The sequence below is a fragment of the Ambystoma mexicanum genome, chromosome 11 (assembly GCF_040938575.1).
Source record: "Ambystoma mexicanum isolate Mex_15411 chromosome 11, UKY_AmexF1_1, whole genome shotgun sequence".
Lineage (NCBI taxonomy): Eukaryota > Metazoa > Chordata > Amphibia > Caudata > Ambystomatidae > Ambystoma > Ambystoma mexicanum.
The window spans coordinates 1,010,166,845-1,010,455,202 of record NC_090934.1 but is presented as its reverse complement, the minus strand read 5'-3'; the positions used below and the strand labels follow the sequence as shown (position 1 = coordinate 1,010,455,202).

The 288,358-nt window shown below is 48.0% G+C and overlaps 1 long non-coding RNA gene across 1 annotated transcript; it reads right to left on the bottom strand.

Annotated features, from left to right (window-relative positions):
- Nucleotides 1-118,168: 118,168 nt before the first annotated feature.
- Nucleotides 118,169-270,529, bottom strand: LOC138504037 (uncharacterized). Its single transcript, XR_011279757.1, has 5 exons — nucleotides 270,438-270,529; nucleotides 270,252-270,335; nucleotides 270,062-270,128; nucleotides 251,476-251,813; nucleotides 118,169-119,953 (listed from the first exon to the last, which is right to left on the bottom strand). It is a non-coding gene; the product is annotated as an uncharacterized lncRNA (long non-coding RNA).
- Nucleotides 270,530-288,358: the final 17,829 nt, after the last annotated feature.

Sequence of the window (288,358 nt, the reverse complement as noted above, 5' to 3'; positions counted from 1 at the left end):
GGATAATATGATTGTGGCGGGTGACTTTGGTTGCCGCCTTGGTGGTGACTTTGCCCGCCGCCTTGGCGATGGTGCGGACATTTTAGGAGATTCACTAGCTAGGTGCACAGCAGGATAATATGATTGTGGCGGTTGACTTTACTCGCCGCCTTGGAGATGCTGCTGACATTTTAGGAGATTTGCTAGCTATGTGCACAGCACGATAGTATGATTGTGGTGGGTGACTTTACTCGTCGCCTTGGTGATGCTGCTGACATTTTAGGAGATTTGCTAGCTAGGTGCACAGCAGGATAATGTGATTGTGGCGGGTGACTTTACTCGCCGCCTTGGTGATGCTGCTGCCATTTTAAGAGATTCACTAGCTAGGTGCACAGCACGATAGTATGATTGTGGCGGGTGACTTTACTCCCAGCCTTGGTGATGCTGCTGACATTTTAGGAGATTCACTAGGTAGGTGCACAGCAGGATAATATGATTGTGGCGGTTGACTTTACTCGCCGCCTTGGTGATGCTGCTGACATTTTAGGAGATTTGCTAGCTTTGTGCACAGCACGATAGTATGATTGTGGCAGGTGACTTTACTGGCCGCCATGGTGATGCTGCTGACATTTAAGGAGATTCGCTAGCTAGGTGCACAGCAGGATAATGTGATTGTGGCGGGTGACTTTACTCGCCGCCTTGGTGATGCTGCTGACATTTTAGGAGATTCGCTAGCTAGGTGCACAGCTGGATAATGTGATTGTGGCAGGTGACTTTACTCGCTGCCTTGGTGATGCTGCTGACATTTTAGGAGATTCACTAGCTAGGTGCACAGCACGATAGTATGATTGTGGCGGGTGACTTTACTCCCCGCCTTGGTGATGCTGCTGACATTTTAGGAGATTCGCTAGCTAGGTGCACAGCAAGATAATGTGATTGTGGTGGGTGACTTTACTCGCCGCCTTGGTGGTGACTTTGCACGCCACCTTGGTGATGGTGCTGACATTTTAGGAGATACGCTAGCTAGGTGCACAGTAGGATAATATGATTGTGGCGGGTTACTTTGCTTGCCGCCTTGGTGGTGACTTTGCCCGCCGCCTTGGTGATGGTGCTGACATTTTAGGAGATTCACTAGCTAGGTGCACAGCAGGATAATATGATTGTGGCGGTTGACTTTACTCGCCGCCTTGGTGATGCTGCTGATATTTTAGGAGATTTGCTAGCTATGTGCACAGCACGATAGTATGATTGTGGCGGGTGGCTTTACTCGCTGCCTTGGTGATGCTGCTGACATTTTAGGAGATTCGCTAGCTAGGTGCACAGCAGGATAATGTGATTGTGGCAGGTGACTTTACTCGCTGCCTTGGTGATGCTGCTGACATTTTAGGAGATTCACTAGCTAGGTGCACAGCACGATAGTATGATTGTGGCGGGTGACTTTACTCCCGCCTTGGTGATGCTGCTGACATTTTAGGAGATTCGCTAGCTAGGTGCACAACAGGATAATGTGATTGTGGCGGGTGACTTTACTCGCCGCCTTGGTGATGCTGCTGACATTTTAGGAGATTCGCTAGTTGGGTGCACAGCAGGATAATATGATTGTGGCGGGTGACTTTACTCGCCCCCTTGGTGATGCTGCTTACATTTTAGGAGATTCGCTAGCTAGGTGCACAGCGGGATAATTTGATTGTGGCGGGTGACTTTACTCGCCGCTGCGGTGATGCTGCTGACATTTTAGGAGATTCGCTAGCTAGGTGCACAGCAGGATAATGTGATTTTGGCAGGTGACTTTACTCTCCGCCTTGGTGATGCTGCTGACATTTTAATAAATTCGCTAGCTAGGTGCATAGCAGGAAAATATGATTGTGGCGGGTGACTTTACTCGTCGCCTTGGTGATGCTGCTGACATTTTAGGAGATTCGCTAGTTAGGTGCACAGCAGGATAATGTGATTGTGGCGGGTGACTTTACTTGCCGCCTTGGTGATGCTGCTGACATTTTAGGAGATACTCTAGCTAGGTGCACAGCAGGATAATGTGATTGTGGCAGGTGACTTTACTCGCCGCCTTGGTGATGCTGCTGACATTTTAGGAGATTTGCTAGCTATGTGCACAGCACAATAGTATGATTGTGGCGGGTGACTTTACTCGCCACCTTGGTAATGCTGCTGACATTTTAGGAGATTCGCTAGCTAGGTGCACAGCAGGATAATGTGATTGTGGCGGGTGACTTTACTCGCCGCCTTGGTGATGCTGCTGATATTTTAGGAGATTTGCTAGCTAGGTGCACAGCAGGATAATGTGATTGTGGCGGGTGACTTTACTCGCCGCCTTGGTGATGCTGCTGACATTTTAGGAGATTCACTAGCTAGGTGCACAGCAGGATAATATAATTGTGGCGGTTGACTTTACTCGCCGCCTTGGTGATGCTGCTGACATTTTAGTAGATTCGCTAGCTAGGTGCACAGCAGGATAATGTGATTGTGGCGGGTGACTTTACTCGCTTCCATGGTGATGCTGCTGACATTTTAGGAGATTCGCTAGCTAGGTGCACAGCAGGATAATATGATTGTGGCGGGTGACTTTACTCGCCGCCTTGGTGTTGCTGCTGCCATTTTAGGAGATTCGCTAGCTAGGTGCACAGCAAGATAATGTGATTGTGGCGGGTGACTTTGCTTGCCGCCTTGGTGGTGACTTTGCCCGCCGCCTTGGTGACTTTGCTGACATTTTAGGAGATACGCTAGCTAGGTGCACAGCAGGATAATATGATTGTGGTGGGTCACTTTGCTCGCCACCTTGGTGGTGACTTTGCCCACCACCTTGGTGATGGTGCTGACATTTTAGGAGATACGCTAGCTAGGTGCACAGAAGGATAATATCATTGTGGTGGGTGACTTTGCTCGCTGCCTTGGTGGAGCCTTTGCCCGCCGCCTTGGTGATGGTGCTGACATTTTAGGAGATACGCTGGCTAGGTGCACAGCAGGATAATATGATTGTGGCGGTTGACTTTACTCGCCGCCTTGGAGTTGCTGCTGACATTTTAGGAGATTTGCTAGCTATGTGCACAGCACGATAGTATGATTGTGGCGGGTGACTTTACTCGTCGCCTTGGCGATGCTGCTGACATTTTAGGAGATTTGCTAGCTAGGTGCACAGCAGGATAATGTGATTGTGGCGGGTGACTTTACTCGCCGCCTTGGTGATGCTGCTGACATTTTAGGAGATTCACTAGCTAGGTGCACAGCACGATAGTATGATTGTGGCGGGTGACTTTACTCCCCGCCTTGGTGATGCTGCTGACATTTTAGGAGATTCACTAGCTAGGTGCACAGCAGGATAATATGATTGTGGCTGTTGACTTTACTCGCCGCCTTGGTGATGCTGCTGACATTTTAGGAGATTTGCTAGCTATGTGCACAGCACGATAGTATGATTGTGGCAGGTGACTTTACTGGCCGCCATGGTGATGCTGCTGACATTTAAGGAGATTCGCTAGCTAGGTGCACAGCAGGATAATGTGATTGTGGCGGGTGACTTTACTCGCCGCCTTGGTGATGCTGCTGACATTTTAGGAGATTCGCTAGCTAGGTGCACAGCTGGATAATGTGATTGTGGCAGGTGACTTTACTCGCTGCCTTGGTGATGCTGCTGACATTTTAGGAGATTCACTAGCTAGGTGCACAGCAGGATAATATGATTGTGGCGGTTGACTTTACTCGCCGCCTTGGTGATGGTGCTGACATTTTAGGAGATTCACTAGCTAGGTGCACAGCAGGATAATATGATTGTGGCGGTTGACTTTACTCACCGCCTTGGTGATGCTGCTGATATTTTAGGAGATTTGCTAGCTATGTGCACAGCACGATAGTATGATTGTGGCGGGTGACTTTACTCGCTGCCTTGGTGATGCTGCTGACATTTTAGGAGATTCGCTAGCTAGGTGCACAGCAGGATAATGTGATTGTGGCAGGTGACTTTACTCGCTGCCTTGGTGATGCTGCTGACATTTTAGGAGATTCACTAGCTAGGTGCACAGCACGATATTATGATTGTGGCGGGTGACTTTACTCCCGCCTTGGTGATGCTGCTGACATTTTAGGAGATTCGCTAGCTAGGTGTACAGCAGGGTAATGTGATTGTGGCGGGTGACTTTACTCGCCGCCTTGGTGATGCTGCTGACATTTTAGGAGATTCGCTAGCTAGGTGCACAACAGGATAATGTGATTGTGGCGGGTGACTTTACTCGCCGCCTTGGTGATGCTGCTGACATTTTAGGAGATTCGCTAGCTGGGTGCTCAGCAGGATAATATGATTGTGGCGGGTGACTTTACTCGCCCCCTTGGTGATGCTGCTTACATTTTAGGAGATTCGCTAGCTAGGTGCACAGCGGGATAATTTGATTGTGGCGGGTGACTTTACTCGCCGCTGCGGTGATGCTGCTGACATTTTAGGAGATTCGCTAGCTAGGTGCACAGCAGGATAATGTGATTTTGGCAGGTGACTTTACTCTCCGCCTTGGTGATGCTGCTGACATTTTAATAAATTCGCTAGCTAGGTGCATAGCAGGAAAATATGATTGTGGCGGGTGACTTTACTCGTCGCCTTGGTGATGCTGCTGACATTTTAGGAGATTCGCTAGTTAGGTGCACAGCAGGATAATGTGATTGTGGCGGGTGACTTTACTTGCCGCCTTGGTGATGCTGCTGACATTTTAGGAGATACGCTAGCTAGGTGCACAACAGGATAATGTGATTGTGGCAGGTGACTTTGCTCGCCGCCTTGGTGATGCTGTTGACATTTTAGGAGATTTGCTAGCTATGTGCACAGCACAATAGTATGATTGTGGCGGGTGACTTTACTCGCCACCTTGGTAATGCTGCTGACATTTTAGGAGATTTGCTAGCTAGGTGCACAGCAGGATAATGTGATTGTGGCGGGTGACTTTACTCGCCGCCTTGGTGATGCTGCTGACATTTTAGGAGATTTGCTAGCTTGGTGCACAGCAGGATAATGTGATTGTGGCGGGTGACTTTACTCGCCGCCTTGGTGATGCTGCTGACATTTTAGGAGATTCGCTAGCTAGGTGCACAGCAGGATAATGTGATTTGGGCGGGTGACTTTACTCACAGCCTTGGTGATGCTGCTGACATTTTAGGAGATTCACTAGCTAGGTGCACAGCAGGATAATATGATTGTGGCGGTTGACTTTACTCGCCGCCTTGGTGATGCTGCTGACATTTTAGTAGATTCGCTAGCTAGGTGCACAGCAGGATAATGTGATTGTGGCGGGTGACTTTACTCGCTGCCATGGTGATGCTGCTGACATTTTAGGAGATTCGCTAGCTAGGTGCACAGCAGGATAATATGATTGTGGCGGGTGACTTTACTCGCCGCCTTGGTGTTGCTGCTGACATTTTAGGAGATTAGCTAGCTAGGTGTACAGCAAGATAATGTGATTGTGGCGGGTGACTTTGCTTGCCGCCTTGGTGGTAACTTTGCCCGCCGTCTTGGTGATTTTGCTGACATTTTAGGAGATACGCTAGCTAGGTGCACAGCAGGATAATATGATTGTGGTGGGTCACTTTGCTCGCCACCTTGGTGGTGACTTTGCCCACCACCTTGGTGATGGTGCTGACATTTTAGGAGATACGCTAGCTAGGTGCACAGAAGGATAATATGATTGTGGTTGGTGACTTTGCTCGCTGCCTTGGTGGAGCCTTTGCCCGCCGCCTTGGTGATGGTGCTGACATTTTAGGAGATACGCTGGCTAGGTGCACAGCAGGATAATATGATTGTGGCGGTTGACTTTACTCGCCGCCTTGGAGATGCTGCTGACATTTTAGGAGATTTGCTAGCTATGTGCACAGCACGATAGTATGATTGTGGCGGGTGACTTTACTCGTCGCCTTGGTGATGCTGCTGACATTTTAGGAGATTCACTAGCTAGGTGCACAGCACGATAGTATGATTGTGGCGGGTGACTTTACTCCCCGCCTTGGTGATGCTGCTGACATTTTAGGAGATTCACTAGCTAGGTGCACAGCAGGATAATATGATTGTGGCGGTTGACTTTACTCGCCGCCTTGGTGATGCTGCTGACATTTTAGGAGATTTGCTAGCTAGGTGCACAGCTGGATAATGTGATTGTGGCAGGTGACTTTACTCGCTGCCTTGGTGATGCTGCTGACATTTTAGGAGATTCACTAGCTAGGTGCACAGCAGGATAATATGATTGTGGCGGTTGACTTTACTCGCCGCCTTGGTGATGGTGCTGACATTTTAGGAGATTCACTAGCTAGCTGCACAGCAGGATAATGTGATTGTGGCGGTTGACTTTACTCGCCGCCTTGGTGATGCTGCTGATATTTTAGGAGATTTGCTAGCTATGTGCACAGCACGATAGTATGATTGTGGCGGGTGACTTTACTCGCTGCCTTGGTGATGCTGCTGACATTTTAGGAGATTCGCTAGCTAGGTGCACAGCAGGATAATGTGATTGTGGCAGGTGACTTTACTCGCTGCCTTGGTGATGCTGCTGACATTTTAGGAGATTCACTAGCTAGGTGCACAGCACGATAGTATGATTGTGGCGGGTGACTTTACTCCCGCCTTGGTGATGCTGCTGACATTTTAGGAGATTCGCTAGCTAGGTGCACAGCAGGGTAATGTGATTGTGGCGGGTGACTTTACTCGCCGCCTTGGTGATGCTGCTGACATTTTAGGAGATTCGCTAGCTAGGTGCACAACAGGATAATGTGATTGTGGCGGGTGACTTTACTCGCCGCCTTGGTGATGCTGCTGACATTTTAGGAGATTCGCTAGCTGGGTGCACAGCAGGATAATATGATTGTGGCGGGTGACTTTACTCGCCCCCTTGGTGATGCTGCTTACATTTTAGGAGATTCGCTAGCTAGGTGCACAGCGGGATAATTTGATTGTGGCGGGTGACTTTACTTGCCGCTGCGGTGATGCTGCTGACATTTTAGGAGATTCGCTAGCTAGGTGCACAGCAGGATAATGTGATTTTGGCAGGTGACTTTACTCTCCGCCTTGGTGATGCTGCTGACATTTTAATAGAATCGCTAGCTAGGTGCATAGCAGGAAAATATGATTGTGGCGGGTGACTTTACTCGTCGCCTTGGTGATGCTGCTGACATTTTAGGAGATTCACTAGTTAGGTGCACAGCAGGATAATGTGATTGTGGCGGGTGACTTTACTTGCCGCCTTGGTGATGCTGCTGACATTTTAGGAGATACGCTAGCTAGGTGCACAGCAGGATAATGTGATTGTGGCAGGTGACTTTACTCGCCGCCTTGGTGATGCTGCTGACATTTTAGGAGATTTGCTAGCTATGTGCACAGCACAATAGTATGATTGTGGCGGGTGACTTTACTTGCCACCTTGGTAATGCTGCTGACATTTTAGGAGATTCGCTAGCTAGGTGCACAGCAGGATAATGTGATTGTGGCGGGTGACTTTACTCGCCGCCTTGGTGATGCTGCTGACATTTTAGGAGATTTGCTAGCTAGGTGCACAGCAGGATAATGTGATTGTGGCGGGTGACTTTACTCGCCGCCTTGGTGATGCTGCTGACATTTTAGGCGATTCGCTAGCTAGGTGCACAGCAGGATAATGTGATTTGGGCGGGTGACTTTACTCACAGCCTTGGTGATGCTGCTGACATTTTAGGAGATTCACTAGCTAGGTGCACAGCAGGATAATATGATTGTGGCGGTTGACTTTACTCGCCGCCTAGGTGATGCTGCTGACATTTTAGGAGATTCGCTAGCTAGGTGCACAGCAGGATAATGTGATTGTGGCGGGTGACTTTACTCGCCGCCATGGTGATGCTGTTGATATTTTAGGAGATATGCTAGCTAGGTGCACAGCAGGATAATATGATTGTGGTGGGTCACTTTGCTCGCCACCTTGGTGGTGACTTTGCCCGCCACCTTGGTGATGGTGCTGAAATTTTAGGAGATACGCTAGCTAGGTGCACAGCAGGATAATATGATTGTGGCGGGTGACTTTGCTTGCCGCTTTGGTGGTGACTTTGCCCGCCGCCTTGGCGATGGTGCTGACATTTTAGGAGATTCACTAGCTAGGTGCACAGCAGGATAATATGATTGTGGCGGTTGACTTTACTCGCCGCCTTGGTGATGCTGCTGACATTTTAGGAGATTCGCTAGCTAGGTGCACAGCAGGAAAATATGATTGTGGCGGGTGACTTTACTCGTCGCCTTGGTGATGCTGCTGACATTTTAGGAGATTTGCTAGCTAGGTGCACAGCAGGATAATGTGATTGTGGCGGGTGACTTTACTCGCCGCCTTGGTGATGCTGCTGACATTTTAGGAGATACGCTAGCTAGGTGCACAGCAGGATAATGTGATTGTGGCAGGTGACTTTACTCGCCGCCTTGGTGATGCTGCTGACATTTTAGGAGATTTGCTAGCTATGTGCACAGCACGATAGTATGATTTTGGCGGGTGACTTTACTCGCCGCCTTGGTAATGCTGCTGACATTTTAGGAGATTCGCTAGCTAGGTGCACAGCAGGATAATGTGATTGTGGCGGGTGACTTTACTCACCGCCTTGGTGATGCTGTTGACATTTTAGGAGATTTGCTAGCTAGGTGCACAGCAGGATAATGTGATTGTGGCGGGTGACTTTACTCTCCGCCTTGGTGATGCTGTTGACATTTTAGGAGATTCGCTAGCTAGGTGCACAGCAGGATAATGTGATTGGGGCGGGTGACTTTACTCACAGCCTTGGTGATGCTGCTGACATTTTAGGAGATTCACTAGCTAGGTGCACAGCAGGATAATATGATAGTGGCGGTTGACTTTACTCGCCGCCTTGGTGATGCTGCTGACATTTTAGGAGATTCGCTAGCTAGGTGCACAGCAGGATAATATGATTGTGGCGGGTGACTTTACTCGCCGCCATGGTGATGCTGCTGACATTTTAGGAGATTCGCTAGCTAGGTGCACAGCAGGATAATATGATTGTGGCGGGTGACTTTACTCGCCGCCTTGGTGTTGCTGCTGACATTTTAGGAGATTCGCTAGCTAGGTGCACAGCAGGATAATATGATTGTGGTGGGTGACTTTGCTTGCCGCCTTGGTGGTGACTTTGCCCGCCGCCTTGGCGATGGTGCTGACATTTTAGGAGATTCACTAGCTAGGTGCACAGCTGGATAATGTGATTGTGGCAGGTGATTTTACTCGCTGCCTTGGTGATGCTGCTGACATTTTAGGAGATTCACTAGCTAGGTGCACAGCACGATAGTATGATTGTGGCGGGTGACTTTGCTCCCCACCTTGGTGATGCTGCTGACATTTTAGGAGATTCGCTAGCTAGGTGCACAGCAAGATAATGTGATTGTGGCGGGTGACTTTGCTCGCCGCCTTGGTGGTGACTTTGCCCGCCGCCTTGGTGATGGTGCTGACATTTTAGGAGATACGCTAGCTAGGTTCACATCAGGATAATATGATTGTGGCGGGTGACTTTGCTTGCCGCCTTGGTGGTGACTTTGCCCGCCGCCTTGGTGATGGTGCTGACATTTTAGGAGATACGCTAGCTAGGTGCACAGCAGGATAATATGATTGTGGTGGGTCACTTTGCTCGCCACCTTGGTGGTGACTTTGCCCACCACCTTGGTGATGGTGCTGACATTTTAGGAGATACGCTAGCTAGGTGCACAGAAGGATAATATGATTGTGGTGGGTGACTTTGCTCGCCGCCTTGGTGGTGGCTTTGCCCGCCGCCTTGGTGATGGTGCTGACATTTTAGGAGATACGCTGGCTAGGTGCACAGCAGGATAATATGATTGTGGCGGGTGACTTTGCTTGCCGCCTTGGTGGTGACTTTGCCCGCCGCCTTGGCGATGGTGCTGACATTTTAGGAGATTCACTAGCTAGGTGCACAGCAGGATAATATGATTGTGGCGGTTGACTTTACTCGCTGCCTTGGTGATGCTGCTGACATTTTAGGAGATTCACTAGCTAGGTGCACAGCACAATAGTATGATTGTGGTGGGTGACTTTGCTCGCTGCCTTGGTGGAGCCTTTGCCCGCCGCCTTGGTGATGGTGTTGACATTTTAGGAGATACGCTGGCTAGGTGCACAGCAGGATAATATGATTGTGGCGGGTGACTTTGGTTGCCGCCTTGGTGGTGACTTTGCCTGCCGCCTTGGCGATGGTGATGACATTTTAGGAGATTCACTAGCTAGGTGCACAGCAGGATAATATGATTGTGGCGGTTGACTTTACTCGCCGCCTTGGTGATGCTGCTGACATTTTAGGAGATTCACTAGCTAGGTGCACAGCACAATAGTATGATTGTGGCGGGTGACTTTACTCCCCGCCTTGGTGATGCTGCTGACATTTTAGGAGATTCGCTAGCTAGGTGCACAGCAAGATAATGTGATTGTGGCGGGTGACTTTACTCGCCGCCTTGGTGATGCTGCTGATATTTTAGGAGATTCGCTAGCTAGGTGCACAGCAGGATAATGTGATTGTGGCGGGTGACTTTACTCGCCGCCTTGGTGATGCTGCTGACATTTTAGGAGATTTGCTAGCTGGGTGCACAGCAGGATAATATGATCGTGGCGGGTGACTTTACTCGCCGCCTTGGTGATGCTGCTGACATTTTAGGAGATTTGCTAGCTATGTGCACAGCACGATAGTATGATTGTGGCGGGTGACTTTACTCGCCGCCATGGTAATGCTGCTGACATTTTAGGAGATTCGCTAGCTAGGTGCACAGCAGGATAATGTGATTGTGGCGGGTGACTTTACTCGCCGCCTTGGTGATGCTGCTGACATTTTAGGAGATTCGCTAGCTAGGTGCACAGCAGGATAATGTGATTGTGGCGGGTGACTTTACTCGCCGCCTTGGTGATGCTGCTGACATTTTAGGAGATTCGCTAGCTAGGTGCACAGCAGGAAAATATGATTGTGGCGGGTGACTTTACTCGCCGCCTTGGTGATGCTGCTGACATTTTAGGAGATACGCTAGCTAGGTGCACAGCAGGATAATGTGATTGTGGCAGGTGACTTTACTCGCCACCTTGGTGATGCTGCTGACATTTTAGGAGATTTGCTAGCTATGTGCACAGCACGATAGTATGATTGTGGCGGGTGACTTTACTCGCCGCCTTGGTAATGCTGCTGACATTTTAGGAGATTCGCTAGCTAGGTGCACAGCAGGATAATGTGATTGTGGCGGGTGACTTTACTCGCCGCCTTGCTGATGCTGCTGACATTTTAGGAGATTCGCTAGCTAGGTGCACAGCAGGATAATGTGATTGTGGCGGGTGACTTTACTCGCCGCCTTGGTGATGCTGTTGACATATTAGGAGATTCGCTAGCTAGGTGCACAGCAGGATAATGTGATTGGGGCGGGTGACTTTACTCACAGCCTTGGTGATGCTGCTGACATTTTAGGAGATTCACTAGCTAGGTACACAGCAGGATAATATGATTGTGGCGGTTGACTTTACTCGCCGCCTTGGTGATGCTGCTGACATTTTAGGAGATTCGCTAGCTAGGTGCACAGCAGGATAATGTGATTGTGGCGGGTGACTTTACTCGCCGCCATGGTGATGCTGCTGACATTTTAGGAGATTCGCTAGCTAGGTGCACAGCAGGATAATATGATTGTGGCAGGTGACTTTACTCGCCGCCTTGGTGATGGTGCTGACATTTTAGGAGATACGCGAGCTAGGTGCACAGCAGGATAATATGATTGTGGTGGGTCACTTTGCTCGCCACCTTGGTGGTGACTTTGCCCGCCACCTTGGTGATGGGGCTGACATTTTAGGAGATACGCTAGCTAGGTGCACAGAACGATAATATGATTGTGGTGGGTGACTTTGCTTGCCGTCTTGGTGGTGACTTTGCCCGCCGCCTTGGTGATGGTGCTGACATTTTAGGAGATACGCTGGCTAGGTGCACAGCAGGATAATATGATTGTGGCGGGTGACTTTACTCGCCGCCTTGGTGATGCTGCTGACATTTTAGGAGATTTGCTAGCTATGTGCACAGCACGATAGTATGATTGTGGCAGGTGACTTTACTGGCCGCCTCGGTGATGTTGCTGACATTTTAGGAGATTCGCTAGCTAGGTGCACAGCAGGTTAATATGATTGTGGCCGTTGACTTTACTCGCCGCCTTGGTGATGCTGCTGACATTTTAGGAGATTTGCTAGCTATGTGCACAGCACGCTAGTATGATTGTGGCGGGTGCTTTTACTCGCCGCCATGGTAATGCTGCTGACATTTTAGGAGATTCGCTAGCTAGGTGCACAGCAGGATAATGTGATTGTGGCGGGTGACTTTACTCGCCGCCTTGGTGATGCTGCTGACATTTTAGGAGATTCGCTAGCTAGGTGCACAGCAGGATAATGTGATTGTGGCGGGTGCCTTTACTCGCCGCCTTGGTGATGCTGCTGACATTTTAGGAGATTCGCTAGCTAGGTGCACAGCAGGAAAATATGATTGTGGCGGGTGACTTTACTCGCCGCCTTGGTGATGCTGCTGACATTTTAGGAGATACGCTAGCTAGGTGCACAGCAGGATAATGTGATTGTGGCAGGTGACTTTACTCGCCACCTTGGTGATGCTGCTGACATTTTAGGAGATTTGCTAGCTATGTGCACAGCACGATAGTATGATTGTGGCGGGTGACTTTAATCGCCGCCTTGGTAATGCTGCTGACATTTTAGGAGATTCGCTAGCTAGGTGCACAGCAGGATAATGTGATTGTGGCGGGTGACTTTACTCGCCGCCTTGCTGATGCTCCTGACATTTTAGGAGATTCGCTAGCTAGGTGCACAGCAGGATAATGTGATTGTGGCGGGTGACTTTACTCGCCGCCTTGGTGATGCTGTTGACATTTTAGGAGATTCGCTAGCTAGGTGCACAGCAGGATAATGTGATTGGGGCGGGTGACTTTACTCACAGCCTTGGTGATGCTGCTGACATTTTAGGAGATTCACTAGCCAGGTACACAGCAGGATAATATGATTGTGGCGGTTGACTTTACTCGCCGCCTTGGTGATGCTGCTGACATTTTAGGAGATTCGCTAGCTAGGTGCACAGCAGGATAATATGATTGTGGCGGGTGACTTTACTCGCCGCCTTGGTGATGCTGCTGACATTTTAGGAGATACGCGAGCTAGGTGCACAGCAGGATAATAGGATTGTGATGGGTCACTTTGCTCGCCACCTTGGTGGTGACTTTGCCCGCCACCTTGGTGATGGTGCTGACATTTTAGGAGATACGCTAGCTAGGTGCACAGAACGATAATATGATTGTGGTGGGTGACTTTGCTTGCCGCCTTGGTGGTGACTTTGCCCGCCACCTTTGTGATGGTGCTGACATTTTAGGAGATACGCTGGCTAGGTGCACAGCAGGATAATATGATTGTGGCGGGTGACTTTGCTTGCCGCCTTGGTGGTGACTTTACCCGCCGCCTTGGCGATGGTGCTGACATTTTAGCAGATTCACTAGCTAGGTGCACAGCAGGATAATATGATTGTGACGGTTGACTTTAATCGCCGCCTTGGTGATGCTGCTGACATTTTAGGAGATTTGCTAGCTTTGTGCACAGCACGATAGTATGATTGTGGCAGGTGACTTTACTGGCCGCCTTGGTGATGCTGCTGACATTTTAGGAGATTCGCTAGCTAGTTGCACAGCAGGATAATGTGATTGTGGCGGGTGACTTTACTCGCCGCCTTGGTGATGCTGCTGACATTTTAGGAGATTCGCTAGCTAGGTGCACAGCTGGATAATGTGATTGTGGCAGGTGACTTTACTCGCTGCCTTGGTGATGCTGCTGACATTTTAGGAGATTCACTAGCTAGGTGCACAGCACGATAGTATGATTGTGGCGGGTGACTTTACTCCCCGCCTTGGTGATGCTGCTGACATTTTCGGAGATTCGCTAGCTAGGTGCACAGCAAGATAATGTGATTGTGGTGGGTGACTTTACTCGCCGCCTTGGTGGTGACTTTGCCCGCCACCTTGGTGATGGTGCTGACATTTTAGGAGATACGCTAGCTAGGTGGACAGAAGGATAATATGATTGTGGTGGGTGACTTTGCTCGCCGCCTTGGTGGTGACTTTGCCCGCCGCCTTGGTGATGGTGCTGACATTTTAGGAGATACGGTAGCTAGGTGCACAGCAGGATAATATGATTGTGGCGGGTGACTTTGCTTGCCGCCTTGGTGGTGACTTTGCCCGCCACCTTGGTGATGGTGCTGACATTTTAGGAGATTCACTAGCTAGGTGCACAGCACGATAGTATGATTGTGGCGGGTGACTTTACTCCCCGCCTTGGTGATGCTGCTGACATTTTCGGAGATTCGCTAGCTAGGTGCACAGCAAGATAATGTGATTGTGGTGGGTGACTTTACTCGCCGCCTTGGTGGTGACTTTGCCCGCCACCTTGGTGATGGTGCTGACATTTTAGGAGATACGCTAGCTAGGTGGACAGAAGGATAATATGATTGTGGTGGGTGACTTTGCTCGCCGCCTTGGTGGTGACTTTGCCCGCCGCCTTGGTGATGGTGCTGACATTTTAGGAGATACGGTAGCTAGGTGCACAGCAGGATAATATGATTGTGGCGGGTGACTTTGCTTGCCGCCTTGGTGGTGACTTTGCCCGCCACCTTGGTGATGGTGCTGACATTTTAGGAGATTCACTAGCTAGGTGCACAGCACGATAGTATGATTGTGGCGGGTGACTTTACTCCCGCCTTGGTGATGCTGCTGACATTTTAGGAGATTCGCTAGCTGGGTGCACAGCAGGATAATATGATTGTGGCGGGTGACTTTACTCGCCCCCTTGGTGATGCTGCTTACATTTTAGGAGATTCGCTAGCTAGGTGCACAGCGGGATAATTTGATTGTGGCGGGTGACTTTACTTGCCGCTGCGGTGATGCTGCTGACATTTTAGGAGATTCGCTAGCTAGGTGCACAGCAGGATAATGTGATTTTGGCAGGTGACTTTACTCTCCGCCTTGGTGATGCTGCTGACATTTTAATAGAATCGCTAGCTAGGTGCATAGCAGGAAAATATGATTGTGGCGGGTGACTTTACTCGTCGCCTTGGTGATGCTGCTGACATTTTAGGAGATTCACTAGTTAGGTGCACAGCAGGATAATGTGATTGTGGCGGGTGACTTTACTTGCCGCCTTGGTGATGCTGCTGACATTTTAGGAGATAGGCTAGCTAGGTGCACAGCAGGATAATGTGATTGTGGCAGGTGACTTTACTCGCCGCCTTGGTGATGCTGCTGACATTTTAGGAGATTTGCTAGCTATGTGCACAGCACAATAGTATGATTGTGGCGGGTGACTTTACTTGCCACCTTGGTAATGCTGCTGACATTTTAGGAGATTCGCTAGCTAGGTGCACAGCAGGATAATGTGATTGTGGCGGGTGACTTTACTCGCCGCCTTGGTGATGCTGCTGACATTTTAGGAGATTTGCTAGCTAGGTGCACAGCAGGATAATGTGATTGTGGCGGGTGACTTTACTCGCCGCCTTGGTGATGCTGCTGACATTTTAGGCGATTCGCTAGCTAGGTGCACAGCAGGATAATGTGATTTGGGCGGGTGACTTTACTCACAGCCTTGGTGATGCTGCTGACATTTTAGGAGATTCACTAGCTAGGTGCACAGCAGGATAATATGATTGTGGCGGTTGACTTTACTCGCCGCCTTGGTGATGCTGCTGACATTTTAGGAGATTCGCTAGCTAGGTGCACAGCAGGATAATGTGATTGTGGCGGGTGACTTTACTCGCCGCCATGGTGATGCTGTTGATATTTTAGGAGATATGCTAGCTAGGTGCACAGCAGGATAATATGATTGTAGTGGGTCACTTTGCTCGCCACCTTGGTGGTGACTTTGCCCGCCACCTTGGTGATGGTGCTGAAATTTTAGGAGATACGCTAGCTAGGTGCACAGAAGGATAATATGATTGTGGTGGGTGACTTTGCTCGCCGCCTTGGTGGTGACTTTGCCCGCCGCCTTGGTGATGGTGCTGACATTTTAGGAGATACGCTAGCTAGGTGCACAGCAGGATAATATGATTGTGGCGGGTGACTTTGCTTGCCGCTTTGGTGGTGACTTTGCCCGCCGCCTTGGCGATGGTGCTGACATTTTAGGAGATTCACTAGCTAGGTGCACAGCAGGATAATATGATTGTGGCGGTTGACTTTACTCGCCGCCTTGGTGATGCTGCTGACATTTTAGGAGATTCGCTAGCTAGGTGCACAGCAGGAAAATATGATTGTGGCGGGTGACTTTACTCGTCGCCTTGGTGATGCTGCTGATATTTTAGGAGATTTGCTAGCTAGGTGCACAGCAGGATAATGTGATTGTGGCGGGTGACTTTACTCGCCGCCTTGGTGATGCTGCTGACATTTTAGGAGATACGCTAGCTAGGTGCACAGCACAATAGTATGATTTTGGCGGGTGACTTTACTAGCCGCCTTGGTAATGCTGCTGACATTTTAGGAGATTCGCTAGCTAGGTGCACAGCAGGATAATGTGATTGTGGCGGGTGACTTTACTCGCCGCCTTGGTGATGCTGTTGACATTTTAGGAGATTCGCTAGCTAGGTGCACAGCAGGATAATGTGATTGTGGCGGGTGACTTTACTCTCCGCCTTGGTGATGCTGTTGACATTTTAGGAGATTCGCTAGCTAGGTGCACAGCAGGATAATGTGATTGGGGCGGGTGACTTTACTCACAGCCTTGGTGATGCTGCTGACATTTTAGGAGATTCACTAGCTAGGTGCACAGCAGGATAATATGATAGTGGCGGTTGACTTTACTCGCCGCCTTGGTGATGCTGCTGACATTTTAGGAGATTCGCTAGCTAGGTGCACAGCAGGATAATATGATTGTGGCGGGTGACTTTACTCGCCGCCATGGTGATGCTGCTGACATTTTAGGAGATTCGCTAGCTAGGTGCACAGCAGGATAATATGATTGTGGCGGGTGACTTTACTCGCCGCCTTGGTGTTGCTGCTGACATTTTAGGAGATTCGCTAGCTAGGTGCACAGCAGGATAATATGATTGTGGTGGGTGACTTTGCTTGCCGCCTTGGTGGTGACTTTGCCCGCCGCCTTGGCGATGGTGCTGACATTTTAGGAGATTCACTAGCTAGGTGCACAGCAGGATAATTTGATTGTGGCGGTTGACTTTACTCGCCGCCTTGGTGATGCTGCTGACATTTTAGGAGATTTGCTAGCTATGTGCACAGCACGATAGTATGATTGTGGCAGGTGACCTTACTGGCCGCCTTGGTGATGCTGCTGACATTTTAGGAGATTCGCTAGCTAGGTGCACAGCTGGATAATGTGATTGTGGCAGGTGATTTTACTCGCTGCCTTGGTGATGCTGCTGACATTTTAGGAGATTCACTAGCTAGGTGCACAGCACGATAGTATGATTGTGGCGGGTGACTTTGCTCCCCACCTTGGTGATGCTGCTGACATTTTAGGAGATTCGCTAGCTAGGTGCACAGCAAGATAATGTGATTGTGGCGGGTGACTTTGCTCGCCGCCTTGGTGGTGACTTTGCCCGCCGCCTTGGTGATGGTGCTGACATTTTAGGAGATACGCTAGCTAGGTTCACATCAGGATAATATGATTGTGGCGGGTGACTTTGCTTGCCGCCTTGGTGGTGACTTTGCCCACCGCCTTGGTGATGGTGCTGACATTTTAGGAGATACGCTAGCTAGGTGCACAGCAGGATAATATGATTGTGGTGGGTCACTTTGCTCGCCACCTTGGTGGTGACTTTGCCCACCACCTTGGTGATGGTGCTGACATTTTAGGAGATACGCTAGCTAGGTGCACAGAAGGATAATATGATTGTGGTGGGTGACTTTGCTCGCCGCCTTGGTGGTGGCTTTGCCCGCCGCCTTGGTGATGGTGCTGACATTTTAGGAGATACGCTGGCTAGGTGCACAGCAGGATAATATGATTGTGGCGGGTGACTTTGCTTGCCGCCTTGGTGGTGACTTTGCCCGCCGCCTTGGCGATGGTGCTGACATTTTAGGAGATTCACTAGCTAGGTGCACAGCAGGATAATATGATTGTGGCGGTTGACTTTACTCGCCGCCTTGGTGATGCTGCTGACATTTTAGGAGATTTGCTAGCTATGTGCACAGCACGATAGTATGATTGTGGCAGGTAACTTTACTGGCCGCCTTGGTGATGCTGCTGACATTTTAGGAGATTCGCTAGCTGGGTGCACAGCTGGATAATGTGATTGTGGCAGGTGACTTTACTCGCTGCCTTGGTGATGCTGCTGACATTTTAGGAGATTCACTAGCTAGGTGCACAGCACAATAGTATGATTGTGGTGGGTGACTTTGCTCGCTGCCTTGGTGGAGCCTTTGCCCGCCGCCTTGGTGATGGTGTTGACATTTTAGGAGATACGCTGGCTAGGTGCACAGCAGGATAATATGATTGTGGCGGGTGACTTTGGTTGCCGCCTTGGTGGTGACTTTGCCTGCCGCCTTGGCGATGGTGATGACATTTTAGGAGATTCACTAGCTAGGTGCACAGCAGGATAATATGATTGTGGCGGTTGACTTTACTCGCCGCCTTGGTGATGCTGCTGACATTTTAGGAGATTCGCTAGCTAGGTGCACAGCAAGATAATGTGATTGTGGCGGGTGACTTTACTCGCCGCCTTGGTGATGCTGCTGATATTTTAGGAGATTCGCTAGCTAGGTGCACAGCAGGATAATGTGATTGTGGCGGGTGACTTTACTCGCCGCCTTGGTGATGCTGCTGACATTTTAGGAGATTTGCTAGCTGGGTGCACAGCAGGATAATATGATCGTGGCGGGTGACTTTACTCACCCCCTTGGTGATGCTGCTGACATTTTAGGAGATTTGCTAGCTATGTGCACAGCACGATAGTATGATTGCGGCGGGTGACTTCACTCGCCGCCATGGTAATGCTGCTGACATTTTAGGAGATTCGCTAGCTAGGTGCACAGCAGGATAATGTGATTGTGGCGGGTGACTTTACTCGCCGCCTTGGTGATGCTGCTGACATTTTAGGAGATTCGCTAGCTAGGTGCACAGCAGGATAATGTGATTGTGGCGGGTGACTTTACTCGCCGCCTTGGTGATGCTGCTGACATTTTAGGAGATTCGCTAGCTAGGTGCACAGCAGGAAAATATGATTGTGGCGGGTGACTTTACTCGCCGCCTTGGTGATGCTGCTGACATTTTAGGAGATACGCTAGCTAGGTGCACAGCAGGATAATGTGATTGTGGCAGGTGACTTTACTCGCCACCTTGGTGATGCTGCTGACATTTTAGGAGATTTGCTAGCTATGTGGACAGCACGATAGTATGATTGTGGCGGGTGACTTTACTCGCCGCCTTGGTAATGCTGCTGACATTTTAGGAGATTCGCTAGCTAGGTGCACAGCAGGATAATGTGATTGTGGCGGGTGACTTTACTCGCCGCCTTGCTGATGCTGCTGACATTTTAGGAGATTCGCTAGCTAGGTGCACAGCAGGATAATGTGATTGTGGCGGGTGACTTTACTCGCCGCCTTGGTGATGCTGTTGACATATTAGGAGATTCGCTAGCTAGGTGCACAGCAGGATAATGTGATTGGGGCGGGTGACTTTACTCACAGCCTTGGTGATGCTGCTGACATTTTAGGAGATTCACTAGCTAGGTACACAGCAGGATAATATGATTGTGGCGGTTGACTTTACTCGCCGCCTTGGTGATGCTGCTGACATTTTAGGAGATTCGCTAGCTAGGTGCACAGCAGGATAATGTGATTGTGGCGGGTGACTTTACTCACCGCCATGGTGATGCTGCTGACATTTTAGGAGATTCGCTAGCTAGGTGCACAGCAGGATAATATGATTGTGGCAGGTGACTTTACTCGCCGCCTTGGTGATGGTGCTGACATTTTAGGAGATACGCGAGCTAGGTGCACAGCAGGATAATATGATTGTGGTGGGTCACTTTGCTCGCCACCTTGGTGGTGACTTTGCCCGCCACCTTGGTGATGGGGCTGACATTTTAGGAGATACGCTAGCTAGGTGCACAGAACGATAATATGATTGTGGTGGGTGACTTTGCTTGCCGCCTTGGTGGTGACTTTGCCCGCCGCCTTGGTGATGGTGCTGACATTTTAGGAGATACGCTGGCTAGGTGACAGCAGGATAATATGATTGTGGCGGGTGACTTTACTCGCCGCCTTGGTGATGCTGCTGACATTTTAGGAGATTTGCTAGCTATGTGCACAGCACGATAGTATGATTGTGGCAGGTGACTTTACTGGCTGCCTCGGTGATGTTGCTGACATTTTAGGAGATTCGCTAGCTAGGTGCACAGCAGGTTAATATGATTGTGGCCGTTGACTTTACTCGCCGCCTTGGTGATGCTGCTGACATTTTAGGAGATTTGCTAGCTATGTGCACAGCACGCTAGTATGATTGTGGCGGGTGCTTTTACTCGCCGCCATTGTAATGCTGCTGACATTTTAGGAGATTCGCTAGCTAGGTGCACAGCAGGATAATGTGATTGTGGCGGGTGACTTTACTCGCCGCCTTGGTGATGCTGCGGACATTTTAGGAGATTCGCTAGCTAGGTGCACAGCAGGATAATGTGATTGTGGCGGGTGCCTTTACTCGCCGCCTTGGTGATGCTGCTGACATTTTAGGAGATTCGCTAGCTAGGTGCACAGCAGGAAAATATGATTGTGGCGGGTGACTTTACTCGCCGCCTTGGTGATGCTGCTGACATTTTAGGAGATACGCTAGCTAGGTGCACAGCAGGATAATGTGATTGTGGCAGGTGACTTTACTCGCCACCTTGGTGATGCTGCTGACATTTTAGGAGATTTGCTAGCTATGTGCACAGCACGATAGTATGATTGTGGCGGGTGACTTTAATCGCCGCCTTGGTAATGCTGCTGACATTTTAGGAGATTCGCTAGCTAGGTGCACAGCAGGATAATGTGATTGTGGCGGGTGACTTTACTCGCCGCCTTGCTGATGCTCCTGACATTTTAGGAGATTCGCTAGCTAGGTGCACAGCAGGATAATGTGATTGTGGCGGGTGACTTTACTCGCCGCCTTGGTGATGCTGTTGACATTTTAGGAGATTCGCTAGCTAGGTGCACAGCAGGATAATGTGATTGGGGCGGGTGACTTTACTCACAGCCTTGGTGATGCTGCTGACATTTTAGGAGATTCACTAGCCAGGTACACAGCAGGATAATATGATTGTGGCGGTTGACTTTACTCGCCGCCTTGGTGATGCTGCTGACATTTTAGGAGATTCGCTAGCTAGGTGCACAGCAGGATAATATGATTGTGGCGGGTGACTTTACTCGCCGCCTTGGTGATGCTGCTGACATTTTAGGAGATACGCGAGCTAGGTGCACAGCAGGATAATAGGATTGTGATGGGTCACTTTGCTCGCCACCTTGGTGGTGACTTTGCCCGCCACCTTGGTGATGGTGCTGACATTTTAGGAGATACGCTAGCTAGGTGCACAGAACGATAATATGATTGTGGTGGGTGACTTTGCTTGCCGCCTTGGTGGTGACTTTGCCCGCCGCCTTTGTCATGGTGCTGACATTTTAGGAGATACGCTGGCTAGGTGCACAGCAGGATAATATGATTGTGGCGGGTGACTTTGCTTGCCGCCTTGGTGGTGACTTTACCCGCCGCCTTGGCGATGGTGCTGACATTTTAGCAGATTCACTAGCTAGGTGCACAGCAGGATAATATGATTGTGACGGTTGACTTTACTCGCCGCCTTGGTGATGCTGCTGACATTTTAGGAGATTTGCTAGCTTTGTGCACAGTACGATATTATGATTGTGGCAGGTGACTTTACTGGCCGCCTTGGTGATGCTGCTGACATTTTAGGAGATTCGCTAGCTAGGTGCACAGCAGGATAATGTGATTGTGGCGGGTGACTTTACTCGCCGCCTTGGTGATGCTGCTGACATTTTAGGAGATTCGCTAGCTAGGTGCACAGCTGGATAATGTGATTGTGGCAGGTGACTTTACTCGCTGCCTTGGTGATGCTGCTGACATTTTAGGAGATTCACTAGCTAGGTGCACAGCACGATAGTATAATTGTGGCGGGTGACTTTACTCCCCGCCTTGGTGATGCTGCTGACATTTTCGGAGATTCGCTAGCTAGGTGCACAGCAAGATAATGTGATTGTGGTGGGTGACTTTACTCGCCGCCTTGGTGGTGACTTTGCCCGCCACCTTGGTGATGGTGCTGACATTTTAGGAGATACGCTAGCTAGGTGGACAGAAGGATAATATGATTGTGGTGGGTGACTTTGCTCGCCGCCTTGGTGGTGACTTGGCCCGCCGCCTTGGTGATGGTGCTGACATTTTAGGAGATACGGTAGCTAGGTGCACAGCAGGATAATATGATTGTGGCGGGTGACTTTGCTTGCCGCCTTGGTGGTGACTTTGCCCGCCATCTTGGTGATGGTGCTGACATTTTAGGAGATTCACTAGCTAGGTGCACAGCAGGATAATATGATTGTGGCGGTTGACTTTACTCTCCGCCTTGGTGATGCTGCTGATATTTTAGGAGATTTGCTAGCTATGTGCACAGCACGATAGTATGATTGTGGCGGGTGACTTTACTCGCTGCCTTGGTGATACTGCTGACATTTTAGGAGATTCGCTAGCTAGGTGCACAGCAGGATAATGTGATTGTGGCAGGTGACTTTACTCGCTGCCTTGGTGATGCTGCTGACATTTTAGGAGATTAACTAGCTAGGTGCACAGCACGATAGTATGATTGTGGCGGGTGACTTTACTCCCCGCCTTGGTGATGGTGCTGACATTTTAGGAGATTCGCTAGCTAGGTGCACAGCAGGGTAATGTGATTGTGGCGGGTGACTTTACTCGCCGCCTTGGTGATGCTGCTGACATTTTAGGAGATTCGCTAGCTAGGTGCACAACAGGATAATGTGATTGTGGCGAGTGACTTTACTCGCCACCTTGGTGATGCTGCTGACATTTTAGGAGATTCGCTAGCTGGGTGCACAGCATGATAATATGATTGTGGCGGGTGACTTTACTCGCCCCCTTGGTGATGCTGCTTACATTTTAGGAGATTCGCTAGCTAGGTGCACAGCGGGATAATTTGATTGTGGCGGGTGACTTTACTCGCCGCTGCGGTGATGCTGCTAACATTTTAGGAGATTCGCTAGCTAGGTGCACAGCAGGATAATGTGATTTTGGCAGGTGACTTTACTCTCCGCCTTGGTGATGCTGCTGACATTTTAGGAGATTCGCTAGCTAGGTGCATAGCAGGAAAATATGATTGTGGTGGGTGACTTTACTCGTCGCCTTGGTGATGCTGCTGACATTTTAGGAGATTCGCTAGCTAGGGGCGGGTGACTTTACTCGCCGCCTTGGTGATGCTGCTGACATTTTAGGAGATACGCTAGCTATGTGCACAGCACGATAATGTGATTGTGGTGGGTGACTTTACTCGCCGCCTTGGTAATGCTGCTGACATTTTAGGAGATTTGCTAGCTAGGTTCACAGCAGGATAATGTGATTGTGGCGGGTGACTTTACTCGCCGCCTTGGTGATGCTGCTGACATTTTAGGAGATTTGCTAGCTAGGTGCACAGCAGGATAATGTGATTGGGGCGGGTGACTTTACTCACAGCCTTGGTGATGCTGCTGACATTTTAGGAGATTCACTAGCTAGATGCACAGCAGGTTAATATGATTGTGGCGGTTGACTTTACTCGCCGCCTTGGTGATGCTGCTGACATTTTAGGAGATTCGCTAGCTAGGTGCACAGCAGGATAATGTGATTGTGGCGGGTGACTTTACTCGCCGCCATGGTGATGCTGCTGACATTTTAGGAGATTCGCTAGCTAGGTGCACAGCAGGATAATATGATTGTGGCGGGTAACTTTACTCGCTGCCTTGGTGATGCTGCTGACATTTTAGGAGATTCGCTAGCTAGGTGCACAGCAGGATAATGTGATTGTGGTGGGTGACTTTGCTTGCCGCCTTGGTGGTGACTTTGCCCGCCGCCTTGGTGATGGTGCTGACATTTTAGGAGATATGCTAGCTAGGTGCACAGGAGGATAATATGATTGTGGTGGGTCACTTTGCTCGCCACCTTGGTGGTGACTTTGCCCGCCACCTTGGCGATGGTGCTGACATTTTAGGAGATACGCTAGCTAGGTGCACAGAAGGATAATATGATTGTGGTGGGTGACTTTGCTCGCCGCCTTGGTGGTGACTTTGCCCGCCGCTTGGTGATGGTGCTGATATTTTAGGAGATACTCTAGCCAGGTGCACAGCAGGATAATATGATTGTGGCGGGTGACTTTGCTTGCCGCTTTGGTGGTGACTTTGCCCGCCACCTTGGCGATGGTGCTGACATTTTAGGAGATTCACTAGCTAGGTGCACAGCAGGATAATATGATTGTGGCGGTTGACTTTACTCGCCGCCTTGGTGATGCTGCTGACATTTTAGGAGATTCGCTAGCTAGGTGCACAGCAGGAAAATATGATTGTGGCGAGTGACTTTACTCGTCGCCTAGGTGATGCTGCTGACATTTTAGGAGATTTGCTAGCTAGGTGCACAGCGGGATAATGTGATTGTGGCAGGTGACTTTACTCACCGCCTTGGTGATGCTGCTGACATTTTAGGAGATACGCTAGCTAGGTGCAGAGCAGGATAATGTGATTGTGGCAGGTGACTTTACTCGCCGCCTTGGCGATGCTGCTGACATTTTAGGAGATTTGCTAGCTATGTGCACAGCACGATAGTATGATTGCGGTGGGTGACTTTACTCACCGCCTTGGTAATGCTGCTGACATTTTAGGAAATTCGCTAGCTAGGTGCACAGCAGGATAATGTGATTGTGGCGGGCGACTTTACTCGCCGCCTTGGTCATGCTGCTGACATTTTAGGAGATTCGCTAGCTAGATGCACAGCAGGATAATGTGATTGTGGCGGGTGACTTTACTCGCTGCCTTGGTGATGCTGTTGACATTTTAGGAGATTCGCTAGCTAGGTGCACAGCAGGATAATGTGATTGTGGCGGGTGTCTTTACTCGCCGCCTTGGTGATGCTGTTGACATTTTAGGAGATTCGCTAGCTAGGTGCACAGCAGGATAATGTGATTGGGGCGGGTGACTTTACTCACAGCCTTGGTGATGCTGCTGACATTTTAGGAGATTCACTAGCTAGGTGCACAGCAGGATAATATGATTGTGGCGGTTGACTTTACTCGCCGCCTTGGTGATGCTGCTGACATTTTAGGAGATTCGCTAGCTAGGTGCACAGCAGGATAATATGATTGTGGCGGGTGACTTTACTCGCCGCCTTGGTGTTGCTGCTGACATTTTAGGAGATTCGCTAGCTAGGTGCACAGCAGGATAATATGATTGTGGTGGGTCACATTGCTCGCCACCTTGGTGGTGACTTTGCCCGCCACCTTGGTGATGGTGCTGACATTTTAGGAGATATGCTAGCTAGGTTCACAGAAGGATAATATGATTGTGGTGGGTGACTTTGCTCGCCGCCTTGGTGGTGACTTTGCCCGCCGCCTTGGTGATGGTGCTGACATTTTAGGAGATACGCTGGCTAGGTGCACAGCAGGATAATATGATTGTGGCGGGTGACTTTGCTTGCCGCCTTGGTGGTGACTTTGCCCGCCGCCTTGGCGATGGTGCTGACATTTTAGGAGATTCACTAGCTAGGTGCACAGCAGGATAATATGATTGTGGCGGTTGACTTTACTCGCCGCCTTGGTGATGCTGCTGACATTTTAGGAGATTTGCTAGCTATGTGCACAGCACGATAGTATGATTGTGGCAGGTGACTTTACTGGCCGCCTTGGGGATGCTGCTGAGATTTTAGGAGATTCACTAGCTAGGTGCACAGCAGGATAATGTGATTGTGGCGGGTGACTTTACTCGCCGCCTTGATGATGCTGCTGACATTTTAGGAGATTCGCTAGCTAGGTGCACAGCTGGATAATGTGATTGTGGCGGGTGACTTTACTCGCTGCCTTGGTGATGCTGCTGACATTTTAGGAGATTCACTAGCTAGGTGCACAGCACGATAGTATGATTGTGGCGGGTGACTTTACTCCCCGCCTTGGTGATGCTGCTGACATTTTAGGAGATTCGCTAGCTAGGTGCACAGAAAGATAATGTGATTGTGGCGGGTGACTTTACTCGCCGCCTTGGTGGTGACTTTGCCCGCCACCTTGGTGATGGTGCTGACATTTTAGGAGATACGCTAGCTAGGTGCACAGAAGGATAATATGATTGTGGTGGGTGACTTTGCTCTCCGCCTTGGTGGTGACTTTGCCCGCCGCCTTGGTGATGGTGCTGACATTTTAGGAGATACGCTAGCTAGGTGCACAGCAGGATAATATGATTGTGGCGGGTGACTTTACTCGCCGCCTTGGTGATGCTGCTGACATTTTAGGAGATACGCGAGCTAGGTGCACAGCAGGATAATATGATTGTGATGGGTCACTTTGCTCGCCACCTTGGTGGTGACTTTGCCCGCCACCTTGGTGATGGTGCTGACATTTTAGGAGATACGCTAGCTAGGTGCACAGAACGATAATATGAATGTGGTGAGTGACTTTGCTTGCCGCCTTGGTGGTGACTTTGCCCGCCGCCTTTGTGACGGTGCTGACATTTTAGGAGATACGCTGGCCAGGTGCACAGCAGGATAATATGATTGTGGCGGGTGACTTTGCTTGCCGCCTTGGTGGTGACTTTACCAGCCGCCTTGGCGATGGTGCTGACATTTTAGCAGATTCACTATCTAGGTGCACAGCAGGATAATATGATTGTGGCGGTTGACTTTACTCTCCGCCTTGGTGATGCTGCTGATAATTTAGGAGATTTGCTAGCTATGTGCACAGCACGATAGTATGATTGTGGCGGGTGACTTTACTCGCTGCCTTGGTGATACTGCTGACATTTTAGGAGATTCGCTAGCTAGGTGCACAGCAGGATAATGTGATTGTGGCAGGTGACTTTACTCGCTGCCTTGGTGATGCTGCTGACATTTTAGGAGATTAACTAGCTAGGTGCACAGCACGATAGTATGATTGTGGCGGGTGACTTTGCTTGCCGCCTTGGTGGTGACTTTGCCCGCCATCTTGGTGATGGTGCTGACATTTTAGGAGATTCACTAGCTAGGTGTACAGCAGGATAATATGATTGTGGCGGTTGACTTTACTCTCCGCCTTGGTGATGCTGCTGATATTTTAGGAGATTTGCTAGCTATGTGCACAGCACGATAGTATGATTGTGGCGGGTGACTTTACTCGCTGCCTTGGTGATACTGCTGACATTTTAGGAGATTCGCTAGCTAGGTGCACAGCAGGATAATGTGATTGTGGCAGGTGACTTTACTCGCTGCCTTGGTGATGCTGCTGACATTTTAGGAGATTAACTAGCTAGGTGCACAGCACGATAGTATGATTGTGGCGGGTGACTTTACTCCCCGCCTTGGTGATGGTGCTGACATTTTAGGAGATTCGCTAGCTAGGTGCACAGCAGGGTAATGTGATTGTGGCGGGTGACTTTACTCGCCGCCTTGGTGATGCTGCTGACATTTTAGGAGATTCGCTAGCTAGGTGCACAACAGGATAATGTGATTGTGGCGAGTGACTTTACTCGCCACCTTGGTGATGCTGCTGACATTTTAGGAGATTCGCTAGCTGGGTGCACAGCATGATAATATGATTGTGGCGGGTGACTTTACTCGCCCCCTTGGTGATGCTGCTTACATTTTAGGAGATTCGCTAGCTAGGTGCACAGCGGGATAATTTGATTGTGGCGGGTGACTTTACTCGCCGCTGCGGTGATGCTGCTAACATTTTAGGAGATTCGCTAGCTAGGTGCACAGCAGGATAATGTGATTTTGGCAGGTGACTTTACTCTCCGCCTTGGTGATGCTGCTGACATTTTAGGAGATTCGCTAGCTAGGTGCATAGCAGGAAAATATGATTGTGGTGGGTGACTTTACTCGTCGCCTTGGTGATGCTGCTGACATTTTAGGAGATTCGCTAGCTAGGGGCGGGTGACTTTACTCGCCGCCTTGGTGATGCTGCTGACATTTTAGGAGATACGCTAGCTATGTGCACAGCACGATAATGTGATTGTGGTGGGTGACTTTACTCGCCGCCTTGGTAATGCTGCTGACATTTTAGGAGATTTGCTAGCTAGGTTCACAGCAGGATAATGTGATTGTGGCGGGTGACTTTACTCGCCGCCTTGGTGATGCTGCTGACATTTTAGGAGATTTGCTAGCTAGGTGCACAGCAGGATAATGTGATTGGGGCGGGTGACTTTACTCACAGCCTTGGTGATGCTGCTGACATTTTAGGAGATTCACTAGCTAGATGCACAGCAGGTTAATATGATTGTGGCGGTTGACTTTACTCGCCGCCTTGGTGATGCTGCTGACATTTTAGGAGATTCGCTAGCTAGGTGCACAGCAGGATAATGTGATTGTGGCGGGTGACTTTACTCGCCGCCATGGTGATGCTGCTGACATTTTAGGAGATTCACTAGCTAGGTGCACAGCAGGATAATATGATTGTGGCGGGTAACTTTACTCGCTGCCTTGGTGATGCTGCTGACATTTTAGGAGATTCGCTAGCTAGGTGCACAGCAGGATAATGTGATTGTGGTGGGTGACTTTGCTTGCCGCCTTGGTGGTGACTTTGCCCGCCGCCTTGGTGATGGTGCTGACATTTTAGGAGATATGCTAGCTAGGTGCACAGGAGGATAATATGATTGTGGTGGGTCACTTTGCTCGCCACCTTGGTGGTGACTTTGCCCGCCACCTTGGCGATGGTGCTGACATTTTAGGAGATACGCTAGCTAGGTGCACAGAAGGATAATATGATTGTGGTGGGTGACTTTGCTCGCCGCCTTGGTGGTGACTTTGCCCGCCGCTTGGTGATGGTGCTGATATTTTAGGAGATACTCTAGCCAGGTGCACAGCAGGATAATATGATTGTGGCGGGTGACTTTGCTTGCCGCTTTGGTGGTGACTTTGCCCGCCACCTTGGCGATGGTGCTGACATTTTAGGAGATTCACTAGCTAGGTGCACAGCAGGATAATATGATTGTGGCGGTTGACTTTACTCGCCGCCTTGGTGATGCTGCTGACATTTTAGGAGATTCGCTAGCTAGGTGCACAGCAGGAAAATATGATTGTGGCGAGTGACTTTACTCGTCGCCTAGGTGATGCTGCTGACATTTTAGGAGATTTGCTAGCTAGGTGCACAGCGGGATAATGTGATTGTGGCAGGTGACTTTACTCGCCGCCTTGGTGATGCTGCTGACATTTTAGGAGATACGCTAGCTAGGTGCAGAGCAGGATAATGTGATTGTGGCAGGTGACTTTACTCGCCGCCTTGGCGATGCTGCTGACATTTTAGGAGATTTGCTAGCTATGTGCACAGCACGATAGTATGATTGCGGTGGGTGACTTTACTCACCGCCTTGGTAATGCTGCTGACATTTTAGGAAATTCGCTAGCTAGGTGCACAGCAGGATAATGTGATTGTGGCGGGCGACTTTACTCGCCGCCTTGGTCATGCTGCTGACATTTTAGGAGATTCGCTAGCTAGATGCACAGCAGGATAATGTGATTGTGGCGGGTGACTTTACTCGCTGCCTTGGTGATGCTGTTGACATTTTAGGAGATTCGCTAGCTAGGTGCACAGCAGGATAATGTGATTGTGGCGGGTGTCTTTACTCGCCGCCTTGGTGATGCTGTTGACATTTTAGGAGATTCGCTAGCTAGGTGCACAGCAGGATAATGTGATTGGGGCGGGTGACTTTACTCACAGCCTTGCTGATGCTGCTGACATTTTAGGAGATTCACTAGCTAGGTGCACAGCAGGATAATATGATTGTGGCGGTTGACTTTACTCGCCGCCTTGGTGATGCTGCTGACATTTTAGGAGATTCGCTAGCTAGGTGCACAGCAGGATAATATGATTGTGGCGGGTGACTTTACTCGCCGCCTTGGTGTTGCTGCTGACATTTTAGGAGATTCGCTAGCTAGGTGCACAGCAGGATAATATGATTGTGGTGGGTCACATTGCTCGCCACCTTGGTGGTGACTTTGCCCGCCACCTTGGTGATGGTGCTGACATTTTAGGAGATATGCTAGCTAGGTTCACAGAAGGATAATATGATTGTGGTGGGTGACTTTGCTCGCCGCCTTGGTGGTGACTTTGCCCGCCGCCTTGGTGATGGTGCTGACATTTTAGGAGATACGCTGGCTAGGTGCACAGCAGGATAATATGATTGTGGCGGGTGACTTTGCTTGCCGCCTTGGTGGTGACTTTGCCCGCCGCCTTGGCGATGGTGCTGACATTTTAGGAGATTCACTAGCTAGGTGCACAGCACGATAGTATGATTGTGGCGGTTGACTTTACTCGCCGCCTTGGTGATGCTGCTGACATTTTAGGAGATTCACTAGCTAGGTGCACAGCACGATAGTATGATTGTGGCGGGTGACTTTACTCCCCGCCTTGGTGATGCTGCTGACATTTTAGGAGATTCGCTAGCTAGGTGCACAGCAAGATAATGTGATTGTGGCGGGTGACTTTACTCGCCGCCTTGGTGGTGACTTTGCCCGCCACCTTGGTGATGGTGCTGACATTTTAGGAGATACGCTAGCTAGGTGCACAGAAGGATAATATGATTGTGGTGGGTGACTTTGCTCTCCGCCTTGGTGGTGACTTTGCCCGCCGCCTTGGTGATGGTGCTGACATTTTAGGAGATACGCTAGCTAGGTGCACAGCAGGATAATATGATTGTGGCGGGTGACTTTACTCGCCGCCTTGGTGATGCTGCTGACATTTTAGGAGATACGCGAGCTAGGTGCACAGCAGGATAATATGATTGTGATGGGTCACTTTGCTCGCCACCTTGGTGGTGACTTTGCCCGCCACCTTGGTGATGGTGCTGACATTTTAGGAGATACGCTAGCTAGGTGCACAGAACGATAATATGAATGTGGTGAGTGACTTTGCTTGCCGCCTTGGTGGTGACTTTGCCCGCCGCCTTTGTGATGGTGCTGACATTTTAGGAGATACGCTGGCTAGGTGCACAGCAGGATAATATGATTGTGGCGGGTGACTTTGCTTGCCGCCTTGGTGATGCTGCTGACATTTTAGGAGATACGCTAGCTAGGTGCACAGCAGGATAATGTGATTGTGGCGGGTGACTTTACTTGCCGCCTTGGTGATGCTGCTGACATTTTAGGAGATACGCTAGCTAGGTGCACAGCAGGATAATGTGATTGTGGCAGGTGACTTTACTCGCCGCCTTGGTGATGCTGCTGACATTTTAGGAGATTTGCTAGCTATGTGCACAGCACAATAGTATGATTGTGGCGGGTGACTTTACTTGCCACCTTGGTAATGCTGCTTACATTTTAGGAGATTCGCTAGCTAGGTGCACAGCAGGATAATGTGATTGTGGCGGGTGACTTTACTCGCCGCCTTGGTGATGCTGCTGACATTTTAGGAGATTTGCTAGCTAGGTGCACAGCAGGATAATGTGATTGTGGCGGGTGACTTTACTCGCCGCCTTGGTGATGCTGCTGACATTTTAGGCGATTCGCTAGCTAGGTGCACAGCAGGATAATGTGATTTGGGCGGGTGACTTTACTCACAGCCTTGGTGATGCTGCTGACATTTTAGGAGATTCACTAGCTAGGTGCACAGCAGGATAATATGATTGTGGCGGTTGACTTTACTCGCCGCCTTGGTGATGCTGCTGACATTTTAGGAGATTCGCTAGCTAGGTGCACAGCAGGATAATGTGATTGTGGCGGGTGACTTTACTCGCCGCCATGGTGATGCTGTTGATATTTTAGGAGATATGCTAGCTAGGTGCACAGCAGGATAATATGATTGTAGTGGGTCACTTTGCTCGCCACCTTGGTGGTGACTTTGCCCGCCACCTTGGTGATGGTGCTGAAATTTTAGGAGATACGCTAGCTAGGTGCACAGAAGGATAATATGATTGTGGTGGGTGACTTTGCTCGCCGCCTTGGTGGTGACTTTGCCCGCCGCCTTGGTGATGGTGCTGACATTTTAGGAGATACGCTAGCTAGGTGCACAGCAGGATAATATGATTGTGGCGGGTGACTTTGCTTGCCGCTTTGGTGGTGACTTTGCCCGCCGCCTTGGCGATGGTGCTGACATTTTAGGAGATTCACTAGCTAGGTGCACAGCAGGATAATATGATTGTGGCGGTTGACTTTACTCGCCGCCTTGGTGATGCTGCTGACATTTTAGGAGATTCGCTAGCTAGGTGCACAGCAGGAAAATATGATTGTGGCGGGTGACTTTACTCGTCGCCTTGGTGATGCTGCTGACATTTTAGGAGATTTGCTAGCTAGGTGCACAGCAGGATAATGTGATTGTGGCGGGTGACTTTACTCGCCGCCTTGGTGATGCTGCTGACATTTTAGGAGATACGCTAGCTAGGTGCACAGCAGGATAATGTGATTGTGGCAGGTGACTTTACTCGCCGCCTTGGTGATGCTGCTGACATTTTAGGAGATTTGCTAGCTATGTGCACAGCACAATAGTATGATTTTGGCGGGTGACTTTACTCGCCGCCTTGGTAATGCTGCTGACATTTTAGGAGATTCGCTAGCTAGGTGCACAGCAGGATAATGTGATTGTGGCGGGTGACTTTACTCGCCGCCTTGGTGATGCTGTTGACATTTTAGGAGATTCGCTAGCTAGGTGCACAGCAGGATAATGTGATTGTGGCGGGTGACTTTACTCTCCGCCTTGGTGATGCTGTTGACATTTTAGGAGATTCGCTAGCTAGGTGCACAGCAGGATAATGTGATTGGGGCGGGTGACTTTACTCACAGCCTTGGTGATGCTGCTGACATTTTAGGAGATTCACTAGCTAGGTGCACAGCAGGATAATATGATAGTGGCGGTTGACTTTACTCGCCGCCTTGGTGATGCTGCTGACATTTTAGGAGATTCGCTAGCTAGGTGCACAGCAGGATAATATGATTGTGGCGGGTGACTTTACTCGCCGCCATGGTGATGCTGCTGACATTTTAGGAGATTCGCTAGCTAGGTGCACAGCAGGATAATATGATTGTGGCGGGTGACTTTACTCGCCGCCTTGGTGTTGCTGCTGACATTTTAGGAGATTCGCTAGCTAGGTGCACAGCAGGATAATATGATTGTGGTGGGTGACTTTGCTTGCCGCCTTGGTGGTGACTTTGCCCGCCGCCTTGGCGATGGTGCTGACATTTTAGGAGATTCACTAGCTAGGTGCACAGCAGGATAATTTGATTGTGGCGGTTGACTTTACTCGCCGCCTTGGTGATGCTGCTGACATTTTAGGAGATTTGCTAGCTATGTGCACAGCACGATAGTATGATTGTGGCAGGTGACCTTACTGGCCGCCTTGGTGATGCTGCTGACATTTTAGGAGATTCGCTAGCTAGGTGCACAGCTGGATAATGTGATTGTGGCAGGTGATTTTACTCGCTGCCTTGGTGATGCTGCTGACATTTTAGGAGATTCACTAGCTAGGTGCACAGCACGATAGTATGATTGTGGCGGGTGACTTTGCTCCCCACCTTGGTGATGCTGCTGACATTTTAGGAGATTCGCTAGCTAGGTGCACAGCAAGATAATGTGATTGTGGCGGGTGACTTTGCTCGCCGCCTTGGTGGTGACTTTGCCCGCCGCCTTGGTGATGGTGCTGACATTTTAGGAGATACGCTAGCTAGGTTCACATCAGGATAATATGATTGTGGCGGGTGACTTTGCTTGCCGCCTTGGTGGTGACTTTGCCCACCGCCTTGGTGATGGTGCTGACATTTTAGGAGATACGCTAGCTAGGTGCACAGCAGGATAATATGATTGTGGTGGGTCACTTTGCTCGCCACCTTGGTGGTGACTTTGCCCACCACCTTGGTGATGGTGCTGACATTTTAGGAGATACGCTAGCTAGGTGCACAGAAGGATAATATGATTGTGGTGGGTGACTTTGCTCGCCGCCTTGGTGGTGGCTTTGCCCGCCGCCTTGGTGATGGTGCTGACATTTTAGGAGATACGCTGGCTAGGTGCACAGCAGGATAATATGATTGTGGCGGGTGACTTTGCTTGCCGCCTTGGTGGTGACTTTGCCCGCCGCCTTGGCGATGGTGCTGACATTTTAGGAGATTCACTAGCTAGGTGCACAGCAGGATAATATGATTGTGGCGGTTGACTTTACTCGCCGCCTTGGTGATGCTGCTGACATTTTAGGAGATTTGCTAGCTATGTGCACAGCACGATAGTATGATTGTGGCAGGTAACTTTACTGGCCGCCTTGGTGATGCTGCTGACATTTTAGGAGATTCGCTAGCTGGGTGCACAGCTGGATAATGTGATTGTGGCAGGTGACTTTACTCGCTGCCTTGGTGATGCTGCTGACATTTTAGGAGATTCACTAGCTAGGTGCACAGCACAATAGTATGATTGTGGTGGGTGACTTTGCTCGCTGCCTTGGTGGAGCCTTTGCCCGCCGCCTTGGTGATGGTGTTGACATTTTAGGAGATACGCTGGCTAGGTGCACAGCAGGATAATATGATTGTGGCGGGTGACTTTGGTTGCCGCCTTGGTGGTGACTTTGCCTGCCGCCTTGGCGATGGTGATGACATTTTAGGAGATTCACTAGCTAGGTGCACAGCAGGATAATATGATTGTGGCGGTTGACTTTACTCGCCGCCTTGGTGATGCTGCTGACATTTTAGGAGATTCACTAGCTAGGTGCACAGCACAATAGTATGATTGTGGCGGGTGACTTTACTCCCCGCCTTGGTGATGTTGCTGACATTTTAGGAGATTCGCTAGCTAGGTGCACAGCAAGATAATGTGATTGTGGCGGGTGACTTTACTCGCCGCCTTGGTGATGCTGCTGATATTTTAGGAGATTCGCTAGCTAGGTGCACAGCAGGATAATGTGATTGTGGCGGGTGACTTTACTCGCCGCCTTGGTGATGCTGCTGACATTTTAGGAGATTTGCTAGCTGGGTGCACAGCAGGATAATATGATCGTGGCGGGTGACTTTACTCACCCCCTTGGTGATGCTGCTGACATTTTAGGAGATTTGCTAGCTATGTGCACAGCACGATAGTATGATTGTGGCGGGTGACTTCACTCGCCGCCATGGTAATGCTGCTGACATTTTAGGAGATTCGCTAGCTAGGTGCACAGCAGGATAATGTGATTGTGGCGGGTGACTTTACTCGCCGCCTTGGTGATGCTGCTGACATTTTAGGAGATTCGCTAGCTAGGTGCACAGCAGGATAATGTGATTGTGGCGGGTGACTTTACTCGCCGCCTTGGTGATGCTGCTGACATTTTAGGAGATTCGCTAGCTAGGTGCACAGCAGGAAAATATGATTGTGGCGGGTGACTTTACTCGCCGCCTTGGTGATGCTGCTGACATTTTAGGAGATACGCTAGCTAGGTGCACAGCAGGATAATGTGATTGTGGCAGGTGACTTTACTCGCCACCTTGGTGATGCTGCTGACATTTTAGGAGATTTGCTAGCTATGTGCACAGCACGATAGTATGATTGTGGCGGGTGACTTTACTCGCCGCCTTGGTAATGCTGCTGACATTTTAGGAGATTCGCTAGCTAGGTGCACAGCAGGATAATGTGATTGTGGCGGGTGACTTTACTCGCCGCCTTGCTGATGCTGCTGACATTTTAGGAGATTCGCTAGCTAGGTGCACAGCAGGATAATGTGATTGTGGCGGGTGACTTTACTCGCCGCCTTGGTGATGCTGTTGACATATTAGGAGATTCGCTAGCTAGGTGCACAGCAGGATAATGTGATTGGGGCGGGTGACTTTACTCACAGCCTTGGTGATGCTGCTGACATTTTAGGAGATTCACTAGCTAGGTACACAGCAGGATAATATGATTGTGGCGGTTGACTTTACTCGCCGCCTTGGTGATGCTGCTGACATTTTAGGAGATTCGCTAGCTAGGTGCACAGCAGGATAATGTGATTGTGGCGGGTGACTTTACTCACCGCCATGGTGATGCTGCTGACATTTTAGGAGATTCGCTAGCTAGGTGCACAGCAGGATAATATGATTGTGGCAGGTGACTTTACTCGCCGCCTTGGTGATGGTGCTGACATTTTAGGAGATACGCGAGCTAGGTGCACAGCAGGATAATATGATTGTGGTGGGTCACTTTGCTCGCCACCTTGGTGGTGACTTTGCCCGCCACCTTGGTGATGGGGCTGACATTTTAGGAGATACGCTAGCTAGGTGCACAGAACGATAATATGATTGTGGTGGGTGACTTTGCTTGCCGCCTTGGTGGTGACTTTGCCCGCCGCCTTGGTGATGGTGCTGACATTTTAGGAGATACGCTGGCTAGGTGCACAGCAGGATAATATGATTGTGGCGGGTGACTTCACTCGCCGCCTTGGTGATGCTGCTGACATTTTAGGAGATTTGCTAGCTATGTGCACAGCACGATAGTATGATTGTGGCAGGTGACTTTACTGGCTGCCTCGGTGATGTTGCTGACATTTTAGGAGATTCGCTAGCTAGGTGCACAGCAGGTTAATATGATTGTGGCCGTTGACTTTACTCGCCGCCTTGGTGATGCTGCTGACATTTTAGGAGATTTGCTAGCTATGTGCACAGCACGCTAGTATGATTGTGGCGGGTGCTTTTACTCGCCGCCATTGTAATGCTGCTGACATTTTAGGAGATTCGCTAGCTAGGTGCACAGCAGGATAACGTGATTGTGGCGGGTGACTTTACTCGCCGCCTTGGTGATGCTGCGGACATTTTAGGAGATTCGCTAGCTAGGTGCACAGCAGGATAATGTGATTGTGGCGGGTGCCTTTACTCGCCGCCTTGGTGATGCTGCTGACATTTTAGGAGATTCGCTAGCTAGGTGCACAGCAGGAAAATATGATTGTGGCGGGTGACTTTACTCGCCGCCTTGGTGATGCTGCTGACATTTTAGGAGATACGCTAGCTAGGTGCACAGCAGGATAATGTGATTGTGGCAGGTGACTTTACTCGCCACCTTGGTGATGCTGCTGACATTTTAGGAGATTTGCTAGCTATGTGCACAGCACGATAGTATGATTGTGGCGGGTGACTTTAATCGCCGCCTTGGTAATGCTGCTGACATTTTAGGAGATTCGCTAGCTAGGTGCACAGCAGGATAATGTGATTGTGGCGGGTGACTTTACTCGCCGCCTTGCTGATGCTCCTGACATTTTAGGAGATTCGCTAGCTAGGTGCACAGCAGGATAATGTGATTGTGGCGGGTGACTTTACTCGCCGCCTTGGTGATGCTGTTGACATTTTAGGAGATTCGCTAGCTAGGTGCACAGCAGGATAATGTGATTGGGGCGGGTGACTTTACTCACAGCCTTGGTGATGCTGCTGACATTTTAGGAGATTCACTAGCCAGGTACACAGCAGGATAATATGATTGTGGCGGTTGACTTTACTCGCCGCCTTGGTGATGCTGCTGACATTTTAGGAGATTCGCTAGCTAGGTGCACAGCAGGATAATATGATTGTGGCGGGTGACTTTACTCGCCGCCTTGGTGATGCTGCTGACATTTTAGGAGATACGCGAGCTAGGTGCACAGCAGGATAATAGGATTGTGATGGGTCACTTTGCTCGCCACCTTGGTGGTGACTTTGCCCGCCACCTTGGTGATGGTGCTGACATTTTAGGAGATACGCTAGCTAGGTGCACAGAACGATAATATGATTGTGGTGGGTGACTTTGCTTGCCGCCTTGGTGGTGACTTTGCCCGCCGCCTTTGTCATGGTGCTGACATTTTAGGAGATACGCTGGCTAGGTGCACAGCAGGATAATATGATTGTGGCGGGTGACTTTGCTTGCCGCCTTGGTGGTGACTTTACCCGCCGCCTTGGCGATGGTGCTGACATTTTAGCAGATTCACTAGCTAGGTGCACAGCAGGATAATATGATTGTGACGGTTGACTTTACTCGCCGCCTTGGTGATGCTGCTGACATTTTAGGAGATTTGCTAGCTTTGTGCACAGTACGATATTATGATTGTGGCAGGTGACTTTACTGGCCGCCTTGGTGATGCTGCTGACATTTTAGGAGATTCGCTAGCTAGGTGCACAGCAGGATAATGTGATTGTGGCGGGTGACTTTACTCGCCGCCTTGGTGATGCTGCTGACATTTTAGGAGATTCGCTAGCTAGGTGCACAGCTGGATAATGTGATTGTGGCAGGTGACTTTACTCGCTGCCTTGGTGATGCTGCTGACATTTTAGGAGATTCACTAGCTAGGTGCACAGCACGATAGTATAATTGTGGCGGGTGACTTTACTCCCCGCCTTGGTGATGCTGCTGACATTTTCGGAGATTCGCTAGCTAGGTGCACAGCAAGATAATGTGATTGTGGTGGGTGACTTTACTCGCCGCCTTGGTGGTGACTTTGCCCGCCACCTTGGTGATGGTGCTGACATTTTAGGAGATACGCTAGCTAGGTGGACAGAAGGATAATATGATTGTGGTGGGTGACTTTGCTCGCCGCCTTGGTGGTGACTTGGCCCGCCGCCTTGGTGATGGTGCTGACATTTTAGGAGATACGGTAGCTAGGTGCACAGCAGGATAATATGATTGTGGCGGGTGACTTTGCTTGCCGCCTTGGTGGTGACTTTGCCCGCCATCTTGGTGATGGTGCTGACATTTTAGGAGATTCACTAGCTAGGTGCACAGCAGGATAATATGATTGTGGCGGTTGACTTTACTCTCCGCCTTGGTGATGCTGCTGATATTTTAGGAGATTTGCTAGCTATGTGCACAGCACGATAGCATGATTGTGGCGGGTGACTTTACTCGCTGCCTTGGTGATACTGCTGACATTTTAGGAGATTCGCTAGCTAGGTGCACAGCAGGATAATGTGATTGTGGCAGGTGACTTTACTCGCTGCCTTGGTGATGCTGCTGACATTTTAGGAGATTAACTAGCTAGGTGCACAGCACGATAGTATGATTGTGGCGGGTGACTTTACTCCCCGCCTTGGTGATGGTGCTGACATTTTAGGAGATTCGCTAGCTAGGTGCACAGCAGGGTAATGTGATTGTGGCGGGTGACTTTACTCGCCGCCTTGGTGATGCTGCTGACATTTTAGGAGATTCGCTAGCTAGGTGCACAACAGGATAATGTGATTGTGGCGAGTGACTTTACTCGCCACCTTGGTGATGCTGCTGACATTTTAGGAGATTCGCTAGCTGGGTGCACAGCATGATAATATGATTGTTACGGGTGACTTTACTCGCCCCCTTGGTGATGCTGCTTACATTTTAGGAGATTCGCTAGCTAGGTGCACAGCGGGATAATTTGATTGTGGCGGGTGACTTTACTCGCCGCTGCGGTGATGCTGCTAACATTTTAGGAGATTCGCTAGCTAGGTGCACAGCAGGATAATGTGATTTTGGCAGGTGACTTTACTCTCCGCCTTGGTGATGCTGCTGACATTTTAGGAGATTCGCTAGCTAGGTGCATAGCAGGAAAATATGATTGTGGTGGGTGACTTTACTCGTCGCCTTGGTGATGCTGCTGACATTTTAGGAGATTCGCTAGCTAGGGGCGGGTGACTTTACTCGCCGCCTTGGTGATGCTGCTGACATTTTAGGAGATACGCTAGCTATGTGCACAGCACGATAATGTGATTGTGGTGGGTGACTTTACTCGCCGCCTTGGTAATGCTGCTGACATTTTAGGAGATTTGCTAGCTAGGTTCACAGCAGGATAATGTGATTGTGGCGGGTGACTTTACTCGCCGCCTTGGTGATGCTGCTGACATTTTAGGAGATTTGCTAGCTAGGTGCACAGCAGGATAATGTGATTGGGGCGGGTGACTTTACTCACAGCCTTGGTGATGCTGCTGACATTTTAGGAGATTCACTAGCTAGATGCACAGCAGGTTAATATGATTGTGGCGGTTGACTTTACTCGCCGCCTTGGTGATGCTGCTGACATTTTAGGAGATTCGCTAGCTAGGTGCACAGCAGGATAATGTGATTGTGGCGGGTGACTTTACTCGCCGCCATGGTGATGCTGCTGACATTTTAGGAGATTCGCTAGCTAGGTGCACAGCAGGATAATATGATTGTGGCGGGTAACTTTACTCGCTGCCTTGGTGATGCTGCTGACATTTTAGGAGATTCGCTAGCTAGGTGCACAACAGGATAATGTGATTGTGGTGGGTGACTTTGCTTGCCGCCTTGGTGGTGACTTTGCCCGCCGCCTTGGTGATGGTGCTGACATTTTAGGAGATATGCTAGCTAGGTGCACAGGAGGATAATATGATTGTGGTGGGTCACTTTGCTCGCCACCTTGGTGGTGACTTTGCCCGCCACCTTGGCGATGGTGCTGACATTTTAGGAGATACGCTAGCTAGGTGCACAGAAGGATAATATGATTGTGGTGGGTGACTTTGCTCGCCGCCTTGGTGGTGACTTTGCCCGCCGCTTGGTGATGGTGCTGATATTTTAGGAGATACTCTAGCCAGGTGCACAGCAGGATAATATGATTGTGGCGGGTGACTTTGCTTGCCGCTTTGGTGGTGACTTTGCCCGCCACCTTGGCGATGGTGCTGACATTTTAGGAGATTCACTAGCTAGGTGCACAGCAGGATAATATGATTGTGGCGGTTGACTTTACTCGCCGCCTTGGTGATGCTGCTGACATTTTAGGAGATTCGCTAGCTAGGTGCACAGCAGGAAAATATGATTGTGGCGAGTGACTTTACTCGTCGCCTAGGTGATGCTGCTGACATTTTAGGAGATTTGCTAGCTAGGTGCACAGCGGGATAATGTGATTGTGGCAGGTGACTTTACTCACCGCCTTGGTGATGCTGCTGACATTTTAGGAGATACGCTAGCTAGGTGCAGAGCAGGATAATGTGATTGTGGCAGGTGACTTTACTCGCCGCCTTGGCGATGCTGCTGACATTTTAGGAGATTTGCTAGCTATGTGCACAGCACGATAGTATGATTGCGGTGGGTGACTTTACTCACCGCCTTGGTAATGCTGCTGACATTTTAGGAAATTCGCTAGCTAGGTGCACAGCAGGATAATGTGATTGTGGCGGGCGACTTTACTCGCCGCCTTGGTCATGCTGCTGACATTTTAGGAGATTCGCTAGCTAGATGCACAGCAGGATAATGTGATTGTGGCGGGTGACTTTACTCGCTGCCTTGGTGATGCTGTTGACATTTTAGGAGATTCGCTAGCTAGGTGCACAGCAGGATAATGTGATTGTGGCGGGTGTCTTTACTCGCCGCCTTGGTGATGCTGTTGACATTTTAGGAGATTCGCTAGCTAGGTGCACAGCAGGATAATGTGATTGGGGCGGGTGACTTTACTCACAGCCTTGGTGATGCTGCTGACATTTTAGGAGATTCACTAGCTAGGTGCACAGCAGGATAATATGATTGTGGCGGTTGACTTTACTCGCCGCCTTGGTGATGCTGCTGACATTTTAGGAGATTCGCTAGCTAGGTGCACAGCAGGATAATATGATTGTGGCGGGTGACTTTACTCGCCGCCTTGGTGTTGCTGCTGACATTTTAGGAGATTCGCTAGCTAGGTGCACAGCAGGATAATATGATTGTGGTGGGTCACATTGCTCGCCACCTTGGTGGTGACTTTGCCCGCCACCTTGGTGATGGTGCTGACATTTTAGGAGATATGCTAGCTAGGTTCACAGAAGGATAATATGATTGTGGTGGGTGACTTTGCTCGCCGCCTTGGTGGTGACTTTGCCCGCCGCCTTGGTGATGGTGCTGACATTTTAGGAGATACGCTGGCTAGGTGCACAGCAGGATAATATGATTGTGGCGGGTGACTTTGCTTGCCGCCTTGGTGGTGACTTTGCCCGCCGCCTTGGCGATGGTGCTGACATTTTAGGAGATTCACTAGCTAGGTGCACAGCAGGATAATATGATTGTGGCGGTTGACTTTACTCGCCGCCTTGGTGATGCTGCTGACATTTTAGGAGATTTGCTAGCTATGTGCACAGCACGATAGTATGATTGTGGCAGGTGACTTTACTGGCCGCCTTGGGGATGCTGCTGAGATTTTAGGAGATTCACTAGCTAGGTGCACAGCAGGATAATGTGATTGTGGCGGGTGACTTTACTCGCCGCCTTGATGATGCTGCTGACATTTTAGGAGATTCGCTAGCTAGGTGCACAGCTGGATAATGTGATTGTGGCGGGTGACTTTACTCGCTGCCTTGGTGATGCTGCTGACATTTTAGGAGATTCACTAGCTAGGTGCACAGCACGATAGTATGATTGTGGCGGGTGACTTTACTCCCCGCCTTGGTGATGCTGCTGACATTTTAGGAGATTCGCTAGCTAGGTGCACAGCAAGATAATGTGATTGTGGCGGGTGACTTTACTCGCCGCCTTGGTGGTGACTTTGCCCGCCACCTTGGTGATGGTGCTGACATTTTAGGAGATACGCTAGCTAGGTGCACAGAAGGATAATATGATTGTGGTGGGTGACTTTGCTCTCCGCCTTGGTGGTGACTTTGCCCGCCGCCTTGGTGATGGTGCTGACATTTTAGGAGATACGCTAGCTAGGTGCACAGCAGGATAATATGATTGTGGCGGGTGACTTTACTCGCCGCCTTGGTGATGCTGCTGACATTTTAGGAGATACGCGAGCTAGGTGCACAGCAGGATAATATGATTGTGATGGGTCACTTTGCTCGCCACCTTGGTGGTGACTTTGCCCGCCACCTTGGTGATGGTGCTGACATTTTAGGAGATACGCTAGCTAGGTGCACAGAACGATAATATGAATGTGGTGAGTGACTTTGCTTGCCGCCTTGGTGGTGACTTTGCCCGCCGCCTTTGTGATGGTGCTGACATTTTAGGAGATACGCTGGCTAGGTGCACAGCAGGATAATATGATTGTGGCGGGTGACTTTGCTTGCCGCCTTGGTGGTGACTTTACCAGCCGCCTTGGCGATGGTGCTGACATTTTAGCAGATTCACTATCTAGGTGCACAGCAGGATAATATGATTGTGGCGGTTGACTTTACTCTCCGCCTTGGTGATGCTGCTGATATTTTAGGAGATTTGCTAGCTATGTGCACAGCACGATAGTATGATTGTGGCGGGTGACTTTACTCGCTGCCTTGGTGATACTGCTGACATTTTAGGAGATTCGCTAGCTAGGTGCACAGCAGGATAATGTGATTGTGGCAGGTGACTTTACTCGCTGCCTTGGTGATGCTGCTGACATTTTAGGAGATTAACTAGCTAGGTGCACAGCACGATAGTATGATTGTGGCGGGTGACTTTGCTTGCCGCCTTGGTGGTGACTTTGCCCGCCATCTTGGTGATGGTGCTGACATTTTAGGAGATTCACTAGCTAGGTGTACAGCAGGATAATATGATTGTGGCGGTTGACTTTACTCTCCGCCTTGGTGATGCTGCTGATATTTTAGGAGATTTGCTAGCTATGTGCACAGCACGATAGTATGATTGTGGCGGGTGACTTTACTCGCTGCCTTGGTGATACTGCTGACATTTTAGGAGATTCGCTAGCTAGGTGCACAGCAGGATAATGTGATTGTGGCAGGTGACTTTACTCGCTGCCTTGGTGATGCTGCTGACATTTTAGGAGATTAACTAGCTAGGTGCACAGCACGATAGTATGATTGTGGCGGGTGACTTTACTCCCCGCCTTGGTGATGGTGCTGACATTTTAGGAGATTCGCTAGCTAGGTGCACAGCAGGGTAATGTGATTGTGGCGGGTGACTTTACTCGCCGCCTTGGTGATGCTGCTGACATTTTAGGAGATTCGCTAGCTAGGTGCACAACAGGATAATGTGATTGTGGCGAGTGACTTTACTCGCCACCTTGGTGATGCTGCTGACATTTTAGGAGATTCGCTAGCTGGGTGCACAGCATGATAATATGATTGTGGCGGGTGACTTTACTCGCCCCCTTGGTGATGCTGCTTACATTTTAGGAGATTCGCTAGCTAGGTGCACAGCGGGATAATTTGATTGTGGCGGGTGACTTTACTCGCCGCTGCGGTGATGCTGCTAACATTTTAGGAGATTCGCTAGCTAGGTGCACAGCAGGATAATGTGATTTTGGCAGGTGACTTTACTCTCCGCCTTGGTGATGCTGCTGACATTTTAGGAGATTCGCTAGCTAGGTGCATAGCAGGAAAATATGATTGTGGTGGGTGACTTTACTCGTCGCCTTGGTGATGCTGCTGACATTTTAGGAGATTCGCTAGCTAGGGGCAGGTGACTTTACTCGCCGCCTTGGTGATGCTGCTGACATTTTAGGAGATACGCTAGCTATGTGCACAGCACGATAATGTGATTGTGGTGGGTGACTTTACTCGCCGCCTTGGTAATGCTGCTGACATTTTAGGAGATTTGCTAGCTAGGTTCACAGCAGGATAATGTGATTGTGGCGGGTGACTTTACTCGCCGCCTTGGTGATGCTGCTGACATTTTAGGAGATTTGCTAGCTAGGTGCACAGCAGGATAATGTGATTGGGGCGGGTGACTTTACTCACAGCCTTGGTGATGCTGCTGACATTTTAGGAGATTCACTAGCTAGATGCACAGCAGGTTAATATGATTGTGGCGGTTGACTTTACTCGCCGCCTTGGTGATGCTGCTGACATTTTAGGAGATTCGCTAGCTAGGTGCACAGCAGGATAATGTGATTGTGGCGGGTGACTTTACTCGCCGCCATGGTGATGCTGCTGACATTTTAGGAGATTCGCTAGCTAGGTGCACAGCAGGATAATATGATTGTGGCGGGTAACTTTACTCGCTGCCTTGGTGATGCTGCTGACATTTTAGGAGATTCGCTAGCTAGGTGCACAGCAGGATAATGTGATTGTGGCGGTTGACTTTACTCGCCGCCTTGGTGATGCTGCTGACATTTTAGGAGATTCGCTAGCTAGGTGCACAGCAGGAAAATATGATTGTGGCGAGTGACTTTACTCGTCGCCTAGGTGATGCTGCTGACATTTTAGGAGATTTGCTAGCTAGGTGCACAGCGGGATAATGTGATTGTGGCAGGTGACTTTACTCGCCGCCTTGGTGATGCTGCTGACATTTTAGGAGATACGCTAGCTAGGTGCAGAGCAGGATAATGTGATTGTGGCAGGTGACTTTACTCGCCGCCTTGGCGATGCTGCTGACATTTCAGGAGATTTGCTAGCTATGTGCACAGCACGATAGTATGATTGCGGTGGGTGACTTTACTCACCGCCTTGGTAATGCTGCTGACATTTTAGGAAATTCGCTAGCTAGGTGCACAGCAGGATAATGTGATTGTGGCGGGCGACTTTACTCGCCGCCTTGGTCATGCTGCTGACATTTTAGGAGATTCGCTAGCTAGATGCACAGCAGGATAATGTGATTGTGGCGGGTGACTTTACTCGCTGCCTTGGTGATGCTGTTGACATTTTAGGAGATTCGCTAGCTAGGTGCACAGCAGGATAATGTGATTGTGGCGGGTGTCTTTACTCGCCGCCTTGGTGATGCTGTTGACATTTTAGGAGATACGCTAGCTAGGTGCACAGCAGGATAATGTGATTGGGGTGGGTGACTTTACTCACAGCCTTGCTGATGCTGCTGACATTTTAGGAGATTCACTAGCTAGGTGCACAGCAGGATAATATGATTGTGGCGGTTGACTTTACTCGCCGCCTTGGTGATGCTGCTGACATTTTAGGAGATTCGCTAGCTAGGTGCACAGCAGGATAATATGATTGTGGCGGGTGACTTTACTCGCCGCCTTGGTGTTGCTGCTGACATTTTAGGAGATTCGCTAGCTAGGTGCACAGCAGGATAATATGATTGTGGTGGGTCACATTGCTCGCCACCTTGGTGGTGACTTTGCCCGCCACCTTGGTGATGGTGCTGACATTTTAGGAGATATGCTAGCTAGGTTCACAGAAGGATAATATGATTGTGGTGGGTGACTTTGCTCGCCGCCTTGGTGGTGACTTTGCCCGCCGCCTTGGTGATGGTGCTGACATTTTAGGAGATACGCTGGCTAGGTGCACAGCAGGATAATATGATTGTGGCGGGTGACTTTGCTTGCCGCCTTGGTGGTGACTTTGCCCGCCGCCTTGGCGATGGTGCTGACATTTTAGGAGATTCACTAGCTAGGTGCACAGCACGATAGTATGATTGTGGCGGTTGACTTTACTCGCCGCCTTGGTGATGCTGCTGACATTTTAGGAGATTCACTAGCTAGGTGCACAGCACGATAGTATGATTGTGGCGGGTGACTTTACTCCCCGCCTTGGTGATGCTGCTGACATTTTAGGAGATTCGCTAGCTAGGTGCACAGCAAGATAATGTGATTGTGGCGGGTGACTTTACTCGCCGCCTTGGTGGTGACTTTGCCCGCCACCTTGGTGATGGTGCTGACATTTTAGGAGATACGCTAGCTAGGTGCACAGAAGGATAATATGATTGTGGTGGGTGACTTTGCTCTCCGCCTTGGTGGTGACTTTGCCCGCCGCCTTGGTGATGGTGCTGACATTTTAGGAGATACGCTAGCTAGGTGCACAGCAGGATAATATGATTGTGGCGGGTGACTTTACTCGCCGCCTTGGTGATGCTGCTGACATTTTAGGAGATACGCGAGCTAGGTGCACAGCAGGATAATATGATTGTGATGGGTCACTTTGCTCGCCACCTTGGTGGTGACTTTGCCCGCCACCTTGGTGATGGTGCTGACATTTTAGGAGATACGCTAGCTAGGTGCACAGAACGATAATATGAATGTGGTGAGTGACTTTGCTTGCCGCCTTGGTGGTGACTTTGCCCGCCGCCTTTGTGATGGTGCTGACATTTTAGGAGATACGCTGGCTAGGTGCACAGCAGGATAATATGATTGTGGCGGGTGACTTTGCTTGCCGCCTTGGTGGTGACTTTGCCCGCCGCCTTGGCGATGGTGCTGACATTTTAGGAGATTCACTAGCTAGGTGCACAGCACGATAGTATGATTGTGGCGGTTGACTTTACTCGCCGCCTTGGTGATGCTGCTGACATTTTAGGAGATATGCTAGCTAGGTTCACAGAAGGATAATATGATTGTGGTGGGTGACTTTGCTCGCCGCCTTGGTGGTGACTTTGCCCGCCGCCTTGGTGATGGTGCTGACATTTTAGGAGATACGCTGGCTAGGTGCACAGCAGGATAATATGATTGTGGCGGGTGACTTTGCTTGCCGCCTTGGTGGTGACTTTGCCCGCCGCCTTGGCGATGGTGCTGACATTTTAGGAGATTCACTAGCTAGGTGCACAGCACGATAGTATGATTGTGGCGGTTGACTTTACTCGCCGCCTTGGTGATGCTGCTGACATTTTAGGAGATTCACTAGCTAGGTGCACAGCACGATAGTATGATTGTGGCGGGTGACTTTACTCCCCGCCTTGGTGATGCTGCTGACATTTTAGGAGATTCGCTAGCTAGGTGCACAGCAAGATAATGTGATTGTGGCGGGTGACTTTACTCGCCGCCTTGGTGGTGACTTTGCCCGCCACCTTGGTGATGGTGCTGACATTTTAGGAGATACGCTAGCTAGGTGCACAGAAGGATAATATGATTGTGGTGGGTGACTTTGCTCTCCGCCTTGGTGGTGACTTTGCCCGCCGCCTTGGTGATGGTGCTGACATTTTAGGAGATACGCTAGCTAGGTGCACAGCAGGATAATATGATTGTGGCGGGTGACTTTACTCGCCGCCTTGGTGATGCTGCTGACATTTTAGGAGATACGCGAGCTAGGTGCACAGCAGGATAATATGATTGTGATGGGTCACTTTGCTCGCCACCTTGGTGGTGACTTTGCCCGCCACCTTGGTGATGGTGCTGACATTTTAGGAGATACGCTAGCTAGGTGCACAGAACGATAATATGAATGTGGTGAGTGACTTTGCTTGCCGCCTTGGTGGTGACTTTGCCCGCCGCCTTTGTGATGGTGCTGACATTTTAGGAGATACGCTGGCTAGGTGCACAGCAGGATAATATGATTGTGGCGGGTGACTTTGCTTGCCGCCTTGGTGGTGACTTTACCAGCCGCCTTGGCGATGGTGCTGACATTTTAGCAGATTCACTATCTAGGTGCACAGCAGGATAATATGATTGTGACGGTTGACTTTACTCGCCGCCTTGGTGATGCTGCTGACATTTTAGGAGATTTGCTAGCTTTGTGCACAGCACGATAGTATGATTGTGGCAGGTGACTTTACTGGCCGCCTTGGTGATGCTGCTGACATTTTAGGAGATTCGCTAGCTAGGTGCACAGCAGGATAATGTGATTTTGGCAGGTGACTTTACTCTCCGCCTTGGTGATGCTGCTGACATTTTAGGAGATTCGCTAGCTAGGTGCATAGCAGGAAAATATGATTGTGGTGGGTGACTTTACTCGTCGCCTTGGTGATGCTGCTGACATTTTAGGAGATTCGCTAGCTAGGGGCAGGTGACTTTACTCGCCGCCTTGGTGATGCTGCTGACATTTTAGGAGATACGCTAGCTATGTGCACAGCACGATAATGTGATTGTGGTGGGTGACTTTACTCGCCGCCTTGGTAATGCTGCTGACATTTTAGGAGATTTGCTAGCTAGGTTCACAGCAGGATAATGTGATTGTGGCGGGTGACTTTACTCGCCGCCTTGGTGATGCTGCTGACATTTTAGGAGATTTGCTAGCTAGGTGCACAGCAGGATAATGTGATTGGGGCGGGTGACTTTACTCACAGCCTTGGTGATGCTGCTGACATTTTAGGAGATTCACTAGCTAGATGCACAGCAGGTTAATATGATTGTGGCGGTTGACTTTACTCGCCGCCTTGGTGATGCTGCTGACATTTTAGGAGATTCGCTAGCTAGGTGCACAGCAGGATAATGTGATTGTGGCGGGTGACTTTACTCGCCGCCATGGTGATGCTGCTGACATTTTAGGAGATTCGCTAGCTAGGTGCACAGCAGGATAATATGATTGTGGCGGGTAACTTTACTCGCTGCCTTGGTGATGCTGCTGACATTTTAGGAGATTCGCTAGCTAGGTGCACAGCAGGATAATGTGATTGTGGCGGTTGACTTTACTCGCCGCCTTGGTGATGCTGCTGACATTTTAGGAGATTCGCTAGCTAGGTGCACAGCAGGAAAATATGATTGTGGCGAGTGACTTTACTCGTCGCCTAGGTGATGCTGCTGACATTTTAGGAGATTTGCTAGCTAGGTGCACAGCGGGATAATGTGATTGTGGCAGGTGACTTTACTCGCCGCCTTGGTGATGCTGCTGACATTTTAGGAGATACGCTAGCTAGGTGCAGAGCAGGATAATGTGATTGTGGCAGGTGACTTTACTCGCCGCCTTGGCGATGCTGCTGACATTTCAGGAGATTTGCTAGCTATGTGCACAGCACGATAGTATGATTGCGGTGGGTGACTTTACTCACCGCCTTGGTAATGCTGCTGACATTTTAGGAAATTCGCTAGCTAGGTGCACAGCAGGATAATGTGATTGTGGCGGGCGACTTTACTCGCCGCCTTGGTCATGCTGCTGACATTTTAGGAGATTCGCTAGCTAGATGCACAGCAGGATAATGTGATTGTGGCGGGTGACTTTACTCGCTGCCTTGGTGATGCTGTTGACATTTTAGGAGATTCGCTAGCTAGGTGCACAGCAGGATAATGTGATTGTGGCGGGTGTCTTTACTCGCCGCCTTGGTGATGCTGTTGACATTTTAGGAGATACGCTAGCTAGGTGCACAGCAGGATAATGTGATTGGGGTGGGTGACTTTACTCACAGCCTTGCTGATGCTGCTGACATTTTAGGAGATTCACTAGCTAGGTGCACAGCAGGATAATATGATTGTGGCGGTTGACTTTACTCGCCGCCTTGGTGATGCTGCTGACATTTTAGGAGATTCGCTAGCTAGGTGCACAGCAGGATAATATGATTGTGGCGGGTGACTTTACTCGCCGCCTTGGTGTTGCTGCTGACATTTTAGGAGATTCGCTAGCTAGGTGCACAGCAGGATAATATGATTGTGGTGGGTCACATTGCTCGCCACCTTGGTGGTGACTTTGCCCGCCACCTTGGTGATGGTGCTGACATTTTAGGAGATATGCTAGCTAGGTTCACAGAAGGATAATATGATTGTGGTGGGTGACTTTGCTCGCCGCCTTGGTGGTGACTTTGCCCGCCGCCTTGGTGATGGTGCTGACATTTTAGGAGATACGCTGGCTAGGTGCACAGCAGGATAATATGATTGTGGCGGGTGACTTTGCTTGCCGCCTTGGTGGTGACTTTGCCCGCCGCCTTGGCGATGGTGCTGACATTTTAGGAGATTCACTAGCTAGGTGCACAGCACGATAGTATGATTGTGGCGGTTGACTTTACTCGCCGCCTTGGTGATGCTGCTGACATTTTAGGAGATTCACTAGCTAGGTGCACAGCACGATAGTATGATTGTGGCGGGTGACTTTACTCCCCGCCTTGGTGATGCTGCTGACATTTTAGGAGATTCGCTAGCTAGGTGCACAGCAAGATAATGTGATTGTGGCGGGTGACTTTACTCGCCGCCTTGGTGGTGACTTTGCCCGCCACCTTGGTGATGGTGCTGACATTTTAGGAGATACGCTAGCTAGGTGCACAGAAGGATAATATGATTGTGGTGGGTGACTTTGCTCTCCGCCTTGGTGGTGACTTTGCCCGCCGCCTTGGTGATGGTGCTGACATTTTAGGAGATACGCTAGCTAGGTGCACAGCAGGATAATATGATTGTGGCGGGTGACTTTACTCGCCGCCTTGGTGATGCTGCTGACATTTTAGGAGATACGCGAGCTAGGTGCACAGCAGGATAATATGATTGTGATGGGTCACTTTGCTCGCCACCTTGGTGGTGACTTTGCCCGCCACCTTGGTGATGGTGCTGACATTTTAGGAGATACGCTAGCTAGGTGCACAGAACGATAATATGAATGTGGTGAGTGACTTTGCTTGCCGCCTTGGTGGTGACTTTGCCCGCCGCCTTTGTGATGGTGCTGACATTTTAGGAGATACGCTGGCTAGGTGCACAGCAGGATAATATGATTGTGGCGGGTGACTTTGCTTGCCGCCTTGGTGGTGACTTTACCAGCCGCCTTGGCGATGGTGCTGACATTTTAGCAGATTCACTATCTAGGTGCACAGCAGGATAATATGATTGTGACGGTTGACTTTACTCGCCGCCTTGGTGATGCTGCTGACATTTTAGGAGATTTGCTAGCTTTGTGCACAGCACGATAGTATGATTGTGGCAGGTGACTTTACTGGCCGCCTTGGTGATGCTGCTGACATTTTAGGAGATTCGCTAGCTGGGTGCACAGCAGGATAATGTGATTGTGGCGGGTGACTTTACTCGCCGCCTTGGTGATGCTGCTGACATTTTAGGAGATTCGCTAGCTAGGTGCACAGCTGGATAATGTGATTGTGGCAGGTGACTTTACTCGCTGCCTTGGTGATGCTGCTGACATTTTAGGAGATTCACTAGCTAGGTGCACAGCACGATAGTATGATTGTGGCGGGTGACTTTACTCCCCGCCTTGGTGATGCTGCTGACATTTTAGGAGATTCGCTAGCTAGGTGCACAGCAAGATAATGTGATTGTGGTGGGTGACTTTACTCGCCGCCTTGGTGGTGACTTTGCCCGCCACCTTGGTGATGGTGCTGACATTTTAGGAGATACGCTAGCTAGGTGGACAGAAGGATAATATGATTGTGGTGGGTGACTTTGCTCGCCGCCTTGGTGGTGACTTTGCCCGCCGCCTTGGTGATGGTGCTGACATTTTAGGAGATACGGTAGCTAGGTGCACAGCAGGATAATATGATTGTGGCGGGTGACTTTGCTTGCCGCCTTGGTGGTGACTTTGCCCGCGCCCTTGGTGATGGTGCTGACATTTTAGGAGATTCACTAGCTAGGTGCACAGCAGGATAATATGATTGTGGCGGTTGACTTTACTCTCCGCCTTCGTGATGCTGCTGATATTTTAGGAGATTTGCTAGCTATGTGCACAGCACGATAGTATGATTGTGGCAGGTGACTTTACTCGCTGCCTTGGTGATGCTGCTGACATTTTAGGAGATTCGCTAGCTAGGTGCACAGCAGGATAATGTGATTGTGGCAGGTGACTTTACTCGCTGCCTTGGTGATGCTGCTGACATTTTAGGAGATTCACTAGCTAGGTGCACAGCACGATAGTATGATTGTGGCAGGTGACTTTACTCCCCGCCTTGGTGATGGTGCTGACATTTTAGGAGATTCGCTAGCTAGGTGCACAGCAGGGTAATGTGATTGTGGCGGGTGACTTTACTCGCCGCCTTGGTGATGCTGCTGACATTTTAGGAGATTCGCTAGCTAGGTGCACAACAGGATAATGTGATTGTGGCGAGTGACTTTACTCGCCACCTTGGTGATGCTGCTGACATTTTAGGAGATTCGCTAGCTGGGTGCACAGCATGATAATATGATTGTGGCGGGTGACTTTACTCGCCCCCTTGGTGATGCTGCTTACATTTTAGGAGATTCGCTAGCTAGGTGCACAGCGGGATAATTTGATTGTGGCGGGTGACTTTACTCGCCGCTGCGGTGATGCTGCTGACATTTTAGGAGATTCGCTAGCTAGGTGCACAGCAGGATAATGTGATTTTGGCAGGTGACTTTAGTCTCCGCCTTGGTGATGCTGCTGACATTTTAGGAGATTCGCTAGCTAAGTGCAGAGCAGGAAAATATGATTGTGGTGGGTGACTTTACTCGTCGCCTTGGTGATGCTGCTGACATTTTAGGAGATTCGCTAGCTAGTGGCGGGTGACTTTACTCGCCGCCTTGGTGATGCTGCTGACATTTTAGGAGATACGCTAGCTATGTGCACAGCACGATAATGTGATTGTCGTGGGTGACTTTACTCGCCGCCTTGGTAATGCTGCTGACATTTTAGGAGATTTGCTAGCTAGGTTCACAGCAGGATAATGTGATTGTGGCGGGTGACTTTACTCGCCGCCTTGGTGATGCTGCTGACATTTTAGGAGATTCGCTAGCTAGGTGCACAGCAGGATAATGTGATTGTGGCGGGTGACTTTACTCGCCGCCTTGGTGATGCTGCTGACATTTTAGGAGATTCGCTAGCTAGGTGCACAGCAGGATAATGTGATTGGGGCGGGTGACTTTACTCACAGCCTTGGTGATGCTGCTGACATTTTAGGAGATTCACTAGCTAGATGCACAGCAGGTTAATATGGTTGTGGCGGTTGACTTTACTCGCCGCCTTGGTGATGCTGCTGACATTTTAGGAGATTCGCTAGCTAGGTGCACAGCAGGATAATGTGATTGTGGCGGGTGACTTTACTCGCCGCCATGGTGATGCTGCTGACATTTTAGGAGATTCGCTAGCTAGGTGCACAGCAGGATAATATGATTGTGGCGGGAAACTTTACTCGCTGCCTTGGTGATGCTGCTGACATTTTAGGAGATTCGCTAGCTAGGTGCACCGCAGGATAATGTGATTGTGGTGGGTGACTTTGCTTGCCGCCTTGGTGGTGACTTTGCCCGCCGCCTTGGTGATGGTGCTGACATTTTAGGAGATATGCTAGCTAGGTGCACAGCAGGATAATATGATTGTGGTGGGTCACTTTGCTCGCCACCTTGGTGGTGACTTTGCCCGCCACCTTGGCGATGGTGCTGACATTTTAGGAGATACGCTAGCTAGGTGCACAGAAGGATAATATGATTGTGGTGGGTGACTTTGCTCGCCGCCTTGGTGGTGACTTTGCCCGCTGCTTGGTGATGGTGCTGATATTTTAGGAGATACTCTAGCCAGGTGCACAGCAGGATAATATGATTGTGGCGGGTGACTTTGCTTGCCGCTTTGGTGGTGACTTTGCCCGCCACCTTGGCGATGGTGCTGACATTTTAGGAGATTCACTAGCTAGGTGCACAGCAGGATAATATGATTGTGGCGGTTGACTTTACTCGCCGCCTTGGTGATGCTGCTGACATTTTAGGAGATTCGCTAGCTAGGTGCACAGCAGGAAAATCTGATTGTGGCGGGTGACTTTACTCGTCGCCTAGGTGATGCTGCTGACATTTTAGGAGATTTGCTAGCTAGGTGCACAGCGGGATAATGTGATTGTGGCGGGTGACTTTACTCGCCGCCTTGGTGATGCTGCTGACATTTTAGGAAATACGCTAGCTAGGTGCAGAGCAGGATAATGTGATTGTGGCAGGTGACTTTACTCGCCGCCTTGGCGATGCTGCTGACATTTTAGGAGATTTGCTAGCTATGTGCACAGCACGATAGTATGATTGCGGCGGGTGACTTTACTCACCGCCTTGGTAATGCTGCTGACATTTTAGGAGATTCGCTAGCTAGGTGCACAGCAGGATAATGTGATTGTGGCGGGCGACTTTACTCGCCGCCTTGGTCATGCTGCTGACATTTTAGGAGATTCGCTAGCTAGATGCACAGCAGGATAATGTGATTGTGGCGGGTGACTTTACTCGCTGCCTTGGTGATGCTGTTGACATTTTAGGAGATTCGCTAGCTAGGTGCACAGCAGGATAATGTGATTGTGGCGGGTGACTTTACTCGCCGCCTTGGTGATGCAGTTGACATTTTAGGAGATTCGATAGCTAGGTGCACAGCAGGATAATGTGATTGGGGCGGGTGACTTTACTCACAGCCTTGGTGATGCTGCTGACATTTTAGGAGATTCACTAGCTAGGTGCACAGCAGGATAATATGATTGTGGCGGTTGACTTTACTCGCCGCCTTGGTGATGCTGCTGACATTTTAGGATATTCGCTAGCTAGGTGCACAGCAGGTTAATATGATTGTGGCGGGTGACTTTACTCGCCGCCTTGGTGTTGCTGCTGACATTTTAGGAGATTCGCTAGCTAGGTGCACAGCAGGATAATATGATTGTGGTGGGTCACATTGCTCGCCACCTTGGTGGTGACTTTGCCCGCCACCTTGATGATGGTGCTGACATTTTAGGAGATATGCTAGCTAGGTTCACAGAAGGATAATATGATTGTGGTGGGTGACTTTGCTCGCCGCCTTGGTGGTGACTTTGCCCGCCGCCTTGGTGATGGTGCTGACATTTTAGGAGATACTCTGGCTAGGTGCACAGCAGGATAATATGATTGTGGCGGGTGACTTTGCTTGCCGCCTTGGTGGTGACTTTGCCCGCCGCCTTGGCGATGGTGCTGACATTTTAGGAGATTCACTAGCTAGGTGCACAGCAGGATAATATGATTGTGGCGGTTGACTTTACTCGCCGCCTTGGTGATGCTGCTGACATTTTAGGAGATTTGCTAGCTATGTGCACAGCACGATAGTATGATTGTGGCAGGTGACTTTACTGGCCGCCTTGGTGATGCTGCTGAGATTTTAGGAGATTCGCTAGCTAGGTGCACAGCAGGATAATGTGATTGTGGCGGGTGACTTTACTCGCCGCCTTGATGATGCTGCTGACATTTTAGGAGATTCGCTAGCTAGGTGCACAGCTGGATAATGTGATTGTGGCAGGTGACTTTACTCGCTGCCTTGGTGATGCTGCTGACATTTTAGGAGATTCACTAGCTAGGTGCACAGCACGATAGTATGATTGTGGCGGGTGACTTTACTCCCCGCCTTGGTGATGCTGCTGACATTTTAGGAGATTCGCTAGCTAGGTGCACAGCAAGATAATGTGATTGTGGCGGGTGACTTTACTCGCCGCCTTGGTGGTGACTTTGCCCGCCACCTTGGTGATGGTGCTGACATTTTAGGAGATACGCTAGCTAGGTGCACAGAAGGATAATATGATTGTGGTGGGTGACTTTGCTCTCCGCCTTGGTGGTGACTTTGCCCGCCGCCTTGGTGATGGTGCTGACATTTTAGGAGATACGCTAGCTAGGTGCACAGCAGGATAATATGATTGTGGCGGGTGACTTTACTCGCCGCCTTGGTGATGCTGCTGACATTTTAGGAGATACGCGAGCTAGGTGCACAGCAGGATAATATGATTGTGATGGGTCACTTTGCTCGCCACCTTGGTGGTGACTTTGCCCGCCACCTTGGTGATGGTGCTGACATTTTAGGAGATACGCTAGCTAGGTGCACAGAACGATAATATGATTGTGGTGGGTGACTTTGCTTGCCGCCTTGGTGGTGACTTTGCCCGCCGCCTTTGTGATGGTGCTGACATTTTAGGAGATACGCTGGCTAGGTGCACAGCAGGATAATATGATTGTGGCGGGTGACTTTGCTTGCCGCCTTGGTGGTGACTTTACCCGCCGCCTTGGCGATGGTGCTGACATTTTAGCAGATTCACTAGCTAGGTGCACAGCAGGATAATATGATTGTGACGGTTGACTTTACTCGCCGCCTTGGTGATGCTGCTGACATTTTAGGAGATTTGCTAGCTTTGTGCACAGCACGATAGTATGATTGTGGCAGGTGACTTTACTGGCCGCCTTGGTGATGCTGCTGACATTTTAGGAGATTCGCTAGCTAGGTGCACAGCAGGATAATGTGATTGTGGCGGGTGACTTTACTCGCCGCCTTGGTGATGCTGCTGACATTTTAGGAGATTCGCTAGCTAGGTGCACAGCTGGATAATGTGATTGTGGCAGGTGACTTTACTCGCTGCCTTGGTGATGCTGCTGACATTTTAGGAGATTCACTAGCTAGGTGCACAGCACGATAGTATGATTGTGGCGGGTGACTTTACTTCCCGCCTTGGTGATGCTGCTGACATTTTAGGAGATTCGCTAGCTAGGTGCACAGCAAGATAATGTGATTGTGGTGGGTGACTTTACTCGCCGCCTTGGTGGTGACTTTGCCCGCCACCTTGGTGATGGTGCTGACATTTTAGGAGATACGCTAGCTAGGTGGACAGAAGGATAATATGATTGTGGTGGGTGACTTTGCTCGCCGCCTTGGTGGTGACTTTGCCCGCCGCCTTGGTGATGGTGCTGACATTTTAGGAGATACGGTAGCTAGGTGCACAGCAGGATAATATGATTGTGGCGGGTGACTTTGCTTGCCGCCTTGGTGGTGACTTTGCCCGCCACCTTGGTGATGGTGCTGACATTTTAGGAGATTCACTAGCTAGGTGCACAGCAGGATAATATGATTGTGGCGGTTGACTTTACTCTCCGCCTTGGTGATGCTGCTGATATTTTAGGAGATTTGCTAGCTATGTGCACAGCACGATAGTATGATTGTGGCGGGTGACTTTACTCGCTGCCTTGGTGATGCTGCTGACATTTTAGGAGATTCGCTAGCTAGGTGCACAGCAGGATAATGTTATTGTGGCAGGTGACTTTACTCGCTGCCTTGGTGATGCTGCTGACATTTTAGGAGATTCACTAGCTAGGTGCACAGCACGATAGTATGATTGTGGCGGGTGACTTTACTCCCCGCCTTGGTGATGGTGCTGACATTTTAGGAGATTCGCTAGCTAGGTGCACAGCAGGGTAATGTGATTGTGGCGGGTGACTTTACTCGCCGCCTTGGTGATGCTGCTGACATTTTAGGAGATTCGCTAGCTAGGTGCACAGCAGGATAATGTGATTGGGGCGGGTGACTTTACTCTCCGCCTTGGTGATGCTGCTGATATTTTAGGAGATTTGCTAGCTATGTGCACAGCACGATAGTATGATTGTGGCGGGTGACTTTACTCGCTGCCTTGGTGATGCTGCTGACATTTTAGGAGATTCGCTAGCTAGGTGCACAGCAGGATAATGTGATTGTGGCAGGTGACTTTACTCGCTGCCTTGGTGATGCTGCTGACATTTTAGGAGATTCGCTAGCTGGGTGCACAGCATGATAATATGATTGTGGCGGGTGACTTTACTCGCCCCCTTGGTGATGCTGCTTACATTTTAGGAGATTCGCTAGCTAGGTGCAAAGCGGGATAATTTGATTGTGGCGGGTGACTTTACTCGCCGCTGCGGTGATGCTGCTGACATTTTAGGAGATTCGCTAGCTAGGTGCACAGCAGGATAATGTGATTTTGGCAGGTGACTTTACTCTCCGCCTTGGTGATGCTGCTGACATTTTAGGAGATTCGCTAGCTAGGTGCATAGCAGGAAAATATGATTGTGGTGGGTGACTTTACTCGTCGCCTTGGTGATGCTGCTGACATTTTAGGAGATTCGCTAGCTAGTGGCGGGTGACTTTACTCGCCGCCTTGGTGATGCTGCTGACATTTTAGGGGATACGCTAGCTATGTGCACAGCAGGTTAATATGATTGTGGCGGTTGACTTTACTCGCCGCCTTGGTGATGCTGCTGACATTTTAGGAGATTCGCTAGCTAGGTGCACAGCAGGATAATGTGATTGTGGCGGGTGACTTTACTCGCCGCCATGGTGATGCTGCTGACATTTTAGGAGATTCGCTAGCTAGGTGCACAGCAGGATAATATGATTGTGGCGGGTAACTTTACTCGCTGCCTTGGTGATGCTGCTGACATTTTAGGAGATTCGCTAGCTAGGTGCACAGCAGGATAATGTGATTGTGGTGGGTGACTTTGCTTGCCGCCTTGGTGGTGACTTTGCCCGCCGCCTTGGTGATGGTGCTGACATTTTAGGAGATATGCTAGCTAGGTGCACAGCAGGATAATATGATTGTGGTGGGTCACTTTGCTCGCCACCTTGGTGGTGACTTTGCCCGCCACCTTGGCGATGGTGCTGACATTTTAGGAGATACGCTAGCTAGGTGCACAGAAGGATAATATGATTGTGGTGGGTGACTTTGCTCGCCGCCTTGGTGGTGACTTTGCCCGCCGCTTGGTGATGGTGCTGATATTTTAGGAGATACTCTAGCCAGGTGCACAGCAGGATAATATGATTGTGGCGGGTGACTTTGCTTGCCGCTTTGGTGGTGACTTTGCCCGCCACCTTGGCGATGGTGCTGACATTTTAGGAGATTCACTAGCTAGGTGCACAGCAGGATAATATGATTGTGGCGGTTGACTTTACTCGCCGCCTTGGTGATGCTGCTGACATTTTAGGAGATTCGCTAGCTAGGTGCACAGCAGGAAAATATGATTGTGGCGGGTGACTTTACTCGTCGCCTAGGTGATGCTGCTGACATTTTAGGAGATTTGCTAGCTAGGTGCACAGCGGGATAATGTGATTGTGGCGGGTGACTTTACTCGCCGCCTTGGTGATGCTGCTGACATTTTAGGAGATACGCTAGCTAGGTGCAGAGCAGGATAATGTGATTGTGGCAGGTGACTTTACTCGCCGCCTTGGCGATGCTGCTGACATTTTAGGAGATTTGCTAGCTATGTGCACAGCACGATAGTATGATTGCGGCGGGTGACTTTACTCACCGCCTTGGTAATGCTGCTGACATTTTAGGAGATTCGCTAGCTAGGTGCACAGCAGGATAATGTGATTGTGGCGGGCGACTTTACTCGCCGCCTTGGTCATGCTGCTGACATTTTAGGAGATTCGCTAGCTAGATGCACAGCAGGATAATGTGATTGTGGCGGGTGACTTTACTCGCTGCCTTGGTGACGCTGTTGACATTTTAGGAGATTCGCTAGCTAGGTGCACAGCAGGATAATGTGATTGTGGCGGGTGACTTTACTCGCCGCCTTGGTGATGCTGTTGACATTTTAGGAGATTCGCTAGCTAGGTGCACAGCAGGATAATATGATTGTGGCGGGTAACTTTACTCGCTGCCTTGGTGATGCTGCTGACATTTTAGGAGATTCGCTAGCTAGGTGCACAGCAGGATAATGTGATTGTGGTGGGTGACTTTGCTTGCCGCCTTGGTGGTGACTTTGCCCGCCGCCTTGGTGATGGTGCTGACATTTTAGGAGATATGCTAGCTAGGTGCACAGCAGGATAATATGATTGTGGTGGGTCACTTTGCTCGCCACCTTGGTGGTGACTTTGCCCGCCACCTTGGCGATGGTGCTGACATTTTAGGAGATACGCTAGCTAGGTGCACAGAAGGATAATATGATTGTGGTGGGTGACTTTGCTCGCCGCCTTGGTGGTGACTTTGCCCGCCGCTTGGTGATGGTGCTGATATTTTAGGAGATACTCTAGCCAGGTGCACAGCAGGATAATATGATTGTGGCGGGTGACTTTGCTTGCCGCTTTGGTGGTGACTTTGCCCGCCACCTTGGCGATGGTGCTGACATTTTAGGAGATTCACTAGCTAGGTGCACAGCAGGATAATATGATTGTGGCGGTTGACTTTACTCGCCGCCTTGGTGATGCTGCTGACATTTTAGGAGATTCGCTAGCTAGGTGCACAGCAGGAAAATATGATTGTGGCGGGTGACTTTACTCGTCGCCTAGGTGATGCTGCTGACATTTTAGGAGATTTGCTAGCTAGGTGCACAGCGGGATAATGTGATTGTGGCGGGTGACTTTACTCGCCGCCTTGGTGATGCTGCTGACATTTTAGGAGATACGCTAGCTAGGTGCAGAGCAGGATAATGTGATTGTGGCAGGTGACTTTACTCGCCGCCTTGGCGATGCTGCTGACATTTTAGGAGATTTGCTAGCTATGTGCACAGCACGATAGTATGATTGCGGCGGGTGACTTTACTCACCGCCTTGGTAATGCTGCTGACATTTTAGGAGATTCGCTAGCTAGGTGCACAGCAGGATAATGTGATTGTGGCGGGCGACTTTACTCGCCGCCTTGGTCATGCTGCTGACATTTTAGGAGATTCGCTAGCTAGATGCACAGCAGGATAATGTGATTGTGGCGGGTGACTTTACTCGCTGCCTTGGTGACGCTGTTGACATTTTAGGAGATTCGCTAGCTAGGTGCACAGCAGGATAATGTGATTGTGGCGGGTGACTTTACTCGCCGCCTTGGTGATGCTGTTGACATTTTAGGAGATTCGCTAGCTAGGTGCACAGCAGGATAATGTGATTGGGGCGGGTGACTTTACTCACAGCCTTGGCGATGCTGCTGACATTTTAGGAGATTCACTAGCTCGGTGCACAGCAGGATAATATGATTGTGGCGGTTGACTTTACTCGCCGCCTTGGTGATGCTGCTGACATTTTAGGAGATTCGCTAGCTAGGTGCACAGCAGGATAATATGATTGTGGCGGGTGACTTTACTCGCCACCTTGGTGTTGCTGCTGACATTTTAGGAGATTCGCTAGCTAGGTGCACAGCAGGATAATATGATTGTGGTGGGTCACATTGCTCGCCACCTTGGTGGTGACTTTGCCCGCCACCTTGGTGATGGTGCTGACATTTTAGGAGATATGCTAGCTAGGTTCACAGAAGGATAATATGATTGTGGTGGGTGACTTTGCTCGCCGCCTTGGTGGTGACTTTGCCCGCCGCCTTGGTGATGGTGCTGACATTTTAGGAGATACGCTGGCTAGGTGCACAGCAGGATAATATGATTGTGGCGGGTGACTTTGCTTGCCGCCTTGGTGGTGACTTTGCCCGCCGCCTTGGCGATGGTGCTGACATTTTAGGAGATTCACTAGCTAGGTGCACAGCAGGATAATATGATTGTGGCGGTTGACTTTACTCGCCGCCTTGGTGATGCTGCTGACAATTTAGGAGATTTGCTAGCTATGTGCACAGCACGATAGTATGATTGGGGCAGGTGACTTTACTGGCCGCCTTGGTGATGCTGCTGAGATTTTAGGAGATTCGCTAGCTAGGTGCACAGCAGGATAATGTGATTGTGGCGGGTGACTTTACTCGCCGCCTTGATGATGCTGCTGACATTTTAGGAGATTCGCTAGCTAGGTGCACAGCTGGATAATGTGATTGTGGCAGGTGACTTTACTCGCTGCCTTGGTGATGCTGCTGACATTTTAGGAGATTCACTAGCTAGGTGCACAGCACGATAGTATGATTGTGGCGGGTGACTTTACTCCCCGCCTTGGTGATGCTGCTGACATTTTAGGAGATTTGCTAGCTAGGTGCACAGCAAGATAATGTGATTGTGGCGGGTGACTTTACTCGCCGCCTTGGTGGTGACTTTGCCCGCCACCTTGGTGATGGTGCTGACATTTTAGGAGATACGCTAGCTAGGTGCACAGAATGATAATATGATTGTGGTGGGTGACTTTGCTCTCCGCCTTGGTGGTGACTTTGCCCGCCGCCTTGGTGATGGTGCTGACATTTTAGGAGATACGCTAGCTAGGTACACATCAGGATAATATGATTGTGGCGGGTGACTTTGCTTGCCGCCTTGGTGGTGACTTTGCCCGCCGCCTTGGTGATGGTGCTGACATTTTAGGAGATTCACTAGCTAGGTGCACAGCAGGATAATATGATTGTGGCGGTTGACTTTACTCGCCGCCTTGGTGATGCTGCTGACATTTTAGGAGATTTGCTAGCTATGTGCACAGCACGATAGTATGATTGTGGCGGGTGACTTTACTCGCTGCCTTGGTGATGCTGCTGACATTTTAGGAGATTCGCTAGCTAGGTGCACAGCAGGATAATGTGATTGTGGCAGGTGACTTTACTTGCTGCCTTGGTGATGCTGCTGACATTTTAGGAGATTCACTAGCTAGGTGCACAGCACGATAGTATGATTGTGGTGGGTGACTTTACTCGCCGCCTTGGTGATGCTGCTGACATTTTATGAAATTCGCTAGCTAGGTGCACAGCAGGGTAATGTGATTGTGGCGGGTGACTTTACTCGCCGCCTTGGTGATGCTGCTGACATTTTAGGAGATACGCTAGCTAGGTGCACAGCAGGATAATGTGATTGTGGCAGGTGACTTTACTCGCCGCCTTGGTGATGCTGCTGACATTTTAGGAGATTTGCTAGCTATGTGCACAGCACGATAGTATGATTGTGGCGGGTGACTTTACTCGCCGCCTTGGTAATGCTGCTGACATTTTAGGAGATTCGCTAGCTAGGTGCACAGCAGGATAATGTGATTGTGGCGGGTGACTTTACTCGCCGCCTTGGTGATGCTGCTGACATTTTAGGAGATTCGCTAGCTAGGTGCACAGCAGGATAATGTGATTGTGGCGGGTGACTTTACTCGCCGCCTTGGTGATGCTGTTGACATTTTAGGAGATTCGCTAGCTAGGTGCACAGCAGGATAATGTGATTGGGGCAGGTTACTTTACTCACAGCCTTGGTGATGGTGCTGACATTTTAGGAGTTTCACTAGCTAGGTGCACAGCAGGATAATATGATTGTGGCGGGTGACTTTACTCGCCGCCTTGGTGATGCTGTTGACATTTTAGGAGATTCGCTAGCTAGGTGCACAGCAGGATAATGTGATTAGGGCAGGTTACTTTACTCACAGCCTTGGTGATGCTGCTGACATTTTAGGAGTTTCACTAGCTAGGTGCACAGCGGGATAATTTGATTGTGGCGGGTGACTTTACTCGCCGCTGCGGTGATGCTGCTGACATTTTAGGAGATTCGCTAGCTAGGTGCACAGCAGGATAATGTGATTTTGGCAGGTGACTTTAGTCTCCGCCTTGGTGATGCTGCTGACATTTTAGGAGATTCGCTAGCTAGGTGCAGAGCAGGAAAATATGATTGTGGTGGGTGACTTTACTCGTCGCCTTGGTGATGCTGCTGACATTTTAGGAGATTCGCTAGCTAGTGGCGGGTGACTTTACTCGCCGCCTTGGTGATGCTGCTGACATTTTAGGAGATACGCTAGCTATGTGCACAGCACGATAATGTGATTGTCGTGGGTGACTTTACTCGCCGCCTTGGTAATGCTGCTGACATTTTAGGAGATTTGCTAGCTAGGTTCACAGCAGGATAATGTGATTGTGGCGGGTGACTTTACTCGCCGCCTTGGTGATGCTGCTGACATTTTAGGAGATTCGCTAGCTAGGTGCACAGCAGGATAATGTGATTGTGGCGGGTGACTTTACTCGCCGCCTTGGTGATGCTGCTGACATTTTAGGAGATTCGCTAGCTAGGTGCACAGCAGGATAATGTGATTGGGGCGGGTGACTTTACTCACAGCCTTGGTGATGCTGCTGACATTTTAGGAGATTCACTAGCTAGATGCACAGCAGGTTAATATGATTGTGGCGGTTGACTTTACTCGCCGCCTTGGTGATGCTGCTGACATTTTAGGAGATTCGCTAGCTAGGTGCACAGCAGGATAATGTGATTGTGGCGGGTGACTTTACTCGCCGCCATGGTGATGCTGCTGACATTTTAGGAGATTCGCTAGCTAGGTGCACAGCAGGATAATATGATTGTGGCGGGAAACTTTACTCGCTGCCTTGGTGATGCTGCTGACATTTTAGGAGATTCGCTAGCTAGGTGCACCGCAGGATAATGTGATTGTGGTGGGGGACTTTGCTTGCCGCCTTGGTGGTGACTTTGCCCGCCGCCTTGGTGATGGTGCTGACATTTTAGGAGATATGCTAGCTAGGTGCACAGCAGGATAATATGATTGTGGTGGGTCACTTTGCTCGCCACCTTGGTGGTGACTTTGCCCGCCACCTTGGCGATGGTGCTGACATTTTAGGAGATACGCTAGCTAGGTGCACAGAAGGATAATATGATTGTGGTGGGTGACTTTGCTCGCCGCCTTGGTGGTGACTTTGCCCGCCGCTTGGTGATGGTGCTGATATTTTAGGAGATACTCTAGCCAGGTGCACAGCAGGATAATATGATTGTGGCGGGAGACTTTGCTTGCCGCTTTGGTGGTGACTTTGCCCGCCACCTTGGCGATGGTGCTGACATTTTAGGAGATTCACTAGCTAGGTGCACAGCAGGATAATATGATTGTGGCGGTTGACTTTACTCGCCGCCTTGGTGATGCTGCTGACATTTTAGGAGATTCGCTAGCTAGGTGCACAGCAGGAAAATATGATTGTGGCGGGTGACTTTACTCGTCGCCTAGGTGATGCTGCTGACATTTTAGGAGATTTGCTAGCTAGGTGCACAGCGGGATAATGTGATTGTGGCGGGTGACTTTACTCGCCGCCTTGGTGATGCTGCTGACATTTTAGGAGATACGCTAGCTAGGTGCAGAGCAGGATAATGTGATTGTGGCAGGTGACTTTACTCGCCGCCTTGGCGATGCTGCTGACATTTTAGGAGATTTGCTAGCTATGTGCACAGCACGATAGTATGATTGCGGCGGGTGACTTTACTCACCGCCTTGGTAATGCTGCTGACATTTTAGGAGATTCGCTAGCTAGGTGCACAGCAGGATAATGTGATTGTGGCGGGCGACTTTACTCGCCGCCTTGGTCATGCTGCTGACATTTTAGGAGATTCGCTAGCTAGATGCACAGCAGGATAATGTGATTGTGGCGGGTGACTTTACTCGCTGCCTTGGTGATGCTGTTGACATTTTAGGAGATTCGCTAGCTAGGTGCACAGCAGGATAATGTGATTGTGGCGGGTGACTTTACTCGCCGCCTTGGTGATGCAGTTGACATTTTAGGAGATTCGATAGCTAGGTGCACAGCAGGATAATGTGATTGGGGCGGGTGACTTTACTCACAGCCTTGGTGATGCTGCTGACATTTTAGGAGATTCACTAGCTAGGTGCACAGCAGGATAATATGATTGTGGCGGTTGACTTTACTCGCCGCCTTGGTGATGCTGCTGACATTTTAGGATATTCGCTAGCTAGGTGCACAGCAGGTTAATATGATTGTGGCGGGTGACTTTACTCGCCGCCTTGGTGTTGCTGCTGACATTTTAGGAGATTCGCTAGCTAGGTGCACAGCAGGATAATATGATTGTGGTGGGTCACATTGCTCGCCACCTTGGTGGTGACTTTGCCCGCCACCTTGGTGATGGTGCTGACATTTTAGGAGATATGCTAGCTAGGTTCACAGAAGGATAATATGATTGTGGTGGGTGACTTTGCTCGCCGCCTTGGTGGTGACTTTGCCCGCCGCCTTGGTGATGGTGCTGACATTTTAGGAGATACTCTGGCTAGGTGCACAGCAGGATAATATGATTGTGGCGGGTGACTTGGCTTGCCGCCTTGGTGGTGACTTTGCCCGCCGCCTTGGCGATGGTGCTGACATTTTAGGAGATTCACTAGCTAGGTGCACAGCAGGATAATATGATTGTGGCGGTTGACTTTACTCGCCGCCTTGGTGATGCTGCTGACATTTTAGGAGATTTGCTAGCTATGTGCACAGCACGATAGTATGATTGTGGCAGGTGACTTTACTGGCCGCCTTGGTGATGCTGCTGAGATTTTAGGAGATTCGCTAGCTAGGTGCACAGCAGGATAATGTGATTGTGGCGGGTGACTTTACTCGCCGCCTTGATGATGCTGCTGACATTTTAGGAGATTCGCTAGCTAGGTGCACAGCTGGATAATGTGATTGTGGCAGGTGACTTTACTCGCTGCCTTGGTGATGCTGCTGACATTTTAGGAGATTCACTAGCTAGGTGCACAGCACGATAGTATGATTGTGGCGGGTGACTTTACTCCCCGCCTTGGTGATGCTGCTGACATTTTAGGAGATTCGCTAGCTAGGTGCACAGCAAGATAATGTGATTGTGGCGGGTGACTTTACTCGCCGCCTTGGTGGTGACTTTGCCCGCCACCTTGGTGATGGTGCTGACATTTTAGGAGATACGCTAGCTAGGTGCACAGAAGGATAATATGATTGTGGTGGGTGACTTTGCTCTCCGCCTTGGTGGTGACTTTGCCCGGCGCCTTGGTGATGGTGCTGACATTTTAGGAGATACGCTAGCTAGGTGCACAGCAGGATAATATGATTGTGGCGGGTGACTTTACTCTCCGCCTTGGTGATGCTGCTGACATTTTAGGAGATACGCGAGCTAGGTGCACAGCAGGATAATATGATTGTGATGGGTCACTTTGCTCGCCACCTTGGTGGTGACTTTGCCCGCCACCTTGGTGATGGTGCTGACATTTTAGGAGATACGCTAGCTAGCTGCACAGAACGATAATATGATTGTGGTGGGTGACTTTGCTTGCCGCCTTGGTGGTGACTTTGCCCGCCGCCTTTGTGATGGTGCTGACATTTTAGGAGATACGCTGGCTAGGTGCACAGCAGGATAATATGATTGTGGCGGGTGACTTTGCTTGCCGCCTTGGTGGTGACTTTACCCGCCGCCTTGGCGATGGTGCTGACATTTTAGCAGATTCACTAGCTAGGTGCACAGCAGGATAATATGATTGTGACGGTTGACTTTACTCGCCGCCTTGGTGATGCTGCTGACATTTTAGGAGATTTGCTAGCTTTGTGCACAGCACGATAGTATGATTGTGGCAGGTGACTTTACTGGCCGCCTTGGTGATGCTGCTGACATTTTAGGAGATTCGCTAGCTAGGTGCACAGCAGGATAATGTGATTGTGGCGGGTGACTTTACTCGCCGCCTTGGTGATGCTGCTGACATTTTAGGAGATTCGCTAGCTAGGTGCACAGCTGGATAATGTGATTGTGGCAGGTGACTTTACTCGCTGCCTTGGTGATGCTGCTGACATTTTAGGAGATTCACTAGCTAGGTGCACAGCACGATAGTATGATTGTGGCGGGTGACTTTACTTCCCGCCTTGGTGATGCTGCTGACATTTTAGGAGATTCGCTAGCTAGGTGCACAGCAAGATAATGTGATTGTGGTGGGTGACTTTACTCGCCGCCTTGGTGGTGACTTTGCCCGCCACCTTGGTGATGGTGCTGACATTTTAGGAGATACGCTAGCTAGGTGGACAGAAGGATAATATGATTGTGGTGGGTGACTTTGCTCGCCGCCTTGGTGGTGACTTTGCCCGCCGCCTTGGTGATGGTGCTGACATTTTAGGAGATACGGTAGCTAGGTGCACAGCAGGATAATATGATTGTGGCGGGTGACTTTGCTTGCCGCCTTGGTGGTGACTTTGCCCGCCACCTTGGTGATGGTGCTGACATTTTAGGAGATTCACTAGCTAGGTGCACAGCAGGATAATATGATTGTGGCGGTTGACTTTACTCTCCGCCTTGGTGATGCTGCTGATATTTTAGGAGATTTGCTAGCTATGTGCACAGCACGATAGTATGATTGTGGCGGGTGACTTTACTCGCTGCCTTGGTGATGCTGCTGACATTTTAGGAGATTCGCTAGCTAGGTGCACAGCAGGATAATGTGATTGTGGCAGGTGACTTTACTCGCTGCCTTGGTGATGCTGCTGACATTTTAGGAGATTCACTAGCTAGGTGCACAGCACGATAGTATGATTGTGGCGGGTGACTTTACTCCCCGCCTTGGTGATGGTGCTGACATTTTAGGAGATTCGCTAGCTAGGTGCACAGCAGGGTAATGTGATTGTGGCGGGTGACTTTACTCGCCGCCTTGGTGATGCTGCTGACATTTTAGGAGATTCGCTAGCTAGGTGCACAGCAGGATAATGTGATTGGGGCGGGTGACTTTACTCTCCGCCTTGGTGATGCTGCTGATATTTAAGGAGATTTGCTAGCTATGTGCACAGCACGATAGTATGATTGTGGCGGGTGACTTTACTCGCTGCCTTGGTGATGCTGCTGACATTTTAGGAGATTCGCTAGCTAGGTGCACAGCAGGATAATGTGATTGTGGCAGGTGACTTTACTCGCTGCCTTGGTGATGCTGCTGACATTTTAGGAGATTCGCTAGCTGGGTGCACAGCATGATAATATGATTGTGGCGGGTGACTTTACTCGCCCCCTTGGTGATGCTGCTTACATTTTAGGAGATTCGCTAGCTAGGTGCAAAGCGGGATAATTTGATTGTGGCGGGTGACTTTACTCGCCGCTGCGGTGATGCTGCTGACATTTTAGGAGATTCGCTAGCTAGGTGCACAGCAGGATAATGTGATTTTGGAAGGTGACTTTACTCTCCGCCTTGGTGATGCTGCTGACATTTTAGGAGATTCGCTAGCTAGGTCCATAGCAGGAAAATATGATTGTGGTGGGTGACTTTACTCGTCGCCTTGGTGATGCTGCTGACATTTTAGGAGATTCGCTAGCTAGTGGCGGGTGACTTTACTCGCCGCCTTGGTGATGCTGCTGACATTTTAGGAGATACGCTAGCTATGTGCACAGCAGGTTAATATGATTGTGGCGGTTGACTTTACTCGCCGCCTTGGTGATGCTGCTGACATTTTAGGAGATTCGCTAGCTAGGTGCACAGCAGGATAATGTGATTGTGGCGGGTGACTTTACTCGCCGCCATGGTGATGCTGCTGACATTTTAGGAGATTCGCTAGCTAGGTGCACAGCAGGATAATATGATTGTGGCGGGTAACTTTACTCGCTGCCTTGGTGATGCTGCTGACATTTTAGGAGATTCGCTAGCTAGGTGCACAGCAGGATAATGTGATTGTGGTGGGTGACTTTGCTTGCCGCCTTGGTGGTGACTTTGCCCGCCGCCTTGGTGATGGTGCTGACATTTTAGGAGATATGCTAGCTAGGTGCACAGCAGGATAATATGATTGTGGTGGGTCACTTTGCTCGCCACCTTGGTGGTGACTTTGCCCGCCACCTTGGCGATGGTGCTGACATTTTAGGAGATACGCTAGCTAGGTGCACAGAAGGATAATATGATTGTGGTGGGTGACTTTGCTCGCCGCCTTGGTGGTGACTTTGCCCGCCGCTTGGTGATGGTGCTGATATTTTAGGAGATACTCTAGCCAGGTGCACAGCAGGATAATATGATTGTGGCGGGTGACTTTGCTTGCCGCTTTGGTGGTGACTTTGCCCGCCACCTTGGCGATGGTGCTGACATTTTAGGAGATTCACTAGCTAGGTGCACAGCAGGATAATATGATTGTGGCGGTTGACTTTACTCGCCGCCTTGGTGATGCTGCTGACATTTTAGGAGATTCGCTAGCTAGGTGCACAGCAGGAAAATATGATTGTGGCGGGTGACTTTACTCGTCGCCTAGGTGATGCTGCTGACATTTTAGGAGATTTGCTAGCTAGGTGCACAGCGGGATAATGTGATTGTGGCGGGTGACTTTACTCGCCGCCATGGTGATGCTGCTGACATTTTAGGAGATTCGCTAGCTAGGTGCACAGCAGGATAATATGATTGTGGCGGGTAACTTTACTCGCTGCCTTGGTGATGCTGCTGACATTTTAGGAGATTCGCTAGCTAGGTGCACAGCAGGATAATGTGATTGTGGTGGGTGATTTTGCTTGCCGCCTTGGTGGTGACTTTGCCCGCCGCCTTGGTGATGGTGCTGACATTTTAGGAGATATGCTAGCTAGGTGCACAGCAGGATAATATGATTGTGGTGGGTCACTTTGCTCGCCACCTTGGTGGTGACTTTGCCCGCCACCTTGGCGATGGTGCTGACATTTTAGGAGATACGCTAGCTAGGTGCACAGAAGGATAATATGATTGTGGTGGGTGACTTTGCTCGCCGCCTTGGTGGTGACTTTGCCCGCCGCTTGGTGATGGTGCTGATATTTTAGGAGATACTCTAGCCAGGTGCACAGCAGGATAATATGATTGTGGCGGGTGACTTTGCTTGCCGCTTTGGTGGTGACTTTGCCCGCCACCTTGGCGATGGTGCTGACATTTTAGGAGATTCACTAGCTAGGTGCACAGCAGGATAATATGATTGTGGCGGTTGACTTTACTCGCCGCCTTGGTGATGCTGCTGACATTTTAGGAGATTCGCTAGCTAGGTGCACAGCAGGAAAATATGATTGTGGCGGGTGACTTTACTCGTCGCCTAGGTGATGCTGCTGACATTTTAGGAGATTTGCTAGCTAGGTGCACAGCGGGATAATGTGATTGTGGCGGGTGACTTTACTCGCCGCCTTGGTGATGCTGCTGACATTTTAGGAGATACGCTAGCTAGGTGCAGAGCAGGATAATGTGATTGTGGCAGGTGACTTTACTCGCCGCCTTGGCGATGCTGCTGACATTTTAGGAGATTTGCTAGCTATGTGCACAGCACGATAGTATGATTGCGGCGGGTGACTTTACTCACCGCCTTGGTAATGCTGCTGACATTTTAGGAGATTCGCTAGCTAGGTGCACAGCAGGATAATGTGATTGTGGCGGGCGACTTTACTCGCCGCCTTGGTCATGCTGCTGACATTTTAGGAGATTCGCTAGCTAGATGCACAGCAGGATAATGTGATTGTGGCGGGTGACTTTACTCGCTGCCTTGGTGACGCTGTTGACATTTTAGGAGATTCGCTAGCTAGGTGCACAGCAGGATAATGTGATTGTGGCGGGTGACTTTACTCGCCGCCTTGGTGATGCTGTTGACATTTTAGGAGATTCGCTAGCTAGGTGCACAGCAGGATAATATGATTGTGGCGGGTAACTTTACTCGCTGCCTTGGTGATGCTGCTGACATTTTAGGAGATTCGCTAGCTAGGTGCACAGCAGGATAATGTGATTGTGGTGGGTGACTTTGCTTGCCGCCTTGGTGGTGACTTTGCCCGCCGCCTTGGTGATGGTGCTGACATTTTAGGAGATATGCTAGCTAGGTGCACAGCAGGATAATATGATTGTGGTGGGTCACTTTGCTCGCCACCTTGGTGGTGACTTTGCCCGCCACCTTGGCGATGGTGCTGACATTTTAGGAGATACGCTAGCTAGGTGCACAGAAGGATAATATGATTGTGGTGGGTGACTTTGCTCGCCGCCTTGGTGGTGACTTTGCACGCCGCTTGGTGATGGTGCTGATATTTTAGGAGATACTCTAGCCAGGTGCACAGCAGGATAATATGATTGTGGCGGGTGACTTTGCTTGCCGCTTTGGTGGTGACTTTGCCCGCCACCTTGGCGATGGTGCTGACATTTTAGGAGATTCACTAGCTAGGTGCACAGCAGGATAATATGATTGTGGCGGTTGACTTTACTCGCCGCCTTGGTGATGCTGCTGACATTTTAGGAGATTCGCTAGCTAGGTGCACAGCAGGAAAATATGATTGTGGCGGGTGACTTTACTCGTCGCCTAGGTGATGCTGCTGACATTTTAGGAGATTTGCTAGCTAGGTGCACAGCGGGATAATGTGATTGTGGCGGGTGACTTTACTCGCCGCCTTGGTGATGCTGCTGACATTTTAGGAGATACGCTAGCTAGGTGCAGAGCAGGATAATGTGATTGTGGCAGGTGACTTTACTCGCCGCCTTGGCGATGCTGCTGACATTTTAGGAGATTTGCTAGCTATGTGCACAGCACGATAGTATGATTGCGGCGGGTGACTTTACTCACCGCCTTGGTAATGCTGCTGACATTTTAGGAGATTCGCTAGCTAGGTGCACAGCAGGATAATGTGATTGTGGCGGGCGACTTTACTCGCCGCCTTGGTCATGCTGCTGACATTTTAGGAGATTCGCTAGCTAGATGCACAGCAGGATAATGTGATTGTGGCGGGTGACTTTACTCGCTGCCTTGGTGACGCTGTTGACATTTTAGGAGATTCGCTAGCTAGGTGCACAGCAGGATAATGTGATTGTGGCGGGTGACTTTACTCGCCGCCTTGGTGATGCTGTTGACATTTTAGGAGATTCGCTAGCTAGGTGCACAGCAGGATAATGTGATTGGGGCGGGTGACTTTACTCACAGCCTTGGCGATGCTGCTGACATTTTAGGAGATTCACTAGCTCGGTGCACAGCAGGATAATATGATTGTGGCGGTTGACTTTACTCGCCGCCTTGGTGATGCTGCTGACATTTTAGGAGATTCGCTAGCTAGGTGCACAGCAGGATAATATGATTGTGGCGGGTGACTTTACTCGCCACCTTGGTGTTGCTGCTGACATTTTAGGAGATTCGCTAGCTAGGTGCACAGCAGGATAATATGATTGTGGTGGGTCACATTGCTCGCCACCTTGGTGGTGACTTTGCCCGCCACCTTGGTGATGGTGCTGACATTTTAGGAGATATGCTAGCTAGGTTCACAGAAGGATAATATGATTGTGGTGGGTGACTTTGCTCGCCGCCTTGGTGGTGACTTTGCCCGCCGCCTTGGTGATGGTGCTGACATTTTAGGAGATACGCTGGCTAGGTGCACAGCAGGATAATATGATTGTGGCGGGTGACTTTGCTTGCCGCCTTGGTGGTGACTTTGCCCGCCGCCTTGGCGATGGTGCTGACATTTTAGGAGATTCACTAGCTAGGTGCACAGCAGGATAATATGATTGTGGCGGTTGACTTTACTCGCCGCCTTGGTGATGCTGCTGACATTTTAGGAGATTTGCTAGCTATGTGCACAGCACGATAGTATGATTGGGGCAGGTGACTTTACTGGCCGCCTTGGTGATGCTGCTGAGATTTTAGGAGATTCGCTAGCTAGGTGCACAGCAGGATAATGTGATTGTGGCGGGTGACTTTACTCGCCGCCTTGATGATGCTGCTGACATTTTAGGAGATTCGCTAGCTAGGTGCACAGCTGGATAATGTGATTGTGGCAGGTGACTTTACTCGCTGCCTTGGTGATGCTGCTGACATTTTAGGAGATTCACTAGCTAGGTGCACAGCACGATAGTGTGATTGTGGCGGGTGACTTTACTCCCCGCCTTGGTGATGCTGCTGACATTTTAGGAGATTTGCTAGCTAGGTGCACAGCAAGATAATGTGATTGTGGCGGGTGACTTTACTCGCCGCCTTGGTGGTGACTTTGCCCGCCACCTTGGTGATGGTGCTGACATTTTAGGAGATACGCTAGCTAGGTGCACAAAAGGATAATATGATTGTGGTGGGTGACTTTGCTCTCCGCCTTGGTGGTGACTTTGCCCGCCGCCTTGGTGATGGTGCTGACATTTTAGGAGATACGCTAGCTAGGTACACATCAGGATAATATGATTGTGGCGGGTGACTTTGCTTGCCGCCTTGGTGGTGACTTTGCCCGCCGCCTTGGTGATGGTGCTGACATTTTAGGAGATTCACTAGCTAGGTGCACAGCAGGATAATATGATTGTGGCGGTTGACTTTACTCGCCGCCTTGGTGATGCTGCTGACATTTTAGGAGATTTGCTAGCTATGTGCACAGCACGATAGTATGATTGTGGCGGGTGACTTTACTCGCTGCCTTGGTGATGCTGCTGACATTTTAGGAGATTCGCTAGCTAGGTGCACAGCAGGATAATGTGATTGTGGCAGGTGACTTTACTTGCTGCCTTGGTGATGCTGCTGACATTTTAGGAGATTCACTAGCTAGGTGCACAGCACGATAGTATGATTGTGGTGGGTGACTTTACTCGCCGCCTTGGTGATGCTGCTGACATTTTATGAAATTCGCTAGCTAGGTGCACAGCAGGGTAATGTGATTGTGGCGGGTGACTTTACTCGCCGCCTTGGTGATGCTGCTGACATTTTAGGAGATACGCTAGCTAGGTGCACAGCAGGATAATGTGATTGTGGCAGGTGACTTTACTCGCCGCCTTGGTGATGCTGCTGACATTTTAGGAGATTTGCTAGCTATGTGCACAGCACGATAGTATGATTGTGGCGGGTGACTTTACTCGCCGCCTTGGTAATGCTGCTGACATTTTAGGAGATTCGCTAGCTAGGTGCACAGCAGGATAATGTGATTGTGGCGGGTGACTTTACTCGCCGCCTTGGTGATGCTGCTGACATTTTAGGAGATTCGCTAGCTAGGTGCACAGCAGGATAATGTGATTGTGGCGGGTGACTTTACTCGCCGCCTTGGTGATGCTGTTGACATTTTAGGAGATTCGCTAGCTAGGTGCACAGCAGGATAATGTGATTGGGGCAGGTTACTTTACTCACAGCCTTGGTGATGCTGCTGACATTTTAGGAGTTTCACTAGCTAGGTGCACAGCAGGATAATATGATTGTGGCGGTTGACTTTACTCGTCGCCTTGGTGATGCTGCTGACATTTTAGGAGATTCGCTAGCTAGGTGCACAGCAGGATAATGCGATTGCGGCGGGTGGCTTTACTCGCCGCCATGGTGATGCTGCTGACATTTTAGGAGATTCGCTAGCTAGGTGCACAGCAGGATAATATGATTGTGGTGGGTCACTTTGCTCGCCACCTTGGTGGTGACTTTGCCTGCCACCTTGGTGATGGTGCTGACATTTTAGGAGATACGCTAGCTAGGTGCACAGAAGGATAATATGATTGTGGTGGGTGACTTTGCTCGCCGCCTTGGTGGAGCCTTTGCCCGCCGCCTTGGTGATGGTGCTGACATTTTAGGAGATTTGCTAGCTATTTGCACAGCACGATAGTATGATTGTGGCAGGTGACTTTACTGGCAGCCTTGGTGATGCTGCTGACATTTTAGGAGATTCGCTAGCTAGGTGCACAGCAGGATAATGTGATTGTGGCAGGTGACTTTACTCGCCGCCTTGGTGATGCTGCTGACATTTTAGGAGATTCGTTAGCTAGGTGCACAGCTGGATAATGTGATTGTGGCAGGTGACTTTACTCGCTGCCTTGGTGATGCTGCTGACATTTTAGGAGATTCACTAGCTAGGTGCACAGCACGATAGTATGATTGTGGCGGGTGACTTTACTCCCCACCTTGGTAATGCTGCTGACATTTTAGGAGATTCGCTAGCTAGGTGAACAGCAGGATAATGTGATTGTGGCGGGTGACTTTACTCGTCGCCTTGGTGATGCTGCTGACATTTTAGGAGATTCGCTAGCTAGGTGCACAGCAGGATAATGTGATTGTGGCGGGTGACTTTACTCGCTGCCTTGGTGATGCTGCTGACATTTTAGGAGATACGCTAGCTAGGTGCACAGCAGGATAACGTGATTGTGACGGATGACTTTACTCGCCGCCTTGGTGATGCTGCTGACATTTTAGGAGATACGCTAGCTATGTGCACAGCACGATAGTATGATTGTGGCGGGTGACTTTACTCGCCGCCTTGGTAATGCTGCTGACATTTTAGGAGATTCGCTAGCTAGGTGCACAGCAGGATAATGTGATTGTGGTGGGTGACTTTACTCGCCGCCTTGGTGATGCTGCTGACATTTTAGGAGATTCGCTAGCTAGATGCACAGCAGGATAATGTGATTGTGGCGGGTGACTTTACTCGCCGCCTTGGTGATGCTGCTGACATTTTAGGAGATTTGCTAGCTATGTGCACAGCACGATAGTATGATTGTGGCGGGTGACTTTACTCGCTGCCTTGGTGATGCTGCTGACATTTTAGGAGATTCGCTAGCTAGGTGCACAGCAGGATAATGTGATTGTGGCAGGTGACTTTACTTGCTGCCTTGGTGATGCTGCTGACATTTTAGGAGATTCACTAGCTAGGTGCACAGCACGATAGTATGATTGTGGTGGGTGACTTTACTCGCCGCCTTGGTGATGCTGCTGACATTTTATGAAATTCGCTAGCTAGGTGCACAGCAGGGTAATGTGATTGTGGCGGGTGACTTTACTCGCCGCCTTGGTGATGCTGCTGACATTTTAGGAGATACGCTAGCTAGGTGCACAGCAGGATAATGTGATTGTGGCAGGTGACTTTACTCGCCGCCTTGGTGATGCTGCTGACATTTTAGGAGATTTGCTAGCTATGTGCACAGCACGATAGTATGATTGTGGCGGGTGACTTTACTCGCCGCCTTGGTAATGCTGCTGACATTTTAGGAGATTCGCTAGCTAGGTGCACAGCAGGATAATGTGATTGTGGCGGGTGACTTTACTCGCCGCCTTGGTGATGCTGCTGACATTTTAGGAGATTCGCTAGCTAGGTGCACAGCAGGATAATGTGATTGTGGCGGGTGACTTTACTCGCCGCCTTGGTGATGCTGTTGACATTTTAGGAGATTCGCTAGCTAGGTGCACAGCAGGATAATGTGATTGGGGCAGGTTACTTTACTCACAGCCTTGGTGATGCTGCTGACATTTTAGGAGTTTCACTAGCTAGGTGCACAGCAGGATAATATGATTGTGGCGGTTGACTTTACTCGTCGCCTTGGTGATGCTGCTGACATTTTAGGAGATTCGCTAGCTAGGTGCACAGCAGGATAATGCGATTGCGGCGGGTGGCTTTACTCGCCGCCATGGTGATGCTGCTGACATTTTAGGAGATTCGCTAGCTAGGTGCACAGCAGGATAATATGATTGTGGTGGGTCACTTTGCTCGCCACCTTGGTGGTGACTTTGCCTGCCACCTTGGTGATGGTGCTGACATTTTAGGAGATACGCTAGCTAGGTGCACAGAAGGATAATATGATTGTGGTGGGTGACTTTGCTCGCCGCCTTGGTGGAGCCTTTGCCCGCCGCCTTGGTGATGGTGCTGACATTTTAGGAGATTTGCTAGCTATTTGCACAGCACGATAGTATGATTGTGGCAGGTGACTTTACTGGCAGCCTTGGTGATGCTGCTGACATTTTAGGAGATTCGCTAGCTAGGTGCACAGCAGGATAATGTGATTGTGGCAGGTGACTTTACTCGCCGCCTTGGTGATGCTGCTGACATTTTAGGAGATTCGTTAGCTAGGTGCACAGCTGGATAATGTGATTGTGGCAGGTGACTTTACTCGCTGCCTTGGTGATGCTGCTGACATTTTAGGAGATTCACTAGCTAGGTGCACAGCACGATAGTATGATTGTGGCGGGTGACTTTACTCCCCACCTTGGTAATGCTGCTGACATTTTAGGAGATTCGCTAGCTAGGTGAACAGCAGGATAATGTGATTGTGGCGGGTGACTTTACTCGTCGCCTTGGTGATGCTGCTGACATTTTAGGAGATTCGCTAGCTAGGTGCACAGCAGGATAATGTGATTGTGGCGGGTGACTTTACTCGCTGCCTTGGTGATGCTGCTGACATTTTAGGAGATACGCTAGCTAGGTGCACAGCAGGATAACGTGATTGTGACGGATGACTTTACTCGCCGCCTTGGTGATGCTGCTGACATTTTAGGAGATACGCTAGCTATGTGCACAGCACGATAGTATGATTGTGGCGGGTGACTTTACTCGCCGCCTTGGTAATGCTGCTGACATTTTAGGAGATTCGCTAGCTAGGTGCACAGCAGGATAATGTGATTGTGGTGGGTGACTTTACTCGCCGCCTTGGTGATGCTGCTGACATTTTAGGAGATTTGCTAGCTAGGTGCACAGCAGGATAATGTGATTGTGGCGGGTGACTTTACTCGCCGCCTTGGTGATGATGCTGACATTTTAGGAGTTTCGCTAGCTAGGTGCACAGCAGGATAATGTGATTGGGGCGGGTGACTTTACTCACAGCCTTGGTGATGCTGATGACATTTTAGGAGATTCACTAGCTAGGTGCACAGCAGGATAATATGATTGTGGCGGTTGACTTTACTCGCCGCCTTGGTGATGCTGCTGACATTTTAGGAGATTTGCTAGCTAGGTGCACAGCAGGATAATGTGATTGTGGCGGGTGACTTTACTCGCCGCCATGGTGATGCTGCTGACATTTTAGGAGATTCGCTAGCTAGGTGCACAGCAGGATAATATGATTGTGGCGGGTGACTTTACTCGCCGCCTTGGTGATGCTGCTGACATTTTAGGAGTTTCGCTAGCTAGGTGCACAGCAGGATAAAGTGATTGTGGCGGGTGACTTTGCTTGCCGCCATGGTGGTGACTTTCCCCGCCGCCTTGGTGATGGTGCTGACATTTTAGGAGATATGCTAGCTAGGTGCACAGCAGGATAATATGATTGTGGTGGGTCACTTTGCTCGCCGCCTTGGTGGTGACTTTGCCCGCCACCTTGGTGATGGTGCTGACATTTTAGGAGATACGCTAGCTAGGTGCACAGAAGGATAATATGATTGTGGTGGGTGACTTTGCTCGCCGCCTTGGTGGTGACTTTGCCCGCCGCCTTGGTGATGGTGCTGACATTTTAGGAGATACGCTAGCTAGGTGCACAGCAGGATAATATGATTGTGGCGGGTGACTTTGCTTGCCGCTTTGGTGGTGACTTTGCCCGCCGCCTTGGCGATGGTGCTGACATTTTAGGAGATTCACTAGCTAGATGCACAGCAGGATAATATGATTGTGGCGGTTGACTTTACTCGCCGCCTTGGTGATGATGCTGACATTTTAGGAGATTCGCTAGCTAGGTGCACAGCAGGAAAATATGATTGTGCCGGGTGACTTTACTTGTCGCCTTGGTGATGCTGCTGACATTTTAGGAGATTCGCTAGCTAGGTGCACAGCGGGATAATGTGATTGATGCGGGTGACTTTACTCGCCGCCTTGGTGATGCTGTTGACATTTTAGGAGATTCGCTAGCTAGGTGCACAGCGGGATAATGTGATTGGGGCGGGTGACTTTACTCACAGCCTTGGTGATGCTGCTGACATTTTAGGAGATTCACTAGCTAGGTGCACAGCACGATAGTATGATTGTGGCGGGTGACTTTACTCCCCACCTTGGTGATGCTGCTGACATTTTAGGAGATTCGCTAGCTAGGTGCACAGCAAGATAATGTGATTGTGGCGGGTGACTTTACTCGCCGCCTTGGTGATGCTGCTGACATTTTAGGAGATTCGCTAGCTAGGTGCGCAGCAGGATAATGTGATTGTGGCGGGTGACTTTACTCGCCGCCTTGGTGATGCTGCTGACATTTTAGGAGATTCGCTAGCTGGGTGCGCAGCAGGATAATATGATTGTGGCGGGTGACTTTACTCACCCCCTTGGTGATGCTGCTTACATTTTAGGAGATTCGCTAGCTAGGTGCGCAGCAGGATAATTTGATTGTGGTGGGTGACTTTACTCGCCGCTGTGGTGATGCTGCTGACATTTTAGGAGATTCGCTAGCTAGGTGCACAGCAGGATAATGTGATTGTGGCGGGTGACTTTACTCGCCGCCTTGGTGATGCTGCTGACATTTTAGGAGATTCGATAGCTAGGTGCACAGCAGGAAAATATGATTGTGGCGGGTGACTTTACTCGTCGCCTTGGTGATGCTGCTGACATTTTAGGAGATTCGCTAGCTAGGTGCACAGCAGGATAATATGATTGTGGCAGTTGACTTTACTCGCCGCCTTGGTGATGCTGCTGACATTTTGGAGATTCGCTAGCTAGGTGCACAGCAGGATAATGTGATTGTGGCGGGTGACTTTACTCGCCGCCTTGGTGATGCTGCTGACATTTTAGGAGATACGCTAGCTGGGTGCACAGCAGGATAATGTGATTGTGGCGGGTGACTTTACTCGGTGCCTTGGTGATTCTGCTGACATTTTAGGAGATTCGCTAGCTAGGTGCACAGCAGTGTAATGTGATTGTGGCGGGTGACTATACTCGCCGCCTTGGTGATGCTGCTGACATTTTAGGAGATACGCTAGCTTGGTGCACAGCAGGATAATGTGATTGTGGCGGGTGACTTTACTCGGCACCTTGGTGATGCTGCTGACATTTTAGGAGATTCGTTAGCTAGGTGCACAGCAGGATAATGTGATTGTGGCGGGTGACTTTACTCGCCGCCTTGGTGATGCTGCTGACATTTTAGGAGATTCGCTAGCTAGGTGCACAGCAGGATAATGTGATTGGGGCGGGTGAATTTACTCACAGCCTTGGTGATGCTGCTGACATTTTAGGAGATTCACTAGCTAGGTGCACAGCAGGATAATATGATTGTGGCGGTTGACTTTACTCGCCGCCTTGGTGATGCTGCTGACATTTTAGGAGATTTGCTAGCTAGGTGCACAGCAGGATAATGTGATTGTGGCGGGTGACTTTACTCGCCGCCATGGTGATGCTGCTGACATTTTAGGAGATTCGCTAGCTAGGTGCACAGCAGGATAATATGATTGTGGCGGGTGACTTTACTCACCGCCTTGGTGATGCTGCTGACATTTTAGGAGTTTCGCTAGCTAGGTGCACAGCAGGATAATGTGATTGTGGCGGGTGACTTTGCTTGCTGCCATGGTGGTGACTTTGCCCGCCACCTTGGTGATGGTGCTGACATTTTAGGAGATACGCTAGCTAGGTGCACAGAAGGATAATATGATTGTGGTGGGTGACTTTGATCGCCGCCTTGGTGGTGACTTTGCCCGCCGCCTTGGTGATGGTGCTGACATTTTAGGAGATACGCTAGCTAGGTGCAGAGCAGGATAATATGATTGTGGCGGGTGACTTTCCTTGCCGCTTTGGTGGTGACTTTGCCCGCCGCCTTGGCGATGGTGCTGACATTTTAGGAGATTCGCTAGCTAGGTGCACAGCAGGATAATGTGATTGTGGCGGGTGACTTTACTCGCCGCCTTGGTGATGCTGCTGACATTTTAGGAGATTCGCTAGCTAGGTGCACAGCTGTATAATGTGATTGTGGCAGGTGACTTTACTCGCTGCCTTGGTGATGCTGCTGACATTTTAGGAGATTCACTAGCTAGGTGCACAGCACGATAGTATGATTGTGGCGGGTGATTTTACTTCCCGCCTTGGTGATGCTGCTGACATTTTAGGAGATTCGCTAGCTAGGTGCACAGCAAGATAATGTGATTGTGGTGGGTGACTTTACTCGCTGCCTTGGTGGTGACTTTGCCCGCCACCTTGGTGATGGTGCTGACATTTTAGGAGATACGCTAGCTAGGTGGACAGAAGGATAATATGATTGTGGTGGGTGACTTTGCTCGCCGCCTTAGTGGTGACTTTGCCCGCCGCCTTGGTGATGGTGCTGACATTTTAGGAGATACGGTAGCTAGGTGCACAGCAGGATAATATGATTGTGGCGGGTGACTTTGCTTGCCGCCTTGGTGGTGACTTTGCCCGCCACCTTGGTGATGGTGCTGACATTTTAGGAGATTCACTAGCTAGGTGCACAGCAGGATAATATGATTGTGGCGGTTGACTTTACTCGCCGCCTTGGTGATGCTGCTGACATTTTAGGAGATTTGCTAGCTATGTGCACAGCACGATAGTATGATTGTGGCGGGTGACTTTACTCGCTGCCTTGGTGATGCTGCTGACATTTTAGGAGATTCGCTAGCTAGGTGCACAGCAGGATAATGTGATTGTGGCAGGTGACTTTACTTGCTGCCTTGGTGATGCTGCTGACATTTTAGGAGATTCACTAGCTAGGTGCACAGCACGATAGTATGATTGTGGTGGGTGACTTTACTCGCCGCCTTGGTGATGCTGCTGACATTTTATGAAATTCGCTAGCTAGGTGCACAGCAGGGTAATGTGATTGTGGCGGGTGACTTTACTCGCCGCCTTGGTGATGCTGCTGACATTTTAGGAGATACGCTAGCTAGGTGCACAGCAGGATAATGTGATTGTGGCAGGTGACTTTACTCGCCGCCTTGGTGATGCTGCTGACATTTTAGGAGATTTGCTAGCTATGTGCACAGCACGATAGTATGATTGTGGCGGGTGACTTTACTCGCCGCCTTGGTAATGCTGCTGACATTTTAGGAGATTCGCTAGCTAGGTGCACAGCAGGATAATGTGATTGTGGCGGGTGACTTTACTCGCCGCCTTGGTGATGCTGCTGACATTTTAGGAGATTCGCTAGCTAGGTGCACAGCAGGATAATGTGATTGTGGCGGGTGACTTTACTCGCCGCCTTGGTGATGCTGTTGACATTTTAGGAGATTCGCTAGCTAGGTGCACAGCAGGATAATGTGATTGGGGCAGGTTACTTTACTCACAGCCTTGGTGATGCTGCTGACATTTTAGGAGTTTCACTAGCTAGGTGCACAGCAGGATAATATGATTGTGGCGGTTGACTTTACTCGTCGCCTTGGTGATGCTGCTGACATTTTAGGAGATTCGCTAGCTAGGTGCACAGCAGGATAATGCGATTGCGGCGGGTGGCTTTACTCGCCGCCATGGTGATGCTGCTGACATTTTAGGAGATTCGCTAGCTAGGTGCACAGCAGGATAATATGATTGTGGTGGGTCACTTTGCTCGCCACCTTGGTGGTGACTTTGCCTGCCACCTTGGTGATGGTGCTGACATTTTAGGAGATACGCTAGCTAGGTGCACAGAAGGATAATATGATTGTGGTGGGTGACTTTGCTCGCCGCCTTGGTGGAGCCTTTGCCCGCCGCCTTGGTGATGGTGCTGACATTTTAGGAGATTTGCTAGCTATTTGCACAGCACGATAGTATGATTGTGGCAGGTGACTTTACTGGGTGCCTTGGTGATGCTGCAGACATTTTAGGAGATTCGCTAGCTAGGTGCACAGCAGGATAATGTGATTGTGGCAGGTGACTTTACTCGCCGCCTTGGTGATGCTGCTGACATTTTAGGAGATTCGTTAGCTAGGTGCACAGCTGGATAATGTGATTGTGGCAGGTGACTTTACTCGCTGCCTTGGTGATGCTGCTGACATTTTAGGAGATTCACTAGCTAGGTGCACAGCACGATAGTATGATTGTGGCGGGTGACTTTACTCCCCACCTTGGTAATGCTGCTGACATTTTAGGAGATTCGCTAGCTAGGTGAACAGCAGGATAATGTGATTGTGGCGGGTGACTTTACTCGTCGCCTTGGTGATGCTGCTGACATTTTAGGAGATTCGCTAGCTAGGTGCACAGCAGGATAATGTGATTGTGGCGGGTGACTTTACTCGCTGCCTTGGTGATGCTGCTGACATTTTAGGAGATACGCTAGCTAGGTGCACAGCAGGATAACGTGATTGTGACGGATGACTTTACTCGCCGCCTTGGTGATGCTGCTGACATTTTAGGAGATACGCTAGCTATGTGCACAGCACGATAGTATGATTGTGGCGGGTGACTTTACTCGCCGCCTTGGTAATGCTGCTGACATTTTAGGAGATTCGCTAGCTAGGTGCACAGCAGGATAATGTGATTGTGGTGGGTGACTTTACTCGCCGCCTTGGTGATGCTGCTGACATTTTAGGAGATTTGCTAGCTAGGTGCACAGCAGGATAATGTGATTGTGGCGGGTGACTTTACTCGCCGCCTTGGTGATGATGCTGACATTTTAGGAGTTTCGCTAGCTAGGTGCACAGCAGGATAATGTGATTGGGGCGGGTGACTTTACTCACAGCCTTGGTGATGCTGCTGACATTTTAGGAGATTCACTAGCTAGGTGCACAGCAGGATAATATGATTGTGGCGGTTGACTTTACTCGCCGCCTTGGTGATGCTGCTGACATTTTAGGAGATTTGCTAGCTAGGTGCACAGCAGGATAATGTGATTGTGGCGGGTGACTTTACTCGCCGCCATGGTGATGCTGCTGACATTTTAGGAGATTCGCTAGCTAGGTGCACAGCAGGATAATATGATTGTGGCGGGTGACTTTACTCGCCGCCTTGGTGATGCTGCTGACATTTTAGGAGTTTCGCTAGCTAGGTGCACAGCAGGATAAAGTGATTGTGGCGGGTGACTTTGCTTGCCGCCATGGTGGTGACTTTGCCCGCCGCCTTGGTGATGGTGCTGACATTTTAGGAGATATGCTAGCTAGGTGCACAGCAGGATAATATGATTGTGGTGGGTCACTTTGCTCGCCACCTTGGTGGTGACTTTGCCCGCCACCTTGGTGATGGTGCTGACATTTTAGGAGATACGCTAGCTAGGTGCACAGAAGGATAATATGATTGTGGTGGGTGACTTTGCTCGCCGCCTTGGTGGTGACTTTGCCCGCCGCCTTGGTGATGGTGCTGACATTTTAGGAGATACGCTAGCTAGGTGCACAGCAGGATAATATGATTGTGGCGGGTGACTTTGCTTGCCGCTTTGGTGGTGACTCTGCCCGCCGCCTTGGCGATGGTGCTGACATTTTAGGAGATTCACTAGCTAGATGCACAGCAGGATAATATGATTGTGGCGGTTGACTTTACTCGCCGCCTTGGTGATGATGCTGACATTTTAGGAGATTCGCTAGCTAGGTGCACAGCAGGAAAATATGATTGTGCCGGGTGACTTTACTTGTCGCCTTGGTGATGCTGCTGACATTTTAGGAGATTCGCTAGCTAGGTGCACAGCGGGATAATGTGATTGATGCGGGTGACTTTACTCGCCGCCTTTGTGATGCTGTTGACATTTTAGGAGATTCGCTAGCTAGGTGCACAGCGGGATAATGTGATTGGGGCGGGTGACTTTACTCACAGCCTTGGTGATGCTGCTGACATTTTAGGAGATTCACTAGCTAGGTGCACAGCACGATAGTATGATTGTGGCGGGTGACTTTACTCCCCACCTTGGTGATGCTGCTGACATTTTAGGAGATTCGCTAGCTAGGTGCACAGCAAGATAATGTGATTGTGGCGGGTGACTTTACTCGCCGCCTTGGTGATGCTGCTGACATTTTAGGAGATTCGCTAGCTAGGTGCGCAGCAGGATAATGTGATTGTGGCGGGTGACTTTACTCGCCGCCTTGGTGATGCTGCTGACATTTTAGGAGATTCGCTAGCTGGGTGCGCAGCAGGATAATATGATTGTGGCGGGTGACTTTACTCACCCCCTTGGTGATGCTGCTTACATTTTAGGAGATTCGCTAGCTAGGTGCGCAGCAGGATAATTTGATTGTGGTGGGTGACTTTACTCGCCGCTGTGGTGATGCTGCTGACATTTTAGGAGATTCGCTAGCTAGGTGCACAGCAGGATAATGTGATTGTGGCGGGTGACTTTACTCGCCGCCTTGGTGATGCTGCTGACATTTTAGGAGATTCGATAGCTAGGTGCACAGCAGGAAAATATGATTGTGGCGGGTGACTTTACTCGTCGCCTTGGTGATGCTGCTGACATTTTAGGAGATTCGCTAGCTAGGTGCACAGCAGGATAATATGATTGTGGCAGTTGACTTTACTCGCCGCCTTGGTGATGCTGCTGACATTTTGGAGATTCGCTAGCTAGGTGCACAGCAGGATAATGTGATTGTGGCGGGTGACTTTACTCGCCGCCTTGGTGATGCTGCTGACATTTTAGGAGATACGCTAGCTGGGTGCACAGCAGGATAATGTGATTGTGGCGGGTGACTTTACTCGGTGCCTTGGTGATTCTGCTGACATTTTAGGAGATTCGCTAGCTAGGTGCACAGCAGTGTAATGTGATTGTGGCGGGTGACTATACTCGCCGCCTTGGTGATGCTGCTGACATTTTAGGAGATACGCTAGCTTGGTGCACAGCAGGATAATGTGATTGTGGCGGGTGACTTTACTCGGCACCTTGGTGATGCTGCTGACATTTTAGGAGATTCGTTAGCTAGGTGCACAGCAGGATAATGTGATTGTGGCGGGTGACTTTACTCGCCGCCTTGGTGATGCTGCTGACATTTTAGGAGATTCGCTAGCTAGGTGCACAGCAGGATAATGTGATTGGGGCGGGTGACTTTACTCACAGCCTTGGTGATGCTGCTGACATTTTAGGAGATTCACTAGCTAGGTGCACAGCAGGATAATATGATTGTGGCGGTTGACTTTACTCGCCGCCTTGGTGATGCTGCTGACATTTTAGGAGATTTGCTAGCTAGGTGCACAGCAGGATAATGTGATTGTGGCGGGTGACTTTACTCGCCGCCATGGTGATGCTGCTGACATTTTAGGAGATTCGCTAGCTAGGTGCACAGCAGGATAATATGATTGTGGCGGGTGACTTTACTCACCGCCTTGGTGATGCTGCTGACATTTTAGGAGATTCACTAGCTAGATGCACAGCAGGATAATATGATTGTGGCGGTTGACTTTACTCGCCGCCTTGGTGATGATGCTGACATTTTAGGAGATTCGCTAGCTAGGTGCACAGCAGGAAAATATGATTGTGCCGGGTGACTTTACTTGTCGCCTTGGTGATGCTGCTGACATTTTAGGAGATTCGCTAGCTAGGTGCACAGCGGGATAATGTGATTGATGCGGGTGACTTTACTCGCCGCCTTTGTGATGCTGTTGACATTTTAGGAGATTCGCTAGCTAGGTGCACAGCGGGATAATGTGATTGGGGCGGGTGACTTTACTCACAGCCTTGGTGATGCTGCTGACATTTTAGGAGATTCACTAGCTAGGTGCACAGCACGATAGTATGATTGTGGCGGGTGACTTTACTCCCCACCTTGGTGATGCTGCTGACATTTTAGGAGATTCGCTAGCTAGGTGCACAGCAAGATAATGTGATTGTGGCGGGTGACTTTACTCGCCGCCTTGGTGATGCTGCTGACATTTTAGGAGATTCGCTAGCTAGGTGCGCAGCAGGATAATGTGATTGTGGCGGGTGACTTTACTCGCCGCCTTGGTGATGCTGCTGACATTTTAGGAGATTCGCTAGCTGGGTGCGCAGCAGGATAATATGATTGTGGCGGGTGACTTTACTCACCCCCTTGGTGATGCTGCTTACATTTTAGGAGATTCGCTAGCTAGGTGCGCAGCAGGATAATTTGATTGTGGTGGGTGACTTTACTCGCCGCTGTGGTGATGCTGCTGACATTTTAGGAGATTCGCTAGCTAGGTGCACAGCAGGATAATGTGATTGTGGCGGGTGACTTTACTCGCCGCCTTGGTGATGCTGCTGACATTTTAGGAGATTCGATAGCTAGGTGCACAGCAGGAAAATATGATTGTGGCGGGTGACTTTACTCGTCGCCTTGGTGATGCTGCTGACATTTTAGGAGATTCGCTAGCTAGGTGCACAGCAGGATAATATGATTGTGGCAGTTGACTTTACTCGCCGCCTTGGTGATGCTGCTGACATTTTGGAGATTCGCTAGCTAGGTGCACAGCAGGATAATGTGATTGTGGCGGGTGACTTTACTCGCCGCCTTGGTGATGCTGCTGACATTTTAGGAGATACGCTAGCTGGGTGCACAGCAGGATAATGTGATTGTGGCGGGTGACTTTACTCGGTGCCTTGGTGATTCTGCTGACATTTTAGGAGATTCGCTAGCTAGGTGCACAGCAGTGTAATGTGATTGTGGCGGGTGACTATACTCGCCGCCTTGGTGATGCTGCTGACATTTTAGGAGATACGCTAGCTTGGTGCACAGCAGGATAATGTGATTGTGGCGGGTGACTTTACTCGGCACCTTGGTGATGCTGCTGACATTTTAGGAGATTCGTTAGCTAGGTGCACAGCAGGATAATGTGATTGTGGCGGGTGACTTTACTCGCCGCCTTGGTGATGCTGCTGACATTTTAGGAGATTCGCTAGCTAGGTGCACAGCAGGATAATGTGATTGGGGCGGGTGACTTTACTCACAGCCTTGGTGATGCTGCTGACATTTTAGGAGATTCACTAGCTAGGTGCACAGCAGGATAATATGATTGTGGCGGTTGACTTTACTCGCCGCCTTGGTGATGCTGCTGACATTTTAGGAGATTTGCTAGCTAGGTGCACAGCAGGATAATGTGATTGTGGCGGGTGACTTTACTCGCCGCCATGGTGATGCTGCTGACATTTTAGGAGATTCGCTAGCTAGGTGCACAGCAGGATAATATGATTGTGGCGGGTGACTTTACTCACCGCCTTGGTGATGCTGCTGACATTTTAGGAGTTTCGCTAGCTAGGTGCACAGCAGGATAATGTGATTGTGGCGGGTGACTTTGCTTGCCGCCATGGTGGTGACTTTGCCCGCCGCCTTGGTGATGGTGCTGACATTTTAGGAGATATGCTAGCTAGGTACACAGCAGGATAATATGATTGTGGTGGGTCACTTTGCTCGCCGCCTTGGTGGTGACTTTGCCCGCCACCTTGGTGATGGTGCTGACATTTTAGGAGATACGCTAGCTAGGTGCACAGAAGGATAATATGATTGTGGTGGGTGACTTTGATCGCCGCCTTGGTGGTGACTTTGCCCGCCGCCTTGGTGATGGTGCTGACATTTTAGGAGATACGCTAGCTAGGTGCACAGCAGGATAATATGATTGTGGCGGGTGACTTTCCTTGCCGCTTTGGTGGTGACTTTGCCCGCCGCCTTGGCGATGGTGCTGACATTTTAGGAGATTCACTAGCTAGATGCACAGCAGGATAATATGATTGTGGCGGTTGACTTTACTCGCCGCCTTGGTGATGATGCTGACATTTTAGGAGATTCGCTAGCTAGGTGCACAGCAGGATAATGTGATTGTGGCGGGTGACTTTACTCGCCGCCTTGGTGATGCTGCTGACATTTTAGGAGATTCGCTAGCTAGGTGCACAGCTGTATAATGTGATTGTGGCAGGTGACTTTACTCGCTGCCTTGGTGATGCTGCTGACATTTTAGGAGATTCACTAGCTAGGTGCACAGCACGATAGTATGATTGTGGCGGGTGATTTTACTTCCCGCCTTGGTGATCCTGCTCACATTTTAGGAGATTCGCTAGCTAGGTGCACAGCAAGATAATGTGATTGTGGTGGGTGACTTTACTCGCTGCCTTGGTGGTGACTTTGCCCGCCACGTTGGTGATGGTGCTGACATTTTAGGAGATACGCTAGCTAGGTGGACAGAAGGATAATATGATTGTGGTGGGTGACTTTGCTCGCCGCCTTAGTGGTGACTTTACCCGCCGCCTTGGTGATGGTGCAGACATTTTAGGAGATACGGTAGCTAGGTGCACAGCAGGATAAAATGATTGTGGCGGGTGACTTTGCTTGCCGCCTTGGTGGTGACTTTGCCCGCCACCTTGGTGATGGTGCTGACATTTTAGGAGATTCACTAGCTAGGTGCACAGCAGGATAATATGATTGTGGCGGTTGACTTTACTCTCCGCCTTGGTGATGCTGCTGATATTTTAGGAGATTTGCTAGCTATGTGCACAGCACGATAGTATGATTGTGGCGGGTGACTTTACTCGCTGCCTTGGTGATGCTGCTGACATTTTAGGAGATTCGCTAGCTGGGTGCACAGCAGGATAATGTGATTGTGGCAGGTGACTTTACTCGCTGCCTTGGTGATGCTGCTGACATTTTAGGAGATTCACTAGCTAGGTGCACAGCACGATAGTATGATTGTGGCGGGTGACTTTACTCCCCGCCTTGGTGATGGTGCTGACATTTTAGGAGATTCGCTAGCTAGGTGCACAGCAGGGTAATGTGATTGTGGCGGGTGACTTTACTCGCCGCCTTGGTGATGCTGCTGACATTTTAGGAGATTCGCTAGCTAGGTGCACAACAGGATAATGTGATTGTGGCGAGTGACTTTACTCGCCACCTTGGTGATGCTGCTGACATTTTAGGAGATTCGCTAGCTGGGTGCACAGCATGATAATATGATTGTGGCGGGTGACTTTACTTGCCCCCTTGGTGATGCTGCTTACATTTTAGGAGATTCGCTAGCTAGGTGCAAAGCGGGATAATTTGATTGTGGCGGGTGACTTTACTCGCCGCTGGGGTGATGCTGCTGACATTTTAGGAGATTCGGTAGCTAGGTGCACAGCAGGATAATGTGATTTTGGCAGGTGACTTTACTCTCCGCCTTGGTGATGCTGCTGACATTTTAGGAGATTCGCTAGCTAGGTGCACAGCAGGATAATGTGATTGTGGCGGGTGACTTTACTCGCCGCCATGGTGATGCTGCTGACATTTTAGGAGATTCGCTAGCTAGGTGCACAGCAGGATAATATGATTGTGGCGGGTAACTTTACTCGCTGCCTTGGTGATGCTGCTGACATTTTAGGAGATTCGCTAGCTAGGTGCACAGCAGGATAATGTGATTGTGGTGGGTGACTTTGCTTGCCGCCTTGGTGGTGACTTTGCCCGCCGCGTTGGTGATGGTGCTGACATTTTAGGAGATATGCTAGCTAGGTGCACAGCAGGATAATATGATTGTGGTGGGTCACTTTGCTCGCCACCTTGGTGGTGACTTTGCCCGCCACCTTGGCGATGGTGCTGACATTTTAGGAGATACGCTAGCTAGGTGCACAGAAGGATAATATGATTGTGGTGGGTGACTTTGCTCGCCGCCTTGGTGGTGACTTTGCCCGCCGCTTGGTGATGGTGCTGATATTTTAGGAGATACTCTAGCCAGGTGCACAGCAGGATAATGTGATTGTGGCGGGTGACTTTACTCGGTGCCTTGGTGATTCTGCTGACATTTTAGGAGATTCGCTAGCTAGGTGCACAGCAGTGTAATGTGATTGTGGCGGGTGACTATACTCGCCGCCTTGGTGATGCTGCTGACATTTTAGGAGATACGCTAGCTAGGTGCACAGAAGGATAATGTGATTGTGGCGGGTGACTTTACTCGGCACCTTGGTGATGCTGCTGACATTTTAGGAGATTCGTTAGCTAGGTGCACAGCAGGATAATGTGATTGTGGCGGGTGACTTTACTCGCCGCCTTGGTGATGCTGCTGACATTTTAGGAGATTTGCTAGCTAGGTGCACAGCAGGATAATGTGATTGTGGCGGGTGACTTTACTCGCCGCCTTGGTGATGATGCTGACATTTTAGGAGATTCGCTAGCTAGGTGCACAGCAGGATAATGTGATTGGGGCGGGTGACTTTACTCACAGCCTTGGTGATGCTGCTGACATTTTAGGAGATTCACTAGCTAGGTGCACAGCAGGATAATATGATTGTGGCGGTTGACTTTACTCGCCGCCTTGGTGATGCTGCTGACATTTTAGGAGATTTGCTAGCTAGGTGCACAGCAGGATAATGTGATTGTGGCGGGTGACTTTACTCGCCGCCATGGTGATGCTGCTGACATTTTAGGAGATTCGCTAGCTAGGTGCACAGCAGGATAATATGATTGTGGCGGGTGACTTTACTCACCGCCTTGGTGATGCTGCTGACATTTTAGGAGTTTTGCTAGCTAGGTGCACAGCAGGATAATGTGATTGTGGCGGGTGACTTTGCTTGCCGCCATGGTGGTGACTTTGCCCGCCGCCTTGGTGATGGTGCTGACATTTTAGGAGATATGCTAGCTAGGTACACAGCAGGATAATATGATTGTGGTGGGTCACTTTGCTCGCCGCCTTGGTGGTGACTTTGCCCGCCACCTTGGTGATGGTGCTGACATTTTAGGAGATACGCTAGCTAGGTGCACAGAAGGATAATATGATTGTGGTGGGTGACTTTGATCGCCGCCTTGGTGGTGACTTTGCCCGCCGCCTTGGTGATGGTGCTGACATTTTAGGAGATACGCTAGCTAGGTGCACAGCAGGATAATATGATTGTGGCGGGTGACTTTCCTTGCCGCTTTGGTGGTGACTTTGCCCGCCGCCTTGGCGATGGTGCTGACATTTTAGGAGATTCACTAGCTAGATGCACAGCAGGATAATATGATTGTGGCGGTTGACTTTACTCGCCGCCTTGGTGATGATGCTGACATTTTAGGAGATTCGCTAGCTAGGTGCACAGCAGGAAAATATGATTGTGCCGGGTGACTTTACTCGTCGCCTTGGTGATGCTGCTGACATTTTAGGAGATTCGCTAGCTAGGTGCACAGCACGATAGTATGATTGTGGCGGGTGACTTTACTCGCCGCCTTGGTGATGCTGATGACATTTTAGGAGATTCGCTAGCTAGGTGCACAGCGGGATAATGTGATTGATGCGGGTGACTTTACTCGCCGCCTTGGTGATGCTGTTGACATTTTAGGAGATTCGCTAGCTAGGTGCACAGCGGGATAATGTGATTGGGGCGGGTGACTTTACTCACAGCCTTGGTGATGCTGCTGACATTTTAGGAGATTCACTAGCTAGGTGCACAGCACGATAGTATGATTGTGGCGGGTGACTTTACTCCCTGCCTTGGTGATGCTGTTGACATTTTAGGAGATTCGCTAGCTAGGTGCACAGCAAGATAATGTGATTGTGGCGGGTGACTTTACTCGCCACCTTGGTGATGCTGCTGACATTTTAGGAGATTCGCTAGCTAGGTGCACAGCAGGATAATGTGATTGTGGCGGGTGACTTTACTCGCCGCCTTGGTGATGCTGCTGACATTTTAGGAGATTCGCTAGCTGGGTGCGTAGCAGGATAATATAATTGTGGCGGGTGACTTTACTCACCCCCTTGGTGATGCTGCTTACATTTTAGGAGATTCGCTATCTAGGTGAGGTTCGCAGCAGGATAATTTGATTGTGGCGGGTAACTTTACTCGCCGCTGTGGTGATGCTGCTGACATTTTAGGAGATTCGCTAGGTAGGTGCACAGCAGGATAATGTGATTGTGGCGGGTAACTTTACTCGCCGCCTTGGTGATGCTGCTGACATTTTAGGAGATTCGATAGCTAGGTGCACAGCAGGAAAATATGATTGTGGCGGGTGACTTTACTCGTCGCCTTGGTGATGCTGCTGACATTTTAGGAGATTCGCTAGCTAGGTGCACAGCAGGATAATATGATTGTGGCAGTTGACTTTACTCGCCGCCTTGGTGATGCTGCTGACATTTTAGGAGATTCGCTAGCTAGGTGCACAGCAGGATAATGTGATTGTGGCGGGTGACTTTACTCGCCGCCTTGGTGATGCTGCTGACATTTTAGGAGATACGCTAGCTGGGTGCACAGCAGGATAATGTGATTGTGGTGGGTGACTTTACTCGGTGCCTTGGTGATGCTGCTGACATTTTAGGAGATTCGCTAGCTAGGTGCACAGCAGTGTAATGTGATTGTGGCGGGTGACTATACTCGCCGCCTTGGTGATGCTGCTGACATTTTAGGAGATACGCTAGCTAGGTGCACAGCAGGATAATGTGATTGTGGCGGGTGACTTTACTCGGCACCTTGGTGATGCTGCTGACATTTTAGGAGATTTGTTAGCTAGGTGCACAGCAGGATAATGTGATTGTGGCGGGTGACTTTACTCGCCGCCTTGGTGATGCTGCTGACATTTTAGGAGATTCGCTAGCTTGGTGCACAGCAGGATAATATGATTGTGGCGGGTGACTTTACTCGCCGCCTTGGTGATGCTGCTGACATTTTAGGAGATTTGCTAGCTAGGTGCACAGCAGGATAATGTGATTGGGGCAGGTTACTTTACTCACAGCCTTGGTGATGCTGCTGACATTTTAGGAGTTTCACTAGCTAGGTGCACAGCAGGATAATATGATTGTGGCGGTTGACTTTACTCGCCGCCTTGGTGATGCTGCTGACATTTTAGGAGATTCGCTAGCTAGGTGCACAGCAGGACAATGCGATTGCGGCGGGTGGCTTTACTCGCCGCCATGGTGATGCTGCTGACATTTTAGGAGATTCGCTAGCTAGGTGCACAGCAGGATAATATGATTGTGGCGGGTGACTTTACTCGCCGCCTTGGTGTTGCTGCTGACATTTTAGGAGATTCGCTAGCTAGGTGCACAGCAGGATAATGTGATTGTGGCGGGTGACTTTACTCGCCGCCTTGGTGATGCTGCTGACATTTTAGGAGATTCGCTAGCTAGGTGCACAGCAGGATAATGTGATTGTGGCGGGTGACTTTACTCGCCGCCTTGGTGATGCTGTTGACATTTTAGGAGATTCGCTAGCTAGGTGCACAGCAGGATAAAGTGATTGGGGCGGGTTACTTTACTCACAGCCTTGGTGATGCTGCAGACATTTTAGGAGTTTCACTAGCTAGGTGCACAGCAGGATAATATGATTGTGGCGGTTGACTTTACTCGCCGCCTTGGTGATGCTGCTGACATTTTAGGAGATTCGCTAGCTAGGTGCACAGCAGGATAATGCGATTGCGGTGGGTGGCTTTACTCGCCGCCATATTGATGCTGCTGACATTTGAGGAGATTCGCTAGCTAGGTGCACAGCAGGATAATATGATTGTGGCGGGTGACTTTACTCGCCGCCTTGGTGTTGCTGCTGACATTTTAGGAGATTCGCTAGCTAGGTGCACAGCAGGATAATATGATTGTGGCGGGTGACTTTACTCGCCGCCTTGGTGTTGCTACTGACATTTTAGGAGATTCGCTAGATAGGTGGACAGCAGGATAATGTGATTGTGGCGGTTGACTTTGCTTGCCGCCTTGGTGGTGACTTTGCCTGCCGCCTTGGTGATGGTGCTGACATTTTAGGAGATACGCTGGCTAGGTGCACAGCAGGATAATATGATTGTGGTGGGTCACTTTGCTCGCCACCTTGGTGGTGACTTTGCCTGCCACCTTGGTGATGGTGCTGACATTTTAGGAGATACGCTAGCTAGGTGCACAGAAGGATAATATGATTGTGGTGGGTGACTTTGCTCGCCGCCTTGGTGGAGCCTTTGCCCGCCACCTTGGTGATGGTGCTGACATTTTAGGAGATACGCTGGCTAGGTGCACAGCAGGATAATGATTGTGGCGGGTGACTTTGGTTGCCGCCTTGGTGGTGACTTTGCCCGCCGCCTTGGCGATGGTGCTGACATTTTAGGAGATTCACTAGCTAGGTGCACAGCAGGATAATATGATTGTGGCGGTTGACTTTACTCGCCGCCTTGGTGATGCTGCTGACATTTTAGGAGATTTGCTAGCTATTTGCAGCGCACAATAGTATGATTGTGGCAGGTGACTTTACTGGCAGCCTTGGTGATGCTGCTGACATTTTAGGAGATTCGCTAGCTAGGTGCACAGCAGGATAATGTGATTGTGGCAGGTGACTTTACTCGCCGCCTTGGTGATGCTGCTGACATTTTAGGAGATTCGCTAGCTAGGTGCACAGCTGGATAATGTGATTGTGGCAGGTGACTTTACTCGCTGCCTTGGTGATGCTGCTGACATTTTAGGAGATTCACTAACTAGGTGCACAGCACGATAGTATGATTGTGGCGGGTGACTTTACTCCCCACCTTGGTAATGCTGCTGACATTTTAGGAGATTCGCTAGCTAGGTGCACAGCAAGATAATGTGATTGTGGCGGGTGACTTTACTCGCCGCCTTAGTGATGCTGCTGACATTTTAGGAGATACGCTAGCTATGTGCACAGCACGATAGTATGATTGTGGCGGGTGACTTTACTCGCCGCCTTGGCGATGGTGCTGACATTTTAGGAGATTCGCTAGCTAGGTGCACAGCAGGATAATATGATTGTGGCGGTTGACTTTACTCGCCGCCTTGGTGATGCTGCTGACATTTTAGGAGATTTGCTAGCTATTTGCAGCGCACAATAGTATGATTGTGGCAGGTGACTTTACTGGCAGCCTTGGTGATGCTGCTGACATTTTAGGAGATTCGCTAGCTAGGTGCACAGCAGGATAATGTGATTGTGGCGGGTGACTTTGCTTGCCGCCATGGTGGTGACTTTGCCTGCCGCCTTGGTGATGGTGCTGACATTTTAGGAGATATGCTAGCTAGGTGCACAGCAGGATAATATGATTGTGGTGGGTCACTTTGCTCGCTGCCTTGGTGGTGACTTTGCCCGCCACCTTGGTGATGGTGCTGACATTTTAGGAGATACGCTAGCTAGGTGCACAGAAGGATAATATGATTGTGGTGGGTGACTTTGCTCGCCGCCTTGGTGGTGACTTTGCCCGCCGCCTTGGTGATGGTGCTGACATTTTAGGAGATACGCTAGCTAGGTGCACAGCAGGATAATAAGATTGTGGCGGGTGACTTTGCTTGCCGCTTTGGTGGTGACTTTGCCCGCCGCCTTGCCGATGGTGCTGACATTTTAGGAGATTCACTAGCTAGATGCACAGCAGGATAATATGATTGTGGCGGTTGACTTTACTCGCCGCCTTGGTTATGATGCTGACATTTTAGGAGATTCGCTAGCTAGGTGCACAGCAGGAAAATATGATTTTGCCGGGTGACTTTACTCATCGCCTTGGTGATGCTGCTGACATTTTAGGAGATTCGCTAGCTAGGTGCACAGCACGATAGTATGATTGTGGCGGGTGACTTTACTCGCCGCCTTGGTAATGCTGCTGACATTTTAGGAGATTCGCTAGCTAGGTGCACAGCAGGATAATGTGATTGTGGCGGGTGACTTTACTCGCCGCCTTGGTGATGGTGCTGACATTTTAGGAGATTCGCTAGCTAGGTGCACAGCGGGATAATGTGATTGATGCGGGTGACTTTACTCGCCGCCTTGGTGATGCTGTTGACATTTTAGGAGATTCGCTAGCTAGGTGCACAGCGGGATAATGTGATTGGGGCGGGTGACTTTACTCACAGCCTTGGTGATGCTGCTGACATTTTAGGAGATTCACTAGCTAGGTGCACAGCACGATAGTATGATTGTGGCGGGTGACTTTACTCCCCGCCTTGGTGATGCTGCTGACATTTTAGGAGATTCGCTAGCTAGGTGCACAGCAAGATAATGTGATTGTGGCGGGTGACTTTACTCGCCGCCTTGGTGATGCTGCTGACATTTTAGGAGATTCGCTAGGTAGGTGCACAGCAGGATAATGTGATTGTGGCGGGTGACTTTACTCGCCGCCTTGGTGATGCTGCTGACATTTTAGGAGATTCGCTAGCTGGGTGCGCAGCAGGATAATATGATTGTGGCGGGTGACTTTACTCACCCCCTTGGTGATGCTGCTGACATTTTAGGAGATTCGCTAGCTAGGTGCACAGCAGTATAATGTGATTGTGGCGGGTGACTTTACTCGCCGCCTTGGTGATGCTGCTGACATTTTAGGAGATTCGATAGCTAGGTGCACAGCAGGAAAATATGATTGTGGCGGGTGACTTTACTCGTCGCCTTGGTGATGCTGCTGACATTTTAGGAGATTCGCTAGCTAGGTGCACAGCAGGATAATATGATTGTGGCAGTTGACTTTACTCGCCGCCTTGGTGATGCTGCCGACATTTCAGGAGATTCGCTAGCTAGGTGCACAGCAGGATAATGTGATTGTGGCGGGTGACTTTACTCGGCGCCTTGGTGATGCTGCTGACATTTTAGGAGATACGCTAGCTGGTTGCACAGCAGGATAATGTGATTGTGGCGGGTGACTTTACTCGGTGCCTTGGTGATGCTGCTGACATTTTAGGAGATTCGCTAGCTAAGTGCACAGCAGTGTAATGTGATTGTGGCGGGTGACTATACTCGCCGCCTTGGTGATGCTGCTGACATTTTAGGAGATACGCTAGCTAGGTGCACAGCAGGATAATGTGATTGTGGCGGGTGACTTTACTCGCCGCCTTGGTGATGCTGCTGACATTTTAGGAGATTCGCTAGCTTGGTGCACAGCAGGATAATATGATTGTGGCGGGTGACTTTACTCGCCGCCTTGGTGATGCTGCTGACATTTTAGGAGATTTGCTAGCTAGGTGCACAGCAGGATAATGTGATTGTGGCGGGTGACTTTACTCGCCGCCTTGGTGATGCTGCTGACATTTTAGGAGATTCGCTAGCTTGGTGCATAGCTTGGTGCACAGCAGGATAATATGATTGTGGCGGGTGACTTTACTCGCCGCCTTGGTGATGCTGCTGACATTTTAGGAGATTTGCTAGCTAGGTGCACAGCAGGATAATGTGATTGTGGCGTGTGACTTTGCTCGCCGCCTTGGTGATGCTGCTGACATTTTAGGAGATTCGCTAGCTTGGTGCACAGCAGGATAATGTGATTGTGGCGGGTGGCTTTACTCGCCGCCTTGGAGATGCTGCTGACATTTTAGGAGATTCGCTAGCTAGGTGCACAGCAGGATAATGTGATTGTGGCGGGTGACTTTACTCGCCGCCTTGGTGATGCTGCTGATATTTTAGGAGATACGCTAGCTGGTTGCACAGCAGGATAATGTGATTGTGGCGGGTGACTTTACTCGGTGCCTTGGTGATGCTGCTGACATTTTAGGAGATTCGTTAGCTAGGTGCACAGCAGGATAATGTGATTGTGGCGGGTGACTTTACTCGCCGCCTTGGTGATGCTGCTGACATTTTAGGAGATTCGCTAGCTTGGTGCACAGCAGGATAATATGATTGTGGCGGGTGACTTTACTCGCCGCCTTGGTGATGCTGCTGACATTTTAGGAGATTTGCTAGCTAGGTGCACAGCAGGATAATGTGATTGTGGCGGGTGACTTTACTCGCCGCCTTGGTGATGCTGCTGACATTTTAGGAGATTCGCTAGCTTGGTGCATAGCTTGGTGCACAGCAGGATAATATGATTGTGGCGGGTGACTTTACTCGCCGCCTTGGTGATGCTGCTGACATTTTAGGAGATTTGCTAGCTAGGTGCACAGCAGGATAATGTGATTGTGGCGTGTGACTTTACTCGCCGCCTTGGTGATGCTGCTGACATTTTAGGAGATTCGCTAGCTTGGTGCACAGCAGGATAATGTGATTGTGGCGGGTGGCTTTACTCGCCGCCTTGGAGATGCTGCTGACATTTTAGGAGATTTGCTAGCTAGGTGCACATCAGGATAATGTGATTGTGGCGGGTGACTTTACTCGCCGCCTTGGTGATGCTGCTGACATTTTAGGAGATTCGTTAGCTAGGTGCACAGCAGGATAATGTGATTGTGGCGGGTGACTTTACTCGCCGTCTTGGTGATGCTGCTGACATTTTAGGAGATTCGTTAGCTGGGTGCACAGCAGGATAATATGATTGTTGCGGGTGACTTTAGTCGCCGCCTTGGTGATGCTGCTGACATTTTAGGAGATTCGTTAGCTGGGTGCACAGCAGGATAATATGATTGTGGCAGCTGACTTTACTCGCCGCCTTGGTGATGCTGCTGACATTTTAGGAGATTCGCTAGCTTGGTGCACAGCAGGATAATATGATTGTGGCGGGTGACTTTACTCGCCGCCTTGATGATGCTGCTGACATTTTAGGAGATTCGCTAGCTTGGTGCACAGCAGGATAATGTGATTGTGGCGGATGACTTTACTCGCCGCCTTGGTGATGCTGCTGACATTTTAGGAGATTCGCTAGCTAGGTGCACAGCAGGATAATGTGATTGTGGCGGGTGACTTTACTCGCCGCCTTGGTGATGCTGCTGACATTTTAGGAGATTCGCTAGCTTGGTGCACAGCAGGATAATGTGATTGTGGCGGGTGGCTTTACTCGCCGCCTTGGTGATGCTGCTGGCATTTTAGGAGTTTTGCTAGCTAGATGATGAACATGTCATCTCTTCAACTCAATTGACAGATGCGACTGTAAACGAGAAAGGAACATATCCAGAAACAGACGTTAAGTAAACGGTAGGATTTTGAGATTAGTTAACAGATTTTCACACTCTTCGATTGAGCAATAGTTTAGCGTCTTTAAAGTCTGTCGCCTTAGCCAGGTGGAGTGCAGCACCTGGGGTTACTCTGCGGTGAATAAGCTACAGGTAACTGAAAAACATTTCCTGTGTCGAAGTTTAGGTGACCAAGCGCAACATCTGCTTTTAACATACACTCACACACACACACCCCACACATACGAACGCGCACACACACACACACACATTCCCACCCTCTAAGATATTATTGTTTGTCAAGCATCAATGTTTTGGTCTGCCTGCCATATGGAAAAACGGGACAGCAGCCTTAAGCTGGGCCGTTATAAATGATCTTTCGAATTGTGAATTAGCTACATTTTTTAAATGGTGGTGTTTACGGACTGGGTAACACATCCAGAGAAAATACAACATCCCCCTGTACGAAGGCTTTTTGTGAAAACAGAGATGGTGAAGCATTCTCCAAAATGACAGTTATGGCGCAGGAGCATCTGCGTGGGGTGGGGGTGAAAACTTCTCGGCTGTTAAATATAAGCTACGCCCGGGCTTGTTCAGCACTGACAGGTCACGTGTCTTAGCAGTACACACAACCACCTCAGACATCCCGGAAATGGCGCTGTAGACGTGGTGAGATTGAACCTTTAATGCCCTTGAAATTGTTGGGTCCTTTCTGTGCTTCAGCCAGGTGATGTTACTTACACCCCCTGTGAAAAGGGAGGGAGAGTTTCTAGACAGTGTAGACTTGCTCTGCTACATGTATTGATCCTGTGTGCAGGTGTTCTATCTAAGGCCCTTCGTATATGGGATCAAGCCTTGTCATTTTGGGATTTCCTGCTCAATAGGCCAATCTGCTCTAAATAAGATGAAATACCTTAATCATGTTTGCTAATGACCTTAATTAGATTTGTACTTATTACATTTATGGCTTTCATATAGTGTGTATATGAGAAGTCCTTTTGTCATATAGATGAATGGTTGTGTGTGTTCAAATGAATATGTTAATGCCTTATCAAAAACGGCAAGCGTTGTCTTCTAAAGAAAGTGTATGTATTGATTGCGTCTGCAAACAAGCACACGTCTTTGTGGTTGGCATTTCTGCTCGGCCCATGCCTCATGCTGGACTGGTAGGGTGGGCTCACTACCATACTAGCGGCGTGCCTTGCTTTCTGAGCTACCTTTGCTACAGGTGCCAGCAAGTGTTGGTTGTGCTACTATATGGACCATTTTCTGTAATTAATGATTAATGGGTGTTGTTTCATCATTTGCTTTTCTTTTTATTGAGGTATGTTGTTTAGTACTGATTTTCTATATAGTGTCTTGAAACGGGTTTTATTGGTGTTCTATTTCAGCTTTACACATGATTTTACTACTCCTACTTCTGTTTCTGTGTGTTCTGCCACTGATGAGCGTCCCTTGCATTCTTAGTTCCAAGTTATCCTAGCTGTGGCACCCAGCCTTCTCACACCCCGGAGACCAATAATTTTGGATGCACATTGAAACGGAATTGCCCAAGACCGCCATAACGATATGCATACTATGTAATATGAGCAGTTTATCATGCATGCCACTTGCAAAAATGGCTATGCATGCAACGTTCCTTTCCCTTGGAATATTTCCATCACACACCCAACTTTGACTCCTCTCTCTCCTTCTCCCCTCACATCACCAACCTTGCCAAGAAGGCCCACTTTCAGCGTCACCTCCTCAGAGGCATTCTCCCTTCCCCCTCCCTCCCCCAGAAGCTCAATGTCTCCATAGCTCTGGTTCTCTCTAGGTTGGACTACTGCAACAACCTCTTCTTCAATCTACCTCTTTCCACTCTTTGTCCCCTTCAATTTATCCAGAACAGGACAACAAGACTTATCATTGGCCTCAAGCCCAGGGGCCGTATCTCTCAGCCCTTTAATCTCTCCATTGGTACCTGGTGGCTGCAAGGATCAAATTCAAGACCCTCTGCATCATCCAGAAGGCCGTATGGGACCTAGAACCCCACTACATCCAACTCCATCTCCCTAAATACCTCCCTGATAGAGCCCTTCAGTCCTCTAGCTCCAACTCTGCAGAAAAGACGCTTCTCCAAGCAGAGAGTGGGGGGTCGTTCCCTCTCTTTGGCAGGTGCCTCCCTCTGGAATGGCCTCTCTGCCCCTATCTGACTTGAGCCGGACCTCCTTAAGTTCCAGAAGCTTCTCAATCCCCCTGCTCTTCTCTACATGCTTCCTCCTCCCTTCCTAATTGCCCCCTCCTGCCGCTGTGACTGGCAGCCCGGTTCACCTATGAGTCACACAGAGCACCAGGCCCTCCCCGACCAGTCTTCACCAGCACCCTCCTAACCTGCATTGCCCTCCCTTGGTCCTGACCAGCCTAGAGGGACAGGCACCCTCCAAGAGTCTGGCCCACACCCACTCCCTCGCACTTAGGTTGTGGTCCTCCCCTGTCATCCCCCTGGAACAGCCCCCCCCTGCAAACCCCCTGAGTACTTGCTTGGCCCCTGAGCTGGGCCCTTCCACCCCCCATGCATCGTATGCCCTTGCACTATACCCCCCTCTTCCACCACTCCGTCTACCCCCTTGCACTTATTGCTTCTGCACTTGAAAAATCTGAATGTCACAAGGCCCGGTGGGAACGTTACTGTTGTTTATATCCCCTGTACCCTGCCCCCTTGTTGCCTTGTGGCACCTAGAAACACTTTTTGTTGCACAGTGCACCTTATAAATACTCAATAAATAAAATAAATAAATAAAACCTATTTTTAGCAAATCTCGACCGACCACAACCTAATTCTTTTCGGATATCAATCTCAGTAACGCTTCTATACAATCTTCTGGGCATTATCTTACCGAACCCTCGACAAAAACATCAATAGCAATCATTTTAGAGAAACTTTCTACCCCAACGAGGTCCCCTCAATTTCCACAGAATGAGCAAATAAGTTACAGCAGGTGCCTTTGCACTAGATCACGTGAGGACATTCTAGCCCCTGTCTTATAGAAAACTAAAAGTCCCTCTGTATCATGCATACATATGGCCCAGTCTTGATCTAGCTCGTCCGTAGAAAGCCGAAAGGAGTGTAGACAGGCGATGGTGCAATCTGACACCCAAGGAGAAGCCTTAGTCTGCATAATTAATGGCAGTAGTTTCCCTTAAGTCGGAAATGGCAACAGTAAAAGACTGCTATGCCAACTGGAAACTAGAAGCCCTCCTGCCCCCAAAAACACACTCTCCTGAGGCACAACAAACTCTCCAACTAGCGACTCATAAAATCTGGCCCACCACACTCTGCAAAGTTGGGCAATGATCTGGCTACATTCTACTCCTTTTAATGTAGAGAATTACCCTTAGCCCCTGAAGAGCTGCAACCTTTCCCCACAAACCAGTCGCACCTTCTTCCACTCATCTTCAGAAGAAGAAACCATGAAATTGAACCAGAAACATGAAAGCCCTGGCAGCATTGGGCCATCCCTGCCAGTCATCATGGTCCAGATCCACACTTTAAGACCCTCATCATTATGATTTGTAATTCCACTTTTCTTTTTTTTTAAGCTTGTATTTATGGAAATGTCACAGTGTGTACAAGTGAATACATATCACAATCAATTTCTTCATGGCCCAATGCATTTCAGCAGAAACCAAAAGAAAGAGAAAACAAAACAGGAACCAAAGGACAATGATAAGAGCTTATGTAACACACATGCATTTCTAAAGGCAGTCTCAGTGCACCCGCATCTCCCCTTCAAGTCAATTTATGAAAATTCTGGATCAGCTGGTAGGATCAGGAGAAACTGACAAAAGGACTCCCAGAAATCAAGTGGGCGGGTGGACACCACCGTTAAGTCTCCATAGGGTGCTTCTCTATCACTTGCCCATGTTAAGTCCCTCAGTCAATTGGTAAAAGAGGACGAGTCCACGTTTTAACAATACAACTCTTAGCAATCATGAAACATATGCAACAAACTGTGCGATCTGCTCTGGACATGGACACATTGGTCACCCTCCAAAGGTCAAGGAATCAGTCAGAATATCCATATATAGGATTCTCGAAGTTGTGGATATAGCTTCTTCCCAGAATATCCATACCTATAGACACGACTGGATTAAGTAGGTAAAATCTGCACTCTCTGCATGACATGTGGGTCATCGTCCACTCTGTGTAGGGTCAAATTGTTTTTGGAGAGCCGGAGCGATTAATGCCTTGTGTAGGATCTTGTATTGAATCCGTTTATAATTCGTATTGAGAGATACTATCCAGGTGTATTTGCACAAGCGGTCAACTATTGGTAACCCCAAATCCTGTTCCCAATTAAGTTTATTTCTGGTATTTTATGGATGGGTAGGGTCGCCCATCGATGTATTTTATACCGAAGGGTTTCGAGGTAAGCAAGGAGATTATCTTTTAAAAGGGTCTCATGCGTCCTGCTAATGTTGACACCCAGGTAGTTCACAGCGGTCGGCTCCCACTTATAATCATCTATATTAGAGAGTTTGGTTGTTCCACCTGTCAGGGGAAACGGCAACCATTTAGTTTAGTTTATCCAGAGGCCTGAGAGCTACCCAAATCTCTCCACTTCTTAAGTAAGCGGATTAAGGTTGGTCTCAGGGTCTTTTATGTATAGTAATAAATCGCCTGCATATAGTGAGATAATTTCCCTCTGACCCCCGCGGTCTAGTCTCTACTAATGTGAATCTTCCTAGTACAGGATGCAATGGCAATGAGGAGGGGGGTAAGGGGACATCCCTGTCTGGTCCCCCTTCCTAAAGAGATCTCTTGAGGCTTCCTGCTCATGAGTTCCACTTTAGCTGTGGGACTGAAGTAGGGGTTAGCAAATGGTATATCCTACCAGAGCGAATCAAAGGCCTTTTCAGCGTTCAATAGTCCTTGGACCTCAGGATCAAGTTGCGCCATGACCGTGAAGAGTCTGTGCAGGTTCAAGGCTGTTGATCCACCCGAGAGGAACCCACATTGAACTGGATGGATTAATGGGCGATCTTGGTCATCAGCCGGTCAGATCATATTTTAGCAAATATTTTAGTATCAATATTTAATAATGAGATGGGGCTATAGGAGGCACAAAAGGTGGGGTCCTTCTTAGGTTTCGCAGTTACTTTAATAATCGTTTCTCTCACAGTGGCCGTTTGATAGCCTGGTGTGAGGGCTTCATTCCATATGTTTAAAAGGTGTGTGGCTAATATTGTAACAAATCCTTTATAAAACTCTACCGTAAGGCCATCAGAGCCTGGGGCGTTCTACGGAGAGAGCGCTGAAACAGCATTAAGTATATCAGTAGTGGTTATTGGGGAGTTTAAGTATAGCTGCTCGGGTAGATGAAGCCTAGGTAATGGTAGGTCCGTCAGATATTCCTCATCAGCATATGGCGGCCGGCCTTGCGTGGGTCATATAGTGCTTCATTAAAATAATGGAATTGGCTCAATACCCCATTTGGGGATGAACCTAGGACCTCCTCTGCATTCCTAATGACAGGAATCTCCGTGTGGTCTTGTTCACATTTCAGAATATGAGACAAGAGGCGTCCCGGCCTACCCTCCTCGCTGTACTTTATAGCCTCTATGGAGTTGGGATAAACTTCACTTTGCGATCTGCTACCTCACGAAACTCGTCTAGCTTACATTTCAGGGGCGGTAGGAGATCTTTGTTATTAGTTTGCTGGGATTCTTTTTCTAGAGTCCTTATTTCAGTTTCTATATTGGATAGAGTACCCCTGATGGATATGAGCACCCCATATTCCAGCCCTATGGAAAGGCCCCTAATATATACCGTACGCGATTCCCAGAGTGTAGACATTGAGGAAACTGACCTGGTATTAATATAAAAAATGTAATAAGTGCTGTTTCAACATTTGTTTTAAAGACTAAATTCTGTAAGGACTTGTGACTTAAATTGCCAAGAGGGAAGTTGGAACTCTGTATCGCTAGTGTGCAAGGACCATGTCAGTGGCGAATGGAGAGACAAGGTTCTGGGGAGTATGCTGCAGGTTCTGGTGTTGTGGACCATTGGTACTGGAGCGAACAGATAGTCCAACTATCATGGGCTGACAAGTAATACGAGTATTCGCTGAGGTCTGGGGGGACAGTCATCCAAACAATAACTAGGCCCAACAAGGTGTGAGGGCATCTTTGCGATCAGAAACATTTATTATATTCATTCATTCATTTTGTCATTTGCTATTGCCTAATGCGCTTTTGGTTGAACGCCCTCAGAGGGTCCGGAGCCCAAAGGTTTTGGCGAATTTGGGAGTTGCTATTATGCGTGTGTACATTTCAGCTATTTAAGTTATGCGAGGGTGGCTAAGACCCTTCTAGCCACCAATGTCTACATGGAGTGTGTAGGAATTTTTGTCATTAAATATAGCTTCATTCCTATGGCAGAGGTGATGTGCAATAATGTTTGTGTTATATGTGAGTGCAGCGTGTGTGGAGTGAGACTGTGACTTCCACTAAGTTGCGAAGGTGTGATGTGCGAGAGGAGAAATGGGTTAGCTGTACAAACAGCAATGAGTTCTTCCTGAGTTCATCTATGTAAAGGGAGCAGTGCTACGTTTCACAGGCGATCTAAGTGCTAGATGAATGCATAATACTCACTCTCTGATAGGGTCTTAGAGTGAGAGATTGCCATCCCTAGTTCCTTCTAGTGCAAAAACAAGGTCCCCATTTCATGACTAGATGTGGCAGCATGGCCCACCCTCCTGTGCTTTAGAGTTACATGCAGTGCCAACCACGAGCGAGGAGTCCGAGGTGCCTGATTGTCCTCCTACGGGATGATCAGCGTGATTTTTCCAAGGTGCATTTCAAGTGTGATGTATTGCCCACCCTGCAAGCCCATGAGTGCAATGCCTGGCCCACTGTCAGGATTTGTTCCAGGTGCAAGTTGCTGAAGAGTGACTACATGAGTCCTCCATGTGTGCTTGGCGTCCCACGCGGAAAGTTGAGTGGGAGAGCAAAGCAGTTGAAAGTAAAGAAGAGACTAGTAGCTGACAGAAGGATAGGTGGCGGGAGTGTGCCGGGGGACTGCAGGATAAAACATGTGTGCGAGAGGCAGGAAGTGGGCACGGGGGATTAGTAAGTTGGGGGAACAGCCAGGTTTTGAGGGCTTTCCTGAAGGCCAGATGATCCTCTATGAGGCAGAGCGCAAGGGGGAGGGAGTTCCAGAAAGTTGGTGCAAGGACAGAGAAACAGGCACCTCCTAATCTAGAGAACGTGAAAGGAGGGACTACTAGGAGGTGTGCAGAGCCTGATATGAGGATTCTGGTGGGGCAGTGGCGAGTGAGCTTGTTTTGCAGGAATTTCAAGCCTTTCTTGAGAATTGCATGGTGGCTAATGCACATGGCTTTGAAAGAGGCCTGTCTGGCTGATGGGCAGCCAGTGCAGTCCTGAGTGCAGGGGAGATGTGTTCTTTGGGTGAGAGTGCGAGGAGGAGCCTTGCTGTGGAGTTTTGAATCTGTTGGAGCTTTCTCAGTTGGTATATAGGCGCTCCTAGGTAGTAGAAATTGGAGTAGTCTAGGCACGGGAGGATGATGGCCATGATTGTGGAAACTCTATGGGGGTAGGAGAGATAACGAAAAATCTACTTAAAGATGAAGCGGTGGAAAGTGCATGATCTGGAGACTTCATTGATGTGACGGGAGAGGGTCAGGTCTGAGCTAAAAGTGCATCCTAGGGTTTTAACTGAGGATGATGCAGTGGGGGCGGGTCCTAATGGATGCGGCCAAGGGGTAGGTTGGGGAAGGAGAGCTTTTTTGCCGGAGAAAAGGATTTGGGTTTTTCCAGAGTTGAGGAGCAGGAAATGCAGGATTGCATACAGCGGGCATCCAGACGGTTGTTTAGATCAATAGAGCGCCTGTGCAGGAGCACGGTGCAAAGTAATGCCAGCCAATGTCCCGTGAGCCAGAGGGTGAAGGAGCTGGCAGAACAGTTACTGTCCTCCCATGAAGCCATGGCCAGGGCCACTCACCTCACCATGGAACATCTCCAGGGAAGCTTGCAGGTGAGTTCATTGTCTGCTGCCCCTACTGAGGGGTCCTTGACAAGCACCCCACCCAAGCGTTCACAGCGCCATACATCACATGCATCCAGGCCTGCGGACAAAGAGGAAAAGAGGAAGCACTAATGAGTGATGGTGTTGGGGCTAGGGAGTGGGATGGGTGATGGAGTTGGGGCTGGGGAGTGCGGTAGGTGGTGGTGTTGGGGATGGGACTTAATTTTCTGATCATTAAACACTGTTGAATCATGATTATTTGAACAGTTATTATTTCATGGTGTCAATGCATGTGCATTCAGTGCACGTATGTGGTGTATGTGTGCCAAATCAGAAGAAATTGTCCATGAGGTCCTGGTGGACCATTCGTCCTTCTCTCACTTCCCCACGGATGTCCTGTGGTGCCCTGTATTCACCTGCAATGTCTTCCTCATTTGAGGCAGGAGGGGAAATGGTTCTCATCAGGTCTACGTTCCTTCGGGTACACAAGTTGTGCAACATTGCGCATGTGACTACTATTTTCCCCACTTTCTCAGGGATGTAAATGAGGGCACCACCTGTGTGGTGAAGGAACCTGAATCTGGCTATCAGCAATCCAAATGTGCTCTCAATGCATGAACCTGGTCCTCCTCTAGGCCTCCTTATAGGCTGTCTCCTGTGGTGTACAAGAGTTCCTCACAGGTGTCATCAGCCATGGTAACTGCGAATAGCCAGCATCACCTGCAAAACATGAATGGACAGTGTAAGACATGGCGGTGTATGGGTCAGGGAACATGTTTTGGGTCCTGATGTGATTTTCCCCAATGTGCAAAACTCAGTACATGTGTTGGTTGCACTTTGTATGCATTGTGGTGGAGGGGAATTGGCAAATACGGTACACTTGCAGTCATTCACATAGTGGGAGTTGTCAGTCATGTATTTGTCATTGCGGTACATCACCCATGCACTCGTCACCAATGATGTGGCAGTAGGCCATGTTCGGACCAGAGCCATGCTTTCATGGGTTTTTGTCGGGTGCCCTGATTGCATTCTGCTACCTTGCATGCCAGGATGCCCTGTGTCGTCACATGAGCTCAGTCTGTTTACTGTGGTACGTCAGTCATGGTTCATCATCTGGTCTGTGCATTTCTGTTGTGGTTTCATAGAAATGTAGTTGTGTCACATTGCTACTCATTATGTACCCCATGTGGTTGACAGTGATTTCTGTGATTGGGGTTGACAACTACTTACCCACCAGCCAGGTATGCCGTCCTCTGTGCGTGTTCATGTACCTTGGTAGGGTGCTGTTCCTCAGTATCATGGCATCATGTGTGGCACAATGGTATTGGGCGCAGCAGTGGCTGATTGTGAGGTCCTCATCACATGCCATTTGTACGTTCATAGAATGGTACTGTTTCCTTTTCTGGCATGCCTGTTCCATTGCCTGGGGGGGCACCAATGCCACCTGTGTGTAGTCCACTGCTGCTATGGTGTTGGGGAAATGGGCAGTGGTGTATAAATGTACTTTTTCTGCATGCACCTGGGTGATGGGCATGGAGATGTGCGGATGGGCATGCCTCATGAGCGCATCCGGGACTTGGTCAGCAACTTTGAGAAAGTGGACTGGGACATCCCATGCAGTGCCCCAACAGTGTGTTGGAATCCACCCGTGGCACAGAGGTGTAGGACAGACACTAGCTTCAGCAGGGGGGCCGTTCTGATTGCGATGACACTGTGGAGGTCGTCCAGGATCAGGGTGAGCAGGTCTATGATGGTGGGATGGTCCAGATGATAGAGGGTCACTAATTGGCTGTCAGTCAGTGTCCATGAGGATCGGCGGTCATGTGGTATGGGTGCCCTCCACAGCACATGTCTCCTGCGTCTTTGTGGTGCCTGTCCCCTTCCCTGCTGTGGTCTTGCATGCTGCTTTAGCTGGATGTATGGTAGGAGGTTGTGGATTCCATAATCAATGTCTGCTTGTGGCTGCATGTTGCTTGGATGTGTGTTTTGGGAAGGTGTGGCCCTTTTATTTCCCTCCTGAGTGGATCTGGTGCACCTGTGCCTTGCTTTCAGTCACCTATCTGCATTAACCTCCACCTTTTTGCTGGAGGTAACTGTGCTGTGTTTTTGGAGGAATGTCCTCCAATTTCTGGTGGTAATTCCACTGATTTTGGATTTATAATTAGCTGTAAATTGGTTTTCTTTTTTTGGGGGGTAATTCCATCGGCGGAATTAGCTAATGAGCTAATTCCGCCAATTATTGGAGGAATTCCCACTGGAGGTGACTCTGCTGGAGGGAATTGTGCCGATGGTATTAACACCCATTTTTATGGAAGTCAGAATTTGGCATAGCGGTAAAGTTGGCAGTAACGGAATTACCGCCAACTTTACCACTTACTGCCATACTTGTAGTAAGGGCCTCAGTTTTGATGAAAGAACATGTCCTATTTTATTCCCTTATCACTGAGTTTAGCCTTGACTGTGGAGAATGACATTTGCGCTCGCAGAGTGACTGCCGTGAAATCCGGATAGAAGGATATCTTTACCTCTTGAAAGTGCAGTTCCCCCAATTCCCATGCTCTTCTAAGGAGAGCCTCACTGTCTTTATAATTAAAGAGGCGCACAATTACAGGATGCAGATTTTGCCCAGGATGCGGGTTGGGAACCACCACACAATGTGATCTTTCCAGTAGGAACTGGTAGGAAAGTGGGGAATCCTGGAGCACCTTCTTCATAAAGCCTTCCATAAATATTTCCATATTGGCCGAAGAAGTGAACTTAGGAATTCCTGCAATCCTAACGTTATTTCTCCTTGATCGCACCTTTTAATCTTAGTTCTTCGCCTGCACACCCTTCACTGTATTTTGAAGGCTTTCGATGAGATGACTCATGTCCACCCCATTATCTTCCAGGATACTCAGTCAGTCAGTGCTCTGCCTATGAAATGCATCCACTCTCCTTCTCTATCCTTTGTTGTACCCTGTCCACCTTGTAAAATAGGTTGTCCATCTTGCTATTAATGGATTCAAAGCCTGCTTTCATCTGGGAGTGAATGATGGAGAGTTTCGAGGAGAATTCCGGGTCACTGTGTGGTGTCGTTGCTGGCCTCCCAGAAGGGGCATCAGACGTGGGGCCGGACTCAGTGCCGCCACAGCAGTATGGCAATGGATTAGCATTCAGTTTAGGCGGCTGATGTTTAGGTTTGAAGACCAGCTGAGGCTGTCTTCTGCCCCCTTTCATTATATAGATGGGGTAACATTGTGGGGAGCGATGCCAAAGGCAGAGAAACACTACTCTATTGGCAGAGAAACCCAAAGAACAAGTGCCCAGAGACAGACTTCTTCAGCTCTGGTAGTCAGACAAAAGAATAGTTCTAGGCTCTGCAGTAAACAGGTTATGGTTGTGCTACCTCCAATCCTCTGCAAGTACTTTAAAACAAGTACAGGTCAAACACCTCTGTGGCGATTGTGTGGCGTTGTCTGTGAGATTAGTTGCACCACTCGATGTGCCCTGGAAAATAGCACTGGGCCAATCCACCAGCCCTGAGGTGGTCTTCCCCCCATGCCCTAGAGAGCCACAGGTGGGCAATCTTCAGCACCCTCTTTCTCTGGCCTTACCTTCTAGGTGCCTCCGGAGATGTACTGGGCTGGGGATCAGCATTGTGGAGACCCTCAACTAGGCCTCCTTCTTCCCCAGGGAAAAGCAACAGAATATTGGGCTTGCCCCTATTGGACTGGTAGGGCATCAGCCGGCAGCCCAATGATCTGCGAAGGAGGCCTGGCCCCATCCTGAAGCACCGCAGAGTAGATGAGCAGGGTGCGGTCCCAGAAACCGTACGGGGGCACAAGCCAGTGCAGACTCTCCTCCTGAGCATCCAGCTTCCTCTGGACCAAGAGTTCCCCCACGTATTCCAATGCCTCCCCCAAGAACCTGCCAAGGACGGAGCGCCAACAGGGGGGGCATAGCTGAAGGGTCCAAATTCGGTGCATAGGCGTCTATGGGGCAGGGGCAGATGTCGATTCCCGGCAGCAGGGGTGTCCCACATCTGTCTCCACAAGGCACTGGAAAGGATTTATGTGTTCTGAATGCTAATCTTTACCACAGCCTTCACCATATCTACAGAGCCTCATATGAGAGTTGACATCTTTCGCTGGCTCTCGAGCACCCCAATTCCTCTTTTCAAAGTTGAATTGTACAGGTCCTCTAAAACAGGCACGGAATGCACCAATATTAAGGAAACCTACTTCAGAAAAACAAACTCTGATTAAACAGCACAAAGACCGAGATTATCAACATAGGGCCCTCACCGAAACCCACAATATTGCCCCACGAAACCTACCCACTACATTCTGAAAAGGGACAAACTGTGTCCTATATTTGACTCTCACTAATCCCTCATACAGCAAATCAATACACTTACATGAAATTCCTATTTCAAATGCCATCTACCAAAGAAAATCCCCTTTCCTTGATCCCCGACACAATGTGCAACTGTTCCAAGGTGTGGTATTGTGAAGGCATCTTGAAGCAAGACACAGACAACAGACTTAAAGTTCAAAATAAACTTATTAAACTTATTTTATTAAATCAAATGTCAGGATGGTAGAAGGCCTAACTTGCCCTATGCTAAGGTGGGATTTCCCTACCTGAACTAAACTAAGGAAAGTCTGAGTCAAAGAGTTCAACTTAAACGTCTGTTTCCAAAACCCATACTTGCTCTCACAACTAAAGCCAAAAAATGTGTAAGGATGTCAGAACTAACAGAAATAGTGTTCAACTCAAAGTTCCGAGCCTCTTCCAGCTCACAGCTTTCTCTCAGCTCTCCTTCCACAAGTATAATAAAGCTCCACGCAAAAGTCTCAAGATTACCTTTAACCAGTTCACAGTAATATAGTCCAATATAGTTCAAAAACCAATCCTCTGGGTTGCCTTCTCCAAGTTTCAAACACCACCGTTCACAGAAAACAAAAGAGCATGAGCCTTTATTTCCAAGACCACAACATGCAGCTCTTCAAGTCTCAGGGTTCCTTTCCCCAGGACTTTATATTTGTTATTACAATGTCTCTGAGCTTTCAATATGTAGGGCTCACTGGTCTAGGCACAGTTGTCAGACCAAACGGTCCACCCATCACAGGCCACGCAACCAGGATCCCTGACTCTCGGCCTCTTGTCTTTGATGTGAGAATTTCCAATCTTCTGGCTTGTTCTTATCAGCCTATTGGCTCTGCCATCACTTGCCATCACTTGCGACACATCCTTTCAGACCTTTAGGCCTCACTGCTCTGCTTTATTCATGAAAATTCAGTTGTGGGTGTTTTCCTCACACCCACTTTCTTATGTCTCTTTATCACTCTTGTGCCTTCTGCTGTAACTGCTTTTCACTTGTGCATTTGGCTTATTCACTGTTATTGCTTGGTTTTATTCCATTCCACCCTCAAAATACTTAATTTCAGTATTCCATTCCATTTAGTGTTCAATAAGCATTCATGCTGCTGAATGTATACATTTCTGTGCGGTATGCAATATGCATTGGTTTCACTGTATTTTAAAGTTCCATTCGCTATTGTATTCCATAAGCATTTGTTTAGTTTAGTTTTAAAGTTAAACTTAGTTCGGTATTTAATAAGCTATGTTTTGCTTAATTTTCAAAGTTCCATTTAGTTCAGCATTCAATAACATTGTAGGAGCCCCCCGGCATTCATGCGTCTTCCTCTGACACTCACCGGTTTGTAGCATCTCCTTCTCGCCGCTCTGCCTTCCTGCTGCGTGTCTTCCTCTGCAAAGCTCCCAAAGTGGTGCTTTCTGGAAATGGACAGCATCCCTCCTTCGTGGTGCTCGCCCGCAGTTCCTGCTGCTGACCGTGACACACAGAGGCACCCATGCTGCAAACACTTTTATCCCTGGCTACGGGCTCTGTAAGCCTCCTGGGAAGGTTGCTGGTGTCCTGGCTTCTCCTCCTTGTCCCACCACGGCTGCCTCCTCTGAAGCAGGGTACCCTGCTGACTTCTCCCACACATGCTTCCCAGCTGCCCCTCTCTCAGCTGCACTCGTCTCTTTTTATACAGCTGCAGCCCCCTGACAGGCTGCAGGTGTCATTACCAAATGAGACTTGAATGACCACAATTAAAGGGGCATGCCTGACCCTGGTAACTTTCCGGAGGCATATTCCTCGTCCCAGTACTAAAGTGGTGAAAGTGTGTTGTGTTCATTACTCTTAGTTGCCTTGTCTCAGTACTGTCAAGTAACACATGTGGGGATATGAGGGGAGCTAGTTTACAATGGTGTTCAGTCAAAATGTCGAAAATAAAATGTAGAATGACAATAATGTCGAAAAATAAATGTAGAAAAAATAAATGTCGAATTCCCTTTTTTTAAATTATACATTTATTTTGGGGTCCGGGAATAAAAAAAAATAGGTAAAACCAAAAAAAAGGGGATTTGCGGGGAACCCCCCCATTTCGAATAAAAAACATCATAAAATAAAATTCGACATTTTTTTTCTACATTTATTTTTCGACATTTTGACTTTCTACATTTTGTCTTTCGACATTATCACTATAAACTGCTTACAATAGCCCATACATTTCAGGGGAGGGTTAGGTTGGTCGTCAACAGGGAAAGGGGGATACCATGTCTCACCAAGAGCACCCCACTCCCAATCCTCAAGGACCCTCCAACCAAGTAATCCTCCCTCGCTTCTCCACCCCCAGGGTCAGGATCCGGGAGTGATGGCCTTTCCCTGGCCACCTGTGCAAAGGATTCAAGGGGAGTAAGAGTGAGGATACCCTCAGGTGTCTCACAGTACTAAGCAGACTTGACTACGGCCAAGGAGCAGAATTCATACAGGGAAAAATCTCCATCTACAAACCAAATCGAACACTAAGGTCCAGCAACGAGATTGGCCGCAAACCAAAACAATACTCAAAGCAAAAATTTGGTAGATCAGCATTGTCCTGCATCTCGGCAACACTTTGGAACTCACTCCCAAAGGAAATACGGACAATATAAGATCACCTACAATTCAGAAAATTGCTAAAAACATGTCTCTTTAACTCAGCAAGCTAAACAGGAAACACAGTCAAAGGGAAACAGTTAAAACAACACTAGAGAAACACCCAAAACAACCGAACCTGGGTGCCGCAACGATTTAAAGCATTTCATCACAAACCACCATAGAAGAATATGAACCCTGCCAGACCAACATAACCACTGCACAGAAGGGTACAGACTACTAACATCACTAACTAACCCTTCAAAAAGTTTGAAATATCCTGCATACTCAACGTCAAACACCAAACAAAACACACACATACCTCTACCGTAGCAGAAACCTACAACCCCCACACATTTCACACACTCAGCAACACCCAACTAAACACAGCATACTACAGAAAACTAAACCAATTGCACACAACATATCCCACACACACTTGTACAAAAACACCAGCTAACCCTTACTAACTAAAAGCAAACCCAACACACTGTGACCGGTTTTTCCGAACTAAAGCTACCAACAGCACATCAGCCTCTCTACCCCACTAACTAAGCCCACCCAGCCCTCCTTCCTTTCAGATCTGCCAGGGCACCGTAGACCATGCACGGTATAAATCACAATAACATAACGTAATTTGCTCGGCCAGAGCCAGTCTAATCATCAGGCAAATGACAACTTCTAATGAAAATCTGTTTTGCATGATCACATCTCCCCAGTTTTGGGACTGCTGTTCAAATACATTTAAGGTAAAATGGTAGCTTCATTAAATGAGTGATGTTACACACAACATGTTAATGGTTAACAGTCATCAGACCTTATTAACTTAAGTTCTAATTTAATTGCTTGTGGGTGAAGTCTCACTTCCATTACCTAACTGCGTCAAGGTAAAGGTTCCTCTTCTGGGGGAAGCATTCCCTTCCGGTATTTAATTGCTTCGGATTTAAGTGCTTGTGTCCTCTCAGATTACTGAAAAATACTTCCATTCAGCAACCTCCACGAGCATGGTTTAAAGGCAGGGCCCATAACTGTGTTGTGGGAGTTAAATGCTTATCTAAGGCTGAGGCACTGTCGTCTTCTTCAACAGTTCCGATAATTGTGACTGCTGTGGCCCCGGGGAGAATGATCCCAAGGCAAAAAGGAAGATCTTCTTGGAATCATTCTGGAGTCATCCATAGCTAGTTCTGGGAGATCAACCAAAGCTATCCTGAAGTATGTAAATAGGCCAAAATATTGAAGTGAGATGATTCCAGAGTAATCACAATAACCACTCGACTAGCATTCATCCAGGAACATCTCCCCAACCCTAGCACTCATTCAGGGATCTCTCCCCTGACCTTATCACTCGTCCAGGGACCTCTCCCACCTTATCACTCTACAGGAACATCTGTCCGAAACGTAGCACACATCAAGGGACATCCCCTCCACCATAGCACTCATTTAGGGAATTCTTCTATCACAATAGCCCGCATCCAGGAACATCTCCTGCCACCCCAGCACTCGTCCAGAAACATCTCCTGCCACCCCAGCACTCGACCAGGAGCATGTCCAGCCACCCCAGCAGTCGTTCACAGGGACTTCTCCCCCCACCCTAGCACTCGTCCAGGGACCTCTCTCCCCCCTGCCCTGGCACTCATCCATGGGGACATCTCCTCCCACCCTAGCACTTATCCAGTGACACATCCACCTCACTCTAGCACTCATCTAGTGTCATCTCCCCTCAAACTAACACACATTCGCCCCCCCCCAACCTAGCACTCATCCAAGGACATCCCCCCACAAACAAACACTCATCAAGGGACATCTCCCCCCAAACCAGCACTCATCCAGGGACGTCTCCCTCCATGCTAGCAATCATCCTGGGAAATATTCCCCCATGCTAGCACTCATCCAGGGACTTCTCAAACCGCACACTAGCACTCATTCAGGGGCATCTTCCTCCACACCAGCACTCATCTAGGGACATCTCCCCACACACCAGCACTAATCCAAGAACATCTCACCCACACACCAGAACTCCCAAGAGACATCTCCTGCGCACACCAGCACTTATCCAGAGGCATCTCCCACACACACTAGCGCTCAGCCATGGACATCTCCTCGCACACAGGCACTCATCCAGGGACATCTCCCCATACCAGCACTCATCCAAGGACTCTCCCTCCCTAGTACTCACCCAAACAGACCTTCACCGAAAGACCCCCCCCCCTCGCTACTACTCAGACAGCCCCCAAGCCAAACAAGTCTGCTAAGCCCAGACTTCTCAACGGTCCCATGTACATGCATGGGAAGGCCATCCAGTCATGTTTTTGTTTGGAATTCTGGGACTTTCAGTTTTCCTACATTTCAAAATGGAAGAAAAAACGACAAGTCCCACAATCAAAAGGAGAAAAACAGGCCTGGCTGCCCCCTTCAGACACAGCCATGGGAACCTTGAGAGCTCTTCTAAACCACAACCCATCCCCCCGTGCCCATAACCTTTCACAACTTCTGATCCCTCTCAGCTCTCCCTTCCCTTATCCATGTTCGTTTGCCACAATCTGTGATCTTTTCAAACGCTGGTTCCCGCCTAATACCATCACCAAACAAAAGGGCATGCTTTATGCAGCCCGAACAAAACGTTCACGATTCCGATTCAGCGCCATTACAAATGATGCTGCCAGGAAAGAAAATTCCAGCGCAAGGCATGCTGGGAATTGCTGGAAACCAGGGACATTCTGGGAGCTGTAGTTAGTGGGTGAGTCATGCTGGTAAATGATTCAGCCATCTTTAAAGTTGCAATGCATTGAGCAGTATCCCTGAAATTTCACTTTGCAAGTTGTTTATTCTGCAGCAATACTGCTCTGATAAGCTAGATGTGCTGTGAAATTATTTCGTAGGAATATGTAGCTATACGCCAACAAGCTCGCCTCTCAGACCTGACTGTGTAAAATCAAAGTTTAATTTTACTTGCAAAGTAAATGTAAATTTTAACAAAGAAGTTTATTTATGGAAATATCAATTTCCTTCTTCATATATTTTTTAGCATAAAGGAAGATTTCCTATGCAATGATGGCATTAAAAGCAAGTGTGGGAGAAAGGGTTTGGTGCCTTGTTAGTCCAGTTTTAAAATCAAGCAGAATCTAAGTTGTTATATCTTGTATTGGACTAACAAAATACTCTGCTCAGATAGTGGTTCCAGAAGCCCTTGAAGTACCAGAGACCTCTTAGTAATATGGTAGTCACAAGACACATGGGAAATAAAAGAAAACACACACACAGTTGGACATCGCCTTTACATGGGGAAACAGCACTGGATTCTCCCACTTTAAACTGCAGTGGCTGCAGAGAAAAAGTATGCTAGGAATTCAGTCTTGCAAGGCCCCTTTATCTCAAGGCCCACACACTGGGAAAAAAAGCAGACACATGTTCAAAGACTGAGAGGCAGTTTCCCTCACCGAGAAGTTACATTTCAAGCAAATATTTTGCAGTTCATAATGTGTCTAAACGTTTAATCGCGTAGTGATTTATATGTGGAAGCCAGCATAAAAAAACAGTAATGCTATTGTAGACAGATTCCAAAACATTAGATTGAAAGGCACACAGGTTGTGAAAGAAAAGGATATGCTTTTTCACACTTTCCCTGCGCAGTAAGATTTTTCAAGTGTACAGAGGAATGCATTTTCCAATGTTATAAGCAGACTCAAGTTTTACCCATTACCATGTGGATAAGCATCTTCCTGGCAGACAGTCATAGACACATTATTGCATGTAGTGATTGTAATGCCCCAACAGGCTAAGAAAAACACTGTGCACCGGTGTGTGGGGACTAAAATATGGTCAGAAGCCTCCAGGCTGTGCTAGGTAGTTAATAGGTTACTCTGACTTGCTTGGGCCAACTTGCATGCATATGGCAGAACTAACACAGAAATATAACCTAAGCTTCCAAGGAGGTGCGTCCAAATGTAACCTAGTGGGGCCTCATATTTGACAGTGTCTTAATGACTCACATGCAAAGTGGCAAACTCAAAAATACTTTAGCACTGTTCCAATGGCACCGTTGACTGGGCATTAATAATGGGTACCAGTCCTTCCTGCTCAGACATGCATAAATTGCCATACACAATGCCTATATCTTTACCCATTCAGGGATCTAAACATTGTGCCTAAAAGTTGTATGTGGGAGGTAGAATTCAGGTACTGTCGATGTGGTTGCCTTGAAGATCTGAAGCTCAAAGTAGGCCATAGTGTGACATAAATCCTGTGTCTACGTTCACACCAGCATTTTTCAGGTTGAGAAACTTTAAGTACTTGAGCTCCCATGTTCAGCTTTGTGTGGTATTCGAGAAGTCATCTTTCACTACCATCACTGATGGGTCATGCAGCGTCTGCCCATCTTGTGTGATGTGTTGGCCAACAGGTGTTTCCATTTTATGGTTCAAGATGGTGTATCTGTGCAGGTTCATTCTTTGACGTAGTTCCTTGCAAGTCTCACCAACATACTTTCCTTGTGGACATTTCTTGCATTGGATGAGGTATGCCACATTGGATGATTTGCCATTGTATGTTCCTTTTATCTGTAATGTTTGGTTCTGTCGAGTTGTGTACAACTGATTCGGTGCAGATGTGTTGGCAAGTTTTACATCTCCTAACATTGCATGGGGATGTTCCCTGTAATCTCTGTTCTTGATCTGGTGGGAGTGTGCTTCTGGTGAGGGACTGTGAAAGATTTTGTGGTTGTTTGTGTGCAATTTAAAGGGTTTCTTTGAAGATGTCACTCAGCTCCTCGTCTCTGCTAAATATTGATTGTAGCTTCTAGATCCTTAACAATTCTATTCAGTTCTGTTAGTGCTGGATGATATGTGACGACCAAGGATATTCTTTCCATGGTTTCACTGAATTGAAGCAGGTCATTTCTGGGCATTCTCAATGCCCAATCAAATTCACCGTAAATGTGTCTGGCTGAGTGTCCCTTTTGCAAAAAGGATGTGCGATGTGTGGCAATTTGGTTGTCCCTTGTCTTCCTGTTGGAGATGTAGTTGTTTCAGGGAATCTTCGACTTCTGTCCAAATCAAGAAAATATTAGAGCCAACATTAGAACACATTTCTAAAGTTTTCTTTTTGCTTTCTAGTCACTACATTTTGATATATATATGTCTCTTGATCATGGCACACCAATGGAAAATAAGCTCAGTAGGTTCAGTGGTTGCTGCTTCGATCACATGTATAACTCAATGCATGTAAAATCAGTGGTTTTTCTGTGATTTCTTCTGAATAGTCATAGATGCCAACATGCCTCATTTCAGTTGGAAGATGCTTATCCAGACCGGATTTTAACTTTTTCATTCTGTAATTTTTAGTCTTGGGATTGTAATGGGGAAATATGGGACTGCAAGTCCCATATTTCAAATTAAAACCAGGAACATCACCCAAATGGAACGGGTCATGTTGGCATGTGTGTGTAATTTTTGTGAAAGAATCTTTCGGGGATGACTACCGGCCCCATACTTGTTGGGGAGAGTTTTCATACCAGAACCCCTAACATCCACCCTCGCCAAAGCACCCCCACCACTCAACCTCACCCTAGAAACCCACTACCCAAACTCACACAAGCACACAATGCCACCACCCAACCTAATCCCAGAACATAGTCACAATTTACCATCTTTTGGAAGGTGACACCCACCTCGGACACATTTTTACCCTCCCAGCACTCCACACTCCTTCCATAAGCTTCAGTTTACTAACATGCCCAGGGAAATCTTCACCAATGGTGAAAAATGCATTAGCTTCCATTCACTTCAATGAGATCACCATCCCCACACCTGCCCAACACACCTGATTTCACAGTCTTGGAGAGTCAATATATTGAGTGGTATTACAGCATGCCCACCACCCAAGCTGCCCACTAAACCTCTCCCCAGAAACCCAGCCTCACCCTAGCATTAACACTACCCAATCTAGCTCCAGCATGCCCAACATCAAACATCTCCCAGCACCACCCCATCACCCACCACCCAACTTCACAGCGGTACTAGCCGACCATTCAACCTCACCTAGCACCCAACCCCACCCTACAGCCTCCTCCCAACACCTCACTCTACCACCTCAACAAATATTCTCACCACAGTGAGTCACCGCTCAGTCTCACCTCAGCACTTGTTCCACCAAAGCTCCCTCAGTACATCACCCTAGTGCCTCCACAACCTTAAACCCAGCACGTCAGTACCACCTCACCCAACACCACACCCAACGCCCCCACCATCCAACCCTCCCAGTAGCTCACCCCAGTGCCCCCATCCAAACACCCAGGCTTTTCACCACAGCACCTGCACAACCCAACCTCACTCTGGCCCCTCAGCCCTGTGAACCCGCAACCTACATCACTGTAGTGCCCCATCAATCAACCTCGCCAAGCACCTCACCACAGCCCCCCGCCACCCAACCTCACCAGCATCTATTCAAGCACCTCACCACAGTCCCCCCGCCACTCAACCTCGCCAGCATCTATTCAAGCACCTCACCACAGTCCCCCTGCCACTCAACCTCCCCAGCATCTATTTAAGCACCTCACCACAGTCCCCCTGCCACTCAACCTCCCCAGCATCTATTCATGCACCTCACCACAGTCCCCCTGCCACTCAACCTCCCCAGCATCTATTCAAGCACCTCACCACAGTCCCCCTGCCACTCAACCTCGCCAGCATCTATACAAGCACCTCACCACAGTCCCCCTGCCACTCAACCTCTCCAGCATCTACCCTGCCACTCAACCTCCCCAGCATCTATTCAAGCACCTCACCACAGTCCCCCTGCCACTCAACCTCGCCAGCATCTATACAAGCACCTCACCACAGTCCCCCTGCCACCCAACCTCACCAGCATCTATTCATGCACCTCACCACAGTCCCCTGCCATTCAACCTCCCCAGCATCTGTCCATGCACCTCACCACAGTCCCCCCACCACTCAACCTCCCCAGCATCTATTCAAGCACCTCACCACAGTCCCCCTGCCACTCAACCTCGCCAGAATCTATTCAAGCACCTCACCACAGTCCTCCTGCCACTCAAACTCGCTGGCATCTATTCATGCACCTCACCACAGCCCCCCTGCCACTCAACCTCACCAGCATCTATTCAAGCACCTCACCACAGCCCCCCTGCCACTCAACCTCCCCAGCATCTATTCAAGCACCTCACCACAGCCCCCCTGCCACTCAACCTCACCAGCATCTATTCAAGCACCTCACCACAGTCCCCTGCCACTCAACCTCGCCAACATCTATTCAAGCACCTCACCACAGTCCCTCTGCCACTCAACCTCGCCAGCATCTATTCAAGCACCGCACCACAGTCCCCCTGCCACTCAACCTCGCCAACATCTATTCAAGCACCTCACTACAGTCCCCCTGCCACTCAACCTCGCCAACATCTATTCAAGCACCGCACCAGAGTCCCCCTGCCACTCAACCTTGCCAGTATCTATTTTGTGTATTTGTATTTACTTGAAGAACAGGGATGTCAATTTCGATCAGAAATGAATCACAATAACACATTTAGAGAGTGTAGAGGCATTCCCCATAGGGGTGTATGTACAATAGCACAAAGACGAGAACAAGTAGTGAGCCAGTTTATGAGAGTGTGACGAAAGTGGGTCATAGGCCATGGGCAAAACAAATGACATTATTACGTGATATTGTGGTGGATTAAGGGGGTCAGGTAGAGAGTATGACGCAGTGTCCAGTGGGAGCCCCCTCTTTTGCAAGTAAGTGAAGTTTATGTTAATCTGTGAAGAGATCCGCAGTCGGGACGGCTTTGATTGCGATGGGCAGTGGGATCCAGCAGAGCGGGGCAAGCAGGGAAAAAGAGCAGAAGCAGAAAGGAGGCACAGGGTTCATGGGACAGTGAGGTTGAGTGCAGAGGTGGAGTCCAGTGAAGAGTAACGTACATATGACACCTAACCTCACCCCAGCACCCAACATCACCCCAGCACCTAGTTCCCCCAGCAACCTACACCCCGTAACCCATCATTCTCCAGCCAACTTCTTTGATTGCCTGGCCCCTGGACCCCAGCACCCAACATCATCCCAGCACCTACCATGAGTGCAGCAACACCCAACATTACACTATCATTTACCTCCCCAGTGCCTTCAATACCCAACTCAGACCATTTCACCCCAGCACCCCTCATCCTAAAACTTAACCCAGAAACAAATCACAAAGCCCCAACAGCAAACCTGCCCCAGCACCTCATTCCACAATCTAACCCCACCTCACTGCTACAACATCACCCAAGCAGGGTTGGATTGGGCCTCGGCCTATCGGCCGTGGGCGGGCCAAAATCGTCCCTGGGGTGTGGGGGCTGGTTTCTAGCCATGCCTGGCCGGTTTGGAAAAAAAAATAGAAAAAAAAATAAATTAAAATTTTCTAAATGTGTTTTCTTTCAAAAAACCTTTCATCCTTCTTAGGTCGATAAATGAGTACCAACACAGGTTGGGTGATATTGTATGCATATTTGTTCTATAAAAAAGAGCTCAAGCGTAAGTGCTATACAATAACATGTGATCATTTGTCCTTGGACGTCTGCTTGGATTCACAGTAATTTAGTGTACTTAGGAACAATGCTATTTGATGCCACTTCCTGTTTTGTCAAGGGGTGAAATGTCGTGTTTCATCGCTTCCCGGGGTGTCACTTTTGGGTGGGGCAAATGACATCACTTCCGGTGATGTGATGAGAGGTCAAGGGTCGTGAGGCGAGGGGTGGGCCACTTTTTTTTGAGGGGAGGGGTGGGCCACCTTTTTGAGGCGAGGGGGTAAGCCACTTTCTTGGGTGTTCAGACCTATTTCTTGTCCCATTCCGACCCTGCACCCAAGCACCACCTCACACCAGCCACCATCTCCCAAACTCACCTCAATACTTCATCGCCATCCAGAACCTTTTTGCCTAAACACACCCCAGCACAGCACCTGACCACACACCCTCATGGCCCAACCTCACTCTAGAACCCCCACTCCTCAAATTCACCCCACTACCCGCAACACCCAACCACACCCCAGCACCTCCCCACGGTGTGCCCCACCACCCAACCTTTCCCAATCACCCCAGCCATCCCATCTCACACAGTGTTTTCTCCATTGTAATCCCACTTGCCATGTTGTTGGGATATTACTTTTACTACTTCATTTATTATTACTTTAGTCAAAGTAGATTCACAATGTTATATGTGTTCATCCAATCAGTAGTTGGTGCTCTGCTTCTTTACCTATCTATGCCATTGTGAGGTATGCATTCCTTTCAGAGTGTTATGCTTTGACAGTATTCTGCATATAGTCAGTTGGTGAAGTTGCTGGAGGCAGTGCCTGCTGTCACGGACAGATACTTAATAAAGTATCAAAGTGTTCATCCTTTGACTGGACATCATTCTTAACATTGGCGACGAGGATGGGATGATCCTGAACCTTCAGTGCGACGGCCCTGGCGTACGCGTTCATGTTGCTTGTAGATCCCTGAGATCCCTGCGGCCGTGACAGCAGGCAGAAGAAGTGAGAGCCGCGGCGGACATCAAAGGGAGACCACTACGCGACGAGTCAGCTGAGGCAAGTCAGGGGTGCGGTGTGGAACCTGTGTGAAAAAGGGGTGCTTTTGTCAGTGGAGCGCGCGCGAGCACTGACTGGCCCCCCCCTCCTCCAACGCATTGGGAAAGCGAGCTGTGGAGCGCGAGCGCGAGCGCGAGTACAGAGCGAGTCTGCGAGTGGAGCGCGAGCTTCAGTTCAGCCGCGCACACAGTGAGAGAGCGGCTGGGCAAGCGCTGCGGCTCGTGAGCCCGTACAGTGCCGTATACGAGCCGTGCGGTCCGTGAGCCGAAAAAGGCCGTGTGCAAGCTGCGCCACCCAATAATGGGCCCACCCCTTTTGGGCTTTGCATTTATTGACTCAGGAGCAACTATCTGATATATTGTATTGTGAGGTCAACCTCTGCTGCAACTAGCTTTCCAGGCACTGGTGGCCTCCTGTCTCTACTGCAGAACGTCCTATAGACTTCACGGCTGGAGATGCACAAAAGTTGGTTTGTATAATTACATATAGGAACTGCCTCAGAATCAAGTAATCTGCCTGCCTGTAATATGTTAAAGGTGACTCTAAAGTGAAGAACCAGGATCACAACTACAGTATTACTGTTCATCATGACTGCGGCCATTCCACCACCTCTCTCTTTTCTGAATGAACCAGGCCGACCTGCAGTCAGGTGGGATAAATGGAAAGATGCCTTTGAGAACTATTTGGTGGCTATGGGGGGAGACAGATTCTCCCCTGCACGCAAGAAGGCTCTTCTGATACATAATTTAGGAGTGGAAGGGCGAAGAATTTTTGATGGCCTTACTGGAAACCAAGTGTCAGGATCTGGTGACATGGATGAGTATGAGTTAGCTCTTGGTCGCCTGCGAGATCATTTCGAACCAAAGAAAAATGTCAGTTTTGAAAGGCACAAATTTTTCCAGAGGATACAAGAAAAGTCAGAACCTGTAGAATCATACATTGCATGTTTGAGGTCCCTGAGCTACTCCTGCGAATTTGGACAATTGAGTGACTCATTAATCAGAGACCAGCTGATAAGGTGCACCAACAATGTCAGAGTTCAAGAAAAACTTCTTGCCAAGGACATGAGTCTGAATGAGGCGGTGGATCTGGCCAGGGGCATTGAGCAAACTTCACAGTATGTCAGAGAGCTCAGGCTGGACAAATCGACTACACCATCAGTGGCTGTGTGCGCTCTGGATCAGAGAAAGAAACCGAATCCCTTCAATGGAAAAAAAGGGAACTGGAACATGAGAAGTTCTTGTCCTAGATGTGGGAGTTCCAGACACGGCGCAAACTTTCCAGCGTGTCCTGCTAAGTTTGGTGAATGCTTCAAATGCAGGGGCAAGGGACATTTTGCAAATGTCTGCAAAGTTGCTGCTGTCAGTTATGTGTAACACAGAGCAGAAGATAATCAAGAAGAAAATGTTAGGAAGGGATATGACATACAGGAAGTGGTGGATGTGAGAGAATCAATCAGCAAGCATGTTTTTGAGATATCAGCCTTATCTGGAGACACGAAGGGCCCGGTGGACACATTTCTTGTTGATGGGTGCGAGCTAGTTATGAAGGTAGACACGTGCTTGCCTTGGACTATCATATCCCGAGATACCCTAGTCAGTGTTTTAAGAAGTGTAGACATAATTCGACCCACCAGTGTCAGAGCCTGCGGTTATGCGGAATCAGCTATAGACATTCTGGGGGAATTTCCAGCAAAGATACAGTTTAAAGAAAGAAAATGTCAAGCTATTGTACTAGTAGCGAAGAATGGCACCTCGTTGTTGGGTTGGGAGGAGCAGAGGAGCTTAGGAGTGCGAGTTCAGGCCAGTGCTCCCAATCCTGTGACCATAGCAGAAGTAGAAAATATCTTGACCAAGGATTTCCCAGAAGTGTTTCCAGAAAAGTTAGGCAAACTGAAGAAATTTGAACACCAGATAAGGCTCAAAAGCAATGTACAGCCTGTGGTACACAAGGTGCGGCAAGTGCCATCAAAAGTGAGAGATCAACTCAAGGAAGAACTTAAAAATTTAGTCTACAAGGGTGTGATTGAGCCTGTTACGGCCACTGAATGGTTGTCGCCCATTGTCTTATTGGCCAAAGCAAATGGGAAACTAAGATTGTGTGTTGACCTTCGCAGTTTGAACCAGAACATCATTGTTGAGAGACATCCACTGCCAAACATATCTGAGACTCTGTCAACGTTGGGTGAGCCGAAGTGGTTTTCCGTCATTGACCTTTCGTCAGCATACCATCAGGTTCCATTATCCAAGGAATGTCAACACCTCACCTCTTTCATCACACCCGAGGGTGTGTTTAAGTATAACCGCATGCCGTTTGGATTGGCCTCTGCGGCCTCTGTTTTTCAGAGGGTGATGGAAGAAGTACTCAAGGGTTTAAGAAAGGTCACAGTCTTTCAAGATGACATTCTTATCTTTGCAGAGAATGAGCTTGAACATGATGAAACGTTGAGAGCAGTGTTGGTTACACTCAGAGAAGCTGGTTTGACTGTGCAGAGAGAAAAATGTAAGATTGCCGTGAAGGAAGTGGATTATTTGGGCCACAGGATCTCATGTGAGGGAATTTCACCCAAGAAATCCCTTGTGGACAGTATTAGATGTGCTCCTCAACCACAAGACAAGGAGCAGTTACGCTCTTTTATGGGGTTGGCGGAGTACTACCACAAGTTTGTTGACGGGTTTGCCATCATGTCCTCGCCTCTGAGGGAACTGTTAAAGAAAAATGCAAAGTACATATGGACTGATGAGTGTCAGAGTGCTTTCCTGAAGATCAAAGAGTGTATTGTGAGTGCTCCCTCTTTGGGAGGGTTTGTTGCCAATAGGAAAACTGTGTTAACAGTGGATGCGAGCACTTGGGGTTTGGGTGCTGCTCTTTCTCAGTTTGATGCTGGCAAAGTGGAACACATCATTGCTTTTGCCTCTCGACCTTTGAGGGGTGCTGAAGAAAATTATTCTGTTGTAGAAAGGGAAGCTCTAGCAGTATTGTGGGCTGTTGAACATTTCAAGTTTTATCTCTGGGGTCAATCCTTCACTGTGAAAACGGATCATAAACCATTGGTTCAATTGTTAGGAAGTGTGGAGTGGGCCAAAGGTTCCCCTAGAATATCCAGATGGATGGTGGATCTACTAGCTTATGATTTTAGGGTTATATATATACCTGGGAAAGACAACGTAGTGGCAGACTGTTTGTCAAGGTTGCCTGTGCAAGACAACGACTATAAGGAAGTGAGTGTTGAACATGGTCTGAGCATTTATGAAGTAGAATATGAAGCCATAGGGAGAGATGAGTGGAAAGATGCTGATGATATGGATGAAATAATAAAACAAGTGAAAAGGTGGACCAAAACAGGTTGGCCCAGAAAAGATCTCGTTGAGAAGAAATATGAGGGTTACTATGGAATAAAAGAAGAATTAAACTTATCAGAGGATGGTTTTCAACTCAGGAAGGGAGTAAGGGTAGTTCCTCCCTGTAATGTTAGGTCCAAGTTAGTTGACATTGCGCATCAAGGTCATTTAGGCATGGGGGGCACGAAAAGACATATCAGGCAATCTTTCTGGTGGCCAGGAATCGATAGTGAGGTCGAGAAATGCGTGAGAGGTTGTAGAGAATGTGAAAAGAGTGATAAGAGTAAGGTTGTTAGGGAGGCTCCCATAAGACCCGTGAGCGTTCCAAGTGAGCCATGGAAAAAGTTGCGGTAGATTTGATGGGGCCCTTGCAAGATTTGGGAAATGATTTTAAATACTTTATTGTTCTTGTGGATTACCATTCAAAATGGGCGAGTGGAAGGCGATAAGAGAGGCTACCACTTCTCAAATGATTACATTTTTTGAAGAGGTATTTTATAGAGAGGGATTTCCAACAGAACTGGTATCAGACAATGGCGTTCAGTTCTGCTCTGACAGAATGGTGGAGTTCTTTAAAAAGTTTGGTATCAAACATTACAGAACAGCTCTCTATCAGCCTAGGGCAAATGGTTTGGTAGAGAGAGCAAACCGATTTATAAATGGAGGGCTACAGCTAGCCATGGTGTCAGGTCTAAAGTGGCAAAATGTGTTAAGGGTGATGGTGTGGAATTACTGTACGACCCCACATTCGGTTACCAGAATTTCCCCATTTATGTCCCTCAAAGGCAGGCAACCAGGGACCAAATTGTGTCCGGGATGGTTGAATTTGGCAAAGAGTACTTATGTGGACAGGAACAGAGTTATGTCACTTATAAGAGAGGCTCAGGATGAGTACATGGAGAGGGCGAATGCTGAAAGGAAGTCCAAAGCAATAGTTTGGAGGAAAGGAGATATGGTTTATATTAAAAACCCGAGAATGTCTCCTAAGTGCATTGAGAGCAAATTCATTGGGCCTAAAAGAATTTCTGTAGTGAGAGGAAATGTAGCCATCATGGAGGGAGGTGAATGCTGGTCCATGTCAAGGTTAGTGAAATGTAACAACAATGGGCCAGTTGAGGATTATGAAGGTACTGAGGGTGACAATGATGATAATATGTTATCGAGTTCAAATGCAAACAAGAGTGTGAGCAATAATGTATCAAAAGATAGCAATGCAAAGGTGAATTTGGAGAGAGTGAGGAGTAAACCTAGCTGGTTAAGAGATTATTATCTTAAATGAGTTCTACATTGTAAGGGAGGAGATGTGTTGGGATATTACTTTTACTACTTCATTTATTATTACTTTAGTCAAAGTAGATTCACAATGTTATATGTGTTCATCCAATCAGTAGTTGGTGCTCTGCTTCTTTACCTATCTATGCCATTGTGAGGTATGCATTCCTTTCAGAGTGTTATGCTTTGACAGTATTCTGCATATAGTCAGTTGGTGAAGTTGTTGGAGGCAGTGCCTGCTGTCACGGACAGATACTTAATAAAGTATCAAAGTGTTCATCCTTTGACTGGACATCATTCTTAACACATGTCCGCAGAGAGAGAGAGAGCGTTGCACCACCGAGTGGTCAAGACCCCAGGTACGGCAGATGCAATGTGCATGGGTCAGAGCTTGAATACTGCTCAGCCAATAGGTCATAGGGGAACAGCAGCATCATTGGAAACTGTACATGTGTGGCATAAGAGATCCTTTTTTAAAACATTTTGCCAAAGCACTTTGCAGCTGCACAGCGCAAAGTCAAGCCCATGACAACGGAACAAAGGGGTGTTGGGATGATGCTAGAAGGTGCACGAGAAGGAGGAGCCGAGCAATGGTAGGCTTGCACACGCACTCCAGGAACATTCAGGAACCTTCTCTTTTTGCGTTAAATTCCCCAGGTCTCGACCCACATCCCTCGTCCCTTCCGATGAAGGGAAATTAAGAATTGGGTACTCCCCTATTTTTTTGTTGATGGGGGTCAGATCTGTACACTGGGGAGAATATTACGGTACACTAAGGGAATGGCAGATCCACTACCCCTCTCTAAAGTCCCTTCATGAACATCAGGCAGTTTAATCGTTATGCTACTCAATCATTTGGTAGATTAAACACCTTTATCGACTGCAACACCTTTTATGCCAAATTTACAATTTTATTTACTCATTACACTTTTTCTTTTTTTTTAAACATTAAAAACAAAACATGTGATCACTTACAACATATTCATAGATCATGAAAAAAATAATTCACCATATACCATAACAATTCATTTGGGTATATTGCTTCATTGAGTTAATAATGGCCACTTACATTCAACAGTTCTTTTTGAATATCTGGCTTTTTTTGGGGTATCTAATTAATTCACTTCTTTTCTAACAAAACAATGTTAAGTCTTGCAAAAGAGATAAGGAAACAACAAATACGTATTTCCTGGCTGGTCGACATATGTTTCGGCCTTTATCGTAGTTATCAAGTGCTGTCACTCAATTCAGTGTTCAGGCCCTCTTCAGGACAAGCAGTTTTTTCGAGAAAATGAATTCAATCCCCAACTGGTAGATCTTCTGATCCGATAACTGACCTGATGTCAACACTACTTTGTTAGGGATGTCTGAGAAAAAAGACCTGTGGGCGATACTGGTCTTAACTTCAGGGGTTTTTGGCAATGTGTTGGAAGTCCAATGATTCTTATTTCAAAAAGGACTGCGTCAGTCATATGGCGTTTAGTGTATCGATTCCACTGATCACAACCCTTTTGGTCCGATAAATTTCTGTTTCTTAATTTCCATCTGTGAACGCCCTCTTAATCCGCATTTTAATTCGAGATGGTAATTCGCCGAGATTTATCGGACCTAAGTTTTTTTTTATTGCCTTCTCGTTTTCCCGCAGGGGTTCCACATTCATGTGTGAACTTCCGAAGCATAACCATGGGATCACCACTCTGATTTGCACGGATAGTCTTAGGCATGATTCATGCAGATCATGCGTGCACTTTTAACACCTGCAAATAGTAGGCATAGTCCACATGTGTCAATTGTAATCACAGCAAACATGTTTTTAATGACTGTCACCATTTCTGGTCTCAGCCATGCATGTTGGCGAACACAGCGGTGTGTGATCCCCAGCGGTTGGGCTTAGGCCTGATTCATGCAAATTGAGCATGCTCTTTCAACACCTGTAAAAAGCAAACACAGACCACATGAATGCATTGAAATAAGGCCCACCGCCTGTAAAAAGCAGAAACAGACCACATGAATACATTGCAGTGCGGCCCACTGTTTATTTTCACGCCGTTCGCCATTATTGAGTTCAGCCATGCCTATTGGCGACCACAGCGGATCACCGTTCTGATCTCCGCGGATAGGCTTAGGCCTGATTCCTGCAAATTGTGCGTGCACTTTCAACACCTGCAAAAAGCAGGTGCAGACCACACAAATCACTTGCAATGACGACCACTGTGTTTTTTCACGGCGGTTGCCATTACTGTTCTCAGCCATCCAATTTGGCGAGCGCGGCGGATAGCCATTAGGATTCACTGCACGAACCTATGTCCGGTGCAAGAACCCAGAGTCCGTCTGGCTTCATTCCTGCAGCTGTACAAGGATGGAATTGGTAGCTTGAACGTGTAAAGAGGGAAGAAATCATACGTTAATCATACATGCCAACCCTCCCGGTATAGGCGGAAGACCCATGATTTTTAAATTAAAAATATTGCTATTGTTCACTGTCTCCCGCCTAAAATAATTATAACACCAATGCAATTTTATGGGAAAATTACATTCTCCCGATTTCTGTGGTGAAATCTCCCACTCAGGGGCTCCAAAATGTTGGCATGCCTGGTTAAAAGGGAAACGAGGCTCCATGGAGCTCATGTTTTATTTGTGTATTTCTTCTTTTGCAGTCTTAGGTTTTGGCGGCCTCTCTTGTCAAAATAGATGAGTTGGAAGCTGCCAGCAGCTGTATGTGCCTGTGCCAACTGTTTGTATTTTCGTCTTTTGTTTTTGGTGAAGCAGCTTGCCAGACTCCCAGGATCTGGTCAATCCTGTTCTCCCTAGTAATTGAGATTTGTTTACGCTTATGAAAGCGCATTCTCCATGTTGCGATGCCCGGGCACTGTGCCATGGCACTGGTGCCAAGTAAGATTCACGGTACACTCCCAACTAAGAGACTTTCATCTGATTGCACATGGCTAGTGCCCGGCATTGCCCTTCACCGGCACTGCTGCTTCAGGGAGGCCCTTCTGCGACAGGCACCCCTGTGTGTCCCAGGCAGCACCGCTCTTCGCAACATAGGCTTGCCGGTGCTGGGAACATTCTCCAAAGCGCTGCAAGGCCCTGAGTCACTGTGCCACCCTCCTGAGAAAAGCATCCAGGTGAGGACAGGCTGTGCATTCCTGAACTAATCCCAGAAGCCTTGAGGGCTGCTTCTGAGCTCTCTCTGCACATGGGCTTAACAGACTGAATGGGTAGAGCTATGGACAGTAGGTGACTCAAAAAGGGAGTCCTTGAGATCTTTTCTAAACCTCCGATGGTGCTTGGTTGGCACTGAGAGTGTCTCCTCAGAGAAAAGGGCCCTGGACAAAGAGACTTCCTCACACTTGTTGGAGCCCGATGACCCTAGGAACCATGAGGGGACGTTTCGTGGACCATATTTAAGCCGCTTTGAAATGTGCATGAGATTGAAAGTTGCCAATGATTAGGATTGCATTTTGTTAAGGCACAAGGAGGGTTTGCAGACTTTGCATGCACGCCTCACCCTAAGTGCTGTGAAGTGGACTAACTTTGGCATAAAGTGCTGTGCACGCAACAAGCGAACCATATACGTATGATTTTTTTAAAAACAATTTTTAGTTATTTATTTTCATTTATTCAGATACAAAATGCATAAACTTCCTCCAAATCTTATCAAAAACAGAGAATTTCCTTTCTCTCCTATAAATAGTTTTCTCCATTTCAGCCAGTTTGTACATTTCGTCAATCCAAACATCAATTTTCCGTGAAACCGCAGATTTCCAACCAGTAAGAATCAAATTTCCCATCACAGCACCTCTAAATAGCCTTTTCTTCTGACAAGTAGTTAATTCTTCAAGTAATTCATCACCTCCCATTATCAAAGCCTTAAAATCAAAAATCAATTTTCTCTTCCAGTACCTTCTCGCAAATTGCATCAAACTCCAGCCAAAAGCCACGCCCCATCCCACAATCCCACATCATATGCTGCATGTGGTGACAGTCTTGTCATACCTGGAGCCCCCTGTACAGGAACCTTGGGATCTGCTGCGACCAGGTTCTCAAGCCATATTACAAAGTATCAGCAGAATATTACACTTCTTCCTCCCATTGCCTCTGTCCCTCAGTACTTGGCCACGTAAGTGTGGCACTCGCACCTGATTTTGCACCACATTCAGCTTGCACACGGTCCTAAAGGACAAACAAGCCTGTACGCCACACGGGTATGCCTGAGCACATCACGAATCCATCACGCATCCACTTACTGACGCATTGTGGTACTTTCTTGCCAGTAGCATAAACTGCCCACATTGGCACACCCTTCTTCATGGGAGCATTAAGCATTCCCTCTTTTCTGATCAGTGCTATGACTCAACCATTCACTCTACAGGTGTGCAAACTATGACCAACTGCGTCTCCTCCCTTCAGTCCCTTTCCTGCCTGTACACATCTCTCATGCGTGTTTAATCCTTCGCCCCCTTAACACTTTCTCATTCTGTGTTTCTCTTTTCTATTCTCTTACAGTCCCCCCCCCCCACCTCCCTCTTAGCTGAGGCAGAATACGCCACTCTATAGACAAGCCTCAGTGTGGTTGGAAGAGTGCAGTGGTGACTGGCAAAGCTATGCAGATATCTAAACATCATTTAGGTTTCGTGCCACCATCTGCCTTTTGGCCACCTTTTATTTCTTTTCTCACTGAGCTCAACCCACCAGCAGACCTATCGGCAACCTTACGCCATTCCTGTCTGATAGGCCCCCTTGCACCATACCACTGTGTTCACTCAAAGGCACGGGTGATGTTATAGTCTTCAACTGTATAGGTCATATTCAATAGCTCCCCATGAGGTGACATTTCCAGCACAATGAAAACCTGTCCACAGACAGTGAGTGATCTTTCTGTCCCCGTTGCCCCCACCCCAAATGTGTCCTTTTTACGCGAAGGCCAACTCCTTAATGTTTGATGACTTCAGGACCTCAATCACTCTATGGCAATATTACATCTCGGACACCTGAAGAGAAAGATGCAGGCCATAGTCCCTAGAGCAGGGGTCTGTAACTTGTGGCTCTCCAGATGTTTAGGACCATGAGGCCCATGGTCCCTCAACATTTACTAGGCTGGCTAGGGCTGATGGGAGTTGTAGTCCAAAACATCTGGAGAGCCAAAGGTTGCAGACCCCTGGCCTATAGTAATCTGTCACCTTTGCTTCACTCCTTCTTTGCTGCAGCTACCTCAACCCAAAATGTGTACGCTAGCATTTCCCATCACTATGTGACCAGATCACATTCTTCTCTTGTCATTTCCTGCTGACCTCCTTCATATCCTTTTTCATACATTTCATGAGGTCCAGGCCACTCCTCCGGTCCAGCTTTATCAGAAACAATAGGCTCTTATTGCAAGTATGGGGGTTATTCCATGATTTTTGTGTGGAATAACACATTTACTGCTACCGTGATTTGGTACTGCATAATTAATATGAGATTACGAGTGGTGTTAAAGTGATGTTACTCCCACTTTTTGTAGCCCATAGGACTCCCTGTGCATTTTGGGGGATTTACAACAAGCGGCAATTGCACTGTCTTAAATCTGCTGAATTTTCCCCATGTACATGCTGGCGGTATATCCTTCAATACTCATCCAAACTATGGCTTTAGCAGTGCAGTAAAATCAGCTGGAACTCCGCTAAAATGTCTGTTACGGAATTACTGCCAAAAATTGCCCTCACCGCCAAACTGGTAATGAGGCTCAATGTTAGGTTTATACTTTGGAACCTCGAATTCTGTCAGCATCCACAACAGATGTGCACAATGCATGAAACCTCTGCCTGAGCATCTTACTTTCACTGCCATACACCTGATAGTCAACTGATGCACGCATGATTTTTCTTCTCATGACAGCAGTGTCAGAGTCAATGGGCCTCATTATGACCCTGGCGGTAAGTGAAAAACGATGGCGGTAAATGATTACCGCCATCGTTTTCCGCCAGGTCCGATCCTGACCCGTGACCGTTAACTACGATGCCATTAGCAGCATCGTAGTTAACGCTGCCGCTAACTGCTCCAAGGACGCGTGCACGCGACCTCCCACACCGTAATTACCGGCATGGCGGAAAGGCACGCGAATGCCGACCCAAGCGAACATGCACCTAACGCCATCACCCAGCCCGTTAAGTTCCTTACCGCCATGGTGCTAATTCCGCCATCGCGAACCAACCGTAAATGGCCATGGAAAGTGAATCCAGCTGCCACAGGTGCACAGGAACAGCACAGGTGGAGGCAATACAGACTCAGGAAGTACAAAAAGAGCACATCCCACACCCAGTCAAACTCCACAATGATACCAATAGGACTAGCAATGTTGGGGCTGGAGGACCTGATAGCAATGCAAGTGCTACTACAACAACAACAGCAACAACAACAACAACAGGCAGCACAGAGGAGAGGCAGGAGGAGAAGGAGGGCAAGGCAGGGCCAGCAAGCCCCACAAGCACAGCCAGTGCCACCACACAGGCAGCCCCCAATCCCCCGCATCAGAGCCAGTCCATTCAACCTCACTGCTGAGCAGATCCACACCCTGTACTGTTTGGACCGGGACACCATCACCGCCATAGTAGACATGACACACAACGACATCGTCAGCATGATAGAAACACCAACCGCCAACCCACCCCTACTGAAGGTAGTGTCTGTACTCCACTTCCTGGCCACAGGCACCTACCAGCACACAGTGGGGCACTTGCATGGCATTTCACAACCATTATTATCACGTACGCTTATCCAAGTGCTCGATGCCCTCCTCAAGCACACAGACGACCACATCTCATTACCACGGACTGCCCAGGAGATTGCAAACACCAAAGTGGGTTTCCATGCACTAGCCGGCATACCTGGTTGCATTGGTGCCATCGACTGCACCCATGTTGAATTGGTGGTTCCACGTGCCATGGAGGTACCGTACCGCAACCGGAAACAATTCCACTCAATCAACGTGCAAATGGTCTGTGACTCCAACAAGATCATCACACATTGTTGTGCCCGATTCCCCGGATCAACCCATGATTCAATGGTCCTGAGGAACTCCACAATACCACGCTACATGGAGCAACATGCAGGCCCACGATCCTGGCTACTCGGTGAGTATAATGTCATGACCATGGGAATGTGAAGTGGGTAGGTGAACGACGTACCAATGCATACTCCACCTGGCTGAAAGGGGGGGATGATGCATACTCCACCTGGCTGAAAGGGGGGGGGAATGATGCATACGCCACCTGGCTGAAAGGGGGGGGATGATGCATACTCCACCTGCCTGTGAGTAGCAGAGACAACAGAGCCAGATCATACCCTAAAGCAACACAAACTACACCCAACACCAGTAAACCCAATACCTGATGTATGCAGCCCTTCCATGTGAATGAGGTTGTGTCCCAACCATGACACAACCATCTGCAAGTGCATTGTACCAATTCAGACCACATTGACTTCTACGAAATGCACCTACATGCACATCAACAAACACCATCAACCGAAAGGCCTGTCCCCCATAACTGCGCACGAAGGAGGCACATGACGGACAGAAACATCAATACACCATTACACAGACAGCAGGGCGCCCAAAATGTCCCTATCAACATCAGTATTGCTCACTGGGGTCATGATGAGGCCGACAGCAATGTTGCAATGATGTGAGCATTGACATCACAGGACACGTGCCAGGCCCCCAAAACAAACGCCATGAACGAACACAGTGGATGGGCACTCACAAGGCACTCGAGCCCTCTGTATACATTGGTTGATGGCATGCAAAACAGGCCATGAGAGCCATGAGCATATACAGGTCGCATAGTGTGAATCAATTAGTGCATTTAGAAGTGGTTCAAAGTAATATTTGGATGCAAGCCATGGTGGCACATTATGTTCTGAATTAGACGTCATGACTGACACATGAATTCTCGCCCACATACAGGTGATGCAGGCTATCCCCTGAAGAGATGGCTCCTTACACCAGTCCGGAACCCACAGAACCAGCACGAGGAGGACTTCAACCGTGCACATACACGTACCCGTGTGGTCATTGAGCAGGCATTCGGCCTATTGAAGGCACGGTTTCGCTGCCTCAGCAGGTCTGGTGGTGCACTCCTATACCGCCATGAGAAGGTGGCAAAGATGGTCATGGCATGTGTCATGCTACACAATATGTGCGTCAGACGAAATGTGCCCCTGCCCCCTGACGCAGAAATGCAACCACCTGACGATGAGGATGAGGAGGGTGCAGATGGGGCCGCACCTCATGGAGGAGGCGATGCACAGGAGGGGCGTGAAATGCATCAAAATATCATCAACCAATGCTTCTAGCACACACGGCTGTGTGTTTCTGGGACATGCACACTGTGGACTGTACACCAATAAAGCACACATACGCAATGAAAATGTCCACACATGTGATTTGGGAAAAAGGAAAATGTGTATTTCAAATGTAATCTGACGTGCAACACCCCCTCCCCCCTACCCCTCCCCCCTGAACACACCAACACACCCCCTCCCCCCTCCCCGCTGAACACCCCAACACACCCCCTCCCCCCTGAACACCCCAACACACACCCTGTGAGTGGCTAAAGATGCCTGTGACAGTGGGCACACGCTATTACATGCCCCCTCTCCTGACCCCCGGGGCACCCCTGCCTGTGGAGCGCAGGTTCCATCCTGATCGTCGGACAGGGTTGCTCTGGGCAGAACTTGCAGTGGAGGATGTCCCTGGCTGCTCACGGGCACACATGTCCTGAAGGGTGTGGGACAGCTCTGTGAGCACACGGCGCATGGCGGCAAGTTCCCCGCAAATGTCCCTTGAGGTGGACTCCATTGCAGCCCTCAGGGTCTCCGTACTGCGCTCTATTTCGGCCCTTAGGGTCTCTGTAGATTGTTCTATGGCTGCCATAGCCCCCCCACATTCCGCAGCATGCTCATTGAGGAGCGTGGACAGTTGTTGCTGACGTACAACAATCTCCTCAAGGGAAAGTTCACTCTGCTGGTCCATGCCCATTTCAGATGGTGTGGCGAAGGGGCTGCTCACCTCCTGCAGACTTTCTGCAGGGCATGGGGTGGGAGGCCAGTCCCCTTCTCCTGGATGCCCCTGTGTGGGCTCCTCCTGGGGGCTGCCCCGGTACAGACAGGGGGAATGAAGCTGCTCAGTGGGGCGTCCTACATCGGGCTCATCGGTGTCAGTGTCTGAGCATGCTGCTATGGCAGCAGTTTCCCCTATGCTGCTGCTCCCTGCAGAAATGGTGCCTTCAGTGTCCAAGATTGTGGGGACGTGTGGTGCTGCAGGTGCTGGCATGCTGCCTGCTGGGGTGCCTGTCGGGGGGCCGTCCTGTGTGCTGGCAGATCATTCTGCCTGCTGCGATGTCTTCTTCACTGCAGCTGAGGTGCCACTACTCGACTGCCTACTGATGAGGACAGATAGATGACCCTCACCCCCTAAGGTCAGCCACAGTGGAGTTATTCACAAATCTGTCCCCCGCGCTTCCAAATCGATTGTGATCCTGCGTCTGATCCTGACCCTGTATCCATTCTTCCCCATACGCCTCATAGTATACACCATATTCCTGGTGCCAGCAACTTACATGAGAAGTTCAGGTACTTCCCTTTCAGCTTTTGAGCCCCCTGACTTCACACACCGGCCACTTCACTTTACCCCCTGGTATTCAGGATCGCATTTTTAGTGATGCTCAAAAATGTTGAACACGTTGAGGCCCTCTGTATTTCTCACGCCAACCGACAGAGGCGTTGCTAGGGGGATTAAGGGGGCTATAGCCCGAGGTCTTTTGGTTGAAGCCCTGGATAGAAGCTCAGGGGCTACAACCAAAAGGCTTAGCTAGCCCAAAGTCCCAACATTAGCGTAGCCCTGGATCTTTTCCAGACCTAGCAACCCCCTCCCAACCGAACCCCATCAGCTGGAATTCCGCCAGCAGTTGATTGCATACACCTCATGCCCAGGCATTCCCACAACAGGAAAATCATACGGTTAGTGGAGCACATGCTGTGCTCCTCTGCAAGTGGCATCCCAGGATTGAGCTAAAAATCCCAAACAATACATTTGAAAGAGAGCAGCCCAGCCACCAATGCCTTGCTGAGAGACATCTAGCTACCAACCTGCACCTCCAAAAGTTACAGATCTCCAGGGCGCACATCTAGCTACCAACCTGCACCTCCAAAAGTTACAGATCTCCAGGGCGCACATCTAGCTATCAACCTGCACCTCCAAAAGTTACAGATCTACAGGGCGGAAACCCGCACCTCCAAAAGTTACAGATCTCCAGGGCGTACATCTAGCTATCAACCTGCACCTACAAAAGTTACAGATCCCCAGGGCGCACATCCAGCTATCAACCTGCACCTCCAAAAGTTACAGATCTCCAGGGCGCACATCTAGCTACCAACCTGCACCTCCAAAAGTTACAGATCTCCAGGGCGCACATCTAGCTACCAACCTGCACCTCCAAAAGTTACAGATCTCCAGGGCGCACATTAGCTACATCTAGCTATCAACCTGCACCTCCAAAAATGACAGATCCCCAGGGCGCACATCTAGCTATCAACCTGCACCTCCAAAAGTTACAGACCTCCAGGGTGCACATCTAGCTATCAACCTGCACCTCCAAAAGTTACAGACCTCCAGGGCGCACATCTAGCTACCAACCTGCTCCTCCAAAAGTTACAGATCTCCAGGGCGCACATCTAGCTACCAACCTGCACCTCCGAAAGTTACAGATCTCCAGGGTGCACATTAGCTACATCTAGCTATCAACCTGCACCTCCAAAAATGACAGACCTCCAGGGCGCACATCTAGCTATCAACCTGCACCTCCAAAAGTTACAGACCCCCAGGGCGCACATCTAGCTATCAACCTGCACCTCCAAAAGTTACAGACCTCCAGGGCGCACATCTAGCTACCAACCTGCACCTCCAAAAGTTACAGATCTCCAGGGCGCACATCTAGCTATCAACCTGCACCTCCAAAAGTTACAGGTCTCCAGGGCGCACATCTAGCTATCAACCTGCACCTCCAAAAATTACAGATCCCCAGGGCGCACATCTAGCTATCAACCTGCACCTCCAAAAGTTACAGACCTCGAGGGCGCACATCTAGCTATCAACCTGCACCTCCAAAAGTTACAGATCTCTAGGGCGCACATCTAGCTACCAACCTGCACCTCCAAAAGTTACAGATCCCCAGGGCGCACATTTAGCTATCAACCTGCACCTCCAAAAGTTACAGATCTCCAGGGCGCACATCTAGGTATCAACCTGCACCTCCAAAAGTTACAGATCTATAGGGCGGAAACCTTCACCTCCAAAAGTTACAGATCTCCAGGGTGCACATCTAGCTATCAACCTGCACCTCCAAAAGTTACAGATCTCCAGGGCGCACATCTAGCTATCAACCTGCACCTCCAAAAGTTACAGATCTCCTGGGCGCACATCTAGCTATCAACCTGCACCTCCAAAAGTTACAGATCTACAGGGCGGAAACCCGCACCTCCAAAAGTTACAGATCTCCAGGGCGTACATCTAGCTATCAACCTGCACCTACAAAAGTTACAGATCCCCAGGGCGCACATCCAGCTATCAACCTGCACCTCCAAAAGTTACAGATCGCCAGGGCGCACATCTAGCTATCAACCTGCACCTCCAAAAGTTACAGATCTCCAGGGCGCACATCTAGCTACCAACCTGCACCTCCAAAAGTTACAGATCTCCAGGGCGCACATCTAGCTATCAACCGGCACCTCCAAAAGTTACAGATCTCCAGGGCGCACCCGCAGCCAGCGGAAAGACAACTTGATACCACATGGTGCCATGTCCAGGCAACCTTATCCACATTATAACAGACCACACTACTTGCTTCCTGCCTCAACTAGTCACTCACTGACCCTCCCTAATCCGAAGATAAATGGTGGATGCGCCAAAGCTCCCCTGGGGCCTCCTCGGAGACTGAACCCAGAGAGGACACTCAGCCGTGCCATGTGAGGCGCTGTGAAGGGAGGCAGAACCCTTCCTTCCTCAGATGGCTTAATCTGCCAGGGAGTTCTTCACATCCCAAGGAACTCCATGGCTGGTGTCCAGTTCTCGGCCCATGTCCCCAGCTTGGAGTCCTGTACAGAATCTTCCAACCCTGAACAAAATGGGCTCCTGCAGTGTAACCAGGGGGATTGTGTCACGGGAAGAGGGAGAATTGAATTGTCCTATTGTAGTGCATTGGGGATAGGTTTTTATAAGGGAGAAAGTAAAAGATAGCTACATTTTTAACAGGAAAAATAGGGAATCTCTCGCCTAATTTGGGAGGGGTTGGCATGTATGTGTCACAGCAACATAAGTCCACCATGCAAGCCACCTTAACCAGATAGCCCATATCCCACACTCGTATCTGCTGTCCAGTCAGGTCACACCATCTTTTTGACCCTTTAACCGCTACTTCCAAGGGATTTCAGGGCACTCCTGCGTGAACTGAATTTGCATCCCACAGAAGCGCATCCACCTTTGCTAAAGGCCCAGCAAACCCCTGGCTACCACAATCTACGAACCGAACACGATGACCCTTTTTTGGGTGGACTATTGTAAAATGTGAAGGGTCGGTCACCTCTTAGAGACCACTAACTGTCTTGTATATAAGTTTAAAAAAATGTAAATAGCCCTGGTACAAAGGACATACTATCAATTATAGACTCACCTGATCACTGCAGGACACTTTCTACAACAGTGGGAGGCAATGGCTGCTGTTACAACGCATTAAGGATGGTCTTGACTATAGGAAAGATTTTTCAATTCTAAAAATGATGCCATGCAATTTTGCATTGAGAATTTGACCCTTCTTCCTGCTGTTTTTCCATTTATTCTACTACCCTTTTCTTTAATTATCTACATTTCTTTCATGCTTTATTTTTCATGTTCACGTTCTTTCTTTTCCTTCCTTTCCATTTATCCCCTGCTTTTCTTTCTTTGCGTTTCCTTTCCTTTTTTCCTTGTCATTTCATCCTGCTCTTCTTTCTTTTTCTTTCTTTCTTTCTTTCTTTCTTTCTTTCTTTCTTTCTTTCTTTCTTTCTTTCTTTCTTTCTTTCTTTCTTTCTTTCTTTCTATCTTTCTCTTTATTTCTTTCTTTCTATCTTTCTTTCTTTCAGTGTATCGTTTCGGCTTCCCATCTATCCTTCATTCTTAATTTCATTCCTTCATGCCATCCGGTTGTTTTTTTACGTCTTTCTTTACATTGTTCTTCAATTCAGTGCACCTTTCCTGATTTACTTTTTCCTCCATTTCACCTTCCTGCTTTACTTTGTTCCTTCCTTCTTTCCTTACATGTTTCCTTTCTTCTTCATTAATTTCAACTTTCTTTCTTTTCTTCTTTGTCTTTAATTCTTTCCTTTTATCCATTTTTGTATTTCTTTCTACTCTTAATTTTTTACATCTCTCCTTCATCCTCCCTTCCTTTTTCTTCCTTTCTCTTACATTCGCCTTTTCTCTTTCATTGAGCACATCCACCAGTGTCTCTTTCTTTCCTTGTTTCCTTTGACGAAATTGTTTTCCCCTAATTGTTCCCTTCCTTTTCATTCTTCCTCCTTTTGTTTTCTTTCTTCATTTTTGTTTCCATTGCTTGCCTTCTCATTGCGTTCTTGTCTTCCTTTTTGCTTTGTCTAACTTCATTTAGCCATTGTTTCCTTCATTCCATATGTATTTCCTTCATTGCATCTTTTATTCTGTCCATCATTCCTTCATTCTTCATTTCGTTCTGTCATTTCATTTGTGCATTTCTCTTCTTTCCATCGTTCTATCCTTCATTTCACCTCTGCTTCTCTTTTCTTCTTTTTTACTTCTTGCCTTTCTTCTTTGTTTTATTCTATCTTGCCTTCGTTCCTGTCTTCCTTATTTCTGTAATGTTCGTTGTTCCTTAATTTCCTTCCATCATTTTTTCTAACTTTCTAAAAAAAAAAAAAAATTCTAAATTATTTACTTCATCATCTCTTGATTATTTATTTCTCTTCATTAGCCACAATGTATGGACATAGATTCTATTGTGTGTGTGGCTGAGAAGGTCCTTCGCTAAATTAGCATATACCAGCCGCTAACTACTCAAACCAAGTCCAGAAATGCCACAGTGGGAAGTTTGGGAGAACAAAACCTTGCCTCTGTACTGCTTCCCCTACGTGTACGGAGCTCACACAGTAATTTACCAGAGCACGGGAAGGCTCTCGAAAAACTATTCCAAAATCTCCATCCGGCTCAGAAGATGATGTCATATTGGCCATTTGCCAAACCTGGGCCTCCAACTCAATATTATTTGATGTGTTAATGAGAGAAATGAAGACGGTGAAATAACTAATAGAGGAGGCGTAGTAACTAATTGGGCGGGATTTTGTTGCAGTGTGAAAGGTTGATAGATTTAATAGGCCCGCTGCCAATTTTACTTGAGACACGCAAAAGAGGGATTAGGTTTCCACTGAGCCACACTTTGGGGTTAGGGTGAGAACTAACAATACCTTAGCTTTGCTTGGAACCATGGCCCTCAGTCCCCCCTCTCTCTCTCCCTCTCTCTTTCTCTCTCTCCCTTGCTTTCTCTCTCCCTCTCTTTCTCTCTCTCTCTCTCTCTCTTTCTCTCTCGCTTTCTCTCTCTCTCCCGCTCCTGACTCAAGACCTCCCCCTTGGCGGAAAAAGAGTCACTCACATTCTCTAGGAGTTATAGTGCCCCAAACATTGTTTTTCCTTGACTGTGACTAATGCAATCAGGAATAATTGCTGGTCCTCCTGGACACTCCTCCCGGGTACCCAAAGCTGGTTCCCGGAGGTCTTCCAATGGAGCTCAGGGGTTTGGCAAGTTGCACCGTTCGTTGGAACCCAGGATACTATAAGCTTTCCCTTTGGGATGGTAACACCAGTTCCTTCATCAAGCTGCCCGAGGCTTGGATTCTTTGACTCTTGGTCAAGCCCTCATTTTGGGCCTTCCAGCACCGCCTTCAAAATATTCTTCTGTCTCAAGTGGTGAAAGCTTCTTAAAGCTTTGCTTTCATTTTCTCAGCCTTCTTACTCTCTTTCTCTCTCTCTCTCTCTCTCTCTCTCTCTATCTCTCTCTCTCTCTCCTCTGAAGTCCTCACTTCCCTCCTTCTTTGCCTTTCTTTTGTCATTCCTCCTGCTCCCCTCTTGTCCTCCTTTCCTCCGCTCTGCACTTCCCTCTCTCCTGGTTTATGGCTCTCTCTTTCCTTCTCCATTCCACCTTCTCTCCGGTCTGTCTCGTCCTCCTCTCTTTTCTCTCTCATTCTCCTCTCCACATCTTCTACGCCCTTCTTTCTCCCTCTCTTCTCCACTTTCTCTGCTCCTCTTCCTCTGCTCCTCCACGCCTCTCTCCTCTCCACTTTCTCCACCATGCTCTACTCTGGACCAGCAACTCCGCGCTCTGAACCCCTAACACTCACATCACCCATCGGATGTGTCCTCCTTATATAGGACTGCAGGTGGGGTAGTGGTGAGGTTCGAATGAGTCATTGGGTGAGTAGTGGCAAGTGTGTGTAAAAGATGTGATTGTGTCAGCGTATTGTGTAGGACTTTTGCAAACAACTAATTCCCCATTTGATTTGGTTGCGTAGCATACTGCCCTGTGGATCCATTCAAGAGGTTTACAAGGTGCCTGACCGCCTCCTAGGAAGTAGTGATGCTCCCATCCGTGCTCGAATATGTCCACTGCATTGGCTTTCTTTTGTGTCTGACTTCCATGGATGCATTTGAACAGGTAAGAAATGGGCCCTGGGCATTAGCTGCGTGCAGTACTCGCAAACTTCCATTTGATTGACAAACATGATTCTTCATAAGTGCAACGCTGTAACGAATCAACTTCAGGGATGAATATCGGTTTCTAAACCATCAATCAGCCCCACACCACTAGTACACCAGAAGGGGTTCGAACAGATTGGAAACCCAAGCAAATTATAAACCTCCTTGTCCAATGTTGGTATCGTATCGGAACAGCAGGCTTATCTCCCCAAGGTTGTGGAATGTTGGTTAGTTGTAATAGCGAAAATACAATTATTACACAATGAAAAAAGGGACATCAAGGTTGTATAAAGATATGTACTTTATTATTATTCAACAGACAGTTATGGCACACTACAAAATATAGCCTACCCTGTAAAGTAATGCAGAGAACAGTTTCAAAGAAAGAAAAGGGATGCACTCCATATACTGACAGGAGGGCAGTCAGCAAAGTAATTCATCCCAATAGTTCAAGGATACTTAGTTTCAGCACAAAGGGAGCAATGGGTCATAAAATGTCACTAGGGGTCTTCGGAGAAGGACCAGGGGCACAGAACCACAACGTACTTTGTGCTTGTAGAAGTTATTGTTGCTCAACAGTGTAGAGTCAGTTTCAGGGTGCCTTGCAGCTCCTGCGACAGAGTTCAAGACGGGAGACAGCTGCAGGTATCAGGCGACAGGCAGTTCGGCGAGCGAGGCTTGTCGGACGGCTGCAGGCTGACCTACATGGTGGCTCGAGGTCAGAAATCATTGTCTCAGTGCTGGTTGGAAGGGGTTGAAGCACTGGTCGAGGTGTCTGGGATGGCGTTAGCGACTGCGGCGTGAGAACATTCAGCGGTGCAGTCGGTTGCAGCTCAAGGGGCTCGACTGGCTCAAAAATGTCCTTTAAGGTGGACGCTGGTTGATGCTATTGATGCACTCCTTCTAGCTTCTTCACTGGGCATATGTCGTCCTTTAAGCGGGACGGCCCAAAGCTGAGGAGAGTGTTGCAGGCAACAGCCTTGTCCTGGGTTTGGTTCAGAGACTCTCTGGCACTTCCCGCCTAGGAAGCTGCTTGCAGAGCCTAGCAGGGCACACTGTGTGCTGGCTGGGTACCAGTTCTGGAGCTACTGGAGGGTCCTCTGAATTTAGTATCTCGCTCTGTTCCCTGGGAGATGTTTAGGGGAGGGATAGTGCTTCCCTCTCAGAAATCCTGGCCTTCCTTCTCTGGCGGAAGCTGTAAGGCAGACTGTACCTTTAGCCAGGGTCCAAATGAGTTCTTCTTGTTACTCCTTGCAAAGTCTACAGATGATCTGGCAAAAGAGGGGCTTGACCCTCTTTTAAAGCAAAATGCGCCCCAGTGATTGGTGTAGGCTAAACCTACTTTAATGAACCAATCCTGGGTCCCCACCAACAATCTCCTGTATGTCTGAGGTTATAAACAGAGTGCTTTGCAACAGAAAAGTTAAAGGGATGAAAACATGTAACACTAAGTCCGTGCCATTGTCCTGTCTTTGGTGGATCTAAGGGCTCTCTGGTTAATTGAGCTCTCTGTGGTTCCTGATTAAAGTGGCAGGTTTCCCTTGAAGATGTGGCAAAACCAGACTTTCTGTCTCCATCAAACCACATACTCCTACCCTATGAATGGGGTCCCCCTGCAGGGGCTGCCTACTGTAAACACATGTACCAGACATGACAGCTCACTGTCATTGATACTGAGAGGCAGAAGCTGGCTTCAGGTTGGCACAGTGCATATTAAAGGAGGTTGTTGGGGGTTTCCTGTCTTTTGTTAGTCCTGCGACTAGGCCTCCTGTGGGCCTGTTTGATTTAACTCTCATCAGTACGAACTGCCACCAGCAGACGCAACAAAGGATAGGATGGAACCATGGAGCCTTTGTTATTTAATTAGGCTAGCCATGGCTGAAGGAAGGTTTTGTCCCTTCCCCGTCTGAGATGCATCATGTACTCCACCTGTCAGATACCAACTAAATATGATAGGGATGACAGCGCCTGTAGGCTGTGTCCACCAAGAGTACACGTGACTATGTGTATCTATGCAGTGAGCATAGGAAAATGTGTGTGGATTAGACCCACACCTTTTCCAGAGGTTGATCTATCATCATTCAATTTCATACAACATTTCAAAAAGGCCCAGGTGAGTGCACACCCACTGTGGGGATGGCCGAATTCCTCACAAACGCGACTCACTCCCTGTTGATGTTGTTTGTAGTTTCATCATTGCATATACAGTTTCCAGGTCGTTATAGCGTTCAAAGGGCAGCAGACGGTCTCCTATAAGTGTGGGTAGAGATGGGTGGAGAACTTGGGTGATTCCCCATAAACTGCCTCTGTGTGTCCTGCATCATGGAGTGGGCAGTGGTTCCCAGCCCCCAAGGTCATCCCACTCCGATCCTCTTGCCCCTTCCATGTAACTTTGCAACACTGCATGCTCGGGTGATGGTAGGTATAGGGAGTGGTGTGTAGGGCTGAGCAAGCCATGTGGGGCTGCGGCCACCCTGAGTTCCATCTAGGGCTCTGACCTACCCCCCCCCCCCCGAACCACCTCAGGCCACAAGCCCCACCGGGTGCTCACCCACGTCTAGAAAACAAAAAAGACGAGCTTGAACGTGTCTGCCTGCCTTCCCGGTCCTGGCCGCCAACGTGTTCCTGTACACCAGGCAGCGCAAATTTAAAAAAGGTAAGTGATCCACTTTGCTTCTCCTCCCAGTACCCTTTGTCCCCTTATGTTGCCCCTCAACTGCTTTAATTGCCTCAGACCTGTTTTGCACCTTTCCTTGACCCCCCAGCCTATTTAGCCCGTTTTGTTGCCCCCCAACCCCTTTAACTGCCCCAGACCCGTTTTGACCCTTTCCTTGACCCTCAGTCCCATTTAGCTGGCTTTGTTGCCCCTCACCCCCTTTAACTGTCCCCCAGGTCTGTTCTGCCCTTTTTATTGATCCCACACTCCCATGTAGCCCCTTGTGTGGCCCCTCAACGCTTTTAGCTGCACTCAGAACGATGTTGCCTTTTTCCTGACCCCAATCTCATGTATCCCCTTTTGTTCCACCTCTACCCTTTTAACTGGCCCAGACCCGTATTGCCCCTTTCCTTGACCCCCCAGTACCATTTAGCCCCTTTAGCTACCCCCCAATCCCTTTACCTGCCCCCAGTCCTTTGTTGTCCCTTTTCTTGCACCCCAGTGCCTTTAGTCCTTTTTGTCGATCCGCACTCCTTTAGCCCCCTTTGTTGCCCCCCAGAGACCCGTTTAGCCCCCTTTCTTGCCCCAGTCCCTTTGAGCTCCTATTCATTCGACAGCGCCTGTCCTTGCCCTCTTTATCACCTTTTCTTGACCCAGTCTATTTTACCCATTTCTTCTTGTCCCTTTAACCCTTTTTGTTGCCTCCCCAACCCCTTTAGCTCATGTTGCCTCACTCACTTTTCTTGCCCCCCACCCGCCCCTCTCCTGTTTCGCGTGACCATTTCCCAGGCTCTGCTCGTGCTTGGCCCCAAGAGCCAGGCCAGACCCCCAGGCTTGGCCCTGGCTGGGCTCTACCCATGCATTCCCTGGCTCCCCCAGCTCTTGTGGTGTGAGTGGGGCGATGCATTTGACATATGTTTTTTTTTTTTAATCTGAGCATGTCAGCAGTGCTTCTGGCCCTTGATCATTTGCAGGCCCCAATAGGGCCAAACTGGGGTTGGTGCAGTTGAAGCCCATTTCGTTGTTCTCCCTTCGCATTGCGGACTGAACGAAGGCAGGGAGTGGATCGGCACCTGACCCATGATTGTTGGGTGACATGATGCCCCTGCCGCAGGAGGGCCAGTACAGGGCGAGACGCCGCGCGCTGCTGAGGGTTTAACATCCTGGGTCACATGACTTGGGGATGAAGGAGGCTACTCGATCCCACACAGCTGCAGAGAAGGTGCAACTGAGTCGTGGCAAAGGCGTTCACTGTGGCGACAAGTTTAAGTCCGGACCTGCAAATGGCCTCTGTCACTGAGGAGGTTGGCGGTTTTATCCCCTACATCACCGCCTCTGCAGCCCACATCCCCCTCAACCCCCCCCCCCACCATGCACCCTGACATTTTCTGTCGCTGTGGGGGTAGCTAACAGGCCCACTCCCCAGCATGGCCCGGGTACAATCAAGTGCACCTGCCATGTTTAGGTCAGCCATTGTATGGGACCTGGAACTGGTTCCGTGCACATGCATTTCCGATCTCCAAGTGCACCACTGGGGAGGGGGCACGGCATGTTCTGCCCACCCCTCACACATTACCCTCCCCTCGGTAACCGCTCCCAGGGGACAGATGTGCACTTCGGAGTATGCACACGCACTGCCCCCATGGACTTGTGGGGGCCATCTCCTCTCCCCGGACATCTCTGACACCCCTCTAGTGCCGAGTCAGCAAAGAGCGTATAGTTTATTTTGGGAGCATCATCCCATCGCAATCAATGGACGGGAGCACATTTTTGGAGTGCGCTGGAGCTTTTATGGGAAAGGGATCTCATTGAAGTCTATGGGAGGAAAGTTAAACATATTCCCTAGCAGGGTGACATCTTCCGGGAGCGGGTCAGTTGGGAGGTATGCCTTTAAAATAAATTAGCCAGACTACATATTTGAGGTCGAGGCTTCACGCTTCACCAGATTGTAGATGCGTACACGGCTGTGCACACGGCTCCGTCTGTGTTTTTCCTTGAAGCGTGTGTGTTTGTGCATGTGTGTCTGTGGTTTAGTGATGCCTGGCAGCTCCGCCCTGCCCTTTGCAATGGGCACACACTTCCTGTGGTTACGTGTGGCCTGGTTCCAGGTTCAGCGCACCCCGAAGCCTAATGAGTCACTTGCTCTCGTTCCTATCATCCTCCCAGGTGTGTCTAGAGCGCCCCACCGCACGCACTGAGTGAGTTAAGACTGCACGCTGTGTGAGGTGGGGCAGAAGTCCCCGCCCAGGCGAGCTGAAACATCTAATTATAACCACATTTAATCATAACATAGGTACCAGAAGTCTACGTGACGTGCCAAAGTCTCAGCGCATACTTCTCCGCAATTACACATTGTAGAAGAGGTACCGGCTGCCGATTGTGGGCGAGACCAAGTCTCCAATATTCAAAGGTAGGGCGAAGGCTTATCCCCAGGAACACTCCTCACCCAGACCCCCTAGTAACACCATTGGCAGCTCGTATCGCCTGAGAGGTTACCCTGAACAGGGAATAAACCCCGATAACTAATGGTGGGCAGGCTGGAGATGGCAAGGCTCCCAATGGGTAGGGCTAAATGCCGGCCACACTAAGGCCCGATTCACAAAAGATGTGTGATGCATGCATGCATTTATGTCATAAAAGCCTCCTATTCACAAAGTGGAACACAATGTGTGCAGATTACTGTCTCACCTGTTTTATATGGTCATTCCCATTACTTTCCGAAATGTAAACTATAAAAACGTTTTACAATGACCGAAGTTGGGCCAGCGAGAGCCTGAATCACCCTGCTACAGTTCATTGTCGAGGTGCGCTAATTCAACTCCCTTGTCTCTTAATTACGCAGAAGCACGCACACTTGTTAGTGTAATATGGACATCTTTTTCCATTAAGTTGAAAGCGATCAGTGGCAGCTGGAGAATTAGTTAATTGAAGGGTTGTTAGGGGCGTAAAGGTTTCCCACACAAAAGGTGTGAACAAGGGTTGCGATGGAACCCAAAACAACCCAGCGAGGTCCTTCCCGCATAGATATTGTTTAATATAATGGGTGAAAATGGTGTATTTTACAGTGCATTTTCTCTGAAAAATTAGGCCAAAAGCCGTACATTCTTATGCTGGGTCTGCCAATATATTTGCTAATAAAAAGGACATGCCATAATAAGAAAACAAGCCCAGAATGGCTGCACCAAAGTAGGCCAGTGTATCCCTGTAAGAAAACTTACCACATTGGCTTGACCCTTGAAGCACAGCAAAACATGCCATGCCACAGTGAAATAAATAAGCCAAAGTGGCTGGACCAAAGTAAATAACACTTATCCTGTTATAAGCCAAGTAATAACATTTATCATGTTTGCTTTGTCATTGGTGCCCAGTAAATAAATGCCATACCACAGTCATAAAATATAGCCAAACTGGCTGCACCAGTGTCAGTCACTCCAGCCACAAAATAACACTTATCATGCTTGCTTTACCATTGATGCCCACTAAACAAATGCTATGCCACAATAGGAAAATATAGCCAAACTGTCTGCAATTAAGTAGACCAATGCAGTAAAGTAATAACACTTATCATGTCTGCTCTATCATTGATGCTGTAGGAAAGCCCCTCGATGCTCACACCAGAAGAAATACAACCCACTAGGCAAAAAGGCCCAATACACCTCTTGCAAGCATAACAAGGTTCATTTCCAAGCAAAAATGAAAAGCCAACAAAGAACTCTTCTGCTGCTGAACGTTCTGGCAAAATCTGCATGAGCAGCACATTATGAAGTACATAGCGTCATCAGTCACATCAGTACATACAGTAGGACCCCGCAACGGCTGGTTGGTGAGCGCCTATACATAGGTAGCCTGCTCCATAGGGGATGCCAGGCCAAAGGTCCCAGCCCCGTCCGTCCATCTTCTTCCACGTGGGTGATGCTGCATTCGTCATCGGTCACAAGCTCACAAGCCGGGTAAATGGTAATTATTTGTAAACTAAACAACACATCTCTATCTATCTAGCAGTGCACCTGCTATGAGCAAACAGGGGCCTGGGGGAAAGCCGAGGTCATACTAGCTCACACACTTCACTCACTCCCAGACAGGCCGACACCTCTCTAAGGTCTTCCACCCACATTCTGGGCTATAATTTCATCCCTCCCTGCACCTTGCAGCACAAATTACGTGACCTAGAAGTGAAGGCAGCAAAGCTCTGCTTGCTGATATTTTTTGATTGATCGGGGGTCTCACAGGTTTATGATCAGTGGTCTGGGGCTGGCTTGGAAATCAGAGGCCCTAAAGCTGGGGCTTTTGGGTGCTATAACTTAGAGTTGGGACCGGTAGGGGCCGGAGTCCCGTGTCCTCCTTCTCGTGGGATCGTATCATACAAAGTCGCTCAGCCATCTTCCCGTGACCTTGCAGAGCCCATTCTTCCCAGAGCACGGAGGTTGGTAACATTTTAGGACAATGAAGGGTTTTATGGTTCTCTGTGGCTCTGGCCTTTCCCATCAGTGCCCAGGATACAACTTATTCCTCCCCTCATGTTCACGGCCTATGCCTTGGATGCTGCGCTGTGTTTAGGCCTTACGATCCAATATGGCTGCCACTATCTAAGATGGCGTTTGTTCCCATATGTGCACTACATCTTTGAAGCATGCAATATTGTGATTGTGTCGAAACCTTTAAAAGCACTCCCTTTCCCCCATGTCTCCTATTTTATGTCTTGTGTTTTTGCCTTAGTCTAAACCACTTGGGGATGCGGGAAGATCGTCTCTCCTTCCCAACAATACCCAATACAAAATGCCATACTACAGTAATAAAACATGAACCAGATACACTGGTTGCCAAATTAGTCCCACCCAGTTCCAGCTCAGTGGCCCCTGGGCCCACCACACACAGCCACACACACACATTAATACAACATTCATTTCCCAGAGATACAACATTCACTCACTCATTCACACGCTCACCCCTACAGCATTCACTCACTCATTCGCATTCATGCAAACACATACATCATTTAATTGGTCATTCACATACAAACCCACCCGTACACTCCTTACACCATACATTGTCTCATTTATATACACACACTTACAGGCATAAACCCGTGTATAAACACATTCATCATATTTTATTTTTCTTACCTTGAGCCCCGGTCCAGACTCTGCTGGATGATCCTCCTGCTGCCTGACATGGATGTTCTTCGACTCCCGGGCATCATGAAACAGGAACCAGGAAGCAAGGTGAGCTTCCTGGTTTCTGCACGTGCACGGAGAAGCCAGAACTCTCCAAGCTCAACACCCAAATCAGTCTGAATGTGCAGAGAAGTGCAGGAGCATCCCCTTCACACATTCTGATCTGTAGTTCCCAATGGGCCATGCAAGGCTGGGGAAGCAAAACCATGGTCCATTACACATGTGCACTGGGGAACAGAAACTGTCAAAGAGAAATCCTCTCACCCATTGTTAAGGACACTGGTCCTCCGCTCTGTAAATCAATGTTAAAAAGTTATGTAAGCATTTTTTGTGCCAAAAATGCATTGTTTTCTCTACAATTTCCAAAAAAATAACAATACATTAACAAATATACAATAATACAATTCCTTCTTTTTTGAGTCAAAGAAACGCTGCACAGCCATGAACCAATAATTGACTTTGTATTTTCAAATGCGCTCTATTTCAGTAACAAAGACCGTGCTTTTGGATCACATGACCGTTTCGCCTGTATCCCAGGCTTTATCGTGGACAGTGAAAAAGCCTGCGAAACTGGCGAAACGCATAGTGCAAAAACATTCTGTTGCCAAAATAAATGGTATTTGGACATGTTGGGTCATGCATGGCTGCGCAAAAGAGGGAGAAACACTTCTAAATATTTAGCGGTTTGGTTTGGCAACATTTGCGCCTGCACCTTCACGTGGGAGAATTCTCCCACATACTCTTTGGCTGAGCATAGAGTATAAGCAACATGGCTTGCTTCCCAAATTGTTTTTTTTAAATATAGTTCTTCTTGTCGGATTTCTCTATGTAATATAATATAAACTATGTAATAATAGGTGTTATTATCATCCAATTTAATGCTACTTAACCTAGATAGGTTAAAGGGATAGCAGCCACAAGCCTGGGATTCAAACTTGCAAACTGGAGCCTGGCCCCACGTTTGAGGTGAGTGCTTAACTCACTATGCTATCTCGACAATATTGATACAAACAAAGGAGAAGACCTGCAAATGTTGGAAACTGTTCTCTGGAAAACCAGGGTAAAATCAAAAAGAAGAAGAGACGTGAGTGTATAACACGATGGGCAATTCCTTCCAACTCGAACGCGGCATTTTTTAGAGGTTTCCTGTTTAGTTGTATCTTTCAGTGGCACCCTTGTGGGACAGAATGAAGAATTGTTGCAGTAAGAATTTTCGGACCTGGGATTGCCTGGAGAGAAGCATAAGAAGAGTTGACCTGCATGATTTTCTTTTTCTCATTGTGTTCCTGCGCACACCAAACGCTATGGCAAGGGACTCGAGGGCCTTCCCTTTTCCCCCATCATTACTCAAAAGCAGGACAAGAGTAGACAGTCTACCAAGCCCCTCTCTATGCATGTTATGTTATGTTTTGATACTATGCTTTTGTAGTGTGCCGAATCGCCACCATGGTAGTTTCAAAGTGCTGAATCCTTTTCCAAGGTATATTGTGCCACAGCCAGGGGTAACCAGGGATGAACAGGGGTAACCAGGGGTAACCAGGCCTTAGTTTCCTGGGTGGAATAGCGTGGCATGGGTGAAGTAAGCAGCATCAGCGAGAGGAAGGGAGTTTGCAGACTCTGGGAAGGTGTTAGGCAGGGCTAAGCGCTTGCATTAGGCTGGGTGTGAGTTTGTCCACCCAAGAGGCGACACACAAGAATTTGTGTTTAGCTAATTTATGCACTAAGATTCCAAGACAGTTTTGGAGTATTATAAGAGAGATTGAGTAGTGGTGGGTGTGTGAGGGACATGAGAGGTGTTTGGGCAATCCTGGTATCTATGTAGGCTTTAAATATCCATCATGTGTATTTATGGCACCACAGGTAAATTCCAGAATAATAATTTGAGGGCTGCATAGGCAACTGATGAGGTGACTTAATCCAAGGTTAGGACGCCTGAGTGGCGAATGCTGTTGGTAACAAAGGGCAAGGGAGTGGGATGGACAGAACAGATCAAGTAAATGTGCTATGTCTGGACCTGAGTGTAAAGTAAATGATGTTCCTGGTCTGTATAGCGCCGCATGCCATGGTAAGGCTACTTTACAGAGCTGGGGGATGGGGGTTAATCTTTCAGGCCGCAAGCCAGCAATGTAAGCAGCAGTGTCCTCAAAGATCAACACTGCAGGAACCCTCAGGCCTGAGTTGCAGTTAACAGACAATTTTATAGTAGGGATAAGTGAATGACCCTGAAGGCCCATGCAGATTAGTGTGGCTTTCACGATGAAGGTTCTCTGCTCCGGATACTGCCCTGAGGCTGCTGGCAGAGCAGCCATTGTGCCATGCCAGCAAACCTCTGAGAATTCCTGGGTTGGGTTATTGTGCAGACTTGGCCCCTGTTAGATGGCTGCTGAACATCTCCGGGAATAATCTGCATAAAAACTACCCCTTGCCAACCACTACGCTGAGCTGCACATGCCTGGTTCAGTTAACAAGTAGCAGAAGGGAGACAACCAGATCGCTCTGGCAAAACAGCTTAGTTTACAAGGAGCTCTTTCTACAGAACCAAAGTTCCAGGGCAGGCTTCAGGTCCATGATGGACAGAACAGGCTTGAGTAGCAAATCAATTTCTCCCAAAGAGAACCCAGAGGCAAGAAGACATGTTAATCTGGGGAGTTTATAAACTTGGAATCCCTTTCATGGCAACAGGTGGTTTTGCATGCAGACCTGTCAGAGCACACATGAACACACTATAGAGCTGACTCCCAGGCCTAGGCCCTTTACGAGCAGGAGGATAAATGGGGGTAGCTGGGTAATCCTACAAAAACTGGATTACATTACAACCTGTGGGCATTTATATTAATGTGCACCTACACTGGCCCACCCCCACATTAAACATTTTCTGGCAGTACGGTATAGAGAATAGGGTTGAGTAGTGAAAAAAAAACATCTACTCAGCCCTCACACTTCTACAAACCAACAGTGATTCCAATCATAAAGGTAAAGCAGGCACAGTTAGGAGATATACCTCATTTGCCTTTTGTGGTAACGTGGGCCAAGTGGAGGCTATACTCCCAAGAGGGTGGTGAATGTGATTCAGTAGTAACCCAAATCGCAGAGTATAACAGTCTAAAATAAAGGGAATGTCCAATCCAGGTTCTATAAAATATATATACTTTAATGGAACACGCCAACTGCAAGAAAACACAATAGAAAAACTGTACAAAACCCACCCTGTAGAAAGAACAGAGGATATGCAAGAAAAGAGAGAATGCAGCACTCTGAGCAAGAACATAGGGGGAAAAGGCAATTTATATGTGACTGGTGAAACAAATAGCAGCACAAGTGACCTAACAAGTATCTAGGGTCTCAAATGGACCAGGTGGGCAGTTATGGGCCTATAGTACCTTCTTGACAGTTCACCTATGGTGAACATGACTTCTTAGTGTGGTTTGTGCGGTTCAACGCAGTTTGAGTACAGTGGTCATGTTGGTGTACATGGAGAGCAGTATTGAGCAGGGGTCGAACCGGAGCTTGTTGCAGTTTGAAGGTGATGCTTGAAGAGTGGATCATGAGTGCCACCAGGGTCAGGTCGACCGTCGGTTTGGCTGCAAAGATGCTGGTGACTGGATACGCTGCTATACATGATCGGTTTGATGAAGCTCTCGAGGGTTGGACCAAAGCAAGCCTGTCTTCGTGGTCCAATCCCTGTCCTTGGAACAAGTGGACTTTGCCTTTTGACATCACATCCAAAGTGCTTTGTGCTACAGGCAGTAGAGTGGACAAGCATGGAAGATAGAGGCAGAAAGAAACAAGATGGTGGAACCTTCTTCCAATTGGAAAGTAGCTGCCCCTGTCTGCACTAACCCCACCCCTTTCCTTCTCAATAGAATCAAAAGCTTTTGGCATGCAGCATCCTGGGATGAGACTACTCCTTTTGTGAATGGGTGTGCCCTTTGATTCCTGTTCCCACGACAGCTTCCTATTAAGTGGCTGTCTCTCTGGGGAGGGTGATAACTGACCTCATAAAGGATCAAAGAGAGACAAACACCAAGTCTACAGTCCTGCTGTCAACAGCAGCAGGCAGCCTGGCTGGCAAAATACACATAACCTTCCCACAGCTGAGCAAAGCTCAGAGAGCCTACACATGTGTGGTATCAAATTGATGTGGATTGCACAATTATGAGAGATGCTGGCCACCAGACCTTTGGTCAATATTTGCAATTTAACGTGCCACCAGGACAGAAAGACAGAATTGTCATAGTTACAGTGTTTTAAAAACAGGGGTCCATGTTTTAAATGCAGCCCTAGCGATCCAGAGCCTTGTCTGTCACCGGAGCTGTCAAAGGGGCACCTATGTCTTCTGAACCTGCTCTGTGCCACCTTTACAGCAAGCACTACAGATCAGGCTACTGATCCGGCAGGGCACAGGTGCACACTAGGCTTTTAGCATGAAGCTTCTGCAAGCGGAACCTGATTAGCAGATTGCCCTTTCTGAGATGGAATTACCCAACTCATTTTATCAATCTAATTAAAGTAAACATAAAAAACAGGGCTTCTACGCCCTTGCTAGATGACAATCCTTCTAAACCCCTAACTATGCAGCTGCTGTAAGAGCCGCATGGTATAACACCCGAAAGCCCACGACAACACAAATACCCAACAATCACCCCTTCCTGAGAGGCTGCTTGAGTGCCCCATCCTATAGCACCCAGAAGCACAGCACAACTCTGCAGCTGCTCTATGGCATAGCACGCACAAGCCAACACACCTACCCCACAATCACTGCAAGCCATGCTGCTGTATCTTCTGTTCGGTTCCAAGGCTTTTATACTGTGCCAACTCATCACCGCGGTGCTCTCAGAGCTCCTGGCGTGTCTGGAGAATGGCATATTGTGCTATAGGCTGTGGGTAGCAGCGTGGGAAATGATTGGGTTGCCATCCAGGTGTTCCTGTCTTTTCTCCCTGGATTCCCCACAGCGTCTACAGGGCAAACGAGGAGAGCAGCTCGAACGCGCGCACTGACACCAATGGCCGTACAAGGGAGGCGCTCAACACACACTGGTGAGCGGGATGAAGGTCAGCAGCTGCCCTTTGGGGACAGTCGCTCAGGCGCCTCACACCCAGCTGATGTGGTCCCGCATCTCCTGCCCCCTGTCTGTCCTTAGGTTGAAGCCAATTTAGTGGTCTGAATTATTTATCAGTGAATTCCTGCTTCCAAACCTCCCCCGTTCCCCCAGCGGGCGTGATCTTCAATTACCTTTCAGAGATTATGATATGTGTGTGGCTGCGTGGCTCCATGGGTCAAAGATGTGTTTATGAATGGAATTCTCACCTCTAAGAGCAGTCACTGGGTCTCGTTAGAGTGTGGGTCGCATGTGCAGACTAACACTTTCTAGATACCTGCCAGACTGCTGCACATTACTGCGCCCTTGATCGGGCGGATGGGGTCTGGGAAGATGGGTTTATCACAATGTTCTGATTATCTGCTTCATAATCCAGTTTCTTTATATTTCCAGGGCAGGCTTTAGGCTAGGGCGTCCTGGGTGGTCACCTGGGGCACCACATCAGCCCCCCCGCCACGCCAACTCGGAGTAGTCTTTCAAGGGATCCCCCAAACTGGAGTTGTGTGTAAAGGCGCCCTAGTGAAAGAAAATGCACCCCGTTCTCACCAGCCCCAACACGAGAGCGGGCTCCTTTCCTATCAATAGGGCGCTGATGCTAAGCCAGCATCAGTGCTCTTTTGCCCTATTGAAGTGATTAACTCCCTGCTCCAGCACGGAAGCAGGGAGTGACTCACCTCAATAGGGCACTGAAGCTAAACTAGCATCTGCCAGCCTATGAAAGGCTGCCTCCTGCTGCTTTACCATGCCGCCCTATTGACGTGATTAACTCCTTGCTCCAGCACAGAAGCAGGGAGTGAATCACTTCAATAGGGCGCTGATGCTAAACTAGCATCTGCCAGCCTATGAAAGGCTGCCTCCTGCTGCTTTACCATGCCGCCCTATTGAAGTGATTAACTCCCTGCTCCAGCACAGAAGCAGGGAGTGAATCACTTCAATAGGGCGCTGATGCTAAACTAGCATCTACCAGCCTATGAAAGGCTGCCTCCTGCTGCTTTACCATGCCGCCCTATTGAAGTGATTAACTCCCTGCTCCAGCACAGAAGCAGGGAGTGAATCACTTCAATAGGGCGCTGATGCTAAACTAGCATCTGCCAGCCTATGAAAGGCTGCCTCCTGCTGCTTTACCATGCCGCCCTATTGAAGTGATTAACTCCCTGCTCCAGCATGGAAGCGGAGAGTGAATCACTTCAATAGGCCGCTGATGCTAAACTACCTTAGCATGCTTTAGCATGGCACCCTATTGAAGTGATTCACTCCCTGCTCCAGCACGAGAGCAGGGAGTTAAGCACATGAATAGAGTGCTAGCTGCTTGACGCCCAATCCCCCCGCCTCCATCTACCCGTGCCTTGTCGGAGGGCACCACATTTGCTTTGCCCGCCTCAGGCGCTGCAGGGGCTTAGGCCGGCCCTGGTTTTGGCCATTCAACTGGCTCTGAAAATGAAAGTCAAAGTGCATTGTGACAGGTTTGATTACCGGGCATCATTCTAAATGAATGCTGATTGATCAAGTCCTGGCAGGTTAGTTTGCTCATTGCTGCATGGCCCTCCCTTCGCAGACATGCCTGAAAGTGCAAAGTTCGCCAGGTTCCACTGTCAAGGCGCTACCACCGGAAGGGGTCGGAGTATCAACGGGCGTGGTTAATTGGGACATATCAGCCCAATTTTAGAAATGGCCCATTTGGATCCCCCTAACTTTTGACCTCCGGTGCCAGCAGGGCAGATTAATAGAGCGCATGTACACATTTGCTCTTTAAAGTCTGCTGGAGTGATGCTGCGTCAATGCGTTTGTGATGGTAAATGTTGCTCTAGTCCTTAGTCCTAGGAGGAGACGCTGGGCAACACAGACAACCCCCTATGCTTCCATAGGGGGCTAGGCAGGGGTGGGATCAACAGCTGCTCTACTTGTCATTATTTTCCTCTCTCTCAGCTGTCCCTTTTTTAGGATTGGCAGTAGTGATCTTGAGACCAACATTTGACACAATTATGTGCATTTTACTTCATTTTCTCACTGAAACTAAAATGATTTCATTTGATAAATGAAACCTGTTCCTCTATTCTACACCAAAATACCTATCTTTAAAACATGTTTTGAATTGGGGTGCGGTATTCCACTGTTGTGATTTCATGGCAGGAAACACCTGTAATTCCCACTACAATACAAACTAATAATGCTTATTGGCATTACCAGCTGTACAAGAAGTTTCAGACTGGCCGAAGGGCAATGCCCAGCCTGATATTGTGGGCCAGTTGTTTTGGTCAAAGTGTGCCAGTGTTTTAGCCAAAATAAATGAGCCAACTTTTTGGCCAAAGTGGTCCAGTTTTATGAGTTGCTTTTCTGTGTAACCAGCAGTTTTGACCATGCTACTGAACAAATAACTGCAATTTGCAACATATAAAAAAACAAAACCTTGGATCGGGGTTGGAAGCCTGTGACGGAAATGTTTGAGGGAGAAAAGATTGAAGATGATTTTTCGGAAATAACCTTGTCTTTTCTTCCCTGAATATTTCCAACTGTGCCCCAGCCCTCAAACCCACACACACCCCCACCCGCAACCCCCTACTTACCTTGCGGCGGCACACTTTGCTGTGTGCCGGTGACTCAGTGTGTCCCTGCAACGCCTGTTCCCTTTCCCTTCCGTGATCGGGAACCGGCGCCGCAGGGTCCTTTCCTTTCTTTTTTTGGCTTTTTGGGATCGGCTGCGGGTGACCCCCCCCCCCGCTCACAATATAGTGAGCAAAGGTGCGGGGGAAACCCCCACAGCCCTTAGCACTGATGGTGGATTTGGTTGAACTTAGCGGGCGTTCGGAATTTTCGAACGGCCGAAATTCGGCCAAATCTCCCATTCGAGCTTTTATTGTCTGTCTTTTTGGATGATTCCATTCAAATAGCCTGCCACAAAAAGAACAGATGTTCATTTGCGGTTGTGAGGCACTGTTTCACTGGTGCCCGAGCCAATGTTATGCCATGTTCTGCCCCAGTCCGCTTCTCAGTACAAGAATTGACAAAGCGGAGATATACATACATTATATGGAGACTTCTTGTCATACATCTACATAGGTCTATTGTACACGGTGTACATTTTGGTTGTATGTCTGTAATCTTTTGGGTGTCTTACCTTGTGGCATGCGGCCCTGTATTCTGATGCTTTGCCCGCTGCGCTTCACTATTCGCCCCATTGCATTTGAATCGTATGTTCATTGCTTAGGTGCGATGATTCTCTGAACTGTGCTGTGAAGTCTTGTGCTTTAGAAACTGGGATGCAAGTGCACCCCACAGGAGGTGAAAATGGTGCATTGCAATACCTCTCTGGCTGCCTCAGTACCAGCATGTTTGGCTGCACACAAAATAAGGCTGAGGGGCATCGGGATCGATGGGCGTGGCAGTCGAGAGATACTGCAAGTCAGAAAAGAAGTACCCCGTAAGAGGCCTAGGTGCATCTCTTCTTGGGTGCTAGCGCATGAGCCAGTCTGGGCAGGTGCATTGTGCATGCCTTGTGGCTGTCTTAGCACTTGGTAGGCCAGTGCAGGGAAAACGTCTGCTAGAGGTGCATTGCTAGAGCAGTGTTGATCTGTCAGTGCCAGGACAGCAGTGGTTGGTGCACGTCAGGTTAGAGGTGCAGTGTGAGAAATGCGCAGTTGTCTCAGTACTTGGACAGTAGTGCATCATGAAGTCAAGCTAGACATGCATTGTGAGGGTCGTGTGGTTGTCAACGTGTTTGAAGGCACGTGCTTCATGCAAATCAGTCTATAAGTGCCTTACAATAGCTTTGTTAATGCCTCAGGACTGACATAGTAGTGGATGGTGCAAGTCAGGATAGAGGTGCATTGCCATAGCTCTGTTAGTGTCTCAGTACTGACGTAGCAGAGGATGGTCCAAGTCAGGATAGAGGTGCATTGCCGTAGCTCTGTTAGTGTCTCAGTACTGACGTAGCAGTGGATGGTCCAAGTCAGGATAGAGGTGCATTGCAGTAGCTCTTTTATTGTCTCAGTACTGACATAGCAGTGGATGGTCCAAGTCAGGATAGAGGTGCATTGCCATAGCTCTGTTAATGCCTCAGGACTGCCATAGCAGTGGATGGTGCAAGTCAGGATAGAGATGCATTGCCATAGCTCTGTTAGTGTCTCAGTACTGACAGAGCAGTGGATGGTCCAAGTCAGGATAGAGGTGCATTGCAATAGCTCTGTTAATGCCTCAGGACTGACATAGCAGTGGATGGTGCAAGTCAGGATAGAGGTGCATTGCCATAGCTCTGTTAATGCCTCAGGACTGACATAGCAGTGGATGGTGCAAGTCAGGATAGAGGTACATTGCCATAGCTCTGTTAGTGTCTCAGTACTGACATAGCAGTGGATGGTCCAAGTCAGGATAGAGGTGCATTACCATAGCTCTGTTAGTGTCTCAGGACTGACATAGCAGTGGATGGTCCAAGTCAGGATAGAGGTGCATTGCAATAGCTCTGTTAATGCCTCAGGACTGACATAGCAGTGGATGGTGCAAGTCAGGATAGAGGTGCATTGCTGTAGCTCTGTTAGTGTCTCAGTACTGACATAGCAGTGGATGGTCCAAGTCAGGATAGAGGTGCATTGCCGTAGCTCTGTTAGTGTCTCAGTACTGACATAGCAGTGGATGGTCCAAGTCAGGATAGAGGTGCATTGCAGTAGCTCTTTTATTGTCTCAGTACTGACATAGCAGTGGATGGTCCAAGTCAGGATAGAGGTGCATTGCCATAGCTCTGTTGATATCCCAGGACTGACGTAGCAGTGGATGGTGCAAGTCAGGATAGAGGTGCATTGCAGTAGCTTTGCTAGTCTCTCAGTACTGACATAGCAGTGGATCGTGCAAGTCAGGATAGAGGTGCATTGCAGTAGCTTTGCTAGTCTCTCAGTACTGACATAGCAGTGGATCGTGCAAGTCAGGATAGAGGTGCATTGCAGTAGCTTTGTTAGTTTCTCAGTACTGACATAGCAGTGGATCGTGCAAGTCAGGATAGAGGTGCATTGCAGTAGCTTTGTTAGTCTCTCAGTACTGACATAGCAGTGGATGGTGCAAGTCAGGATAGAGGTGCATTGCAGTAGCTCTTTTATTGTCTCAGAACTGATGTAGCAGTGGATGGTGCAAGTCAGGATAGAGGTGCATTGCAGTAGCTCTTTTATTGTCTCAGAACTGATATAGCAGTGGATGGTGCAAGTCAGGATAGAGGTGCATTGCCATAGCTCTGTTGATATCCCAGGACTGACGTAGCAGTGGATCGTGCAAGTCAGGATAGTTTAGTTTAGCTTAGTTTAGTATATTACTTGTATTGCGCACCAAACCCAAAGGTAGTCGGGCGCATCGCATAAGTTTACTCACAGCTTGGTTGTACATAAGAAGACATTACAGTTGCAGTGTTATTATATAAAGTCAAAAAGCATAAATACAGAAAACACATTTTTACATTTTACAGGGTGATTGCACAAAGAGTATAGATACAGTATGAGTTTATACAACATTTTTACAAAGGGCATACCGAGTGAGGTCCGAAGTAGAGGAAGGTAAATTCTAGGTGAAGTGGACTGAAGCCAGAATCTCACTTAGCCGTCAGAATCTTTGAGCATTTTTATAAGGTTGTGGCGAAATTTTTGTGTAAAATGTGGATTGCAGTAGCTCTGTTAGTGTCTCAGTACTGACGTAGCAGTGGATGGTGCAAGTCAGGATAGAGGTGCATTGTAATAGCTCTGTTGATATCTCACTACTGACGTAGCAGTGGATGGTGCAAGTCAGGATAGAGGTGCATTGCATCAGCTCTGTTGATATCTCAGGACCGACATAGCAGCGGGTGGTGCAACTCAGGATAGAGGTGCATTGCAGTAGCTATGTTGATATCTCAGGACCGACATAGCAGCGTTGGTGCAAGTCAGGATAGAGGTGCATTGCAATATCTCTGTTGATATCTCACTACTGACGTAGCAGTGGATGGTGCAAGTCAGGATAGAGGTGCATTGCATCAGCTCTGTTGATATCTTAGGACCAACATAGCAGTGGGTGTTGCAAGTCAGGATAGAAGTGCATTGCAGTAGCTCTGTTGATATCTCAGGACTGACATGCAAGACAGGATAGAGGTGCATTGCAATCGCTCTGTTGATATCTCAGGACTGACATAGCAGTAGATGGTGAAGTCAGGATAGAGGTGCATTCCAATAGCTCTGTTGATATTTCAGTACTGACATAGGAGTGGATGGTGCAAGAAGTCAGGATAGAGGTGCATTGCAATAGCTATGTCAACATCTCAGTACTGACATAGCAATGGATGGTGCAAGTCAGGATATAGGTGCATTGCATCAGCTCTGTTGATATCTCAGGACCAACATAGCAGCGGGTGGTGCAAGTCAGGATAGAGGTGCATTGCATTAGCTCTGTTGATATCTCAGTACCGACATAGCAGTGGGTGGTGCAAGTCAGGATAGAGGTGCATTGCATCAGCTCTGTTGATATCTCAGGACCAACATAGCAGCGGGTGGTGCAAGTCAGGATAGAGGTGCATTGCATTAGCTCTGTCAACATCTCAGTACTGACATAGCAATGGATGGTGCAAGTCAGGATATAGGTGCATTGCATCAGCTCTGTTGATATCTCACTACTGACGTAGCAGTGGATGGTGCAAGTCAGGATAGAGGTGCATTGCATCAGCTCTGTTGATATCTCAGGACCAACATAGCAGCGGGTGGTGCAAGTCAGGATAGAGGTGCATTGCATTAGCTCTGTTGATATCTCAGTACCGACATAGCAGTGGGTGTTGCAAGTCAGGATAGAAGTGCATTGCAGTAGCTCTGTTGATATCTCAGGACTGACATGCAAGACAGGATAGAGGTGCATTGCAATCGCTCTGTTGATATCTCAGGACTGACATAGCAGTAGATGGTGAAGTCAGGATAGAGGTGCATTCCAATAGCTCTGTTGATATTTCAGTACTGACATAGGAGTGGATGGTGCAAGAAGTCAGGATAGAGGTGCATTGCAATAGCTATGTCAACATCTCAGTACTGACATAGCAATGGATGGTGCAAGTCAGGATATAGGTGCATTGCAATAGCTCTGTTGACATCTCAGTACTGACATAGCAGTGGGTGGTGCAAGTCAGGATATAGGTGCATTGCAATTGCTCTGTTGACATCTAAGTACTGACATAGCAGTGGATGGTGCAAGCCAGGGTAGAGGTGCATTGCAATAGCTCTTTTGATATCTAAGTACTGACATAGCAGTGGATGGTGCAAGCCAGGATAGAGGTGCATTGCAATATCTATGTTAATATCTCGGTACTGACGTAGCAGTGGATGGTGCAAACCAGGGTAGAGGTGCATTGCAATAGCTCTGTTGATATCACAAAACTGGCGTAGCAATGGATGGTGCAAGCCAGGGTATAGGTGCATTGCAATAGCTCTGTTGATATCTCAGTGCTGACGTAGCAGTGGATGGTGCAAGTCAGGGCAGAGATGCATTGCAATAGCTCTGTTGATATCTCAGTACTGACAAAGCAGTGGATGGTGCAAGTCAGGGTAGAGATGTATTGCAATAGCTCTGTTGATATCTCAGTACTGACAAAGCAGTGGATGGTGCAAGCCAGGATAGAGGTGCATTGCAATATCTATGTTAATATCTCAGTACTGACGTAGCAGTGGATGGTTCAAGCCAGGGTAGGGGTGCATTGCAATAGCTCTGTTGATATCTCAGTACTGGCGTAGCAGTGGATGGTTCAAGCCAGGGTAGAGGTGCATTGCAATAGCTCTGTTGATATCTCAGTACTGACATAGCAGCGGATGGTGAAAGCCAGTGTAGAGGTGCATTGCAATAGCTCTGTTAATATCTCAGTACTGACGTAGCAGTGGACTGTGCAAGTCAGATAGAGGTGCTTTATGAGACATTTGCAGATGTCTCTGTATTTCCAAACTAGTACATGATGCAGTCTGGATAGACGTGCATTGCAAGAGCCTTATGGGCGTCTTTTTACGTGTATACCCGTACATGCTGTAGTCTGGATAGATGCATTGTGCAGGCTTTTTGATTGGCTTAGTGCTTGGAGACCAGCGCATGGAAAATGACAAGCAAGAGCTGCATGGCAAGAGTTTCGGTTGATGCACCAGAGGACTCAGTGTTCACCACCAGCATCGGCTGCACCCCTGTAGAGAGTACTATGTCAAAGTCTATATGTATTTAGAGGAAATGTCTTCAGTCTTCAAAGCTTTATGTTACATCCTATTATTAATGTAACCCCTTCAATATCTTCAGTGACAGAGACAATGGCCAATGCATTTCGGACATTCTGCCCTTTATCGGGGAAATCTCGATGCCTGGCGGAGCTTATATCCTGATAATACACCTTTGTCTTCAGAGTAAATATATTACACGACCATGGTAGTGGCCGTGTAGTTATGGTTAAGTTGCTAATCCCATAGGAAGAGCACTTTGTGGGCGGCTTATAACTTCGCTCCCCCAGGACGAATCCTCACCAAACTTTGCAAAAAAAAGTATATGACCCACTCTGAATTATTTTGCTATGCTAAGTTTGGTGAGGTTTGGTCCGGGGGAGGGCAAAGTTATAGGGGGGTCCCATAGACATAATGGGAAAAAACTTTGCTCACGCCTACAGCCCAAACCGCTGGATGGATTTTCACCAAATTTGCGGCAGGAGCGGCGGCTTGGTCGCATAAGCGTGATTTTGTTAATTTGGTGTAAATCCGTCCAGTAGTTTCTTTTTAAATGACCAAAATGTAAAGCAAAAAAATGTGTGATATCTATGTCCGCTCCGTGGACACACTTCCTGTTCGCTCCACGGACAGGACACTGTTTGGCTAATTGACTTGGGTCATGTCCGCGGACACCCAACGTGTTCGCTGATTGGTTGGCGTGAAGCGTGAGGTGCGTCAGATTTTTGGAAACGCCCGCCATCTTGGATTCGCGGACATCGGCCAGTGTCCGCGGACATCGTGGTAAAAACATATTAAAAAACACAACATTGCACTTGTCAAATTTATCAAATAATCTCTGGGGACGTGAGGGGTGATGAGGATGGGATGGAATATCGCTGCAAGAAGCAAAAAAACGGGTGTTTTTTGCCACGAAAGTCTGCGAACAGTTTGGATGTTCGCAAACAGTCCTGAAAAGTTTGCGGACACCTCTACGTTACTGGTTTGGTGAAAATCAGTTCTTTGGTGGCTTATAACTTTGGTACCACTTAATGGAACTGCATGTAATTTTGTAATTATATTCCTAACCTGATCCCAGGTGAGTTTACACAGTCTGGTGGGATTCTGTCAAGAGCGGGAAAAATTAGAGGGGGTGTCCCAAAATAATGTAAAGGCTTATACATAAGGTGCCATTTGACAAATATACACTTAATTTGGCAAACCGATAATACAAATAGCTATAAATGTTTTTCTGAAGTTTGGTGGGATTTTGTCAAAAGGGGGCAAAATGGAGGGGGGACCCAAAATAATGTAAATGCTTATAAACGAGGTGCCATTTGACGAATCTACACTTAATTTGGCAAACTGCTAATAGATCTAGATACAAATGTTTTTGCAAAGTTCGGTGGGATTTTGTCAAGAGGGGACAGAATTAGAGGGGGGGTCCCAAAATATTGTAAAGGCTTATAAATGTGGTGCCATTTGACAAATCTACACAAAGGTTTGCAACAAGATTATAGATCTAGATATAAATGTTTTAGTAAAGTTTGAATGGATTTTGTCAAGTGGAGGCTAGGTTATATGACGATTGTATGTGCATCATTTGACACTTTTGAAAAAATAAAACATGGGTGGATTTCCAGAAAAATTGTGTAAGGAGTATTGTGAAGGACCTGAAAGCATGGTTTTGCAAATGTGCCTGTGTTTTATTTTTTGACAAGTGTCATAATGTAGGTACAAAAAATAGCGATATACCTTTGGTGACTGAGGTGTAGCTTGTGGCCATGGGCAGTGGCCCGATTGTCCGGGTCATGGAATAAGGTAATGATCTGGACAATCTGACTACTGGCCATGACCACGAGGGACAAAACATGGGGTTAACATAGCCATGTCCACCTGGGACTGGCTTTGTGGTAAAGTTATTCGAAATTGGGATAGATTTGAAAAGGAAGAAAAATGTGCTCGTGGTAATATGGTCATAGAGTTCTCTTTTTGCCTTCTGCAGGCTGCCATGGAAAACGAAGAGGGGCCCTGTATGGAACCCCGCCTTCCCTTTCCATGGTGGACATCTTGGAAAGGGATTATCCTTCCTACACCGGGGTGCCGAAGGCGTCCCGGTGTAGGAAGAAAAATCCAGCACCCTGGGTTCCCGCTTTGGGAACCTAGGGTGCTAATGGCCTTCCTCCCCCATTACAGGGGCTGGAATGGGGGATAATGGTCCAGATACCTCTCTATCCACCATCGCTTTGCTTAGGCTGATAACTTGGGCTGCCAGGCCGGTATTGGAAAATCTTATTGAGTCTATGTACTTTACTGAGAATTATAAAGTAGATGGAGTCGATTATTTTTTTTTTAGTTCTATTTTTTAACTGTGAAAGGTGGTTCCTAAAGGAACATTTCTTTTATTGTTTTTGGATAAAAAAGAAATTTGGCAGGAGAGCTTTGAACGAAACGTGCGGAGGGAAATGACGGAAGAGGCACCAAACACTAATATGGAGGGTCAGGTGGACAGGGGAAAATGTTGCACATGTGTTATTTCTAAGGTAGGGGGCAGTGTTTCTCATGTCCCTTGATTACGGCAGTGGTGGTGTCTCTTGGGAAGGAGAGATGGCATTGGCTGATTCAATTTTAAGATAAATAGCAGTTTTGCTAAAAGTATGCACTGTGTACTAGATTGTCAATGGATAAGTAGGAATAGGTGTTGGAGCCGTGCAAGGGAAATTTTGAAGTTGAAAGTTCCTAGACCAGTAGAAAATGCAGCTCCGAACTGTCCGTGAAGCACAGATCTCATCGTGAAGTGCGGACGGGTTCTCGGACACGTCATCATGCCACGCGCCAGCATATGGTCATGTGGCACTTTCCGGAAGGTCCGCAATGAAGTCAGATGTTCGTAGACGTTATGGTTAAGTTGCACTAATAAAAACCTATGAAATTCAATGAAAAAACTAAGTTAAGGGGACGTTATGGTTAAGTTGCGCTACTAAAAACCTATCAAATTCAGTGAATAAACTTTGTTAAAGGGACGTTATGGTTACAAGTAAAACCGAAAAACCCCTGAAATTCGCCAGTTATGGTAAGTTAAGCAACCATAACTCGTGCCACCACCGTGCACTGCTAAGAATAACACCCATGACATCAAAGATGACATCACAAATATGATTGATGACATCACTGATGACATCACATGTCTAGCCCTTTCTTTTTTGTTCACTGACATATCTAGGCCTGGTGAGTTTATTCACTGACAGACAAAACTTAAAAATCAAAAAGGTATTACATTTGTAGGCGTTGCTATTCTCACATGTTCTTACAGTACTTTCCTTAGAATTCAATCGTATCTTATGATGCACATACATAGGGGAAGAAGCAGGCCTGAAACACAGCAACCATTTCTATGTGTAAAGATAATCATGTTGGTGATCCACAGTGGCTCCTGATACTGCCTCTTGTTTACTTACTTTACTCTCCCTGTATAAGCCCCATATTTGTATACATTGTGGTCTCTTAATGTGTTGTGTGTAGTAGTACAAGTATGTAGTAAGTGATGCATTATTACCTACTTAGTATATGTTTCACAGTATGCAAAAGTGTGATACAGAAGCATTCACTGTTTTAATATCCAACATGGGAAAATTAGAATATGACATCTCTATGGTGTATGCTGCAGCCAATGCCTATGTTTCTGTATGAGTAGGTTCCTGTTCTAGAAACAACACTGCTTTACAATGTTCTCTGGAGCAATACACTGCATAATCAAGTATGTAGTTCATCACACATCTCCAGATGACCCCTGACACTTTTTTGCCAACAGTACATTCACAACCCCTTGTAGGGACTTTCTATGAACATTAAATGCACATATGATGTCATCAGTGATGTCATCAATCATATTTGTGATGTCATCTTTGATGTCATGGGTGTAATTCTTAGCAGTGCCCGGTGGCGGCGTGAGTTATGGTTGCTTAGCTTACCATAACTGGCGAATTTCAGGGGGTTTTCGGTTTTACTTGTAACCATAACGTCCCTTTAAGAAAGTTTTTTCAGTGAATATATATATATATATATATATATATATATGCCGGATTTTCAGAAAAGCTAATGCTTTTCCTCCAAGGTTTTGTGAGCAGTTTATAGTGGCAAGGAGGCATGCATAGAGAGCAGCTCCTGTGTGTTGAGTGCTGCAGAAATCCTGAGATGTTGAGGTATTTGCAGCTCAAAGGGGCTCCTACACAAGCCATGCTTGATTCATAGAGTTTGCTTTAACTGAGTGGATCTTGCACGCTTGATGGGAGCCTCGAGGGAAAAAACCCACATTGAAATCTTCCATCATATAGAAGAGTCGACTTCCTGATAAATTTGATGACGCTTGAGGACTGTTGGAACCAAAAGCTAAATACGAATATAAATCCATTGGTGTGAGTACAATTCTTACTGCCATACCCGAGACCCCCATTGATATGGCAGGGGGGATTTTCCTAAAACAAGCTTTGACTTTGGGTGCACTGGTCCCCCCGTGTATTTATAGAGACTGGGGTTGCTGCAGTGAGATGAGTGTTGGCACTGAAACATGAGAAAATGGTTATGCAGTGACATGGTTTTGGATCCTGCAAGATTTAAGACTCAAGTTATATAATTCATTGGGCATAATCTAAAATGCAGTGCTCTTCCCATGCTCTTTCATGCCCATCATATCCTACTGCAGTAGATACATGTTGAATTCAATGCACTTAAAAAAACAAATATGTTTAAAAAATGAAAATTGAGCTGGAAAATTGAGATGACCTCATGTTTCATCAACGTTCCATTGCTAGTGGATTTGGGATGAGTTTCCTCTAAATTTCGAGGCATGAAATGAGAATTGAACCAGGGAAGGAGTCAGTCTTTCTACGACTAAGAGATGGCAGCCTGGGGGTGAAGTGTTGAGGGGAAGGTGGCTCATTACTGTTGTGGTGACAAACCGGTGCCCATACAAGAGTATCCGGGAACAGAACCAGTTTATTACATAGCAATGGAATACGATAAACTGCTGCATATCCCTTTGTAATCAAAAAAGCAGCAACAACCCCCAATGCTCCAAACCACACACTGCTATAATGTTTTTATAACTGCCAAGAGAATTTCTCATCACAATGACCTCACACGGCCTTAAAAGAAGTGCTGATCCTGGGAAGATGCCGTCTTCCGCATCAGGGAGTGAAGACCAACTTGTCTGTCTTTTTTGCCCAGTGCACCTGTGGTCCCATGGCGCAATCTTTCTAGAAACATCCTATCTCTGTGTTAATTAACCTTGAGTGGACGTTGGCATCCTGTGCTTTTGCATTGGCCAGCAGCCCCACTCGTATCCCATGCATCATTGCCATTGGCCGCTTTGCACCGCTGACCGGTGCTTAGCCGTCCTATCAAAGTCAGCATCTTTCGCAGTTCCAGCATCCCTAATGGCCGAGGCCACATAACAATGTCTGCTAGAGCTACTGTCTTTTCTGAGACAACTGTCCTTGCCAAAAAGGAAACATAAAACTGAGGAAATATTAAAATCCCTCAGTGTCTTCTTGATGTTTATAAGTGTATGAGACTAATGCTGATTCCTTTATTAACACAGGCTGCTTTTTAATCACAATGTTTCACCAGTTTTCGATCAATACGTTTGTCCCATACATACGCAGGCGTTCACTGCAATCCCCAAATGTACAACATGAGAAGCTTAGCAGTGAGTCACAGCACTGTGATGCCCAACTACCTGTGGGCAGTCAGTGGATAACATTACCGAAGCCCCTACCTGAGCAGGTAGTTAGGAGGGCCCTATTAACACTGGTGGCCAGATGTCTGCCCTGGCAGGCCCTGCAGTGAGTAAACCAGAGTGTGGGCTGTGGAATCCAAAGGAAAGGGTGTGGAGAGTAGGAGAAGGGTAGAAACAAGCAGACACGGCTGGAAAAGTGCTAATGTGTTGAGCGGGTGAATGATTGTGGTTGTGGGGGTGTATGTGGTGGATACAAACTCATGCTGATCAGGAAAAGAGGGAATAAAACCTGTCTGTGATGACAGGAAATGTAATGTGAGGGCAAGGTTTAATTTGTATTACATTGATGGCATGGCACTAGCATTAGTCATTGTACGGTGGTGGGATGGATCCCAGATGTGCCCAGGTGTGCCCTGAAGTGTGGAGTCTTCTTTGACAGGTAGCGCTTGTTGTAAAACGTCCCACCTGGTAAAGATGGTGGACAATCTGAGGGGGTGGGGGTGCAAAGCCAACAGACACATGTGCCAGAACAAAGAGTTGGTTGTGTATGGCTGAAAGTGAAGGAAGCACACAGGGAAAGTGGGAGAAGGAACATGTTCCTCAAAGCGCCACACCTGTTTGGCCACTTATTTTAAAATGTAATTGAGTGATCCACGATGGGCGAGAACGTGTAGTGCAGTTATTGGGAGTAGGCTACCAAATCCAAGTAATATGTACGTACCTATAGTATAGTATAGTTTAGTGAAGTAGGAGAGAAACTACTCTCTTTAATCGCAAAGAGTGATGTAACCAGAGTGTCCACTGCTTCTCGGGTGATGTAGTAATGCAGGTGTGAGGAATTCGACCATCTGCACTGTGTGTTTGCACTCGCCTGGACTATTTTTGGACATTTTAAATGGAATTGAATGATGGTAGATCAACCTCCGGAAAATGTGTGGGGCTAATCTGCACACATTTTCCTATGCTCACTGCACGACATACACATAGACCTGTGTACTCTGAGTGGACACATCCCACAGGTGCAGTCCTACCTCATATTTATTTGGGACTGACAGGTGGAGTACATCGTGCATCTCAGAAGGGGGTAGGGGGCAAAACTTTCCTCCTGCCATGGCCAGCCTAATTAACTATCTTACAGTAGACATCCCAACAGGGGGACCCCATTCAGAAGGTGCGAGTATGTGGTTTGGCAGAGACCTAAAGTCTGGTCCCTCCGCAGCTTCGAGGGAGACCTGCCACAATCAGGAATGACAGAGAGATCAATTAACCAGAGAGACCCTTTGATCCACAACAGACAGGAAGGCTTAGTATTACACGTTTTCACCCTTTTACCTTTTCTGTTGCAAAGCACTCTGGTTATGACCTCATGCACACAGGAGATTGTTGGTGGGGACCCAGGATTGGTTCATTAAGGTAGGTTTAGCCTACACCAATCACTGGGCCCCACTGGGTCCAAAACACCTTCAGCTATCCCTCCGAAAATACCTCCCCTCTCGAGCTCTTCGCTCCTCTACCTCCAACTCCCTCAGGGTCAGTCGTTTTTCTAAGAAACGAGCTGGGGGTAGGTCTCTGACTTCGGCTGGGGCCTCCTTCTGGAACAGCCTCCCTGCCACTCTAAAACTTGAGGAGAACCAGCTCCGGTTCCGGAAGCACCTCAAGACCTTCCTCTTTTCTTCTGCCTTCGCTCCCCCCCTTTCCCGTGTTGATCTGTTCTCTCTTGGCACCATGCACCTGGCCACCCTCTGTCCTTTGGGCCTAGGTACCTGCTCATCCTGCCACCCTCCCGCACTGCCTCCGGGCCACCCCGTGCACTGGGCTCTGTATCTTTACCCATACAGCCCCCCCCTTTTTCTTCCTGCACTTATCAGACCTACCCTGTCTGCTGCCTTAAACCTAGCACTTGCAAATTGCTGGCTGCATTACCACTGTTTGTTGCCTTTATTATTTATTTATTGTTATTTATCTGTTTCTCCTCTGCTTCGCACTTTCCACCTCTCCCCCTTCCATGCACTTTTCTCCTCCACCCTCTCTCATGCACTTGCACGTTCTCAATGTCACTGGGCCTAGTAAGATTGCTGTTTTGTTCTCCCCTGTTCCCCTCCCTTGCCTTGTCGTGCTCTGAAACACTTGTGTACGAGCGCGATAGAAATAAAATATCAATCAATCAATCAATCAATCAATCAATCATTTGGCTTTAAAAGAGGGTTTAGCCACTGTCCAAAGCTTTGGGCCATCCGCCTTAAAAGACGACACAAGCCCAGTGAAGAAGCTAGGAGGAGTGCATCTACAAGCATCAACCAGCATCTGTCTTAAAGGACATTTTCGAGCCAGTCGGGCCCCTCGAGTTGCAACTGACTGCACCGTTGACGGCTGTCACACCACAGTCACTAACATCGTCTGAGAGGCCTCGAACAGTGCTTCAGACCCACCACCCAGCACTGAGACAATGATTTGTGACCCTGAGCCACCGTGTAGGCCAGCCTGAAGCCATCTGTCCAGCCTCGCTAACCAACTGCCTGCTGCCTGATACCCACAGCTGTCTCCAGTCTTGAACTCTGTCACAGGAGCTGCAAAGCGCGCTGAAACCGACTTGACCCTATCGAGCACCAAGAACCTCTACAAGCACAAGGTACATTGTGGTTCTGTCCCCCTGGCTCTTCTCCAAAGGCGCATAGTGACATTTTACGACCCATTGCTCCCTTTGTGTTGAAACCAAGCATCCTTAAATTATCATGATTAATTACTTTACCAACTGTCCTCCTGTCAGAATCCAGAGTGCATCCCTTTTCCTTCTTGAAATTGTCTGTCCTCTGCATTCCTTTCCAGGGTGGGTTGTATTTTGTAATGTGCAAGAACTGTCTGTTGGGATAATAATAAAGTATATATTGTTATACAACCTTGACTGGACAGTCCCTTTTATCATTGGGTAATAATTGTAGTTTCGCTGTGTTGCAACTAACCAACGATCCACACCCTTTCAGAGATAAGCCTGCCATTCCGTCCACATTACCGAAATTGGACAAGGAGATTTATAATTTGCTTGTGTTTCTTATCTGTTTGGATCCCTTCTGGTGTACTAGAGGTGTGGGGCTGATTGATGGTTTAGAAACCGATATTTATCCCTGGACCACTGTTGCCCCGGAAGTTGATTCGTCACAGCATGGCACATTTACATTCCCAGAGCTGCAAAGAAGTCAATCTTACTGTAGCATCGAGGGGTTGGGAATTGTAGCCTTTGGGCGGGGCAGTACTTGGGGAGCGGGGTGGGCAGGAAGTTACATAAAGGGAAGGGAAGCCAGTATGAGGAGGAGGGAGTAAAAAAGCAGTTGTGTTCTCCTAACCGCAGAGTCTGCGTCTTGTTTGCTCTGACGCAGTGCGGGGTGTCTGAGTCCCGGGCAGTCCCCGGAAAGTAGGGGCTGACATTGGCTTCAGCGGCGAGCCCACGTTGCAGCTAGTTTCGGTGGCCCGTGTCGAGTAGCTCATTCATATTTATGCTCTCTGGGTGCGGCGGTAACGGTGTGAGGCCTGCGCACGACAGGTGTACTGAGCGGTGAGAAGCCTCAGAGGCGGCCTGAGTCCCGTAGCTACAGCGGTGAGGTCTGCTACAATTTATAGACATCACACCTGCATGGGCATTCGGTGTTCGTGCCTATAACCAGGCCACCATTTTCGGAGACCACACAGGCCCACTGAAGGTGAAGGTGAGTGTTTTGGAGGAGGGGTGGCCCTGAAATACATTGATGGCCCAGCCAAATTGACAAGTGACACTCAATTGGCACTATTTAAGGATACTTAAGTATCACCAGTATTCTGTCCCCTTAGCCCATTGACTCATCAACAAGGCACGGCCCACCCCTCACCATGTCTGCCCTGGATATCCCAGCCATTTTCCCTGTCGTGCCACTGTACAGGTACAGCAGAGGGTTCATGAATCCCTGGCAGTAGAGCTGGCAGGAGTGTTTGATGTTACCGACACCAGAAACATGGGGCCGAGGCGGATGAGGGATTTCAACCTTTATGTGGGTGCTATGGGGTCCAAGGAGGACAACAGGCAACAGTGCCTGTTGAAGCTGATAGCAGGCCCGGCTACCAAGGACATCATTGTTGAACTATCAGCTGACGCAATAGATACTATTCAAGGATTAAAGACTGCCCTCCGTATCTACTTCATGCCGCACACGAATGTGGACTACGAAAGATGTGTGTTTCACACCACAGAGCAGCAAAAGGGTGAAATAATGGACGCATTTGTAATGAGACTACAAATCATACTAAAACACTGTCACTTTAACAATTACTCTAACACTGAGGCCTTATGATCTCAGATAAATGCGGGATGCGAGTGGCAAAACATCAGGAGGAAGCTATTGCAAAAATGCAGGACGCTGGAGGAGATCCAGATGCTGGCAAGAGCAGAACTAGCAGAGTCGCAAGTGGAAGCCGTGGGCAACCCAAAGAGTTTGCACATGCACCCGGAGATGGTACAGAAGCTGATGGGGGCTTCACAAAAGACTGAAAGGGAGCCATTTTGTTACAGATGTGGATACGAATTTTTCCCAGGACGGCACTGGGACAGAGGTGCTTGACGTGTGGGTGGTGCAGGGGGACCACTTCAAGTCATGTTGGCACCTAATACACATATATGGCACCAATTATACGAACATTATATCATTTCCAGAGTACCTCCTACAGGGCACCACTCAAGGCCACAGCAGCCAAGGACACTGAGGCTCCCACAAAAAACGGGTTGCCACACGCCGCCCCCACGAGGAGCACCCCTATCTAATTACACTGGCCACACCCCCACCAGGAGCACCCGTATCAAATTACGCTGGGGAACAGAAAAAAGGAATCCGAGGAGGGGGGACGGATAATCAAAAGCAAGCGATTTATGGGCATTGCGAGCACATGTTGATGACCAAAACCATGCATGTGATGATATACACATAACTGTCCGAAGAATAGCGGTGTGCGATGGAGATTAACATATAAATGAGGTTATGCAACAAAAGAAAAATACCTGTGCGCATTACATGAACATACAAGCTGGCATGACATTGTGTTGGCCCCCCCCACGCATGATAATGCACTTGTTAAGTCAACCCATGGATAAGTATGCAAGAGTAGTAAGCATTAAAGACCAATAAGGCTGTGTAATTAACCAAAGACCCTATGAAGATGCATATTAATAAGTATGCAAATATGCCAAAAAGTTATGACACAAAATAGACGTTCAGGATCTGCAGGTCTCATCTCATAGTCTGAAGCCAAATGCACTAAATGTTGCTGTGCAGTACCTTGGGCCTCCGGCTAGGTGGCCTGCAGTCTGCCGACGAAGCCAGCAGGAGCCACAGCAGTTAAGTGGAGGGGTCGTGGAGCTTGGAGGGGGCCATGTAGTGGTGGGGGAGTGCAGGATGGGGAGACCTTCCTCCCCCAAAAAACACCGGGGGCGAAGGGGTTGGATGGTCTGGGCATTCGGACCCCAATCCAAAATAGCATAGGCCGATAACCACAAATCTTGGGCCTGCTTGCTTAGTCAAGAAAATCCATCACGTTTATGGTCCGTGATCTACTGAGCATCCCCCAAGCTCTCATTAATCGTTGTGTCTCCATTCACCTCCCGAAGTACTGGCATAATAACCCGTCTCTATTGCTTCAGTCAATTGGATCAAGCGAAGGCCAACATCTTCCACCTTGTCAGCCAAGTCCTTGGCAGCAGCGTGTATGCCATGCAAAGTCACAGGATGCCAATGGCTGAAGCTCTATACTGGGTAATCTAACACCAGTACGGTGGTAACATCCAGTTGCAGCATGACAGTTAGTGATTTCCGGAATGAAGCAGGCAGCCACCAGTACAACTAGCACGCAGCAGTTGCACTATGGCCTCGTCGGAGGTCATAGGCGAGCAGCTACTGGCACAGCAGTGATACCATGTGGCAAGTCAAGGAATTTGGTTTAATTTCTGGAGGGACCCAATAGTGGGCACAGGTGACGACGTGGCAGTGACTGAGTTCATGGAACGGCTATAGAGGTCAATAGAGACTCATCCTCTTCTACTGCGCGTACGAAAGGGCAAATGGCGAGGCCAGAGAAAGTCTCTGAAAATGATTTCATTATATAGAGCAAATAACACTAATCTGAGCCCTACTCGTCCTCAGCCCTTTTCTTACATTAGGAAGAATCCACAATTCCTTGCCAGGCACATCACGTAACTTGCTCATGTCTGCCCCCGCTCTTCCAAACTTCTACAAGTGTGCCGCTCCTCTAAAGATCCCCCTTCTCCATACCAAAGCGAAAACATAAATATTGATTATCTCTGGGACGAGGGCGTGCAGTTAGGAGTAATGGAGAGTGCCCGAAGTAATGCAAGCAATGTCCCTGCGTCCCTCTTCCTGGTCCCAGTCCTTACATTAGGCATCAATAGCAATCACCCTACGTCAGAAGAAGAGACTCACATGCGAAAGTACTAAAACATTAAAAGCCTCTTAACAGGCACCTGACACAGTACTGCACACAAGAAAGACAAAAACCTTCAACGAAGGACAAAATTCTAAACAGCCTTCCCAAAAATATATCAGAATTATCCACCGCATGTAACATGTAATGATCAAGGAACGTGTGAAGCGAGGCTCCTGTGGCTACCTAGAAACTTCTTACTTCCAAATACCTTCTGTCATTGCCCAAGAAGTAGCCATGCGCCCAGCTGGCCTACCATGAGCAATAAGGAGGAAGAGGTGCAAAAGGACTGGGATAGTGGCAGAGCACCACAACCACCACCAAACAAAAATAGTGGAAGGGCAGCACTGTGACTGGCTGCCGGAAGTAAATAATAGTGAGTCGGGGCATACAAAACCCTAAACCTCGATTCAGATTCACCAATCCTGGATCACTTGAACGCCGCGGATCACCACAGACAAATAAGGAAGGGTCAGTCTGGAAAACAATAGAATACAGTAAAATATTCAAATATGGGGATGAAAATGGCATAGTCCTACATTTTCCCAGACATCTATCAGAGTTGTCACCACCCAAAAAAAGGCAAGTCAAGAAATCTTACTGAGGTGCCAAACCACAGTTCAATGGGCCAAGCTGGAACATACTAAACACCAGGAGCAAGAGCTAAGTAGGAAGAACCTTTCAAACTCGAGAAAGTGCCAACTCAAGCCTGCTGAGAAACTGAGGAGCACCATTCTTGCCCTCAGACAGGCCCGAAAGGCTCTCAGAAAGTAGAACCTTTGGCCCACCCATGGCAAAGGGTTGGTGTGAACCTTCAAAAACCCTCATGTAAAAATGAAAGGATCCTGAACCAATCAAAACCCAAAACAGAGAAACAATATCCCCCCACCCGTACCAAGTTCAAAGGGGAGATCAAAGCCTATCCCAGGCCTTCACTTTGGGCTGCGCACCAGACAGTCACAGTGATAATCTGAAATCATTTCTCACAACCCCCACACCCAGAGTCAAAGGTGACCGACGTCCGGCCACATCTAAGGGAAGTGGGAACCCTGGTGTTGTGGAAGCAAGAGAAGAGTTAATTCCTACTCTACTACAATCACCCTCAGTAACAAAAGCCAACGCATTCTGGTCCAGAAAGTAACAGCCATGAGTACCAATACCCCCTCATATGAACTGTACAGATGTGAGGGAGGCACATAGTAATCCCCATGCCCATTGAACTTGCAACACGTCTATCCCCAGGTAACAGGGCCTGAGAACGCGTACAATAACCTGAGCACCATAGCATGCCATTGGCATTCTGCCAAGCCCAACCACTGGTATGCCAAAGCGCCAACAACAACCAAGAGCTAGGTAATCGCCATGTGGCATAAGAATGTGACCTCCCTTCCAAGGCAAGACCACAGGGACATGTGCTCATCGCCTGAGATCCTCCCACCTTCTCCTCCAGCCACACCACATGAGGAGACGCGAAAAATATAGTCATGGAAAGAGCGAGAAGCAGAGAGCAGTGGAACTGACTACCTAGTGGTGGCCTCTGTCTCCAGAGGCGTTGCTGGGGGGGAGCTGAGGGGGCTATAGCCCCGGGTCTTTTGGTTGTAGCCCTGGATTGAAGCTCAGGGACTGCAACCAAAAGGCTCTCTAGCCCCAAGCCCTGCCAGTCCTGACATTACCGTAGCCCCGGATCCTTTCCAAATCTAGTAACACCCCCGGCTGTCTCTAGAACATGCATAGCCAGTAGCAACAGTAGCCCAAACGTGGAATGGTATACATTCTGGCATCTGGCATAAACCTGCATCTGCATAGCAGTTGTCCAAGCCCAGCAGAAATGAAAGTAAGAAAGACCCACTGGAAAACCTCACAGGATAAGTGGCATCAAAAGTGGCAAATGGAAGGAACCACCAATGCACTTTCCTCAGAGACGCGTGGAGGTGTTTTATTCATATTCCTAGTGCAAAGGAAATCGTTTGGGAATGGGACACCAAACTCCCTGATCCCGCAGCCACCAGAGGAAAAAGGCTGAGTAGGACCTGGACCTCTTTGCTGAGCAGAACTTTTGCAGTAATAGTTTCTCTTCATCACTCCAGATAGGATGGCGGGAAACAAAAGGACTCAGAGTCACTGAGACCTCTGCCTTACAGACTTGAACAAAGGAATGTAAGAGACCACCAACTGGGCTTACCCATTAACCCTGTTTCAGATTGTTCCCCTGGTGGGAAGGGACAATGTAGAGACTAGCACCTTGCATGAAGGCGAGGGGCAGTTGGGTCTGCTTTGGCCACAGAGTAAGGCACTCTGGCAGCCCCCTTAGTCCCTCTGCAGAACGTAATCGGAACAAATTCAGGACCATGGAGTGGTAGGTACAGAAGACTGGGATACTGCGACCCTTTCAATTTACTCATAATTCCCGTCAGCCCACCACAGAATCGTCTAAAGTGGTAAACTAGATGCTACCCAACTGCAGGTCCATCGCTTAGGTTCCAAGAATGTTTACTTTAGCCACTCAAGGTGGATCGTCCATGGGAATGCCAGTGATACGAATGCCAGTGATACTGCAGAGCCTCCACCAAAGAAGCACTGACTGCCACATAAAACAGCGCTGCCACCCACACCTGTTTCCACCAGGTGGCAAAGAGGAAATCAGAGCCTACCTGGCAGTAGCTTGCAAGATGTCAAAACAACAGACCAAAAAGCTGGAGGATCGTTGGAGGAGGGCCACCTTTTATTGGGCCGTGATAAAGGGGAGAACTCAATGTATATATATTTTTTTAATAAAGGGAAGTTCAGTAAGCATGTTACCCGATGCGCCTTTTGGGATGTAGGTAGCCCTCATAATGTAAGGAATGGGAGGAGGAAGAGGGAAATGGCACAGAGGTAAAGACTCATAAAGTACTCCTTGAATCAGGGTAAAGGAACACTGGGGAGGCTGGATGGAATGGAGGGGCGCTGAAGGGAGAAAGAGGTGTCCGAAACATCAGAGATCTTAAGGTATGTCATGGCAAGGCTACATTGTCCCATCAGTTTTCCCCACCTCTTAAGTCCTCCCTCTGCCCTCAAACCTTAGACCTTACAGCAGAGTTCTGTAAACTGCAGCTCTCTAAATATCTTCACTGTAACTCCCATGATCACTTACCATTGACTATGCTGGCTAGTGCTGATGGGAGTTGTAGTCCAAAACACACAGCGAACCAAAGGGTACAGGCCGCTGCCAAAGAGACGCCACCATCCAAACTCTCTAGAGGGAAATCAGGTGGCCAACAGAGACTCACGTGCTCTGTGCAGGTCTTCGTGCTCTGTGCAGGTCTTCGGAGACCATACGTTCCATGTTGCCAGGGAATGCGGACCCTGGTAGGATACTTCTATTTCTTTGCATGTTGTCCTCCATGGTGAAACGGAGGGAGGCTTAGGTTTATCGAATGATTATGACGTTTACACTAATTGTGAAGAGGGACCAGTGTGTATCGTCAGTGACTAGAATACGAGGGACAGCAGGCACTGTGAGACCTGTCTGTCACCCACACCCACCACGCAGTGCACCCCACTGCCCACAATGAAGGGAACTCACCCTTGCTTGTCCTCTTTCGCTCTCTATTTACATTTTTGGCATCTCCCTGTTGGCCGATAAAGGTCTCTGTAGTTGGAATACGTATGTTGCCTACTGCTACCTTTACAATTGCACAGAATTGACATGTATGTCGATTCTTTGTAAATGCAAATACTGACAACTCAGGGGGGATCGGCGCCTGCTTTGTATCCTAGGCCTTGTTGGCCATATATTAGGGATGAGTGAGGTGTAAAGCGTGCAAGGCTTTAGCAGTGAGGGTTTTAGTGAGGGCGGAACCATAGGGAAATGGAGAAAAGGTAGGCAGAGCCTAGGAAAAACCTTCCTCGGGTGCAAGGTTGGGGCTCTTCTTTGGCTGCAGCTCCAGGATTCACCCGAGACGGCTGCAGCGCCTGGAGGTACGGTTTGTGCAGATTGTGCGTTTTGTGTTGTAATAGGAATTGTTGAGAACGCTGCTGAGGGAGTGTAACTGCATGTAGGGCAATGCGAATTTGGCAATTCTTTGAGGCATTCCAATGGTTGCATTTGGCAATGTTTGGGACAATTAGAAAGTGTTTTTTTGGAAATGTGAAAGTGGCAGGGGGCAATTCTATGGAGCAGGGTCCTGGGGGCAATGCGAAATAAGAATGGCATCCCTGTCCATTCCAACATGAAAGTTGCATGTATAACCATCTGAGGGCAGTGTGAGCATTGCAGGCGACAGTCTTCTGGGGCAGTGCAAACGTTGCAGGAGGTCATCCCTGATCGCAGCAGCAAGTAGTAAAGGAGTTATCTGGCTGGAATCCTATAAACTGGCCTGAGTATAGATAATGCCATTAGACCAGTCAACCCCAAACCAACCTCTGGATTGCCCGAGAAAAGCATTGTATTGTGTAATCAATTACCATTCCCAACAATCATGCATTGGACGTGGGCTTCATTACGTGCTTGCCAGTATAGTAACAACAGTACCGGTAAGCTTGCCGGTACTGTTGTTACCGTACCGGCAAAGTACGAACGCAGCTCGTGGGTGCCTTTGCAGCCACCAGGTCTGACCTGGGGGCCATACCGGCACCTGCAAGCAGAACATGACAGTACCACTGGTACCGTTATTAACGGTACCGGTACTACCACCCTCCCCATTCCCATTGGGGCTCAATGGGAATGGGGAAGAATTTTTTCCAGGTGGCAGAAAAGGGCAATTACCGGGTCCGGCAAGGTCGTAATGACCCGGTAATTGCACTTTTCTGGGCGACGGAAAAAAATGAATACCTATGGCAGCCATGCCTATACTACAGGCACGGCTACCGCCAGCCTCGTAATGACAAAGTCGAATACAGGGAGGCGGAACTCCGTCTGTTAAACGGAGGTGGAGCTCCTCAAGCTGGACATTGAACGCAGCCAACCTGACAACTTCTGCCTTTTGTATTGACACTGTTTGTAATCTGTAAACCTTCCTCGGGAAGCATGGCTTGGTGCCCTTCAGCCGAACCCAACAGACAACAGAATTAGAGATGTGTAAACTGAAAGCACGGCATAACTGGTTACATCCATGCGCGTGTGCATTGCTGAGATTGTGTTGTATATGTATCGCGTGTGTGTCTCCTCCTGGACATTATAATCCAGCTATATGATACACCCTTAGCCTTTGTCACTTTTGATAAGAATAGGGAACGGACAAACACTTTCACAATAACTAGAGCGGTTTGTCAAGGCTAGGTCTTGGCACCTCTGTTGTTCAATCTTTAGGCAATTCTGTATTTATTTATTTATGTTTATAAAGCGTATGTCACTGGCCCGGAGGCATAACAGCGCTAACAGGACGTACAACACATAATCCTAACATATAAAAACAGGGACTATGCCTAGGAAAGGGCGGACAGCCCACAGGCCAAGCCTGGCTGTAGATGTACAATCTTTGCTGGGTCCGAAAATTCCCTGCGTGGGATATGGATACGATGTGGGTTTAACGGGTACAAGCGCCCAATACGTTGCAAAGGCTTGTAAACTCCTCTGTTAAATGTATGACCCTCAGAGATATCAAAGTGAGTAGAGCAAAATCTGTGTTCCTGGTCTTCAGCGGGAATAAAAAGGTTCACTCTATTTTTGTGGGGAAGTTAAAGGTGAAAAGAGTGCACAATTTTGATTATATGGGTATGAGATGTGATAATAATAACTGGTCGGATCATAAAATGAAAGTTACAATTTCATGCAAATGCTGGCCTCCTACGCTCTTCTTTCTTCTCGTATGGGTGGTGGCGCAGTCTTTGCCACACTAAGGGCATATAAGGCAACGTCTGGGGGATTGCATGCTATAGGTGTGGAGTATGGGGGTACTCTGATTTAACAACACTTGCAGTGGCAGAGCAGACATCTGCAATCATTACTGAGTGTACAGCAATAGAACTCTGCCTGCTAATTGACTAGCTAGGAATAGGCCCCTTGTTGCTCTGGCTGTCTATTTGTACTAATGACACAGCCATTCTAAACAAAACTATACTCAAGGATATATTACATTTACAGAATACAATGGGATCCTGATGGACTAACTACTTATCTAAAATGCTGAATCACCTTGGGTTACCAAACCTGGCCAAAGATTCTCTCTTTGTTTTACCCACTAATAAGATAATTGTGGATGTGAAAAATTGAACCATCTGCACGGTGAGTGTGCATTCGCCTGTTTAAAAAAAAAAAATGAAAGAAATTGAATGATGGGAGATCAATCTCTGGAATATGTGTGGGGCTAATCCGCACACATTTTCCTATGCTCACCGCACTACCTACACAAAGACTCATGCACTATGGGTGGACACAGTCTACAGGCGCAGCCCCCTGTCATATTTAGTTGGGATATGACAGCCAGGAGTACACCATGTCATCTCGGAAGGGGGAGGGCCAAACCTGCACCCTGCCATGTCCAGCCTAATTAACTAACAACTGCTACATGGATCCACCCTGTCCTCTTGTTGAGCCCTTTAGCTGGTGGCAGCATTTGCATACTAATCAAAGTTTAATTCCAACAGGCCCACCTGGGGCCTGGCTTCAGAGGCTAAGAAAGGTACACTCTGCCCTGGTCCTTCTCCGAATGCTCCTAGTGACATTGTACGACTCATTACTCCCTTTGTGTTGAAACCAAGTATCCTTGAACTATTGCGATTATTTACTATGCTGACTACCCTCATGTCAGTATCCAGAGTGCATCCCTTTTCCTTCTTTGAAACTGTCTGTACTCTGCATACTTTGACAGGGTGGGTTGTGTTTCATAGTGTTCTAGAACTGTCTGTTGTGATAACAATAAAGTAGATATTTTATACAACCTTGACTGGGCCGTTGCTTTTATCATTGAGTAATAATTGTATTTTTGCTGTGTTGCAACTAACCAACGATCCACAACCTTTTGGAGATAAGCCTGCCGTTCCGACCACGTTATCAAATTTAGACAAGGATGTTTATAATTTGCTTGTGTTTCCAATCTGTTCGGATCCCTCCTGATGTACTAGAGGTGTGGGGCTGATTGATGGTTTAGAAACGATATTCATCGCTGGACCACTGGTGACCCGGAAGTTGATTCGTCACAGTGGATTTATTTAAGAAGCAACTGTTGCAGTCAGTAGGATGGGAGGGCACACAAGCAACTATAGTAGCCTACTTACCATCATGCAGTCATTGTAACAAGTCATTTTATTTATTATGTGTATGGAATACAAAGTTAAAACTGATCACAAAATTAAGGTTTAACCAGTTACCGTTTCAAGTCGAGAGAATACAATGGAAAAATGCAAAGCATATAAACTGAAAACGTGACAATATTGCATGGATACTAATGTGCACGCTCTGTCCTTTTGTCCTTGGTAATAATAAGCCTGTGCAAATATCTGATTCCTTTCTTGTGTTTTAGGCAATGGAGAGTGGCTTATTATTTTCTTATGCTAGCAAATGATTATATAGTTTGTTGGCATCTGGAACGCTCTATACCAGTTTTTATTAAGGACATGGGGCCTCATTACGAGGTGGGCGGTAAGGGATTACCGGCACCGGTAAGGGCACCAGGGCTGGTAATTCCTTACCTCCCTACTACGAGTTCCCTTTGCGGGTCCTCCCTTAATGCCTGGTTTTACCAGGCGTTAAGGACGGGACCCGCAAAGGGACTTTAGAGCTATTAACGGGCCCGCAATTTGCGGTACCGTTATTAGCGCCTTCCCCATTCCCATTGAGCCCTATGGGGGCTCAAATGGGAATGGGGAAGGGCCCTGGTGAATGGGGAGTTACCAGTCCCTTCAACCTTGCAATGGGCCGGTAATAGCTCCATTCACCAGGGCGGAGTCGGTAAGGTTTTGGAGGCAGCCATGGCGCTAATAGCGCCATGGTTACCTCCAACCTCGTAATGAGGCCCGGAATGAAAACTGTCGCCTGTATGAATGAGAAACAGGTTATGTAAATTAAGTGACAGGATATAGTTGATGTTCAACAAGGTATCAGCATGTATTGTGGTGTTGGCCGTATTTTAGATATATTCTATTAAGGGCCTCAATACTAGTTGGTCGGCATTCCGATGGTAAATCCGGTGGAATACCACCCAATTGAATGAATGTTACCGCCACTTGGTCCAGTGCATTTACCGCCAAATTACACGTGGTGGTGGCGGTGTAAGTCCACATTCCTTTGGAGTCCATAGGACTTCATTGGGAATTTCGGTGGAATTACCGCCACTGTAATTCTGCCTATTTTGACGATTTTTTGGCAGAAAGTGGGAGGATTTACCTCCAGCATGATGCAGGAGGTAAATCCCCCCACTCCAGGGCCATTACATCCACTTTGTTCCCGCACCGCCATACTGTAACGAGGCCAGTGTTTTATGTATTTATCGCATTATTGTTGTAGAATAACAGTTTTAGGATGGACTTGTTTTATTAATGTTGGTACCATGTCTTTTCTGTGAATCCTTTTATGGAAATGTATTTTCCGAAATAAAGATTGTTGCTGTGTGTGTATGTGTAGGGCTCAGTACTAGGTGGTTTTGAAACATTGCATGCCTTTTATAGTGCCCGCCCAGAGATTGAGGCGCCCCTTGAAGCTGGGCAGGTGGACTGGCCACTGGAGACATCTGGCCTCCGTTCTTCAATCCCCTGCAACACAACCTAAGATTCCACAAAGACTTCTACTTTGCAGGAAACCAGTCAGGCTCTTACATCGCACTTCCTCTAAGCGCGTTAGGTTTGGGACCCAGGCTGCTCAGTGTTCTCTTGCTTCCAAGACAAGCGCATTGCCCCTGAGCTATCCTTCCAGGCATTCTTCCCGTTATTAGTTCATTCCCATTATTGAGGAACAAGCAGTTCGGTCAGAGGGCACCCGCTCAGCAAATCCTTGAGCCGAGTATGCAGGTACCAGTATCTTTTCAGAGCACCCTGGCGTGGCTGTATGATGGTAGAGGAAGGCTTGTGCAATACCCACCACATCAGTCTGCAAATAGGAAACCTTCCATCAAACTGCAGACCCCACGCCTGTTACACGTGCTACCTTTCCCCACCGGCCTACATCCTGCTCTAACCCATCCCTTGGAGAGATTAGCTCCTTCAGGGCTCAGGGATGCAGAGGACCCTGAGCTGCGATCGAGTGGCTAAGCCGCTGACTTTGGAGCATGGAGGCATTGGTTTTAAAAGAAGCTTCAGCACGGGCAATCCCCTTGCCTCTGTCTACCTCAAATGTTAAGTATGTAGAATCCAACGGAAGATCGTGTTGTCTAGAACTTTCCTTAGTAAATGCTTCACCCCTCCAACCCATCACAGCCTGGGTTCTGTCATCTGTTCCCAACGGATCCTGAACACCAAGGAGCACTGGAGACGGCACACCACTGAGCCTGTAGACGGTCCACCAGTGACATCTAAGCAGCATACCACGGTGACCTGTAGGCAGCACACCATGGTGGCCTGTAGGTGGCACACCACAGTGACCTGTAGGCAGCACACCATGGTGGCCTGTAGGCAGTACACCACAGAGTCCTTTGGGTGGCACACCACAGTGACCTGTAGGTGGCACACCACAGTGACGTGTAGGTGCACACCATGGTGGCCTGTAGGCAGCATACCACGGTGACCTGTAGGTGGCCCACCATGGTGGCCTGTAGGCGGCACACCATGGTGGCCTGTAGGCAGCACATCATGGTGGCCTGTAGGCGGCACACCACGGTGACCTGTAGGTGGCCCACCATGGTGGCCTGTAGGCGGCACACCATGGTGGCCTGTAGGCAGCACACCATGGTGGCCTGTAGGCGGCACACCACGGTGACCTGTAGGCAGCACAGCACGAGCCCTGTAGGTGGCACACCACAGTGACCTGTAGGTGGCACACTACGGTGGTCTTTAGACAGAACACCATAGAGCCCTATAGGCAGCACACCTTGTGGCCTGTAGGCAGCACACCACAGTGACGTGTAGGTGCACACCATGGTGGCCTGTAAGCAGCACACCACAGTGACCTGTAGGTGGCCCACCATGGTGGCCTGTAGGCAGCACACCATGGTGGCCTGTAGGCGGCACACTACGGTGACCTGTAGGCAGCACACCACAGTGACCTGTAGGCGGCACACCATGGTGGTCTGTAGGCAGCACACCACGAGCCCTGTAGGTGGCACACCGCAGTGACCTGTAGGCGGCACACTACGGTGGCCTTTAAACAGCACACAACGGAGCCCTGTAGGCAGCACACCATGGTGGCCTATAGGCAGCACACCGTGGAGTCCTGTAGGCGGTACACCACGGTGACCTGTAGGGGTCACACCATGGTAACCTGTAAGCAGAGCACCATTGTGGCCTGTAGGTGGCACACCACACAGCCTTGTAGGCGGCACACCACGGTGGCGGGTAGGTGGCACACCACAGTGACCTGTAGGTAGCACACTACAGTGGCCTGTAGGCAGCACACCACAGAGCCCTGTAGGAGGCACACCATGGTGATCTGTAGGCAGCACACTATGGTGGCTTTTAGACAGCACACTACAGAGCCCTGTAAGTGGTACACCACGTAGCCCTGTAGGCGGGCACACCACAATGATCTGTAGGTGGGACACCACAGTGACCTGTAGGCAGCACACTATGTAGCCCTGTAGGCGGCACACCATGGTGGCCTGTAGGCGGCACACCACGGTCACCTGTAGGTGGCACACCATGGTGGCCTGTAGGCGGCACACCACGGTTCCCTGTAGGCGGCACACCAGGGTCACCGGTAGGCGGCACAACACGGTCACCTGTAGGCGGCACACCACGGTCACCTGTAGGCGGCACACCACGGTCCCCTGCAGGCGGCACACCAGGGTCACCGGTAGGCGGCACAACACGGTCACCTGTAGGCGGCACACCAGGGTCACCTGTAGGCGGCACACCACGGTCCCCTGTAGGCGGCACACCATGGTGGCCTGTAGGCGGCACACCACGGTCACCTGTAGGCAACACACCAGGGTCACCGGTAGGCGGCACAACACGGTCACCTGTAGGCGGCACACCACGGTCACCTGTAGGCGGCACACCAGGGTCACCGGTAGGCGGCACAACACGGTCACCTGTAGGCGGCACACCAGGGTCACCTGTAGGCGGCACACCACGGTCCCCTGTAGGCGGCACACCATGGTGGCCTGTAGGCGGCACACCACGGTCACCTGTAGGCGGCACACCAGGGTCACCGGTAGGCGGCACAACACGGTCACCTGTAGGCGGCACACCAGGGTCACCGGTAGGCGGAACAACACGGTCACCTGTAGGCGGCACACCAGGGTCACCTGTAGGCGGCACACCACGGTCCCCTGTAGGCGGCACACCAGGGTCACCGGTAGGCGGCACAACACGGTCACCTGTAGGCGGCACACCAGGGTCACCGGTAGGCGGCACACCATGTTCCAGGTTCCCTGGAAAGTATGCGTTGCACACAATAATGAAAGAACTATTGCAAAAAGTCGCTTCGTGGTTCATCTGTTTTATACTGATCCTAAACTTCCCCTGACAACATGGTGTGCGCTCACCGCCCAGCGGCAGGGTGACAAGGGATACTTGTGAAAGGGTAACTCGCACCGTCAGTGTAGCACTCCGGCATCCTATGCTTATAGGCTGGTTCTTTCCAGAACTTATTGCAAAAACACAATTTAAGTAGAGAGAAATGTTGCATCCTTTTGTCTGTAGTGCCCAGTGCGTTATGTTACAATAATAGCTGCCCTTTTAGAAACCCGAGACCAGAATGCAGCTTCTCATTTTAATCATTTCTGCAGCAAAAAGGAGAATAGGAAAATGTTGAATTCCTTGGAATGGCCCATGAATGTGGATTCATGACCTGGCCCGGCCTTTCACGGGATCAGCATAGGATCAAAGTCATGCTCCATGTTTTCTGAAACAATTATTGACCTTCACTTAATCGGATAGTTCATCCATGGCGATGTTTTCCAATCGATATATCTGTCAATAATACAGAGAAACGGTTGCTTTTCGAACGCGCAAGTACTTAATTTCAAACAAATCCCAAAACCAATGAAAGCGAAGACCTAAGAAATAGCACTGAACATTGTTTTCGTCTTTTCTTTGCAAGAACATGCACATTTCCGCAGGAAAAAGGCGAAGGGGTACTTTACCCCTTCCCCCCCCAAACTCCAGCGAGAGGGTCGGGAGAAGCGAGGAAGAGAACGGCGTCACCAGAATAAAGAACAGAAAAGGTGGAGGGGAGCAGAGCTGGTATGAGCAGACATGTACTGTGGCAGGGCCACCCAATACACCTGGCAGAGGTCACTCACTACTGAGGGCCCAGGTCCTCTTTCCTCCATTCCGTACACAAATGTAGTTTCCCCACAGTAGCCGCCAAAAAGTGAAATGCCTTACCAGCCAGACTGAGGGCAGAAAGAAGACTCTTTCTGGACCTTCGGAAAACAATTGAAAACCCACCTCTTCACACAGGGTTGAGGTATCGAACCCTGGCCACTGAACCAATAATTCAATCCAGATCTAAAATCACCCAGAAAACCACGCACATTCACTAGGCCGTCTGCTCTGACTGGTTACACATAACTATGTGCATGTAAAGAACTCTCTGGCTGTGACTGTCCCCATGCTCTTATGTAACTATGAGCATAAGTCAACCACTATGCAAACTACAGCTTGTCAGGAACCTGTTGTGCTATGTATATTTGTGACTAAGAAAATAACTGTACCTGATACTTGTCTCATGTAAGAAAAGCGCCCAGATGCCCCCGGGATAGGCGCGCTATACAAATTGCAAAATAAAATGAATAAATCAAGGACCAGAACTAAAACTGCACTCTCAAAGGACACTACATTTCATGAAGCACCTTTGACCTTTAAAAGACAAGACTGGAGCCTTTCCAACATTTGTTAATCCTGTAGTCAGTTGGATCTAATGGCTTGGGAGCCATCAACCAACAAAGCCCCCCAACTGTCCCTACATATGAATTATCTTTAAGAAATTCTTTAAGAATTCTGCGTCTTGCTCAGCAGTTCAGACAAGCGATAGCAACAGTCAAAGCCTCTGAAACCACACACACGGCAAGGCAAGGCACGAAGCAAGCGTTACACGCGCAAAATGAAATGAATGCCGTAGACAACTCTGTGTTATGGACCGCAAAGGGGGCCCCTTCTGTGTGAAAGGCGGCTTTGATGGGACAGGCCTGAGCTTGCAAACAATGCCGTCCTCCGGCATGATCGAAAAACAAAAATAGGCTACCTTTCAACTAGTGCGTTTTATTCCTAAACCCCTCACACTGCCCCCTGACAGCCAGGCACCCGCTCGGGGTTACCAGTCCCTAATCCACAATGCCATTTTAATAGGCAAAAATGTTTCCCTTAAAAAAAACGAGCTAAGGGAGTGTTGAAGGGTAGAACCTGGCCTCTCCTAAAACAGCTGTGCCTTAATCGAAAGTTGCCAAATTCCCGCTCTTGCGGCACACTGGCCTTCCCCAACATGCCTTTATCAGGCAGTAAGACATGGCAGGCCACAAATGCTGCTCATGTGTGTAAAATGTTGCTTTCATTTGACCGTCTGAACTTACAAACATGGCCGTCCTCCTTCTCAGTCACGGGACAAAACTACCCTACCCTGTCAACCAATGGATGCTCTTCCCAGAACTAGCAGAATTCTTGGGAGCACCGCTCTCATATCCTACTGACCCGCTGCTAGTCCTCCGGCTGCAGAACTCCTCCAGTCTCTGCACAGCTTGGCCTCGCTGTTCAGAGTCTCTCCATCTCCTTCGCTCGAGTTCCAGCCAAGATACATGCTTCCTTAACAAAAAACCTTGTTTTATGCCACTCTTTTGCCATTATAAATGCGTCTAAAACATGGCTAGATGACTATTCATGTCCTGGCATAGATGCCCTTACCCGCCAGGGCTTCAAACCGCTCACAATTCACAGATCAGGAAAATCAGGCAGGCGTCTGGCGGGTACACACAGAAGCTCCCTCACTCCTACTGCACCGTACTTCTTGTCCTCTCACTCATTTGAATGCCTGCAGTCAAATCTCCCGCCCAACTCATCACCACTAATTCTACCGCCCATCAAGCAGGGATGCCCAATTCAAGCAAGACCCTCTGCATTTTACCCTTTATTTACAGATCGACCACACCAAAACCATCTTCACCAGGGATTTGCCTATCTGGATTGATGACCCCTCTTGCCACCTCACTGCTCCCTTCCTCAAAGACCTTCACGCTCACAGTCTGCATCAAATGGTGAATGGTCTCATCCGCATAGTGGCTAATACCATTAAGCTATCCATGTCAATGGATTTCCCTGGCCACCCCTACCATTACCCTAGTAAGCTGATCCCACCCCTCCCTCGTTCCTGATATTCTTTTGCACGCACCTTCCATCTCCCTAAAGCCCCGCAGGCAGACACTAAATTCCTGGGCTCTAAATCCAAAATGGCCGCCTCTTTCTTCGATGATACCTTCAGTTCAAACAATGAGCCCACCTCCAGATAAATGACCCTCACAGTTGCTCATGAACCCCGACTCTGCAATGATGCACAAGGTAGACCTGCTTGCCTCTGTTAAATGAGGGTGCATTTGACCCCAAGCAAGGGACTCCCGTTTTCAAATAATGTGCTCACTTTGAAAGGAGAGCTTTGCAGGATTGAATGCAAATGGAGAAAATCGAATTCTTCGTTGGACAAAGAAGACATTGAGCGTCCAACTTCACACTCCTATGAGATCAAATGATCTATGAAGCTTCCTCTAGTGACACTTACTGAAAAACCTGCACAGCAATCCAAAGAGATTTTCAAGGTAGTCACTATCATCAGAGCTCCACATTGCCCTATCTCCGCCCCGTTCACATATTTGCTAGAGCGGTGCACGAGAGTGCAGGACATTCTCACCTCCAAAATCAATCATATTTAATGGAAGGTGGGTGAAGGTGTTCTACGGTACCTGCGCCGTAGTCTGTCTACACCCCTTACTGCTGGAAGGCGTGTTTTCCTGTGCCTAAATTCTACTGCTGCAGTCTTTATTATTCCACCTCCCCCCCACGGAACGCAGAGCGGAAGGTGGACCAAGGTGTTCTACAGTGTTCTTCGGGGCTCGAGGGTGCTGGTGCCAGCAATCCCATCAGTCCCAAAGCCGACATCAGCTCAAGCCCTCTGCGAACATTTACACGCATCTCGAAGGATCGGCATGTCACTCAGCATGCATGCTGAGGTTTTCCCGGACGAAGCCGCCAGCATACCCAAGAACACCGAAGAAGGAGAGGGCCGACGGCTAAGAAGCCACCGGACCCCCTCAAATAATATTTCTCCAGTGGGCGGAGCTAAGCGCTAAGCGGCCAGCAGCAATGCTGTGACTGACACAGAATACTATGACGCATTGAACGATTGCTTTTTGAACGCGGCGGCTTCTGCCTCGAACTTAAAAGACCCCTGTCCTGCACCCGTGCCCTGCAACGTGAACAGCAAAGAGCGTGGCCCCCTGATAGAGGCCAGTTCACTCCCAGAAGTCGAAGCAGATTTATCTAGTGTCCTGACATCGGTCATTACTTTACGTGACACCGACCACAGTAGGCAGCACATCCAACTCACAGCTGACCTCTCCCTCCAAGGCCCACTGCCACAAACCTAATTTCAACCGAAGTTGGAAAAATGGACGAAGGTGTCCGTAGCCCGAATGATAATCATCGGCTTCAACGCAGCAAAGTCTTGCTGGAAGGGTGTCCGGTGTCTTCAGTCCTGCCCCTTTTTCCTGAACTTCTAAACCCTTTCGCCGCGATGAACGAAGATGAACTGGTGACTGATGGCTTTCAGACACCGGTTTTGCATTTGGACCCAAGTTCGACGATCGAAGCTTTGGTTCACCCAGTGCCAAGAGACCTTGTCAACCGGACACATGAGGCGGCTCAATCCTCATCCAACCAGCCAATAGACGACTCTAACAAGGCCCTCCACAAGGAAATCCCTGAGAATAGTCCTCAACAGGAGGGAGTCCTTTCATCTCAATCGCTGGAACTGAAAAGCCAGCCCTCGCGAGTCCTGGGCAACAGAGTTTGTTCCCAGGGTGCGAAACCTAGTTACACCAGAAAACAGCTTCAGAAAGCTACAGCCTTCAAAAAGGCAAAAGAGAAAACGTCTTGCCAAGCTCCAGCTGCGAAAGAAGGTACAAGCAATAGATCTGAGGCGATCATCAAAGCCCCCCCCCCAGGATAAATCAAGGCCTAAAGAAGAGAGTAGCAACTAGTATGAAGGTCCTACCAATTCCAATGCTCTCCAATGCATTGAAGGACTTTTTCAAAAAGCAATGTAAAAGAAAACCTGACCTATCGACTGAGCTATCGGACGCTGAGTTCGTAGAAGCTGTCCAAGCTCTGCCTTTGAACAAAACCCAGAAAAAAGAGCAGCTTGGGATGAACAAAGCCACTCCTACGCCATTGGTATAACACCCTGGCTCTCCATCATCAAGGTCGGTTTTATTAAACAACCCGTCCAAATCCACTGAAGTGACCGCTGACCAAGACGCAACATACGAAGAAGTTGGGTTGCAGGCTGGGCTTCTACTGAAGGACCCATTGATAAAGCCCCTTCGGCAAGCCCATCACCACTCTTCCGAATCCCCTTGAAAATCATATGGCAGGCAGAGAGTTTAGTCACGTGATCAATTACAGTGCTACAGAATCCACACTAGAAGTCTTACGATCAGATCGGCCGAGACAACTGGCACACTCTCATTAGGCGACCCCACAAACTGAGAAAGAAGGAAAATCGATCTTAAGTGTGGGATCGGAAAACACCTCGCCACTTTTAAGAAACTCCTCCAGGACCTTACCCTGTTTAACAACTTTAACACAGCTTAAAATCCCTGCTCCGGAATCTGATCTATTAGAAGAAAATACACCTGAGACCCTGCAAGATACTCAGCCATGCCAAGTCTTAAGAGATAAAGTGTCCTCAGAAGCACCATTGATGGTTGGCAGACAAAAATCTCATGATTTGCCAATATCAATTCTCAGCCCAATAGATTGGCGAAATTCGAGGGTCAGTAGTCCCACTAACAAACGAAGACTGAGTGATTTTCCGACTCTGGGTCCTAGAGATACTCCTTAAAAAAACGGATTTTATGACTATCATGTCCACAGTGACTATTGCCCTTGCCCTCTTCACGAAATTGTACGAGGCAGTAAATGATTCCATGAAGGATCAAACCACCATCATAGCAATGATGCACTAGAAACTGATTTTCCTAGAAGGCTATATTACGGCCATGGAACAACGAAGGGAGGATTTTCAGGTTCATTTAGAGAATAAACTGCACCATTTGCAAGAAGAACAAATCAACAACCTCTGCACTCTGACCAAAGAACAAAACAAACCAGAGAGTGAAGGAGACCCTTCAGTGCCACAAACAAAGTTGAGGCCGCATGTTGTCAACCACCAGGAGCGACCAGAGGAGTGCAATGCAATCTGATCCCAGGAGCCTAAACACCTAAAACTCTTGCAATTGTGACCACAACGAAAGCTCGGCCATCGGCCATAGCAGAATCCCGACTGGTGAGAAACAAGGAATCTCCAGGATGTCAACCACCCAGAACCATGAAGGAACTGTACCTCCGGCCCCCAAGGCAGGCCGAAACCATCAGTGGACTTGACCTCAGGCTACTCGATTTTACCGAAAAACGGACCCTGAAAGAAGACACGTACTGCTATCTTTAGCAACAGATAACATAACGGAAATAGCTCAATCCAAGCAGCCCAAAGGGAAAAGGAGAATGGTTGCTGACGAGGTGCAACCTCAAACCCAAACCATGAGGGAAAAATCTGACGAAGAAGGTGAAGTGGTGGACCTGGTGAAATCCCCGTCCACGGTCAAAGATATCATGGATGAGAAAGTACTTATGGATCTATCAACACATTTGGACCTGGAGCAAGATCCCTCAGCGACTCCACCGTATACACCGGAGAAGAGACTTGCAATTGCCCCTGACCAGTCTGAACCAGCGTCCCGCATAAAAACAAATAGATGGAAAAGATCACATTGTGACCACAGCCGCACTCCGGACGTGGAGAAACAGAAAACCTCGAGAGCTGGCGACAACCGGCCGGGAAATCTGGACGTGATGAAATCAAGAAACGATCAGAGGCAGGAGGCATTAGACCAAACCGATGGTAGGATCCATATGGCGATCCAATATCATGACAAAAACTCAGATAAAAGTTCCACCTACCAAAACCTGAAAAACAACCACTATATACCAAGACCTAAAAGAACTTTCAAACTTGAACACATTTTGGAGGCTAAGGAAGACTATGCTCAGAACAGACGAACTGTCCTGTACATCTTATCAACCACAAGCAAATTAAGATCACTAAAAACTGGCGATTTTACTTTGATAGAACCCTATCACAGGAATCACAGAGCCAAGGCCTATCTCCATATTAAAGCTGGGGCAGTCCAACCCCTTTCGACAGAAGTATACAGCGACCTGGAGAAAAAGGGTTTTCGGCTGACTGAAATTAAGCATTCAAAGCTAAACCAACCGTTTGCCTTGGCCGAGTACGTTCCAGCTCCCCGGAAAAATCATTACAAGTCAAGAACGGAAGACCTGTACAAAGACCTGCGATGGGGAAGACACCCCCGGTCGCCAACACACCAACAAGGGGGTCAGCAAACAAATAAATCGAGTGACTTCTTGTACCGCAATTACGCTGAATCTTCAAAGAGGCGGACGAGTCCAAGATACAGTCACACAGCGTTTCCGCTGAGACTGGGGAGCACTTCAGAATGTTGGGAAAGTGTAAATGAGGTCGCTACCCTGGTGCAAACAACTTGTCCAAAGAACAGCATACAAGGCCCTGTAACCCAGATGCCTGACTTATCAACCAAAGATAAACCGGCAACTGCCCGGAAAGGCCTGGGGGCATGGCTACCCAAAGCCCTGGAATCAAACATGAGAAAATAGCAACAACAGAGCATCCCATTAAGTTCCAGAGATATAACCTCGAACACAACACCCAAGGTTCGTCACTCCCCATTGATATTGGGATCCTGGAACACTAGAGGACATCATCACCTCACTCGGCCAAGTGAAACAAACCTGGGTGCATTTGACATCCTGTGCCTACAGCAGACTTGGTTGGAAGATCAACCTGCTCTTGACGGGTTTACAGTGATTATTTCCCCGGCCACAAAAGGTTTGCTAGGTCGGCCTTCATCCAGACTCCTCCTGGCGGTTCGAGTCGATTCCGGAATTAACATCCCGAAAAAAATCACTGCAGCGTATGGTCATCTGGCGGTCCTCCTATCCTGGAAACAGGGAGAAGTTCAGAGCCTTATTGCAGTAAGGTCCCAACTGGCAATTGTGACATTATATTGGAATCCCCAGCGCACCACGACTACCAACTTCTGTACATCGGTGACAGACTTGATCATCGAGCTTCGTGTGGACTACCAGCAGTCCAACATAATCACATGTGGGGACTTGAATGCCAAATGCGTGCCAACAACAAAATCTTCCACACAAACCTCGCAAAACAAGCGCTGAACTTAAAGGCGCAGCGTGGCTGAGCATTATGAACTCTCGTAATTTCCACAACGCTGCTACGATCTTGGAAAGTATGCTCAAAACCCTGAGCAGCAAGAACACCAGAGAATTTTGAAACTTGATTCGGCCATCGATCAATCAGACGAACAAAGCCCTGACTAATTCAGTCACAGAAATAAAATGGGTAATGCATTTCATGGCACTCTTTAGAGCCCCGACTGACCCTAATCAAACAGATCATAACCCCAAAGCCAACCCGTGGGTAGATCTTTCCGATAAAGACGATATCTGTAACGTCATCAAGAAGTTAAAATCGTCCAGAGCACCGGGCCCAAATGGACTGACGAATATAGATTTGAAACGCTACCCGGTGGAATGGTCAGCGCTAGTGAGCCAGATATTTAGCTGCTGGAATGAGGAAAAATCAATCCCACTGTCCTGGACCACGACAGTGATCGTACTAATCTACAAGAAAGGCGTGTGAGACGATCCAACCAACTATCACCCAATAGCTCTCTTGGACATTATTGATAAAATCTTTGCAACACTGCTCCTCAGAAGATTCTAAGCCTGGGCCGGGTCTGCACCATGTACAGACCCTTTCCAAACAGGGTTTTTGAAGAACATGAGCACGTCGGTTAACATAATGGTACTGAATATCATCAAGAGTAAGATCATGATAGGCGCTCCGAGAGTGTACCTGGCTTTCGTTGACCTCACCCAGGCCTTTGACCTGGTCGACCGAGGGATCCTATGGAAGAAACTACGAGCCTAGAATTGCCTGGCTTCAATATTGGGCCCCCTCACCACCCTCCACTCAGGCACGAGTATGTGAGTCCGGCTTAATCGCCAAGGTAGTCTCTCCACGGAAATTCCATCGAACCGAGGAGTGAAGCAAGGCTGCCCGTTGGCTCCAGCAGTGTTTATCGCATATTTGGGTGACTATCAAGAGTCTGCCTCAACGGTACGAGCCTTCCCTCCTAAACTTGGGGCCACCGAAGTTTCACGCCTACTTTATGCGGACGATCTTATTCTGTTGGACCAGACCGATGTGGGTCTTTAGAGGCAGTTAAACAACCTGGTCGAGTACATCGAACAGAATAATCTATAAATAAATAAAGACAAAACTAAAATCTTGATCTTAGAAAAGGCGTCAAAGAAAACCACGAAGCCCAGCTGGTTCTTGGAAGGTTCTAAAATCGAACAAGTTTCCCAGTTTAAATATCTCGTGGTCACGATTGACTGTTCAAAGGTCGAGGCATGCAGCAGGTTCTCTGGAACAAAGTTCGCAATCTATCAGCACAAATGCGACTAATTGACAAATAATTCGGAAGATTTTCATTGGTGCCTGCCATCCAATATTATAAATTGAAAGTTATCCCAGCGATTATATATGGAATTGATGCAAGCCCGGCCATACCTAAGACAATATGGAACAAGCTAGAAGGTTTTCTGAGGCGGGCGGTACTGAACCTACCCAATTCGACTCCCATCGAGGTAATCCGTCAAGAATTAGGGCTGCTCTCTTTATCAGCAATGGTAGACCACATCAGTATGCAGCTCTAAAGGAAGATCTGGATGCAGGATAGCCCCAAAGTCTAAAGATTGATGGCTGAAGAATTAACAAAAGGGACCTGCTGTATGTTAAACACCTGGGTGAAGGCGAAAAAATCTCTTCTTGAGGCGATCGCATGCTCAGAGGAAGATTTTATATTAAACCCCGTGAGAGTTAAACAAAAACTGGAAGATCAGGATTGGATAACGACTCAAGACAAAACTGAAACCAGCAAATCTCTGGTCCATTTGCCCCCTGCAATAAGGAAACGAAAAATGTTGCTGGAATATATTAACAAATTTCCAGATTAAAAAAATACCAGGAACATTTATGAGAGCGCGGCTCAACCTTCTTACGACTTGGGAAATTTTAAAAAGAAGATCCCAGTCCAATTCTAGTGAATGCAGATTGTGTCCGGAGGCTCATCAACTGGAATCGATAAAACACTTGATGATGTCATGCCCAGGTACGCGAGGTGCGAGGACTGTAAATCTTCTACCTTTGTTTTCTGCTAACGATCTACGAGAAGAAAAAGCCTAATGGGCCCACCTCATTTCTGGAGAAAACACCAAATGGACAATTGCAGGGGTAAAGAATTTAAAGAATGCTTTTGAGAAAATAAATTTGCTGTGAAGTGGGTGTGCAGGCAAAGTGATCATCCAACAAACTCAAAACGGGACCCCCGAAGCTGTAATTACAAAAGTTACTCTTGAACACTTGAACTCAAAAGTCTAGATCTTGTAAAAGCCCGAAGTTGGCTAAACACAAGTAAAATTAAAAAAAATCATATTTAAGGCAACATTCTCCCCCTAGACCCTGCCCCTGTGTTTGAGACAATAATAGATAGCACACTTTGTAGTTGGCATTTGCATAGTTTTGTTAGTAAAATTTAACATGCAGGCTCTGATAGAAAGGATGGTTTACCACAGTAAGATGGTGGGCCACTTGCCAAAAGTCAGAAACAGAACACCATTCTTTAGGTGGCAAAGAAAAACAACCGAGCTACTAGACCGCATTACCTGCTTCTCAGTCGCTAGCAATCGTTTCCCCAGCACGAGGGCCCAGAGGCATCTCTCGTTAAAAAACCAGATGAAAGAACGATGTATTCACACCTCAGAGGCAGTCAGCTTCTCTTGCTAATAACCACATCCTGGCGCACTGCTTACAGCGACCACTAACAAGGCATCCAAGCGCCAGTCCAGCTTGCCCACTTGGTGTTGTGTGTCTGCACACCTCAGAGGAATGTGTCAGGCCTTGCATAGCTGCATACTGCTGGCAAGGCATGGCTGTTTATCGAAGGCAGGAAATACATTGAAACTCCCTTTAAGTTACTGCCCAACCACAGTGGCGTGTCTAGACTCTTTTGACTGGGGTGACCCAAGTGGGGCACTGACTTATGCAGGGGTGGCACGAAGTACGAGTGCAGTAAGATAATTGTGGTGTAGTTGGCCTCGGCCGAATCACGTGTCATGGGAACAAGGGAAGTGACGAGAAGGAAAGGGTGGGGGGGCGGAAGGGCCGGGGGTAGGAAGGGGAGTTTCAGTTGTATAACTGTGTGTGTAGAATAAAGTCACTGCGGCCTCCAGGCAATATGCCGCATTTACCGTAGTCAAACACACAGCAAAGGAAGAGCATATATACTGGTGGCAATGGATGAATACTCTAGGTTCCCTGACGTGCAGTTAGTACCTTCCACAGCGGCATACCACACCATGCCGGCGCTGGTCAGAATGTTTGCGGCTTATGGAATACCCAGAGTAGTCAAGTCAGACAATGGGCCCCCTTTCACAGGGCAAGACTTCAAAGCATTTGCAGAATATATGGGGTTCAAACACTGACGAATTACCCCATTGTTGCCTCATGCCAATGGGGTTGTAGAAAGATTCATGAGCAACATAAAAAGAAATGTTCAGATTGCACACCTGACCGGAGAACCCATGGAAAAGATACTAGATCAGCTATTACAAGATTACAGAAATACCCCTCACAGCACCACTGGAAAGGCACCGTCAGAGATGATGTTTGGGAGGAGCATTCGCACACGGATACCACATGTTTCGGGCCCAGGAGAAGGCTATGAAAAGGACTCTGAGATGCAGAGACAAGACAGGAATGCCAAGGAAAACATGAAGGTGCGAGCCGACGGGGCCAGGAAGGCTTGTGAAAATGATCTACAAGTAGGGGACGTGGTGGTAGTGTGTCAACCCCAGACCCACAGCACACAGCTGCTTTCGACAGGGAGCTGTTGACGGTCACCTAGGTGAAAGGGTCCCTCATCACGGCAGAAGTTCAACGGAGGAAAATAGCTCGAAATTCATCACACTTTAAAAGGATGTCTGGATTTATTGTGACGTGAACACATGAGGAGGACTCAAGTGGAGAAAAGGACGTGTCGCCTCCGCTGATAAGTCCAAGGCAGCCCCAGCGGAGCAGGACTGGAAGACCTCAATAGGCACGGATGCAAACACAGAGACTCATAGAAGAGATGGAATAAAAGTAATGTTTTGTTAAGAACGGGGGGAGTTGTGGTGTAGTTGGCCTCGGCCGAATCAAGCGGCATGGGTACAATGGAGGTGACGTGAAGGAAAGGGTGGGGGGCGGAAGGGGCGAGGGGAGGAAGAGGAGTTTCAGTTGTATAACAGTGTGTCTAGAATAAAGTCACTGCTCTGTGAGCTTGTGGTTTCCGCTCCTTATTTATACCCGTGCTGGGTTGGGAAGCCGTGTGGGGGTCCGCGCTGACAAGCGCATGCAGTTGTCCCGTGGGGGACATTAAACTAATGATCATAGTTTAAGATAATGGGGTGGCACCTGGGGTGGCCAATCAGATTCCAGGGGTACCTGCCACATCCTGTAAGGGAAACACAGAGGAGCAGACTTTCAGATAAAGAGGAACTCTGGGTTTGTATACAGGGGTGTTAAGGAAAACAATCCAGCAGCAAAATGTCAAAGTTAATGAATATAATATGATATGGGATTGATAACGCGCTTATACACAAGTGTTTCAAGGCGCAACGAGGCAAGGGAGGGGGCACATGGGAAGGCAGAGACAACGATCTTACTAGGCCAAGTGACATTGAGATTGTGCAAGTGCAGGGGAGGAGGGAAGGGGAAAAAGGGCAGGGGGAAGGGAGAGGGGACAGTACAGTGCATAGGATAAACAGTAAATAAATACAATAAATACAAAATGCGGCCAGCTGGTGGCAAGTACAAGAGTAAGCACACACATCAGGTGTCAAGGGAATGGAGGGGGCTGTAGGGATACATAAACAGTCCCTGAGTGCAAGGGTTGCCAGGGGGGCAGTGTGGGTGTGCAACTGGTGGGGAGGGGACCTGGGCCCGAGATCAGAGAGTAGCCAGGTAACCAGTGCAGTTTCAGTTTCAGCCAGGAGATCAGCAGAGGAGAGGAGGAGAGAAAGCAGAAGCAAAGAGGAAGGTCTTGCGGTGCTTCCGGAACTAGAGATGGTTCTCCTCATGTTTCAGAGAAGCAGGGAGGCTGTTCTAGAGGGAGGCCCCAGCAGAAGAAAGAGATCTAATACCAACTCATTGCTTGGAGATGCGACTGACCCTGAGGGAGTTGGAGGTGGAAGAGCGAAGAGCTTGAGAAGGAAGATATCTAGGAAGTGAGAGTTGAATTTATTGAAGCCCCAGGCCCCAGAAGGCCTTGTGGACAATGCAGAGGGTTTTGAACGTAATCCTCGCCGCCACTGGGAGCCAGTGCATACATTTCAGTCCTAGAGAGATACGATCGCTGGGCTTGAGGCCAAGGACAAGTCTCGCAGTCCTGTTTTGGATGAGTTGCCGAGGGCGGAGAGTAGAGGCAGGCAGATTTAGAAGGAGGCTGTTGCAGTAGTCCAGCATAGAGAGAACCAGAGCTCTGGAGACACCGAGCTTCTGGGGGTAGGAGAGGAAAGGAAAAATACCTCTGAGGAGGTGCAGCTGGTAGTGTGACTTCTTAAAGACGTCAGAGATGCGAGGAGAGAAGGAGAGTGTGTAGTCGAAGATCACCCTGAGATTTCTGCCTCACAGCTGTGAGCAGGAAGAGGGCCAAGATAGGCCGGCCCGAGAGTGACAGGAAAGGAATCAGCAGGTGTGCCAATGAGGAGAATCCCGGTCTTTTGAAAGGTAGTGAAGTGGAGCTTTAAAGTCACTAAGGTCCTTAATGCAGACTAGGGGGACAAGGCCTCGTCAAATACCTTTGTTTATTGTCTTTGGGACTCAACAGGCTCCTATGCACTTTCCTGTGGTTGAGCATGTACCAAGACAGTTTAGTCACATTGTGCCAATGGCCAATCAGTGTCTAGACAACTTTGAGACAGGGCTATCGGTGGATACAGTTGGTAATTGAGATGGGTCAGGTCGATGGCATCCAACAAATCGAGTCAGCAATCGAATTAAGACAAGATGATGCTTCAGCTAAATTGAGTCAGCGTTCAAGATGGTTGAATTGATTACTTCCAGCAGGTTGAGTGAGCTTTCGAGTCTATTTGAGATGTGGCGAGTCAATGGCTTCCACAGACCTGAGCTGGCAGTCAAGTTGACATAGACGATGCGCTTCAGTGGGTCTAGTTGGCATCGAGATGGCTCGTAAATTGGGAACGAGGAACAAAGTTCTTTGTCAAAGGCAGCACCGCTGTTCTGCACTGGCTCGAAGTGAGTAGAGCCTGGTCGAGCCCGCTCGAAAAATGTCTCAACGTGATAGGCCTCAAGACATTTTGGGCTGTTTCTGGGCTTGCAGTTGCTCAGAGACACAGCCCAGTAACCTCTGGGGCAAGGTGAGTGCTTTCTTAGGCCCTTCCCAGCCAGGAAGGTTTGTAGAGGGCACTTGCAGGGAATGTGTCACCTTAGTGGCATAATCCCGGTTGCCAGTGCCTCGTCTGCAGTAGGCCTTGTCCATACCAAAGTTTCATGCAAAATAGGCCCTTCGGATGGATAGGCAGACAAACCTTTCTCTTACTTGAAGCTCTTAATCTTCACCTCACTGGGACAGGAGTTTGGAGTCGAATGTGCTCCCAATCAGGGACTAGTGAATCCCCCCTCCTTTCAGATTCCAACGATGAATCCACTAAAGGGAAGGTCTCCCTTCCCTTATACAGGCAAAAGTCTAAAGTGGATTAGTCTACAGCAAGCCTGTAGTTAATCATCCAATCCTGGCTGTTGTAAAGTGTCCTTTGCCTTCTGATGTTATGCCCAGAGCGTCTTGTCTGCAGAAAGTGGAGAGGAGGACAGGAAGTTTGGAAGCCCTAGAAAAATCGAAAATGACCAGAACACCCTTGGACTGAAGCTCACCTCTGAGCTATACTAACTCCACCCCTTCTTCAGTCTGCCTACTTCAAAAGGACTACATTAAACAGCATCCCGGTGTGAGGCAGCCATTGTAAGGACAGAACTGTCTCTGAACACAAGTGTCCAGGGCACCTCCTTGGGAGGCTCCTGTTCCCTGGAGGAAAGTGTCAACCGTACTCAGTGGGAATCAAAGAGAGGCTTCCAGTGCTAGACCCGACATTGTTTTGTGAGTACACCCAGGTAAGACGGCTAATAAACAGCAGGCCCTATCATGAGTGAGTGCCTTTCTGCCAGTCTGACAAAAATATGACATCCAATGCTTGTGGCTGAATACTTGTGTAATCTCATTATCCACCATGCCATAGCCTACATATGGCTTATATTTATATATGAATCTGCCACGAAGCTGATGGGGTACACAATTATGATACTTTGAACAAGGGGTGTAGAGGTTTCAAAAAGCCACCTATGCCTGTTTGAACTTTGAGTTCCAGCAGCTGGGTCCAGGAATGGACATGTGCCGTTTGAACCTGCCCTGTTGCCACTGCAGGGCAGCTGCTGGGTATCTCAATAGAATGTCACAGTAAGGTATAAGGTTACATTATTATTTTGAAATTTAGCTTGATGGAAGTGGGGTCTGATTAACAGATCCCACTTTCAGAAACGAGCATCATTTTATTATAAAAGAAATAAAAAATGGCTCAGGCTATTTAACCATCACAGATGGCATTGTCACAATTTAGCAGACCGCCATGAAGGGACCCTGGTGTAGTATTGCCATGATACCAGGCCTGCCACAGGCATCATCTCCCTACCTCTAAACTGTGAGAACACTAAATTATGCTCTGTCCTTATGGTGGCCTGTTAGTGAAAGAAGATCCTGGTCTCTGAGGGGAGCAAACACGCTGCATCAGGCTTTGGTGCTGAGGAATTCCAACATGTACAGACACACTGCACTGGGCATTGGTACTGTGAACTGTTTGTCTGCAGCTGAAAATAATAACATAGGCTAAATATATAGTTACAACTTTGGTAAGCCCCCATACCCCGTCCATCCCTTGACAATCCTAGCCTATTTCTCTGTATTGGCTCCCTTCAGGGTTTTGCCTATTAGGTGGCCCTTAAGCACCAACTATAAGACAAAATTGTTGCATTCAAGTACAGCAAGGAGGGAGGTGACATGTGAAGAGGGACCCACAACTTGTGGGTATTGTATCATTATTTGCACACATATTGACTTCCCAATGCCATGCTAATCACTATGGCAATCCCCATCCATTGTCTTCCCCGGCCAAAGCACATCCTCCCGAGACATCTTTGAGCTAGCTCTATCAAGCAGTAACATAAAACATTGTCCTGCCAGTGCTATTTCAAAGCGGTTTGCTAACAGGTAATGGCTTAGTTGCATCTGTAAATGCATTTCTGTTGTAGTAAAATGCCTTAAACAGGTGTTCCTTGTCTCACTTGGTTTTCATCAGGTATTCTCATAATCTTACCCACTATACCAGGCAGCCATGTTATCAAAATGTGTACCCCATAGTGAAATACTTATAGTTCCAATGGTACTACTTGTATGGCTATTTGCCCTATAAATGCCATGATAAGTTTGCCCAAGTTTAAATAATGTATTCCTGGCATTGAACACACTATGCCTTCATCAGTGAAAGATTGTCATGTTTAGTTTCGTTTAAATCTCGGCCCAGTATATTAACTGGTGTCTGCCGTGAATACAACAATGGGACAGACATATCACACTCTCCCATAGAGACTGGCAATTTTTCAGTTAATTGAACTCTACTTGTACCTCCTGAGAATCCTTGAGCATTCATGGCGTTCCCCAATAATGAACATTTTCCCTCTCGTATACATGAGCGAGTTGTCTCCTATGGTGACATCAACCCTTGGGTTCCTCTTGAGGATTGGGAGTCACAGATAGTACTGAACACATCAAGTCACCCAGTGAGCTGTCCTATTGTGGGTACATACTTATTCCTGTGCCTGTGAAAGGATTCTCACCCTCGACAGTGACACCCCCTATTTTAGGAGTCAATAACTGTCCTGTGTTTACGCTCTGCTGTATCTGCATGTGTGCGTGCTGTGACTGCCCTTGTGGCGGATTCAATGGTGTTTGCTGTGGCTGCAAGGCTTGTTGCATTCTCGGCGCTTGTGCTTGATACACTGTCTGATCTTGGGCAAACCAATCCCTACTTTGTGAGGTATATGCAGGCGGATAAGCAGTCCACTCTCTTGAAAACGGCCCATTCTGTACATACCCTTGGTTCCCACATGTTAACGCTATGTGCCCTGTCATTCCACATGTCCAACATACAGGAGGGAATCTTCTGATTTGTCCTCCCTGCATGCCTTGATTATCATTCTGCATAGTCTGAAACCCATGTTGGTTACTCTGATAATTTCCTTGATTATTCTGAAAGCCTCCTCTTCCGCAGAGGTTTCCTCTACCACTTGGTACGAGTGCGTTCCCTCCTTGATCCAACTGCCGTTGGTTATTCACCTGTGGCATGCCTGCTGCTTGCTGTGATCCTGGCCCTTCTCCACTCGTTAACATGACCCATTCTACCTTCTGTAGCATACTTCGATAGCTTCTTCTGTACTAGCTTATAATCCTTGAGCTTCCTAACATCGTCTTTTTTTTTATTTTTCTCCTGCAACAATTTGCAATGATGCACAATGCTCATCTGTATTTCTGGCCATGGTTTTACCTCCAGACCCACCAGCTTATTGAGCTGTCTCTTTACTTTGTCTGGTAGTCCCTGACATAATATATGATAGAATACAGGTATAGATTTTCCCCACGGTTCCCCTGTTTCCAAAGACCACTTCTCTTGAAAATTCTGAATGTAAACAAGCAGATCCTAACCTTCCTGCATATTTCGATCCATTATAGCACCCACATCTGACGTATGAGTATATTGTACTCAAAACGCTTTCCAGACTGCCTGTAACGCTCACCTGATTCTCGCAGAGGCGCCGGTCTTGACTGGGCGACTACCGTATCTTCAAAGGTGATGTGTAGCACCCGGTTGGCTCTTTGGGCTGGACCTCTGTGCACTGTATGCCTGACGTGTAGAGTAAGATGTCTGCAGATAGAAAATATGGGGTTAATGAACTGGGGTTATTGGGGTGTCCCTATCTCTTTCCTCTTCTCCTCTCCTGTAGACCCCCAAAGGTTAACGCTCTCACCTTAGGTAAGTGAATGCCGAGCTCTCCATCTGCCTCGGGGCAGGGTGCTGTAACCAGTTTCTTCACTGGATAGGTAGCGCAGGCCTCTTGACTTCAGAGGACTGCTGTCCGTCGTTTACTGCACGAACGGTAAGTTTCGAGTCATTCAAATGTCTTTAAAGTCTTTAGTAATGATGTCTCTTGTTTTGCAGGGTGCCGGCAATGGCGGATGACGGGCTGAAGTGAGTTGAAGATGGAGCCCGTGTGATGAATAGAAGCGCCTGGAAGCACGTAAGTAAGCGCTTGTTGCCTGCTTCACTATGCGCTCTAACTGTCTTTTTATTTTGCAGGTACGAGTTCGGAGCGGCTGCAGGGTGCCGGAATACCCACTGGATTAGATGTGGAAAGGAGTCATGGCACGTGAGTATTAAAGTTCCCCAATGTCTTTAAACGCACCTTGTTTTGTCTTTCAGATGCGGGATGCAGCGCCGAAGAGTAGGTAAGCCTTTGCCTTTCAGATGCCGGAATGCTAACCTGTTCTTTCTTGTCTTTATAGGTGTTGCTGAAGACTGGATTCAGGATGGTAAGCCTTTGCCTTTCAGATGCCGGAATGCTAACCTGTTCTTTCTTGTCTTTATAGGTGTTGCTGAAGACTGGATTCAGGATGGTAAGCCTTTTTTCTTAGGCCCAGGACCGGATGCAGAAGACACGATGAGCGTTCTGCTGCAGAGGTTGCAGAATAACGCAAAGCAAGATTCATCCACCGGGTGTGGTTTAAATAGCCTCCTGTAGTGCTTAGGTGTCTCCTTCCACAGCCACGCCTAAGTAAGAAAAGAGTTCCTGGTAAGAAAAGAGTTCCTGCCTTCCAGAAGAGTTCCAGTGTTCTGAATCTAGGGAGTGGCTCCAGCCCCACCCAACAGGAAAAGTAGTTCCAAACAGAAGAGGATCAGAGGCTCAACTGGCAGGCAAGTAAGCAGCATGGTCTGCTGAAGGTAAGTCCACCCAAGCATTATGAGCCCGGCGCTTCCAGCGCTGGGACTGGGCATATTTATGAGCCTGGTGCCACTGGCGCCAGGACTGGGTCCAAAAGGTCCCAATTGGGACTGGTTGGCACTCGGAACCTGGGTTATGGATCTGCTTCCAAGGGAGTTGGGAAAACCCTGACCTTTTGGAAGCAGAGATCATGACAGTACCCCCCCTCAAGGCCCCTCCCAAACCGGGCTTCTCCGGGGGTTTTGGCTTGTCAGGAAATGTTCGGTGAAATCTTTTGATTAGGCGAGGAGCGTGGACATATTCAGCAGGTTCCCAGGATCTCTCTTGGGGGCCGTAGCCTTTCCAGTCAATTAGGTAGAATAGTTTAGATTTGGAGATCTTGGAGTCCAGAATGCTTTTGACTTCAAACTCGAGTTCTCCATCCACTAGGATAGGTTTTGGAGATTTGGTTAGTCGGGTTTGAGGTTGCACGGGTTTTAATAGAGAGACGTGGAAGACCGGATGTATCTTCATGTGCGGGGGCAAGTCCAACTTGACCGCTACTGGGTTTACTATGGTAGTGATGGAATAGGGACCAAGGTATCTTGGGTTGAATGTGCGTGGCCCTTTTAGAGGTAGATATTTGGTGGATAACCAGACTTGATCCCCTACTTGATAGTGAGGGGCTTCCTTCCGATGTTGATCTGCTCCTTTCTTGTATTGTTCTTTAGCCCTTTGAAGGTGAGAAACAGCTTCCTTAAAGGCTTGGGTGATTGTAGAATGCAGGTAGTCTACTGCTGGTGTTTCAAGATCTTGGAGGGGATCCAACTCCGAGGTTCGAGGGTGACTGCCGTACAAAAGAAAAAACGGGGTTTTCCCAGTTCCCGAATGGACAGAGTTATTGTAGGCATACTCGGCTATCCAAAGGATATCTTTCCAAGTTTTTTCAGTTTGTTGCAGCATGCAGCGTAAATACTGTTCCAGAGTTTGATTGGTCCTCTCGGTTTGTCCGTCGGTCTGAGGGTGTTGACTGGTCGATAGTCTCACATCAATTTGAGCCGACCGACAGCAACTTCGCCAAAAATGAGAAATAAATTGACTACCTCGGTCCGAAATTAGAACCGAAGGAAAACCGTGCAGGCGGACGATGTTTTCGAGAAATTCTCGGGCCAGAGTTGCTGCTGTCGGCAAGCCTTTGAGCGGAATGAAATGCGCCATCTTGGAGAATAAGTCCACGATTACTAGAATCGTATTGTATCCGGAGCATGGAGGTAGATCGGTGATGAAGTCCATAGAAAGCGTATGCCAAGGGCGAGGTGGGATGTCAATAGGGCGTAAGAGGCCTGCTGGTCTTTCCTTTTGACTCTTGTTTTGGGCGCATACTCCACAGGACATTATAAAGTCTCTGATATCTTTTTTCCAAGACGGCCACCAGAAGTAGCGCTTGATCTTTTCTGAGGTCTTGGCTATACCGGGATGACCTTCCATTAAAGAGTCGTGATAACAAGAGATTACTTTTTTCTGTAAATCTGTGCTGGGTAGGTATAATCGTTCTTGGAAATACAATAAGTTGTCCTTTACTGCAAAGTCCTTTCCCTGCAGATGCCAATTCTGTATGTCTGCTGGAGTTACAAGTTGCCTGGCTTTATCCTTAACTTCCTCTATGGATTCTGTGGCGATTACACCCAGAATTCTTTGTTCGGGAATGATTGGTACAGGTTTAGGGTTGACCAAGTGTTCTTCCACTCCCATCCGAGAAAGGGCATCGGCTTTACCGTTCTTTGTACCAGGTCGATAGGTAATTATGAAGTCAAACTCGGCAAAGAATAATGCCCAACGGAGTTGTCTAGAGGATTGGGCTTTTGCGGTCTTCAAATATTGCAGGTTTCGGTGATCCGTAATCACAGTAACGGTGTGTCGGGCCCCCAGCAGATAATGCCGCCAAGCCTTAAAGGCAGACTTGATAGCCAGAAGTTCCTTGTCAGTAATCGTGTAATTGATTTCAGGAGGCGAGAATTTGCGGGACCAAAATGCCACGGGATGCAACTGATTGGTTACCGGGTCCTTTTGTGATAGAACTGCCCCCATGGCAAGGCTTGAAGCATCAGTTTCCACGATGTAGGGGAGTTCGGGGCGAGGGTGTTTTAAGATTGGTGCAGAGATAAATTTAGTCTTCAAATCCTGGAAAGCTTGTTCCGCCTCGGTAGACCATTCAAAACGTTTGTTTTTCTTTAACAAGGCAGTGATGGGCTGGACTATTCGAGAGAATTCGGGGATAAACCTGCGGTAAAAGTTAGCGAAGCCTAACATGCTTTGCACACCTTTTACGGAGGATGATGGTGATGGCCATTTGAGAACTGCATCGACCTTCTTTGAATCCATACGCACTCCGCCAGGTGATAATATGAATCCCAAGAATTCAACTTCAGTCACGTTGAAAACACATTTTTCCAACTTAGCGAAAAGTTTGTGTTGACGCAATCTTTCGAGGACCATTTTCACGTGTTTCCGATGTTCAGATTCCGATGAAGAATAAACGAGGATGTCGTCAATGTAAACAACAACACATACATCTATGAGCTCTCTGAGGACATCGTTCATAAAATATTGAAAGGCGGCCGGGGCATTGCAAAGTCCGAAGGGCATGACCTGATATTCAAATAGCCCATACTTGGTGCGGAAGGCCGTCTTCCATTCATCGCCCTCTTTCACTCGTACCAAGTGGTAAGCTCCTCTAAGATCCAGCTTTGTATATATGCATGCTTTTCTGACTTGGTCCAGGAGTTCAGGGATCAAAGGTAACGGATATCTATTCTTAACGGTGATCTGGTTCAGGGAGCGATAATCGATACAAGTTCTAAGGTCTCCTTCCTTTTTTGGAACGAAGAACAAAGCTGAAGAAGCAGGGGACTTGGAAGGACGAATAAACCCATTTGCCAGGTATTGATCCAGGTATTGTCGAAGGTGAAGGTTCTCAGGCTCGGTGAGGGCATAAATTCTACTACAAGGAGGAGTAGATCCAGGTATCAGGTCTATCTGGCAGTCATAAGACCTATGAGGAGGTAGAGAGTTAGCCTGATCCTTCCGGAAAACATCTTGGTATTCTAGGTATTCGGGAGGTAACTGGGGAGTCTCTGAAGAAATTGCGGCCAGTGCAACACCAGGTGGAGGATGACAAGTAGAGACACATTCTGGAAACTGGACCGTTCTTGCTCGCCAATCGATCAGAGGATTGTGTTTCTCTAACCAAGGTATTCCTAGAATAATCTGAAACTGAGGGGCCTTGATCACATCGAACACGATCTTCTCATGGTGTCCATCTTGACTTACTAGCGTCACCTCTTGAGTGGTATGCGTTACTGGCCCGGAGGCTATCTCCGTACCATCCACCGTAGTAATGACGTCCTTTACAGCCTTGGGACAAAGAGTTAGATTCATCCTCAAAACCATTTAATGATCCACATAATTGCCGATGGCACCGCTGTCGACGTAAGCTTCAATTGCATGTAATCGATCCGGATTATCAGGGCTAATGAGGACCATAGGTATCACGAAATGCGAGGTCACGGAACTGGTTTTCACGCTCGGCAAGAGGACCTCTATTCTTGTCGGGCGAGGTCGTTTCCCTGCTCAGAGTTTGTAACTTTGGTAACTGCAGCTCCTACTGCCTTCTTGGCAGGTTTCACCGGACAGTCTCGAAGAAAGTGTCCTGAGTTTCCGCAATATAGGCATAATTACAACTGTTTCCTCCTTTCCCGCTCCCTTTGTGTTAGAGGACCTTTCAGACCCCCTATTTGCATGGGTTCCCCGGAGTCTACTCCTTTGGAAGGAGTTGGCGGTTTGGAAAATACTCGAGCATCAAACCTGGAACGATCGGCCTTCCTGTTCTGGAGCCTGTGATTTATTTGAACGACCAAGTCTATATAATCCGAACAGTCTTGTGGGGGATTCACTACTTGGGCTAAAACGTCTTTGAGCTCTCCACGTAGACCTCTATAAAACAGCGTAATCCTTTTGTCCTCAGGCCATTGAGTTTCCACTATTAGCCTATTGAAAGATGCAATATAAGCCAAAAGGTCTTGATTACCCTGTCGCAATGAAAGAAGCTCATTGTCCAAGGCCTGCCCCTGTGAATGTCTTGCGAACAGTTTCTCCATACTAAGCTGAAAGGCTTGAAAATCATGGAGAACCGGATCATCTTGATTAACTAGAGGGATCGACCAGTCTGCCGCATTGCCACTAAGGTACGAAAGTACAAAAGCTACTTTTGCTTGATCAGTTGGAAAGGCTGCTGGCCGGCATAAGAAGTGCAACCGGCACTGATTGATAAATACTGCAAACCTCTTTGGGTCACCAGAAAATTGTTCGGGCGGAGCCAGAGGTACATTCCCAGGTAGGTTGATCTGCACTGGATTCATAGAGGATGTTGAAGGAAGATTTGCCCCTGATGCGGGTAACGGGGTCTGTCCGGCTTGTGACTGTAGCACTTGTCTAGCAAGATTGTCTGTTCTCTCCTTGGAAATAATTAGTTCCCTTCTTAGAGCATTCGTTTCCTGACGAGCTGCATGCACTTCTGCCCTTAGTTCCCCAAGTAACCGGGCTAGGGGGTCAGTATCCGAGGTTTCCATAGCGCCTGGGCGAGAGTTTTGCGGTAGGCTTTGCGTTCTGTAACGCTCACCTGATTCTCGCAGAGGCGCCGGTCTTGACTGGGCGACTACCGTATCTTCAAAGGTGATGTGTAGCACCCGGTTGGCTCTTTGGGCTGGACCTCTGTGCACTGTATGCCTGACGTGTAGAGTAAGATGTCTGCAGATAGAAAATATGGGGTTAATGAACTGGGGTTATTGGGGTGTCCCTATCTCTTTCCTCTTCTCCTCTCCTGTAGACCCCCAAAGGTTAACGCTCTCACCTTAGGTAAGTGAATGCCGAGCTCTCCATCTGCCTCGGGGCAGGGTGCTGTAACCAGTTTCTTCACTGGATAGGTAGCGCAGGCCTCTTGACTTCAGAGGACAGCAGTCCGTCGTTTACTGCACGAACGGTAAGTTTCGAGTCATTCAAATGTCTTTAAAGTCTTTAGTAATGATGTCTCTTGTTTTGCAGGGTGCCGGCAATGGCGGATGACGGGCTGAAGTGAGTTGAAGATGGAGCCCGTGTGATGAATAGAAGCGCCTGGAAGCACGTAAGTAAGCGCTTGTTGCCTGCTTCACTATGCGCTCTAACTGTCTTTTTATTTTGCAGGTACGAGTTCGGAGCGGCTGCAGGGTGCCGGAATACCCACTGGATTAGATGTGGAAAGGAGTCATGGCACGTGAGTATTAAAGTTCCCCAATGTCTTTAAACGCACCTTGTTTTGTCTTTCAGATGCGGGATGCAGCGCCGAAGAGTAGGTAAGCCTTTGCCTTTCAGATGCCGGAATGCTAACCTGTTCTTTCTTGTCTTTATAGGTGTTGCTGAAGACTGGATTCAGGATGGTAAGCCTTTGCCTTTCAGATGCCGGAATGCTAACCTGTTCTTTCTTGTCTTTATAGGTGTTGCTGAAGACTGGATTCAGGATGGTAAGCCTTTTTCCTTAGGCCCAGGACCGGATGCAGAAGACACGATGAGCGTTCTGCTGCAGAGGTTGCAGAATAACGCAAAGCAAGATTCATCCACCGGGTGTGGTTTAAATAGCCTCCTGTAGTGCTTAGGTGTCTCCTTCCACAGCCACGCCTAAGTAAGAAAAGAGTTCCTGGTAAGAAAAGAGTTCCTGCCTTCCAGAAGAGTTCCAGTGTTCTGAATCTAGGGAGTGGCTCCAGCCCCACCCAACAGGAAAAGTAGTTCCAAACAGAAGAGGATCAGAGGCTCAACTGGCAGGCAAGTAAGCAGCATGGTCTGCTGAAGGTAAGTCCACCCAAGCATTATGAGCCCGGCGCTTCCAGCGCTGGGACTGGGCATATTTATGAGCCTGGTGCCACTGGCGCCAGGACTGGGTCCAAAAGGTCCCAATTGGGACTGGTTGGCACTCGGAAACTGGGTTATGGATCTGCTTCCAAGGGTGTTGGGAAAACCCTGACCTTTTGGAAGCAGAGATCATGACACTGCCGCTCAACAATTATTAAATGGCGCTCTATCGTGTGCTGTGTTCTGTGCATTGACACTTGTGTATCATGCTCTCGACCAAATGTCATCAGCCCTCTCCCCAAGAATAGCTGCTAGACCCTTAATGTCCCCTATAGCTAGCGTATTTCCTCCTGTCATTTTCTCGAATTCATAGATCCATTTTTCGGCACCAGACATCAGACTCGGGAGTTTACACCTTAAATTATCCTTATCCTTCTGGGACCACGGTATATACTGTGGTCTGGCCCCTCCTTTTTCTAAGTAGGGGAACTGTGAAATCCCAAAATCGCACTCGTCTCCAATTTTCTGTCTGTCCATAGCAAGGACAATTGTTCTGCACCATCTTCTTCCTGGTAATGTCTTTAGCCTACTAACATAGGGTGGCGAGTCCCCCCTCTCACTAAGAGGTCGCCTTTTAGGTCGATCTGGCCGTGCCAGGGGCTCTGGCATTCTCGATTTAGGTAGGTCCAGATCCGACCATCTTACCTCCCTATCTGTCAGAGAACACCCCTCAGGACCACATGCACTAGCGCCCTCCTCCCCACGGAAGGTTTCTCTTTCTTCATCCCAACTAGTGTGGCTATCATCTTTCTCATCTCTGTTTAACGTTAGTTTGAACTGAATCGAAGGTAGAGGTACCTGTGCGCTAAATTATCCACCTAAGTAAAATATCTGAAGCCCCGGCCTGCTGCATGGACACTCCCACAGAGCCTACCCTTACGAGGCTCAGGTTTGGTATAAAGGAGAGGATTGGTTTGGGAGTGCAGTCAAACGCGCAATGCCATGTACAGTTATTATTTCACAAAGAAAAAGAGAGTTGTTTTCTTCAAGTCTCTAATCACAGATACACAGTTATTGTAAGTACAGATATGTTTAATCAGGTTCCGATCAGCCGACACGTGTTTCGACCACACTGGCCGTTCTCATGGCAATGGAGAAATGTAGTCACGAGCAGGTAGGTTGCACATCAATGCGTGATTGAGAAAAAAGTCTCTGGTCAGATAGAGCACCATAGATGAGAGTCACTATATCCAATGGAATAATGTGTACCGAGAATCAGCAAGTAGAATAAGGGGTACAGGAAAAGCAGTCCACTGAAACTATTCAGCACTCACTTTGTCATGCCTCTAATGGCAGGAGTACCAGTACAATCCCACTGAAAGCACTCGCGTTCGTTTGTCCAAAGACAAAGCTCTATGCTCGAGGCTAAACAGACCCACCTCGTTGCCTCGCGACTGAGCTCCTTCTAACCGATCGGCTTTCCCTTTATTTTTCTATTCACTTTGTGTCCTCATCTCCTGATAAGCTTTCTCAATTCTTTCTCCAATAGCTCCTATATCAAAATGATCTTCTAATTCTACTCTAAAGGGTCCTGGCATTGGTTCTTGTGTCGGGAAGAACTCCTCAATGTCCTCCCATGCCACTACTGGATCAGGCTCCATTAACTCCTTCTCTATCCGATCAATATTGTGTGTCCTTTGCCTTCTCTTATGTTCCATTTCCTCATCAAACTCTTTGTTTCTTTGCTTCCTCCCTAACTCTTTCTTCTTCCTATCTTTGCACCTCTCTTCTCTCGTTTGCTGTATGCACTTCTTTGTCTCTTTGTCTTTGCATTCTTTTATCTCTTAATTCCTGTTCTTCCTCTTCTTCCCTTTTCTTTTCCAGCCTGTCTCGTTCTTTGATTGCTTTTTGCCTATTGTCATACTTTCTTTGCTCCTCTGCTCTCTCCTCTTTTCTCAACTGTTCATCTTGATACAGTTATTCCCGTCTTTGTCTACTCTTTTAGCTTCGTCTTCTTTCAATCGTTTCTCTCATTCCCTCTCTTTTTTATCTTGCTCGTCCTGATCTTCCTTTTGCCTTACTTCCTCAATGCTCTTCCCATCAAGTTTGAGCAATATCTGACCACCCATCCATTTGTTCTGTATAAGTGATACCTCGTCAGCTTTGTCTTTCTCTCCTTTCCATCTCTTTATTTCTCTTTCTATATCTAAACACATACCTATGGTTCTACGTTATTTCGTCGACCACTTTTCCATCGTGGGACTTTTCATCGCCGACCCTTTCATCGCCAACATTTTTATTTTTTTATTTTTTTTATTTATGGGGGGGCTGCGCCCCTCCAAATCCCCCCTTACTTAAATAATCATACCCCAACCCGCACAAACACCCCCCTAAAAAAAAAAAAATGTTGGCGATGAAAGGGTCGGTGATGAAAAGTCCCACGATGAAAAAGTGGTCGACGAAATGCGTGTATACCATACCTAGTCGGTCACTTCTCTCCTTGTCCCGTGGGACTTTAGGGATCACATCTCTTTCTGGAGTCTTTTCGGGACTCTCGTTGCTGCTATATGCAGGTGACCTATGTGTCGAGTTGCTATACCTTGTAGCTGCTTTAAGCTCTCTTAAAGGATATAATCCCTCATCTTTCGTACTTTTGCCATTTACTTCAGGCACGGTAGGGGGAGCAGAAGGCTCTTCACCCCCCTCTTTACACTGGTTAAGCATCCAGTCTTCAGGAGGTGGGTCTTCCCTTTCATCCTGGTACATCTTCCAAAGCTCTAAGCTAGCTATCCTCTCTTTTGTAGCTTCTTTCCCATGTACACTACGTGCAAGTATGTCGTCATATGTTGCAAAACTGCTTTGGACAGTGATCCTCCTTGTGGCCATGGCATGAACATTTTATCTGCCGTGCCTTTAACCCATTCTGCACTGTACTGCTTAAGTTTGGGTGTGTGTTTTGGCAGCTGTCTGCACAAGTGTATAAGCGGAGTAACATCCTCCGTCCTGACTAGTCACAATCGACTGTCAATACTTACTGTTATTTTACACAGATGAATACTTTTCTGAAAAATAATACAATATTGAGCGTGCACCAATCGTCGCAGTTCCAAATCTCTGTGTTTCACTTTACTTTGATCTACCTATTCAATGAACATCATCAGCCAACTAAATAAATAAATAATCACATTTCAGCCTTTCCCCTATTAATGACAAAGTAAAAAAGAGGAACTGATCGGTCCCACTGGTCACCTGGCTCCGCTCTCCACATCTCCTGCACTTTTAAAATGTACTTAGCAAGGTCTTCATCGTCCCCCATGGTGTACTGCATTTTGGACTGCACGCCAGATGTGTCAGGGTACGCCTGCTGCAGCGTGTCCCGCACTTGCACTCTGATATTGTTAAATGGTGCCCCATCATGTGTGTCATCATCTAGCTTCACTCCTGGATACCCTGCTTTTACCCACACGTCCCCAGCCTGATCTCCCACAGTTTGAACAAGTAAACTTTTCATGTCTCCCACTGCCAAATTAATTCTTGCTTTCTGCTTTTCAAAAGCACATATTCACTTCCCAGCCCCAGCAGTAAGGGGCAGGAGCATTTTGATCAAAGTATTCTTATCCATCTGAGCCCAAGGCACATAATGCACCCTCCCATGTCCTTAATGCAACAATGTCAGCTGCGTGCCCACTCCTCGCCCTTGCTTTCCATCCATCACTTCTCTTTTTCCTCACCACTCCTAACCACCCAAACCTGCTCCCCAATCGCGGTCCCCACAAACTCTCTACTCTTGGTGATACTTCCAGCGTCTCCTGTGTGTCCCCTTCTTCATCCTCAAACTCATCCACAGTATCCCATTTTCCTTCCCGCAGGTCTCAATTTGCATCCCTCAGACCTTACTCTCCCATAACCTACACTCTCTGCCCTTCGATCATCATCATTCCCCTTGTCAACATGCACATCTTTTATTACAGTGCTGTCCATTCTAAACAAAATGTCTCCAGCCCTTGTAAGGAAGGCATGGTATCAACAGTAAAACAGACACAGGGTGTTTATGAACTTTCACAAGACTGTGATAAATGCCTAACCTAACCTAAATCCAGATATGGGAGCAAGCTACGACCATCAAATAATAATAATGCAGCCCTAGTGCAGTCGTTTGTCAAAATAAAAGGGCCTATACAATAAAAACTATTGCCAATCCTTACCACTAATTTACAAATAATGTGTGGTGATGTTCACAAAAAGAAATAAGTGCTCACAAAATGATAAGACAGGATGCTCAGGCCGTTGGCCTCCCTGCCCACATTTTCAGTTCAGGACCTTCTGTGTCCAAGTCTCTTTACTTCTTTTAAGTCTCTTGACTCAGAGGGCCTGGTGTACATAGAAATAATCACATGCAAATGTTATTTTCCTTTTTCCGTATTTAATTTAGGTGTTCACTGGGAGCCCCCTCAGCACAGCTCAGATCCCTTTCAAAACAAAGGTTCAATGTTGGATCCGCCCTTCTGGGCTCAGATCCCTTTCAAAACAAAGGTTCAATGTTGGATTCCTCTATTCTGGGCTCAGATCCGTTTCATTCACTCAATTTGTCTCCTTCAGCCGGGCTCGGACAAATTGTGATGTACATTAAACTATCGAAGACTTTCGAATGTGCACAGGGTCTAGCTTGACCAATTACATGACCACTTCAATCTCAATATTCCTTTTTCTCACACTCAGCATCAGTTGGATACCTAACAGAGACTTTCGAATGAGCGCCCACTTGGCACCGGACCACTATGTGTATGGTATCTCTTCTTAGCCTCTCAAACTTCAATTACAAAGTTCGCTACTTATTTTGGTCTCCAATTACTTGCATCGCTCTTTACAAACGCCTCACACACTGTTCACTTTATACAATGTTGCAACCTTGGTTCAAAAGACAAGCTGGTTTGATATCAGTCTCTCTGACTCACAGGCTGGGTTGTCTTTTCTGACGCTGATTTGTTGTAGGAGCCAAGGACAGTGCTAGGGCAGTAATCGATCCCCCCACCTCGGTTATTGACGCAGGAGAGCCCCATGTACCTCCGATACACTGTATAGGTTTGATCAGCCTTAATTCCTGGTCTTAGGCTTCTTACTTTCAAAGGCTCACAAAAGTAACTGTCCTTAAAGGTCAAGGGTACTTCCCTCCTCCCGGTCTCGCCGTCTTTCTCCTTGTATTAAACTACCATTTTGGAACTGCTGTGGGGAAGTGTGATGGAAGTCAGGTGTGTGTAATGATCCATAGCTGCCTGATCTTGCCGGACCGCAGTGTTGGGACATGTCAGGGATACGGCTCTGGTACTAGTCCATTGTTGCTCATGGTGAACTGCCTGTGAGAAGCGTTTCGTGTCGGGAAAGGGGGAGGTTTGAGTTCGTAGGTATCCTACCTGGTAGGAGGGGGAAAAGGTGTTGTAGGAAAAGGGATACCATGTCTCACCCTCTGGTGTCCCACTTCCACTCCCTGAAGACCCCTCATCCAGGTGATTCTCCCACACTGGTCCACCCGCAGGAACTGGATCCAAAAGCGATGGCCGTGTCCTGGCCACCTGGATGACAGATCCCCGGGGACTAGCGGGTGAGGCACCTTGAGGTTTCTCACACCTTCCACTCGTCCAAACCAGACTCCGGTTTACTCCGGTTAACTCTCCCCCCTCCTTTATGGCCCTCAAGCGGGCCAACTCTGCTCGCGTTACCTCTAATGCTTCCTCTAACTCTTTCTGTGACTCATTATCCAGCAGCATAATAATGTTAGGTGTAGATCAATAAGGGGGTAGGGCAGTAGCGGGTGTGGGCACATATGTTGGGTTTGTGTATCCCGTTGCTGGGCAGGCGGTGAGTGGGTAAAGCCCCCCTCTAGGCGTAGGCTGCGGTGCTTCCTCCTGCACTGTTGCATTCCCTATACCTGGGGTGGCACCATCCTCATGCCGGGGCATACACACAGACATCCTCTATATCCTCTACCATTTTCCATAAGTCTAAAATCTCTTTTCGCTTATGAAGTTGTTTTCCTTTAAATTTGGCTGTTAGAAACATGCTCATATGCTCAAGTATCTCTATATTATTAGTAATCTGCGACCCACTTTTTGTGATACTTTTCTATCCTATACTTGTACAATGGCAATGCACTATACATATACTCATTACCCGCATGTTGACAATCGCCATACTCAAAAGAAACTTTTGATTATGCATCACATACAATTGTTATTATAACCGTCACTACCTGTCCCCTGTTCCCACCTCCCAGTCGCCCCATGTCTGCATCCTTGCCCTCGCACACACTCAATCACTTCTCGCAACCAACACCCACACTACCTCTGCAGGCCCCCTTTGACCTCAACATAGTAAAACAATAAAGTAAAACAATAAGCTAAACCAACAACCACTACCTTGTCTCCTTCCCCCACCTGAAATATATTGGGCACAGGAATCTGAGCTCTCTAATTATATGGAGCTCTTACTTTTTGAATCCCCTTATCACAATAAAAATATTGTGCCACCTTCTCCCCTTACTCTGAAATGATCCCACACTCTTGTTTTCCTCCACGTTATTCTCTCAGTTGCATGGATAATAATAGAAAATACAAAAAACCACCATATGGCCTCTCAAGTTCTGCATTCACACATGCATACTACATCTCCCCCACTCACTCTTGCCCCTGTTGCTCCCACAAATTGTACTTACATCTGCATGTTCACCTGAGCTGCTCCATCACAGGGGCCCAATAACAAATAACACCTTGCACCCTCATAGGAGCTGTGCCCACTCTAAAGAGCAGACAGGAATTCTGTTAAAATAGCTCCTGTGCTCCACTGTGGGTTTCACGCTTGGGACTGGTCACTGCAGGTGGGCGCAGCACCTCCAGAGATGCAGCCTGGAAGACTCCGTCTTTCGCAGGGGGGTCCTGGGATCACATCGGGGTCACCGAAAATGTAGAGAAACCCCTCAACGCTCACAGCAGAAAAAATTCAAACCACTATGTAAAAAGGCTCAGCACACCTCTTGCAAGGAGAATTAAGTATCCAGCATTGGGACACAGACTCAATGACCAGGCGCAGGTGGTAAGTACAACAGGAAATTCTGTACTTGACTCTTCAGTTGCAGCAGCAGAGGGAGTATACTAGTCCCATGCTGAAGTTACCCCCAGCTATCACCGATGACACCCCAATTGTCATAGAACTCACTGCCAATTACGCCACAGACTCTAAAACTTTGTCTAACATCTATTGTCACATCGAAAGTTGGATATCAGAGAACTGGTTGTGTCTGAACGGTAGTAAGACAGAGCCAATGATCCTTGGATCCAAACAGGCTCAGGATAAACTGAGCACAGATGACAGCAGTTTCCTAATTAGAGACAATGAAATTAAAATCTAACAGAAAGTAAATACTTTGAGGGTTCAGTTGCAGGCTTCTTTTAATGCAGATGCTCACATAGCATATGTAAATCACACATGTTACCACTATCTACGCCTCCTCAAGAATATCTGCCCCTATATCTCTAAGAGGAACTGTGCCACCATCGCACAAGCCACCATCCTGACCAGATTAGACGCCTGCAACTCATTAAGTGCAGCTTCACTCTCCAACCCTAAGAGATGTCAGGTGATCCAAAGTGACGCAGTTTGAATTGTGACCAACACTCACAGAAGAAACCACATATCAGATCACAGGAGAAAACTTCATTGGCTGCCTATCCAGGAATGTATTGGCTTTAAAATAGGCATCCGGGTCCACCGTTGCTTTTCGGGCCTTATACCAGAGCATCTTAAATCATTGGCACCACTGTACCAAACCACCAGGGCCCTTTGCTCCTCTAGCATAGGGCTGAGACAGGGTCATATGGTCAAGCGCACCAATGGCCTGGGCAGATCCTTTCCCGCAAAAGTGGCCTTCTTCTGGCATGCTCTGCCTCTTGCACTCAGACCCAAAACCGACTTAAAACTTCTCAGGAAAGCTCTGAAAACCTTCCTCTTTAAATGATTTAACATCACACCCCTTCTAACCTCCTAGCTTTGCCTGTCCTATTTTATATATTCAGTCCAACTGTGTTAATGTCTGCGCCCCGATGCCTGTGGGCTGCCGGCGCATTACAAATATATAAATAAATAAAAAATAAATAAACAATCACTCTCGGATCTCCCACACACTCACACTCGACATTCCATCACGCATTCCATAAGCAGCACCCAGAAGACAAAATGCAGGATATCACACACCTCCTTCCCTAAAAGAGACAAGAACTAACCCAACACTCATTCAACACAACCACTCAGAACCAAACCAAACATTGCACAACAGGATGACACACACACGAAAATAACTCACTCCAATATGCCCTGGCCTGCCACACCAAGGCCTTGGGTCTGCCACACCCAAGCACAATCTACCCACACGAGGGTAAAACCGCAGCACAAAGCAACAGACCAACCTACACTCATAACCATCCATACTCAACATAACCTCCTTTTGACATGGCCTGCCACACCAGGTCCTCAGGTCCATCACCCTTGAGCACAACCCAACTCAACAACACAGAGCAACAACACAACAAATCGAAATCCTGTCATACCACCAAAAACTACTACATGTTCTGGGAAAACACTAATAAACATCCTGAGAAGTACTCATCTATACCACACCCACCACAAGAACACAACCAGCACCACATGCACATACCCCAAGAAACAGATAAAAGAAGGAAAAAATAGGAAAGCCACTCACAACACAAAGAACACACTAAAACACAAATGCTACTGCAAGGAAGCAGCAACATAAGAATCCATGCAAACACAGGGGACGAATCCTATGCTCGCGGGAACCTCACATGTCACCCAAACACAAGGGGGCCAATCTTATGTTCTGGCAACAGATGCAATCTGTAAAGAATGACATCAATATGACTACTAGCTGGCTAAACTACTCTACCTACCTCTGCCACATGTAACATCCGAGCTGGACACGGAATACCTGCATGCACCGAAGTGCCATAAAGCTTCCACATGACAAACAGCTCCTTATGTCACTACTACAACACTACACCTGCACATGCATGCTTGAACGTACTACGCATACAACTACTAGCACTTTAAAGCTCCTTAGTCAAAACTCCTGCACAAAAATGTAAAAACGTCCAACATACACAAAATACAAACACCAACTCATTACCTGGTGCCAGTTACTACTACAACAAAACCTCCAAAGACTTGCTACCTGACGTCATAAACTTGTAACCAAAATACTAAACACCTATTCTTAACTGGTGTCAACTATACACAACATCACTATGCTCCAAAACATACATCTCAACACCACAACCATGTTATAGGCACCCTACATCCACCACTATCACTCCAACTTCAATTCACCTGCCATCGCCAGACCCACACCAAAACATGCACTCTACATGACAATGAACCTTCCTTTAAAGTAGTGGTGATCGGGCACTGCTTCAAATCCCTCTCCAAAATGACGTTTCCTAAAAATGTAGAAGATGTTAGAACACAGCAAAATACATGCTGTATAACATTATCAAAATGCATGTTCATCCTAGATATAAACATACTACATGGTGTACTGCTTACCCCCACACAACAAGCAGCCTACATGGTACTCTACCTTCAACCAGAAACATGCCCACATGGTGTACTACTCACGCCTCACACCCCCAACATGCTGCTTGGTGTACTAGCTACTCCCAAACACACACACAAGCACTGCACGCTAACCACACCCATATAGCACCATTGAAATGCATGATGCCGCTGATTTACATATTTCTAAAACAATTATGTTCTTTTTATTATATTTAGAAAACACTCTAAATTACTCCATCAGCACCTACTCACACATCACAAATAAAAACATGCATCCACTGTTACAGAAATATACGTCCACTATTACACTACAACTTCATTATTCATAATACACTTACTTGACAACAACATGCTATAACAACCTAAGATTATGCATAAGTAAATGTCTCCTAACACTCCCTAGACACTCACAGCGCTAATGACCTTAACATCCAAACAAGGGATTACAAAATGTAAATACTCTCTAAAGACGCTGCAGTCGTACTAAACTGCAAACAGCAGCGCAATAAATCTCTCGGTCAGCTTAAAAACAAATAAATGCCGGCAGCGAGTCACCAAGAGAACTTGGTAACATCCCTAACACTACATCTCCCCTCCTACGATGCCGCTGCTGCGATCAAAGTCAGGGCCGGTGCTATCACTAGGCAAGGTTAGGCGCTTGCCTATATGTTGGAACTATTAAGGCGGCAAAATGCTGCGTTAACACCTCCACACTAATTACTGCCTTGCCTGTAGTAATAGCATTGGCCCTGCTGTTGTTACACTTTCTGCTGGCTGGCTACAGGCCTGCAGCAGCCCAGGTGGCGCCCACCGTGAAGGTTGGGACTTGGGCTTGGGTCAGGGTCATGAGTGGCATGGGCGGGGCAGCAGCGACGCAGGACAGGTGAACCGAGGACGGTGCCGTGCCGACCACTGCTGAGTGTCGATCAAAGTAATGGTACCAGTGGTTCTAGACCAGTGGTTGCTGAAGATGGCAGTGATGAGTAGTGCCAGTCGCCAGTGACACCAGGCCCAGACCAGCGCCAGGCTCAGCGTCAGGCTCAGCAGCATCACCAATCCCCTGGGCTCCGTGGACGGGGCTGCGAGAGCTTCACAAGGGCCCTGGGGCTGAGCAGGGGTGGGGCTACTCTGTGTGGTGTGGCGGCAGCTAGCGTGGAGCCTGCGCCCCGGGAGCGTGGGGGGGTAAAGAGAACAATTGGGTTTATGGTTTAATAGCTGTGTTGCACTCATTAGAACAGAGTAGAAGAGGGCGCTCTGCACAAGGGGCTGCACTCCGTGGAAGAGCACGGTCCTGTGAGCTGGCTGCACTATGTGGCACTGATGCGAAGGGAAGACCGCAGTGTGTATCAAGAGTGTGTTAGGTGGCTAGTGCAGTCGTGGGGGCAGGCTGAACTCTGTGGTGCAGATGTAAAGGACGGTCTGCACGCACAGTGTATCACAGGTGTGAGAGGCACTGCCGACTGCGCTTGTGAATGCGCACTGCGCCCTGTAGCAGAAGAGTGAGAAAGTGCACTGCAATCTGTGTGGGTCAGGTGTGGGGGTCAGACTGCACTCTATACTGTAGTTGCTAGAAAAAAAAACTGTACTCTCTAGAGCAGGTGTGAGGGCAGAGCAGAGTGCATGCTGCACAGTGGTATAAGGGGCAATCTGCATTCCGAGGAGCAGGTGTGAGGGGCAGAGTGTCACATTTAGCGCAGGGTTGAGGGGCAGATTACACTTTGTAGAGCAGTTGTAGGCACAACGGGTTTAGGGGATAGACTGCACTTTTAGTGCAGGTGTAGGTGTAGACTGCACCCTGCACAATGGGTTTTGGGCTAGACTGCACATTGTAGCTCAGGTGTGAGCCCCAGACCACACCACATAGCATTTGTAAGGGCAGGCTGCACTCAAGAGCAGAGGAACAGATTTCGCCCCGTAGAATGGGCATACTGCACTCTGTAGAATAGGCGTGAGTGCAGATGGCTCAAAGAGCGAGTGCGAGAGGCACATGTACTCTGAAGAGCAGATGTGATTGGTAGACTACTCTGTAGAGCAGGTTTGGGGACATGCTGCAATCTAGAGTAGATGTGAGGGCAGATTCACTCTGAAGAGCAGGTGTGAGTAGTAGGCTGCACGCTGTAGAGCAGGTGACTGTGACACTTTGGACTGTAGAGCAGATGCAAGGGCAGTCTGCACTCTTTAGAGCAGGTGCAAGGGTGGACTGCAACCTGCAGAGCATGAGGGAGGATAGACTTTACTTTGTAGAGCAGGTTTGGGAACACATTGCACTCTGTAGAGCAAGTGAGGAGGCAGACTGCACGCCATAGAATATGTCTGAGAGATAACTTTTGTGTAGAAGAGTTGGATGACACACTACACTATATTGCGTGGGTGTGAGGGGCTGACCACACTGCAGAGCAAGAGAGAGAGAGAGAACACATCAAATTCAGTGGAATGGGGGGAGAGCAGACAGCAATCTATAGGGTAAAATGTTGGGGTATACTGCACTATGTAAAGCCACTGTGAGAAGAGAAGAGAAAACTGCACTCACGAGAACATGTTTAAGGAGCACACTAGGCTGCAGAGTATTTGTGAGGGCAGACTGCACTGTGTGAAGCAGGTGTTTGGGAACATGGGAACACTGCACTCTGAAGGGAAGTGTGTTGTTTGTCTATTTGTTTCAATAGCGCCTTACACCAAGGCACTTTATAAAATGAATGGGTTGGTACACTATAAAATCTGATAGCACTAAACAACAGAGCACAACAGAGAGAGACAGAGAGAGAGAGAGAGAGAGAGAGACAGAGAGAGAGAGAGTAGAGGAAAGAAATACCAACAAAGAATAATAAAATAATAATAAAAAGAAGCAACATGACGAGGAGTTGCAAGTGTCGGGGACTGACTGCTCTGTGTACAACATGTGTAGGGGATAGACTGCACTGCAGTCCACACCCCATACAGCACATTTGGGGTCTAGCCTGCCCTTTGTATTGCAGATGTGAGGGGGAGACAACTTCTGGGGATCAGGCGTGGGGGCAGGCTGCACTCTGTAGAGCAGGTATGATGACAGACTGACCTGTGTAGAGTAGAGCAGGTATGAAGGGCTGATTATACTCTGTAGAGCAGGTATGAGGGTAGGATGCACGTCATACAGCAGGTTTGAGTAACAGACTGGACTCTAAGCAGGCTTGGGGCAGACTACACTATGTAATGTAGGGTGGAGGACAGACTGCACTCTGTAGAAGAGGTCTGCGGGATAGACTGCACTCAGCATCACTTTGTAGGTCAGAGGTGGGGCCGCCGTAGTATGTAGAGCAGGTGTGAGGGTAGGCTGCACTAAGTAGCCTAGGCTGGGGGCAGGCTGCAATCTGTAGAAGAGTTCTGCTGGATAGACTGCACTTTGTAGAGCAGTTTGACTGACAGAGCCTACTCTGATGAGTATAAATTAACCCCTCATGGGCACGAGCATTTTGACCTTCACCTCAGCAGTGATCCTTTTGTTTTTGGTGGAATTGACTCGACCCTTTTGTCATTCGACCCTTTTGAGTCGAAACTTTGACCTATAACCCTACTCGGGCAGACCCACTCGTACCCGCCCTATTCTATCTGCTGAGGTGAAGGTCAAAATGCTCGTGCCCATGACGGGTTAATTTATACTCATCAGAGTAGGCTCGAGTGTGTTTGGGTAGCAACGCCTGGGAGATGAGGCAGACTTGGGGCGAGGGGGTGCGGAGGCTGTCACACCGGCTGGGCTGGATGTTCCTGTCCTCCAGGCTGCTGGGAGCAGGTCATCTCTGACTGCCACTTCCTGAACTCTAGGCAGGGCCTCTCGTTACAGCATGGGAGGGGCAGGTACCGCTATGCTGCAGCCTGATGCATTTTTGGCGTATTCATTAGGCATCATTTATAATCAGGGGGAGGTGATGGCACGGTAGCGGCCAGGTATATTGCTCTGAGTAGACAGGCCCCTGAGAAGCCATGACACCAGCATCTCCACCTGGGGTAACGTGTGTCATCAGATGTGGCCGGTGCCAGGGGCTGTGCAGGCAGGCTTGCCTCTCGCTCAACATGATCTGCATTTTTTTTTTCCACTTTTATTTACAGTACTTCCATTACAGAAAGCAAGACAATCAAACAGGGATACAAAAACAATGCAAATTACAAAGGAAAATCACACCTATTTACACAGGAAAATGTACAAATCAAGACACATTAATCAGAAAACTATAAATCAGAAAACTAAAACCTACCCCACCCTCTACTCAAAAACATCAATGCACAGTCAAAACAGCCGCAAAAATCTACCCCATATCTTCTCAAACAAACTCAATTTGCGAATTCTCCGAAACAGCACCCGCTCCATGTTCGCCAGATCATGCATTTCAGATAACCATGTCCCAATGTCCAATGACAAAGCATCTTCCAATTTCTTAAGACAATTTTTTTTACCAACCATCGCCCCTCGGAATAACCACTTCTTCTCACTCGGAGTGAGATCTTCCAAAGATACATCACTCCCCAGAATAACCATACTAAAGTCCAGAAGGGGGAGACCAACAAGCACCTGGCTAAATATCCGTTCAATCTCACCCCAGAACAATCTCACCTGCCTACAGTCCCACATTAGATGTGCCAACATCCCAACCTCACTTGAACATCTCCAACATTGCGCATTCTCTAGCAGCCCCCTTTGAAACAGTCTCTCAGGCGACTAATAGACCCGATTCAGAATCTTTATCTGTCTCGATCGCTCCGTGAGTCCCAGTGAACACAACTTCACATTCATGCACATGTTTTGCCACAAATCCTCAGTGACATCCAGCCCGAGTCTCCTGCCCCATTCTTCTTGCAAGGAATCATTTCCCTGAAAGCAAGACACAAGTACTTTATATAGGCGACTGGCCAGTCCCCCATTCAATCCCTCCAAATTCACTGCAAACAGACTCAGCTCAAGTTTCTTCTCAAAATCCACAACACCAATCGCACGTTTAAGCTTCACATAGTCAGAGGCTCTAAAGTTTTCAATACCATACTGTTGTTGCACTTCCCCTGTGGTCATCCAACAACCATTACAAAACAGGTCAGCAACCCACTTCACCCCACCTAAAAACCAATCCGCCTAAAAGATTACCTTGCCGTCTATCTTGATAGCTGAATTCAGCCAAACCGATGCGCCAGGCTCCCTCAAAGCATGCACATCCAAAGAGCGACACAAACTCTTCCAAGCGTTCCTCAAGCTACCCATCAACAGATCATTACCACAACTCTGCCTAGAGACTGAGGTCAACACAGCCCTCGATGAAAGCGGCCCATTGAAGCTGGTTTCTGCCTCCACCCACACATCCCGTGATTCTGTCACAAAGGGAACCAAGAATTCCCAAAAAAATGCCAGATGATATGCCCTGAAGTTCGGCACTCCAAGACCCCCCTTATTCAATGGCAATTGTAATTTCCACAATTTCAGCCTCGGGGGCTTCCTGTCCCACAAAAACTCCTGAATCATCTTGTCCAAGTCTTTCCAAAATGTCATAGGGAACATCAAAGGAATCATACTTAAAACATAATTAATCCTCGGGGCAGACACCATCTTTAAGGCATTCACTTTTCCCCACAAAGAAAGATTCAAAAGACCCCATCTCTCAAGATCCGTCCTTAAACCACTACTCATCATCCGCGCATTCTCCTTAACCATGTCACCAATCACCGGAGTTAACCAAACACCCAAATATAGCAATATATCCGGACACCATTTGAAACCCAAATCCTCCACAAACTTTCTATCAACTGAAATTGTCAAAGGCATAATCTCCGATTTCAACCAATTAATTTTGTAACCAGAACAAAGATGGAATTCAGCCATCACATCCATCAGTTTCGGTATAGATTTCTTAAGGTCACCTAGGACCAAGAGCATATCAACTGCAAACAACCAAACCTTCTGCGTCATCCCCCAACATGAATGACAAACCACATCCTCAGCCTTCCTAATAAACTCGGCCAATGGTTCCAAAGCCAACACAAACAAGAGAGGCGAAAGCAGGCACCCTTGCCTGGTCCCTCTCTCCATACAAATCCTCCCCGACCTCACCCCGTTGGTGACAACCTCCGCCGTCGGTTCACAATATAATAGCTTGATCCAGGAGATAAACCTCACTCCAAAACCCATCTTCTCCAGCACTGTGTAGAGAAATTCCAATTCACCCTATAAAATACTTTCTCTGCATCCAAATAAATAACTGCACTATCCCCTCTCTGGTCGCCCGCTTTTGATACAATATTCAGAATCTTCCTAATGTTGCTTGATGTTTTCCTATCCTTCACAAAACCAGATTGGTCCACATGTATCAATGTTGGGAGCAAACGCTCCAACCTGCAAGCTAACATCTTCGCCAAAATCTTATTATCAACATTAACCAGACTAATGGGTCTATAACTCAATGGCAGAGTATCATCTCTCCCTCCCTTCAAGAAAACCGAAATCAGTGCATCCCTGGTAGATTCAGGAAGCAATCCTATGGATAGCCACTCCACAAATACATCCAACAGCAACCGAAGAGCCGAATCCGGCAGCACTTTATAAAACTCCGCCGGGAACCCGTATGGCCCTGGGGCTTTCCCAGAGTTCAGCCTACAGATCGCCAATTTAACGTCATCCAGCGAAAAATCCTCCTCCAATAACTCCGAATCATTCACTCCAATCTTAGGCAGATTTACTTTCCCAAGAAATTCCATACCATCACCTGACACCTCCAGTTCATTTTTGTAAAGATCCGCATAAAAGTCCCTGAAAATTTCATTTATCACACCTGGATCATAACTTATACTGCCATCCTGAGTCCGAATCGAAGGGATAGACCGCTCTGCCTCTCGCTTCCTCAATTTATATGCCAGCCACCTATCGCACTTCTCACCCTCCTCATAATAGGCGCATTTTAAATAGAAGCTACACCGATCATTACGTTCATCAATGATCTGCATTTTTGTTGCACACTAAAGTGTTTGAAAAGTTGTGTTTCAGATTTCCAAACTAGCCCCTCCTTGTTTCCTCATTCTGGTGCAATGGAGGTAATGGGTTTAAGGCAATCGGTAACAAAATGAAGACAGTTGGTTGAAAACGGTTAGGATCTGGAGTGGGGGGGGGTGCCAATCTGACAGTTTGCCTAGGGTGGCAAAATTCCTTGCACCGGCCCTGATCAAAGTACTACATGTCTCTCGAGCTTCCAGGGCTTTAAACGAACACAGCCCTACTCTGTCACTGCCCGTAACAAACAAAAGTCCCTTTGCAACTTCGAAATCCAAATGCCGACATCAACTCCTGCAGTTCCCTAAGATGTCGGCAATTCGCTTGCTGTGCTATCCTGCACGCCGAAAGACGTAGAAGATACGGTCTTGGTGTGACATCATCATGCATTGGATAGTCCTTAACTCATTCACCTTCTCAATGCTCTGTGTCAGCAGAGAAGCGAGCGTTGCATTCGGAATCAACGTCTGTAAATATGAGTCACCAATTATCAAGAGCTCCGCCACCATAAGCCTGGAGGAGTAGCGGGGATGGGGAGGGTGGGTGCCAAGGTGTGTGGAGTAATGCACATAACTACCGCAAGCCCCCCATCACATAATCATGAGACCAGACAAATAGGTAAGGTGGAAAAACTTTGGCCGCAAGCTTTATTGTATAAAGAGCTGTGTGTAAAGAAAACCAACCAAACAATAATGTTAAAACAAAACAATTTTGGGGAACAAGAGATCAGGTGAGCGGGGACCCTACTCCACCTTAGGGCCAACTCGTGGCTGATCCCTGCCGCCCATCATACAAAAGCTTGTGACATTCTGTGGACTCAGCGTGTGAGCTGTGTCCGGTTTATCTTCTTTGCTTTTGAGTTCTCAAATTCAATCTTTATTTATGCAATGACTCCATTGCTTTGCCAACGGCATTCATCTTCCTTCCAGGTTTCTTTCAATTTCTCGTCCTGGTGAGGCATCTGCCTTTTTCCTTTCCTTCACTGTGATGGCATTATTAGCCTTTCTGCTGATATATCATCACTTTTTGGGATAGTCCACTTGAGGGGCATTATCATTTTTTCCTTTCCCCCTGTTTTATGCATTTTTCCTCGTTTTGAGGCATATATCAGAAGTGTAATCGTATTTTAGGATTAGCCCCTTGAGAGCCATTGTGGATATTTCCAGTTTCTTGGTCTGTTTCCTTCAATTTCCTTATGTTTTTCTTTTAATTTCCCCCTTGCGAGGCGTTAGTAGCTAGTTGATACTAACCACTTTGCTTCCTTACCCTGGCCAGTTTACCTTGTCTTACTATTTTTTCTGTTTTGTGAGGTGTTTGCCTTTTTGGTTATGCCTTTTCCTCCTTAGTGGTGGAATACTGGGTTTCAGCTTTCCTCAAACTTTCCCTCAAGTTTGGCAACCTGCCCCTGTGGTTTCGTTATTTAATAATTCCAGTGAGGCATGTGATAACTTCTTTCCTTGAGCATTCCTGTGAACATGTATCTTTTCAATTGGTGCCTGCTCTATTCTGTGAATTTTTATATTTTTTAATAGGTGCCTGTCCAATTTATCCACTATTCACAAGTTGGTAGTTTGTCTACTTAGAGGGAAGGAGGTTTCACCTCTCTCTCGCTGCGAGAACGGCAGTAAGCGCTGCTCCAGCAAGTGCTGGGTACAGGGCAAAAGATGACTGGGGGTTACCTTGCCCGCCTCAGATATAGGCAAAAATTGGCCCCCTTTGAAGTATCAAAGGCCCTTTGTCCCCCATCCATCCGGATGGGAGTGGGGCCTTTGATGAGAGTGTCAGGGGAAGGGACTACCGTGCTGTCACCCTTGGGTGCAAAATGGGCAGGTAGGTGCTGCCCATATCTGCTTCCCCTTCAATTCCCACCTCCCATCTTATGCCCCTGGGCCTTCCACCTTCGGGGCCCCATGTAAAATGGCCACTTTCTCACTTTCTCAATGGCCACCGTGGGCCAGCCAAGCCCACTGCCACCTCCAAAACTGCCCCGGCCTCTCCAGCAAGATTACAACCGCACCCCACAACAGACTCACATGTGCAGGCACCAACAACATTCCAGGGTCACCAACGCCTCCTGGAGCACCAGACTGCTGATGCTCCCTTCGTGCAGTCCACAGTACACGCTGAAACAGCTGCACATCACAGCTCAAAGACACCAGCTCCGGCATAGTCATTTCCTCATGGTGTCTGCGCATCTCCATCTCCACAGGCTACTGCACAGGTGGAATGGTAATGCAGCCCTGGAGCCTCTACCCGGCGACTGTCTCCAGCCAATGGCCTCCTGCTGGGCGCGGTGCTTCTACCTGGCCCCCTCTTAGGCTGTGTGGAGCTCACTGAGCTCTTCTCCTTCCAACACTGTAGGAGAAACAGCCTCCATGTAAACAGTTCACTGGCTACAAGACTGCATTCGGCCCCAAGACTGTATCACTGGGACCTCCAACCTCCCTTCTCTGTGCCTCCTTAACTCTCTGCTGGCTCCCTCAAGGAACCTCCTAGTAATCACAGCGGCCCTCCTCCCATCATGGCTCCAAATGTCAGCCAGGGCCTGCCTTTTAACATCCTCGTCGCCAAAATGAAGTATTCAGCATTGGGACACTGACTCAGTGACCAGGCAGCGGTGGTAAACACAAAAGGAAAGTATGTACTTTAATCTTCCGTTGCAGGCTAAATCAAAGACAGGAGCAGAGGGAGTATACATCTTAACAGCTCTAGTCCCATGCTGAGGTTTCCCCCAACAGTCACTCTTGGAACTCCCACACACTCTACATTCCATCAGGCATTCCATAAGCAACACCTAGCAGACAACATGCAGGATACCACAGAGAACAAGGTTTATTTCTACAAAAATAGAAATGTGCCAGGAAAGCACTCTAGTGCCACAGGACATTCTAATGAAACCAACATGGACGGCAGCTTATAAGGGCAAAAAGCGTCATTACTGATGTACATCTCGTAGGGTACAGATCCACGTAGCTGGCTGGCGAAACCCTATACAAAGGTGGCCTGCTCCATATGGGATGCCACGTCATTGGTCCCAGCTTCTCCTGTTCATCTTCTTCTGTGTGGGGCTCTTCTCTTCGTGTCATCAGGTGTCAGGCTCGATAGTTGCCAAATAAGTGTACAACTCATAGCATTCCCCAGCTGAGGCCTGATGTGCATCTGGTATTGCAGACTTGGGCTCAGAGGCTACATTCGAGGTCATCTTATCTCAGTAAACCCCACCTCAATCCCAGACACATCAGCGACATTCCAGGCCTTCCCAATCCGGGAACTAAATGTGTTATTTTTCACATCCCTGGCACCTCGCAGCACAAATCACAGGGGCCTTCAATATTCTGTTTGTGATGTTTGTGAGGAATGGGTGCTCGAACAGCTTTATGGTCTGGGGTCTTAGCCTGGCTGGTTCTCTGGAATGTTGGGGTCTTGGGATTGGGACATCTGGTCACTATAACCTAGGTTTTGGGTGGGACTGGGTCAGGGGCCTGTGCCCCCTTCTCATGGGATAGCTGCTCACTACCCCTCAGTTCTCAGACCCCTCATGGGCCTGCAGTGCAAATTCTGTCTCAGTTACGTGTGTTAATGATATGAAACAATGAGTAGTTTATGAATCTGTGTGAGCCTAGCCTATCCATCTCCCTCCCCAGTCTGTATTCTTTGCTGAGGCCTACTGTCCTGACTGCAATGCAGAACCAGGCCTCGATTCAAAGAGGGCTGCTATTTTTGAAGCTGGCATTTTGCATCTAGTGCATTCTACATCTATTCTCGCCATATCATATTCCTAAATACAACTCCTACCGACACCCCCTTACCCCCTATGTGCGCCCAAAGTATATACAACACTGTCTTGGGCCTTTGCTGCATTTGAAACCTCTTGGGGGCCTGGGACGATTGCCCCTGCTTCCCAACAACACTAGTGAGCAAAATGGGTGAGGACATGATGAGCCGACTTAACATGACCATCTCATTTACTGATCAGGGGATAGTATGCTCGACTCCAGGAATTCAGTACATGAATGTGAGGAAAATCGGGCATATTGCTGGCCGACTGTACAGAGGGGGGTGCCAGTGAACCTTGGGTTATTCCGGTATGGAGTGAAAATGCTGATAGCATGACTTCCCGGGATACAAGGCAAGCTGCTACGTTTACCCAATGAGTTCTTTCAGGCCAGAGTTTCACTTAGATGAAAAAGAAGGACAGGTGTTTCCAATAGAACTGGATACAGTTATAGTAAGGGATGAAAGAGTAGTATTGCATGGGACTGATGACACAGGATGGGCATGGAGGACAATAATCGTGGTAGAACAAGGGCACAAACTGGCTGACTTGACTGACGAGGAGCTGTTTCGAGATAATCGTTCAGACGTTGAGAAAGTGTTTTCTATGAGCATTACCTATTGGGTGAGAATACACTATAGAGAGGTACCACAAAGAAGGTTTTTATTGAAAAAGACACCACCACCAGTTCTCGAGGAAGAACTGGCACAAGTGCTCAGTGTTCTATGGACTAGCAGTTCATATGACGTTGGTCTGTTAAAGGGAGTAGGAGATGTCAAAATAAAGCTCAAGCCAGGGGCCATTTTACAGAGGGCAAGACAATACCGTCTATCCAGGGAGGCAGACAAAGGCCTTTATGAGATGATCGCCAGGTTAGTGGAGCAGGGAATATAGTGCCTTTGGAGCCGCAGTGTAATAAAGTTGTGTACCCGGTGAAGAGGGCGATGAGGGGATCATGTCATTTTATTCAAGATCTATGTCCCCTGAACTAGATTGTTGAGGCAGAATTTCCATTAGTTCCAAATCCAGCGACAATCCTATTTAGCGTTCCACCGGAAGCGACCCATTTTACGGAAATAGATTTGAAGAATGCTTTCTTCTCTATTTCGCTCCACAAGGAGACACACAACTTGACATACTTTCTATATAGAAACCGGAAGTGGAAACACACAAGAATACCTCAGGGGTACTGTGAATCACCCTCTATATTTAATAGGGTCCTATCGATGGACCTAGGAAATATAAAGTTGCATGGCACAGTCATTCAGTATGTAGATGACATTTTGATTTGCAGCAGGTCCAAAGAACAGTGCCGAAAAGACTCAGTATAGTTCCTGACAGTGCTAGTTGAAAAAGGTTACACAGTAGACAAAGCAAAATTACAATATTGCCAGAATTGATTATTGTTCATTGGCCAGTAAATATCAGAGGAGGGCTAAAAGGTAACACTAGAAAGAGCGGAGGTGATCGTTAAACACCACCACCACGGACAGTGAGAGGGATGCAGCAATTCTTAGGCCTCTGTAATTATTGCAGGGCCTGGGTATTCGACCATAGCACATACACAAGACCCTTACTAAGCGGGCTTCGGCAGGCACAGAGGGGGGACGGTAACCTGTCATGAACACACGAAATGATTGAAGCATTCGAGGAATTGATAAGGGCAATATACAGCCCCAGTACTAGGGATTCTCAACTACAAAGACTAATTCTATCTGTTGCACACTCCGATGGAGTAGTGATGACCGTGGTACTCACACAGAAGACAACCTTAGGACACAAACAAATGTCCTAATATAGCGGACATTTAGACCCAGGGATGAGAGGACACTACCCTTGCAAACAAGCACTGGGTGCTGTTGCATTTGCTGTAGAAAATTCGGCGAGTATTACAATGGGGTGCAGTCCACACTTTACATGGAGCATGCCCTTTTTGTAATCCTCGAGAAGCCCAAAAGCACACGGACTACCCAGAAAGCATCCGGATACGAGGTGATCATTTCAAATCTGGCGATAAAGATAGTGAGATGCAGGATTGTAAACCCATCAACGTTCATAGCTGAACCAGTAGAGGAAGGACACTATGTGCACGACTGTACTACATACATTGAACACTATGATTACATTCCTAAGGTAAGGGAGAGTGCCCTCGAATGAGGGGAAGTCATTTTTATTGCCGGGTCATTGACTATAGGCCAGGCGATGGGAGAAAGGCATTCTGGGACAGCAGTGTTAAAAATGAAATCAGGCAGGACAGCCGAAGTAGTAGCAAGCTCGAGAATGCCTTCACATTTTTCAGCACAGGCAGCAGTATTAGTGGCTCTTATAATGGCATTAGAAGCATGCAAAGACACAGAGGTTACAGTGTACGCTGATTCAGTTTATGTGACGTCTACAGTACACGCTGGATTGTCACGATAGCAGAGGAGGGGCTTCTGACGTGCTGATGGTACCCGAGTGCAGCATGCAGCCCTATTGGGCAGACTCATAGATGCACTACATCTCCTATCAGCCACTGCAGTTGTGAAATGCCAAGCACACACGAAGGGGAGGACTTGATTTCCCGTGGCAACAAAGCCGCAGAAGCAAAGCATGCAGCATACTTCACAGAAAGAGATGAGCTTGACACCCCATCTAACAATGCATACATGTACGCAATATGATATTGAAAGAAGGATATAGTTCACTAACTGCCACACAGATAATGGAATTTCAGGGGAGAGCACCATTAGAAGAAAAGGAGGTAAGGGTAAGGAGAGGATGTTCAATATCCCCTACAGATGCATTATGGCAACAGGAGAGCACAGGCAAGACGATGATCCCAGTAGCATTATTGAAAATTGCACTCACGCAATTTCACCATCCCACTCACTTCAGTAGGGACATACTTGCTGCACATATTGGGGAACAGTGGTTCTGTCCAAATATGGCAGAGCACATAGCCGCATTTATGGATAACTGTACTGTATGCAAGATATACAATGCAGGTCATATGTTGCAAGTAGTATGAGAAGCAATACCCTGCCCAATTGGTCCTTTCCAACATCTTCATTTAGTTCACGTAGACATGAATCAAGTCTGCCAAGACTAACGTTATATGATAGTAGTAGTATGACCACAATGGGCCTCATTTTGTAAATGAAACTTTTGAACACAAAACAGCCCTGCTGTGAATTACGCATACATTTTCCTGTGCCTATCACCTGCAAATTAATGGAATATGCGAGTGCCTCAACGGCCTGCTAAAAGAATAAATCACCAATATTAAAGTTACGTTAAACAATGAATGGCTTCATTGCCAACCACTAGCCTTGTTCGCATTGCGCAATCAACCTGGATCCAACCACCATTTAACTCCTCATTGGAGTGGTGACAGCACAACGCATGCAACTCCCACTTGTTCATCCCAGTATAGCGCTGACAGACGCCCATAGTTCTGCTGTTGTTTTAGGTGAAGAAATGCATGATTACATTGCTTCGATGATGACTAGTGCCTCTTTTATCTCTAGACAGCTGCAGTCCCAGCAGGAGAGGTCAAAGAAGGTTGAGGAAGACAACACACCAGTAACAAACTCTGAGCTACTTAAACAACGACCTCTTTATCCAGGGGACACTATCTATGAAATGTTGTTAGGCCCAGCTTTAAGCCTAGATTCGAGGCACCTTTTTCCATAGAGCAGGGCACTGACCACACGGTCAAACTAACTGGGACGAAGGCCTGGAACTACATTGGTGACATAAATCCCTGCCGAGGTGAGACCACCTCCTGCCAACACGAAGATGGTCTGATGCAAGAAGAAGAACAGGACGGAGAAGCACCACAACAAAGATTAACCCGGTCCATGACCAGAGCTAGAGAAGAACAAAACGCAGAGCTAGATTAGGCACACTGTCTTTTCCTTACACTAAGGGCCTCATCACGAGTTGGGCGGTAACGCCTGCGCTATTAGCGCCGACGTTAATAGCCCTACCGCCAAACCCCCCGGTGCTAATAGTGCGGGATCATGGGTTTGGCGGAACGGGTATTGCCCATTCCCCACTGAGCCCATTCGGGAATTCCCCATTCCCCATTGGGCTCAATGGGGAATTTTCACGCTCTTACCGCCGGCGGATTTCCTGCCGGCGGTAATAGCGCAAATTTTCTGCAGATTTCCCCCCAGCTCAGAGCTGGGGAGAAATCCGCCGAAGCCCTGATTTGGCGGACCCTTAAATCCGGCAGTAATAGCGTTACCGCCAGATTTAAGGGATACCGCCAAACTCGTGATGAGGTCCTAAGTATTTATTGTGAAAGCAAAGACACTGATCTAAATACATGGTTTTGTACCTGCATGCACCTTTTGAGAAGCACTTTCTTAGATTTGTAATCAAGACCGAACCGATGATACCACCTAGGTTGTTCTTTTATGATTTTCTTCTTTATGTGACAAAAACGTACCAACTTTTAACATATGGAAATGGATTCAATATTACATTATTGAACAGTGCCAAAGTCTGCTTAGTGTGGGAACAATTGTTCTTTGCAGCGCTTGCCCAATATTACAGAAGGAGAGCTTAACTAACACACTAAAACAGTAACAACACGTTTTTTAGGCTTTTCAGGTGATTCCACAGACTTTTGGACGACACAGAAGACATTCAGTACTACAAAAAATGGGAACTGTAATTCGAACTGTTGTGCTGATGCTTTGTGCCTTCTGCTGTCTCTACTTCTTTACCCTATTTGCACTATGCAAGATCTTATTTTCGCATACACATGCTTTGATTCCGAATAACGCAACCCCTATGCCTGCTCTTACGGAAGCCATATCTGGGCAGATGATTAATGCTGCCAGAGAAGTAAAAAGACTTTAACGGAGTACAGATGTTGATTTTGAACAGATAAATTCATATTTGACAGATTCATCCCATGTATCCAACAACATGTGGTACAAGCACACGACTGAGCGGGGGAAATAAACTACAAAGGAGAGCTGCTATGTGTGCTTTCCTATCCCCTATTCCATGAGTACATCGAGAACATTCGTAGCAACAGAAATTCCAACAGCCAGAGCACAATGCCTCATGCACTTGTCACTCTGTACAACCAGAGGCCGATTTCAAGGAAGATGGGCTACATTAAGATGGATGTCAAAGAAGACTTTGCCATATGAAGATAGCTATATCAAGGATCAAGAAATGATAAATGTTTATTGGAGCACTGACAAGACAATAAAGTGCATTCCAGATGTCCCACACAAAGGAGAAGCCAGAATAGTGACATAAAAGGAATTACAGTGCCCCAAGACAGGACAAAAGGAGATAGGAGGAGGAATTCCAGGATGCTGGGAGAGACAACAGTTACTGGTATATGGACAAATATACAAAGTTGAGGGTGAAAGCAGGGAATGGTTGGAAGCAAAGCACATACACTCCTAACGGTTCCAGTGCAAGTGGTACAAAAGGAAAACGATGGAATGGGAAGCAATTGCAAAACTGCTGACCTGGGTGGAGAATGAAGCAGGCCCTATGCCAATTCTACCGCTCAAGAATGCTTTGTTGTGCTTCCAGAATGATGGTCCAGTGAAGGTTGGAGGCAATAAAGGATGCAAGCAAACCTCCAAGTTACCAGGCATGAATGTTGGTACCACAGTACTAATGGACCACTACTGGGCATGCAGGTCCAAGGCTTACATGCAATTGCAGCTGAATTAGGGAGGAGTCTGCTCTTTAGTACAATTCAACACACCAGCATTAGTATTACCCCGAAAAGACATACAAGTGGACGGGTTCCCTAAAATGAATACTCATCAGAGGAAGAAGAGATCTGTAGAGCTGAGAAGAGTGAAGAGAGAAAACCATGTGTCATCAAAAATGGAAGATGCTCTTGACGCCATACATCCCGAAACACAGATTGTTCAGCAGGACTGAGATGTTCTTTGCGTCCATTGTTCCAGCAGTTCAAGCTAATGTGAACACCAAGTGGTTCCAGATCACACGATGGGAACTAATGCAGATGATAAACTTGACTGTTAAGGGGTTCAATGCCATCAAGGAAGAGTTGAGAGCTGCCAGATTAATGGCCCTACAGAACCAATACGTCCTAGACCTTCTCACGGCTATGAATGGAGGCATTTGCACCAGGATCGGGCCTTCCCGCTGTACATACACACCCGCCCATGATGAAGAGAATGGGACCTTAACAGAGGCTATCACGCAATTATCAGACCTGCACAACTGCTATACAACAAGATGACGACTGGTTTTCGTGGATACCATTGTGGATGGCCAGTGGATTAAAGGTACTGATAGCAGCATTGGTATCACTATTATTTGCCTTCTGTGTCATCAGGGTAGCCACACCACAATGCAGGAAGACTACTGAAAAGACTATAGGGATGAAAGTATTACTGGACATGGAGACGAACGATGACGAAGAAACACAGACCTTCAACGCATTGAAATCACAGCTGACACAGTGTCCTCTGTTCCCGCCAGGCACTGTGTTCGTTCTTCCTCATAACTCACTTGACTATTGGGGAAAATGGGTATGTTGTAACCCTGGTGAACTTTGCAGCTATACGACCTGGAGTTTGGATGAGCATGTGAATTACCATGCACATCTAGGAGGAGTGACTAAGATCTGGGTCCCAAAACTGTATGTGAATAGGAAGGATTGTTTGGGGAGTGTGGTCCACTTGTCGACCATAGGGGGGATTAAAGAGCGGCACCCAAGTGTGGCCCTCATGACCCCCACCCAACTCTCAGCTGGAAGAGAAAGAAATGAGAGATGCACATCACTCCTGGGCCTTTACTCGCTTTGTTGATGTAACGCAAATGTGAGAAACGCTATTCACTCAGATTTAGACCATACCGACTGACAACGTGGAGCAAATGCAGTTGTCTTCAATCAAACAAGTTGACTGATTACAACCTCGAAGAAGGTGATGGCATCATCACTGACATCTTGACATAGATGCATCAGTCATGAAGTATATAGGCATCCATGCATGAAGATACACGAACACAATATTTTATTGCAGGTAGACATGAAGCAAAGTTTTATGACTCACATAGAGGACGGACACACACACGTATATCGTGTTTGCTAAGCGGAAACAGCAAGACGCTTAAGACTACATATACCTTGCTTGCTCATGCGTAACTGAGACTAATATGGACGGCCATAAGAACAAAGATGGAAGCCATTGAAGTGAATGGGGAAAGGCTGACAGATTGATCAGCCGAAGCACACAAATGGGATTCCAGCGCATACATAGTGCACATCCTTGCCAAGCACAAGCAGGGATGGAAATAGTCCAGTTAGGCAAGGCGATAAGGCACCTGCTAGGGATACAGCATAAAATCCTCATAATTACAAGAAGAATAGCTCCATTTCGTATTCCCTAAACACTGACTTGAAATGGATACAGGTGATAGAAGGAAAATGTTGGCGTTCTATCTTGGGTCTACCACCAGGAATTCCCATGGCAATAATAAGACTAGAACTGGGATTGATCTCACTGAAAGCTCAGGTCTTAAAAAAGCGAGCCTTACTCGATCTGAGAATGAGTGGTGAAACAAATAATGGGCTGCTAAAGGCCGTCTACCAAGAGATCTCTTTATGGACATTGGTTGGCAAACTCGGGTGGGAAGTATTACAGAGGAAGCACAGAGGGCCCTGGGTAAACAGATAGATCTCTGGGACTGGCTTGAGAACTATGCCCATCTCCGGAAACTGAAAAGCTATCAGTTTGTCCAGTATAGACTTTACAACTTTAAAAAACCTCAGAGCTACCTCAATTTGTGCCCTGATGTGAGACTTAGATGCTTCATTTTACTTCTTAGGCTCGAACAACTACCCACATTAATGATCACCAGGAGAAGAGATAGGATCGCTCCTGAACTATGACTTTGCCGTTTATGCAAGGAGATGAATCAGTCTGAGACGGCCAGACATTTGTTGACTGAATGCCACCAGATGCTAAGTGCCATAAACCTCGGCTTGGGCACTTTTGTACATAATCATGGATACATCAAAGAGGAATTATTCTGGCATCATTGCATTAATTCTAACAGCATGAGACTTCTGATTGCATTGTATAATATTTGGCTAAAGATGGAAATAAGTCTTAATATAACCATATAGGAGGACATAAAGATAATCTACTGAACATTTACTGTTTAAGCCTATTTGGCTCTGACATTTATTACGGGAGTGCATCTAAGCAAAAACTATTATAATGGCAAACTACTATTGCCATGTTAACTATATGCTGGAAGCTCGCCTTGAAGATTAGCTGCTATTATGAGGCATTGTATGCTTTTTTGCTTAAACTGTAACTATTGTTCTCCTAAAGCTATGAGATGAAGATATGATGGCTTGATTGTTTGGGGAATTTGATGATAAATTGGTATGTATTCCTTTTTTTTAATGATAATTTTTACTCTATATATGTTCCTTTTTTTTCTTTTTTTATGTAAAAGTTGTATTAATGTGTAAAGATTCAACGTAAACTATATCACAATAAAATATTATTATTATTATTCCCTACACATGTGAGGTGAAGGTGCAAGATGGAGCTTACTCATTCGAGGTGGATGGAGAAAGCTGTCCCATCAAACCAAAAGTGGAAAGATACAACTATTATGCAGGTTCAAAGTCGAATGTTCTGTCTCAGGGCTTAGGTGATCACAGATGGTAACTTGTTGGGAATACGCAGCACCTTCGGGATCGTTCCCAACCTTGTAGAGTTGCACTTGGATTGGTAGCTGTCCAAGGTCCCAAGGCTGGGAAGACCTGTCCTGACCAATCACTGACTACCATTCATGTTAAGGACACTGTGTTGCACTGGCCAATAATTTTTATGCTAACCTACAACTTTGTATTTTTGACACTTAGAAGTGGTCCTAGGAGGAGCCACCAGATATGGTGATCCAATAACCAAACTAACCTATATAGATTGCATATATTATTTTTTTTCATTTTTTTTAAATTTGATTTAACTGACATTTCAATTTTACAAAATTTGTTTGCCCTGCTTTCGTTTTTATCACTTCTTACTTCTGATTGTTTTCCATTAATAGATCCGATTAGTCATCGTTTAACACAACAAAACATTCCACATTAAGGTAAGATGATTTCAAGTTTGTGTGTAACGTTTGTATTTATCATTTAGTTCAATTGCACTTCAGTTGCAAGTTCCCGATCCTATTTTCGTTTTAGTCTGCCAAAGTTATCTGGATCTATATGGGTAGTAGATAGACACCTTGATCTCTCCTGAATCTTCTCCTGTCGCCCATCAAGGCCTAATGAGCGGAAATATTGACGGTTGCCACCACCCACCTAACGTTCTCCCCGCTCATTAGCCTGGCCCACCATTCCTCTCGATCAAAACAACATAGGTTTTGGAATAAGGGGCCCAGGTGTGCTGTACGTGCCAAGTTCGTGCCCAGGCATTCAAGAAGGAGATGTTTGATGTTCTCCATTACTTTCTTCTTGTTACAAAATCTGCAATAGTTTGTGATTGATTGGCCTCTGGCTGACGAGATTTCATTGGTCAATAGCAGATTCATCCGGATCCTCAGGAAACTCTGCCGGATTGAGCGGTCGGGAAAAATTGCCAAGTAGGTCCTTACTTCATTGATCTTGATAGGAAAATGTGGTAAGAATGATGACAATTTCAACTTTGCTGTTTCTTCCAAGGTTGTAATCCAATCGATCAGAAGCAAACGCTTACAAACCTTGGTGGGGTTACTTGTCAGTTCTTCCTCTGAGCTTTCAATATCCCTCAGAAGAGCACAGTTTGTTTCTCCCCAATTTGATAGTATTTTGCATGTTCCTTTTGTTAGTTCGTTCCGTAGCTCCTTCAAAATCTTCGGTGGATCGGGTAGGAGTGGTTTCCTGTAGAGCATCAGCTTATTTCTGGCCACTGTAGATTTTAACAACATAAGGCTCAATTCCTTGCGAATGGCTGCCACAGGGGTTGCATTTGGAAGGTGCAAAACACGGCACCAGAAGAGCCCTTCCAGTTTAGGCCAAAGGTTATCCGGTAGCGATGGTATAGCTTCCACCCCGTAAATCAAACGAGGAACCACCTTTGTCTTGTAGAATTTTATGGTAGGAATCAAAGTGAAACAACCATATTTCTTATTGATAGTTTTTGCTTGAGCTACAAGGGCTTTTGTCTTCCCGTAAAGGTGCTCCTGCTTGGGGGTTTCAGTTCCGTTGTTACTAATTATTACACCCGGGTATTGAAAATGATCCGCCTTTTCTGACAAATCCCCATCAAGCCTTATTTTCGTTTTTTCCGTTTTCCTTGTTTGTTTGTCAAAGGACATTATTTTTGTTTTGTCCTTATTAAGTTCTAGATTATTATGATTCAAATATTTTTGCAGATTTATCAGCTGTCTCTGTAGGCCGATCATACTCATGTCCATCAGTATGATATCATCTGCATATATGATTCTCGATATTTTGTCGTCACCCAAGAGAGGAGGAAACATTCTGACTTCGCTTTCATGATCTTTGTAATCACTGGTGTAAGCGTTATATAATGCTGGGGCCAAAGGGCACCTCTGCTTCACGCCTCTTTCCGTCCTTACTTCAGTTGATAGGAGACCTGCATTGTTCAACCTGACTTGGATGGATGTATCAGTATACAGGGCTCGAATAGGGTCCAAGATAGTTTCTGGACAGTTGTTTTCCTTCACTTTGCCCCATAAAGCTTCCATGCTGACCTGGTTGAAAGCCTGGACCAGGTCAACGAATGCTAAGAAAATCGGTGGTCTGTTGTCCTTGCATCTCGCTTTAAGGATATTCAATGCCAGAATATTTGCCGAGGTCCCCAGTCCTTTTACAACACCCGCTTGCATTGGGTCTGCCGTGTTGCTTTCTTGAGTCCACTCTTGAAGCTTGTCCAAAGCCAATGATCCAAAAATCTTGCCTATGGTGTCGAGAAGGGCAATTGGCCTGTAGTGCTTAGGATTATCTCTAGCACCTTTCTTAAAAATCGGGCGATGTGAGCTTTTTTCCAAGAGTAGGGAATTTGTCTTGCCCTCTTGCAATTGTTAAAAACCCTACTTATAAACTCAGCCCATGCCTCTGGGTGCTGTTTTAGATCCAGATTGGAGATCCCTTCAGGCCCCCCTGCTCTCGAGTTGTATAACTTTATTATTTTGTCCATGATGGTTTCTGGATCGTGTGATATATCCCAGTGGACCTGTGAGCATACAGATGCTGGTATGGAAATAGGTTCATTCAGTGGCTTTCTGTATAGCATGGTGAAATTATCAATCGACTTTTTTTCCACCACATTATTCTGGAACTTGTTTATTGGAGCGTCGTTGGGTTCTTAATTAGTGACCAAAAGGCTGACGATGACTTGCCACTCAGTTTTCTCAACATTGATTCTGAGTTGTGCTGATACAAACTTATACGTTGTTGTCTCAATTTATATGTTGTTGTCTCAACCATGCTTTGTACCTTTTGACCTCCTTCAGTGCTTCTGCATATAATTCTGCAGTCTTATATTTGGAGGTGAGGCTTTTACCTTTTCTTACCAGTTTACGTCGCTCCACCAACTGTATATTGAATTTGTGGAGGTGAGACTGTGCTTTCGGTCGCTCCGGATTCGTAGCTTTCTTGTAAACCTGTAGCAGCGGTTGATAGTCAACTGGGGAACCTGTCTCACCTTCTGTCTGTGTGAAGAGCCTAGCGCATCTTGACTTAGGATATCAAATTGCTTCCTTCGCTTAAATCGTACTCCCGTTCCACTGGGTTCGATCTTCACGGACATCACTTGTTTCGGAAAGGAGGCCGAATTCCATGTGGTCACAAGTAAATTGTGATCGCTATGAGTAGCACGCAGAATTTCAAAGGCTGTTATCTGGGTCAAGAACTCTCTTGATACATATGTATGATCGATGTTAACCCCTCTCCCCAGATTTTCCCATGTGCAGATGTTTCGATGATTGCACTGATTTCAGCCAATGTAAGTTATGGAAATCCATCACGTTCATTAGGGATTCCCATTGCTTAGGGATTCCCATTGCCGGCCCCGCGCTTCTCCGTTCATTGATACAGGTTTTATTTTTGTCTGTTGGGCTGGATATTGACAACTGACGATTAGGTCCCTGGTAATTATCACGTGATTGATTTCAAAGTTATCCCGTGCATCTTCTATTAACGTTGCCATACTCTCTACAGAGGATTTGGTGGTTATTGCAGTGGGGTTCCAGTAAGTATTTATCAGGAGGATAAGTTTGATTTTGGCTACTCCCTCAGTGGTCCGGGATTGCTGCCACTCTAAGACGATTGCTAATATAAATTCCGTGGCCTGGAGGCAGGTCTTAATTGATAGGCTGCATCCTCTACGTACTGCGGTGAGAAATCCCGATCTGGGACGTCCCTTTGGTCCTTTTTTTGCACAGGAAACAGAGATGTCATATTCTGCGAGAGTTGGTTGTGCAAAGAGCTAGGTCTCCTGGAAACACAAAAGGTCAAAGCTTCCCAAATTGACGGCATTGTTGGAAGTTAGATGGCTAAATCCTCTTTTGTTCCAAGTGCCTAGTTTGAGTATTTTTTCCAGTGATTTATGGGGCTGGTTCAGGGGGAAACCCATCCTAGCTGCCATATCCTTCCTATCTGGTGGCTAACGTCTAGAATTTCTTTTTTCCTCGGCTGCTTTCCATGACCAATTAGTCGGTGATGGACGACGCAGACCCCAGGTCCTACTGAGGTCGTCCCTCTTCCTAGGCTTTTCCTCCGACTGGGGTGATGGGATATGGCCTTTTCGTGGGTGAGGTCCCCTGGGCGCTATTCCCCTCAGGGCTTTTTCCACTAGAGCGTGGTCTTCCTTATTGCTGGTCTGCGAGATGTTAAACCTTTTTTCTTTATTTAATTGCTCTGCGTCCTGTGAGTATTTGGAGAAGTTTCCAGTGGTTTGATGGAGATTTAAATGTCCGGATTGGACCGAAGAAGACTTCTCTGTCGCATAACCTGGGTGATCCGGGTGGGTCTTCTTACCTGTGTAGTCTTTTGGCATTCTCTCAGTTCTTAAGCCGTTCCTGCTATCGCTCTGGGGAGTTGATTCTCCTTTTAGCGTGCCATCTGGATTGGTTTCAGTCAGGTTGTAGCCCAGGTCAAGGAGGTAGTGCGTTGCTTCCAATAGTATTTTATTAATTATGAGTGAGTCCACATGAAGAAACAAGCTGACATTACCCCTGATCGCGTTTGGTTCCACCACTTTAAGGTCTTTTGATACAAGGGGTCTGAGGCACGGAATTTGCTTGAAGAGGTCAGCGATTGTGCAGCGATTTAGAATCAGGTTGTCCTTTAATGGTCTTGTTCTCTCCAAGAGGAAGGTTCTACTACGTGGAGGGATCAACGAGGATGGGCCTTGGTTGATTTTCTTGGTGTATTTTGTTGTCTCAGAATGGTTGCTGAACTTATATAACCTGTCTTCTTTTACAGGTATCCTCTCTCTAGAGTTTTGCTCCGTTCTACTTGCCTCAAGGGATTTCACAGGGGGTCTTGGATTCGGCCTCTGCTTTGTGGGTACTGTCTCCCAAATTTAAGATCTCATTCCCCGGTTGGTGTCATCACCACTGTGGGTGGTTTTGCTCTTTACATTCGTCCCTTTGTCTTGTTTAGAAGGCTTTGTGACCCGCTCCTGCAAATGTCTATTCCTTTCTGCGGAGTTCCTCTCATTTGCAGACTTCTTAGCAGTTGGTAATCTACCTTCAGTAAATAATAGTTTCGCTGGAGGTTCTTGAGAGACTATCTCTGCTTCTGTTTGGTCGATTTCTCGCTTTAATGACTGATTAGCTGACATTTCAGAATCTGAGTCTTCTACTGAGTATATACTCATGTTCATAAGATCAATTGATGGAGTCTCGTCGTCTGACTCCGATGCCGGATCTTCGCTCACTCTATTGCTCCCTTGATTTTTGTCCCAAATCTTCTCACATAGGGACTGTGAGATGATCTTTATTTTGTGCTGCACCTGTTTTTTTAAACGATTATTCAGCGTTGCCTTTGAAGATCCTACATGGCTTTTTAGGCTGAATATGTTTGTTGACCAGAAGCAGATGATTCAATTGTGAACAAATCCCAAATGACACTCAAGGTGTTCCTTTCTGAGTGTCTTGCAATATGCTCATAACTTTGCTCTTAGTCAGGTTTTTATGGTCAGTTCCTTTCGGTCCTAAATCACTGTTTCCCCTTTGTGTCGCTAAACTCAATGCAGGCTGGTGGTCGGTGTCGCCAGTGTCAACGTAGGTGGAATCTTCCATATCTCTAGAGGGGTTAACAGTTGCACTCTTGACCTCCCTCTCCTTTCTTGTTTTTAAGGGCTCCGTTGAGGCTGGAGTGGAGTCTGCGTGGGTTTGACCAGAATCTGCATTGAACAGGCCTGTTCCCGTCGATTGAACGGACCCACCCCTGAGATGCTCGGGTCTCGCAAAGTCTCCTATGTAGGCGGTTGTCGGTATTGCAGGCTCAGAAGTTGTAGGACAGGTTAGCTTTTCTCTCTTAAATTTGCTGTTATGTACCCTTCCAGAAAAGCTAACTTTGTGCTCATGATGACTAACAGCGTAGTGTGATCCTTCTGGGCCTTGTTCAATGCCTCATAAAATTTGCAGAAAGGGTTTAAAGCAATGGCGATTGTTGACCTGATTGACATCAGGTCTGTTTTCTTTGCGGGAGAATCTCTGGCTGGTGTACGAGGGATTTCGCTCAAGCGCCTGTATTTGCACCCTGGATCACAGTGAGCGGATTGATCACAGGTTCGGTCACAGTGTCTATGTTCGTTAATGGATTGTTGCGTATACTCAGGCTCTGGAGTTATTGTTCTATAATTTGCAGCCCTCTTGCGTACGTGATCCACTGGCCGGATATTAGTGGAGATATCATAAATGGTGTCTTCTGGTAACTGATGGACTAAGTCCTTTCCAGGGACCATCGCCTCGCCTCCCGGTTCCATCTGTCCTCCCCTGTCGTCATCTGTGCTAGTTGGAGTGAACGCAGTTTGTAAAGCCGTGCTTTTTAATGTTCCTCCACAAGAAACCCCTTTTCCATCCAGGGATAAATCTTGTGGGATTATGTTAGTTTGAGGTGCCCGCAAAAGGGGCAAATTTGTTCGCCGGGTTGGAGCCTTAGGAGTGATGTGCCATCTTAGTTGATTTGAGGCTAGAGTTGGCTTGTGCCCCAGATTAGATAGATTTGATGGGTCAAGTTCTATCTGTCGAGGGCCCTGCTTGTCGGGGTTACTGGCCCCTAGCTGTTGAAGCACTCGCTTTGTTGGTCCCTCTGCCACTTCTAAAATTTCAGCGTCGGAAAGTTCAGTTTGTTTTTCTGAATATGAGTCAAATTTCTTTTTAAAGAAGGTTTCAAACTATTTTGTCTGCAATTGTTGTTTCTTAAGGTTGCTGTTGCTTTTGCGATTTGGGAATCTGCCTACATCTGTCCCACGTCTCGTTGAGGTTTTCTTATTGCTCTGGTGTGTTTTTGCAGGTAGACTACCTTTTGCTGCACTTCCCTTCAAGTCTTGTGGTTGAAGCTGAACCTATAGCTCTGCAAGAGGTTCCTCACTTCTGGCCTCTACGTCGGAATTGAAATCACCACCTTTGCTTGTCGGTGTAGGTGATTGAACTTTTTCCCGCAGTGGGCTCTCCCTAGCGGAGCATTTTGGGGAGCACATGTTCTGATCTGGGGATTCCCCAGAGACCTCCTCTATCTGATCGTCCGGGAGGTTTTTGGGGTTTTTCGGGACGGGCAAGGGCATTGCCAGTTCTTCCTTATCCGACTTATTAGCATAGGATACAGGTGACAAAGAGCAGGAGGGCAGGCCTGTTAAATCTTCAAATGCAGGAGAGTCCTGAGCAGTGTGGAAATCAATTAGCGGGTAGTGAGCTTTGAACTGTGCCACCCCCTGCATCTGCTCTGCCGGCCCTATCTCCCCCACACACTTGTCCTTTTTGCCAGGAGTTACTGAGATGTGTGCATTTTCCTCATTGGTTCTTGGTTGAGTAGGACAGAAGTCCTGGCCCTCTTGGGGTGATGTGACATCCAAATCGATGGAACATAATTTGGGCTGTGATAGGGGCTTCGTTAATCCATTACGTTTGTTAATTGAAACGGCGAATCATCGCCGGTCGTAGGGCTCTCATTTGTATGTACCATCCAGTCAGCCAACTGTAATACTTTCTCCTCCATGGTTACTGCAATGTTTACCATTGGCAGGTTATGGGGGAGGGATGGGGAAGCCACAAGGGCCTCCGTAGGCTCCGCTAGTGGGGAGATTACGTCAGTAGGTTCCTCTAGGTCAAGCGGGCAAGGATTGTGTAACCTTTGGGGATCTGAATTGTATAAGTTAGTTCTTATGACTGCAGCACCACTCATGGATTGGAATTTTGGTTGGAATTTTTGGAAGTTTTGTTGCAATTAGGTCGGGTCCCCTGGTCGATGTAACAAGGGAAACTGGAGAGTCCGCTTACCTGGTTCTAGCGAATCACAGTCGGAGGCTGAGGTAGGCCTTTTCAACATTGGATCTTTCACCCGTGGCCTGTTACTCCGGAGCAATCGCCCTTCCTCCTCCATGCTCCTGTAGTTTTCCACGTGGTGCCTCTTTTCTTGCTGTTTGCTGCAGGACGGGCGGACTCCTGAAGAACGGGCTCCACCCAAACAGCCAAACAGCACCACCAGCGCTTATCACACCAGGGCTTCTCGTCGCAAGGGCTGTGGGCTGTTCCATTTGAAGTAGCACGCTACGAACGTGCTCAGACAGCTGATCCCGGGATGTTTCAAGAATCTTTAAAGGAGCCGTGTGCGTCCTCTGTGGAAAGAATAAAGCAAATTCAGTTCAATTCAGAAAGATGCCAGCAAATCTTTCCCAACAACCAGAGAGCACCACCAGTCCTTATCGCACCAGTGCTGCATATATAGTTTTCCTCGACTAACCAATTCTCTTCCCCGATAGGTTTTTTGGGATGTAACTTGTGCTGTGATGTCAATAGCACTTAAAACCGAGTGACACACGTTTGGAGGGTGAGAGCTTGTGGAAACATTATGCTGTTCCAGTTGCAATCCCTGTCATTTTGAGTGTTAATAAAGGCCGTAAACGTAGCCCTATGGTTGAGTCTTCTGTTCTTGCGACAGGGGATTTTGGTTGGGGCTCAAGTTTCCTCTTGCTCGTAATCGGTGTAGCTGCTAAGAGTGCCCCTGCCGCTCCTTTACAATATTCTTATATCGGCAAGCGTATGAAATCAGGTGGATGACACACTTTAGTACCACCGCCAAAAGGCTGTAGGTCATGCCCTGTACTTTGGTGATACCAGCCTGGGCGCTGCAGCTGTTCACATTTTTTAGATCCTTCAACACCAGTCTGGGTGGTACAGTTGTTACAGACTAGGGCTTCCCTCCTCCTCCTAGTACCTTGGTCTTCAATAGACTGGTGGGGTTGAAGAGTCAAGATGAGTTGGTGGACACAGACTTCCTCCTGAAGACAAGCAGGCAGAGGGCATCAGCGTTTGCCACTGTGAATGTAATACTAAGTTGTCAGGGGTTCAACAACTGCCTCTCCAGACAGAGAGGGGCAATTCAACAGGCACAAGGCTCTCTGGAAATCTCTGCAGGTAAGGGGGGGCATTACAATTGGCAAAACTGAGAGTTGAACAATTTCAAGGTACAGCACTACAGGCGGGCATGGCTTCTAGGTGCTTGGTGTGGATGGGAACTTAGATTCATAGCTTTCACCCCAACTCGGGCAGATTTCCATCAGTGTAAGGCTGGCACCAGAAACTAGGGTGCGGGTTGAATATTCCAGTTTCCTCAAACTATTTACAGTGGCCTTGCCAAGAGCATTGTCTTGGCTCGCCTAGAAAAGATAGACTCATGACAGTCGACTAGCATTCCTATGCCACCCTCATTCGGCAAGGGGTTTACCACTTCTTCCCGCAAGGTGGTAGTAGCGGCCATGTGTCTACAGGTGTTAGGGCACTCTCAGTGGGCTGTTTGCCACAGCCCGTGCGAGGTGCAGGTTTCTTCACCAAATGATGAGTAATGGACCTTCAGTAAATCCAAAGCCTAATGTTTTACAGGCAGGCGGCTTTGGTGAGATGAGCCTGGGAGGGGTTGTAGGAATTCCTACCTCCAAGAGAGGACATCTATTCACCCTTAATCTGCCTACCTCACTCCCCCTGGGCCCACGTTCCTCTGAGATGCTTTCCTGCCATTCCCCAAACATGCCTGGATTGTCAGTCCCAGGTGCAATCATACTGGCCTGGTAAGTATTCACCGGCTAGACAACGTGATGACTAGGTTTGAAGCCCAAAACGTTTGATAAGATATTGCTACCACCGGAACCCCTGATAGATGTGTCAGATGGGCACTTGTGGCAGACGCCTTTACACGCTTTGTGAGTGTCCGGCTACCAGCAAAGGAGAACACATCTCTCCACGTATTGTGTAAGGAGCTACCACTGCTTGGACCCAAGAACGTGGTGGCCAGTAGAGGGTGGGTACACGCTTGTAGACTGCCTTCCCTTCTGAGTGGTTCTGAGTCAAAAGTGCTGGGCTTTTATCCCACATAAAGGGTTTCAGAATCCAGGTCTAAACCCAAAAGGGGCCAGAATCCTTGCCTCTTAATCTCAGCAGCACAGTGGTGGAAGTGTAAAAAAGGAACTAATGGTACTCTGGCTGCATCCAAAAAGGAGGGAGTGGGATGGTCGGACAAATGGGGGGAGGGAATGGGATGGTCGGAGAAATGGGGGGAGAGAGTGGGATCGTCGGACAAATAGGGGGGCATATGGGTGTCGAGTGGGGGTGGTGGATGACCAGGATCACACATTTTGGCTCAAATTGTTGGATTTCAAGGTCTTCAGTAATAATGTCTTATAAAGTTTACTTACAAAAAACACAAATTGCATAATAAAGCCACATTACAACATGTAAAATTCTTACAGCGGCATGTTAAGCCAAACGAATATCATTGTGGCTTTAATTTTCACATTCTGAATGGTGAACTATAAGTCCCAGAATGCAACATAATGCCAACCTGCAAGATCTAGTTAAACCCACGTTACTTTCAGTGATTTAAGACATGTGATAAAATAAGTTGTGTAATAAACAAAGATAGATATGCAGATTCTTTGTCCCAAACTTCCAGCTCGTTGTCATTCATGATTTTGAAAACATTTGATTAGTGACTTAAAGCAGCTTTGTTTCTTTGCATGTCAAGATAGTAGATACCATGGATATTAACAAATCTTTAAATGAGCGATTTGTGTTGCTCACTGTAACTATCACAGAGTTGCAAGGTAACTGGGGCTTTGCAAGCTCTTAGAGTTGGAAATGTTCTTTCATGCATAGGAAAGGCTCTGCCACTGATAAAAGAAATGTGTTTGCAATCTGAGCACCTTAACGGCCTGCAGAGACGGGGGGGAGGGGGAGAGGGGGGAGGGGGGAGAGAGAGAGAGAGAGAGAGAGAGAGAGAGAGAGAGAGAGAGAGAGGATGCGGGCCTCATTATAAGGTTGCCGGTCCGGTAACAAAGGTACTGGTAAGCTTGCCGCTACTGTTGCTACCGGACTGGCAAACTACGAGTTCTGCTCGCGGGTGCCATCCCGCCCGCCAGTACTGACATGACGGGTGTAGCGGCACCCGCGAGCAGAGCATGTCGTATGCACCAGCACCATTGTGAATGGTGCCAGTGCATCCGACCTCTCCATTCCCATTGAGCCCTATGGGACTCAAATGGGAATGGGGCATTCCATTCTGGCGCCCGCAAATGGGCAATTACTGGGTCTGGCAGGGCCGTAATGACCCAGTAATTGGCCATTCGCGGGTGCCGGAATTTTTCGGAAGTTTGGTGGCAGCCTGCTGGTTTTACCGTTAAGGCTACCGCCAAGCTTATAATGAGGCCCATGGTTTCTGAAGGGTGAGGCAGGACTTGGAAGATCGACATGCCATTTTAGTGAGCACGTGTGCATAACTTGTTCCACGAAACACTGCAGGCCCTGAAGAGTTTTACACTTGCAAAGCAGAAAAAATAGCTTGGATTAAAAATAGAGGAGAATGCTAAAAGTAACTTGTCCTGTCCAGTGCTTGCTTCTACCACCGTTTTTGCCATTTCCCAGTGCTGTAAATAGCAGGTGTTAATATTACCCAGCCGGGATCGCTGAAGGTGAGCGGGGGCCCATTTGAAAGGTCTGCTTGGGAGCCCCTTGTCAAGACACAAGATCAGGACCTCTGAAGCTGTTTATTGGCACGTGGGAGCCCATTTAAACATGATTCTGTCCCTCCCTGCTTAGAGCTCAGGAAAACAGACTGAAGCACCCATGGTGTGTATGCATTATAGTGGAGACAAAGAAACAGATTATCACGAAACGGTCACCCAGCAGGTAGCTGAAACCCTAAACGTCCACTCAAAAGCTATTAATGCTTCTTTGTCAATAAGGGGCAGACACAGAGAAACCGGAGAAAAAGGGCAATGATGGGATAAGCCCACTTCTGGATACACTGAGGGAGGAGACAGCCTGGAGGGCTCCAGCAAATGTAGCCTGTAACAAGCGCACTCAAAGCGCACATTTAAAGACATGAATGAAAAGAATATGTTGCCTTGACAGAAGACTGCTGACTGCCAACCTGGGGGACAGTTGGTGGAGGCACCCCTAGACTCAAGGCCCCTTTCACTGGAAAACGTTGAAAGGCCCTGAGACCGTCCCTGCACCCAACTCAATGCACCCACCTCTTGAGTCTGAAGGACTGAAAATGTGCTGCTTGCCTTTGAAGTTTTACACTTTTGGAAACGCTCCCTTCCCTTACTAGGTGTGCTCATAGGGCATGTTAATTTCCTCTGAAACTCTAGTTCTACTTGATGCACCCTCTTTCCCCTCCTTAGTTTATGGAAACGTTGCTGTGATTCTTGAAGAAAAATGTTAATGTTATCTGTGCCCATGCATGTCCATGGAGGCTGCACCAATATATGCCAGTATTACCATATAGTACCATATTCCTGTTGATATTCCCTGGTACCAGATGCCATGCCACATAATATGTCCACAAAACAAAAGAGTGTCCTGACAGGTTCACTAAACATATATATAAATTTAATTTATAATAAACTTCTCAATACCAGAAATATGGCACAAGCTATCTAAAGTATTTCCTAGGTATGTGTTTTACAGTTTTCTGTGTCCACCTAAGTTTTCATAGGGATACATTTTACAAAAATCACCATTTCGTACTTCTGTTTAAGCATTATACAGAAGTAACTTTTTATTATTTCAATTATTACTCATAAGCAAGGTCTGTCAATTACCAAGCACTATTAGCTCAACATAAATTCCAAATCAAGCACAATATGTACAAAAAAGAACCAATAAATATCCATGTTCATGTACACAGTATTTCATACAATGCAAAAGACAGTTATATACACACATTAGAAAAAAACATTTGAAAAAACTTTTTCTCAGAATAGTCAACACTATATAAATTTTGAAGTTGATAGGCCCCCACTCAGAGGTTGAAACCATATGTCTCTGGATTATAAATTTTCAGTTCCATTGGGGGCATAATATGTCCAGACTGGACCCACCAATGTGGGCCAGTACCAGGTAGGAACACTTATGTTGCCTGCAACCTTGATGCCCAGAAGAAACTGCCATGTAACAGTAAAGAAACATGTCCAGACTGCACCCACCAATGTAGGCCAGTACCACATAGGAACACTAATAATGCTTTTTTCATGCTTGATGGCAAGCAAACAATGCCCTGCCACAGTAAATACAAATGTGCAAAGTGAGCCCACCAATGGGGGCCAGTACCACATAGGAACACTCATCACGATGACTTCACCTTAATGTCCAGTAAAAAAGTATTCATTCTTCATTCACTCTCCCATTCACACACATCAGCACTCATACAGCATCATTCATTCTTCAGTCACTTGCATGGCTCATTGGGCATGTGCTGCGGTACTACTGAACTGTCAAAGGGAGGCCGCGTTGCCATTTCACAGTTCTGTGTAAGTCAGCCCAAGAGTGCTCCCTCAGCGATTTGCTGCAGCTGGGGTTGCGCTCAGTATTTTCACTGGGCTGGCTTGGCTCGTCCACATTGGACGAACCTCCCCTGGAACTTCATATACAATATGATGCGATGGGTGTTTTTTCACGTGCCCTGCACCTAACATACCAGTTTTCTGTATGCCTGTTCGTGAATTCTTAAGGCGCTCTTGGGAAATAAGCGATGGTGTTGGTCCTCACATTGCATCACGACCTAGTGTTCATATCTCGCCGTAAACATGTTCTATGTACTGACCCCCTTCCCTTTATGTATATGTATCCCTTAGATAGGCCTTCCTGCTTTTTATTTTGACAACTTCTGTAGAACGCTGATGCCCTTGCGGGCCTGGGCCATGCTATGTACACAACATAAAAATAAATAATACTATTGACAAATACCACACCAGCCAAAGGTTAACACACCCGGCTAACCCGAGAAACAGATGTTGCACTCTCACCGATAAGGTATCTATCTGCTCCCTATTGTTGGGGTGTGCTCCCAATATCCCTCCTGCTCCTCATAAGCAGACAGAAGCATCAGATCTCAGAAAGAGCCAACAGAGTAGACTGTCCCTCTGGCCATAAGCCATCTCCACTCCTCCTGGAGCGGAGACAGGAAGGGGACTGAGCAGAGGCGGAGTCAAGGGCAGGGCAGGGCTTGCCAGAAACTGCACTTCCTGCCAGAGCGGAGGTAGCATTTAGAAATTCCTGGCCGCCATGGGCAAAGCTTATTTTTGGGCATTACCAGCAGGAAAGCTTCACCCAACCACTAACCCACCCTCACCTGAATGTGTGAGGACAGGGTAGAACTGTTGAAAAGATAGGAAGTTTAGGTTACTACTAACACCCATTATTTCTTTTTCTGTCACAGCAGGCAGAGTTACAAGGCGATCTAGTTCACAAGGAATGATTAGTTTGATGTGTGCTTTTACCCATAGGGGTGGTTGGATTCCTCAACTATTACAGAGCAGCCTGGGCTACAATCTGTAGAGAGTATTGGAGGAAATACACGGATCCCAGTAGCGAACAATACCCGAGGTGTGTATTAAGCCTGAAGGAGTTTGCCCTGTAGTGACAATGACAGAAAGTGACGCAGGTCGAACAGATGTCAATGGCCAAGAATTGCAAAGGCCACCTGCCGTAACTGTTCGGAGCACGGGTCACATGGAGCTAGAGATGGCAGGGATCATCTGTAAATTGACTCTTAGAATAAACCTTCCCAGGTCTAAAAGGATGACTTTAGAGATCATCCTGGAGTCATCCGATGATCATCGGACTACATTAGAAGTCATTCCCACATCATCCGAAGTCATCCGGCTGTTAAAGTCATCAACACATGTCTCAGAATGGTGGGTGATGATTTGGGGATGAGCTTAGGATGATTTGCTGATGATGCCAGCATCATCCCTATTTTAGAAAACTCTTTGTTCCTGATGATTTCAGGATGACTTGCTGATTACTTCAAGAGATTGCAGGTTTGTCCCTGATGATTTGGGGATGTGTTTACTCAACACAGCCTCAGTTATAAAAATGTTCTTCACAACTGCCCTTTGTAGGGCTCAGCCCTGCAAAGGGAAATTGTATCAATGCTTTCTTTTTGGACAATAATCAACCAACCTCTCTAATAACAAACCATTAAGTAGCTCATAGTGGGGCGACCATATTTGAAAAATACAAAGTTTGAACAGACCACGACATAAAAGTAGGACTTCCATTTGACAGTGACTACCCCAATTACACATCAGTGGAGGGAAGGAGGGAATAAAAAACAGTGGGGAGCGGCAGGGTGATTGGATCCATTCATTCCCCTAAGCATGTTCAAAACAAAGGAACTTTTGCTCTGATTCCTAGTTCAGGTCTAGCTATGAAACCCTCGCCACAAGCCGTCTCTATGGCAGAGTCAGTGAATGCACTTTGCTGTTAACAGAAAGGTTGGGGGTTCAAGTCCAACTCGAGGCAGCTGAATGTAAAATTGCTAAATTATAAGAAGCAGCATAGGGCTTATAATTGTTTGGTAAATGACATCTTATACAGTCAAATCTATGATTCTGCCAATGGTCGCTCTGCCTTCTCAAAAATATATTTAAATAAAAAAGGGGGACAGACAGTGGGCCTAATTCTGGGACAGTGACAGTAAAACCGGGACACCTGGCCACCCTAGCTGATGGTCATAATAATAATTTAGCATTTATATAGCGCTACAAACCCTCAGGAATCTGAGCGCTGCGTATTATTACCCACGGTGGATGAAAGGCTGAGTTTGACCCTGCCGGATTCGAACCTGCATCAGCAGGCTCTGCACAGATGTCAAAGCGAGCACTCTACTCGCTGTGCTATCAGACTGGCTGAAGTCATGAAGTATTTCTTGTAATGCGTGGGAGGCTCTGGCAGAGAACATTTGCCGGGGGCAACTGGAATCTCATTCTCTATGAATTGTTGATGCAGGCAGGTCTGTGCACCATGGACGTCATTTAGGGGTTGCCAGGGGTCGCAGCTGCGACCCCTGAGGTCTCCCTTGCTACCCCAAAAAAAGAAATGTTTTTTATTTTTTTATTGAGGTTCATGGGTTGTGGCCAGCAGAATGTGGCTCTTTGTTTCTGGAGTGGCTGATTTTCTGATAGCTGTAGCCTGTAAGATAGCTCAGTGGAGCGAGCGCTGGCCGCTGCAATGTGTGTGTGATCTGCAGGTTGCAGGTTCGACTCCCAGCAAGGTCAACTCAGCCTTTCATTCTGGTGAGGTTGATAAATGAGTACTAACACAGGTTGAGTTATATTGTATGCATATTTGTTCTATATGAAGCGGTTCAGCGTAAGTGCTATATAATAACACATCATTATCGTTTGGCATTGGACGTCTGCTTGCATTCACAGTGATTTGGTAATATGAGCCTAATCGCACTGATATTAACGATCCATATGGTGATCCATTCCTGTATGAAATGTATATCACTTTACAGTGATATCATAACCATATTTTCCGTAGCGTACTTAGAAACAATCTTTTGTAAAGCCACTTCCTATTTTGTTGAGGAGTAAAAGGTTGTGTTCCATCGCTGCCCGTGATGTCACTTCGGGGTGGGGTGAAATGACATCACTTCCTGTGATGTCATCAGAGGTCAAGGGCCGTGCGATGTCACTTCTGCTTCCCCTGGCATTGTGGTGAAATTACGTCCCTGCTGTGTACCCGACCGTAGTTCCTGAGGTGACCTGAAGATGCACTCCATACTTTCCCCATCAGCAGACCTGCTCAAGCCGCATCAGCAGCAAGCTAGTCACGCACAAGACTGAGGAAAAGGGGCTAGAAACTGCGAGAAGGTTGTGTCAAAACAAAACAAGTCAACACACAGGGCAGGCTCCCGGGAACCAAATGGCGCCCAAAGCCCTCGGACCCAAAGGTGGATGAGGAATGCTGTGTGGAGTGGAAACTGTCACATGCATTTATTTGGGGGCATTTGTATTTGTTTATGGAGCTTATAGGGTGTTACAACCTGAAACACTTGAAAAAAAGCAAACATCATTCCCATGTCCTGAGTCAGGTGGCGTGCATACGTGCGAGAGGTGGTGATCAAAGGACTAATGGCTGTTGGGGAATACGTGCACAGGACAGACATATTACATGTGTCTGAAATGACTGAATACATGCAGGGTAGAGTGCAGGGTAGGGGTTGCTGCAGGATAGTGGTTGCTGCAGGATAGTCAGGAAGAGGGGGAGATGGGGGAGTAGGTGGAGAGAGCTCCCTCTTGGTTGAGGCGGTGGAGCATTAGTGGATAGCACTGCTATGTGTACCTTGCAGGGGACAGAAGGTCCAGTGTTGTGAGGCGAGGCGAGGGGAGAGAAGGAGTGAGGCGAAGATGAGGCACAGGCTGGTTGGGAAACCAAGAGATTGGGGAGTGCACACATAAATTATCGCGACAGAGCCGTAAGGCAGGCTGCACGCAGCACTTAATAATACAGTGTTCCTGTGAAGTGCACCATGCTGGATTGCACACGTTTCTTAGCAGTGTGATTCCAGATGTGATTATTAACCAATTGAATGGCTCTTGATTTATCAACCTTGAAAAGATGAATTGGGGAGTCAGCACTGCCGGGGTTCAGACCTGTGATGTCTGGCTGAGCAGAGATGGCTGGCAGCGATTACCTGACTGAGCTATCTGACCAGCAGTGGGTGCTCCTTTGTTGGGGCGGGGAGGGGGCCCAACGCGCTTTCTTTGGGGTGGAAGAGGTACATTTTTAGATTAACATTCTATTGTGCAGTTAGAATGTTAATCTAAACATACATCTATCAACCAAAGCACAGTGCCAGGCGGCACAGCCCACCCGGGTGCTTTGTTTGCACTCGGGACTGTGCTGCCTTTCTATGAGCATGGGCCTGTCCCCCACAGAACTTTTTTGGGCTCTGCAAAAAACGTGGAGCGCAATAATGAGATGCAGAGAGTGTATAGGAATTCTGGCCCTACCACCTCTCATTATTCTGCTAACAGCATATGCAGACAGGAAGACAGGAGAGCTGTCCTCTTCTGTCAGTCAGCATACTAATGGCACTGTTTACTGGCCGTCAAGGACAAAGCAAACACGACGAGTGTTATTATGGGACTGGGGGGCCTACATTGGTGCAGCCAGCCTGAATATATGTTCTTACTGTGGCATGCTATTATTTACTGGTCATATTGGGTAATGCAAACATGATATGTGTTGTTAGATAGCTAGATGGTATGCAGTCTATTGCCCACAATCTCTTCATTGCAAGCAATAGAAATGGCATATGAAAGACTGATGAGGCCAAGCCCCACCATACACCACAGACGCATGCGCATATGGGCTGACAAGCCGTCCTCACAGCAGCCGGAAGGGGGGAGACTGTGGCACGGATAGACGGTAGGTGTGTGTTTGTGTGTGTATATGAGATGTAAAAGGTAAGGGTTGGTGGCACAATGTGTGTGGGAGGGAGAGGGGAGCAACAAGAGGGTTCAGGGGTGAAATGCCCCTATTAAAAGAAAACCCTGCCACTGTGGGAGTAGGTGTGGATGGGGAGCAGATGGGGTCAGGGAGCTTGAGGGTTAACCCCCAAATAAACATTTACCACCCACTGAAAGATGCCCCAAATCAGCTTAAAAATCTTTTTTACATGCCGCTTTCAGGAGGAAGGTTTTGGACATAGAACCAGCTAGAATGGCCTACATTGATGCAGCCAGCCTTTCTGTGATGAATCAACATTCTGGGGTACCAGTGGTCATGGGGTGAATATCAGTTTCGAAACCATCAGTCAGCCCCACACCTCTACTACACCTGAAGGGATCTGAACAGATTGGAATAAGAGGCACTTTATAAACCATCTTGTCCAATTTTGGTAATGCGGATGGAACGGCACGCTTATCTCCGAAAGGTTGTGGATCGCTGGTTAGATGCAACACAGCGAAAATACAATTGTTACCCAATGATAAAAGGATTAAAGAACTATCCAGTCAAGGTTGTGTCAAAAATATCTACTTAATTTATATCACAACAGCCAGTTCTAGCAACTCTATGAAATACAACCCACCCTGTAAAAGAATGCAGAGGACAGACAGTTCCAAGAAGGAAAAGTGATGCACTCTGGATAGTGACATGAGGGTAGTCGGTATGGTTAATAACCATAACAGTTCAAGGTTTCTTGGTCTCAGCACAAAAGGAACATGGATTCTTAATATGTCTCTAGGGGTCTTCTGGGGAGGACCAGGGGGACAGAATCACAATGTACCTTTGTTTGTAGATGTTTTTGGTGCTCGACAGGGTTGAGCCAACTTCAGGATGCGTTGCAGCTTCTGGGACAGAATTCAAGACTGGAGTCAGCTGCGGGTATCAGGCAGCAAGACAGTTCAGTGAGCAAAGCTGGTTGATTGGCTGCAGGCTGACCTAGACATCGACTTAGGTTAGGAATTGTTGTCTCAGTGCTGAAAGCACTGGTCAAGACTTCTCGGATGTCTTTAAGCAACTGGGGCTTGACAACGGTCAGCGTTGTAGTTGGTTGCCGCTCTAGGAACTCAACTGGCTCGAAAATGTCCTTTAAGGTGGACGTTGGTAGGTGCTCTTTGAGGCTCTTCTCCCAGATTCTTCAATGGGCTTGTGTCGTCCTTTAAGGTGGACATCCCTGTGGAGTATGTTGCAGGCAGCTGCCTTGTCCTTGGTTGTAGTTTCAGAGACCGTCTGGCACGTCCTACATAAGAAGCCTGCGGCAGATCCTAGCAGGGAACGCTGTGTGCTGGCTGGGTGCCGGTTCTGGAGCGTCCTCTAAGTTCTGTATCTCCCTCTGTTCCATGGGAGATGTTTAGAGGAAGGATCTTGCTTCCCTCTTTGGAAATCCTGGCCTTCCTTCACTGGCAGAAGATGTAATGCAGACTGTACCTTCAGCCAGGGTCAAAATTGAGTTCTTCTTACTGACTTCTTGTGAAGTCTTCAGGTGATCAGCTTAAAGAGGGGCACCAGACCTCTTTTAAAGTCAAGTGGGCCACAGTGGTTGGTGTAGGCTAAGCCTACCTTAATGAACCAATCCTGGACTTCCTGCCAACAATCTCCTGCATGCGTGGGGTCATAACCAGAGTGCTTTTCAACAGGAAGGTAAAGGGGTGAAAACAGGAACAAGGTGTGCCCCAGAACTAAAATGGCAGAAATCTTCTCTCAAAAGAAAGCTATGGCCACAATCCCTTGTGACACTAATTCCTACCCATCTTCTGTTCTGTTGTGTTCAAAGAGTCTCTCTGGTTAATGGTCCTCTCTATGTGGTCCCTGTTAAAGCAGCAGGTCTCCCTTGAAGCTGTGGCGAGACCAGACTCTCTGGCTCCTGCAAACCACATTCTCGTACCTATGAATGGGGTCCCCCTAGTTAGGTGACCTATTGTTATCACCATTCCCAGACATGACAGCTCACTGTCATTGATACTGAGGGTGGGAGTTGGCTTCAGGATGACACAGTTACATATAAAAGGTTGTGGGCTTTCCTGTCTCCTTTGTTAACTTCTGCAGCTAGACCCTACGTGGGTCTGTTGGAAGTACCCTCTATTGGTATGTTAATCGCTGCCACCAGTTGCAGGGCCTAACAAAACAGCAGGGTGAATCCATGGAGCCTTTGTTAGTTAATCAGGCTGGCCATAACAGAGGGAAAGTTTGGTCCTCCTCCTTCCTGGAAATTACATTGTGCACTCCTGACTGTCACATTCCAACTAAACATGACAGGGCAGTCTGTGCCTGTAGGCTGTGTCCACCCACACGGCTCTATGCGTTTGTCATGGCGGAAGCATAGTAAAATGTGTGTGGATTAGCCCCACACATTTTCCTAAGGTTGGTCTATCATCATTCCATTTAATTAAACATTTCCAAAAACCTTTGCGATCGCACGCCCACCATGCGGATGGTCAAATTCCTCACACTTTCTTACTGTGGAATGGAATTTTTTACTGGGTATTTGGGATAAAGCAAACGTGATAAGTGTTATAACATAGATGTAGACAGGCCTACATTGGTACAGGCAGTCCGGTTATACTCTCTTACTGTGGTGTAAAGGAGCAGCACAAGCACTCTTAGCAGTCACCCCAATTACCAGCAAGAGGGTATTGGGCCCCAGAACTTCCCCACTGCATGAACAAAAGACTCCAACCATAGGGCAAATGTGACTGTCTTTATTATCAATCAAAATTCACAGGGATTGCGCTAGAACAACATAACGATTCCAAGAGCTGTCATCACCCAAATGTGTGTCACCCCCTTTTAATTGCTAGAGGTGTCACAAAAACAAGTTGCATCCCAAAAACCTATCGGGGGAGGGAATTGGTTAGTTCAGGAGAGCTATATATGTAATCTCTAAGGGTTACTATAATCATTGGATAGCCATATCTGGTGGCTCCTCCTGGGATCAATGTATCGTGTGGGGGTGGCCTCTCACGGCATCAGGGCAATGGATATAATGTGTATGAATATGGGGCTTCATTGTGTGGCATGTGTCTTTCCAATGTTTGTGCATGGTGTGTCACCAGGTTCCCTTGTAGCAGATGTTATGTCATGTGCCTTTCGGTGCCATGTCAAGCTGACATGGAGGCTGTCTTGTGGAAGTATATTGCTCTCATACATGTGGCCAGATTGGTTTCCTATCGGCCCTTCTTAGGCGTCTCGGGGCAGCGAGTTTGCATTGCAGGCTAAGTGTACATGGGTACTTGGCTGTGGTACTGGCAGGGTTGATGTTGTGTGATGTGATGTGGAACCTTGTTTGACATTGGTTTGGATTATGCATGTTGCATTGTGGTACCTGTAGTCATGTGTCTGTTTGGGGTTGCTACTGTATTTGTGTATAGGCTTATCCGTCCAGGCTTGTCCAACATGTGCATGTTTCGGACACCATCTTGTTTTTTTCTCTTAGACTGTATCCTACTCAGTGTCAGGGTAGTGCTATCTCCCCTACACCCAAGCTCATATCGCAACAATTTGAATTTTTGACCAAATTTTATACACCAGGTGTGCCACTATACATCATCTCTACACTAATATGTCCAAGATGTGCATGTTCCCTGGACTGTACTGTGATGTTGGTGCGGGAGGTGGGCAGGTCCAACTTTTACATTCACTTGACCTGCCATGCTCTGTGGAGTTTTTCAGATGCCCCCCCCATGTTGTCAGGTGCAACACCTGCATGCTGACAGTTTTACTCACCCACTATCTACGTCAGTTGTCCTCTGTGCCTCTACACATATCCAGGCAGTGTACTGTTCCATAGGACCATGGCAATGTGAGTGGAACCAGGGTAGCGGGCACAGTAGTGGGTGATGTACAGGTTGGGATTGCAGGTTGCCTGTACATTCAATTGAGCAACGGCATAGAACTGTGCCTTCATGGTGTACACCTGTGCTGGTGTGGTGGACAGTGAGATGTGGTGTGAGACAACCCGCAGGAGAGCATCCAGCACCTGGACCAACACTGCACTGAATGTTGGCTGTGCCATGCCGTGCATCATGGCCATGGAGTGCTGAAAGGTGCCGGTTTCTAGGAATTGTAGGATGGACACTAGCTTTAGCAGTGGGGGCACAGCTGTCCGGATGTTAATCCTGATCTCTATGTCGCCCTGGATTGTGGTGAGTGGCTCACTTATGGTGTCCCTGTTGAGGTGGTACACAGTGACCAATTGGCTGTGAGTGAGGGCCCAGGGTGAGGGCCTGACCCTGGGGATCGGTACACACCTTGCTTGGCCTCTTCTCCTCCTCCTCCCCTGTATTCCCTGTGCCCTGGGCTGGTTGGCCTACCTCTGTACTTCTAGGAACAGCATGAGCAGCTGCATGTCCCATCTCTCAATGACTAATGGCAGTATGGTGTTGGTAACAGTGTTTGGGGAAGACGTGTGCCTTATTTAGCCCTCTGGAGTGGAATGGGATCAGCTGTGACTTCAGTTCTGATATCTGTGTTCATTTGCCTCCACCTGGAGGCTAGGGCTTATTGTGCCATGTTTTCAGCGGTGTTAGAGCTGTTTTCCCGTGCTAAAACCACTGTGCCAGGACTTGTGATGCGAGAGTGATTGCTTTTCATGGTATTGGTGCAGATTCTACCGGCTGTAATAGTACTGGCTGTAATAGCGCGGGCTGTTTTGCAGTCAGCGGTATTTACGCCGGCTCATGATCCGGTGGAGCAGCATTGGCGGTGCTAATTCCACTAAGGACTCTTTTAGGGCTTACCACCCAAATAATGATGAGGCACTGTGTGTTTTAAAAATAATAAAAGCATTGCTTCGAGATTGCTTTCTTCGGCAGTCAAGATAATCCTCTAAATTAGAGGTGCATTGCTAGTTTTGACAATATGGCCAAATATGTACTCCATAAAAATAAAAGCAATCGTGAAACTACTACAAAAAGAACAGTTACCTTCAGTTAGCAAAACACAAACACAATTTGTATGCCCAGCATACCATAGTTAGATTGTGTTTTTAAACCAAAGTTGCAAAAAGACCAGTTGTTAAGATGGATTTCTGAATTCTGACCTGGTGGACAGAGGTTCAGGAGGCCAGCCTAGTTTCTTGGAACAGGGCAACGTTCTGGACACGCCAGACCAATCAAGGAAGCTTGGCAGCGGTCAAGACTAGGTCTCAGGAGGGGTGAGGGTGACTGAAAGACGTCATTGAGCACACAGAGTAAAGGACACTTATAAATCACTCCCAGTCAGGTGTACATATATTAAAAATACATATACATTTATTTCAAGGCCTTTTAGTTTCAAACACACACATCAAATCACAGTAATACATATGAAGCCAACACAATACTATCTAAATAAATATATACAAGACCAATGAGGTCTAAAGGGTTAATGCACGAAATGGGTCCACAACCTAAAAGTGGAAGGAAACAGGCAGTGCAAATAGTCTTTAGCCCCTTCTATATCTAACACACTCCTAAGAGGCAGTACAAAACCTAAGAAGAGGGGAGCCTAATGTTTAAAAGTACAGGCAATGCAAGTGCAAGCGGTCGTTCCAATGGGAAAAATGGGGTCTCTTCAGGAGTCTGTAGCAGCTCAGGAAGGTGGGTGAGGCGATGAAGAATAGGTTCCCACTATTCGAGGAGGGTCTCCACTTGAGGGTAGAGTTGATTCCAAGAGTTGGGAATAGATCACTAGTTTGCACTAGCAAAGCAGAGGGGCCCCCAGGGGCCACTCGTGTGTAATAAAGGTGCTAGGGGCCACCGGTTGGGGTTGCGATTACTCACTGACCCCCGGCGCACTCCGGACCAAACTTCGGCAGTCGAGTCCACTTCGGTTGCAGTTTCAAGTGTGGCAATTTGGCAGCTCTGCGGCTTTCAGCGACGAAGATACAGCGATGATTCCCAAACGGGATAGTGGCGATTTCTCCGCACTTGGTAGATGGATCAGGCCAGTTTCACTGTAGCAGGCTTCAGGAGCAAGAGGGGCACAAAGGCAGCGCACCTACAAAGGTTGTCACCACGACTGGGGGGACACGGTAACCGCGTATGCTCCGGTTGGGCGCACTCGTCTCACTTCAGACCTGGAAATGCCAAGCGTATGAAATTCAGAGTGAGGGTGCCGTGAACACAGAGCTAGTGATATACCAAGTTTCGAGGGCCTCCTCGAAACGACGGTGAGACAGAGCAATGGTCCTGTGTAAGATGGTCAGCCCACTGGTTGGCCCAGGGACACTTTCGAGAAAGCTTACTTGCAGGGTTTGATGAAGGTGCCGAGAGTAGTTGGTCCCACTATTCCAATGAGTCCAAGCGTCTTCGCAGACCTTCTAGGATGACCAGATGCAAAGGGGTCCCATGGGACGACAGCGGGCTCAGGGTTCCAAACCTGTCAGCAGGTCACCAGTGGTTCCTCGACTCAGCTTCTTAGCTTCAGGATACTTGGATCATATCCTTCATTCAGTGAGAACTCAAGAGATCGACATGGTATTGGTCTTTTGGGGGCTTCTCTTATCCAGAATCTCCTTCGCCAAAATGAAGAGGACCCAATGGGAGATTTGCTCACAAACAGGCATACCATATGTGGACCAATCACGGACCACAGTGGTCCCAGGCATTCATAGTACTCCAGACCCTCTAGCACCCAGGATGTGGATTGGGGACAGACACCCCAGCCCATATTCTGGAGGCACACACACAAGGCATGCAGAAGCCCGCGAAAGCTTGGCCTTTCGCGGGAAAATGTATATCCAAATAAGGACTGACCCAGGTCAGCTCGACCTGGGGAAGGCAAAGGGGCAAGATAGCCAAAGGAAAGGACAGAAAACCTTGTGGCATGGCCATTTTGGAGCCAGGCCACCTATTCATGCCAAACACGGTAATCACGGTTTATTTGGCAGGAAAGGGTTAAAATGACATGAAAAGATAAGCTGCCGCCAGCCCTGTCCGTGACACATCTGCACATCTCCTAAAAAATCCTTCGAGAGTATCTAAGGCCTTTGAAAATGACTAAGAGACCCAAGTTTACATTGTAAACTTGTTACATGTTGCAGAAAAAGTTGCAACATTGGAAAAGGATTAAGGGAAACAAAGTCTCCCAGTACTGACTGTCTTAAGGGCATGTCAGTTTCCCCATAAAAAAAGTGAGTGAAAGCCCAGAGGAGAGCAGCAGAAGGCTGGGCTCTACTGGCAAAGTCAGACTATGGTGTTAAACAGCAGCAAAAAGTTGGGGGGTACACAACTCGAGGGAAAAATTACCCATAAATGGAAATCTTTCCTAACACTAGTCACAAACAATATTTCTAATATCTACAGCTGTGGAGATATGTGCTCAAGTGTCGGAGTTACAGATTGAAGTGAAGATACCGAGAAGTAAGGCCCTTATGTGGGTAGTTGCGCACACATTATTATTAGTTCACTCAAAAAGTTATTATGGTGTGAGGGGGGGTCATTAGCGGCAGTAGCAGAGCGTAGAAGGGTAACTTCTCGGCACCCCTTCTATACAATAAACAGTAGGTAAGGTAATGCCTGCCAATCTGCGCTACCCCAACCGAACAGTAATCTGAGGTTAGTTTGGTACCAAAAAGTTTGCACAATGCCACACTATCGTGGGTTATACAGTAAGTATTTTTAATTGATAAAAGCAAAGAAACACTACACGCCAACACGTGTTTCAGCCCTCTCTGGGCCGTCCTCAGGGCGTATGCACATAACAAATTAAGTGTATCTGTTCAATAAACATGTCGAAATACATTTATCAAGTGTAGGACCAGAATGATGAAACAGCCAAAATTACAATATTCAGTAGATTTGCAATTATTTACATAGATCATGAAGTTAATAAGGTGGATAGGAGGGGTGGGATGGGGGGCAAAAAGAAGGGGTGTAGGGAGAGAGAGGAAAAGAAGAGAAAACAAAGCGTTAAAATTAAAATTGAGCGTTATTATTAAGGATTGTACTTTGAATATTAGTTTGTGCTGACAACCTATAATTACTAAGTTACCACATACTATGCACTGGATTGGGTTAAAGAATATTATTCTTATTCGGTCAGGTCGTTACACGAAAGAGACAATAAAAGGTCAAATGGTATGCTGTACCTTAAAATGGTTCGCATTGCCCAATAAGTCACCTCTGTAGGGTCGATTTGTTCGAGTCGGGAAATGGCTGCAGTGAATATACATATAAGCATATTTAACATTCTATAGGGTACTAAAAGTTCCAATAGATAATTTCATCTAATGAGTGTGCTCAAGCAAGTATCAACTTATAATGTTAAAGATTGCTTACCACTGGCAACAGTGCTGGAGAGCGTAATCCCGGAAAAAGCAGTGTGCTACTGCAAGTCTAATGTCCGTAAAATACGAGCGTCATCTATTTCAAAAGGAAAGGGGGATATTATCATAGGAAGCTGGTAGTACTAGCTGGTCGTGATATAACCATATCTCTTAACAAAGACAAAAACAGAGCGCTTACCATAACACGCCTGAATGCGTTCCTGCACGGTAGTTTCTGCCTGCAGGCAGTGGTTCTCTGAGCAAAGTAAGGGTGTGGCTGGTTAATCCAATAGCTGTGCTGCTTTTGCTAAAGAAGAGTGCGGTCATGTGACCGGACTGAGTTCCTGTTGCTTAGTAACTAAGTGAAAGAAAGCTTGGTGATCGGAACTGCACGTAAGTGCAATCATTCTGTTTGCAGACCATTCAAAGAGAGCCTGAGCTTTTATGATTTGGCTACCGTTAACATATGCTGCAATGTGCGATGAATGGGTTACAAAACTATAATTACCTGTGTCAGTCGTATACTTCGCTTATGTGTTGCTTGTACTAAAGGAGAGTGTGGTCATGTGACCGGACTGAATCCCTGTTGCTAAGTAACTGAAAGCAAGAATGCTTAGTGATCAGGACTGCACTTGAGTGCGGTTATTCTGTTTAAAAGTCATTCAAAGAGAGTCTGAACTTTAGCGGTATTAGCAACCGTTGACATATGCTGCAATGTGCGCTGACAACGTTACGAAGCTATAATTACCTATGTAGTCATATAGTTCGCTATAGTTATGAGAAGCGAATTGGAACATCTTGTTTGTTTGGTGTCTATAAACAGTCATATGAGGGGATTATACTGGAGGTATAGTATGATTCCCTTACGTAATAAGACAATTAGTTAAAGTGGCAGTTTCTATGGGCCATACCAATCAAATACCTTATGTGGGTCATCCATGAATTGTCGTTCTATTAACGAAGTCAGAAGCAGCAAAGTGATTGATAGTGTATAGTCTATAACATTTTTATAAGCAGCTCAGACTAAGATAGAGTTTCAAAATAACATGTTATGGTATCCCATATTGTAATGGGTATGTGCTTAGCTGCCAAGTACAAAGAAAAGATTAATGCCCAGTGGGTAGCATGGGAATGATGTTAAGAATTAGACCTTTTGATGTCCTCTAAGGTGTAACAACTCGTTAAAAATCTTAGTATGTGATAATACTCATTTGTACCAAGGTAGACTATAGTTAGATCACAGAAAAACATTGAGTTCATGTTCTTGGTTAAGTCCCATTTGAATACATCTTAATCTGCTTATCATGCGGGCCTCCGCTTGTCGAAGAAGAAGTTGTCTGTTACCACCTCTGGCATGAGGTTTGATGTGTTGCAGTCCAACAAATCTGATTTCACTCTTGTGCGCCATTTGATGTTCTTGTTGCCAGTGGGCTGCCAATGGTAACTTGACATCTTGACTGTTGAGGTTTGCTAGATGTTCTCTGATTCTGATCCTTAGTTCCCTGATGGTACTGCCCACATAAACTTTCTTACATACACAGATGATACCATACACTATGTATTTAGAACGACAGTTAATAAAGTCCTTGATTTTCGTACTCAAATTTCCGTGACAGATAAATTCTTTAGTAGGTGACAAAGCATATTGACAAAAATTACAGGTCCCACATTTGTGGAACCCTACAGGTGTGAGACTTTGCGTCAGCCAATTCTGCTGTCTGCTGAAACCAGGTTGCATGAAGGAGGGACATAATAGATTTCTAAGTGTTGATGCTCTAGAAAAGATTATTCTCGGTTTTTCTGTGATGTAGGTTTCCAAGTCTGGATCAAGTTGTAAAATATTCCAATGTTTATTAAGAATATGGTAAATGAATTTGGAATCACTACAATATTTCGTAATAAAGTTTTGCTTTTATCAATTAAAAATACTTACTGTATAACCCACGATAGTGTGGCATTGTGCAAACTTTTTGGTACCAAACTAACCTCAGATTACTGTTCGGTTGGGGTAGCGCAGATTGGCAGGCATTACCTTACCTACGGAGTTACAGATTGGTTTCCAATTCTGGCTCAGCCATTGGACAAAAAATTTGCTCCCGGGCAAATAAATTTATCTCACAGAGGTTTACCTGCCAAAATTAACATGGTCTACAAATGATTCAGATCACTCTGTCGACTCCTCCAAAATAAACCTCACTCCTGATATTGTCAAATACATAATATTAACAGTTAAAATTCATATACTGAAACTGTTTATTTGATTATCATGGATATTAAAGACTCACTTTGTGACATCATTTTGTGTGATGCAAATAAGGAGGCCCTATGAGGAATTCAACCATCCGCACAGGGACAGTGCTCTCGCCTGGTGTTTTTATGTTTATTTAAAAGAATGAATAATGGGAGATCAACTTCAAGAAAATATGTGGGGCCATTCCCGCACATATTTTCCATGCTCACTGCACAGCAGAAAAATAGTCATGTATTCTGGGAGGACACAATTTACCAGCGCCACCCTCCCCTGTCATGTGTAGCTGACACCTGACAGCTGTGGGTACATGAAAAGCCTTTGGCTGTGGCAGCCTGATTTGAATTTCAAGGCCCCATGGATTTGCATCTCCATTGTCAAACCTTGAGGGTGGCAGCGAATACTGAAGAATGTTAATTAGCAGGCCTCAGGGGAGGCTTGGGTGCAGGAAGTGACAATGGAGACCAGACGCCAAAACCTCTTTGTAATGCAATGTGTCAACTTGGTATTAGAACCCTTCCTTGGTATGAAAGGGAAGTGAATGTCCTGTCCGGAACCACTCCTTTCAGAGCAGGGAAGTATCTGAATTGTAGGAGACGAAAGTCTGCCTGCAACCCCACTACTTCAAAGGAGGCCCATGTTGTGATCAAGCACCGCATAGTAGTCAGTTAATTAGGTAGACACTTTGATGTATGTCAGACAGGGAGATGGGTGGGACTTAGAAGTATATGTTGTCATCCTTCCCCTGCCTGTTGTCAAGCGCTCTGATTCTTACCTGAAGCATCACTGAAGATTGTTGGTGGAGACCCAGGATTGGCTCACTTATGTTCGGCTTGGCCTACACCTATCCCTGGGTCCCGTTTGACTTTAAAAGAGGGCCGAGCCCCTCACTAATCAGATCATCTGAAGACTTTGCAAGGAGTAAGAAAAAGAACTCATTTGGACCCGAGCTGAAGGTACAGTCTACCTTACATCTTCCGCCAGCGAAGGAAGGCCAGTACTTCCAAGAGGGAAGCGAGATCCCTCACCTAAACATCTCCCAGGGAACAGAGGGAGATACCGGACTCGGGGGACCCATCCAGCAGCTCCAGACCAGTACCCAGCCCGCACACAGCGTGCCCTGCTAGGTTCTGACAGCAAGCTTCCTAGGTGGGAAGTGCTGGGGAGCCTCTGGACAAAGGACAAGGCCATTGCCTGCTAATACCCTCCTGAGCTTTGGGACGTCTGCCTTGAAAGGACACAAGCCCTGCGAAGAAGCTAGGAGGAGTGCCACACAAGCATCATCCAGCGTCCATCTTTTTAAGGACAATTTCGGGACAGTCGAGTCCTCAAACCACATCCGGATGCACCGCTGATTGTTGTCATGCCACAGTCACCAGAGGCGTCCGAGACGCCTCGATCAGCATTCCAGATCTGCCAAACAGCATAGAGACAGCGATGATTCTTGGCCCTGAGGCGGACAGCCTGCAGACGTCCGTCCAGCCTTGCTTGCCGAACTGCCTGCCGCCTGGTACCCGCAGCTGTATCCTGCCACTAACTCTGTCTCACAAACTGCAAAGCGCACAGGAGCCGCCTCAACGCTGTCGAGCAGAGAGAACATCTTCAGCACCAGGTACATTGTGGTTCTTCCCCCCTGGTCATTCTCTGAAGGCACCTAGAGACAGTTACGAGCCTTTGCCCCTTTGGTGTTGAAACCAAATAACCTTGAACAGTAAGATTGATTGCTTTACCAACTACCCTCCTGTCAGTATGCAGAGTGCATCCCGTTCCTTTGTGAAACTGTCTGTCCTCTATTTTCCTTTACAGTGTGGATTTGCTAGAACTGTCTGTTGTAGTAATAATAAAGTCGATATTTGTATACAACCTTGCCTGGACAGTGCCTTTATCATTGGGTAATAATTGTATTTTTGCTGTGTTGCACCTAACCAACGATCCATGACCTTGCAGAGATAAGCCTGCCGTTCCATCCCCGTTACCAAAATTAGACAAGGAGGTCTTATAATTCACTTGTATTCCAATCTGTTCAGATCCCTTCTGGTGTACTAGAGGTGTGGGGTTGATTGATGGTTTAGAAACCGATATTCATCCCTAGACAACTGGTGCCCTGGAAGTTTATTCGTCACAGGCCCCACACATCTTTTGCTGCCCAGAGTCCCACAAAACCTAGTGTGCACTCAAGTGTGCATTGTGAAAAGCTCTTGCAGGTGGGCAGTGTGAGAAGCTCGCTCTGGTGGGGAGCGTAAGAAGCACCCACTGGTGGGCAGTGTGAGGCTATATTGAGCCCCGGGTGCCACCTGACAATGTTCCAGGAAAGAGTTGTGTGAGCAACTTGCTCTGGTGTGCAGTGTGAGCAGCTCGCAATTAATGAGAAGTGTCAGGGGCCTTTTCTGGTCGACAGACAGATCAGCTGGGACTGTTAGCCACTGTGAAGAGCTCATACTAGTGTGAATTGTGAATGGCTTTCACTGGTGATGAGTGTGAGGAGTTTCTGGCCAGTTGGCGGGCGGGCAGTATAAGCCGCTCCCATAGGTAGGCAGTGTGAGATGCTGTCTGTGGTGAAAACCGTGCGAGAATCTGGCCCTGGGAGCTGCCTCTCATGGGCCGTGTGATGCAGGCTGCTAACAGTGGCAGTGGATGGATTTTGTAAGTGGTTTTCCGGCCCATTTCCTGCTCCCAGGCTGCTGTCTGACCTCCAGTTTCTGACATGAAAGCTGCTATAAATACTCCTGGCCCAGGCCGGTCCCTCTGGGTTTGTAACAAGCTTCCTGTCTGGCTCTGCTCAGCTCTCGGAGTCAGAGGCCAGCTGCAACCTGGGAGTCCTGAGAGCCTTCAAATTAAGGCACCGTCCATTCTACAGGAGAGGGCGGGGTGAGGGCCTTAGCGGAAGAGGTGGCAGTTTCACAGGAGTAGGAGAGGACTGACCTACAAAAGCTGGGTTTGGGGGCGGGGGGGAGTGGTGAGCTGGGACGCTGCCTGTCCTATAGAGCGATTGTCCAAATGACCTTAAAATAGTATAGACTATAAACAGTACTGGAGAGAGTCCTAAAGGGGGGCTTTCTAGCATGCAGTCCGGACTTTCATGCAGAGCGGAATGGCTAGGGGTGGAGAGACTAATGAGCATCACGACAGAGTGCTGCCTTCTGCCATTAACCTTCACCAGTTGTGGGCTTGAGCCCTCACAAACCAGGGGCTGGAGTTCCTCTGATTTTCAGACATCACTTTTTGCTCCAGACTGGTGCACATCTAAATGAATGAGCTTCATCTGGTCTTCTTAGCGCTACAGTGCCACACTGCAGTGCATATCTGTGACAAATCAACTTCCGGGGCATCAGTGGTCCAGGGATGAATATCGGTTTTGAAACCATTAATCAGCCCTACACTTCTAGTACACCAGAAGGGATCCGAATGGATTCGAAACACAAGCAAATTATAAACCTCCTTGTCCAATTTTGGTAACGTGGACGGAACGCAAGGCTTATCTCTACAAGGTCGTGGATCGTTGGTTAGTTGCAGCACAGCGAAATACAATTATTCCCCAATGATAAAAGGCATGGTCAAGTCAAGGTTTTACACAAATATCTACTTTATTATTATCACAACAGACAGTTCAATCACACTACGAAATACAACCCATCCTGTCAAGGAATGAATAGTACAGACAGTTTCAAAGAAGGAAAGGAATGCACTCTGGATACTGACAGGAGGGTAGTCAGTATAGTAATTAATCGCAATAGTTCAAGGATACTTGGTTTTAACACAAAGGGCGCAATGGGTCGTAAAATGTCACTAGTGGCTTTCGGAGAAGGACCAGGGGGACAGAACCACAATGTACCTTGTGCTCCAGATGTTCTTGGTGCTCGACAGGATTGAGTCAGTTTCAGGGTGCTTTGCAGCTTCTGCGACAGGAGTACAAGACTGGAGACAGCTGCGGGTATCAGGCGGCAGGCAGTTCGGCGAGGGAGGCTCCAGGCTGGCCTACGCAGTGGCTTGGGGTCAGGAATCGTTGTCTCAGTGCTGGTTGACAGCTCTGAAGCACTGGTCGAGGCATCCCGGACGGCGTTAGCGACTGCAGCATAACAACAGTCAGTGGTGCAGTCGGTTGTAGCTCAAGGGGTTCGACTGGCTCGAAAATGGCCTTGAAGGCGGATGTCGGTAGATGCGTGTCAATGCACTCTTCCTAGCTTCTTCACTGGGCTTGTGTCATCCTTTCAGGAGGACGTCCCAAAGCTAAAGATAGTGTTGCAGGCAGCTGCCTTGGCCTTAGTTTGGTTCAGAGATTCTCTGGCACTTCCTACCTATGAAGTTTGCTTCAGAGCCTAGCAGGGCATGCTGTGTGCTGGCTGGGTACAGGTTGTGGGGCTGCTGGAGGGTCTTCTGGATTAATCATCCGCCTCTGTTCCCTGGGAGATGTTTAGGGGAGGGATCTTGCTTCCTTCTTGGATGTCCTGGCCTTCCTTCACCGGCGGAAGATGTAAGGCAGACTGTACCTTCAGCCAGGGACCAATGCTGAGTTCTTCTTGTTACTCCTTGCAAAGTCTTCAGATGATCTGCGCAACAGAGGGGTTGGACCCTCTTTTAATGCCAAATGGACCACAGCCATTGGTGTAGGCTAAGCCTACCTTAATGAGCCAATCCTGGATCCCCACCAACAATCTTCTGTATGCATGAGGTCATAACCAGAGTGCTTTGCAACAGAAAAGGTAAACGGGTGAAAACAGGTAATACTAAGTCCCACCCATATTCCTGTCAGTTATGGATAAAAGGGTCTCTCTGGTCAATGGAGCTCTTTGTGCTTCCTTATTAAAGGGGCAGGTCTCCCTTGAAGCTGCAGCGAGACCAAACTTTCTGTCTCCGTCAATCCACATACTCGTCCCTTCTGAATGGAGTCTTCATGCGGGGATGACTACTGTAACATGCAGTCTCAACATTACATTTCCCTGTCAATCGATACTGAAGGCAGGAACTGGCAAGAGGTTGACACAGTGCATATCAAAGGTTGTTGGTGTTTCCCATCTCATTTGTTAATCTCTGCAGCCAGGCCCCATGTGGGCCTATTTAAAGTACAAATATATTAGTATGTTAAGTATGTTAATTTCTGCCACCATTTGCAAGGCTCACAAAAGGGCAGGGTGGATCCATGGAAGGTTTGGACCTCCTCCTTCTGAGATGCATTATGTACTCTAACTGTCAGATCCCAACTAAATATGACAGGGGGACTGCGCCTGTCAGCTGTGTCCACTCAGAGTACACAGGTCTATGTGTATGTCGTGCAGTGAGCATAGGAAAATGTGTGCAGAATAGACCCACACATTTCCCAGAAGTAGATCTACCATCATTCAATTTCATATAACATTTCAAAAAAGCCCAGATGAGCGCACACCCACCGTTTCGGGATGGTCGGACTAATCACAACCTGTCAGGCTGTGCCTGTCTCACCTTTATGGTTGGGATCACTGCTAGTTTAGTATTAGTGTGGGGTCAACCATGAGTTTTAACAATTTCTCATCCATTTCCTCCTGCAGAGCAGGAGCCCTTACGTCACAACTGTCCCTTTCTGGGCAGACCCACCCCTATTACTCCCCCAACCCCTATCACTCTGAAGTGGTTTCCTCTTCATGTGCCGCTGTACAAAATGCATTAAGGTACAAACCATCATTCCCATTGAAGGCCAGCTTTACACCCTATCAACATCTGAACTTCCCTATATCACACAGTCTGGTGGCAGACTGGCATAATGGACCAGCAGCCCCTTCTGACTCGTACACTGCGCAATGAGTTATTGACTTTGAACCACTGCACAACCCTGCCCCTACGTTGCATAGAGGATGCGCCAGTGTAAGCCCCTCCTGTCTGTTAGGGGGAAATATCTACTGGACTCTGTGCCCCCTTCCATTCCACCACTCTGCCTCCATTTTGCACTACGTGATCGTGCAAATAATTGATGGTTTGAGAGCCCCTTACATCATTGCCCCACCATGTGGTAGATTCTTTGGACCATGGGCAAATTGGAGTGGGAATTCATATAAAAGGCCCAGCTTTAAACTTAACATTACATTTTGTGACTCTGCACCTCTGGCCCATTTTTGACAAATGCTGCATTTTTAATATCTTTGGGCCATTTACATTGGTAAAAATAATACAAGCCACACAAGCACCAAGTTGCCAAATGAGTCTGGAAGTTTCCACAGAACCGTCCAACGCTAGCCTAGTTTTCACTTCCCCCATTGTCTAAAAGAGCCTGTCTGAACCTGTCCAAAAGCCGTGTTATGTACGCAAGTCAATTAGCTAGGCCAGGGGTTGGACGGCAAAACAACAGGGCTTAAATTAACAGTGACCCATTCACCCTGGCCTTTCCTTGCCCGTGCCCCCGTTGACACGAAGGTGAGCGATAACCATCTTCTTGTCACATTTTCCACTTCATGTTCAGTTGTGCTTTTGCAGGGATCTGAAAAAGTCTTTGTCAAACCCACACAGCTCGACACCGTCGGGCGGCCGTCACCGCTGCGTGCGAGCGAGTGCTGACTGGGGCGGCCTGTGGCTTTCCTCTCCCTGCTCGAGGTGCACCGCTGCGGTCACCACTGGGTGAGACTAGAGCCTCGCGCGCTCCGGAAGGGGCCCACCCCCGAGTGCTCTCCGATTGGTTGCCGCCAGGTCACCGTTGTGGGAGCAGGCAGCGATAGAGAGATGTGGTGGCAGGGGATAAGCACGTGACATGCTCTGTAGTAAACACTCAACTAGAAGGGGGAGGGGTCGGTGAGGCCAGAGGTTCCCGCGAAGTGTGGTCCCGGCAGCCGGAATAGGCTGCTGCAGCACTGCATGTTATCATCATAATTATTTAAATAGCGTTGAGAGTGAGGCCTGCTCAATTCTTTGTGTACAGGATTCACTTACCAACAGAATGGTGAGAAGTGAAGACTCACTTTTTGACACTTTGTGCGACCCCATAATTTCTCAAAGATTTCCCGCATTTTTTTTTTAACGTAAATTCAATTGTTCGTTCCTTCGTCTTAAGGCGACCTCGGCATAGTCGTGTTCCCACGGCCTCCAGACGAGCACCATCCAATGGCGTGATGGGCAAGTGAAACAAGACGCATGCATGATATGTGCGAAAACTAGGCGCCCAATTGAGGCAGCGGCTTGTACGGACCAGCAGCACTGTCCTCCTGGCCTTCACCTGGACTTATCTTCAATGCTGTAATGTCCTTTTTCTATTGTTTCCTTTGGGAAAGCACACCCGTTTCCTTCAACTGTTATGGTGGTTTGCAACCCACGTGTTCTTATAGGCAGAGCGCCAGTTCGCGCCAGTTCGTGCCAGTTCGCGCCTAAAAATTAAAGAGTTAACAGCTCGACACTACGGCTCTGTGTTTTATTCAACGCTCATCTCATTTATGACCAAAGCTATTATTGTAAGAGCTTTACAAGTTAACAATGGCGACAAGGTGATCCCACAAGGTGCTCCACAACAACCACTGGGGCCCCGTCATTCGTCCAGATGCCGACACCTGCTACGCCTGTCACCACCGCAGGGGCTCATTCACACACCCTGCTACACTACGCAGCTACCACCATCAAGAACCACGGTGAGTCCCGCCGTGCACCGGCGGCCACGCAGGCTGGCTGCGAGGCCTACGAGCCTCCGACACTCATGACAATAGCACCTCCACAGAGAAAATTATCAAAGCATGCGCCGGCAGCAAACGCACGTGCTGCGCCACACGGATTTCATTTCCTGCTATGAGCACCGCCATGGAGAAATACCTGGCTGCCCATCTTATAACGTCAGCCTAGAGAAAGGAACAAATTAGCGTGCCCAGCAAGTGCCACTGCCACGGATGCCTGCACACGCACCATTCCAGCACAGTCCTCACTACCACAAGCTGCGAGCTATATGCTGCACGGAACCCTGAACGTTCCAACACCCAGTTTTATCCAGACAATTGCAACAAAAACATCATCATAGACAATTTGCTTCAAACCACAAGGTGAGCTGTTTAAATTTCCTGAAGCCCCACCATCATGTCAGGAAACAAGGCGGACAGCATTTCTCAAAACCCCCAATCCAGCTCCACTCCCCGTAATCATGACTCATTACAGCTGCAGGCTATGCAGCACTTTGACATTCCAGATACCAGTAGCTCTTTAAGCCACCAGGTGGGCCAGGTGGCTTAAAGAGCTACAGATATATTGATGTGACAGGCGTCTCAGAAAAATGCTGTCTGAGGGGAATTTTAATGTATTCGCTCAGCCCAGTGGTAAGAGACATTGTATTTGAGATTTCAGAAAAAACCATAGACACATTTCAAGGTGTAATTGACTTGCTAAATAATTATTTTGCACCGTTAAGAAAAGTAGATTACGAGAGACATTTTTCATACAATCACGCAGGATGAAGGCAAAAATATGGCCAATTTTGTAATGAGACTGCGTAAACATGCGAAATATTGTGACTTCGATCGATATTCGATGGAAGAAGGACTTAAATCGCAAGCCATTGCGGGACATGAGTCCCCTGAATTCAGAAAGAAATTACTTCAAAAAAGTAGAACCTTGAAGGAAATTCTACAGCTAGCGAGACCGGATTCCGCTCTGTCCCTGCAAACTGAGTCACTCAGCAATATTAAAATAACTCAATCTGCATCTCCCGGATCTTATGCCCCATTCGCATGTCAGAGAATACCACAGACCACAAAAGTGTTACAGATGTGGATACAAATGCCCACATGCAGAACATGAACTACAGTCCTTATTAGAACAAGACATTATTGAACCCCATCAAGACCGACACCTTGGGTGTCCCCCATAGTGCCTGTGCCCAAAAAAGAAAGCAATACCAGCATATGCATCTGTGTCGACATTAGGGCTCCAAATGTAGCAATAAAAAGGCATCTAGCACCCCGGATGACGGACATGATGCATCTACTACATGGGGCGAAGGTATTCTTCAAACTCAATTTAAATAAGGGATATCACCAACGGGAATTGCACCCATCCTCCAGATACATCACCACCTTCTCCACACACCTGGTGTTATTCAGGTACAAAAGACTCAACTTTGGAGTATTGTCATCCGCTGAAATATTTAAAAACGAAATCCATCAGGTCATCAAGCACATCCCAAATTGCTTAACCCCTTAAGTGCCATGGACGAGGTAGCTCGTCCTTGGGATTACCTCCCTGTTGCCAAGGACGAGAAAGCTCGTCTTTGGCACTTACGAGCTTAATGAAGGAGAAAATGTTAGAAGGCATTGAATGGTGAAATACCGAAATCACCAAAAAAGGCCTTGGCATTGGGGGGGAAAACCCATGACAGTTAAAAAGGTTAAACTACAGCAATGACATTCTGATATTTGGCACCACGCAAGCAGCACATGATGACACACTAAGAAGAGTGTGTATGGCGCTTGAGTACGCCCATTTGACATTGAACGCTGACAAATGTGAACTCAGTAAATCAACCCTAAAGTTCTTTGGTCACATATTTTCAAACAATGGACTACAACCCGACCCTGAAAAAGTGCAGGCGTTAGTGGAAGTTCCTACTGCCACTTCTGTGTCTGCAGTCAGGTCTTTTCTAGGAATGGCGAGTTATTGTACGATATACATTCAGGACTTTGTGTCAGTGAGCACGCCACTCAGGTTACTCACAGGAAAAGGGCAAGAATTCTACTGGTCCAATGGATGCGAAGAAGCCTTTCAGGAAATCAAGAAACGCATTGCCTCTGCATTCTGCATGTTATATTATGATCCGGACCTTAACACAGAGTTGACAGTTGATGCCAGCCCTGTTGTTCTGGGAGCGATCGTAGCCCAAACAAAACCGGGAGCCTCACCTGAAGCACTGAGACGTATTGTAGCGTACGCAAGCCCCAGCCTATCAGCAACAGATTGTGCTTACTCCCAGCTGGAGAAGGAGAGCCTGGCTGTTGTGTGGGCATGTGAACATTACCATCTGTTCCTATACAGACTCCCATTCACCATCACCACTGACTACCAGGCCCTCACCACCATATATGACAAACCAACAGCCAAGATGCCACCACGCATCGCAAGAAACCCTCTGCTGACCCGTCCTGCCCAGCTAACCATTGCCCAATCGCCATCATTCCCTTCTTGGGCAAACTCCTGGAAAAGCTGGCCATCTCCCAGCTTAATCTTCACACTGAATCTGTTGGATGTCTTCATGACCATCAGTCTGGCTTCAGAGCTGCTAGAAGCACGAAAACTGCTCTCCTGACATCCGTGAAAACCTGCTCTCAAACCTTGATTCCAACACCCCTTGTGTCCTCATCTTGCTTGATCTCTCTTCTGCCTTTGACATGGTCAACCATGCCATCCTGCTCAACCGTCTCTGTGATAACCTGGGTATCACTGGCCAGGCCCTGGTGTGGCTTACTTCTTTCCTCTCTGATCAAACCTCTCAGGTCCAACTTGGGTCCTTCCTCTCCTCTATCTTTATCTCTACCTCTGGTGTCCCCCAGGGGTCTAACCTCTCACCCTGGCTATTCAACCAATACCTGGCACTTCTTGCCTACCGCATTGCTGCTCTCTGCCCCAACTTCCAGTTCTATGCGAACGACACTCAGCTCATTTTCAGGCTACCTTTGGCCCCCTCTTCTTCGTCTCTCATCTCTGACTGTCTGTTTGCTATCCAGGAGTGGTGTGCCGCCAATGATCTCTACCTTAATGTCAGCAAGACTTAGATTCTCCTCATCGGCACACCCGCTCCCTGCTTTCCTGTCACTCTCTGACCGGCCTCTGTTGGCCCTCTTCCTGCTCACACCTGTGAGGCTAAAAACCTTGGGGTCATCTTCGACTCCACACTCTCCTTCTCTCCTCACATCTCAGACGTCTCTAGGAAATCTCACCACCAGCTGCACCTCCTGGACTACTGCAACAGCCTCCTTCTTAATCTGCCTGCTTCTACTCTCCGCCCTCTGCAACTCATCCAGAACAGGACTGCGAAACTTGTCCTTAGCCTCAAGCCCAGGGATTGTATCTCTCCAGGACTGAAATCTCTACACTGGCTTCCAGTGGCTGCAAGGATTAAGTTCAAAACCCTCTGCATTGTCCACAAAACCTTCTGGGGCCTGGGGCCTAAATACCTCCAACTCTCTCTTCCTAAATATCTTCCTTCTCGAGCTCTTCGCTCATCCTCAGCCAACTCCCTCAGTGTCAGTCGCTTCTCCAAGCAACGAGTTGGTGGTAGATCTCTTTCCTCAGTTGGAGTCTCCCTCTGGAACATCCTCCCTGCATCACTGAAACTTGAGGAGAACCATCTCTGGTTCCGGAAGCACCTCAAAACCTTCCTCTTTGCATCTGCTTTCTCTCCTCTTCTGCCCTGCTGAATTTCTAGATAACTGTACTGATTACCTGCCCACCCTCTGATCTTGGGTCCAGGTCCCCTGCCCCACCAGTTACACACCTGCACTGCCTCCCTGGCATCCCCCGCAATTGGGGACTGTTTTCTGTATCCCTACAGTCTCCCACCAGCACTTGACACTTCCTGATGTCTGCACTTACCCCTGCACTTGCCACCAGTTGGCCCTACTTCTTATTGTTATTTATTCTGTTACCCCTGTACTCCACTGTCCCCTTCCCTCTTCCCACTCCTCACTTTTCCTCTTCCCCTTCCCCTGCACTTGCGCGATCTGAATGACACTCGGCCTAGTAGGATCCCTGTCTCTGTCTTCCCTATGTTCCCCCTCTTTTGTTGCGTCGCGCCTTGAAACACTTGTGTTATAAATGCCATATCATATCAAATCATATCAAGATGGGGACTTAGGCTGCAAGAATACTCATTCAAGATCATACACCACCCGGGGAAAGACAACAACTCGTCGAACTTCCTATCCAGATACCCACTTCCGGCTCATGATGAGAGACAGTCCATCAAAGCTAACCAGTACATCAATTATCTAATAAGGAATGCGGTCCCTAAGTCCATCACGAGCGTCCAACTGTTAGAGAGTCTGAGCAAAGACCACCTGCTACAGAAAATACAGGAATGCCTGAAGTCGGGCCAGTGGCGCGTCAAGACCAGCCACGGACAACCCCTATCCCTGGCTGAAGAGAGATATTTCCACACATTCATACTCATACGACACACGTTGTCAATGTCCCCAGAAAGACTCTTGCTGAAGGAAAACAGGATTGTCATCCCAGCAAACCTACAGGAACAAGTGCTTGCACTTGCACACTCGGGACACAGAGGAATTGTCTCTACAACTCAGGACCAAAGTGTGGTTCCCTTAAATGGACGAAAGGGCGGAACAAATGCTAGCTAAATGCATTGCCTGCAAGTCAGTTGTTCCATGCACATTTGTCGAGGCTCTCAAGATGTCATCAATGCCCCTGCAAGTATGGGATGAAGTTGCATTTGACATGTTCGGCCCATAGGCCAACGGCAAGTATGTACTTGTAATCATCAACAGAATGTCCCAGTTCTCTGACATGCACCTGATCCACTCTACTAGTGCCCAGACGGGGATACCGGCATTAGACAAAACATTTGCAGACTACGGAATTCCGTCCATAGTAAAGTCGGATGAGGGCCCCCGTTCAGCAAAAATGATTTTGCCATGTCCGCTGAACATCTCGGCTTCCAACACCGGAAAATAACGCCGTTATGGCCCTAGGCCAACGGATCCGCGGAACGGTTCATGGGAAACCTAAAGCGCATTCTACAAGTATGCTTGATCACCAAAGACTCATTTATGCAAGCAATATGCACCCTGTTGAGAGATTATAGAAACATATTGCATAGCTCAACAGGCACATGTCCATCGGCACTAATTTCTGGGCGAGTAATAAAAACCACACTACCACACAATCCACATACGGTTCTCACCACCACACATGCTGATGCAGCAAGGTCAAAGGAAACTGAGCAAAACCAAGATGAAGGAATATGCTGATCTGCGACGAAAGGCAAAATCCAGTCACTTTCAAATAGGAGACCAGGTACTGGTGAGACAGACTCAAGACGCCAAAGATGTTGCTGTTTTCAAACCTGAACCAATGACGGTAACTCACATACATGGGTCAATGATAACCGCGGCCAGTCCAAGTGGCACAGTGACCAAAAACTCTTCATTCTTTCGCACTTTTGAAGGCGACCAATGCCAGGAGAACAGTGACCCCCCCAATTTCAGAGAGGAGGACTCTAATGCAGACTCCGAATATGTTGCCGAAGACATGGATGCAGATGACAGCGCCAGTGACAGCACCACGAATGAGATTCCCCGTACACGCAGCCCTTCCAGGAGAGTGGTTCGCAAGCCATCATGGTGGATCGAAGAAATGAACTGAAACCCCTGCTTTCATAATAAGCAAGGGGGAGAGGTAATGTCCTGTTTATATTGTTTCCTTTGGGAAAGGAGACCCGTTTCCTTTCTACTGTTATAGTGGGTTGCAGCCCACGTGTTCTGATAGGCGGGGTTTCCGCCAGAGTGCCAGTTCGCACCTAACAATTAAAGAGTTAACAGCTCGACACCACGGCTCATTTATGACCAAAGGCTATTATTGTACGTACTTTACAAGTTAACAAATGCTTATAGGTTTTTGTTAATTAAATATAGTTACTCTAACACTTGACTGAATGTTTGAGATTGCTGTACGCTGCTGCTACACGGAGAAAAAAACGAAACAATGACCTCTGACTAACTCTCACCAGCACTGCAGAGGCAATGCCACCAGGTTCGGGCCTGCGGTATAAAATCGGCACAGGCACCAATGAAACAGTGGCCCACTGTCACTCACTTATGGAAACTGTTCGTGGCTTACATGGAGGAAATAGGAGGGACGGAACCAACAGTAAAAGCTATGTTGTTGAATGCCCTTTTGAGGGCTTGGGAGAAGTGTCCCCCCACCAGCCCCCACCACCCCCCCCCCTCCTCATTCCCAACCCGGAGCACGGCTGATGAAGATACAGCCTATTGTGAAGCGATTAGGAGAGGCACTTTGCTAAATAAATAAAGAAAATGCAATGCTCCACAAAAAAAGGTTTAACTCTAGAATATGTCTCACCTGTTGTACTTTATAAACACATGCTCAAACAAGGCAGCTCTGGATATACGCGTACTCTTACAAATCCTCTTCATATAACTTGTATTACATTTATTTTATATAATACATGTGTCAGAAAGTCAAAAAATATGCAATCCATTCAACCACAAAACGAAACATAACACAGGTGAAAAAGTGCAGTACATTACACGTGTGGTCAATTCTGATTAAAAACAATACTGTGCATAGAGTAACCATACAAATCTCTAGCCACCATCACTCAACTAGGGCTAAGTAAATTTGAATGCCTGATTAACTAGGCTAATTCTGTAGTGTGTGTGTGTGTATTACACTACCAAGATTCTTGCCTTGTTGTCGACGCATAGGAGTTTCGGCCTCTTGAGCAAATGACAAATGCTCTAGTTGTGACGGCCTTCATCAGGACGGAAACGTTGTTTGAAATCCCCTTGAAATGGGTTCCTGTGTTCAGTATCGTGAAGATTCTATGGACCTCATGCTGTTGTACTGACTGTCTTCTGTACGAACGCTGTGATATCCCAGAGCTTGGGCATTACATAAATGCAATTAATAAATGGAGCCCAAGCCCCCAGTGAGCTAGTTGGAGACTCCATAGTAAAATTGAAAGAAATGTCATTGCACTGCAACGTTATGCAACACATTCAATGGTATAAGAGTTTTGCTGTTAGTGCACACAAACAAAACAGAAAGACACAAAAACAGAAAGACGCAGGAGAAATTTCATCAAGAAAAGGACAATATGCTCAAAAGAGCAGTATAAAGAGCCAGATCGCTCAAAGAAACACAGTCCAGAAGAAAAAACACAACATCTTCATCGCATGCGACAGAGCTACAAGCCATATCGCCATCATCTCCCCAAGGCTCACACAGCAAGTGTTGCCGCACACAGGAAGAGCCCAAAGAGGAATCCAGGAATCTCACACGAGGCCAAGACAATCATGACACAGGTGCTGCAGCGAAATTCATTTAATTCTATCAACAATTGCATGTACACTGCGAGAAAGGAAGACTGCCACGCTTACCATTTTGAGTCCATATGCAGACAGAAAGGCAACAAACTCGTAGCAACAGTACAAAAGAGACTCATCGGAGAATAAGATTCCAACGAGGACACGGGGGTCATTACAAGTTAGGAGGTAGCCATGCCGCTATTATCGGCATGGCTACCCCCTTACCAGGTACTGGGTCCGGGTTCCTTGAATGAGGAATTACCGGGCCATTCCGACCTTGGAGGGCCCGGTAATTCCTCATTCAAGGACCCCATCCCCATTCCCATTCGAGCCCCGATAGGGCTCAATGGGAATGGGGAGGGTGCTAACAACGGGCCCGTTAATAACGGGCCCGTTGTTAGCACCCTGGTTGGCTTGCGGTACTAGGCGCCCTTAGCCGGTTCCCGCGAGCAGACTCGCAATGAGGCGGTAAGGGGTTGACGGCTCCGGCACTTTTACTGGCGCCGTTAACCCCTTACCACCTCACTCGTAATGACCCCCGCGGTCAGCATATTGGCCGTTGAGCTCACACCTAAAAGTGGAATCAAGTGAAACCCCCATTGCATGGCGCTCACAGACAACAGTCTAGTGGGATTTATGGCAGATGCGGCATCAGACCTTACAGTGATCCCCATTAAAACATACAAAGAAAGGGTAGGAAAAGATCTTGCCACAAAAAAAAAGCAGATGTGAACCCCACGGCTTATGGAGGCCACCCAGTGAACTTACTATGATAAAAGACCTTCCTGCTCGTATTCAAAGGGTGCCAAGCCAACACCAAGGCTTACTTTTCCAGACACAGACCAGCTGAATTGAGCTGGTACCATCAAGCAGAACCAG